Raw genomic sequence first — 283,600 nt, forward strand, 5'->3', positions numbered from 1 at the left:
CTGTAATAAAGAATACCTGCTTTTAAATACTCAAAACTGTGTCAGAAGGTTTCTATCCAGTGGATTTCAGTATCAGTGGTGTCCTTGGCTCCATTATGCCCCACAGTTTCACAGTGCCCCTTGGTTCCATGAGACCCTGCTGCAGAACAGTGGACCTTTGGTTCCATTGGGTTCCGTACTGTCAAAATGGCCTCCTTGGTTCTGCACTGCCACAATGCTCTCTTGGTTCCACGAGGCCTTGGTGTGTCACAACAGCCCCTTGGTTCCATGAACTGCCATAGTGTCACCCTGGTCTCTTGGATCTGCAGTGTCACAATGGACAATTGGTCACAAGCAGCCCTGCTGCGTCACCATGAATATTTGGTTCCACGGGGCCCCACAGTGTCACAATGGACCCTTGGTTCCAGAAGGTTCCACAGCATCCCCATGGTCTCCTTGGGTCCGCAGTATCTCCATGGAGCATTGGTTCCATGTGGCCCTGCTGTGTCACAGTGGGTCCTTGGTTCCATGAAGCCCCACTGTATAACAATGGAATCTTGGTCCTGTGAGGTTCTTTACTGTCACAATGGTCTCATTGGTTCTGGACTGTAGCAATGGACCCTTGGTTCCACGAGGTTCCATGATGTCACAATGGTCTCCTTGGTTCCACAAGGCCTTACTTTGTCACAATAGACCCATGGCTCCATGAGCTTCCCTGGTGTCACCATGGTCTCCTTGGATCCTCGTTGTCACAATGGACAATTGGCTCCATGGGCCCTATTGTGTCACAACAAACCCTCGGTGCCATGAGGTTCTGTGGTGTCACAGTGGTCTGCCTGGTTCAACAAAGCCCTGGAGTGTCACAATGGCTGCTTGGTTCTGTGAGCGTCCATAGCATCAACAATGGTCTCCTTGTTTCTGCAGTGTCATAATGGACCCTGGTTCCATGAGGTCCCTAAATGTCACTGGTCTCCTGGGTTCCATGTGGCCCTGATGTGTCACCATGGCCCCTTGGTTCCATGAGTTTCTGTACTGTTAGCAGGGAGTCCAGGGGGGAGTCCAGGTTTCTGTATCTCCAGAGGAAGGGGCTGATGGGGGCCATGGTGGCAGTACAAAGATGGGGGCCAGTGGGGGAATAGGGAGGGAGTGGCTGAGGGACACAGAACAAGGAGAAGGAGTCATGGGGTCGAACAGTTTTTGAGGGAAGCTTCTTGTGTCTCCCTAACCCAGGGAAGCCTCTCAGGGTCTCCACAGCTGCAGAGTGTCACAATGGCCCCTTGGTTCTTTTGGGCTCCTCAGGATCACAGTGGCCCTTGGCTGCATGAGGCCCAGCTGTGTCACGCTGGCCCCTTGCTTCCACTGGACCCCACAGCATCACAATTGTCCCCCCTTAGTTCCATGAGGCCCCTCAATGTCACAATGGACCTTTGGTTCCATCAGTCCCACACTGTTCCATGAATCCTTGGTTCCATGGGGCCCTGTAGTGTCCCAACGGTCCCTTGGTTCCGTGGCACCACACAGTGCCACAATTGCCTTTGGCCCAACATGGCATCATAGTGTCACAATGGACTCCTTGGTTCCATGGGGACACAAAGTGCCACAATGGCCCTTTGGTTTCACAAGGCCTCAGAGTGTGAAAATGGCCTCCATGGTTTCATGCAGCCATGCTGTGTCACAATGGACCCTTGACGCCATGATGCCCCATAGTGTCACAGTGGTCTCCTTGATTCTACATTTTAAGAATGCCCCCTTAGTCCCATGGAGCCCCACAGTGTCACTACTCTGCCCTTAGTTCCATGAGGCTTTGTTGTGCCACAATGCTCCTTTGGTTCCATGAGGCCCCATATATCATAATGGTCTCCATGGTTCCATGAGGCCTTGCTGTGTCACAATGGCCCCTTGGTTCCATGACGTCCTGTAGCAGAGCAATGGTCTCCTTGATTCCACTGTGTCAGAATGGTCCCTTTGTCCCATGGAGCCTCAGAGTGTCACTGTGGTCCCCTTGATTCCACGAGGCCCTGCAGTGTCACAATGGCTCCTTGGTTCCAATGGGTTCCAAAGGGCCATAATGTTCTCCGTGGTTCCATGAGGCCCTGCAATATCCATATAGACCCTTGGTTCCAAGGGCCCGCAGTGTCACAAGGCTGCCTTAGTTCCATGAGGCCCTACAGTGTCATGGTGGCCCCTTTGCTCCATGAGGCAAAGCAGAATCAGAATGGCCCCTTGGTTCCATGGAGCACCACGGTGTCACCATGATCCCACTGGTTCCACAGGGCCCCGCAGTGTAACAATGGACCTTTGGTTCCATGAGGTTTCTCAGTGTCTCAATGGCCCCTTGGCTCCATGTGGCCCCGCTTGTCACAGTGGCAGGTGGTTCCATGAGGCCTCACAGCGTCAAAATGGTCTCCTTGGTTCTGTGAAACCTTACAGAACCACAGTGAACCCTTGGTTCCAAGCAGCCCTGCTGTGCCACAATGGAGTTTGATTCCATGAGCTTTCACACTGTCAACAATGGTCTGAGTTCCACAATGTCACCATGGATCCTTTGTTCCATGAGGTTCCAAGTGTCACAGCTGGATCCTTGGTTCTGTCAGCCTCTGCTGTCACCAGATGGCCAAAATATCAGAATAAGACTCCTTAACACTAACTTGGTATTTGAAAGAGCATCATTTATTCAGGCCTGAGGTCCAGTGAGTGGACACATGATTCTACCAGTGTATAGCTTATATACAGTCACTATGTGTATATTGAAATTTACCCATTTCCATAAAACCCACCCCAAGTTCCCAGATTCCGCTCTTGCTTTTTCTATCATTGCATTCTTGAGTCAGATGTCTTCATCTTCTCTTCCAACCATTCCTGCTGGGAAACCAGCCCCTGAATGCCTTGTTTCTCTGTGAAAGTTCACAGGCACAGGAAAAATTGAATTAACCATTTTGGTATCAGCCCAAGGCTTTGTGTGGGCAGGCAGAGGCAGGCAGGAGGCAGAGCTGTCAGCAAAGGAAGGGGCCAGCCAGGTGGGGCAGCCGGGGGATTCCGACGGCCTGCAGGGACAGAGGCGCAGGTTTGCTCAGCACCAGAGACACCTTTGCCTTGCTTGTCCCCAGCTGCCATCACTGCCTCCAGGGTTCTGCTCTGCTTGCAACTGGGGACACTTTGTCACTCTTGTGCCTCACAGGAATCTATGTAAAGTACAAGAAACTTCAGTGTTTCAATTTAATTTTGAGTTCCTGACAAATTTTTGAGTCCTCTCTGGGGACTGACTCTGATGAAAAGAGCACCAAAGCCTGAGGGGGCACCTCTGTGGCTGTGTCATGGAGGCACAGAGCAGCTGTGATGTCAGCAAGGGGCTGTGTGACAGCACAGAGTGGGCTGTGTGAGGTCACAGATTGGGCTATGGCATCACAGAGTTTGTTGTGTGAGGTCACTGAGCAGCTACAGCATCATAGAGGGGCTTCTGTGACATCACAGAGCAGGCTGTGACATCATGGCATGGCTGTATGACACCATGGAGCGGGCGGTGAGGTCAAAGTGTGTGCTGTGACATTAAAGAGTGTCAGTCTGACATCACAGAGAGGGTTTTGTGACATCACTGAGGGGGTTGTGACATCACACAGCTGTCTGTGACATCACAGAGTAGGGTGTGAGGCCATAGAGTCGATCCTGCCATCATAGAGAGTGGCTCTGTGATATCAGCGAGTGCGTTGTGACATCAGTGGCTGGCTGTGTAACATCATAGAGCTGGCTGTGACATCACAGAACAAACTGTGAAAATATAGGGTGACATTTTGACATCACAGAGGCTTCTGTGACATTACACAGCAGCTGAATCACATCATAGGGTGACATCTCAGAGTTGGCTTTGTGACATCACAGGTGGCTGTGTGACATCCCAGGGGCTGTGTGAGGTCACTGGGGAGGTCACTCTGCCCCAGCCCCCCTCACAGTTCCCCCCAGAGCAGTCCAACCCTGCTCGTGCACAGCGGGGTCCCCTGTCCCCCGGGTCCCCCCGCCCCCGGCACCGCAGCCTCCCCCAGAGGATGTTCCACGAGATTGACCCCAGAGCCTGACACGGGGACGGGGGCCGGGGCCCTGGGGGTAGCACAGGGGGACAGGGACCCCCCCGGCAGCGTCCCCGTGTCCCCCAGGGCCAGAGCCTGGGCCAGGGCTCCTTCACCCTGGTACCAACGAGGCCTTGAGAGCGCTGAAAAAATCACCAGCAAGGGAGCAGCAAAAAACCAGATTTAATATGAAGGGACAGCAGCACAAAGTTCCTAGGCAAGAGTCACTCTGCTCCTGACTGGACACTTCAGGCACACCAAGGAAACAAAGCAACAACAAAACCAAATAAAATCCAGGCAATCAAACCTGAAATGAGCCGAGAACTGTCCCTGTTTGTGTGTGTGTGACATAAGGACAGGGAGGGCAAGGATAAAAGGAATACAGCCCAAAATGTTAACAGAGGTGAAATTTAAAAGGACTTAACTTAATCTTAACTGATACCATCAACTTCACAATTTAGCAAAAGAACAGCACTTAACAGTACTTACCCTAACTTAAAACCAATGACTCATTAATTTAACACAGGAATAGCACTTAACAAAACTTAGCTAATAACTTGAATTAAACTTAACAACTTAGCAAAAGAACAACTCTTAGCAGCATTTAACTTAGCTTAGATCTCCTGACTTCACCTTACTGATATCTGGATATCTGAGTGACTCAGCTGTCCAAGGCTCTCAAACCCCTCAGAGAGCAGCATTTCTGCCACATTTCCCCAGCACAGGCACTCCTGTGTGCACACAGACACAAAGAGTCAGTGCAAGGCACCTGGGAGAAATTCCCCTGAGGGCAGGAAATGCTCCCTGTGCATCCTTTGGCATCTCCCCCGCGGGTGAAGGTTTGAGCCTGGAGGAGTGGGGGGATCGGCCCAGGCTCCGTCGTTGTTGGGGATCCCCGAGTGCAGCAAACGGGAGAGTTCCTGGCTGGGAGAGGCCCCACTCAGAGGGAGTCGCTGGCCCAGGAGAGCTCCAAGGGCTCCTTTTGGAGCGCTGTTTGCAGGGCCCCAAGAGAGGGGCTTCAGTCCCAGCAATGGCTCATCCTGGCCACACGTGGCATCAACAGCTTTCTTTGGCAGGGTAAGAACAGGGATGTTGTGCCACTGAGGGAACAAAAGCAGTTCCCAGGGCTGCTCCTCCAGAAAGCAGGAGCTGGTTGGGCAACAGCAGTGCCTGGAGCAGACAGTGTTTGTGATGAGCTGCAGAGGAGCTGAGCCCAGGGGCTGTTGGCCAAGGCCAAGCCCCAAGGAGCATTTCTCATCTGGCAGGGCGGCCTGAGAAGGGGAGGGGGGAATGCAGCAGCACAGGGCCCATGGAACCAAGGGAGCATTGTGACACTGTGGGGCCCTGTGAGACCAAGGGACCATTGTGACACAGTGGCGCCTCATGGAATCATGGAGAGCACTGTGACATTGCTGGGCCTCATGGAACCAAAGGGGCTGTACTGACGCTGTGTGGCTCCAAGGAATGGAGGGATCATTGTGACACTGAGAGGCCCCATCAGACCAAGGGTCCATTGTTACACCGCAGGGCCTCATGGAACCGTGGAGACACCATTAAGACACTTCATCGCCTCATGGAACCAAGGGGCCATTGTGACACTCTGGGGCACCATGGAACCAAGGAGTCCATTGTGACACTGAGGGGGCTCATGGAATCCTGGAGACCATTGTGACACTATGAGGCCCCATGAAATAAGCAAAGCATTGTGACACTCTGAGGCCTCATGGAACCAGTGAGACCATAGTGACCCTGGGAGTCCCCACACACCCCAGAGGACCATTGTGATACTGTGGGGCCTCATGAAACCAATGGGCCTTTGTGACACTGCTGGGCTACATGGAACCAAAGTTCCACGGTGACACAGAGGGGCCCCTTGTCATCAATGTCCATTGTGACACTGTAGAGCCAAAGGAGACCATTGTGACACCAAAAACCCTCACAGTTCAAAAGTCCATTGTGACACTGCAGGGCCTTCTGGAAACTTGGACCCACTGCAACGCTGTGGAACCCAATTGAACCAAGGGTCCATTGTGACACTGCTGGATCCCATGGAATCAAGGCACCATTAAGACATTATGGGGCACCATAAAGCCAAGGCAACATGGAACAGGTCTGGCTGCTTTGGCCTTCCAGGGACTACCTGACTGGTCTAGCTGGCCTTGGCATGTTGAGGGGCTCTTCTCATCTGCTGCTGAAACACTGGAGCTCCATGCTTTCATTCCTATGGAAACGAACTGTCCTTCTCAGCCAGGTGCCCATGGCCAGAATTGGGATTTCACCTACAATATTCCCTATTGTGACAGACTGGAGGAGATTGTTGGCTGGAAACATTTCATGTGTGGGGGAGGAAGGGGCAGGTCCAGCCTTGCCCTGCCCTGGAAGCCCAGCCCTGCCCTGCCCTGGAACCCCAATCCCCCCAGAGCCTCTATCCCAGCCCAGCAGTGGCTGCCAGTCCCTGGCACAGCACAGGCAATGCTCCACAGCCACCTCTGCAGCCCCCAGCCCAGCTCCTGAGGGACCAAATGAGCCCAAGCCCCACCTGGGGGAAGGGCCCAGGGAGACCAAGGGCTATTGAAGGCTGACCACAAGGCAAGCACACATCTTGACCCTGCATCCTCTTGGAATTTACATCTGAAATGTCCTGGAATCCAGGGGTTGCAAGGTGTGTGTGTGCTTGTCTAAATCTTATTTGTCTTCTTCTTCTTCCCTCTTCTTGCAAAATTTGAGTAACCTAAAATTGAACAGGCATAGAGTTTGGGAAATTGAATGAGCAAACCTAATGTTATTAGAAGTGTTTCTTGTTAATTGAATGTTGTATTAAACCTTTTGCCAAAGTTTCTCTGATATTCTAAAGTTGCCACTAAAGTTCCTGTTTTGTTGTTTAGAGCTCCTGAGAATCTCTTGCTGATATTTCTCCAGTGCATCCCACTCAGAGGACACAAACAATTGTAATTCCTTTTAAATGTCTCATTGAGAGAATTGTTTGGGGGATGGGAGTCAGGGCTTGTGTGTCCTGCTTGGCCCAGCCCAGGCAGGGCTTTCCCAGCCACATCCCACACTCCATTGCCCAGCTGGAGCTGCTGGTGCCTCTGAGTTGTGCTGCCCCAGCCCCAGGGACGCTCTCCTTGTCTGCCCATTCCCCCACGGTCTCTGGGCAGGGATGGCCTCACTGGGGGCTGCTGACATCCTCAGCAACTTGGAGGCTGCTGCTGAATTTCACTGCTCCAGAGGCTTGTTCAGCCTTCAGCTCTTCAGTGCAGGAATTCAGTGTCCCAGGGCTCATGAACATTCAGAACACCTGAACAAGCCAAGCCTCTGGGAATTATTTGATTTTAATTTTCAAATCACATGTGGTTAAACAGATCTCAGTAGTGTATTCAAAGTGAATACATGATATTTAAAAGGACAGTGAGAAAATATTTTTTATGTCCTGTTTAGTTTTGTTTTCCTGTTAATTTATTGATATGTGCAATCTCCAATTGACACTGAATCCAAGTGCCTCCTCATGCAGTTTGAATAGATATGAAAATCAAGACCCTTCATGGCTGACAATCAATCAGACTCGGTCCCTACACCCACCCCACCATTTCCCCCATCCAAGCCCTGGCACTCACAGCAGCCTTGTGCAAATCTGAGCTCCCTCCAGCCCAGGCTGCACCTGCAGCTTTCAGCTCCTTGGCTGCAATTCCCACCTGCTTTCCTTGCAGAAGGAGCTGCCTGAGACACAGAGGGATGTTCATTTCTTGTCAGCCAACAAAGCCAAGGGAAGGCACAGCTCCATCAAATGCCAAAGTCATTCCTCTGCTGGATATTAAATCCACTTTGCACAGCAGACAGTCTCAGAGCAATGGAAAACACCTTCTGTGCCCAGCACAGATCCCAAGATCCCCCCAAACCCTCCCTGCCCCAATTCTGCCCAGATTTGCTCTTTGCACACACGAGTCACACGCTGAAGTCAGGAGCTCCCTCAATGCCCAGAGGTAGCAAAAGAGAGAAAGGGGATGAAGAGCTCTCCTGTGCAGAGCCAAGGTCCAAGTGCAGCCCCTGCAGTGGGAACCACAACTCATCAGGTTTGTGTCCTTTGGGCTCAGGGACTGGTGACACTCAGAGGCACAGAAAGGTTTCTTGCCAGCAAATACAAGCTGAACATTTGAACAGTTTAATAACCATCACAGCTCTTCTCTCAGCTCTCTGGGATGTCCCAGCAGCATCTGACATGTCCAGGTCCCCAAGGCATTTCCGAAAAGGAAAAGTTCTAGACAAGGACATAAGAAAACAAAATTCTGTGATAGATATAAACACAATTAAGATGTTGACTAATATGGTATTTATTTTAACATCAGAAAGACTGGGCAACTTCCTAGAGCTTAAAGCATGAAACCAGTCAGTTGAGAGGCACTTGAATGACAGATAGCATCTGGAGGACGAAATCTGGGAGCAATGGAAAGGACATAGATCCAGCCAGTCTAGTGAAGAGATGGCCACTTAGACATGGCCATTTCATCAGGAGAGCTAAAAGCACCTGATGAAAAAAGGAGATTAAATAATAGACTGAATATTGGTGACACAAGTAGATGGAATCATCAGCATTTCTTCTCCTGCCATTAGTAAAACAATCCAGTAGATCCAGAAAATTCCTGTTCCTGATGGGAAAACTTTGCATTTCTCAAAAGAACTCAGATTACCTACATAATAACGATTTTCTTGTATATTAGGAAACAAACAGGCATTGACACCTGTGCCCCTTTCCAGGCTGACACCAGTTGTGTGCCCATGAACAGTCAGTGCCACTTGTGCCCTGAGGGGCTGAGCTGGGATTGGATCTCTCTGAGAGCACCTGAGGGAGAGCAGAGCACCTTGCAAGCTGCAGGTCCCTGTTAGCCCCGCAGGGCTCCTGTCCCATCAACATCTGCTCTGCTCCAGTCTGAAACAGGGCCCAGCATGGTGCCGGGATCATCAGAGAGCTGAGGTGTGTGCTGGAATTCAATGGCCTCCCCATCCTGCAGCAGCCCTGCATTTCCCTGCTGCAGCCTTGGTCTCCAGCACAGCCATGGAGGCTCTTTGAGCTCTGGAGTGTTGCTGCAGCCCCCAAGGGCAGCTGAGCTCTGCCTTTGGCACAGTCAGGCCTGGCCAGCGCAGGCCATGCTCAGCAATTGCTTGTGTGTGCCTGGCCTTGCTGTCAGCCCCGGCAGCGGCTGCGTGGCCCCTTTGTGGCCCTGTGCTGGCCCAGCCATGGTGGCCCAGCCCCTGTGCAGGCCCAGCCCAGGCCAGGAGCATTGCGGCTGGGAACGGCCCCTGTGCCGTGGTGCCCACAGCAGCCTTGGGGCTCTGTGCCCCATGGCCTCCCTGCTGGGCAGCCTCTGCCAGCTCCTGCAGAGCCCCTGGCACCTGTGGGGCTGCACAGACAGCCCTGCCCCGGGCTCTGCCGGCCTCTGGGCCAGCAGAGAGGCAGCCAGGGCTGGCCATGGCCGGGAACAGGCCCTGAGCCCCGCAGGAGGATGGAGCTGGGCCACAGCCAAACTCAGCCCAGGCCAAAGCTGGGCTCAGCAGCCAGGGCTGCCAACGCATGGGCACAGAGGCTGGCGCTGACAAATGTCCTGGGCCCCCTCCCTGCTCTGTCCCTGCCACCAAGGGCACAGAGCAGCCTCCTCTCTGGGCCACTTGCCTGTTTGCAATGCCTTGCACAGGCGCTGGCCCTGCCCCACAAGGCCTGGCCTGAGTCCTGCCCCTGCACGCTCAGCCAGGCTGAGATGGACACTGATGGTTTCTGGGCCGGACTCTCGGAGCCCAGCCCAGCTCCCTGCAAGCTCTGCCAGCTGCCCTGAGCTCTGGGCAGCACCAAGGGCCTCTCTGAGCCCAGCCCAGCCCAGCCCAGCCGGCTCTGGCCCCACAGCTCTGCTCAGGCCAGGCTGCTCTGGGCACTGGCCCCACGGCCTCAGCCCCCGCCAAGGGCACAGCAGCAGCTGCAGCTGCCACAGGACTCAGCCCCAGCCATGGGGGAAGGTGCTTGGCCAAGGCCAAAGGAGGCTCCCTGGCTGCCCTGCTCCCCTCGGCCTGAGGTGCTGAGAGCTCTGCAGCCCCTGCTGCCATCCCATCTGCCCAGGGCAGCACAAGAGCCCCAGCCTTGGGGCCCTCAAGAGCTGCTCCTGCTCCAGGCCCAGGGCCCATGCCAAAGCTGGGGCAGCCACAAAGCTGTGCCCATTGCTGTTCATTGCTGTTTTGATGGGGATGGATCCTCAGCCACTTGGGGGTTGCTGATGAATTTTATTACTCCAGAGGCCTCTTCTTTCTTGAGCTCTTCACTCCAGGAATTCAGTGAGAAAAGCTCATAAATATTCATTCGAAACACCTGATCAAGACAACCCCCTAGGAATAATTGAAGTTTTCAATTCTTCTGTGGCTAATTACTCAGATTTCAGAAGTGTATTCAAAGTGAATATACTATATTGAAAACAATACAGAGTTTTTCAGTTTTCTTTTCCTAATTATAGATTGATATCAGCCATGTCCAATTGACATGGACCCCCTGCACCTCCTAATGCAGTTTACAGATATGAAAATCAAGACCCTTCATGGCAGACAATCACACTTTGTCCCTACCCACACCCCACCATTTCCCTCATCCAGCCCCTGGCACTCAGAGCAGCTGAGGAATGGAGTCACATCCCGGGGTGTCCCCAGGGCTCAGGACTGGGGCCAAGTCAGTTCAGTCTCTTTATTGCTCATCTGGACGAGGCCATTGAGGATACTCTCAGTCAGTTCCCAGGTGAGTCCAAGCTGGGTGGGAGTGTGGCTGTGCTGGAGGGCAGGAAGCTCTGCAGAGGGATCTGGACAGGCCCAGGACAATGGGATGAGGTTCACCAAGGCCAAGGGCCAGGTCCTGCCCTGGGCTCACAACCACCCCAAATCCCAGCCATGCCCTGCCCCCGATCCACCCAGCCTGTCCTGTTTCCTTCATCCCTGCATTGTCAGGGACTCTCTGGGACAAGGGAGCTCTGCTCTGGGGATGGAGGGAGGTGCAAGTACCACCACTGGAGCAGGAACCACAACTCATCAGGTTTGTGTCCTTTGGGGGTCAGGAACTGATGAGACTCAGAGGCACAGAAAGTTTCTCCACATGGCCTAGAGACCCCAGTTGAACAGGACACAATTTAATAACAATCACACTCTTCTCTGAGCTATGTGCAACATCCCAGAAGCATCTGATGAGTCCACCATCCACAAGTGATTTCCATACTAAAATTAATTTCAGACAAATGTGGTTCTGTGATAGATAGAAACACAATTAAGTTCTTGTATCAGGATGCTCATCTTGGAGTAGGGGCAAAACAGCTCCAACAATTCCTGATTTGCAAAGCTGTCAGTGGTGGATGGAGAAGGGAGGTCAGGCTGCTTTTGGTGCTGAGGAAATGCTGAAACCAGCCTGACTCATTTCATCTCCTCCTGTCCTGGCTGATCTCCCCTCTTTCCCCTCCCACCCATTGGCTTTTGTCTCCCACCAGGCCCCCGGTGAAGAGCCTGGCTCTGTGTTCTCCATCCCCTCCTCGCTGGCACTGCCAGGCTGGGATGAGGAGCCCCTCAGCCTTCCCTGCTCTGGGCTGGACAAGCCCAGCTCCCTCAGCCTCTGCTCACAGCCCAAGGGCTCCAGCCCCACCTTGGAGGCCCTTCCCAGACCCTGCTCCAGCTGCCAGACATCTTTCCTGCCCAGGGCAGGATAATCCCCTACAACAGGGGAGGCTCAGGCTGGACAATAGGAAGGAGTTCTTCACAGAAAGAGTGAGTGGGAACTGGAATGGGCTGGCCAGGGGAGAGGTGGCAGAGTCACTGTCCCTCTCCAGTGGCACTCAGTGCCATGGTCTGGGTGACAAGGCAGTATTGGGGCATTGGTTGGACTTGATGATCCCAAAGGTCTTTTCCAGCCTATTTGATTCTGTCATTCTCTGATGATTGGGACACTCGGGGGCCATTGTGACACTGCAGGGCCTCGTGGAACTAAGAGGACCAGGGTGACACCGTGCAGCCCCACAGAACCAGGGCTCCATGGTGGTGCTGTGGGGCCAAATGGAACCAGGGAGTGCCCCGTGACACTCTGGGCCCTCGTGGAACCACAGAGGCCATTGTGACACTGCTGGGCCTCGTGTAACCAAGGGGTTTCACCATTTTGACACTGCAAAACCAAGGAGAGCATTGGGAGACTGCAGGGCCCAGTGGAACGAAGGGGCCATTCTGACACTGCAGGGCCTCATGGCACCAAGGAGACATTGTGACACTGCAGGATCCTGTGTAACCAAGGGGCCACTGTGACACGATGGGGCCTCAAGGGATCTGGAATAATGCTCTGACACTGTGTGGCCTTGTGGAAACAAGGAGTCCATTGTGACACTGAGGGGACTTGTGGAACCACAGAGACCATGGTGACAGTGTGCGACCTCATGTTACCATGGGACCATTGTGACACCCTGGGACCACATGGAACCAAGGGGCCACTGTGAAACTGCAGCACCAACGAGAACATTGTGACACTGTGAAGCCCCACGGAACCAAGGAGACCATTGTACTCTGCATGGTCTCATGGAACCAAGAAGGCCAGTGTGACAGTGCAGGGCCTGGTGTGACCAAGAAGCCATTGTGACACTGAGGGGCCCCATGGAACCAAGGACATCATCACAAATGTCACCAAGCTGGATGTGAGTGTTGATCTGCTGGAGGGTCAGAGGGCTCTGCACAGTTACTTGGACAGGCTGGATCCAGGGGATGAATCCAACAAGGTGAGGTTTAAGAAATCCAAGTGCCAGGCCCTGCTATTTGGCCCCAGTGCTACAGGCTGGGGACAGAGTGGCTGGAGAGCAGCCAGGCAGAAAGGGACCTGCAGGGACTGATGGACAGCAGGCTGGACATGAGGCAGCAGTGTGTCCAGGTGGCCAAGAAGGCCAATGGCTCCTGGCCTGGATCAGGAATGGTGTGGCCAGCAGGAGCAGGGCTGCTGTGCCAGCACTGATCTGCCCCAGCTCTGCACACAGACATGGCTGCTGCAGCTCCAGAGAACGGAACACAAGGGGATCTCTGCAGAAAACTCTGCTGGGAGATCCTTTAGTTCCTTTAAAGCCACCGAGAGCACAGCTCCTCATTGACACAGTCTGTGGCCACAGGGAAGATGGAGAGAAACAAATTGAGAAATGGCACAAACAATGACATTTATTTGTAGATAATATGAAAAAAGTAAAAAAAAGAAAAAGAAATTCCAAAATGAAACCAACAAGAAGTATGAAAGATGAATTTTATTACAAGTGATATGCAGAAATTGGCTAGCAGTTTAATGTTTCCGAAACCATTCAGACATCAGTCTCCACACTGCAGCCTTGAGCTCCTGGTTCCTCAGGCTGTAGATGAGGGGGTTCAGGGCTGGAGGCACCACCGAGTACAGAACTGACAGGGCCAGATCCAGGGATGGAGAGGAGATGGAAGGGGGCTTCAGGTGAGCAAATATTGCAGTGCTGATGAACAGGGAGACCACAGCCAGGTGAGGGAGGCAGGTGGAAAAGGCTTTGTGCCGTCCCTGCTCAGAGGGGATCCTCAGCACAACCCTGAAGATCTGCACATAGGAGAAAACAATAAACACAAAACAGCCAAGTGCTAAATAGACACTAACAGAAAGAAGCCCCAGTTCCCTGAGGTAGGATTTGGAGCATGAGAGCTTGAGGATCTGTGGGATTTCACAGAAGAACTGGCCCAGGGCATTGCCATGGCACAGGGGCAGGGAAAATGTATTGGCCGTGTGCATGAGAGCATTGAGAAAGGCACTGGCCCAGGCAGCTGCTGCCATGTGGGCACAAGCTCTGCTGCCCAGGAGGGTCCCGTAGTGCAGGGGTTTGCAGATGGACACGTAGCGGTCGTAGCACATGATGGTCAGGAAGTAATACTCTGATCCAAGGAAGAACAGAAAGAAAAAGAGCTGAGCGGCACATGCAGTGTAGGAGATGTTTCTGGTGTCCCAGAGGGAATTGTGCATGGCTTTGGGGACAGTGGTGCAGATGGAGCCCAGGTCAGCGAGGGCCAGGTTGAGCAGGAAGAAGAACATGGGCCTGTGCAGGTGGTGGCCGCAGGCTACGGCGCTGATGATGAGGCCGTTGCCCAGGAGGGCAGCCAGGGAGATGCCCAGCAAGAGGCAGAAGTGCAGGAGCTGCAGCTGCCGCGTGTCTGCCAATGCCAGCAGGAGGAAGTGCCGGATGGAGCTGCTGTTGGACATTTGCTGGGACTCCACATGGGCACCTGTTTGTGGAGAAAAAGACAGTGAAGTGTTAGAGGAGATTCCTGTAACCAAAATCAAAGCCTTTTCCCATACACCCTCCCCTGGAACACACAGACAGCCTTTGGTGTTTAAGAGTTCTAGGGTTTTCTTTTTAAGCTCCCCCTATGTCTCTTCTTCTATTCTTAGATATCAGGAAGTCCCAGGCTGAGGGCAGAGGCTTGGCTGGGGCACAGGAGGGAGGGGGCTTGTTCAGAGGGAGGGGCTCCACTGCAGGGGCTCCTGTGGGCATCTCTAAACTCTCCCTGCCACAGCATTGCTGGGCTTTGTTTTCTCTCATTGCCTGATCTTCTCTCTGCTTCCTGCAGATTTCCCTCCTGCAGGTGTTTCCCTGTGCCTGATCTCTCCCTGCCAGCACTCACAGACCCCAAATCTCTGTGCACTCTCCTTGGCCTGACAGAACCCTGCCTGTTTGCAGGGCACTGGCTGGGGGCAGGTTCTGTTTGCAGCTTGGAGAAAGGACAGCTCAGACTGAGCCTGATGGCTCCAGCAAAGGTGATGCTGCTGCCTTCCATGGGCAGAGTGGCTGAAAGCACATAAGGGATCTCCTGTGAACCTCCTGGTCACTAAAAGTAACAGTTTGGATATCTCAGGCACATGTCAAACTTAATAATTAATAATTCATTATCATCCTTTTAATATTTTTACTGCCCCCCCCCCTTCCCTTCTTCCCCACAATTCCCATACAGTTGGAAACTGAATAGAAAGTCGTTGGAAATTTCCTCATTTTTATCAAAATCCTTGTCTTGGAAATATTCTGTGACTGATCAGAACCCCTGAGCATGTCAGAGCTTCATGAACATTTCATCTCCCCTGCACCAGAAATAGTCAGAGTTGTACTCACAGGCTCTGCAGGCATTGGGATGTTCCAGCTTGAGGAGATGGCTCCAGGAGCTGCAGCTGCATTGTCCTGCAGCCAGAGGTTCCTGTGCCAAGGGCTGGCAGTGATTGTGCCCCAGGCACTTCTCAGCCCCTTCCCAGCCCTGACTGATTGAAGCTCTCTGTGCTTCTGGGCTGTGCCTGGGCTGGCTGCAGGCAGTGCCCCAGCCCTGCTGGGCTGGCACAAGAGCTGCTCATCCAGAGAAATGTGCTTTTGAAGCTCTTCTTGGTGAGCAGGAGCTGCCTCTGGGCCAGGAGCCCAGCCCAGCTCAGCAGCACAGACACAGCACAAGGACTTTAATCAGCCTCTGGGGCTTTGTGCTCAGGCCCTGAGCATCAGTCCCTGAGAGGGAGCTGAAGAAACCTCTGCAGAACTCCAAGGCAGAATCCAACTCCAAAGTTTCTTGGGCTTTTAATGGGTCCCAGAGAGGGACACGACTGAGCAAGTGTCCCCAGGCCCCAGGCAGAGCAGAGAACTGCAGGCAGTGATGACAGGTGGGGACAAAGAGGAGCCAAGTCTTGGTGCCCTGGGGCACAGCAGGGTCTGTGCCAGCAAGGGCTGGGAGGAGACACCTTGTCCTGAGGCCCTGGGGCCTCCTGGCACAGCCCCAGCCAGGCTGGGCACTGTCAGCCCCTTGTGCTGCCCTCAGCATCCCCCCCTAGCCCACATCCCAGTGGCCTCAAGGATCTGCTGCAAGGAGTCCCTGGGGAGCCTTGCTCAGCAATGGCCCTGGGGGTTCCTTCATGCTCCCTGCAGGGACTGCAGCTTTTTCAAAGGACTTTGGCTTTGGCTTTGGCCTTGGAGTCTCTGAGAGGTTTGTGCAATCCTGGCCTCCAATTATCTGCTGTAATTAGTCCCTGGAGAGGCTTTGTCAGTAACAACATTCAGTGGGGCTCATTAATGCTTCAGGGTACTTCAGTTATTTTAAGGTACTTGGTGTTTGCCTTTTGATAGACTCTGTGAGAGGTTTGTGCAATCATGGCCCCAATTATCTGCTTTAATGAGTCCCTGGAGAGCTTTGTACTGACACTCAGTGGGGCTCATTAATACCTTGATATACTCAAGGTTTTTAAGGTATTTTATGGATTTAAGAATACTTTTAGGTACTTTTAAGGATTTTCCTTCCCACAATGAGTCTCTGGGAGGTTTTTGTGCCATCCTTGCCTCCAGTTCTCTCCTTCAAGGAGTCCATGAGTAGCCTGTGTTGGGTATCTTCCCCCTTTCTGTTTTACAAGAAAGATGGAACTGAAAGAATTTTGTAAGACTTTCTAAAAGCATCCAAACAAACATGAGACAATCAACAATGCAACAACAACCACTAAGAGAATTAATAGTCCTGTTTTAGCTCGGCATCATCCAACCCTTTAGTCCCTTGGAATGGAAGAGTTTATTGACCCAGTCTTTGTTTTCCACTTGAAGCTTCTTGAACCCTTCCTTCAGTACCTGAATGCTCTTGTGGATTGACTCGCTGTGGCTGGAGAGGTTCATGCAGCACATGCCCTCAGAGTCTACACAGCCATGCCCATGTGCCCAGAGTAAAAACTCTATCGCTGTTCTGCAAGGTGGCGTGTCTGATGGTCTCTGTGTCTGAGAGCAGCCACTCAATGTGAGGGAGGCAGCATTGGTTTGCTTACTTAACAGGCACCCAGGATGGTCTGATTGCCCTAAAGCTTTAGCTGCAGCCACCCAAGGTAGTCCAAATTGGGGGTGCTACCATCCTAAACCTGGATTAAAGCTTTCAAAGCCATCTCTTTGATATCATCCAATACTTCTCTGGGGATACCTGCTGCTTGATCATCTGGTAGGCTGTGTTTTCCTTCTCCAGCTAGATGGTTGATTGTCAATTCTGCCCTTGCCTCATTATTAGCATAGTCTGCTATTAATTGATTTAGTAAACACTTCCATGCCCCTTCCCACAGGGTGTATTCTGTAGGTGACAACAACATGGTCATAATATATTTTAAATTGTAGGGGATTAAGATGTGCTGTAAACATGGCCCTCATTAGGCCAATAAAACAAGGTAAGTCCTTCCTATGGTCTTTAGCTGCCCTACACAGATCCTTGATTTTCCCGTAAACCAATGGCTGACACCTGGGATTCTGCCCCCTTCTTTCATAATATACAGGGGCAATGAGGAATTTTGAGGTTATTTGCCAGTCTCCTTCCTTAACTGGAGGCATGGCCCAGGGTGGAGGTGGAATGATTGACAGTGGGGGCGTGACCCGCAGTTGTGGGGGTGGAGTCTGGAGGTTCGTTCAGGGCAGAAGAGAAGGCTGTGGTAGCAGGAAGTGGAGGAGCCAAGATGGAGGGAGGATGCTCCGGCTCCCGAGCCACATTCGGGGTCCTTCCATCTTGAGTCTCCAGGGCATGATGCTCCAAGATTTTGTGGCCATTGCCATCTTGGACCATTGTGGAAGGTCTGAGAAAGGCAGGTTTGAGGGGAGGTCCCGAGTTAGGAGTGACCAATGGATTGAGTTTTCAACACACTGCTTGCTGGTGAAGGGTCTCAAGGATGGTGTGGAAGGTGGGGAGCATGCAGGGTGCAACGGGGTCACTTTTAACTCCCACGGAGTCCCAAAATTCAGTGATATGGATTTCATCTGCAGAGGCATCTGGAAAATTTTTAATGATCCACCTCATGATTGATTTATTGATTTTAATTTGTACTTTGAAAATATTGTGTCATGATCAGTGAGAATTAAAGCACCCATATATGCTCCTTTCTACTTTGGACATCTGACTGCCCTTTTTTTTTTCTCTGCCTTATGGGGAAGAGCCACCAGAACACCCCAAATCAATTATGGGATGTGGGTGCATATTGTAAAAACACAGTGGCAAAATGGGCAATAAATGTCTTGCATTTCCCCAAACCCACCTGCAATCCTATGCAGGATCCTGCAATCCTATGCAGGTGAAACCATCATTGTCCCTGCTGATCCTGGGCAAGGTCCCTCAAAGGAACGATGAATCCGCTGGGCCCGGCACAATCCAAAATCCCAGGGAGCACTGGCCTATCCATCAGCTAACCCCAGCTGACGTGACTGACACAGGGAGCCCTGAGTGGATCCTGCCTTCTGCTGGGGTTCCTCTGTTGGTGATGCTGGAACCCCACAGTTGGTACCCATGTGTGTGCCTTTCTATGGATCTTCTGTCTTTCTGTTGTTCTCTATTTCTTCTCCTTCTAGTCCTACTTACCTGGAACATTTTTGGGTAACTTCACATGCTAAGTGTTAAAGGATTTTAGGTTAAATGTATGGGAATCCAGGGCACAGGGAATATTTCTCTGTCTGCTCTGGGGGGTCCTGACCTCCAGAGAAACACTGCCTTTAACCTTTGCCCATGGAGAGGACTTCCAGGACTTTGAGACAGATTAGAATTTACCGAACTGAGAAATAGATGAGAGGGTAGTACAGCATGTCACTTGGGTGAGAAATTTAGGTTTTGGGATTTTTAGGATGGTGCAGATAGGAAGCAAGATGGAGGAAGTGGGGTGTAGTCCCTGTCTTCTTCTTCATCTACTCAATTTTTTACAGTGTTGGTGGGACGGGGTCATTGGTCAAGGAAAGCACAGTGCAGAGGTTATGTGGACAGTCAAGGGATGAGTTATTGGTAGATAAGTAGAAATAATGTACGTTTTAAGAGTTAATTAAAATGAGACAACTTTAAAAGACCTTGAAACCGTACATTTTTGGGGCCATTTTGTGGTGCTTTTCCAGCGTGCTGAGCCTGGTGTGGACAGAAATGCAAAACTTTAGATAAGATAACGATAAGCAAGAAGCTGAAGACCAAAAAAGTCCCGTGTATCTCCTTTTACCTGGCACAGAACTGCTACTGGAGGGTTTCCCCCATCCAGGGGGCCCCCAAAAAGGCCCAACATAAAACAAGCATCAATAACTGGTGCCCCAAAAATGTTTGTAATAGGTTGACTTTTTTCCAGAATGTTGTTTATTGAAGGGTGTTGTCTTACTTGGCCAATCATGTGAAATGTGTTGATTAAATGACCAATGATGTCCACCTGTAGAAAACCAAGATATAAAAGAAGAGGAATAAAAAAAATTGGTGGCTTTTAGCCCTTAGCCTTCTGATCTCAGTCTGTGTCATCTCTGATTCAATGGTGAAATCTGGGGATCTGTGGGTGCTATTGGGGATCGTTTCTGCACCTCGTGACCCAACAGGGGCTTCTCTAATAAACTTTGCCTGAAGCTCCCACTGTGCCCATGACAGGAACCCCTGTGAGTGTCTGGGCCATCCCGGCTCTTTGGCAGCCTGGGGACTCCTGGGATGTCACCGTGGAGCCCCCGTTAGTGCCTGTGACAGATCGGTGCCTTTGCAACCCAAGGTGCCCTGGGATATCACCATGGAATGGCTGTGACTGCCTCTGACCACAGGGCTCTTTACCATCCCAGAAAGGCCTGGGAGGTCTCCATGGAGCCCCTGTCTCTGTGTGTGACATTCCAGCTCTGGAACAGCCTGGAGACTCTTGGAAAGATCCCATGGAACCGCTCTGAGGGCCTGTGACAAATCTGATCCTTAGCAGGCAACCATCCCCAGACCCTGTTGCTATGGTCAGTTTCCATGGCAACCATCCCCAGCCCCCTTTTGCTATGGTCAGTTTCCATGGCAACCATCCCCAGCTGCCTGTTGCCATCGTCAGTTTCCATGGCAACCATCACCAGGCCCCTGTTGCTATGCTCAGTCCCTTGGCAGCTCCATGGAGACCCCATGCCAGGGGTGGTTGCCATGGACACCAGCTCAGGCCTGCAGCCAGAGCCCGTTGCCATGGCAACCATTGGCAGCCCCATCCCCAGGCTGATGGGATCCCAGAAGCACAGAATTGGCTGAGCTGGGAGGGACCCATCAGGATCCTCCAGTCCAACTGCTGGCCCTGCACAGGACACCCCAACAATGCCAGCCTGGGCCTGGCAGCGCTGGCCAAACACTGCTGCAGCTCAGAGAGCCCTGGAGCTGGGACCCTTCCCTGGGGAGCCTGGCCAGGGCCCCAGCAGCCTCTGGGCAAAAACCTTTTCCTGACATCCAACCTGAGCCCGCCCCGACTCAGCTGCAGCCGCTCCCTCCACTCCTGTCCCTGGGCACCAGAGGGAAGAGGTTCCCACAGCCCCAGCCAGGCACCCGCTCCCAAGGCTGCTGCCATGGCCACCAGGGCTGGCACCAGCTGGGATGCTCGGTTTCCACGGGCCGCGCTTCAGGAATGGGATTCCCCAATTTCCTGCTCCCGCTAAAACCGCGCTGCCCTCGCTGCCCTCCCGCCTCTCATGGAAAGCACAAAAGGCAAAGATCCCGGGCTGTGAGAAGAACAATTTATTGGGAACAGCAACGAGATAAGGAAAAAAGGGAACAGAAACAATATTGATAACAGAAGGGATAAATAAAGCTGTTAACAGGGAAAACTACAACATCAACTAATGGCTCTCCCCAGTTTCGTATTTCCCCTCCCTGGAAAGGACACCCTTCTCCTCAGGGAGAGAGAGAGAGAGTCCCTTTCCTGCCCCTGGCAATGACCTGAGGTGACAGTAAATGGAATGACAGGGCCATTGCCAGACCCTCACGTTCTTCCACCCCAAATCATGTAATTGGCAGGGCCAGGAAAAGGGACAGGTGTCTTCCCAGCATGGATCACAGGGAAAATGGATCTCCAGGGCTTTTCCCAATATAGATCCTCCAATGGGGGATGAAGCTGGAGCAGTGCACAAAGCTCCTCCTGCATTTGGGGCATTTGTAGGACTTCCCTTACTGCTGTCTCTGTTGGTGTTTGGTCAGGTCAGAGCTCTGGGTGAAGCTCTTCCCACACTGGGGACACTCGCAGGGACTCTCCCCTGTGTGGATGCACCGGTGCCTGATGAGGGTGAAGTTGCGCTTGAAGCTCTTCCCACAGTCAAGGCAGCGGAAGGGCCTCTGCTCTGTGTGAATGCACTCATGCAGGCGGAGATTTGAGCTGGTCTGAAACCTCTTCCCAAAGGTGGGACACTCGTAGGGCCTCTCCCCAGTGTGGATGTGCTGGTGCCTGATGAGGTGGGACTTGCGCTTGAAGCCCTTACGACAGTCAGGGCAGAGGAAGGGCCTCTCCTCTGTGTGAATCTCCCGGTGCCTGGCGAGATCAGAGCTGGTGTGAAACCTCTTCTGACACTGGGGACACTCGTAGGGCCTCTCCCCAGTGTGGATGTGTTGGTGGATGATGAGGGCAGAGCTGCAGCTGAAGCCCTTCCCACACTCCCCACACTCGTAGGGCCATTCCCCAGTGTGGATCATCTGGTGGCTGATCAGGGTGCTGCTCTGCCTGAAGCTCTTCCCACACTCCAAGCACTTGTGGGGCTTTTTCCCATCATGAAGCTGCTCATGGGCCACTAGCTCTGAGCTCTGGCTGAAGCTCTGTCCACCTTCCTGGCTCAGGGTGGGTCTTTCCTCCTCAGAACACACTGGGCTGGGTTTGCAGCCCCTCCTCCTGTGTAATCTCTGGGGCTTTTCCTCCACGTTGGAATTCTACACCGTGGAGCCACTCAAAATGGCCTCTTCCATGAGGTTCTGCTGTGGGGATTTGTCCTTCCTGGTCCCCATCCTCAGCTCCTTCTCTGGGGGAGGAAGGACAAGGAGAGGATGGGATTTGCCTCCGTGCCACAGGGAAGGGGAAGGAGATCCCCCCAGTGCATCCCCAGCAGGACGGGGTTGGCAGCAGGGTTGTCCTGCAGCCGGGGGCTGTGCTGGGCTGGGAGATGGAGCAGGAGAGAGGGGGAAAGGGGCACTGACTTCCTCCTCACCTGCCTGGCTGTCCCAGGGCATTGTGTCAGTTTGAAAAGACAGGAGTCTGCTAAGGAAGGCAGGAGACTCCCTTGAAATGGAAAATGTTAATCCCTTCACTTGGAATTATAATTTTCAAAACAAGAGGCTGTCAAGCAAAGTCTTTGGGAATAGGAATAACAGTTCTTCAGAAGGAAAATTAAAAATACAAATGCAGTAGTACTAAAAACTACTTACGGAATAAGAATACGACCTGACACCCTGTGGGTCAGAGTGTTGGTAGCACTCCTGTTAAATGGTGGCTGCAGTGCTCCTGCAGGGACAGGTGTGGTTCTGTTGGAGCAGTGATCCTGTAGAAGGGTGGAGTTTTCCTCTGAAGGTCCAGTTGTGGCATCGATTGGCCTGGTCTTCCTCTGGGATCCAGTGGAGCTGAAAGCTGCTCTTCTGGGAATCCTGTGGGAGAAGGCTGACTCTGTTGTTCACATTCTCAGATTATATCCAGGTAGGAATGCTTGGCTCCTCCCTCTGGGCAGATCTTCTCACAATGGGATGATGGAATTTTTATCAGTGACACTCAATGGCCCATTAACAGAAGATATCTCCCTGGAGGGAGGATTCATGTGGAAGAGATAAAGTAAACTGCTCAATTAACAGATGATAATTGCCCCACCTTTAACAGAGGGTAATTGAATACACACCCAGCTAAACCTGAGAGACTGTTCCAGCCTTGGAAAGCAGGATTTGGTACCAGGATTCTTTGAGAATGCAACCCTGATTGAAGGCAGAGATAGAATCTCCAGAGCCTGCAGCCAGAAATGGACAGTTGTGTGATACTCATTTCAACATCTTCTCTTTCGGAATTATTTACTAATGATTATTTGCTTTGCCTACCTAATATTTTTGTAATTTTTTGCAAATTTGCATTATCTAAATTACACTGTTCCTTAAGTTAAGTTGGTGTCTGGGTCTTTGGTGCGGGCCCTGCCCACTGGCGAAACAGGGCCCAATCCTGCCTAAGTGTTACCTGGGGAGACAAAACCCTCACTGCAACTGTGCCCCCTTCCTCCTTGATCCCCACACTTCATGCACTGATCATGATGTCCTATGCTCTGGGGTATCCCTGGGGTCAGCTGGGATCTCCTGTCCTGGCTGTGTCCCCTCCCAAGCTCCCCCACACCCTCAGCCCCTCCCCAGCATGGCCGAATGAGGGGCAGGACAGGCCTTGGCTCAGTGCGAGCTCAGCAAGAACAAAACCATCTCTGCGTGCTCAGCCCTGTGCTCAGCCCCCGGGCCCGGCATTTCCTCCACTGCCACCCCGGAGCCCCCTTTCCCACCCCTCTGCCCCACGGCCGCAGCAGCACCGGCTGACAATAGAAGCAATTCTGTGGCAATTCCAAGTTTCCTTGGTTCCTGCACAGCTCCAGCTCAGCTGCTGGCAGGTTACAATTAAAGAAAAGTGCAAATTCGGCCCAATACAGATATTATTAAAAGGAAGGGAAAGCTCTGTGTAGCTGTCACAAAGGTGACAGGGATGAAGAGAATAATGATTCTCACATTTGGAAAAAACCCAAGCCTAGAAATTCAGTAGTTATTTGGGAATTTAGCTACTTGAGCTGGGCTTCTTGTGGGACTTTTAGCAGCCTTGTGTTCCTCACCATGTGGTGAATGAACCTTGTCAGTCTTGCTGGTATCATTTGCTCCATTTCCTCCAGTGATTTTAACAAACTTTTCAAGGAGGGACAACAAAATATTTTCTTTACACTCCAGTCCCAAAACAGCCATTTTCCTCATCAGTTCTCCCATAGGTCGCTCAGACGAAGCTGCATCCAAATTTCCAAGAGTTCCTCCAGAGAGACCCACAACCTCCTCAGAGGAAGGAACCATGCTGTAGTCAAAGGCAACTGGGGTCAAAGGACAGTGCCCTGAACTCACTGTGCCAAAATAATTTTGCAATCTGGTTAAGAAAATATTAGAGAGATGCCATTTGCCCTGGAGCAGGGCAAGTGTGACATTGTCCCCTGTGTGTGTGTGGCCTTCCCAAGGTAGGGGTTTTACACCTGAGCCAGTTTGGGTAAGGGGGGTGGTGTTCACCCCCTGAGCAGGGATTCCCCCACTGTTTCAGGCTGCAGTGTAAGATGGAACCAAATGCATGTTTTCAATGCCCATCATCATCAACTGCTAGAAACAGGTGGGGCAGTGTTCTTGATCTCCTCCATGACTCAGTCCTGATAACGCCCTCCAGGGGAGATATCTTCTGGGAATGGGCCATTGAGTGTCACTGCAGGACTGATAAAATTCCATCATCCCATTGTGGGATGCTCCGCCCAGGGGGAGGATCCAAGCATTCCTACCTGCATATAAGGTGAGCCTTGCAACACCAGGAGCAGCTTGCCTACTGGATTCCCAGAGGACAAGAGCTCCAGAACCACCACTGGACCTTCAGAGGAAGACCAGACCCTTCTACAGGATCACTGCTTGGACAGAATCACGTTCATCCCTCCAACAGGACTGCAGACACCATTTAATGGGACTGCTGCCACCACCCTGACCAGCAGGGTGTCAGGTTATATCCTGACTCTGTCAGTTTAAGGCAGTGTTTCTGTATCATTGCCTTGATCTTCATTTTCTTATTAAATTGTAATTCTGGCTTAGACTCTCCCCCAGGTTTGCCTTGTAACCAGAAAAAAAGACAATGTGTGCACCCTTTGTTTGGTTCCCAGAACAGGATTTCCCATTCCCAAACCTTGACTGGATGGAGGAGGAGGCTGCGAGAAACAGAAGGGAGCCATGGGATACCCAGGCAGGTGAGGAGGAAGTCAGTGCCCCTTTCCCCCTCTCTCCTGCTCCATCTCCCAGCCCAGCACGGCCCCTGGCTGCAGGACAACCCTGCTGCCAACCCCGTCCTGCTGGGGATGCACTGGGGGGATCTCCTTCCCCTTCCCTGTGGCACGGAGGCAAATCCCATCCTCTCCTTGTCCTTCCTCCCCCAGGGAAGGAGCTGAGGATGGAGACCATGGAGGAAAAATCTCCATGGCAGACCCTTGTGGAAGTGGCAGTTTTGAGTGACTCCACAGTGCAGAATTCCAATGGGGAGGAAAATCCCCACAAATCCCCCATGAGAATGGGCTCCGAACTCAGCCCAGGGTGCTCTGAGGAGGAAAGACCCACCCTGAGCCAGGAAGGTGGACAGAGCTTCAGCCAGAGCTCAGAGCTGATGGTCCTGGAGCAGCTTCATGATGGGGAGAAGCCCCACAAGTGCTTGGAGTGTGGCAAGAGCTTCAGCAAGAGTAACCACCTGATCCGCCACCAGATGATCCACACCGGGGAATGGCCCTACAAGTGTGGGGAGTGTGGGAAGGGCTTCAGCTGCAGCTCTGCCCTCATCATCCACCAACGCATCCACACTGGAGAGAAGCCCTACGAGTGTCCCCAGTGTCAGAAGAGGTTTAGGACCAGCTCCAATCTCTACAAGCACAAGCGAATTCACTCAGAGGAGAGGCCCTTCCTCTGCCCTGACTGTGGGAAGGGCTTCAAGCGCAACTCCCTCCTCATCAGGCACCAGCGCATCCACACTGGGGAGAGGCCCTACGCGTGCCCTACATGTGGGAAGAGATTCCAGACCAGCTCCAATCTCTACCTGCATGAGCGCATTCACATGGATGAGAGGCCCTTCCGCTGCTCTGATTGTGGGAAGGACTTCAAGAAAAAATTCACCCTCATCAGGCACCAGCGCATCCATATTGGGGAGAGGCCCGATGAGTTCTCCACATCATGGGAAGAGCTCGTGCATGAGCTTTCACTTGATCAGACACCAATGGAGTCGCCAGTAAGGGAAGTTCTGCGAGTGCCCCAGCTGCAGGAAAAGCTTCATGCACCACTCCAGCTTCTTTCCCCATTGGGGGTCCCATGTTGGGAAGAGCCCTGGGGATCCATTTTCCCTGTGATCCACGGTAGGAAGACACCAGTCCCTTTTCCTGCCCCTGCCAATGACCTGATGTGGGATGGAAGAACATGCGGGTCTGGCTATGGCTGTGACATTGCATTCACTCCCACCTCAGGTCATTGCCAGGGGCAGGAAAGGGACTCTCTCTCTCTCTCCCTCCTGACAAAACGGGTGCCCTTTCCAGGCAGGGGAAAATTGTAGCCGGGAAGAGACAGTCAGTTGTGTTGTAGTTTTCCCTTTTTCTTGTCACTTGTGTTATCAGTATTGTTTCTGCTCCTTTTTGTTCCGTATCCCGTTGCTGTTCCCAATAAATTGTTCTTATCCCAGCCCAGGATCTTTGCCTTTTGTGCTTTCCATGGGAGGCGGGAGGGCAGCGAGGGCAGTGCAGTTTTAGCGGGAGCAGGAAATTGGGGAATCCCATTGCTGAAGCGCGGCCCGTGGAAACCGAGCATCCCAGCTGGTGCCAGCCCTGATGGCCATGGCAGCAGCCTTGGGAGCGGGTCCCTGGCTGGGGCTGTGGGAACCTCTTCCCTCTGGTGCCCAGGGACAGGAGTGGAGGGAGCGGCTGCAGCTGAGTCGGGGCAGGCTCAGGTTGGATGTCAGGAAAAGGTTTTTGGCCAGAGGCTGCTGGGGCCCTGGCCAGGCTCCCCAGGGCAGGGTCCCAGCTCCAGGGCTCTCTGAGCTGCAGCAGCGTTTGGCCAGCGCTGCCAGGCCCAGGCTGGCATTGTTGGGGTGTCCTGTGCAGGGCCAGCAGTTGCACTGGAGGATCCTGATGGGTCCCTCTCAGCTCAGCCAATTCTGTGCTTCTGGCATCCCATCAGCCTGGGGATGGGGGGCTGCCAATGGTTGCCATGGCAACGGGCTCTGGCTGCAGGCCTGAGCTGGTGTCCATGGCAACCACCCCTGGCATGGGGTCTCCATGGAGCTGCCAAGGGACTGAGCATAGCAACAGGGGGCTGGGGATGGTTGCCATGGAAACTGACCATAGCAACAGGGGGCTGGTGATGGTTGCCATGGAAACTGACCATAGCAACAGGGGGCTGGGGATGGTTGCCTGCTAAGGATCAGATTTGGCACAGGCCCTCAGAGGGGTTCCATGGGGACTTTCCAGGAGCTGGAATGTCACATGCAGAGACGGGGGCTCCATGGAGACCTCCCAGGGCTTTCTGGGGATGGTAAAGAGCCCTGTGGTCAGAGGCAGTCACAGCCATTCCATGGTGACATCCCAGGGCACCTTGGGCTGCAAAGGCACCCATCTGTCACAGGCACTCATGGGGGCTCCACGGTGACATCCCAGGAGTGCCCAGGCTGCCAAAGAGCCGGGATGTCCCAGACACTCACAGGGGTTCCTGTCATGGGCACAGTGGGAGCTTCCGGCCAAGTTTATTAGAGAAGCTCCTTTTGGGTCACAAAATACAGAAACGATCCCCAATAGCCCCCATAGATCCGCAAATGTCACTGTGGAATCAGTGTTCCGTGCTTTCTTTCCAATGGAAAACAACCATCCTTCTCTTCCAGGTGTCAATGTCTGAAATTGGGATTCCACCTCTAAAATTCTGGATATGCAAGGGTTGCTCCCAGGCACAATCTGCAAGTACCATCAAGCCTGGCTGCCCTTGGCCTCTGGTGGCTGCCCCTGCAACACTGGGGCTCGGTTCTTCCCTTCCCATGGAGATCACTGGGACACTGTGGGGACCCCATGGAACCAAGGGGATCATTGTGGCACCACTGGAGCCCATGGAACCAAGGGGCCATGGTGACCCAGCGGGGCTTCATGGAACCCAGAGACCATTATGGCTCTGTGGGGCCTGATGGAACCATGGAGACCATTGGGACTCGTCAGGGCCTGGTGTCACCAAGGGGGCATTATGACTCCTCAGGGCCTCAGGGAAGCAAGGGACCATTGGGACACTGTGGGGCCCCATGGAACTGAGGGAACATGGAACAGGTCTGGCTGGTTTGGCCTCCCAGGGGCCACCTGAAAGGTCTGGCTGATGTCAAGGGCTGCCTCTCATCAGCTCCTGGAGCACTGGGGCTCCATGCTCTCCTTGCTATGGAAAGAACCATTTGGCTTTTCAGATGCTGTAAGAGATGGTCTGAAGTTTCCCTCATTTGCCTCATGACTGTCCCAAGGACAGAGACCAGGACCCTGAGGACCCTGACTGGAGCTCTGGCCTGGCTGCGGTGGATGCTCACCAAGGGATTGTTTGCAGGAGTGTTTGCAGTGCTGCCATGGTCGCTGCTTTGAGCAGGGGGCTGGCAAAGGAGCAGCTCGCCCTATATGCTGGCACCTGCTTCATGACAATAGCCCATGAATTTCCCCACCTCTTGGCCAAATGAACTTTCTGGGGTAACTTTGCTGGTCCCCCATGGAAAATTCTTCATCTGCTTCATGACCACCGTGATGGATGGAGATTGAAGCACCCTCCCAAGGACTGAGACTTAGACCCTTATAACCCTGACACGGGGAGGGGTTGGCCTGATTGAAGTGACATGTTTGCCCAGGTGTGGTCATTGGACCAAGAAAACAATTGCTCTCACTCACTGCTGAGATTGACTTATCCTGTTTTGGAACATGGACTGTCTGTACCCGTTTTCAATAAACTTATTCTTCATTTTCTTTTACCTGTTCCCCCCTCAGCAGAGGACTATAATAGACCCCTGAGTAAACCAAGACTTTGAGATTCTCCCTGACCTGACAAGACAGATCTATTGGCTGGACCACATGAGGATTTAGTCTCTCCGTTTGGTAGCTATATCCACCCCCTCTCTTTCTCTCTCTCTCTGTCCTTTATATCCTTTCTAAATCCCTCTACTGCATTTTCTGTGGGCACTCAATAAAAGGTGCATGTATTTGATTAATACTGAAATCCCCTTCGTGTTGTCTTTTGCACTCCGAGATCAGTTAACGAACCATCACGACCCCCACTTGTATGAGCAGATTGTGACAGATGCCCATTGCCAAACTTGGTACTCTCCCTAAACAATTTCCTTAATGCAATGGTATCTTCCAGAAAAAAACATGCCAGCTCTGGCTGGCCTTGGCCTCTGGTGGCCACCTCTCATCTGCCCCTGAAACACTGGGGCTCTGTTCCTTCATTCCTATGGAAAAGAACCAGATTTCATGTCCAAGGGCCATGGACAAAAATTAGCATTTGGCCTCCCAAATTCCATATATCCAAGGATTGCTCCCAGACAAAAGTAGCTAGGACAGACAGGTCAGGCTGGCCCTGTCGTCTGGTGATTGTCTTAGACTCTGAGCTGAATGTTTTCATTTGAAAACACCTTGGGGAGTGCCCAGAGATCTCCTAAGGAGGGGTTTTGAGGCGTCGGGCACATGAGCACTACATATGGACAAAGGAGCTCTGTGCTCTGTGCTGTTGTGGTGGTTTTGCATCACGAAAGTGATGTTCTAAGAGAAGCTGCTAGCAGTTTCATCCATGTCTGACAAAACACCAATGAGTAATCAGCTTTGAGAATTGACAATCTGTTAAACCAGTAAGGAAACTGTACACGCCTCTGTGAAGACACATGTTAAAGATGGGAAAGCCTGGGAGGGTCTCTTTCCCTTCTGGCTGGCACAGAGGTAACAAGGCCAGCCCAGCTCCCCATCTCAGCCAGGGTGGGCCATGTGGGTTCTCTGCTTGCTTTTTCTACTTCTCTTGGGCTCGGGATTGAAGGCACTTGAGATGACAGGACGTGTTCAGACTCAGGTGTTTATTGTTTCTTACCCATGTTACATTCTTAAGGCCGTGAGTTCTGCACTCTTTTATTAGCAGGGCACAAAATGGCTATCTATCTCTTGTTACAAGGTCTTTTAAGGCTAAACTATCCAATTAAGAAAAGATACCCAAATTATTTTCCCTTTTAACCCAATAATTGATCATTTGAAGCCTGCAATGCAGACTTTTATGTCCAATTACAAAATACCACCCAAACCCATGAAGAAGAAGGAAGAAGAAGGTGAAGAAGAAGGAAGAAGGTAAAGAAGAACAACCTGTCTCAACCCTAAAATCTCCATCTGGCTTCATATTTATTATTATCTTCCAAAACCCCGAAGTCTTAAGATTTTTCTGTGATATTATACACTTCTAACCAACTACACACCCATAATCCCAATGCTATTGATCAATTTTGGAAGCCTTCTCCACAGCCTCATGTCAAATGCAGTGTTCTCTTGCAGGTCTGTGCCTTTCAGCAGAGAAAGTTTAAATTTCTCAGCATCCAGGGTTCCAGCAGGGCTGGGCAGCTCCTGCCGTGGGGCCGGGCCCCTTCTCAGGGACCCCACTGGGCCCCATCGGCTGCCGGGCAGGGCAGGGGAGGCCGCGGGGCCGAGGCCGGGCCGGGCCATGGCTGCAGTTGGGAACATCTGGGCCCTGCTGAGCCCTGCCCCGCCGCCAGCCCGGGCCCAGCCAGGATCCGCCGGGCCCCAGGAGCAGCCCCGGGCCGGGCCGGCTCGGCCAAGATTCTGCCACCCATGGGCTTCAGCCGCAAGCCCCGGGCAGGGGCAGGAGAAGCCATCGGCCCCCGGCCGTGCTGCTGCTGTGCTCTGGCCTGGCTGCTGAGATCCTGGCCCTGCCCCAGCGCGGCCCATCCTGACACAGCCCCAGCGCAGCCGCTGCAGAAACCTCCATCGTAAAACAGCTCCGGCCGCAAGCACCGAGCCCGGCCGGGGGCACAGAACCATCTGCAGGCCCCGGGTGAGATATGAACTCTTTCAGTGCTTCCATCCTCCCTCCAGTGAGAGAAAAGGACAACGTGCAGGCACACAGAGGAGCAACATGAAGACACCGAGGTCACTGAAGGGGAAGTTGAGTCCCAGATGGGAGGGATGAGGAGATGCCTTGATCTTGGGGCTGAAATCCTCTTGTAAAGCTATGGGGAAGGATGTAATTAATATGTCAGACTCTCTTTTTCCCTATAACTAATTGAAAATATGGGGAGATGACTTGTTCAGCAAAGGCCTCCGTGCTAAAGTAAGCAAATGTTGAAGTAGCTGTGATCCCATGAGAAGTTTAAACAGAGAAAGAGAGAAGAGTGGTGAGATCCTGTGCCCTCAGGGAGAGAAGATCTCTGTTCTCAGAGATGAAGATGATTTCAGAAATAGGTGAAGAGAATCTTTGCTCTTGAACAGCTCATCTTTAAACTCATACCCCATAAGTTGACATGGCCCATAAACACAGCTGTGGGAAAAGCTGTGAAAAATGGGAGGGACTTCACAATTGCAGATTTTCTGGGCAGCTGCTCTTCGTGGGAATTGAGAACCACAAGAGAACTTTTTTCTTATGGAGAAGTCCCCATAGCATGAAAGAGAGACTCCTCTCCCTAAGTGAACTGAAGAAAGACAGTTCTAGATGGTGTAAACTGACTGAAATTTTCAGGTTTTGTCTCCTTGCATTGTCAGTAAGAAAGAAAAGGTTATAGGGAGAGGAGAAGTGTTCATATTCTTATTACTCTTTCTTCTATTTACTGGTAATAAACATTTCTATATACCCCTTTAAAATTTTGAGCCTACTTTCCCTTTCTGCTAATCCTTTCTCACAGCAGGAAATGAGTAAATATATTCCAGTGAGTGCAATGGTAATTAGCCAACACTGATCCCACTGCACTAATAGATGCATTGGCTGAGAAATCTCAATCTAGCAAACCAAAATCACTCCAGATACGTTCCTGATAAACTGCATTAGAGCAGTGGTAAATCAAGGCAGAGCCATGGTTTGTCAGGACTTGCTGCATCTTGATGATCCCTGTGGTGCATTTGGAGCTGAGCCCTGGAACCTCAGGGCCTGAGAGGAGATTGCACAAACCTTTCCAGGAGTCAAAGTCAGAGGAAAACCCAAAAGTGTCTCAGAGCTTGAATGAGTCAAACTGAGGTTCATCCCCAACCCAGGCTCCTCCTGGACTCCTTGGAGGAGAGAACTGGAGGCCAGGATTGACCAAAAACCTCTCAGAGTCTCAATGTGGAAAGGAAATTCCAAACTACCTTAAAAATTATGAGAAGCTCAAAGCATTACTGAGCACCACTGAGTGTCAGTACAAAGCTCTCCAGGGACTCATTAAAGCAGATAATTGGGGCCATGATTGCACAAACCTCTCACAGAGTTTGTATCAAAAGGGAAACACCAAGTACCTTCAAATAACTGAAGTAACCTGAAGCATTAATGAGCCCCACTGAGTGTTGTTACTGACAAAGCCTCTCCAGGGACTAATTACAGCAGATAATTGGAGGCCATGATTGCAGAAACCTCTCAGAGACTCCAAGGCAAAAGCCAAAGCCAAAGTCCTTTGAAAAAGCTGCAGTCCCTGCAGGGAGCATGAAGGAGCCCCCAGGGCCATTGCTGAGCAAGGCTCCCCAGGGACTCCTTGCAGCAGATCCTTGAGGCCACTGGGATGTGGGCTAGGGGGGGATGCTGAGGGCAGCACAAGGGGCTGACAGTGCCCAGCCTGGCTGGGGCTGTGCCAGGAGGCCCCAGGGCCTCAGCACAAGGTGTCTCCTCCCAGCCCTTGCTGGCACAGACCCTGCTGTGCCCCAGGGCACCAAGACTTGGCTTCTCTCTGTCCCCACCTGTCATCACTGCCTGCAGTTCTCTGCTCTGCCTGGGGCCTGGGGACACTTGCTCAGTCGTGTCCCTCAGTGGGACCCATTACAAGTCCAAGAAAGTTTGGAGTTGGATTCTGCCTTGGAGTTCTGCAGAGGTTTCTTCAGCTCCCTCTCAGGGACTGATGTTCAGGGCCTGAGCACAAAGGCCCAGAGGCTGATTAAAGTCCTTGTGCTGTGTCTGTGCTGCTGAGCTGGGCTGGGCACCTGGCACAGAGACAGCTCCTGCTCACCAAGAAGAGCTTCAAAAGCACATTTCTCTGGATGAGCAGCTCTTGTGCCAGCCCAGCAGGGCTGGGGCACTGCCCACAGCCAGCCCAGGCACAGCCCAGAAGCACAGAGAGCTTCAATCAGTCAGGGCTGGGAAGGGGCTGAGAAGTGCCTGGGGCATAATCACTGCCAGCCCTTGGCACAGGAACCTCTGGCTGCAGGACAGTGCAGCTGCAGCTCCTGGAGCCATCTCCTGCAGCTGGAACATCCCAATGCCTGCAGAGCCTGTGAGTGCATTCTCTGCTTGTCTCTTGTGCAGAGCAGCCAGGGGTGCCCAGGGCTGTCCTGCAGAGCAGGGTCCTGCAGCCCAGGGCGCTGTGCTGGGGCAGGGACTGCTGCCTGCCAGGGACAGCTCTCAGCCAGCCCTGGCAGCTGCTCCCAGCGCTGGGGGACAAGATCTGGGTGGGGGGAGACAGCTGGTGAGGCTTGGAAGTGTTCTCCTTGTGTGGGGAGGATGCTGCATTGTTCAGGGCTGCTCCCAGCATGGCATTGAACTGCAGAACATTTCCAAGTAGATTATACAGGGAGCACAGCAAGGCAGGGGCTGCATAAAAGGGAAAATCCTGCTTTTTTAATTGACTGCTCTAGCTTGGAAATTCCACATAGATATTCATCTTTCAGTTCAGGCTGAGAAAAATAAAAACTTCTCTCTGATTTGAGTAAACCAGGCAGCAACAGCAAATCACCACAGGACCCCTTACAGGCAGCATCAGTGTCACTTTTCCATCCTCCTCAGGGTTGCTCTGACGTTGCCATCAGAGCCTGCAGAGCCAGAGCTGCCCCTGGGCAGTGCCTGAGCTGGGAGGGCTCTGCAGGGCAGAGCTGAGCCCCCAGGGCTGGGCTGGGCTCTGGCAGCACTGGCAGGGCCCAGCCCTGGGCACAGGGAAGCAGCTGCTGGCAGGGACAGCTCCAGGCAGCAGAGCCCTGGGCAGGCAGTGGGGGGAAAGTGCCCCCAGGCTGTGCTGGGATATTTCAAGTCCTCTCCAAACCCAACTATTCCATGATTTCTTTTCTTCCAGATCCCCATGCCAAGGCAAAGCAAATGTCGAACAGCAGCTCCATCAGGCACTTCCTCCTGCTGGCATTGGCAGGCACGCGGCAGCTGCAGCTCCTGCACTTCTGCCTCTTGCTGGGCATCTCCCTGGCTGCCCTCCTGGGCAACGGCCTCATCATCAGCGCCGTAGCCTGCGGCCACCACCTGCACACGCCCATGTTCTTCTTCCTGCTCAACCTGGCCCTCGCTGACCTGGGCTCCATCTGCACCACTGTCCCCAAAGCCATGCACAATTCCCTCTGGGACACCAGCAACATCTCCAACACTGGATGTGCTGCACAGGTCTTTCTACTAATCTTCTTTATTGTAGCAGAGTTTTCCCTCCTGACCATCATGTGCTACGACCGCTACGTGTCCATCTGCAAACCCCTGCACTACGGGACCCTCCTGGGCAGCAGAGCTTGTGCCCACATGGCAGCAGCTGCCTGGGCCAGTGCCTTTCTCTATTCACTGCTGCACACGGCCAATACATTTTCCCTGCCCCTGTGCCATGGCAATGCCCTGGGCCAGTTCTTCTGTGAAATCCCACAGATCCTCAAGCTCACCTGCTCAAACTTGTACCTCAGGGAACTTGGTCTCATTGTGGGTAGTCTTTGTTTAGGACTCGGATGTTTTGTGTTTATTGTTTTCTCCTATGTGCAGATCTTCAGGGCTGTGCTGAGGATCCCCTCTGAGCAGGGACGGCACAAAGCCTTTTTCACCTGCCTCCCTCACCTGGCTGTGGTGTTCTTGTATATCAGCACTGGCACATTTGCTCACCTGAAGCCCCCCTCCATGTCCTCCCCATCCCTGGATCTGGCCGTGTCAGTTCTGTACTCGGTGGTGCCTCCAGCCCTGAACCCCCTCATCTACAGCCTGAGGAACCAGGAGCTCAAGGCTGCAGTGTGGACGCTGATGACTGGAAAATTTCAGAAGCATTAAATTGCTGGCCAGTGTTTGCAAATCACTCGTAATAAAAGTTGTATTTGATACTTCTTGTTGGTTTCATTTTAGAGTTTCTTTATCTTTGCTTTACTTTTTTCTTATCGTCCACAAAGAAATGTCATTGTTTGTCTCTTTGGTAATTTTGTTTCTCTCCACCTTCCCTGTGGCCACACACTGTGTCAGTGAGGGGCTCTGCTCGTGGTGGCTTCAAAGGAACTAAAGGATCTCCCAGTAGAGTTTTCTGCAGAGATGCCCTTTTGTTGCCTTCTCTGGAGCTGCAGCAGCAATGTCTGTGTGCAGAGCTGGGGGCAGATCAGTGCTGGCCCAGCAGCTGTGCCCAGCAGCAGCAGCAGCAGCACTGTGTGTTGCCAGTGCTGCTGGCGTGGCCCTGCCCCGCTGCCCTGGTGGCCCTGGTGTTGCTGCAGGGCCTGAGTGCTCTCGGGGCCGGGCACAGCCCTGGGGGTGGCAGTGCCGGGGCTGCAGCAGGGACAGGCCATGGGCACTGCTGGGGCAGCGCTGACGCCTCAGGCCAGGCCCTGGGGGCTGCAGGCTCCTTGCCCAGGCTCTCTCAAGAACACGGCCAGGCCAATGCTCAGCACAGAAACCCCCGTCAGCAGCCCCAGGCTGGCTGTGGGCAGGCTGGGGGCAAACAGCATGGCTGGGGCTCTGCAAGGGCCCTGGGGCAGACGGGAAGGAGCAGCAGAGCAGGGGCTGATCCATGCCCAGTGCGCTGCACAGCCCAGGGCAGCGTCCCAGAGCGTCCTCATGCAGCTGCCAACAACATCCCCCCTCTGCAGCCCTGGCCTCTCCCCCAGCTCACACAGGTGCCCCATCCTTGCAGGCACAGACACGGCAGCACTGCCTCAGCAGCCCCTGTTTGCATTGCACACAGCAGGGCCAGCACCCCCATGCTGTTGCTGTGGGGACATGAACCTGAGGGAGCACAAATGCCATCAGCCCCTGGGGCCAGCAAGGGCTGGGGGACACCAGGGAAACCACTCAGCTTTGTCCTGGCCTCTGCACTCAGCCAGAAAGTTTGTTCCCATCAGCTGGGTGTTTCCTGTGCCACTGCAGACGCTGTTGCTCAGAGCCAGGGCTGCCTGGCAGCCACCCCCAAACTGCCTCAAGCATTTCCTTTCCTTCACCTTTGCTTTCTTTACTCCTCATGCTACAAATTTCTTCCTCTTCCCCATGCCAGGGGACCCAGAGATGGACACAGCACTGAGGTGCAGCCCAACCAGTGCCTCCAAGCACAGCGTAAGAATCCCTGCCCTGCTCCTGCTGGCCACACCATTCCTGATCCAGGCCAGGAGCCATTGGCCTTCTTGCCCACCTGGGCACACTGCTGCCTCATGTCCAGCCTGCTGTCCTTCAGTCCCTGCAGGTCCCTTTCTGCCTGGCTGCTCTCCAGCCACTCTGTCCCCAGCCTGTAGTGCTTCAGGGGTTGTTGTGGCCAAAGTGCAGGACCCAGCACTGGGACTTGTTAAACCTCACCTTGTTGGATTTGGGCCCTGGATCCAGCCCTTCCAGGGCCCTGTGCAGAGCCCTCCTACCCTTCAGCAGATCCACACTCCCAGGCAACTTGGTGTTGCCATGGTTGCTTGATACCCTAAAGTGTCACAATGGTCTCTATGACTCCATGAGGCCTCCCAGTGTCACAATGTCCCTTTGGTTCCATGGGATCCCTTGGTGTCACAAAGTCCCTTGGATCCCTGGGCCCTGCAGTGTCAAAAAGGCACCGTGGTCCCCCAAGGCCCTCCTGTGTCACAATGGATCCTTGGTTCCATGAGGTCTGGCAGTGCAGCAATGCTCTCCTTGGTTCCACAGTGTCACAATGGCCTCTTGGTCCCAAGGGCCACCACAGTGTCAAACATGTTTCCTTCATTCCATGAGTCCCTGAGGAGCAGCCCTGGCCCCTTGGGTCCATGGGGCCCTGCAGTGTCATAATGGCCCCATCGTGACACCAGGTCCTGCTCTGTCACAATGCTCTGCATGGTTCCACAAGGCCCTGCAGGGTCACAGTGGCCTCTTGGTTCCAGGAGGCCTCAGAGTGCCACAATGAATTCCTTGGTGCTGCACTGTCACAATGGAGCCCTGGTGACACAAGATCCTGCAGTGTCCCCAGGGACCCTTGGTTTCATGGGGCACCACAGTGTCACAATTGTTCCCTGAGTTCCCAGAGTCCTTGCAATGGAGCAATGGCCCCTTGATTCCACTGTCCCCAGGCTCTCCCAAGGGTCTCCTTGGTTCTGCAGTGTCACAATGGCCCCTTGCTTCCCCAGGGCCCTGCAGTGTCACAATCATCAGAGAATCAACCAGGCTGCAAAAAATGTTGGAGAGCATCAAGTCCAGCCTGGGACCCAACACCACCTTGTCACCCAGGCCATGGCACTCAGTGCCACATACAGTCTTTGCTTAAACACCTCCAGGGATGGTGAGTCACCCACCTCCCTGGGCAGCCCATTCCAATGCCCAACCTCCCATTGTGTGAAGAATATTTCCTAATATCCAGCCTAAAAATCCCCTAGTGCAGCTGAAGGCTGTGTCCTCTTGTCCTGTCCCTGGTACCTGGGAGGAGAGCCTGACCCCCATCTGGCTGCACCCTCCTGTCAGGGAGTTGTAGAGAGTGATAAGATCTCCCCTGAGCCTCCTCTTCTCCAGGGTAAACAACCCCAGCTCCCTCAGCCTTATGTTAGCATTCAGGAACACATAACCACGGAATGATTATGTGCAGCTGTGTTTATTGATAGCTGTAGGTGTCAGGAGTAGACGGACCCAAATCTGACTCCGATATGGGTTTCGGATGAACATGCTTTTATGTTCTATCAATATGTAACTTACATATAAATTAATAAACTTACATTATTCTATTGTATACATTGATTTCACCCAAGCATGGGTTTCTCATGATCCCCCTCAAACTCCTAACATAGTTTCTCATGATTCTTTAAACCATAATTACATCTGATCACATCTAACAATTATATTGTTTATCATATACTGACTTAACAGTTGCAGTTTCACATGATCTAGCACATACAAAGTCTAACATTTCCCAGGGCCTACCTTTAACATTTTCCCAGGGCCTACTAATCCTAACTTTCTTTCTAGCACTTTGAATTTTGTGATTTTAAAATATTTTACTATCACTTATAGGACTTATGTTTCAGACCCCTCCCCAGCCTTGTTGCCCTTCTCTGGATATGCTCCAGTCCCTTTGTGTCCTTCTTAAATTGAGGGGCCCAGAACTGGACACAACACTTGAGGTGCTGCCTAACCAGGGCCCCGCACAGGGGAAGAATCACTGCCCTGCTCCTGCTGGCCACACCATTCCTGATCCATTGGACCCTGGGCCTGGAGCAGGAGCAGCTCTTGAGGCCCCCAAGGCCGGGGCTCTTGTGCTGCCCTGGGCAGATGGGATGGCAGCAGGGGCTACAGAGCTCTCAGCACCTCAGGCCAAGGGGAGCAGGGCAGCCAGGGAGCCTCCTTTGGCCTTGGCCAAGCACCTTCCCCCATGGCTGGGGCTGAGTCCTGTGGCAGCTGCAGCTGCTGCTGTGGCCTTGGCAGGGGCTGAGGCCGTGGGGCCAGTGCCCAGAGCAGCCTGGCCTGAGCAGAGCTGTGGGGCCAGAGCCGGCTGGGCTGGGCTGGGCTCAGAGAGGCCCTTGGTGCTGCCCAGAGCTCAGGGCAGCTGGCAGAGCTTGCAGGGAGCTGGGCTGGGCTCCGAGAGCCTGGCCCAGAAACCATCAGTGTCCATCTCAGCCTGGCTGAGCGTGCAGGGGCAGGACTCAGGCCAGGCCTTGTGGGGCAGGGCCAGCGCCTGTGCAAGGCATTGCAAACAGGCAAATGGCCCAGAGAGGAGGCTGCTCTGTGCCCTTGGTGGCATGGAGAGAGCAAGGAGGGGGCCCAGGACATTTGTCAGCGCCAGCCTCTGTGCCCATGCGTTGGCAGCCCTGGCTGCTGAGCCCAGCTTTGCCTGGGCTGAGTTTGGCTGTGGCCCAGCTCCATCCTCCTGCGGGGCTCAGGGCCTGTTCCCGGCCATGGCCAGCCCTGGCTGCCTCTCTGCTGGCCCAGAGGCCGGCAGAGCCTGGGGCAGGGCTGTCTGTGCAGCCCCACAGGTGCCAGGGGCTCTGCAGGAGCTGGCAGGGGCTGCCCAGCAGGGAGGCCATGGGGCACAGAGCCCCAAGGCTGCTGTGGGCACCACGGCACAGGGGCCGTTCCCAGCTGCAATGCTCCTGGCCTGGGCTGGGCCTGCACAGGGGCTGGGCCACCAGGGCTGGGCCAGCACAGGGCCACAAAGGGGCCACGCAGCCGCTGCCGGGGCTGACAGCAAGGCCAGGCACACACAAGCAATTGCTGAGCATGGCCTGCGCTGGCCAGGCCTGACTGTGCCAAAGGCAGAGCTCAGCTGCCCTTGGGGGCTGCAGCAACACTCCAGAGCCCAAAGAGCCTCCAAAGCTGGGCTGGAGACCAAGGCTGCAGCAGGGAAATGCAGGGCTGCTGCAGGATGGGGAGGGCATTGAATTCCAGCACACACCTCAGCTCTCTGATGATCCTGGCACCATGCTGGGCCTTGTTTCAGACTGGACCAGAGCAGATGTTGATGGGACAGGAGCCCTGCGGGGCTGTCAGGGACCTGCAGCTTGCAAGGTGCTCTGCTCTCCCTCAGGTGCTCTCGAAGAGATCCAATCCCAGCTGGGCACCTCAGGGCACAAGTGGCACTGCCTGTTCATGGGGACACAACTGATGTCTGCCTGGAAAGGGGCACAGGTGTTAATACCTGTTAGTTTTATAATATACAAGCAAATCTTTATTATCTGGGTCACTTGAGTACTTTTAAGAAACGGCAAACTTTTCCCACCAGGAACAGGAATTTCCTTCTTCTACTGATGGCAGGAGAAGAAATACTCATCTTCCCCTCTACCTTTGCCACTGACATTCATTCTAATATTCAATGAACCCACTTCCTTCAGGTGTTTCCAGCTCTCCTGTTCAAATGTCCATGTCTAAGAATTTCTCTTAATTTAGAGCAACTGGATCCATGTCCTTTCCATAACTCCCAGATTTTCTCATCCAGATGCTCTCTGGTCATTCAAGTGCCTAACAAATGACTGGTTTCATGCTTTGAACTTCAGCTAGTTTCCAATCTTTCTGAAGTTCAAATATATACCACATTAGTGGTATATATTTGAACTTCACATATTACATATACAAGTCCACATTACATATAAACATCCTAATTGTGTTTATATGTATCACAGAATTACCTTTGCTTATGTCTCTGTCTAAAACTGTTCCTGTAAGAAATCCCTTGGGGATGGTGGACATGTCAGATGCTGCTGGGACATCACAGAGAGCTGAGGGAAGAGCTGTGATGGTTATTAAACTGTTCAAATGTTCAACTTGTGTTTGTTGGCAAGAAACCTTTCAGTGCCTCTGAGTGTCACCAGGCCCTGAGCCCAAAGGACACAAACCTGATGAGTTGTGGTTCCCACTGCAGGGGCTGCACTTGGACCTTGGCTCTGCACAGGAGAGCTCTTCATGCCCTTTCTCTCTTTTCCTCCCTCTGCGCATGGAGGGAGCTCCTGACTTCAGCCTGTGACTCGTGTGTGCAAAGAGCAAATCGGGGCAGAATCGGGGCAGGGAGGGTTTGGGGGGACCTTGGGATCTGTGCTGGGCACAGAAGGTGTTTTCCATTGCTCTGAGACTGTCTGCAGTGCAAAGTGGATTTAATATCCAGCAGAGGAATGACTTTGGCATTTGATGGAGTTGTGCCTTCCCTTGCCTTTGTTGGCTGACAAGAAATGAACATCCCTCTGTGTCTCGGGCAGCTCCTTCTGCAAGGAAAGCAGGTGGGAGTGGGAGCCAAGGAGCTGAAAGCTGCAGGTGCAGCCTGGGCTGGAGGGAGCTCAGATTTGCACAAGGCTGCTCTGAGTGCCAGGGCTTGGATGGGGGAAAAGGTGGGCTGGGGGTAGGGACAGAGTCTGATTGATTGTCAGCCAGGAAGGGTCTTGATTTTCATATCTATTCACACTGCATGAGGAGGTACTTGGATTCAATGTCAATTGGAGATTGCACATATCAATGAATTAACAGGAAAACAAAACTAAACAGGATCTAAAAAATATTTTCTCGCTCTCTTTTTAAATATCATGTATTCAGTTTCAATACACTACTGAGATCTACTTAACCACAAAGGATTTGAAAATTAAAATCAAATGATTCCCAGAGGCTTGGCTTGTTCAGGTGTTCTGAATGTTAATGAGCCCTGGGACACTGAATTCCTGCACTCAAGAGCTGAAGGCTGAACAAGCCTCTGGAGCAGTGAAATTCAGCAGCAGCCTCCAAGTTGCTGAGGATGTCAGCAGCCCCCAGTGAGGCCATCCCTGCCCAGAGACCGTGGGGGAATGGGCAGACAAGGAGAGCGTCCCTGGGGCTGGGGCAGCACAACTCAGAGGCACCAGCGGCTCCAGCTGGGCAATGGAGTGTGGAATGTGGCTGGGAAAGCCCTGCCTGGCCTGGGCCAAGCAGCACAGACAATTCCTGACCCCTATCCCCCAAACAACTCTCTCAAGGAGACATTTAAAAGGAAATTATTTTTAATTTTAATCTATTTTTTTTGTGTACTCTGAGTTGGATGCACTGAGAAATATCAACAAGAGTTTCTCAAGAGCTCAAAACAACAAAACAGCCTCTACTGGTAACTTGAGAAAATCACAGACACTTTGGCAAAAGGTTTATTATGACATTGTAGTGGTTTTGGTTTGTTAATTTAAGATTTTTTGAATCATGATGTTTCTTAATTAATGTACTGATGAGTGTGGTGTGTTTTATTGTCAGTTAGTTATTTATGTATTTATTTTGCTGTGAGATAAGATTACGAGAAAGGTAAAGTAGGCTTAAAATTTTAAAGTATATAAAGAAATTTTTATTCCAAGTAAATTAAAAAAGACAAAATGAGTAAGAATTAAAATAAACTCTTTAGAACAATTTTTTTTTCTTTACTACTTTTTCTTTTTATTGACCATGTAAAGAAAGTAAAATTACAATTTCTAGTTAGTTTACTATTTCTAGAATAGTCTTTTTTAAATTTTACTTAGGGAGAGAAGTATTTCTAGTAAAGGTTATGAAGATTTTTTTTCAAGAGGAAAAAATAGTTTTTTTGTGTTTCTTAATTCTGTCATGGATAACAGTTGTCTGGGGAACTTTGTTATTGTGAAGTTGTTTTTATTCCTAAAAGATTGTTTACAGCTTGTTGATGGGCCATGTTGACTTATGGGGTATTGTTTTACGGATGAGTTTTTTAAAGGTAAAAGTTTTTATTATTTAATTTTTAAATTATTTTTATATCTGGGAGTAGTGTTCTTCTCTTGGGAACAGTTGATTACTTTTTTTTTTCCTCTTTAAACATTTTATGAAATTACAGTTAGTTTAACTTCTGTTTATATGGAGAATTTTGTTTGATATTATTTTGAATATTTTCCTTTTTTTATAGTTTTATGTGTTATAAAGAAAAAGAGTTTTTCTCTTTATAGTTTATGAGAGGATTTTAGTTTTAAGATAAAAGTATTTTTTCTTCTTTTTTATTTGGGATTTAATTTCTTCTTTACCGACTTTTATGGTTTTATGTTGTTTTTTATATGCTTATATTTTCTTTTTTTCTTTTCCTTAAGGGAGGATTGAAGTATTGAAAGGGTTAACACCTGACCCACCAGTAACTTGTGGTGAAAGTTGTGGTTGGGTTGTGTAAAATTGGTTTTATGGCTGGTTTTGGGGTTTTTGTGTTTAATTTTAGTTGTAGGGTTATTTTGTGTGCATTGTAGGTTGTAGGGGTTTTTGGTTTGAGTTGTGTTGCAGGGCGGGGACTTGATGGTAATATTTTAATAGCTGTGGCCAGCTTTGTTCTGGTTGGGGTTTTGTAGCCTCTTTTGTTTTCCTGTTTGGAGTTGTTGGGGTTTGGTTTGGTCAGAATGGGGCCAATGGGGGTGGGGGGGCAGCCTGGGGAGGGGGGAAGGGGCTGAGCCCATGGCAGGGTTGCTTGGTTTGGTTTGGTTTGGTTTGGTTTGGTTTGGTTTGGTTTGGTTTGGTTTGGTTGAGATGGGGGCTGGGGATGAGGCATGCTGCTTCTTTGTTGACTGGAAAAGAAAGAGGAGGTGCCTGGTTTTTTTAGTCTTTAACATTTGTGGTTAACAGAGGTGTGTTCAGTATCTCAGTGGTTTAACAGACAGTCAGTTACACAAAAAGTTTAGTATTACTTTTTAAAATTCTTCTCATATCAAACTACAGCAGATATTCTGTCAACAAAAAACACTTCTGAAAAACATGGCCCATTCAACTTCACAAACTGTAAGCCTGTTCAATTTAATGTTAATCAAGATTTGCAGGAGCACAGACACAGAAGAAGAAGAAGAAACAGAAAGAGAGAAAGACAAAAAAGACATAGAGAGGCACACACACAGCTACCAACCCCTGGATTCCAGCATTGTTCAGAAGGAAATTCCAAGAGGAGGTAGGGTCAAGATGTGTGCTTGCCTTGTGGTCAGCCTTCAATACCCCTTGGTCTCCCTGGGCCCTTCCCCCAGGTGGGGCTTGGGCTCATTTGGTCCCTCAGGAGCTGGGCTGGGGGCTGCAGAGGTGGCTGTGGAGCATTGCCTGTGCTGTGCCAGGGACTGGCAGCCACTGCTGGGCTGGGATAGAGGCTCTGGGGGGATTGGGGTTCCAGAGCAGGGCAAAGCAGGGCTGGGGTTCCCGGGCAGGGAAAAGCTGGACCTGCCCCGTCCTCCTCCACACACAGAATGTTTCCAGCCAATAATCTCCTCCAGTCTGTCACAATAGGGAAGGTTGGAGGTGAAGTCCCAATTCTGGCCATGGGCACCTGAAAGAGAAGGACAGTTTTTTCTATAAGAAAGAAAGCATGGAGCCCTAGTGTTTGGAAGGCAGGTGAGAGCCTCAGTAGGCCAAGGCCAGCCAGACTTGTCAGAAATGGAAGATTTTGTCTGGGAGCAAACTTTTGTTTTAGGGAATTTTAGAGGTGGAATCCCAATCTTGGCCATGGGCACCTGGAGAAGCAGGACAGTTCTTTCCCATAGGAAGGAAAGCACAGAGACTTCCCCAATGTTTTTTGAGACAGATGGGAAGTGACCCTTGTGAAACCACTGCAAGACAGACTTGTCCTGGCAATATTCCTATGGGAACAATCGCGTGATATAAGGAAATTTGGAGGTGAAATCCCAATTCTGGCAATGGGTGCCTGGAGGTGAAGGACAGTTCTTTTCCATTGGAAGGAAAGCACAGAGCCCCAGTGCTTCAGCAGCAGATGAGAAGAGACCCTCAACATGCCATGGTCAGTTGGACCAGTCAGGCAGCCAATGGGAGGCCAAACCAGCCAGACCTGTTCTGTGTTCCCTTGCTTTTATGAGGCCCTGCAGTATCACCATGGTCCCCTTGGTTCCATGGGGCCCCGCAGTGTCCTAGTGATACTTTGATTCCATGGGGTCCAGCAGTGTGACAATGGACCTCTGGTTCAATGGGGTCCCAGAGTGTCACAATGGCTCCTAGGTTCCAGAAGGCCCCAAGTGTCACAATGGTCCCAGTGATTCCATGAGGCCTTGCAGTGTCACAATGGTCTCTGTGGTTCCCCAGGCCCCTCAGTGTCATGTGTCTCCTCTGTTTCATGTTCCATGCAATGTCACGATGGACCTTTGGACCTTGGTGGTTTGTGGCGTCACAATGGTCTCCTTTGGCTCCACAGTGTCACAATGGACCAGAGATGACAGGAAGCCCCTCTATGTCCCCTTGGAGCTTTGGTTCCATGCAGCCCTGCAGTGTCACAATGGTCTCCTTGGTTCCATGGTGCCCCACACTATCACAATAGTCCTCTTGGTTCTGCAGGGACCCTCAGGGTCACAATGGTCTCCTTGGTTCCATAAGCCCATGAAGTCTCTTAATGGTCTCTCCATGGTTCCATGAGGCCTTGCAATGTCACAATGGACCTTTGGCTCCATGGGATCTCACAGTTTCATAATGGCCCCTTGGTTCCATGACACCCCAAAGTCTCATAATGGTCTCCACAGTTCCATGAGGGCCTGTGGTGTCACAATGGACCCTTGGTTTGATGGGGCCTCTTAGTGTCACAATGATCCCTACATTCCATGGAGCCACACAGCGTCAGTATGGTCCCCATGGTTCCATGAGGCCCAGCAATGTCACAGTGCTCTCCATGATTCCATGAGGCCCCACAGTGTCACAATGGTCCCTTGGTCTCACAGGGCCCCACAGTGTCACAATGCTCCCTTGGTTCCATGGGCCCTGTGCTGCTGCATTCCCCCCTCCCCTTCTCAGGCCGCCCTGCCAGCTGAGAAATGCTCCTTGGGGCTCGGCCTTGGCCAACAGCCCCTGGGCTCAGCTCCTCTGCAGCTCATCAAAAACACTGTCTGCTCCAGGCACTGCTGCTGCCCAACCAGCTCCTGCTTTCTGGAGGAGCAGCCCTGGGAGCTGCTTTTGTTCCCTCAGTGGCACAACATCCCTGTTCTCACACTGCCAAAGAAAGCTGTTGGTGCCAAGTGTGGCCAGGATGAACCATTGCTGGGACTGAAGCCCCTCTCTTGGGGCCCTGCAAACAGCGCTCCAAAAGGAGCCCTTGGAGCTCTCCTGGGCCAGCGACTCCCTCTGAGTGGGGCCTCTCCCAGCCGGGAACTCTCCCGTTTGCTGCACTCGGGGATCCTCAACAACGACGGAGCCTGGGCCGATCCCCCCCACTCCTCCAGGCTCAACCCTTCACCCGCTGGGGAGATGGCAAAGGATCCACAGGGAGCATTTCCTGCCCTCAGGGGAATTTCTCCCAGGTGCCTTGCACTGACTCTTTGTGTCTGTGTGCACACAGGAGTGCCTCTGCTGGGGAAATGTGGCAGAAATGCTGCTCTCTGAGGGGTTTGAGTGCCTTGGATAGCTGAGTCAGTCAGGCCTGTAAGTGAGATTACGTCATGAGGTCTAAGTGAAGTTAAATGCTTCTAAGAGTTGTTCTTTTTCTAAGTTATTTAATATAAGTTATAATCGGAGTTAAATACAGTTAAATGTTATTCCTTGTTAAATTGCAAAGTCAGATGTTAAAAGTTAGGTTAAATACTGTTAAGTGCTGTTTTTTGCTAAATTGTGAAGTTGAAGGTATCAGTTAAGGTTATGTTAAGTCCTATTAAGTTTGAGCTCTGTTAAGCTTTTGGGCCATATTTCTTTTACCCTCACTGTCCTTGCGTCTCCTACACACATACACAAACAGCTCTGGGTTCATTTCTGGTTTGATTGCCTGGATTTGGTTTGGTTTTGTTGTTGCTTTGTTTCCTTGGTGTGCCTGAAGTGTCCAGTTGGGAGCAGAGTGACTCTTGCCACTGAACTTTGTGCCGCTGTCCCTTAATATTCAATCTGGTTTTTGCTGCTCCCTTGCTGGGGATTTTTTCAGTGCTCTCAAGGCCTCGTTGGTACCAGGGTGAAGGAGCCCTGGCCCAGGCTCTGGCCCTGGGGGACACGGGGATGCTGCCGGGGGGTCCCTGTCCCCCTGTGCCACCCCCAGGGCCCCGGCCCCCCGTTCCCGTGTCAGGCTCTGGGGTCGATCTCGTGGAACATCCTCTGGGGGAGGCTGCAGCGCCGGGGGCGGGGGGACCCGGGGGGACAGGGGACCCCGCTGTGCACGAGCAGGGTTGGACTGCTCTGGGGGGAACTGTGAGGGGGGCCGGGGCAGAGTGACCTCACACAGCCCCTGTGATGGCAGACATCTATCTGTGATGTCAAACTGTGCCCCCTGTGATGTCAGACAGCTACTCTGTGATGTCACAGAGCCCCCTGTGATGTCACACAGTCCCCTGTGATGTTACACAACTGCTCTGTGATGTCACAGAAGACTCTGATGTCATAGACTCACACTGCAATGTGACAGTTTATTCTGTGATGTCACAGGCTGCTCTATGATGTTACACAGCCACCCGTTGATGTCACAACCCACTCCCTCATGTCACAGAGCCACCCTCTATGATGGCAAGATCTGCTCTATGGCCTCATACTATGATGTCACAGTTGTGTGATGTCATAGTGCCACTCTGTAATGTCACAAAACCCTCTCTGTGACGTCATACTGCAACTCTGTAATGTCACAGCACACACTTTCACCTCACAGCCTGCTCCATGATGTCATACAGCCATGCCATGATGTCACAGCCTGCCCTGTGATGTCACACAGTTCCCTCTATGATGCTGTAGCTGCTCAGTGACCTCACACAACAAACTCTGTGATGTCATAGCCCAATCTGTGACCTCACACAGCCCACTCTGTGCTGTCACACAGCCCCTTGCTGACATCACAGCTGCTCTGTGCCTCCATGACACAGCCCCAGAGGAGCTGCTGGGACACAGCCCCCTCTGGGACATGCCACAGCCCCTGGCAGTGCTGAGCCCCTGGGAGCTCTGTCTGTGCCCTGCTGGTGTCCCTGAGGGGCCCTGGCAGTGGCCCAGCCCTGCTGGGCTGTGCACAGGAGCTGCTCCTGGCCAGAGCTGTCTCTCTGCAGCTCTGCTGCCCTTGCCAGGAGCTGCCTCTGGGCCAGGAGCCCAGCCCAGCTCAGCAGCACAGACACAGCACAAGGGCTTTAATGACCCTCCGGGGCTTTGGTGCTCTTTGCATCAGACTCAGTCCCTCAGAGTGTGCTCAAAGAACTTCTCAGGGACTCAAAAAGAGATTGAAACACTGAAGTTTTTCAGACTTAAAACAGATCCTTCTGAGGGACAGGACTGAGAAAGTGTCCCCAGGTTCCAAGCAGAGCAGGACACTGGAGGCAGTGATGACAGCTGGGGACAAGCAAGGTAAAGGTGTCTCTGATGCTGAGCAAACCTGGATGTGGTTCAGGAATGCAAAGGGCCAAGACCTGAGCCCTTTGGAATTAATTCTTCCTTTCTCCTGCTGTTCTCTACTATGTCAAAAAGATCCTCCACCTCTGAAACCACCCTTCAATCCCTCCCAAAGCTCTCCTCTGATGTCCTCAGTCTCCACCCCACTGAGCACAGAGCTCCTGTGGCCCTATAGAGTGGTCAAGTGCTTGAGGCCAAGAGCACCTGGACAAGAGGCACAGTTCTTTTCTATAGGAAGGAAACCACAGAACCCCAGGGTTTGAAGGCAGATGAGAAGCAGTCACCAGAGGCCAGGGCCAGTGAGACCTGTCTGTCCTTGCAGCTTTTGACTGAAAGCAGCGTTTGGATATATGGGGAATTTTGGGTGTGGAATTCCATTTCAGCCACGGGTTCCTGGACTGGAATGACAGTTCTCCATAGGAAGGAAAGGGCAGAGCCCCAGTGTTTTAAGGGCTGATTAGAGGCAGCCCCAAGGAGGCCAAGGCAGCCAGATCTCTTGTCAGGGAAGAATCCTTGGACAGAAAGAATTTGGGAGGCCAAACCCCACTTTTGTCTATTGGGCTCTGGACAAGAAGGACAGTTCTTTTCCATAGGAAGGAAAGTGCAGAACCCCAGTGCTTCAAAGGGAGATGAGAGCTGGCCCTTAGGAAGCTGAGGGAACCTAGATAGTCCTGGCAGCTTTTGTCTGGAGCTGTCCTTGGATTTAAGGAATTCTGGAGGCGAATTCTCAGTTTTGGCTATGGATGCCTGGACTTGAAAGATGTTTTTTTTCCATAAGAAGAAAAGCACAGGCCCCCGGCGTTTTGAAGGCAGATGAGAGGTGGCCCCCAAGAGGCCAAGGCCAGCCAGAGCTGTCTGTCCCTCCAGGTGACATATGGGAATAATCCTTGGATATAATCAAATTTGGAGGAGGAATCCCAATTTCAGCCATGAACCCCTGGAGGAGAAGGACAGTTCTTTCTGACAGGAAGGAAAGCACACAACTCCAGGGTTTCAGGAGCTGATGAGAAGCAACCCTCAATATGCCAAGGTCAGCTGGACCAGTCAGGCAGCCCCCAGGAGGCCCAGCCAGCCAAACCTGTTCCATGTTCTTGGATCCTTGGGGCCCTGCAGCATCACAGTGGCCCCTTGGTTCCATGAGGCTTTGTAGGATCACAACAGATCTTTGTTTCCATGAGGCCCAGTGATATAACAATGGTCTCCTTGGCTCCACAGTGGCACAATGGCCCCTTGCTTCCATGAGGCCTTGCAGGGTCAAAATGGTTTCCTTGTTTCCATGGGACTGTGAGATGCCACAATGGCCCCTTGGTTCCTTGAGGATGCAGAGTCTCAAAACGGCCCCTTGGTTCTACTGGGTTCCTCAGGGTCACAATGGCCCCTTGCTTCCACCAGGCCTGGATGTGTCACAATGGTCCCTTGCTTCCATGAGACCTTGCAGTGTCACAGTGGCTGCTTCGGTTATACGAGACCCTGTGGTGTCACAATGGCCCCTTGGTTCCAGTGGGGCCTGAAGTGTCATAATGGTCTCCATGGTTCAATGAGGCCCCACAATGTCACAATGGACTTTTGGTTCCATGAGTTTTTGTACTGCCAACAACAGCCAACAACAGTCTCCTTGATACCACAGTGTCACAATGGACCCTTGGTTCCATGGGTACTCACAATGTCAGAAGGGTCTCCTTGGTTCCATGAGGCCCTGAAGAGCCCCTTGATTCAACGAAGCCTCAAAGTGTCACAGTGGCCTCCAGGATTCCATGATGCCCTGCAATATCACAATGGACCTTTGGTTCCATGTGTTCCAGCACTGTTCCATGAATCCTTAGTTCCATGGGGCCCTGTAGTGTCACAATGGACTCCTTGGTGCCACACAGTGCCACAACTGCCCCTTGGCCTGCCAACACTCCATAGTGTTACAATGGTTCCTTGCTTCCATGAGGCCTTGTAGTGTCACAATGACCTCCTGGTTCATGAGGCCTTTGGCGTCACCATGCTCTCCATGATTCCATAAGGCCTCGCAGTGTAACAGCAGACCATTGGTTTCACTGAGCCCCACAGTGTCTCTGTGGTCCCCTGGGCTCCACAAGGCTCAAAGTGTAAAAAAGGCCTGCAGAGTTCCATGAGGCCCTGCTGGGTCATAATGGACCTTTGGTTCCCTGATGTCCCAGAGTGTCACAATGGTATCCTTGGCTCCATTGGATCTTCATCCCTCCATTGGATCTTCATCCCATGAAGACTGACAGTGTTCACTGTAGTCCCCCTGGTTCCATGAGGGCCTGCCATGCTTTAATGGCCCTTTGGTTCCATTGGGTCCCAAATTTCAGAACAGTCTCCATTGTTCCATGAGGCCCTACAAAGTCACTGTGCTCCCCTTGGTTCCACAGGGCCCCATAGTGGAACAATGGACTCCTGGTTCCATGAGGTTCCTAAGTCACAATGGTCTCCTTGGATCCACAGTGTCACAGTGGCCCCTTGGCTCCATGTGGCCACACTGTGTCACAATGGATTCATGGTTCCATGAGGCCAAACAGTTTAACAACGGACCCTTGGTTCTACGACGCTTTGCTGTGTCACAATGGACTTCTGGTTCCATGAGCTTTCACACAGCCAAAAGCAATCTCCTTGGTTCTGCAGGGTCACAATGGACCCATGGTTCCACCAGGCCTTGCTGTGTCACAATAGCCACCTGGTTCCAAGAGGTTTCTCAGGGTCACAATGGTCTCCTTGGAGCTGCAGTATCACAATGGACCATTGGTTCAATGTGGCCCTGGTATAGCAAAACGGATTTTGGTTCCATGGGGTTCTGAAGACTCACAAAGGACCCTTTGTGCCCTGACTTTGCTCAGTGTCACAGCTTACTCCTTGTTCTAGGAGGCCCTGCCACCACCAAATATCCAAAATATCAAAATTAGATTCCTTAAAACTAATTTCCTATTTCAGAGGATATCATTTATTCGGGTCTGAGGTCTAGTGAGGGATAACTCATAACCTTTTGTGGACATGTAATTCTATCAGCATCACTAAATGCATATTACAATTTACCCATTATGATAAAACCCACCTCAAGTTCCCAGATTCAGTCCTTCGATTTTCTGTCACTGCATTCTTGAGTCAAATATCTTCTTCTTGTTTTCCAACCATCCTTGGTGAGAAAGTAGCCCCTGCATGCCTTATTCCTGTACTAAAAGTTCACAGGCACAGGAAAAATTGAATGAACCCGTTTGGTATCAGCCCAAGGCTTTGTGTGGGGAGGCAGAGGCAGGCAGGAGGCAGAGCTGTCAGCAAAGGAAGGGGCCAGCCAGGTGGGGCAGCCGGGAGATGCCGACAGCCTGCAGGGACAGAGGCGCAGGGCAGGGACACCGTAGGAGAGCCTGGGATGCACAGGACACAGGGATGGGCAGCAGCTTCAAGACAGCCCTGCCAGAGCCAACTTGGGCAGCACTTTGGCCATGGCTGCTGGCCCTGGGCCTGAGGCCACGAGGGGACAAGTGACCCTTGCAGGCCTGGGCCCTCATTGCCTCCTTGTCCCTGCTCAGCAGCCTGGCAGGGGCTGCCCCATGCTCCTGCCCTTGGCATTGCCCATCCCCACATGCCAGTGCCCATCCTGGGAACAGCCTTGAGCAAGGAGGGAGGGACAGGATCTGCCTGGTCAGGGGCTGGGGCTCAGGCCTTGGCCCTTTGCAATCCTGAATCACATCCAGGTTTGCTCAGCACCAGAGACACCTTTGCCTTGCTTGTGCCCAGTTGCCATCACTGCCACCAGTGTTCTGCTCCACCTGGAACCTGGGGACACTTTCACGTGAGTTGTGTCCCTAAGTGGGATCCATTAAAAGTCAAAGAGAGTTTGGATTTTAATCTTTGAGTTCTTGAGAAGTTCTGTGAGCACACTGTGAAGGACTGAATCTGATGCAAAGAGCACCAAAGCCCCAGAGGGTCATTACAGTCCTTGTGCTGTGTCTGTGCTGCTGAGCTGGGCCGGGCTCCTGGCCCAGAGGCAGCTCCTGGCAAGGGCAGCAGAGCTGCAGAGAGACAGCTCTGGCCAGGAGCAGCTCCTGTGCACAGCCCAGCAGGGCTGGGGCACTGCCAGGGCCCCTCAGGGACACCAGCAGGGCACAGACAGAGCTCCCAGGGGCTCAGCACTGGCAGGGGCTGTGGCATGTCCCAGAGGGGGCTGTGTCACAGCAGCTCCTCTGTGCCTGTGTCATGGAGGCACAGAGCAGCTGTGATGTCAGCAAGGGGCTGTGTGACAGCACAGAGTGGGCTGTGTGAGGTCACAGATTGGGCTATGACATCACAGAGTTGTGGTGTGAGGTCATCGAGCAGCTACAGCATCATAGATGGGATTCTGTGACATCACAGGGCAGGCTGTGACATCATGGCATGGCTGTATGAGATCATACAGCAGGCTGTGAGGTCAAAGTGTGTGCTTTGACATCACAGAGTGTCATTATGACATCACCGAGAGGGTTTTGTGAAATCACTGAGAGGATTGTGAAATCACAGAACGGGCTGTCATATCATATAATAGGTAGTGTGGACATAGACAGACTGCCATCATAGAGGGTTGCTCTGTGACATCAGAGAGAGGGCTATGACATCACTGGGTGGCTGTGTAACATCATAGAGCAGGTTGTGACATCACAGAACAGACTGTAATATCACAGAAAAGACAGTGACATCACATGGTGACTTTGTGGCATCATAGTGTCTTCTGTGACATCACAGAGCAGCTGTATGAAATCACAGAGTGACATCTCAGGAGGCTGTGTAACATCACAGGATGTTGTATGACATCACAGGAGGTAGTGTGACATCATAGGAAGGCTATGTAATATCAGAGGGGTTGTGTGAAATCACACAGGGGGCGGTATGTTGTCACAAGGGCTGTGTGACATCACAGGAAGGCTGTGTGACATCACACAGGGGGGCTGTGTGACATCACAGGGGCTGTGTGACATCATGGGGGCTGTGTGAGGTCACTGGGGAGGTCACTCTGCCCCGGCCCCCCTCACAGTTCCCCCCAGAGCAGTCCAACCCTGCTCGTGCACAGCCGGGTCCCCTGTCCCCCCAGGTCCCCCCACCCCCGGCGCCGCAGCCTCCCCCAGAGGATGTTCCACGAGATCGACCCCAGAGCCTGACACGGGAACGGGGGGCCGGGGCCCTGGGGGTGGCACAGGGGGACAGGGACCCCCCGGCAGCATCCCCGTGTCCCCCAGGGCCAGAGCCTGGGCCAGGGCTCCTTCACCCTGGTACCAACGAGGCCTTGAGAGCACTGAAAAATCCCCAGCAAGGGATCAGCAAAAAGCAGATTGAATATTAGGGACAGCAGCACAAAATTCTTTGACAAGAGTCACTCTGCTCCTGAGTGGATACTTCAGAGACACCAAGGAAACAAAGCAACAACAAAACCAAACAGAATCCAGGCAATCAAATCAGAAATGCGCTGAGAACTGTCCCTCTGTGTGTGTGACAGAAGGAGAGTGAGGGCAAGGATAAAAGGAATACGGCCCAATAGGTTAACAGAGCTCAAACTTAACAGGACTAAACTGATACCTTAACCTTAAATGGTACCTTCAACTTCACAATTTAGCAGAAGGCCAGCACTTAACAGTATTTAACCTAACTTATAACCTATGACTTGGCATTTTAACAGACGAATAACACGTAACAATATTTAATTTAGCTAATAACAAACTCAACAACTTAGTAAAAGAACAACTCTTAGGAGCATTTAACTTAGTTTAGACCTTGTGTTTTAACCTTACTTACTGATGTTTGGATATCTGACTGACTCAGCTATCCAAGGCACTCAAACCCCTCAGAGAGCAGCATTTCTGCCGCATTTCCCCAGCAGAGGCACTCCTGTGTGCACACAGACACAAAGAGTCAGTTCAAGGCACCTGGGAGAAATTCCCCTCAGGGCAGGAAATGCTCCCTGTGGATCCTTTGCCATCTCCCCAGCGGGTGAAGGGTTGAGCCTGGAGGAGTGGGGGGGATCGGCCCAGGCTCCGTCGTTGTTGGGGATCCCCGAGTGCAGCAAACGGGAGAGTTCCCGGCTGGGAGAGGCCCCACTCAGAGGGAGTCGCTGGCCCAGGAGAGCTCCAAGGGCTCCTTTTGGAGCGCTGTTTGCAGGGCCCCAAGAGAGGGGCTTCAGTCCCAGCAATGGTTCATCCTGGCCACACTTGGCACCAACAGCTTTCTTTGGCAGTGTGAGAACAGGGATGTTGTGCCACTGAGGGAACAAAAGCAGTTCCCAGGGCTGCTCCTCCAGAAAGCAGGAGCTGGTTGGGCAGCAGCAGTGCCTGGAGCAGACAGTGTTTTTGATGAGCTGCAGAGGAGCTGAGCCCAGGGGCTGTTGGCCAAGGCCGAGCCCCAAGGAGCATTTCTCATCTGGCAGGGCGGCCTGAGAAGGGGAGGGGGGAATGCAGCAGCACAGGGCCCATGGAACCAAGGGAGCATTGTGACACTGTGGGGCCCTGTGAGACCAAGGGACCATTGTGACACTGTCGGGCCTGATGGAACCAGTGAGACCATTGTGACCCTGGGGGACCCCAGACATTCAAGAGGACCATTGTGATTGTGTGCGTCTTCATGAAACCAAGAGGCCTTTGTGACACTGCAGGGCTGCATGGAACCAAAGCTCCAGGGTGACACAGAGGGGCCTCCTGGCATCAGTGGTCCATTGTGACACTGTGGAGCCAAAGGAGACCATTGTGACACTGCAAACTCCCAGGGTCCAAAGGTCCATTTTGACATTGAAGGGCTCATGAAGCAGAGGAGTCCCGTGACACTGTGGGGCCTGGGGAACCATGGACACCATTGTGACACTGCTGGACCGCATGGAATCAAGGCACCATTATGATACTGTAGGACCCCATAAGACCAAGGGAACATGGAAATGGTCTGTCTTGGCCTCCCAGAGGCCACCTGATTGGTCCAGCTGACCTTGGCATGTTGAGGGTCTCTTCTGCTAATGAAACACTGGGGCTCTGTACTTGCCTTCCTATGGAAAAGAACTCTCCTTCTCCTCCAGGCACCCAGGACCAGAATTAGGATTTCTCCTCCAAATTTCCTTATATCCAGGGATTGTTCCCACAGGAATATTTCCAGGACAAGTCTGGCTGGCAATGGTTTTACAAGGCTCACCTCTCGCTATCCCCAAAACACTGGGAAAGGCTCTGTGCTTTCCTTCCTATGGAAAAGAACTGTCCTGCTTCTCCAGGTGCCCATGGCTGAGATTGGGCTTCCACCTAAAAAATTCCCTAAATCCAAAGACTGCTTCCAGACAAAATCTGCCATTCCTGACAAGTCTGAATGGCCTTGGCCTCGTGAGGCTCTCCAAACACTGTGGGTCCATACTTTGCTTCCTCTGGAAAAGAACTGCCTTTCTCAGCCAGGTGCCCATGGCAGAAATGGGATTTCAACCTCCAACATTGCCTGTTGTGACAGCCTGGAGGAGATTGTTGGCTGGAAACATTTCATGTTTGGGGGGGAGGAAGGGGCAGGTCCAGCCTTGCCCTACCCTGGAACCCCAGCCCTGCTCTGCCCTGGAACCCCAATCCCCCCAGAGCCTCTATCCCAGCCCAGCAGTGGCTGCCAGTCCCTGGCACAGCACAGGCAATGCTCCACAGCCACCTCTGCAGCCCCAGCCCAGCTCCTGAGGGATCAAATGAGCCCAAGCCCCACCTGGGAGAAGGGCCCAGGGAGACCAAGGGGTATTGAAGGCTGACCACAAGGCAAGCACACATCTTGACCCTGCATCCTCTTGGAATTTCCATCGGAACAGTGCTGGAATCCAGGAGTTGCAAGCTCTGTCTGTGCTTCTCTCAATCTTATTTGTCTTTTTCTTATTCCCTCTTCTTGCAAAATTTGAGTAACTTAAAATGGAACAGGCTTAGAGTTTGTGAAGTTGAATGAGCAAAGTTAATGTTACGAGAAGTGTTTCTTGTTGATTAAATGTTGTAATAAACCTTTTGCCAAATTTTCTCTGATTTTATAAATTTGCCAGTAAAGTTCCTGTTTTGTTGTTTTGAGCTCCTGACAATGCCTTGTTGGTATTTCTCCAGCACATCCAACTCAGAGGACACAAACAATTGTAAATCCTTTCAAATGTCTCCTTGAGAGAGTTGTTTGGGGGATGGGGGTCAGGGCTTGTGTGTGCTGCTTGGCCCAGCCCAGGCAGGGCTTTCCCAGCCACATTCCACACTCCATTGCCCAGCTGGAGCCGCTGCTGCCTCTGAGTTGTGCTGCCCCAGCCCCAGGGACGCTCTCCTTGTCTGCCCATTCCCCCACGGTCTCTGGGCAGGGATGGCCTCACTGGGGGCTGCTGACATCCTCAGCAACTTGGAGGCTGCTGCTGAATTTCACTGCTCCAGAGGCTTGTTCAGCCTTCAGCTCTTCAGTGCAGGAATTCAGTGTCCCAGGGCTCATTAACATTCAGAACACCTGAACAAGCCAAGCCTCTGGGAATAATTTGATTTTAATTCTCAAATCCTTTGTGGTTAAGTAGATCTCAGTAGTGCATTCAAACTGAATACATGATATTTAAAAAGTCAGTGAGAAAACATTTTTAGGTCCTGTTTAGATTTGTTTTCCTGTTAATTCATTGATATGTGCAATCTCCAATGGACACTGAATCCAAGTACCTCCTCATGCAGTTTGAATGGATATGAAAATCAAGACCCTTCATGGCTGACAATCAATCAGACTCTGTCCCTACCCCCACCCCACCATTTCCCCCATCCAAGCCCTGGCACTCAGAGCAGCCTTGTGCAAATCTGAGCTCCCTCCAGCCCAGGCTGCACCTGCAGCTTTCAGCTCCTTGGCTCCAACTCCCACCTGCTTTCCTTGCAGAAGGAGCTGCCCGAGACACAGAGGGATGTTCATTTCTTGTCAGCCAACAAAGCCAAGGGAAGGCACAGCTCCATCCAATGCAAAAGTCATTCTTCTCTGTGGCCCTGCCCTGCCCCTGATCCCCAGAGCCTGTCCTGTTTCCTTCATCCCTGCATTGTCAGGCACTCTCTGGGACAAGGGAGCTCTGCTCTGGGGATGGAGGGAGGTGCAAGTGCAGCCACTGGAGTGGGAGCCACAACTCATCAGGTTTGTGTCCTTTGGGGGTCAGGAACTGGTGAGACTCAGAGGCACAGAAAGTTTCTCTTCATGGCCAACAGACCATACTTGAACAGGACACAATTTAATAACAATCTTGCTCTTCCCTGAGCTAAGTGAAATGTCCCAGCAGAATCTGATGAGTCCACCACCCACAAGTGATTTCCATCCTAAAATTACTTTCAGACAAACATCATTCTGTGACAGATATAAACACAATTCGGTTCTTGTGTCAGGATGCTCCTCCTGGAGTGTGAGCAAAACAGCTCCAACAATTCCTGATTTGCAAAGCTGTCAGTGGTGGATGGAGAAGGGAGGTCAGGCTGCTCTTGGTGCTGAGGAAATGCTGAAACCAGCCTGACTCATTTCATCTCCTCCTGTCCTGGCTGATCTCCCCTCTTTCCCCTTCCACCCATTGGCTTTTGTCTCCCACCAGGCCCCAGGGAAGAGCCTGGCTCTGTGTTCTCCATCCCCTCCTCGCTGGCACTGCCAGGCTGGGATGAGGAGCCCCTCAGCCTTCCCTGCTCTGGGCTGGACAAGCCCAGCTCCCTCAGCCTCTGCTCACAGCCCAGGGGCTCCAGCCCCACCTTGGAGGCCCTTCCCAGACCCTGCTCCAGCTGCCAGACATCTTTCCTGCCCTGGGCAAACCAACCCAGGCCACAGTGATCTGGATAATCCCCGTCCTTGATGTCCTGGTCACACAGCCCTGGCCCCTTGTCCCCATGTCAGGCTCTGGGGTGGATCCTGTGGAACATCCTTTGGTGGAGGCTGTGGCTCCAGGTGGGCCGGGGGGATCCCGGGGAACAGGGACCCCGCTGGGCATGGACAGCATTGGACTTGTTGGGAGAAACTGTGAGGGGGAGCTGGGGCCGAGTGACCAACCCAGTGACCTGACACAGCCCTGCTGGGATGGCACACAGCCCCTCTGGGATGTCACACAGCCCCTCTGGGATGTCACAGCCTGCTCTGTGATGTCACAGCCCATTCTCTAATGTTGCACAGCTGGTCTCTGATGTCACAGCCAACTCTGTGATGTCATAGTCTGCTCTGTGATGTCAGACATCTGCTCTGTGATGTCACAGAGGCAGCCTATGATGCCATAGCTGATCAATCACCTCACATACCCCACTCTGTGATGTCATAGCCCACTCTGTGACCTCATGTTACCAGATGATCAATTGCCTACACCAGGTGAGCTGACACCTGGAGCTTGTTCTCCACAACCCCAGGCCTATGGAAACCACACAAGGCCCATTGTGTCAGAAGGGGAACTGGAAGTTCAGCAGCCTCAGGGTCCTGCCAGCTCAGCCAGGCCCACTGGAACATTGGGGTCCATGACCACCAGGGACCACCAGAGAGACCCCCAGGACAGAAGAACACATGGGTAAAGGGGAGGGGAAATATGTCAATGATTTTGGGGAATTATTATCATATATATGTTTAGTCCAAGACAATCAATGAATATGTGAGCAAAATGCAGAAAATAAACAGAAACTTTCCTGTACTCAGCCTGCACAGCTTTGGGAGGAGCTCTCCCCCGTGCATCCAGCTGAATAAAGAATGCTGCTTCTTAATGCTACATTGGGGCTAAAAAGAGTTTTCTCTTTCACTGAATTTTTGGTAACACTCCCACTGCCAAGGAAAGCTCTGTCTGCTGCTGTTCACAGATAGAGAAGGGCTGGGGGCAGATGTGGGGCTCAGAGGCTGCCTGGGGCACAGTGACCATGAAATAATCAAGTTTTCAATGTTCTGTGAAAGAAGGAGGGGCAGCAACAAAACTACACTGGAATTAGGAAGGGCAGACTTTGGCCTGTTCAGGATGCAGATCTGGGGAGTACCAAATCAGGTACTGAATTTTTAAAGAGAAACAGCCCTTTAAATCAAAGGGGTCCAGGAAGGACGGACACATTTCAAGAAAGTAATTTTAAGGGGGAAGAGCAGCCTGTCCCAGTGTGGCAAAAGATGAGCTAGAGAGGAAAATGACTGTCCTGGCTCCAAATGGAGCTTTTGTGGGAAGTAAAGGGAAGGAAGAGTGAGCATCACCTTTGGACAAAAAGTCAGGAAACATAGGCAGTGTTTAAGGATGTTATTAGGTTATGCAGAAAGAAAAGGAAAGAGGTGAAACCTCAGTTAGAGTTTAACCTGTCCACTTGTGTGAAAAATAATAGAAAATGTGTCTATAAATAAATTAATTGCAAAATGTGGGATAAGAAGAACCTCTACTCTTTATTGGATAAAGTGGAGAAAATAGTAACTAAAGACAAGGAAATGTCTAAGCTACTTAACACCTTGTCCTTCTCAATTTTCAATATTAGGACAGGTTGTCTTCAGGACAAGTGTTCTCCTGAGCTGGTGGATGGGCACAGGGAGCAGAACAGCCCCCTGGAATCCAGGAGGAAGCAGTTGGTGACCTGCTGAGCCACTCAGATGCTCACAGGTGTATGGGATCAGATGGGATCCATCCCAGGGGGATGAGGGAGCTGTGGATGAGCTCCCCAGGCTGCTCTCCATCATTTACCATCAGTACTGGCTCAGCAGGGAGAGCCCAGAGCACTGGAGGTGCCAGTGTGAGCCCATCCCCAGGAAGGGCTGGAAGGAGGAGCTGGGGAACTCCAGGCCTGTCAGCCTGACCTGGGTGCCCGGCAAGGTTATGGAACAGATCACCTTGAGTGCCATCCCAGGGCACCCACAGGATGGCCCAGGGATCAGAGCCAGCCAGCGTGGATTTAGGGCAGGCAGGTCCTGCCTGACCAACCTGTCTCCTTTTATGCCCAGGTGACCCACCTGTGGATGGGGGAAAGGCTGTGGATGTTGTGTGCCTGGACTCCAGCAGAGCCTTTGACTCTGTCTCTGACAGCATTCCCTGGAAAAGCTGCAGCCCACGGCTTGGGCAGGTTCCCTCCTGGCTGGGAGATTTAAGAGCTGGCTGGAGGCTGGGCCCAGAGAGTGGTGGGGATGGTGCTGCACCCAGCTGGTGTCCAGGCACTGGGGCTGTCCCCAGGGATCTGTGCTGGGCCCAGTCCTGTTTAATATCTTCACTGATGGTCTGGGTGAGGGGATCGAGTCCAGCATTCACAAATTGCAGATGGCACCAAGCTGGGTGTGAGTGCGGATCTGCTGGAGGGCAGGACAAGAAGACCCAGCCTTAAGCTGCACCAGGGGAGGCTCAGGCTGGACAATAGGAAGGAGTTCTTCACAGAAAGGGTGAGGGGGAACTGGAATGGGCTGGCCAGGGGGGAGGTGGCAGAGTCACTGTCCCTCTCCAGTGGCACTCAGTGGCATGGTCTGGGTGACAAGGCAGTATTGGGGCATTGGTTGGACTTGATGATCCCAAAGGTCTTTTCCAGCCTATTTGATTCTGTCATTCTCTGTTGATTGGGACACTCTGGGGCCATTGTGACACTGCAGGGCCTTGTGGAACTAAGAGGACCATGGTGACACCGTGCAGCCCCACAGATCCAGGGCTCCATTGTGGTGCTGTGGGGCCAAATGGACCCAGGGAGTGCCCCGTGACACTCTGGGCCCTCATGGAACCACAGAGGCCATTGTGACACTGCAGGGCCTCGTGTAACCAAGGGGTTTCACCATTTTGACACTGCAAAACCAAGGAGACCATTGGGAGACTGCAGGGCCCAGTGGAACCAAGGGGCCGTTCTGACACTGCGGGGCCTCATGGCACCAAAGGGGACATTGTGACACTGCAGGATCCTGTGTAATCAAGGGGCCACTGTGACACGATGGGGCCTTGAGGAATCTGGAATAACGTGACACTGTGTGGTCTTGTGGAAACGAGGAGTCCATTGTGACACTCGGGGGACTTGTGGAACCACAGAGACCATGGTGACAGTGTGGGACCTCATGTGGCCATGGGGCCATTGTGACACCCTGGGACACCATGGAACCAAGGGGCCGCTGTGGAACTGCAGCACCAACGAGAACATTGTGACACTGTGAAGCCCCATGGAACCAAGGAGTCCATTGTCACATTTTGTGGCCCATGAAACCAAGGAGACCAGTGTGACAGTGCAGGGCCTGGTGTAACCAGGAGGCCATTGTGACACTGAGGGGCCCCATGGAACCAAGGACATCTTTGGAGATGACACCAAGCTGGGTATGAGTGTTGATCTGTGGGAGGGTAGGAGGGCTCTGCACAGGGCCCTGGACAGGCTGGATCCAGGGCCCAAATCCAACAAGGTGAGGTTTAACAAGTCCCAGAGCTGGGTCCTGCACTTTGGCCACAACAAGCCCTGCAGCACTACAGGCTGGGGACAGAGTGGCTGGAGAGCAGCCAGGCAGAAAGGGACCTGCAGGGACTGATGGACAGCAGGCTGGACATGAGGCAGCAGTGTGCCCAGGTGGCCAAGAAGGTCAATGGCTCCTGGCCTGGATCAGGAATGGTGTGGCCAGCAGGAGCAGAGCTGCTGGGCCAGCACTGATCTGCCCCAGCTCTGCACACAGACATTGCTGCTGCAGCTCCAGAGAAGGCAACAAAAGGGCATCTCTGCAGAAAATTCTGCTGGGAGATCCTTAAGTTCATTTAAAGGCATTGAGAGTGCAGCTCCTCATTGACACAGTCTGTGGCCACAGGGTAGGTGGAGAGAAAAAAAATGAGAAATGGCACAAACAATGACATTTATTTGTGGACAAGATTAAAAACCTAAAATGAAAAGAGAAAGAACCTCCAAAATGAAACCAACATGTACTATCAAAGATCACTTTTATTACAAGGGATTTGCAGAAATTGGCCAGCAGATTAAATCTAATTGGCCATTAGATTTCTGAAAGCATCCAGTCATCAGTGACCACACTGCAGCCTTGAGCTCCTGGTTCCTCAGGCTGTAGATGAGGGGATTCAGGGCTGGAGGCACCACCAAGTACAGAACTGACAGGGCCAGATCCAGGGATGGAGAGGAGATGGAGGGAGGCTTCAGGTAGGTAAATATGCCAGTACTGACAAAGAGAGAGACCACAGCCAGGTGAGGGAGGCAGGTGGAAAAGGCTTTGTGCCGTCCCTGCTCAGAGGGGATCCTCAGCACAGCCCTGAAGATCTGCACATAGGAGAAAACAATGAACACAAAACAGCCCAAACCTAAAGAGGCACTGACAGCAAGAAGCCCCACTTCCCTGAGGTTTGAGTGTGAGCAGGAGAGCTTGAGGATCTGTGGGATTTCACAGAAGAACTGGCCCAGGGCATTGCCATGGCACAGGGGCAGGGAAAATGTATTGGCTGTGTGCATGAGAGCATTGAGAAAGGCACTGGCCCAGGCAGCTGCTGCCATGTGGGCACAAGCTCTGCTGCCCAGGAGGGTCCCATAGTGCAGGGGTTTGCAGATGGACACGTAGCGGTCATAGCACATGATGGTCAGGAGATAAAACTCTGCTGAGATGAAGAAGAAAATCAGGAAGACCTGAGCAGCACATGCAGTGTAGGAGATGTTGCTGGTGTCCCAGAGGGAATTGTGCATGGCTTTGGGGACAGTGGTGCAGATGGAGCCCAGGTCGCTGAGGGCCAGGTTGAGCAGGAAGAAGAACATGGGCGTGTGCAGGTGGTGGCCGCAGGCTACGGCGCTGATGATGAGGCCGTTGCCCAGGAGGGCAGCCAGGGAGATGCCCAGCAAGAGGCAGAAGTGCAGGAGCTGCAGCGGCCGCGTGTCTGCCAATGCCAGCAGCAGGAAGTGCCTGATGGAGCTGCTGTTGGACATTTGTTCTGTCTTGGCAAGGGGACCTGTAGAAAAAGTAATCATGGAATAGTTGGGTTTGGAGAGGACTTGAAATATCCCAGCACAGCCTGGGGGCACTTTCCCCGCACTGCCTGCCCAGGGCTCTGCTGCCTGGAGCTGTCCCTGCCAGCAGCTGCTTCCCTGTGCCCAGGGCTGGGCCCTGCCAGTGCTGCCAGAGCCCAGCCCAGCCCTGGGGGCTCAGCTCTGCCCTGCAGAGCCCTCCCAGCTCAGGCACTGCCCAGGGGCAGCTCTGGCTCTGCAGGCTCTGATGGCAACTTCAGAGCAACCCTGAGGAGGCTGGAAAAGCAACACCGATGCTGCCTCTAAGGGGCCCTTTGCTGATTTCTCTCACTGCCCTGTTTAGTAAGATCTGAGAGAAATTTTTTCTTTTTTTTAACTGAACTGCCAGATCAATATCTATGTGGAGTTTCCCATCCAGGAAACACAGAGCAGTATATTAAAAAGGCAAGATTTTCCCTTTTATGCAGCCCCTTCTTCACTGTGCTCCCTGTATAATCTACTTGGAAATGTTCTGCAGTTCAATGCCATGCTGGGAGCAGTCCTGAACAATGCAGCATCCTCCCCACACAAGGAGAACACTTCCAAGCCTCACCAGCTGTCTCCTGCCACCCAGATCTTGTCCCCCAGTGCTGGGAGCAGCTGCCAGGGCTGGCTGAGAGCTGTCCCTGGCAGGCAGCAGAGTCCCTGCTCCAGCACAGCGCCCTGGGCTGCAGGACCCTGCTCTGCAGGACAGCCCTGGGCACCCCTGGCTGCTCTGCACAAGAGACAAGCAGAGAATGTACTCACAGGCTCTGCAGGCATTGGCATGTTCCAGCTTGAGGAGATGGCTCCAGGAACTGCAGCTGCACTGTCCTGCAGCCAGAGGTTCCTGTGCCAACGGCTGGCCGTGATTGTGCCCCAGGCACTTCTCAGCCCCTTCCCAGCCCTGACTGATTGAAGCTCTCTGTGCCTCTGGGCTGTGCCCGCGCTGGCTGCAGGCAGTGCCCCAGCCCTGCTGGGCTGGCACAAGAGCTGCTCATCCAGAGAAATGTGCTTTTGAAGCTCTTCTTGGTGAGCAGGAGCTGCCTCTGTGCCAGGAGCCCAGCCCAGCTCAGCAGCACAGACACAGCACAAGGACTTTAATCAGCCTCTGGGGCTTTGTGCTCAGGCCCTGAACATCAGTCCCTAAGAGGGAGCTGAAGAAACCTCTCAGGAACTCCAAGGCAGAATCCAACTCCAAACTTTCTTGGACTTTTAATGGGTCCCAGAGAGGGACAGGACTGAGAAAGTGTCCCCAGGCCCCAGGCAGAGCAGAGAACTGCAGGCAGTGCTGACAGGTGGGGACAAAGAGAAGCCATGTCTTGGTGCCCTGGGGCACAGCAGGGTCTGTGCCAGCAAGGGCTGGGAGGAGACACCTTGTCCTGAGGCCCTGGGGCCTCCTGGCACAGCCCCAGCCAGGCTGGGCACTGTCAGCCCCTTGTGCTGCCCTCAGCTTCCCCCCCTAGCCCACATCCCAGTGGCCTCAAGGATCTGCTGCAAGGAGTCCCTGGGGAGCCTTGCTCAGCAATGGCCCTGGGGGCTCCTTCATGCTCCCTGCAGGGACTGCAGCTTTTTCAAAGGACTTTGGCTTTGGCTTTTGCCTTGGAGTCTCTGAGAGGTCTCTGCAATCATGGCCTCCAATTATCTGCTGTAATTAGTCCCTGGAGAGGCTTTGTCAGTAACAACATTCAGTGGGGCTCATTAATGCTTCAAGGTACTCCAGTTTTTTGAAGGTACTTGGTGTTTCCCTTTTGATACAGACTCGGTGAGAGGTTTGTGCATTATGGCCCCAATTATCTGCTTTAACGAGTCCCTGGAGAGCTTTGTACTGACACTCAGTGGGGCTCATTAATGTCTTGAGATACTCAAGGTTTTTAAGGTACTTTATGGATTTAAGAATACTTTTAGGTACTTTTAAGGATTTTCCTTCCCACACTGAGTCTCTGAGAGGTTTTTGTGCCATCCTGGCCTCCAATTCTCTCCTCCAAGGAGTCCATGAGGAGCCTGTGTTGGGTATCTTCCCCCTTTCTGTTTTACAACAAAGATGGAACTGAAAGAATTTTGGAAGACTTTCTAAAAGCATCCAAACAAACATGGGACAATTAACAATGCAACAACAACCACTAAGAGAATTAATAGTCCTATTTTAGCTACACATCATCACCCTTTAGTTCCATGGATTGGAAGAGTTTATTGACCCAGTCTTTGTTTTCCACTTGAAGCTTCTTGCACCCTTCCTTCAGTACCTGAATGCTCTTGTGGATTGACTGGCTGTGGCTGGAGAGGTTCATGCAGCACATGCCCTCAGAGTCTACACAGCCATGCCCATGTACCTGTCGGGTCCGTGGAGGAAGAATAGCACTCAATATGAGTGATCAGCAAATCCCAAAGTTTATTGATAGTTCACACACATTTATATTGGTGTTAATGAAGCGTATACATATTGCAAAGCTGAGCTCATTATTCGTTAATTACTCTTCGGGCAACCACGCCACTTCTATTTTCTTATAGTTATTTTGTTATTACTTTTACCTTCTGTCGGGTCCGGCTGTCTGTCTCTGCCCCGACACGGGTAGAGTGGTTCTTTGGTGGCGCGATGCAAAGGACGAGTCTGGACTCTTCAGCTTTTCGGTCTTCAGGTTGTTTATTATTTCTTATCTACAAAATTTTTCTGTCTGCCCAACAGAGGTCTGATCTGCAAGCAGTCACAGGCACTCTCTGACCACCCACGGGGCGGTCATGTCTTTTTATACTAAAACCTACGTATACAATATTTACCTTTATTTCCCAATGCTTTTCGCCCATGTTAGCAAGTGCACCTTCACCATAAACCAGTCCCCAAGTGCCAACATCATCACAGGAGATGGAGGACAAGAAGAAGAAAGAAGAAGGACAAGACACGCCCCGATCTCTCCATCTTGTCTCCATAACCCCCCTGTACCAAAAACCTTAAAGTCTATATCTCACCCTCTAAATGTGTCTCTTTTACACCTTTTACTCTAAAGTGATTCTCTTGTCCTCAGACTCTTGTTACTTCTGTGGATGGATCAAAATCAAGCCACCAAACACTCTTGGCAACATTCCAGGGTTTTCGAGACCCCCAAGGGTTCTCCTGGCATCTCTGGACATCGGGAACGATGTGCTGAGATCCCACATCTCCCCCTTCTGTTTGCACCAAGAAGACTTCTTTGGCAACTTGACTCATGACACGTCTCACACACATAAAGATGCATGGGACGATGAGCATGAGGACTAAGAGTATTATTAAAATATAAAATCCCATTTTTAAAAACCCTCTCCATAAGGGAGAAAGATCAAAAAATCCCGCCACATCATCAATCCATGACCCAGTGATCTCGCCTAATTTCTTTATACTGTCTTTTATATTTTGAATGCTTTCATGAATTGATCTCGAATGATCTGAGAGATTCATGCAGCACATTCCCTCAAACTCTTCACATCCATGTCCATGAGCGAGCAACAGATAATCGATTGCTGCCCTATTTTGAAGAGTTTCCTCTCTCACACTGCTTACATCTTTCAACATGTCACTCAAAGCAAGAGAAACTGATTGAGCATGCTTGCTCAACCAACAACCCATGTGGTCCAGTTGAGTCAAGGCCACCCCTGACGCTGTCTGAGGTGAGAAAATTGCTGCTGCAATTCTCCTTGCCTTGTCCCAGATGTACACTTCATCATCACTGTCTGCACTGTAATGTTGCAAGGACCTTTTCTCTTTGTGTTTTTGCTCTCTCAACACTTTTAAATCTGGTGACAACATCGAAATCCTCCCAATGCTGCATGGACCTCCCTTGGCATTTGCAGGAATGCCGTGCCAAATTCTGTCCCCACAAATTAAAAACAACCCACGTGGCAATTGCACTGGGACCTGGATTGATCCTTTGGCTGTCGTCACAGTGTGATTGCACCAAGCTGATGCGTTTCTATAATATTCATGATTTGGTGTGACATCAATGCTATTGTTTGTCCTTGACACATTCGAATTTTCAAATTTCATGCATAGCTCCATTGTTGTGGACCCAAAAATTTCCAATTCCTGCGGTTCAGTAAAAGCTACAGGTAAAAGATGTGTCCACGCACACCATTCATTCACAGGATCTTTGATGACCTGCGAAATCTCCATTGGAGGATGCCCTGGAATTGGCCATTCGCCCACTGGCAACCCAACCATGCATGCCGTGAATGGTTTCCCTGGTTTCGAATGTGTCAGGCAGATACTTTCTAAATTTGCTGCCTGGGCTAACGTTTCCCAAACATTTTGTTTCGGCTGACTGACTGAGCTGGCATTGAGGGTTGAGTACTTGAGCGTTTCTTTTGAGTGGAAAGGGTTTGAACCATAGGGTTTGAGGCTAAAGGCATCGGTCTCGGAGAGGGGATGGAGCCCCGGGATGTTGAACCCCGAGCGTGGCCCCTCCTTTTTGCCCCAGACGTCACAGAGGATTGGACCCACCCCCGACCTTGCTCCACCGGCACTTCCCGCGCATGCGTGCCTTCGGGGACGCCCTCTGCCTCCCCTGTACTGACGTCACTGTCTCCGTCCCGCTCCACCTCCGAAGTCTCCTCCCTATCGTCTGTTCCTGCCCCTCTCTCCTCCTCCTCTGACGCTGTATCCACACCCCCCGCCGAAGCGCGCAGCCCCCCCCCCCCCCCCCCCCCCCCCCGCGGGTGCCCCCTTTCTCGCAGCGATTCGAGCTGATCTCCGGGTCTAGACTTCTGGGTCTGACGTCACCACCGCGCATCTCTTGCGTCTTTCTACAGCAGCTCTCTGGAGCTCTGCAGCTGCTCTGCCTTTGTTGTTCGTGTCTGACGCTCTCGCGCTGGTTTGAGAGCTCTCCCTGGCTATTCTTTGAGCCTTGCTCAACTCGCGTGTCTTTGGCACTGCTCCAGAGGCGACTGTTGCTCTCGGCGTTGCGCTCGAAAGAGCCGCACTGAAACTTGTGTCTCTCATTGCCTCTCTGCCCCCCCTGCTGGCCGCTGCCGCTTCTGCGCTGCCGCGCCTGCCGCGAGAGAGCGCATCCCCCCTCCCCGCTTGTTCTTTTTGAACTCTCTTCCCTGACTCTGCTACGTTTTCTACTTCTTCTCCCCCTGATTCTTGCGAATCGGGACAGTACACTCTGGAAGGGTGGCCTGTCTCTTCGATGTCGCTGGGAGAAAACTTTATTTCATCAGGAAGAGGAATGGTATCATCAGTGTCTGAGTCGGAGTCTGAGGCCTTTGCACTCTCTGTGGTTTCAGGGTGCTTTAGGGTTCTCTTGGGTTTTCGGGATGGTGGGACTGAGGGCAATGACATTTCCCCTTGTACCCTTTTCTCGGGCACCTTTTCCCCCGGGCTAATTGAGATCAGAGCTAATTTCTGCTTGGAACCTTGCTCTGCTCTCTCTGCTCTTTTGGGACTTGCAACAACTTGTTGCCTGGCCGACTCTCTAAATTGAGTCGAGGTCGCCTCTAACATAATTCTTGCTGAGGACAGCAATTTTAAGGCTGTCTTATCTTCATTGATGGCTAGAAAATATAGGTGTCTGTTAACTTCTTGCCAAAAGCCTACTTCAAATAACAACTTTGTTTCGGAGTACGGGTAATTACACTGCACCTACAGCAATAATTCTCTAAGCTTTTTCTTTGGGATCTTTTTAGTGTGTGTGTCTGCTATGCTTTGTAGGTCGGATAGAATTTCTATTTGTTCTTGGGAAAGTGTACTCTCCATGTTCTTAATTCTTGACCTTCTCACTGAATTCTTGTCGTCAGAGCAGTCTGGAAGCTCTTGGTCTCTGGCCTGCAGGTCACAGGAGATGGATTTGGAGGCGCTTTTCTGATTCCGATCTGGGCTGTTCTGCTACGAACTTTCTTCGGCTGAGGTGGAGTGCAATGTTTTCTGTGGCTGCTGCGTTTTCAGATTCTCCTGGCTGCTTTCTGGCTGTTTTCCCAAGGAGTTATCAGGCTCTCCTGGGAATGAGTCCAACTCGGGAGCTGCCCACTCGGTGCTTCAAGGCTGCCCCTGTGCAAGAGGTGCACAGCAGAGCTCACCGTGGCTCAGCGAAGGCTGCCGGATGCTGCTGGGTCGCCGGTCGCTGCCGAGCAGCCCCCCGGGTCGCCGCCGGGTGCCCACGGGGTGCCGGTGCCCACGGGGTGCCCACCCAGGGACGCCAAATGTCGGGTCCGGCTGTCTGTCTCTGCCCCGACATGGGTAGAGTGGTTCTTTGGTGGGCGCGATGCAAAGGACGAGTCTGGACTCTTCAGCTTTCGGTCTTCAGGTTGTTTATTATTTCTTATCTACAAAATTTTTCTGTCTGCCCAACAGAGGTCTGATCTGCAGGCAGTCACAGGCACTCTCTGACCACCCACGGGGCGGTCATGTCTTTTTATACTAAAACCTACGTATACAATATTTACCTTTATTTCCCAATGCTTTTCGCCCATGTTAGCAAGTGCACCTTCACCAGAAACCAATCCCCAAGTGCCAACATCATCACAGGAGATGGAGGACAAGAAGAAGAAAGAAGAAGGACAAGACACGCCCTGATCTCTCCATCTTGTCTCCATAACCCCCCTGTACCAAAAACCTTAAAGTCTATATTTCACCCTCTAAATGTGTCTCTTTTACACCTTGTACTCTAAAGCGATTCTCTTGTCCTCAGACTCTTGTTACTTCTGTGGATGGATCAAAATCAAGCCACCAAACACTCTTGGCAACATTCCAGGGTTTTCGAGACCCCCAAGGGTTCTCCTGGCATCTCTGGACATCGGGAACGATGTGCTGAGATCCCACAAGGACCTAAAGTGAACTGAGCACTCTGATTGGCCTTACGCTCCTCCGCGGGGGGCCGCCCCGTCCCCCTGCTTGCCCGCGCATGCGTTGTTAAGCAGGCTGACTGCATTTCCGCCCCCCGTGTTTTCCTTTCCGCCCTGAACACGCGGTTCGGCGCCATTTTCAAACGCATACGGAGGGGTTGCGCTTTTATCCACCCCTTTGGGGTCCGGCAATTTCGCCGCCTCCTGCGCTTCCTCCGTTAACCCCCACCAAAACGCCCGCGCGCGTTCCCCCCCTCTGATGGTGAAGCGGTCTGCTCGGGGGAATCCAGCGCTTGCGGTTCCGCGGTGCTGATCTGATCGAAGCCCTCCGTGGTTTGCATTGCCGCGCCCACCCCCAACTGCGGCGTGGCTAATAGCCAAGCCTGCGCGGCTTTCCAGGTCTCCTGCTCTTCTCTAGCTTTCTGCAGAGCCTGCACGACTCTGCCCCATGACTTTAGAGCTTCCCCTGAGCCTGCGGACATAGTTTCCTCAGCTAAAACCTTTGTACAAGTATCCCATATCTCCGAATGGAGAATGTCCACCGGGCTGTCTATCGCCCCCAGCTTAATAAGTCTCGGTATAGCAAGACATAAATCTTTTAGCTTACAATCAATCCCCCATTGAGCATGCATCTGAGTTACGACCTTCGCTATGGCTTCCATGGTCCACGCTGGTCCGGGGGCGTCCCCCCCGCTGCACTAGGCCTGCTGTGCAGCCGCCGGTCCCCTGTCCAGGCGAAATCCCGAACTCCGGGCGCTGCGATTTTCCCGGGGTTTCGGCATCAGATGTTGCCGTTATGGCGTAGCGACCTGGTTCGGGAGGTCCGGCACGGTGACCCAAGGCCCAGGGTCACTCGGTCCAATGCTACATACACCAATGTGGTGGACAGCAAATGGCGTTTATTGAAGGGTCTCAGGGGTATTTATGGTTTGGGCAGTCTGTGTCACTTCCCTCTGCTCACATCCGGCCGGGTGCGGCCGGGTACAGAGCAAAGGTCAGACTGCAGGGTGAGGGGGAGCTTCTTATCTACCCGTACAGCCCGAGATCTTCCGCAGGCAGATCCCTAGCTCTCCACAGACCCCTCACTTGTCTTACAACCACTGTGACAGACAGACTGAGATGTAAGAAGCCTCTCCATCAAAGACCAGGACATGAAATCCCTATGGGAAAAGGTCCCCCCCACTCTTTCCAAGGACTGGGACTGAGACCCCCAACCTGGGGGAGGTGTGTGGGGGAGGCAAGCTGACCAAAGCAAGATGGATGTTGCAGGTGTGAGCAGTGGACCAAGAAGACAATGGCTCTCGCCCACTGCTGAGAACATGGACTGTGTGTACCCTTCTCTAAATACCATTTTCCCCCCAAAATACAATAGACTACCTTTGATTTGGTTTCAAGTTTTACCCCTTCCCCCATAAAGAAAAAGAGTATAATTAGAGTTTGGATGAACTGCAACCCGGAGACCTCCCCAGACGTGACCTGGTGAACTCCATTGGCTGGACATTGAAGGACTTTGCAGTTCTACGTCTGGTAGCTCTACACCTTCCTTTCAGGGGGGCTTCAGGTACAGAGAAGCACCAGTGCTGAAGAACAGAAAGAGCATGGCCAGGTGAAGGAGGCAGGTGGAAAAGGCTTTGAAGAAGAACTAGCCCAGGGCATTGCCATGGCAAAGGGGCAGGGAAAATGTATTGGCCGTGTGCATGAGAGCATTGAGAAAGGCACAGGCCCAGGCAGCTGCTGCCATGTGGGCACAAGCTCTGCTGCCCAGGAGGGTCCCGTAGTGCAGGGGTTTGCAGATGGACACGTAGCGGTCGTAGCACATGATCGTCAGCAAATAAAACTCTGCTGAGATGAAGAACAGAAAGAAAAAGAGCTGAGCTGCACATCCTGTGTAGGAGATGTTCCTGGTGTCCCAGAGGGAATTGTGCGTGGCTTTGGGGACAGTGGTGCAGATGGAGCCCAGGTCAGTGAGGGCCAGGTTGAGCAGGAAGAAGAACATGGGCATGTGCAGGTGGTGGCCGCAGGCTACGGCGCTGATGATGAGGCCGTTGCCCAGGAGGGCAGCCAGGGAGATGCCCAGCAAGAGGCAGAAGTGCAGGAGCTGCAGCTGCCGCGTGTCTGCCAATGCCAGCAGGAGGAATGGCCTGATGGAGCTGCTGTTGGACATTTGCTGTGATGCCTTAGCATGGGGATCTGTAAGAAAAGTAATCATGGAATAGTTGGGTTTGGAGAGGACTTGAAATATCCCAGCAGAGCCTGGGGGCACTTTCCCCCCACTACCTGCCCAGGGCTCTGCTGCCTGGAGCTGTCCCTGCCAGCAGCTGCTTCCCTGTGCCCAGGGCTGGGCCCTGCCAGTGCTGCCAGAGCCCAGCCCAGCCCTGGGGGCTCAGCTCTGCCCTGCAGAGCCCTCCCAGCTCAGGCACTGCCCAGGGGCAGCTCTGGCTCTGCAGGCTCTGATGGCAACGTCAGAGCAACCCTGAGGAGGCTGGAAAAGTGACACTGATGCTGCCTGTGAGGGGCTCTGTGCTGATTTCTGTGACTGCCAGGTTTATTACATCTGATAGATTTTTTGTTTTCTCAATCTGAAGTAAGAGATGAATATCTATGTGCAATTTCCCATCCAGGCAACCTAGAGCAGTAGATTAAAAAAGCAGGATTTTCCCTTCTATGCAGTCCCTGCCTTGCTGTGCTTCCTGTATAATCTACTTGAAAAGGTTCTGCAGTTCAATGTCATGCTGGGAGCAGTCCTGAACAATGCAGCATCCTCCCCACACAAGGAGAACACTTCCAAGCCTCACCAGCTGTCTCCTGCCACCCAGATCTTGTCCCCCAATGCTGGGAGCAGCTGCCAGGGCTGGCTGAGAGCTGTCCCTGGCAGGCAGCAGAGTCCCTGCCCCAGCACAGCGCCCTGGGCTGCAGGACCCTGCTCTGCAGGACAGCCCTGGGCACCCCTGGCTGCTCTGCACAAGAGACAAGCAGAGAATGTACTCACAGGCTCTGCAGGCATTGGCATGTTCCAGCTTGAGGAGATGGCTCCAGGAGCTGCAGCTGCATTGTCCTGCAGCCAGAGGTTCCTGTGCCAAGGGCTGGCAGTGATTTTGCCCCAGGCAGACTGGGCACTGGCAGCCCCTTGTGCTGCCCTCAGCATCCCCCCCTAGCCCACATCCCAGTGGCCTCAAGGATCTGCTGCAAGGAGTCCCTGGGGAGCCTTGCTCAGCAATGGCCCTGGGGGCTCCTTCATGCTCCCTGCAGGGACTGCAGCTTTTTCAAAGGACTTTGGCTTTGGCTTTTGCCTTGGAGTCTCTGAGAGGTTTGTGCAATCATGGCTTCCAATTATCTGCTGTAATTAGTCCCTGGAGATTCTCTGCCTGTTGCAGCATTGATTGGGACTCATTAATACTTCAGGGTACTTAAGTTTTTTAAGCTACTTCCTCTTTCCCTTTTGATACAGACTCTATGAAAAAGATTGTGCATTTACAGGCTCCAATTATCTGCTTAATGAGTCTCTGGAGAGCCGTTATCAGTAACAACATTCAGTGCGCTCATTAATGCTTTAAGGTACTTTAGTTATTTTAAGGTACTTGGTGTTTCCCTTTTGATACAGACTGTGAGAGGTTTGTGCAATCATGGCCCCAATTATCTGCTTTAATGAGCCCCTGGAGAGCTTTGTACTGACACTCAGTGGGGCTCAGAAGCTTTGAGCTTCTCAAAATTTTTAAGGTAGTTTGGAATTTCCTTTCCACTCTGAGTCTCTGAGATGTTTTTGGCTAATCCTGGCCTCCAATTGTCTCCTCCAAGGGATCCATGAGGAGCCTGTGTTGGGCATGGACCTCACTGAGACCCATTCATGCTTTGAGACACTTTGGGGTTTTCTTCTGACTTTGACTCCTGGAAAGGTTTGTGCAATCACCTCTCAGGCCCTGAGGTTCAAGGGCTCAGCTCCAAATGCACCACAGGGCTCATTAGGATGCAGCAAGTCCTGACAAACCATGGCTCTGCCTTGATTTCCCTCTGCTCTAATGCAGTTTATCAGGAATGTATCTGGAGTGATTTTTCGTTTGCTAATTTGAGATTTCTCAGCCAATGCACCTATCAGTGCAGTGGGATCAGTGTTGGCTAATTACCATTGCATTCACTGGAATATATTTACTCATTTCCTGCTGTGAGATAGGATTAGGAGAAAGGCAAAGTAGGCTCAAAATTTTAAAAGGGTATATAGAAAAGTTTATTACCACTAGATAGAAAAAAGAATAATAAGAGAAAGGCAAAGTAGGCTCAAAATTTTTAAAGGGTATACAGAAAAGTTTATTACCAGTAAAAAGAAGAAAGAGTAATAAGAATCTGAACACTTCTCCTCTCCCTACAACCTTTTCTTTCTTACTGACAATGCAAGGAGACAAAACCTGAAAGTTTCAGTCAGTTTATACCATCTAGAACAGTCTTTCTTCAGTTCACTTAGGGAGAGGATTCTCGCTCTCATGCAATGGAGACTTCCCCATAAGAAAAACATTTGCTCGTGGCTCTCAATTCCCACGAAGAGCAGCTGCCCAGAAAATCTGCAATTGTCAAGTCCCTCCCATTTTTCATAGCTTTTCCCACAGCTGTTTTTATGGGCCATGTCAACTAATGGGATATGAGTTTAGAGATGAGCTGTTCAAGAGCAAAGATTCTCTTCATCTATTTATGAAATCATCTTCATCTCTGAGAACAGAGATCTTCTTCACTCCCTGAGGGCAGAGGATCTCACCACTCTTCTCTCTTTCTCTCTTTAAATTTCTCATAGGATCACAGCTACTTCAACATTTGCCTAGTTTACCATGGAGGCCTTTGCTGAACAAGTCATCTCCCCATATTTTCAAATAGTTATAGGGGAAAAGAGAGTCTGATATATTAATTACATCCTTCTCCATAGCTTTTCAAGAGGATTTCAGCCCCAAGATCAAGGCATCTCCTCATCCCTTCCATCTGGGACTCAACTTTCCCTTCACTGACCTCGGTGTCTTCATGTTGCTCCTCTCTGTGCCTGCACTTTGTCCTTTTCTCTCACTGGAGGGAGGATGGAAGCACTGAAAGAGTTCATATCTCACCCGGGGCCTGCAGATTGGTTCCGTGCCCCCGGCCGGGCTCGGTGCTTGCAGCCGGAGCTGTTTTACGATGGAGGTTTCTGCAGCGGCTGCGCTGGGGCTGTGTCAGGATGGGCCGTGCTGGGGCAGGGCCAGGATCTCAGCAGCCAGGCCAGAGCACAGCAGCAGCACGGCCGGGGGCCGATGGCTTCTCCTGCCCCTGCCCGGGGCTTGCGGCTGAAGCCCAAGGGTGGCAGAATCTTGGCCGAGCCGGCCCGGCCCGGGGCTGCTCCTGGGGCCCGGCGGATCCTGGCTGGGCCCGGGCTGGCGGCGGGGCAGGGCTCAGCAGGGCCCAGATGTTCCCAACTGCAGCCATGGCCCGGCCTGGCCTCGGCCCCGCGGCCTCCCCTGCCCTGCCCGGCAGCCGATGGGGCCTGGCGGGGTCCCTGGGAAGGGGCCCGGCCCCACGGCAGGAGCCGCCCGGCCCGGCCTGGCTGAGACGGGGCCGGGTCAGCCTTGTTACCTCTGTGCCAGCCAGAAGGGAAAGAGACCCTCCCAGGCTTTCCCATCTTTAACATGTGTCTTCACAGAGGCGTGTACAGTTTCCTTCATAGTTTAACAGATTGTCAATTCTCAAAGATAATTACTGATTGTTTTTTTTGTCAGACATGGAGGAAACTGCTAGCAGCTTCTCTTAGAACATCACTTTCGTGATGCAAAACCACCACAACTGCACAGAGCACAGAGCTCCTTTGTCCATATATAGTGCTCATGTGCCCGAGGTTTCAAAATACCTCCCTGGGAGATCTCCGGGCCCTCTCCAAGGTGTTTTCAAATGAAAACATTCAGTTCAGAGTCTAAGAAAATCACCAGAGGACAGGGCCAGCCTGGCCTGTCTGTCCTGGCTACTTGTGTCTGAGATCAGTCCTTGGATAAACAGAATTGAGAGGCCAAATTCTAATTTTGGCCATGGTCCCTGGACCTGAAAGCCGGTTCTTTTCCATAGGAAGGAAGGAACAGAGCCCCAGTGTTTCAGGGGCAGATGAGAAATGGCCACCAGAGGCCAAGGCCAGCCAGAGCAAGCAGGATTTTGTTCTGAGTGATATCCTTGCATATAGGAATTGCTTTAGGGAGAGTTTCAATTTTGGCAATGGGCATCTGAAAAGGGGGGTGGTTCTTTCCCATAGCAAGAAAAGCACGGAGCCCCAGTTTTCCAGGAGCTGATGAGAGGCGGCCCTTGACATTGCAACATCAGCCAGACCTGTCAGGGGACCCCTGGGAAGCCAAACCAGCCAGACCTCTTCAATGTTCCCTCAGTTCCATGGGGCCCCACAGTGTCCCAATGGTCCCTTGCTTCCCTGAGGCCCTGAGGTGCCATAATGCCCCCTTGGTGACACCAGGCCCTGAAGGGTCCCAATGGTCTCCATGGTTCCATCAGGCCCCACAGAGCCAGAATGGTCTCTGGGTTCCATGAAGCCCCACTGTGTCACCATGGCCCCTTGGTTCCATGGGCTCCAGTGGTGCCACAATGATCCCCTTGGTTCCATGAGGTCCCACAGTGTCCCAGTGATCTCCATGGGAAGGAAAGAACCCAGCCCCAGTGTTGCAGGGGCAGTCACCAGAGGTCAAGGCCACCCAGGCATGATGGTACTGGCAGATTGTGCCTGGGAGCAACCCTTGGATATACAGAATTTTGGAGGTGGAATCCCAATTTCAGACATGGACACCTGGAGGATAAGGATGCTTGTTTTCCATTGGAAAGAAAGAACGGAACACTGATTACACAGTGACATTTGGGGATCTATGGGGAGCATTGGGGATCGTTCCTGCACCTCGTGACCCAACAGGAGCTTCTCTAATAAATGTTGCCTGAAGCTCCCACTGTGGTCATGACAGGAACCCCTGTGAGTGTCTGGGACATCCCGGCTCTTTGGCAGCCTGGGGACTCCTGGGATGTCACCATGGGATGGCTGTGACTGCCTCTGACCCCAGGGCTCTTTACCATCCCCAGAAAGCCCTGGGAGGTCTCCATGGAGCCCCTGTCTCTGTGTGTGACATTCCAGCTCTGGAACAGCCTGGAGACTCTTGGAAAGTCCCCATGGAACCCCTGTGAGGGCCTGTGACAAATCTGATCCTTAGCAGGCAACCATCACCAGGACCCTGTTGCTGTAGTCAGTTTCCATGGAAACCATCACCAGCCCCCTGTTGCTATGCTCAGTCCCTTGGCAGCTCCATGGAGACCCCATGCCAGGGGTGGTTGCCATGGCCACCAGGGCTGGCACCAGCTGGGATGCTTGGTTTCCACGGGCCGGGCTTCAGCAATGGGATTCCCCAATTTCCTGCTCCTGCTAAAACCACGCTGCCCTCGCTGCCCCCCTGCCTCCCATGGAAAGCACAAAAGGCAAAGATCCCGGGCTGGGATAAGAACAATTTATTGGGAACAGCAACGAGATAAGGAAAAAATGGAACAGAAACAATATTGATAACAGAAGGGATAAATAAAACTTTGACAGGGAAAACTGCAACACAAGTGACTGTCTCTTTCCAGCCACAATTTCCCCTGTCTGGAAAGGACACCCTTCTCCTCTGGGAGAGAGAGAGAAGGTCCCTTTCCTGCCCCTGGCAATAGCCTGAGGTGGGAGTGAATGTAATGAAAGGGCCATGGCCAGACCATCATGTTCTTCAATCCCACATCATGTCACGGGCAGGAAAAGGGAGAGGTGTCTTCCCAGCATGGATCATGGGCAACACGGATCCCCAGGACTCTTCCCAATGCGGGTCCTCTAAAGGGGGATGAAGCTGGAGCGGTGCATGAAGCTGTTCCTTCAGCTGAGGCATTTGCAGGGCTTTCCTTACTGGCGGCTCCATGGGTGTCTGGTCAAGTGAGAGCTGCTGGTGAAGCTCTTCCCACACTGGGGACATTCGTAGGGGCTCTCCCCAGCGTGGCCGCACCAGTGGGTGACGACGGTGGAGTTGTGCTTGAAGCCCTTCCCACAGTCAGGGCAGCAGAAGGGCCTCTCCCCAGTGTGAATCTGCTGGTGGCAGAGGAGACTGGAGCTGGTCTGAAACCTCTTCTGACACCGGGGACACTCGTAGGGCCTCTCCCCAGTGTGGATGCATTGGTGGTTGATGAGGGCAGAGCTGCAGCTGAATCCCTTCCCACAGTCCCCACACTCGTATGGCCATTCCCCAGTGTGGATCATCTGGTGGCTGATCAGGGTGCTGCTCTGCCTGAAGCTCTTCCCACACTCCAAGCACTTGTGGGGCTTTTTCCCATCATGAAGCTGCTCATGGGCCACCAGCTCTGAGCTCTGTCCACCTTCCTGTCTCAGGGTGGGTCTTTCCTCCTCAGAGCACCCTGGGCTGGGTTTGGAGCCCCTTCTCCTGTGGAATCTCTGGGGCTTTTCCTCCACGTTGGAATTCTGCACTGTGGAGCCACTTAAAATGGCCTCTTCCACGATGTTCTGCCTTGGGGATTTGTCCTCCGTGGTCTCCATCCTCAGCTTCTTCTCTGGGGGAGGAAAGACAAGGAGAGGATGGGATTTGCCTCCGTGCCACAGGGAAGGGGAAGGAGATCCCCCCAGTGCATCCCCAGCAGGACGGGGTTGGCAGCAGGGTTGTCCTACAGCCGGGGGCTGTGCTGGGCTGGGAGATGGAGCAGGAGAGAGGGGGAAAGGGGCACTGACTTCCTCCTCACCTGCCTGGCTGTCCCAGGGTATTGTGTCAGTTTGAAAAGACAGGTGTCTGCTAAGGAAGGCAGGAGACTCCCCTGAAATGGAAAATGTTAATCCCTTCACTTGGAATTATAATTTTCAAAACAAGGGGCTGTCAAGCAAAGTCTATGGGAATAGGAATAACAATTCTTCAGAAGGAAAATTAAAAATACAAATGCAGTAGTACTAAAAACTACTTACAGAGTAAGAATACGACCTGACACCCTGTGGGTCAGAGTGTTGGTAGCACTCCTGTTAAATGGTGGTTGCAGTGCTCCTGCAGGGACAGGTGTGGTTCTGTTGGAGCAGGGATCCTTAGAAGATTGGAGTTTTCCTCGGAAGGTCCAGTTGTGGCGTCGATTGGCCTGGTCTTCCTCTGGGATCCAGTGGAGCTGAAAGCTGCTCTTCTGGGAATCTTGTGGGAGAAGGCTGACTCTGTTGTTCACATTCTCAGATTATCTCCAGGTAGGAATGCTTGGCTCCTCCCTCTGGGCAGATCTTCTCACAATGGGATGATGGAATTTTTATCAGTGACACTCAATGGCCCATTAACAGAAGATATCTCCCTGGAGGGAGGATTCATGTAGAAGAGATAAAGTAAACTGCTCAATTAACAGATGATAATTGCCCCAACTTTAACAGAGGGTAATTGAATACACACCCAGCTAAACCTGAGACACTGTTCCAGCCTTGGAAAGCAGGATTTGATACCAGGATTCTTTAGGGAATGCAACCCTGATTGAAGGCAGAGATAGAATCTCCAGAGCCTGCAGCCAGAAATGGACAGTTGTTTGATACTCATTTCAACATCTTCTCTTTCAGAATTATTTACTAATGATTATTTGCTTTGCCTAACTAATATTTTTGTAATTTTTTGCAAATTTGCATTATCTAAATTACACTGTTCCTTAAGTTAAGTTGGTGTCTGTGTCTTTGGTGCGGGCCCTGCCCACTGGCGAAACAGGGCCCAATCCTGCCTAAGTGTTACCTGGGGAGACAAAACCCTCACTGCAACTGTGCCCCCTTCCTCCTTGATCCCCACACTTCATGCACTGATCATGATGTCCTATGCTCTGGGGTATCCCTGGGGTCAGCTGGGATCTCCTGTCCTGGCTGTGTCCCCTCCCAAGCTCCCCCACACCCTCAGCCCCTCCCCAGCGTGGCCGAATGAGGGGCAGGACAGGCCTTGGCTCAGTGTGAGCTCAGCAAGAACAAAACCATCTCTGCGTGCTCAGCCCTGTGCTCAGCCCCCGGGCCCGGCATTTCCTCCACTGCCACCCCGGACCCCCCTTTCCCACCCCTCTGCCCCACGGCCGCCGCAGCACCGGCTGACAATAGAAGCAATTCTGGGGCAATTCCAAGTTTCCTTGGTTCCTGCACAGCTCCAGCTCAGCTGCTGGCAGGTTACAATTAAAGAAAAGTGCAAATTCGGCCCAATACAGATATTATTAAAAGGAAGGGAAAGCTCTGTGTAGCTGTCACAAAGGTGACAGGGATGAAGAGAATAATGATTCTCACATTTGGAAAAAACCCAAGCCTGGAAATTCAGTAGTTATTTGGGAATTTAGCTACTTGAGCTGGGCTTCTTGTGGGACTTTTAGCAGCCTTGTGTTCCTCGCCATGTGGTGAATGAACCTTGTCAGTCTTGCTGGTATCATTTGCTCCATTTCCTCCAGTGATTTTAACAAACTTTTCAAGTAGGGACAACAAAGTATTTTCTTTACACTCCAGTCCCACAACAGCCATTTTCCTCATCAGTTCTCCCATAGGTTGCTCAGAGGAAGCTGCATCCAAGTTTCCAAGAGTTCCTCCAGAGAGACCCACAACCTCCTCAGAGGAAGGAACCATGCTGTTGTCAAAGGCAACTGGGGTCAAAGAACAGTGCCCTGAACTCACTGTGCCAAAATAATTTTGCAATCTGGTTAAGAAAATATTAGAGAGATGCCATTTGCCCTGGAGCAGGGCAAGTGTGACATTGTCCCCTGTGTGTGTGTGGCCTTCCCAGGCTGGGGGTTTTACACCTGAGCCAGTTTGGGTAAGGGGGGTGGTGTTCACCCCCTGAGCAGGGATTCCCCCACTGTTTCAGGCTGCAATGTAAGTTGGAACCAAATGCATGTTTTCAATCCCCATCTTCATCAACTGCTAGAAACAGGTGGGGCAGTGTTCTTGATCTCTTCCATGACTCAGCCCTGATCACACCCTCCAGGGGAGATATCTTCTGGGAATGGGCCATTGGGTGTCACTGCAGGACTGATCAAATTCCATCCTCCCATTGTGGGATGCTCCGCCCAGGGGGAGGATCCAAGCATTCCTACCTGCATATAAGGTGAGCCTTGCAACACCAGGAGCAGCTTGCCTACTGGATTCCCAGAGGACAACAGCTCCAGAACCACCACTGGACCTTCAGAGGAAGACCAGACCCTTCTACAGGATCACTGCTTGGACAGAATCACGTTCATCACTCCCACAGGACTGCAGCCACCATTTAATGGGACTGCTGCCACCAGCCTGACCAGCAGGGTGTCGGGTTATATCCTGACTCTGTCAGTTTAAGGCAGTGATTCTGCATCATTGCCTTGATCTTCATTTTCTTATTAAATTGTAATCCTGGTTTAGACCCTCCCCAGGTTTGCCTTCAAACAAGTACAAAATTCAATGTACTTATCCCTTGTTTTCTTCTCAAAACAGGATTTTCCATCCCATAAACTTGGCCAGATGGAGGAGGAGGCTGTGAGGAAGAAGAAGGTGCCCCAGGAGCCCCAGGCAGGTGAGGAGGAAGTCAGTGCCCCTTTCCCCCTCTCTCCTGCTCCATCTCCCAGCCCAGCACAGCCCCCGGCTGTAGGACAACCCTGCTGCCAACCCCGTCCTGCTGGGGATGCACTGGGGGGATCTCCTTCCCCTTCCCTCTGGCACGGAGGCAAATCCCATCCTCTCCTTGTCCTTCCTCCCCCAGGGAAGAAGCTGAGGATGGAGACCACGGAGGACAAATCCCCAAGGCAGAACATCGTGGAAGAGGCCATTTTGAGTGGCTCCACAGTGCAGAATTCCAACGTGGAGGACAAGTCCCAGAGATTCCACAGGAGAAGGGGCTCCAAACCCAGCCCAGGGTGCTCTGAGGAGGAAAGACCCACCCTGAGCCAGGAAGGTGGACAGAGCTTCAGCCAGAGCTCGGAGCTGGTGGCCCATGAGCAGCTTCATGATGGGAAAAAGCCCCACAAGTGCTTGGAGTGTGGGAAGAGCTTCAGGCAGAGCAGCACCCTGATCAGCCACCAGATGATCCACACTGGGGAATGGCCCTATGAGTGTGGGGAGTGTGGGAAGGGCTTCAGCTGCAGCTCCACCCTTTTGACCCACCAGTGCATCCACACTGGGGAGAGGCCCTACGAGTGTCCTGAGTGCCAGAAGAGGTTTCACACCAGCCCTGATCTCGCCAGGCACCGGCAGATTCACACAGAGGAAAGGCCCTTCCACTGCCCTGATTGCGGGATGGGCTTCAAGCGCAAGTACCACCTCATCAGGCACCAGCTCATACACCTTGGGGAGAGACCCTACGAGTGCCGCACGTGTGGGAAGAGGTTTCGGACCAGCTCAAATCTCCGCCTGCATGAGCGGATTCACGCGGATGAGAGGCTCTTCTACTGCCCTGACTGCGGGAAGAGCTTCAAGCACAATTCCACCCTCATCAGGCACCAGCGCATCCACACTGGGGAGAGGCAGAGGCCCTACGAGTGTCCCCAGTGTGGGAAGAGCTTCACCAGAAGCTCTCATTTGACAAGACACCAACGGAGCCACCCGTAAATGAAGCCCTGCAAGTGCCTCGATTGCAGGAACAGCTTCATGCACCACTCCAGCTTCATCCCCCATGGGAGAAGCCAGATTGCAAAGAGCCCTGGTGATCCATGTTCCCTGTGATCCATGCTGGGAAGACACCTGTACCTTTTCCTGCCCTTTGCCAATGACCTGATGTGGGATTGGAGAACATGAGGGTCTGGCCATGGCCCTGTCATTACATTCAGTCCCACCTCAGATCATTGCCAGGGACAGGAAAGGGACTCTCTCTCTCTCCCTGAGGAGAAGGGTGTCCTTTCCAGGCAAGAAATATTGTAGCCAGGCAGACCCTGTGAGTTGTGTTGTAGTTTTCCCTGTAAACAGTTTTATTTATCCCTTCTGTTATCAATATTGTTTCTGTTCCTGTTTGTTCCTTATCCCCTTGCTGTTCCCAATAAATTGTTCTTATCCCAGCCCGGGATCTTTGCCTTTTGTGCTTTCCATGGGAGGCGGGAGGGCAGCGAGGGCAGCGCGGTTTTAGCAGGAGCAGGAAATTGGGGAATCCCATTCCTGAAGCCTGGCCCGTGGAAACCGAGCATCCCAGCTGGTGCCAGCCCTGGTGGCCATGGCAGCAGCCTTGGGAGCGGGTCCCTGGCTGGGGCTGTGGGAACCTCTTCCCTCTGGTGCCCAGGGACAGGAGTGGAGGGAGCGGCTGCAGCTGAGTTGGGGCAGGCTCAGGTTGGATGTCAGGAAAAGGTTTTTGGCCAGAGGCTGCTGGGGCCCTGGCCAGGCTCCCCAGGGCAGGGTCCCAGCTCCAGGGCTCTCTGAGCTGCAGCAGCGTTTGGCCAGCGCTGCCAGGCCCAGGCTGGCATTGTTGGGGTGTCCTGTGCAGGGCCAGCAGTTGGACTGGAGGATCCTGATGGGTCCCTCCCAGCTCAGCCAATTCTGTGCTTCTGGGATCCCATCAGCCTGGGGATGGGGGCTGCCAATGGTTGCCATGGCAACGGGCTCTGGCTGCAGGCCTGAGCTGGTGTCCATGGCAACCACCCCTGGCATGGGGTCTCCATGGAGCTGCCAAGGGACTGAGCATAGCAGCAGGGGGCTGGTGATGGTTGCCATGGAAACTGACCATAGCAACAGTGGACTGGTGATGGTTGCCTGCTAAGGATCAGATTTGTCACAGGTCCTCAGAAGGGTTCCATGGGGACTTTCCAAGAGTCTCCAGGCTGTTCCAGAGCTGGAATGTCACACACAGAGACAGGGGCTCCATGGAGACCTCCCAGGGCTTTCTGGGGATGGTAAAGAGCCCTGGGGTCAGAGGCAGTCACAGCCATCCCATGGTGACATCCCAGGAGTCCCCAGGCTGCCAAAGAGCCGGGATGTCCCAGACACTCACAGGGGTTCCTGTCATGACCACAGTGGGAGCTTCAGGCAACATTTATTAGAGAAGCTCCTGTTGGGTCACGAGGTGCAGGAACGATCCCCAATGCTCCCCATAGATCCCCAAATGTCACTGTGTAATCAGTGTTCCGTGCTTTCTTTCCAATGGAAAACAAGCATCCTTATCCTCCAGGTGTCCATGTTTGAAATTGGATTCCACCTCCAAAATTCTGGATATCCAAGGGTTGCTCCCAGGCACAATCTGCCAGTACCATCAAGCCTGGGTGGCCTGGACCTCTGGTGACTGCCCCTGCAACACTGGGGCTGGGTTCTTCCCTCCCCATGGAGATCACTGGGACACTGTGGAGACCTCATGGAACCAAGGGAATCATTGTGGCACCACTGGAGCCCATGGAACCAAGGGGCCATGGTGACACAGTGGGGCTTCATGGAACCCAGAGACCATTCTGGCTCTGTGGGGCCTGATGGAACCATGGAGACCATTGGGACCCTTCAGGGCCTGGTGTCACCAAGGGGGCATTATGACTCTTCAGGGCCTCAGGGAAGCAAGGGACCATTGGGACACTGTGGGGCCCCATGGAACTGAGGGAACATTGAAGAGGTCTGGCTGGTTTGGCTTCCCAGGGGTCCCCTGACAGGTCTGGCTGATGTTGCAATGTCAAGGGCCGCCTCTCATCAGCTCCTGGAAAACTGGGGCTCCGTGCTTTTCTTGCTATGGGAAAGAACCACCCCCCTTTTCAGATGCCCATTGCCAAAATTGAAACTCTCCCTAAAGCAATTCCTATATGCAAGGATATCACTCAGAACAAAATCCTGCTTGCTCTGGCTGGCCTTGGCCTCTGGTGGCCATTTCTCATCTGCCCCTGAAACACTGGGGCTCTGTTCCTTCCTTCCTATGGAAAAGAACCGGCTTTCAGGTCCAGGGACCATGGCCAAAATTAGAATTTGGCCTCTCAATTCTGTTTATCCAAGGACTGATCTCAGACAAAAGTAGCCAGGACAGACAGGCCAGGCTGGCCCTGTCCTCTGGTGATTTTCTTAGACTCTGAGCTGAATGTTTTCATTTGAAAACACCTTGGAGAGGGCCCGGAGATCTCCCAGGGAGGTATTTTGAAACCTCGGGCACATGAGCACTATATATGGACAAAGGAGCTCTGTGCTCTGCGCTGTTGTGGTGGTTTTGCATCACGGAAGTGATGTTCTAAGAGAAGCTGCTAGCAGTTTCCTCCGTGTCTGACAAAAAAAACAATCAGTAATTATCTTTGAGAATTGGCAATCTGTTAAACTATGAAGGAAACTGTACACGCCTCTGTGAAGGCACATGGTAAAGATGGGAAAGCCTGGGAGGGTCTCTTTCCCTTCTGGCTGGCACAGAGGTAACAAGGCTGACCCGGCCCCGTCTCAGCCAGGCCGGGCCGGGCGGCTCCTGCCGTGGGGCCGGGCCCCTTCCCAGGGACCCCGCCAGGCCCCATCGGCTGCCGGGCAGGGCAGGGGAGGCCGCGGGGCCGAGGCCGGGCCGGGCCATGGCTGCAGTTGGGAACATCTGGGCCCTGCTGAGCCCTGCCCCGCCGCCAGCCCGGGCCCAGCCAGGATCCGCCGGGCCCCAGGAGCAGCCCCGGGCCGGGCCGGCTCGACCAAGATTCTGCCACCCTTGGGGCTTCAGCTGCAAGCCCCGGGCAGGGGCAGGAGAAGCCATCGGCCCCCGGCCGTGCTGCTGCTGTGCTCTGGCCTGGCTGCTGAGATCCTGGCCCTGCCCCAGTGCGGCCCATCCTGACACAGCCCCAGCGCAGCCGCTGCAGAAACCTCCATCGTAAAACAGCTCCGGCCGCAAGCACCGAGCCCGGCCGGGGGCACGGAACCATCTGCAGGCCCCGGGTGAGATATGAACTCTTTCAGTGCTTCCATCCTCCCTCCAGTGAGAGAAAAGGACAAACATGAAGACACCCAGGTCACTGAAGGGGAAGCTGAGTCCCAGATGGGAGGAATGAGGAGATGCCTTGATCTTGGGGCTGAAATCCTCTTGTAAAGCTATGGAGAAGGATGGAATTAATATATCAGACTCTCTTTTCCCTATAACTATTTCAAAATATGGGGAGATGACCTGTTCAGCAAAAACCTCCATGCTAAAGTAAGCAAATGTTGAAGTAGCTGTGATCCCATGAGAAGTTTAAACAGAGAAAGAGAGAAGAGTGGTGAGATCCTGTGCCCTCAGGGAGAGAAGAAGAAGATCTCTGTTCTCAGAGATGAAGATGATTTCATAAATAGATGAAGAGAATCTTTGCTCTTGAACAGCTCATCTTTAAACTCATATCCCATTAGTTGACATGGCCCATAAAACCAGCTGTGGGTTAAGCTGTGAAAAATGGGAGGGACTTCACAATTGCATATTTTCTGGGCACCTGCTCTTCGTGGGAATTGAGAGCCACAAGAGAACATTTTTCTTATGGAGAAGTCTCCATAGCATGAAAGAGAGTCTCCTCTCCCTAAGTGAACTGAAGAAAGACTGTTCTAGATGGTGTAAACTGACTGAAAATTTCAGGTTTTGTCTCCTTGCATTGTCAGTAAGAAAGAAAAGGTTGTAGGGAGAGGAGAAGTGTTCAGATTCTTATTATTCTTTTTTCTATCTAGTGGTAATAAACTTTTCTATATACCCTTTTAAAATTTTGAGCCTACTTTGCCTTTCTCCTAATCCTATCTCACAGCAGGAAATGAGTAAATATATTCCAGTGAGTGCAATGGTAATTAGCTAACACTGATCCCACTGCACTGATAGGTGCATTGGCTGAGAAATCTCAAATTAGCAAACCAAAATCACTCCAGATACATTCCTGATAAACTGCATAAGAGCAGAGGGAAATCAAGGCAGAGCCATGGTTTGTCAGGACTTGCCGCATCCTGATGAGCCCTGTGGTGCATTTGGAGCTGAGCCCTGGAACCTCAGGGCCTGAGAGGAGATTGCACAAACCTTTCCAGGAGTCAAAGTCAGAAGACAACCCCAAAGTGTCTCAAAGCATGAATGGGTCCCACTGAGGTCCATCCCCAACACAGGCTTCTCATGGACATCTTGGAGGAGAGAATTGGAGGCCAGGATTAACCAAAAACCTCTCAGAGTCTCAATATGGAAAGGAAATTCCAAACTACCTTAAAAATTTTGAGTATCTCAAAGCATTAATGACCACCACTGAGTGTCAGTGCAAAGCTCTCAAGGGACTCGTTAAAGCCGTTAATTGGGGCCATGATTGCACAAACCTCTCACAGAGTCTCTATCAAAAGGGAAACACCAAGTACCTTCAAATAACTGAAGTACCTTGAAGCATTAATGAGCCCCACTAAGTGTTGTTAATGACAAAGCCTCTCCGGGGACTAATTACAGCAGATAATTGGAGGCCAGGATTGCACAAACCTCTCAGAGACTGCAAGGCAAAAGCCAAACCCAAAGTCCTTTGAAAAAGCTGCAGTCCCAGCAGGGAGCATGAAGGAGCCCCCAGGGCCATTGCTGAGCAAGGCTCCCCAGGGACTCCTTGCAGCAGATCCTTGAGGCCACTGGGATGTGGGCTAGGGGGGGATGCTGAGGGCAGCACAAGGGGCTGACAGTGCCCAGCCTGGCTGGGGCTGTGCCAGGAGGCCCCAGGGCCTCAGGACAAGGTGTCTCCTCCCAGCCCTTGCTGGCACAGACCCTGCTGTGGCCCAGGGCACCAAGACTTGGCTTCTCTTTGTCCCCACCTGTCATCACTGCCTGCAGTTCTCTGCTCTGCCTGGGGCCTGGGGACACTTGCTCAGTTGTGTCCCTCTCTGGGACCCATTAAAAGTCCAAGAAAGTTTGGAGTTGGATTCTGTCTTGGAGTTCTGGAGAGGTTTCTTCATCTCCCTCTCAGGGACTGATGTTCAGGGCCTGAGCACAAAGGCCCAGAGGCTGATTAAAGTCCTTGTGCTGTGTCTGTGCTGCTGAGCTGGGCTGGGCTCCTGGCCCAGAGGCAGCTCCTGGTCACCAAGAAGAGCTTCAAAAGCACATTTCTCTGGATGAGCAGCTCTTGTGCCAGCCCAGCAGGGCTGGGGCACTGCCTGCAGCCAGCCTGGGCACAGCACAGAGGCACAGAGAGCTTCAATCAGTCAGGGCTGGGAAGGGGCTGAGAAGTGCCTGGGGCACAATCACTGCCAGCCCTTGGCACAGGAACCTCTGGCTGCAGGACAGTGCAGCTGCAGCTCCTGGAGCCATCTCCTGCAGCTGGAACATGCCAATGCCTGCAGAGCCTGTGAGTACATTCTCTGCTTGTCTCTTGTGCAGAGCAGCCAGGGGTGCCCAGGGCTGTCCTGCAGAGCAGGGTCCTGCAGCCCAGGGCGCTGTGCTGGGGCAGGGACTCTGCTGCCTGCCAGGGACAGCTCTCAGCCAGCCCTGGCAGCTGCTCCCAGCGCTGGGGGACAAGATCTGGGGGGAAGGAGACAGCTGGTGAGGCTTGGGAGTGTTCTCCTTTGTGGGGAGGATGCTGCATTGTTCAGGACTGCTCTCAGCATGGCATTTAACTGCAGAATTTAGATGATACAGGGAGCACAGCAAGGCAGGGGCTGTATAAAAGTGGATATCCTACTTTTTTCATCAACTGCTCTGGGTTGGAAATTGCATATAGATCTTCATCTCTCAGTTCAGCCTGTGAAAAATAAAAAAAAAAAAGTTTCTCTTTGATCTGATTAAACAAGGCAGTGAAAGAAATCAGCACAGGGCCGCTCACATGCAGCATCAGTGTCGCTTCTCCAGCCTCCTAGGGTTGTTCTGACGTTGCCATCAGAGCCTGCAGAGCCAGAGCTGCCCCTGGGCAGTGCCTGAGCTGGGAGGGCTCTGCAGGGCAGAGCTGAGCCCCCAGGGCTGGGCTGGGCTCTGGCAGCACTGGCAGGGCCCAGCCCTGGGCACAGGGAAGCAGCTGCTGGCAGGGACAGCTCCAGGCAGCAGAGCCCTGGGCAGGCAGTGGGGGGAAAGTGCCCCCAGGCTGTGCTGGGATATTTCAAGTCCTCTCCAAACCCAACTATTCCATGATTACTTTTCTTACAGATCCCCATGCCAAGACATCACAAATGTCCAACAGCAGCTCCATCAGGCACTTCCTGCTGCTGGCATTGGCAGACATGCGGCAGCTGCAGCTCCTGCACTTCTGCCTCTTGCTGGGCATCTCCCTGGCTGCCCTCCTGGGCAACGGCCTCATCATCAGCGCCGTAGCCTGCGGCCACCACCTGCACACGCCCATGTTCTTCTTCCTGCTCAACCTGGCCCTCGCTGACCTGGGCTCCATCTGCACCACTGTCCCCAAAGCCATGCACAATTCCCTCTGGGACACCAGCAACATCTCCTACACTGGATGTGCTGCACAGGTCTTTTTCTTTGTTTTCTGTGCTCTAACAGAGTTTTATCAGCTGACCGTGATGTGCTACGACCGCTACGTGTCCATCTGCAAACCCCTGCACTACGGGACCCTCCTGGGCAGCAGAGCTTGTGCCCACATGGCAGCAGCTGCCTGGGCCAGTGGCTTCCTCAATGCTCTCATGCTCACAGCCAATACATTTTCCCTGCCCCTGTGCCATGGCAATGCCCTGGACCAGTTCTTCTGTGAAATCCCTCAGATCCTCAAGCTCTCCTGCTCACACTCAAACCTCAGGGAACTGGGGCTCACTGTGGTTACTAGCAGTTTTTCATTGTGTTGTTTTGTGTTCATTGTTTTCTCCTATGTGCAGATCTTCAGGGCTGTGCTGAGGATCCCCTCTGAGCAGGGACGGCACAAAGCCTTTTCCACCTGCCTCCCTCACCTGGCTGTGGTCACCCTGTTTATTAGCACTGGGACATTTGCCTACTTGAAGCCCCCCTCCATGTCCTCCCCATCCCTGGATCTGGCCCTGTCAGTTCTGTAATCGGTGGTGCCTCCAGCCCTGAACCCCCTCATCTACAGCCTGAGGAACCAGGAGCTCAAGGCTGCAGTGTGGAGACTGATGACTGGATGGTTTCAGAAACATTAAACTGCTTGCCAATTTCTGCAAATCACTTGTAATAAAACTCATCTTTTATAGTACACGTTGGCTGCAGTTTGGAGGTTCTGTATCTTTTATTTTAGGTTTTTAATCTTGTCCACAAAGAAATGTCAATCTTTGTGCCATTTCTCATTTTGTTTCCCTCCACCTACCTGTGGCCACAGACTGTGTCAATGAGGGGCTGTGCTCTCGGTGGCTTTAAAGGAGCTAAAGGATCTCCCAGCAGAGTTTTCTGCAGAGATGCCCTTTTGTTGCCTTCTCTGGAGCTGCAGCAGCAATGTCTGTGTGCAGAGCTGGGGCAGATCAGTGCTGGCCCAGCAGCTGTGCCCAGCAGCAGCAGCAGCACTTGGTGTTGCCAGTGCTGCTGCCGTGGCCCTGCCCCGCTGCCCTGGTGGCCCTGGTGTTGCTGCAGGGCCTGAGTGCTCTCGGGGCCGGGCACAGCCCTGGGGGTGGCAGTGCCGGGGCTGCAGCAGGGACAGGCCATGGGCACTGCTGGGGCAGCGCTGACGCCTCAGGCCAGGCCCTGGGAGCTCCAGGCTCCTTGCCCAGGCTCTCTCAAGAACACGGCCAGGCCAATGCTCAGCACAGAAACCCCCGTGAGCAGCCCCAGGCTGGCCGTGGGCAGGCTGGGGGCAAACAGCATGGCTGGGGCTCTGCAAGGGCCCTGGGGCAGACGGGAAGGAGCAGCAGAGCAGGGGCTGATCCATGCCCAGGGCGCTGCACAGCCCAGGGCAGCGTCCCAGAGCGTCCTCATGCAGCTGCCAACAACATCCCCCCTCTGCAGCCCTGGCCTCTCCCCCAGCTCACACAGGTGCCCCATCCTTGCAGGCACAGACACGGCAGCACTGCCTCAGCAGCCCCTGTTTGCATTGCACACAGCAGGGCCAGCACCCCCATGCTGTTGCTGTGGGGACATGAACCTGAGGGAGCACAAATGCCATCAGCCCCTGGGGCCAGCAAGGCCTGGGGGACACCAGGGAAACCACTCAGCTTTGTCCTGGCCTCTGCACTCAGCCAGAAAGTTTGTTCCCATCAGCTGGGAGTTTCCTGTGCCACTGCAGACGCTGTTGCTCAGAGCCAGGGCTGCCTGGCAGCCACCCCCACACTTCCCTGAGCATTTCCTCTGCTTCACCTTTACTTTCTTTACACTTCCTAATACAAAGTTCTTCCTCTGGCCCACCCCTCTTCCCTGCCCTGCAAACAGCCCATCCCTGTTTGCCCTTTCCTCTCTGGCCCCACTCCCCATTGCAGTTCCTGACTTGGCCCCATGGGAACGTCCCTTGGGCAGCAGGATCATCCTACAAGTGCTGCAGGAATTGTCTGCAGGCTCCTGCAGTGCCTGCTGCTGCTCCCTTGCCAGAGGCACCCCAGGCCAGGGGGGCACATCTGGGTTGCTGTGTCTGGCTCTGGGGCTCCCTGTTCTGGGCAGTGAGGAGGAGCTGCAGAGGCTCTGCAGGCCTGACAGGATGGGCTTTGGGGCTGCCAGGAGAAGCTGAGGGACCTGGGCTGCTGGAGCTTCTGCAGAGGAGGCCCAGGGCTCATCCTGCAACTGCTCCAGTGGTGGTTTCAGAGAATCCCAAAATCAGCAAGGTTGGAAAAGACCTTGGAGATCGTCAAGTCCAACCTGTGCCCTGGAGCTGCCTTGTCTCCCCTGAGCCTCCTCTTCTCCAGGATAAACAACCACAGCTCCATCAGCCACTGCTAACAGGACTTGTGCTCCAGACCCCGCCCTAGCCCAACGCTTCTCTGGACACACTCCAGCCCCTCCATGTCCTTCCTAAATCGGGGGGCCCAGAACTGGACACAGCACTCGAGGTGCTGCCCAACCAGTGCCAAGCACAGGGGAAGAATCCCTGCCCTGCTCCTGCTGGCCACACCATTCCTGATCCAGGCCAGCAGCCATTGGCCTTCTTGGCCACCTGGGCACACTGCTGCCTCATGTCCAGCCTGCTGTCCATCAGTCCCTGCAGGTCCCTTTCTGCCTGGCTGCTCTCCAGCCACTCTGTCCCCAGCCTGTAGTGCTGCAGGGGTTGTTGTGGCCAAAGTGCAGGGCCCGGCACTGGGACTTGTTAAACCTCACCTTGTTGGATTTGGGCCCTGGATCCATCCTGTCCAGGGCCCTGTGCAGAGCCCTCCTACCCTCCAGCAGATCCACACTCCCAGACAACTTGGTGTCACCAGGGTTCCATGAGGCCTCCCACTTTCACAATGGCACCGTGGTCCCCTCGGGCCCTGCAGTGTCACAGTGGATCCTTGGTTCCATGAGGTGTGGCAGTGCAGCAATGCTCTCCTTGGTTCCACCATGTCACAATGGCCTCTTGGTCCCAAGGGCCACCATGGTGTCAAACATGTTTCCTTCATTCCAGGAGTCCCTGAGGAGCAGCCCTGACCCCTTGGTTCCATGGGGCCCTGCAGGGTCACAATGGCCCCATCATGACACCAGGTCCTGCTCTGTCACAATGCTCTGCATGGTTCCACAAGGCCCTGCAGTGTCACAGTGGCCTCTGTGGTGCCACCAGGACCCAGACTGTCACCGTGGACTCCTGGCTTCCATTCAGCCTCACAGTGTCACCCTGGCCCCTTGGCTCTGTGCTGCCATGTCGTACACAGTGTCACCATGGTCCTCTTAGTGCCACCAGGCCCTGCAGTGTCACAATGGCCCCTTGCTTCCCCAGGGCCCTGCAGTGTCACAAACATCAGAGAATCAGCCAGGCTGGAAAAGACTTTGGAGAGCATCAAGTCCAACCTGGCACCCAACACCACCTTGTCACCCAGACCATGGCACTGAGTGCCACATCCAGTCTTTCCTCAAACACTGCCAGGGATGGGGACTCACCCACCTCCCTGGGCAGCCCATTCCGATGCTCAATCAATCCTTTCAAATATTTGAAAGAATATTTCCTCATGTTCCATCCTAAATATCCCCTGGTGCCACTGAAGGCTGTGTTCTCTTGTCCTGTCACTGTTCCCTGGGTGAAGAGCCCGACCCCCACCTGGCTGCACCCTCCTGTCAGGGAGTTGTAGAGAGTGATGAGGTCTCCCCTGAGCCTCCTCTTCTCCAGGATAAACAACCCCAGCTCCCTCAGCCACTCCTCACAGGAATTGTGCTCCAGACCCCTCCCCAGCCTTGTTGCCCTTCTCTGGACACGCTCCAGCCTCTCCATGTCCTTCCTAAATTGGGGGCCCAGAACTGGACACAGCACTCGAGGTGCTGCCCAACCAGTTCTGAGAACAGGGAAAGATTCACTGTCTGCTCCTGCTGGCCACACCATTCCTGATCTATAGGAGTTCCAGGGGTTGGATGAGAGAAATGGTGGAGAGGGGGTGGGGACAGTGTTATTGATTTTCAGCCATAAGGGGTCTTGATTTTTATATATCTTCACACAGCATTAGGAGGTGCTGAGAGTCAATAACAACTGGACATTGAATATACCAAACTAGAAAAAGGAAAAGGATACTGGATAAAACAGTTCTCTTCCTTTTTTTTTTCAATACATCAGATTCACATTGAAAACACTTGTGAAATTTGTCTAATTATTCACAGAAGAATTGAAAACTTCAATTATTCCTCGGGGCTGTTCTTCTTCAGGTGTTTCGAACAAATGTTTATGATCCTTTTTCAATGAATTCCTCAACTGAAGAGCTCAAGAAAGAGTCCTCTGGAGAAATAAAATTCATTAGCAAACTCCAAATGGCTGAGGATCCATCCCCATCAGGGCAGCAATGAACAGAAATGGGCACAGCTTTGTGGCTGTCCCAGCTCTGGGATGGTCCCTGGGCCTGGAGCAGGAGCAGCTCTTGAGGGCCCCAAGGCCAGGGCTCTTGTGCTGCCCTGGGCAGATGGGATGGCAGCAGGGGCTGCAGAGCTCTCAGCACCTCAGCCCCAGGGGAGCAGGGCAGCCAGGGAGCCTCCTTTGGCCTTGGCCAAGCACCTTCCCCCATGGCTGGGGCTGAGTCCTGTGGCAGCTGCCGCTGCTGCTGTGCCCTTGGCAGGGGCTGAGGCCGTGGGGCCAGTGGCCAGAGCAGCCTGGCCTGAGCAGAGCTGTGGGGCCAGAGCCGGCTGGGCTGGGCTGGGCTCAGAGAGGCCCTTGGTGCTGCCCAGAGCTCAGGGCAGCTGGCAGAGCTTGCAGGGAGCTGGGCTGGGCTCCGAGAGCCTGGCCCAGAAACCATCAGTGTCCATCTCAGCCTGGCTGAGCGTGCAGGGGCAGGACTCAGGCCAGGCCTTGTGGGGCAGGGCCAGCGCCTGCGCAAGGCATTGCAAACAGGCAAGTGGCCCAGAGAGGAGGCTGCTCTGTGCCCTTGGTGGCATGGACAGAGCTGGGAGGGGGCCCAGGAGATTTGTCAGCGCCAGCCTCTGTGCCCATGCGTTGGCAGCCCTGGCTGCTGAGCCCAGCTTTGGCCTGGGCTGAGTTTGGCTGTGGCCCAGCTCCATCCTCCTGCGGGGCTCAGGGCCTGTTCCCGGCCATGGCCAGCCCTGGCTGCCTCTCTGCTGGCCCAGAGGCCGGCAGAGCCTGGGGCAGGGCTGTCTGTGCAGCCCCACAGGTGCCACGGGCTCTGCAGGAGCTGGCAGGGGCTGCCCAGCAGGGAGGCCATGGGGCACAGAGCCCCAAGGCTGCTGTGGGCACCACGGCACAGGGGCCGTTCCCAGCCGCAATGCTCCTGGCCTGGGCTGGGCCTGCACAGGGGCTGGGCCACCATGGCTGGGCCAGCACAGGGCCACAAAGGGGCCACGCGGCCGCTGCCAGGGCTCACAGCAAGGCCAGGCACACACAAGCAATTGCTGAGCATGGCCTGCGCTGGCCAGGTCTGACTGTGCCAAAGGCAGAGCTCAGCTGCCCTTGGGGGCTGCAGCAACACTCCAGAGCCCAAAGAGCCTCCATGGCTGGGCTGGAGACCAAGGCTGCAGCAGGGAAATGCAGGGCTGCTACGGGATGGGGAGGGCATTGAATTCCAGCACACACCTCAGCTCTCTGATGATCCCAGCACCATGCTGGGCCCTGTTTCAGACTGGAGCAGAGCAGATGTTGATGGCACAGGAGCCCTGCGGGCCTGGCAGGGACCTGCAGCTTGCAAGGTGCTCTGCTCTCCCTCAGGTGCTCTGGGAGAGATCCAATCCCAGCTGGGCACCTCAGGGCACAAGTGGCACTGCCTGTTCATGGTCACACAGCTGATGTCTGCCTTGAAAGGGGCAGTTTTTAATAACTCTTAGTTTCATAATATGCAAGGAAATAGTTATTATCTGGGTCATTTGAGTCCTTTTAAGAAATTGGAATGTTTTCCCATCAGGAAAGGGGGTCTCCTGGAAGCATTCTGATGGCAGGGGAAGACACAGATCTTTCCATCAACTTGTGTCACCAATATTCAGTCTATTATTTAACATCTCTTTTCCATCAGGTGTTTCCGTCTGTCCTGGTTAAATTGCCATGTCTAAGTACATCTCTTCACTAGACCAGATGGATCTATGACTTTTTCATTGCCCCCAGATTTCCTCCCCCAGGTGTTCTCTGGTCATTCAAGTGCCTCTCAACTGACTGGTTTCATGCTTTGACCTCCAGGGAGTTGCCCAATTTTCTGATGTTCAAATAAATATGACATTAGTAAACATCCTAATTGTCTTTATATCTGTCACAGAATTACCTTTTCTTATGTCTCTGTCTAAAACTGTTCCAATACAGAAATCCCCTGGGGATCTGGACATGTCAGATGCATCTGGGACATCCCAGAGAGCTGAAGGAAGAGCTGTGATGGTTATTACACTGCTCAAATGTTCATCTTGTGTTTGTTGGCGAGAAACCTTTCTGTGCCTCTGAGTGTCACCAGACCCTGAGCCCAAAGGACACAAACCTGATGAGTTGTGGTTCCCACTGCAGGGGCTGCACTTGGACATTGGCTCTGCACAGGAGAGCTCTTCATCCCCTTTCTCTCTTTTCCTCCCTCTGGGCATGGAGGGAGCTCCTGACTTCAGCGTGTGACTCGTGTGTGCAAAGAGCAAATCTGGGCAGAATCGGGGCAGGGAGGGTTTGGGGGGACCTTGGAATCTGTGCTGGGAACAGAAGGTGTTTTCCATTGCTCTGAGACTGTCTGCTGTGCAAAGTGGATTTAATATCCAGCAGAGGAATGACTTTGGCATTGGATGGAGCTGTGCCTTCCCTTGGCTTTGCTGGCTGACAAGAAATGAACATCCCTCTGTGTCTCGGGCAGCTCCTTCTCCAAGGAAAGCAGGTGGGAGTTGGAGGCAAGGAGCTGAAAGCTGCAGGTGCAGCCTGGGCTGGAGGGAGCTGAGATTTGCACAAGGCTGCTCTGAGTGCCAGGGCTTGGATGGGGGAAATGGTGGGCTGGGGGTAGGGACAGAGTCTGATTGATTGTCAGCCATGAAGGGTCTTGATTTTCATATCCATTCAAACTGCATGAGGAGGTACCTGGATTCAATGTCAATTGGAGATTGTGCATATCATTGTATTAACAGGGAAAAACAAACCTAAAAAGGACCTACAGAATGTTTTCTCGCTGTCTTTTTAAATATCATGTATTCAGTTTCAATACACTACTGAGATCTACTTAACCACAAAGGATTTGAAAATTAAAATCAAATGATTCCCAGAGGCTTGGCTTGTTCAGGTGTTACAAATGTTAATGAGCCCTGGGACACTGAATTCCTGCACTGAAGAGCTGAATTGAACAAGTGATTTGGAAATTAAATCTAATTATTCCCAGAGGCTTGGCCTGTTAAGGTGTTCTGAATGTTAATGAGCCCTGGGACACTGAATTCCTGCACTGAAGAGCTGAAGGCTGAACAAGCCTCTGGAGCAGGGAAATTCAGCAGCAGCCTCCAAGTTGCTGAGGATGTCAGCAGCCCCCAGTGAGGCCATCCCTGCCCAGAGACCGTGGGGGAATGGGCAGACAAGGAGAGCATCCCTGGGGCTGGGGCAGCACAACTCAGAGGCACCAGCGGCTCCAGCTGGGCAATGGAGTGTGGGATGTGGCTGGGAAAGCCCTGCCTGGGCTGGGCCAAGCAGGACACACAAGCCCTGACTCCCATCCCTAAAATAACTCTCTTGAGGAGACATTTGAAAGGAATTACAATTGTTTGTGTCCTCTGAGTTGGACTCCCTGGAGAAATACCAACAAAGATTCTCAGGAGCTGAAAAGAACAAAACAGGCACTACTGGGAGCTTTAGAAAATCAGAGAAACTTTGGCAAATGGTTTATTATGACATTGTAGTGGTTTTAGTTTGTTAATTTAAGATTTTTCTAATCTTGAGATTTCTTAATTAATGTATTGATGAGTTTTTTCAGTTTTAGTGTCGGTTAATTATTTATGTATTTATTTTGTTGTGAGATAGGATTATGGGAAAGGTAAAGTAGTCCTAACATTTTAAAAAGGTATAGAGACATTTTTATTAAAAGTAAATTGAAAAAGAAAAACGTAGTAAGAATTAAATAAACCCTTTAGAACACTTTTTTTCTTTATAACTTTTTCCTTTTACTGACAATGTAAAGTAAACTTAAAATTTCTAGCTCGTTTACTATTTCAAGAATAGTCTTTTAGTTTACTTTAGGAGAGAAGTTTTTCTTGTTAAGGTTATGGAGATTTTTTAACAAGAAGAAAATTTTTTTTTTGTGGTTCTTAATTCTGTCATGGATAACAGTTGTCTGGGGAACTTTGTTCTTGTGAAGTTGTTTTTATTGCTACAAGCTTTTTTACAGCTTGTAGATGGGCCATGTCAACTTATGGGGTATTGCTTTAAAGATGAGTTCTTTAAGGGTAAAAGTTTCTATTTTTTACTTTTAAAATTATTTTTATCTCTGGGAATAGAGATCTTCTCTTGTGCATACTGGATTACTTGGATTTTCTCCCTGCTGTTTAAACTTTTGATGAAATTACAGTTATTTAATTTGTTTATTTTAGTATGGAGGGGTTTTTTTGATATTAATTGTAATTTTTTTAAAAAGTTTTTTGTGTTATAAAGAAAAAGAGTTTTTTCATTATAGTTTACAAGAGGATTTTAATTTTAAGCTTAAGGTATTTTTTCTTCTTTTTTATTTGGGATTTAATTTCTCCTTTACTGACTTTGATGGTTTTATATATTTTTTTTATATGGTGGTATTTTGTTTTTTTCTTTTACTCGATGGAGCAATGAAGTATTGAAAGGATTAACACCTGACCTGCCAGTAACTTGTGGTGGAAGTTGTGGTTGGGTTGTGTTAGGATTGGTTTTATGGTTGGTTTTGGGTTTTTCTTTGTGTTTAATTTTAGTTGTGGGGTTATTTTGTACGGGTGGTAGGTTGTAGGGGTTTTTGGTTTGAGTTGTGTTGGGGAGAGGGGACTTGATGGTGAGATTTTAATAGCTGTGGCTGGCTTTGTTCTGGTTGGGGTTTTGTAGCCTCTTTTGTTTTCCTGTTTGGGAGTTGTTGGGGTTTGGTTTGGTCAGAATGGGGCCGATGGGGGGGGGCAGCCTGGAGAGGGGGGAAGGGGCTCAGCCCATGGCAGGGTTGCTTGGTTTGGTTTGGTTTGGTTTGGTTTGGTTTGGTTTGGTTTGGTTTGGTTTGGTTGAGATGGGGGCCAGGGCCAGGGCCTGCTGCTTCTTTGTTGACTGGAAAAGAAAGAGGAGGTTCCTGGGTTTTTTCATAATTAACATTTGTGTTTCACAGAGGCGTGTTCAGAATCTCAGTGGTTTAACAGATTGTCAGTGACACAAAAAGTTTTACATTACTTTTAGAAATTCTTGTCATGTATTACAACAGATATTCAATCAACAAAAAACACTTCTGAAAGCATTGACTTGGCCCATTCAACTTCACAAACTCTAAGCCTGTTCAATTTAAAATCAATCAACATTTGCAGGAGCACAGAAACAGAAGAAGAAGATGCAGAAAGAGAAAAACTCAAAAAAGATACAGAGAAGCACACACACAGCTACCAACTCCTGGATTCCAGCAGAGTTCAGATGGAAATTCCAAGAGGAGGTAGGGTCAAGATGTGTGCTTGCCTTGTGGTCAGCCTTCAATACCCCTTGGTCTTCCTGGGCCCTTCCCCCAGGTGGGGCTTGGGCTCATTTGGTCCCTCAGGAGCTGGGCTGGGGCTGCAGAGGTGGCTGTGGAGCATTGCCTGTGCTGTGCCAGGGACCGGCAGCCACTGCTGGGCTGGGATAGAGGCTCTGGGGGGATTGGGGTTCCAGGGCAGGGCAGGGCTGGGCTTCCAGGGCAGGGCATGGCTGGACCTGCCCCTTCCTCCCCCACACATGAAATGTTTTGAGCTAACAATCTCCTCCAGTCTGTCAGAACAGGGAATGTTGGAGGTGAAATCCCAATTCTGGCCATGGGCACCTGGGCGAGAAAAATAATTCTTTTCCATAGCACAGAGCCCCAGTGTTTGGAAGGCAGGTGAGAGCCTCACTTGGCCAAGGCCAGCCAGACTTGTAAGGAATGGCAGCTTTTGTCTGGGAGCAGTCCTTGCATTTAAGGAATTTTGGAGTTGGAAACCCAGTTGTGGCCATGGGCACACACAGAAGCAGGACAGTTCTTTTCCATTGGAATGAAAGCACAGAGCCTTCCCCAGTGTTTCAGGGACCAATGAGAGGTGACCCTAATGAAACCATTGCCAGCCAGACTTGTCCTGGCAATATTCCTATTGGAAAAATCCCCTGTTCCTAAGGGAAAAATCTGTGGAAATAAGGAAATTTGGAGGTGAAATCCTAATTCTGGCCATGGGTGCCTGGAGGAGAAGGAGATTTCTTTTCCATTGCAAGAAAAGCATGGAGCCCCAGTGTTCCAGCAGCAGATGAGAAGAAACCCTAAACATGCCAAGGTCAGCTGGACCAATCAAGTAGTCCATGGGAGGCCAAACCAGCCAGACCTTTTCTGTGTTCCCTTTTATGAGGCCCTGCAGTATCACCATGGTCCCCTTGGTTCCATTGGGCCCTTCAGTGTCCTAATGGTGCTTTGATTCCATGGGGTCCAGCAGTGTCACAATGGACCCTTGGTTCAATGAGGTCCCAAAATGTCACAATGGTGCCAATGATTCCACAAGGCCCTGCAGTGTCACAATGGTGCCAATGATTCCATGAGGCCCTGCAGTATCACAATGGTCTCCGTGGTTCCCCAGCCCCCACAGTGTCACGGGACTCCTCTTTTCCATGAGCCCTGCAATGTCACAATGGACCTTTGGACCCTGGGAGTTTGCAGTGTCACAAGGGTCTCCTTTGGCTCCACAGAGTCACAATGGACCACTGATGACAGGAGGCTCCTCTGTGTCACCCTGGAGCTTTGGTTCCATGCAGCCCTGCAGTGTCACAAAGGCCTCTTGGTTTCACCAGGCCCCACAGTATCACAATGGTCCTCTTGGATCTGTGGGGACCCCCAGGGTCACAATGGTCTCACTGGTTCCATGAGGCCCCACAGTGTCACAATGCTTTGCCTGTTCCATGGGGCCTCTCAGTGTCACAATGGTCTCCATGATTCCAGGAGTCCCCTCAGTGTCACAATGGTCTCCTTGGTTCCATGGGTCTGTGCAGTGTCTTAATGGTGTCTCCATGGTTCCACGAGGCCTTGCAATATCACACTTATGACCTTAGCTCCATGGGGGTCTCGCAGTGTCACAATGGCCCATTGGTTCCATGATACCACAAATTGTCACAGTGGTCTCCATGGTTCAAGGAGTCCCCGCAGTGTAACAATGGATGCTTGGTTTGATGGGGCCTCTCAGTGACACAATGATCCATGCATTTCATGGAGCCACACAGCGTCAGTACAATCCCCTTGGTTCCAGGAGGCCCAGGAATGTCACAGTGCTCTCCATGATTCCATGAGGCCCCACAGTGTCACAATGGTCCCTTGGTGTCACAGGGCCCCACAGTGTCACAATGGTCCCTTGGTCTCACAGGGCCCCACAGTGTCACAATGGTCCCTTGGTCTCACAGGCCCCACAGTCTCACAATGCTCCCTTGGTTCCATGGGCCCTGTGCTGCTGCATTCCCCCCTCCCCTTCTCAGGCCGCCCTGCCAGCTGAGAAATGCTCCTTGGGGCTCGGCCTTGGCCAACAGCCCCTGGGCTCAGCTCCTCTGCAACTCATCACAAACACTGTCTGCTCCAGGCACTGCTGCTGCCCAACCAGCTCCTGCTTTCTGGAGGAGCAGCCCTGGGAACTGGTTTTGTTCCCTCAGGGGCACAACATCCCTGTTCTCACACTGCCAGAGAAAGCTGTTGGTGCCAAGTGCGCCCAGGATGAAACATTGCCTGTAGGTAAGGTTAATTCACAAGGTCTGTTGTTTTGCAGAGAGAGAGACAAAAAAACTCCACAACTTTGTGAAAGTTGTAAAGTCGGTATGTTTATTATTACAGTGCTGGACGCTGGACGCATACGGAGATTACTCTCTGTAAAAGGCATGGGTACCTCCGGGAACTTCAGGTCCTTTTTTCCCCCTTCTCAAATACATATGCATACAGTTTCACAACAGGTTCAACATATTCATTTTTACAAATTTCGCGTGACATTTGCTGCCAGTTCTTCTTTATCAGAAAGAATTCCTAGGTCAGGCTGACCTGCTTTTACAGCAGTCTTTCTGTCTCTCTTTATCACCCTCTGTCGTGTCGTCCCCCTGCCCCCTCTTATCTCTGTCCTTCATTGATGCAGTTTCCCTTGAGCCTAGACCTTGCAGTCAGGCCACATAGACTTAGAGATGTATATTTCACCTAAATCAAAATGGATTTCTACTCTGGGGAATTTTTACTCTGTCTCACTATGTGAAGTTAAATGCTGCTAAGAGTTGTTCTTTTGCAAAGTTGTTATGTTTAATTTAAGGTATAAGCTGAATTAAACACTGTTAAATGTTAATCCTCTGTTAAATGAAAACTCATAGGTTGTAGGTTAGGTTAAATACTGTTAGCTACTGAGCTTTTTTTGGCAAAATTGTCCCCTTAAATTTGAGCTACATTAAGCTTTCAGGCTGTATTCCTTTCATCCTTGCTCTCACTGTCCTTGTGTCACACACACACACACAGGGACAGTTATCACTTCATATCTGGTTTGATTGCCTGGATTCTATTTGGTTTTGTTGTTGCTTTGTTTCCTTGGTGTGCCTGAAGTGTCCAGTCAGGAGCAGAGTGACTCTTGCCAAGGAACTCTGTGCTGCTGTCCCTTAATATTAAATCTGGTTTTTGCTGCTCCCTTGCTGGGGATTTTTTCAGCACTCTCAAGGCCTTGTTGGTACCAGGGTGAACGAGCCCTGGCCCAGGCTCTGGCCCTGGGGGACACGGGGACGCTGCCGGGGGGTCCCTGTCCCCTTGTGCCACCCCCAGGGCCCCGGCCCCCGTCCCCATGTCAGGCTCTGGGGTCGATCTCGTGGAACATCCTCTGGGGAAGGCTGCGGCGCCGGGGGCGGGGGGACCCGGGGGGACAGGGGACCCCGCTGTGCACGAGCAGGGTTGGACTGCTCTGGGGGGAACTGTGAGGGGGGCCGGGGCAGAGTGACCTCCCCAGTGACCTCACACAGCCCCTGTGATGTCACACAGCCTCCTGTGATGTCACAAAGCCAACTCTGAGATGTCACCCTATGATGTGATTCAGCTGCTGTGTGATGTCACAGAAGCCTCTGTGATGTCAAAATGTCACCCTATATTTTCACAGTTTGTTCTGTGATGTCACAGCCAGCTCTATGATGTTACACAGCCAGCCACTGATGTCACAACGCACTCGCTGATATCACAGAGCCACCCTCTATGATGGCAGGATCGACTCTATGGCCTCACACCCTACTCTGTGATGTCACAGACAGCTGTGTGATGTCACAACCCCCTCAGTGATGTCACAAAACCCTCTCTGTGATGTCAGACTGACACTCTTTAATGTCACAGCACACACTTTGACCTCACCGCCCGCTCCATGGTGTCATACAGCCATGCCATGATGTCACAGAAGCCCCTCTAAGATGCTGTAGCTGCTCAGTGACCTCACACAACAAACTCTGTGATGTCATAGCCCAATCTGTGACCTCACACAGCCCACTCTGTGCTGTCACACAGCCCCTTGCTGACATCACAGCTGCTCTGTGCCTCCATGACACAGCCACAGAGGTGCCCCCTCAGGCTTTGGTGCTCTTTTCATCAGAGTCAGTCCCCAGAGAGGACTCAAAAATTTGTCAGGAACTCAAAATTAAATTGAAACACTGAAGTTTCTTGTACTTTAGATAGATTCCTGTGAGGCACAAGAGTGACAAAGTGTCCCCAGTTGCAAGCAGAGCAGAACCCTGGAGGCAGTGATGGCAGCTGGGGACAAGCAAGGCAAAGGTGTCTCTGGTGCTGAGCAAACCTGCGCCTCTGTCCCTGCAGGCTGTCGGCATCCCCCGGCTGCCCCACCTGGCTGGCCCCTTCCTTTGCTGACAGCTCTGCCTCCTGCCTGCCTCTGCCTGCCCACACAAAGCCTTGGGCTGATACCAAAATGGTTAATTCAATTTTTCCTGTGCCTGGGAACTTTCACAGAGAAACAAGGCATTCAGGGGCTGCTTTCCCAGCAGGAATGGTTGGAAGAGAAGATGAAGACATCTGACTCAAGAATGCAATTATAGAAAAAGCAAGAGTGGAATCTGGGAACTTGGGGTGGGTTTTATGGAAATGGGTAAATTTCAATATACACATAGTGACTGTATATAAGCTATACACTGGTAGAATCATGTGTCCACTCACTGGACCTCAGGCCTGAATAAATGATGCTCTTTCAAATACCAAGTTAGTGTTAAGGAGTCTTATTCTGATATTTTGGCCATCTGGTGACAGCAGAGGCTGACAGAACCAAGGATCCAGCTGTGACACTTGGAACCTCATGGAACAAAGGATCCATGGTGACATTGTGGAACTCAGACCATTGTTGACAGTGTGAAAGCTCATGGAATCAAACTCCATTGTGGCACAGCAGGGCTGCTTGGAACCAAGGGTTCACTGTGGTTCTGTAAGGTTTCACAGAACCAAGGAGACCATTTTGACACTGTGAAGCCTCATGGAACCACCTGCCACTGTGACAAGCGGGGCCACATGGAGCCAAGGGGCCATTGAGACACTGAGAAACCTCATGGAACCAAAGGTCCATTGTTACACTGCGGGGCCCTGTGGAACCAGTGGGATCATGGTGACACCGTGGTGCTCCATGGAACCAAGGGGCCATTCTGATTCTGCTTTGCCTCATGGAGCAAAGGGGCCACCATGACACTGTAGGGCCTCATGGAACTAAGGCAGCCTTGTGACACTGCGGGCCCTTGGAACCAAGGGTCTATATGGATATTGAGGGCCTCATGGAACCACGGAGAACATTATGGCCCTTTGGAACCCATTGGAACCAAGGAGCCATTGTGACACTGCAGGGCCTCGTGGAATCAAGGGGACCACAGTGACACTGTGAGGCTCCATGGGACAAAGGGACCATTCTGACACCGTGGAATCAAGGAGACCATTGCTCTGCTACAGGACGTCATGGAACCAAGGGACCATTGTGACACAGCAAGGCCTCATGGAACCATGGAGACCATTATGATATATGGGGCCTCATGGAACCAAAGGAGCATTGTGGCACAACAAAGCCTCATGGAACTAAGGGCAGAGTAGTGACACTGTGGGGCTCCATGGGACTAAGGGGGCATTCTTAAAATGTAGAATCAAGGAGACCACTGTGACACTATGGGGCATCATGGCGTCAAGGGTCCATTGTGACACAGCATGGCTGCATGAAACCATGGAGGCCATTTTCACACTCTGAGGCCTTGTGAAACCAAAGGGCCATTGTGGCACTTTGTGTCCCCATGGAACCAAGGAGTCCATTGTGACACTATGATGCCATGTTGGGCCAAAGGCAATTGTGGCACTGTGTGGTGCCACGGAACCAAGGGACCGTTGTGACACTACAGGGCCCCATGGAACCAAGGATTCATGGAACAGTGTGGGACTGATGGAACCAAAGGTCCATTGTGACATTGAGGGGCCTCATGGAACTAAGGGGGGACAATTGTGATGCTGTAGGGTCCAGTGGAAGCAAGGGGCCAGCGTGACACAGCTGGGCCTCATGCAGCCAAGGGCCACTGTGATCCTGAGGAGCCCAAAAGAACCAAGGGGCCATTGTGACACTCTGCAGCTGTGGAGACCCTGAGAGGCTTCCCTGGGTTAGGGAGACACAAGAAGCTTCCCTCAAAAACTGTTCGACCCCATGGCTCCTTCTCCTTGTTCTGTGTCCCTCAGCCACTCCCTCCCCATTCCCCCACTGGCCCCCATCTTTGTACTGCCACCATGGCCCCCATCAGCCCCTTCCTCTGGAGATACAGAAACCTGGACTCCCCCCTGGACTCCCTGCTAACAGTACAGAAACTCATGGAACCAAGGGGCCATGGTGACACATCAGGGCCACATGGAACCCAGGAGACCAGTGACATTTAGGGACCTCATGGAACCAGGGTCCATTATGACACTGCAGAAACAAGGAGACCATTGTTGATGCTATGGACGCTCACAGAACCAAGCAGCCATTGTGACACTCCAGGGCCTTGTTGAACCAGGCAGACCATTGTGACACCACAGAACCTCATGGCACCGAGGGTTTGTTGTGACACAATAGCGCCCATGGAGCCAATTGTCCATTGTGACAATGAGGATCCAAGGAGACCATGGTGACACCAGGGAAGCTCATGGAGCCATGGGTCTATTGTGACAAAGTAAGGCCTTGTGGAACCAAGGAGACCATTGTGACATCATGGAACCTCGTGGAACCAAGGGTCCATTGCTACAGTCCAGAACCAATGAGACCATTGTGACAGTAAAGAACCTCACAGGACCAAGATTCCATTGTTATACAGTGGGGCTTCATGGAACCAAGGACCCATTGTGACACAGCAGGGCGACATGGAACCAATGCTCCATGGAGATACTGCGGACCCAAGGAGACCATGGGGATGCTGTGGAACCTTGTGGAACCAAGGGTCCATTGTGACACTGTGGGGCCCCGTGGAACCAAATATTCATGGTGACACAGCAGGGCTGCTTGTGACCAATTGTCCATTGTGACACTGCAGATCCAAGAGACCAGGGTGACACTATGGCAGTTCATGGAACCAAGGGGCTGTTGTGACACACCAAGGCCTCGTGGAACCAAGAGAGCATTGTGGCAGTGCAGAACCAAGGAGGCCATTTTGACAGTACGGAACCCAATGGAACCAAAGGTCCATTGTTCTGCAGCAGGGTCTCATGGAACCAAGGGGCATTGTGAAACTGTGGGGCATAATGGAGCCAAGGACACCACTGATACTGAAATCCACTGGATAGAAACCTTCTGACACAGTTTTGAGTATTTAAAAGCAGATATTCTTTATTACAGTATGCTGGCCACTTGGGCCATCCTTCCTCCATTTGAGTGCACTGAGCATCAAATGAACAGTTTTTATCACACACACTGATTATGTATCCATTAGCTATCCTCACTTCCTTGGAGGTTATTCGACATGGTTGCACCCCTTATCACAAATCCTTTTATGGTTCTTTTGGGTTTTGTCTTCAACATCCAGTGTCCTTTTTAGGTGGCTGTTCTTCAACTCCCCTTTTGAGTATGGGCAGTATTATTGTTTTGCATAACTTCTGTTTTGTCAGCCTTGCAGAGCTGAGCTGGCATCCTGCTTGCATTTTGTGTGACTTCTGATTGCCAGAGGCACATCCTCAATCAGTTTCTCCAAGGTTTTGCTGTACTGTTCTACTGTCCTTGACAAGAGTAAATGTTGTTCTGTTCTCCTGTCCTTGTCTCAGTGCACGCCCCACATGAGGCGTCTGCAACCCCCCAACCTATGGGCCTGGGGTGGGCAAGTGTTCCTGGGGAACAGGGATGGGACAGCTGGGCTGGACTGACCCAAGGGATGTTCCATTCCATGTCACACCATGATCAGCAATCAACTGAGACAAGTGGGGGGCAAAGAGGGTAGGGGATTAATTTCTTTTTAAAGATATTTTTCTTTCAAAACAGCACCTACACATACAGAATCCTCTCCTGCCACAGGGTAGTGAAACATTTTCTGCTGATAGGAGATTTTCTGTGGATTTGCTTTTCTTCTGTGGCTTTTTCTTTTTGTGGTTGGTTTGTTTGTGGGGTTTTTGTGTTGTTGTGGGTGGGTCTTACTTTAGTTTTTTTTATTGGGTTTGGGATTTTTTTGTCAGGTTAGGGATTACCCTATTGAACTGACTTTCTTCTGATGCATGAGTTTTTTCTGACGTTTCTTGTGGCTTGCTTGGCAGCTGATGGCAAGACAAATTTACCCAACTCAGTCATCTTGCCCAATTACATTTTGCAGTCACCATTAACTAGATGAGTTCAGTCACAGACTCCCTGCAATTTGGCAGCATTCATAAAGGAATTGAAAGTTCATTTCATGCCATTGTAGAGACAATAGAAATATTCCACAGTGGTGGTCAAGGGCTGGTCCATGAGGGATGTCACCAGGGCATGGCTGCCAAGAGGACTCTGTACCATGGATTACATTTGATCCTCATTGTACATCCAAATTGCCACCCAGCCCATGTTCCACTCCTTCAGCCCAGCTCTCTCCAGTCTGGCTCTGAGGAGACCACAGCAGACCCTGTCCCAGGCCTGGCTGAAGTCTGGGCACACAAAATCCCCTTCTTTTCCCTCCCACATGGGTTCTGCAGTCCCTGCCCTGTCCTGCCAGTGCCTGGAATGGCTGCAGGAGGATTTGCCACATCCTCTTCCCTGCTGAGCCTGACCAGGCTGTGACTCTCCCAGTCCCCCTCCCTGCCCCGTTTGCAGACTGGTTCCATGTCTGCCCTTCCCAAGTGCCCAGGACCCTCTGGGATGGCTCTGGCCTTTCCAAGGGGTTTGAGAGAGGTCCCACAGTGACACTGCCCAGCCTTCTCAACAGCCCTGACACCAAAGGCCTTTTCCACATCCCTCAGTTCCAGGTCAGTGCCCAGAACACAGCACAGCCCTGTCCAGGTCCTTGGGGTGGTTCAGAAGGGAGGCAGCTGTGATTTCTCCCCACAGACCCTCACTCTGTCCAATGTCTCTCTGTGCAGTCCATGGCTGCCCTGAGCATTTTTTCCTGGAGCCTCCCTGCCTGGGATATTTCTCTCTATGCAGTCCTAACCACAACCCAGCAAAGAATTCAGGTGTTTTCCCAGAGGACATTACTCTCAGAGTGAAGTGGCCTCAAGGCACTGTTTGTGCCACTGGAATTGTGCCACCCCCGGGTGCTGCTGATGGTGTTTGTGCTCACTGGGGTTCATCTCCCCACACACACACACCATGCACTGCTGAGATCTCCTCAGCACAGAGCAAACATGGCCTGCTGGCCTGGTCCCTTGGTGTCCCTCCATGCAGGGACAATCAGCCTCCTGCAGGTGGGGAGAGGCCAGTGCTGGCAATGGTGGCTGCAGGGGCTGCTGTGGGACAATTGCCCTGAGGCACCTTCCCAGGCTGTCCCAGAACAAAGACACAGCCCAGGCCCTGCTCTGCTGCTGCCTCAGGTCCATGCCAGGAGCTCTGACTGTGCCAGGACACTGCTATGAGCCCCCCTGCACACTCCCCCCTGCCCCAGGCACTGGGCTTTGCTGTGCCAGGGCATTCCTGGAGCACATTGCTGACAGCAGCTCTGAAGGAGAGCAAAACCTCCCTGCCCTGCCCTCAGGAGATGCCCTTTGCTGATGGAGCTGCTGTGCTGGAGCCCAGCTGTGTCCCAGCAGTGCCCATGGCCTGTCCCTGCCTGAGGTCACAGCAGGGACACGCAGCAGGACAGGGACCAAGCTGCCAGAGCACTCTGGCCTTGCACCCCCACAGGGCTGGGAAGGACAGGGTGGAGTTGGGCAGGGCAGATGGGGCAAGAGCCAGGGCCATTGTCCCTGGCTGTGCTGCTGTGCTGGGAGTCTCTTCCCTCCACCTCTGCTCACAGGCACTGCCCCTGCAGAGCCAGAGAAGGGCTCAGGAAGAATCCTGGACACACAGGTCAGGGCAAGCACTTGTTTTTATTTAAATGCATGGGGAACAGACCTCTTGTAAGTCTTTGTGGTTCAAAAGAAAGGTAGATATTCATGTAGAAATGCTAAGAGTAATACTGCAGTATTTTGTAAAAAACACAACAGCAGAAAAAAGTTACCAAATAAAAAATTGACAAATAGGGGGAAAAAATGCAGAGATTGTAAAGAGTTACATTCTGAAGGCTCTGCAGCAGAAAATGGTTCTGAAATGCTTCTGAAAATACAGTCCAATCAATTTTCTCAAGGCCTCCTTGAGCTCTTGGTTCCTCAGGCTGTAGATGAGGGGGTTCAGGGCTGGAGGCACCACCGAATACAGAACTGACAGGGCCAGATCCAGGGATGGGGAGGACAGGAAGGGGGGCTTCAGGTAGCCAAAGGCTGCAGTGCTGAGGAACAGGGTGACCACAGCCAGGTGAGGGAGGCAGGTGGAAAAGGCTTTGTGCCGTCCCTGCTCAGAGGGGATCCTCAGCACAGCCCTGAAGATCTGCACATAGGAGAAAACAATGAACACAAAACATCCAGAAACTAAACAGGTACTAACAGCAAGAAGCCCAAGTTCCCTGAGGTAGGATTTGGAGCAGGAGAGCTTGAGGATCTGTGGGATTTCACAGAAGAACTGGCCCAGGGCATTGCCATGGCACAGGGGCAGGGAAAATGTATTGGCCGTGTGCATGAGAGCATTGAGAAAGGCACTGGCCCAGGCAGCTGCTGCCATGTGGGCACAAGCTCTGCTGCCCAGGAGGGTCCCATAGTGCAGGGGTTTGCAGATGGACACGTAGCGGTCGTAGCACATCACGGTCAGGAGGGAAAATTCTGCTGTGACGAAGAAGAAAACTAGAAATACCTGAGCAGCACATCCAGTGTAGGAGATGATCCTGGTGTCCCAGAGGGAATTGTGCATGGCTTTGGGGACAGTGGTGCAGATGGAGCCCAGGTCAGCGAGGGCCAGGTTGAGCAGGAAGAAGAACATGGGCGTGTGCAGGTGGTGGCCGCAGGCTACGGCGCTGATGATGAGGCCGTTGCCCAGGAGGGCAGCCAGGGAGATGCCCAGCAAGAGGCAGAAGTGCAGGAGCTGCAGCTGCCGTGTGTCTGCCAATGCCAGCAGGAGGAAGTGCCTGATGGAGCTGCTGTTGGACATTCCTTCACTCTGAGCCTCGTGGACTGTTCAAAGAAGACATTGATAAGCTGGGGCCAATCTCTTTGAGTCAACGCTATGGGGTTATTTTAGAAATTCCAGCAAAACTACTTCTCTTTCTGGGGGGCCACTTCACTAAACATTTTTATTTTTGAGCTTGGGTTTGTGCTGCTGAGTTACTGACTCATCTTCAGCATTGCTCTCAGGCTGAACACTGGGGAGCTCAGACGGAAAACAGGGCTCCCTATGCCCCAGTGCAGTCAGGCCTGCTTGTCCCACACAGGTGCCCTTTGCTCATTACACGTCCCTCTAGTTCAGGGTGATAAAAATTAAAATGTGCTTGAAAAATAAAGTGGAGCTTTTCAAGACTACAGTTTCAATTTCTCTAAGCCCTTCTCTTTTTCCCTGTGCAGCTGGACATGGAGGGATGCCAAGGGTTGGCCTGGCTCTCTGCTGCCTGGAGTTGTGCCTACTGGGAGCTGTTTCTCTCTATCCAAGCCTTGTCCCTGCCAGTGCTGCCAGAGCCCAGCCCCGCCCTGGGGGCTCAGCTCTGCCCTGCAGACCCCTCCCAGCCCTGGGCACTGCCTAGGGGCATCTCCCTGGCAGCACGGCCTTAAGGGCAGGCCAGACAAACAGAGATGCTGCAAGCCAAGGTGCTGCTGCTGCTGTCTGTATGGAGAGGAGGCTGAGGAAGCACTTTCTGAGGGAGATCTGAGGCCATCTGCTGATGCCCAGGGTGACAGTGCAGGAGTCTCAGGGACACAGCCAAAGCTGACAGCCCCTTTCCCTTCCCTTTAGGAGAAAGCTGAGAGCAGCCCTGGCCATGCAGCACCATCTCCAGAGCAGGAGGAATCGGCCCTGATGGAGGTGGCTCCTTCCACCTGGAACTTCTCCCCTGCAGCGTCCATGGGGAGGTGCCAGGCAGGCTGAGAGCTGCCCCTGGCAGGTGGCACATGCCCTGGGCTGGCCAAGAGCCCTGAGGGCTGCAGGAGCTGCTCTGCAGGACAGCCCTGGGCAGCCCTGGCTGCAGCCCCAGCTTCACCCCCTGCAGCCATCCCTGGCAGCAGGAGCCATCCCTGGCAGCAGGAGCCGTCCTGCCCTGTCCCTCTGACGGTGCCCAGGGCAGCCCCGCTCTGCAGCACATCCTCCTCCTCCTCCTTCTGTGCCAGAGAGAAACTTGGAGAGTCCTCCTGACACATCCCCCAGGCTGTGGGGTGTGCTGGCTTCAGGAGATCCCTCCAGGAGCACAAGGGACATTGCCCTGCACCCACACACTCACCATGCAGAGGGCTGTGAAGATCTTTCCCCAAGTGAAGTCTCAGCTCAATGTCTTCCCCATCCTGATTGCCTTCAGCCTGTCTCTGCCTGGCTCCTGTCCCCTCAGTGCCTGCAGGCAGAGCCCTCAGCCCTGCTGGGCTGGGAGAGGAGCTGGCCCTGGGAAGAGCTGTTCCTTTAAAGCTCAGCAGCACAGACACAGCACAAGGACTTTAATGAGCCTCTCAGGGATTTGGTGTTGTTTACATCAGACTCAGTCCCTGAGAGAGTCTTCAAAAAACTTCTCAGGAACTCAAAATTAAATTGAAACTCTGAAGTTTCTTGAAGTTTTAATGGGTCCCACTGAGGGAGACGACTGAGAAAGTGTCCCCAGGTTCCAGGTAGAGCAGTACACTGGTGGCAGTGATGGCAACTGGGGACAAACAAGGCAAAGGTGTCTCTGGTGCTGAGCAAACCTGGATGTGGTTCAGGAATGCAAAGGGCCAAGGCCTGAGCCCCAGCCCCTGGCAAGGCAGATCCTGTCCCTCCCTCCTTGCTCAGGGCTCTTCCCAGGATGGGCACTGGGATGTGGGGATGGGCAATGCCAAGGGCAGGAGCATGGGATGGCCCCTGCCAGGCTGCTGAGCAGGGACAAGGAGGCAATGAGGCCCCAGGCCTGCAAGGGTCACTTGTCCCCTCGTGGCCTCAGGCCCAGGGCCAGCAGCCATGGCCAAAGTGCTGCCCAATGTTGTGGCTTGTTTTGTGTTTGTTCTGTTTCCCCAACTGTTCATGTTAAAGGTCCCGCCCTATTCCCAGTTATCTGTCAATCCCTAAACCCCTCCCCAGTTACTATGGTTGTCGAGTGTATCATTTTTGTTCTCCACCCCTGGCTGCCTGCCTGTTACTCGGCACCCCTGCCTCCTTTTCCAGAAGCTTCTGGCCAGGGTGTCGGGTGATTGGCTGAGGGGCCGGGGCCCCTCCCTCAGTTGTACGAGATTGGTTCTGTTGTTGTGTCAATCCCCAATGTATCTTTTCCTTCCCTCTTCTGATTTGCCATCCTTCACCCCTCCCATCCCCTTTAAAACCCGGGGTTTTTCCCCACCTCGGGGCTCTCAGCTCTCTTCTCCCTCACTCCCAGTTCCCCCTTATCCAATAAACCCGTTTGCCCCGAAGAAACTGAGAGACGCCTCTTCAATCCTGCGGCTCGGAGTATCATAGCGGCCAACGTCCGCAAGGCAGGTTACTGCCTTAGGCGCAGTACTCGACTTTGTGTTGGGGAAGCGCCCCCCTTGGCTGGAGACGGGCTGGTCATTTCTAGCCTGGGCGTGTTTTTCCACCAGCCACACCGCTCCAGCCCAAGTTGGCTCTGTCAGGGCCATCTTGCAGCTGCTGTCCGTCCCTGTGCCCTGTGCAGCCCAGGCTGTCCTACGGTGTCCCCACCCTGCGCCTCTGTCCCTGCAGGCTGTCGGCATCCCCCGGCTGCCCCACCTGGCTGGGCCCTTCTTTTGCTGACAGCTCTGCCTCCTGCCTGCCCCTGCCTGCCCACACAAAGCCTTGGGCTGCTCCAGGCTCCTCCTGGGGGATGTGTTGCACCACAGCCCTGTCCTGGCAGGGAAATGCCTTTCTCCTTGTGTCCAGTCCGGATCTCCCCAGCAGCAATTTACGTTAATTTTTTCTTTTTTCTTCTCCCTGTTTACTATTATGTCAAAAGGATCCACCATCTCTGAAACCTCCCTTCAATCCCTCCCAGGTCTCCTCTGCTGTACTCAGTCTACACCCCACTGAGCACAGAGCTCCATTGTCCCTGTACAGTGCTCATGTGCTTGAGGCCATGGGTGCCTGGACAAGAGGGACAGTTCTTTTCTACAGGAAGGAAACCACAGAGTCCCAGGGTTTGAAGGCAGATGAGAGGCAGTCACCAGAAGCCAAGGCAGCCAGACCTGTCTGTCCTTGCAGCTTTTGTCTGAAAGCAGCCTTTGGATATTTGTGGAGTTTCAGAGGTGGAATTCCATTTCAGCCATAAGTTCCTGGACCAGAATGACAGTTCCAGTCCACAGGAAGGAAAGGGCAGAGCCCCAGTGTTTCATAGGGTGATTAGAGGCAGCCCCAAGGAGGCCAAGGACAGCCAGACCTGTTTGTCTTGGCAGCATTTGTTTGGAAGCAATCCTTGGGTAGAAGAAATTTGGGAGGCCAAATCCCAGTTTTGTCCATGGCCACCTGGATGAGAAGGACGATTCTTTTCCATAGGAAGGAGAGTACAGAGCCCCAGTGTTTTCACAGGCAGATGAGAGCTGGCCCTCAGGAAGCCAAGGGAACCTAGACAGTCCTGGCAGCTGGCCAGGCCTGACTGTGCCAAAGGCAGAGCTCAGCTGCCCTTGGGGGCTGCAGCAACACTCCAGAGCCCAAAGAGCCTCCATGGCTGGGCTGGAGACCAAGGCTGCAGCAGGGAAATGCAGGGCTGCTGCAGGATGGGGAGGCCATTGAATTCCAGCACACACCTCAGCTCTCTGATGATCCCGGCACCGTGCTGGGCACTGTTTCAGACTGGAGCAGAGCAGATGTTGATGGGACAGGAGCCCTGCGGAGCTGTCAGGGACCTGCAGTTTGCAAGGTGCTCTGCTCTCCCTCAGGTGCTCTCAGGTGGTGGAGAGATCCAATCCCAGCTGGGCACCTCAGGGCACAAGTGGCACTGCCTGTTCATGGGGACACAACTGCTGTCTGCCTGGAAAGGGGGACAGGTGTTAATGCCTGTTAGTTTCCTAATATACAAGAAAATCTTTATTATCTGGGTCATCTGACTTCCTTTTAGAAATGGCAAGTATTCCCATCAGGAAGAGGAATTTCCTGGATCTACTGGATTGTTCTACTAATTGCAGGAGAAGAAGTGCTGATCTTTCCATCTACTTGTGTCACCAATATTCAGTCTATTATTTAATCTCCTTTTTTCATCAGGCGTTTTTAGCTCTCCTGTTTAAATGGCCATGTCTAAGTGGCCATCTCTTCACTAGACTATCAGGATCTATGTCCTTTCCATTGCTCTCAGATTTCCTTCTCCAGATGCTCTCTGGTCATTCAAGTGCCTCTCAACTGACTGGTTTCATGCTTTAAGCTCCAGGAAGTTGCCCAATCTTTCTGATGTTAAAATAAATACCATATTAGTCAACATCTTAGTTGTGTTTATATAAATCACAAAATTGCATTTTCTTATGTCCTTGTCTAGAACTGTTCCTTTTCAGAAATCCCCTGGGGATGTGGGACATGTCAGAATCTGCTGGGACATCCCAGAGAGCTGAGGGAAGAGCTGTGATGGTTATTAAACTGTTCAAATGTTCAACTTGTGTTTGTTGGCAAGAAACCTTTCTGTGCCTCTGAGTGTCACCAGTCCCTGAGCCCAAAGGACACAAACCTGATGAGTTGTGGTCCCCACTGCAGGGGCTGCACTTGGACCTTGGCTCTGCAGAGCAGAGCTCTTCATCCCCTTTCTCTCTTTTCCTCCCTCTGGGCATGGAGGGAGCTCCTGACTTCAGCCTGTGACTCGTGTGTGCAAAGAGCAAATCTGGGCAGAATTGGGGCAGGGAGGGTTTGGGGAGACCTTGGGATCTGTGCTGGGCACAGAAGGTGTTTTCCATTGCTCTGAGACTGTCTGCTGTGCAAATTGGATTTAATATCCAGCAGAGGAATGACTTTGGCATTTGATGGAGCTGTGCCTTCCCTTGGCTTTGTTGGCTGACAAGAAATGAACATCCCTCTGTGTCTCGGGCAGCTCCTTCTGCAAGGAAAGCAGGTGGGAGATGGAGCCAAGGAGCTGAAAGCTGCAGGTGCAGCCTGGGCTGGAGGGAGCTGAGATTTGCACAAGGCTGCTCTGAGTGCCAGGGCTTGGATGGGGGAAATGGTGGGGTGCGGGTAGGGACAGAGTCTGATCGATTTTCATATCTATTTAACTGCTTGAGGAGTTACTTGGATTCAATGTCAATTGGAGATTGCACATTTCAATGTATTAACAGGAAAAAAAACCCTAAACAGCACCTAAAAAAATCTTTTCTTACTGTTGTTGTAAATAAAATACATTCACTTTGAATACACTACTGAAATCTGTCAAATTAACCACAGAAGATTTGGAAACTTAAATCAAACTATTCCCAGAGGCTTGGCCTGTTCAGGTGTTCTGAATGTTAATGAGCCCTGGGACACTGAATTCCTGCACTCAAGAGCTGAAGGCTGAACAAGCCTCTGGAGCAGGGAAATTCAGCAGCAGCCTCCAAGTTGCTGAGGATGTCAGCAGCCCCCAGTGAGGCCATCCCTGCCCAGAGACCGTGGGGGAATGGGCAGACCAGGAGAGTGTCCCTGGGGCTGGGGCAGCACAACCCAGAGGCACCAGCGGCTCCAGCTGGGCAATGGAGTGTGGAATGTGGCTGGGAAAGCCCTGCCTGCGCTGCCTCCAAGAGGAGGTAGGATCAAGATGTGTGCTTGCCTTGTGGTCAGCCTTCAATACCCCTTGGTCTCCCTGGGCCCTTCCCCCAGGTGGGGCTTGGGCTCATTTGGTCCCTCAGGAGCTGGGCTGGGGGCTGCAGAGGTGGCTGTGGAGCATTGCCTGTGCTGTGCCAGGGACTGGCAGCCACTGCTGGGCTGGGATAGAGGCTCTGGGGGCATTGGGGTTCCAGGGCAGGGCAGGGCTGGGCTTCCAGGACAGGGCAAGGCTGGACCTGCCCCTTCCTCCCCCACACATGAAATGTTTTGAGCCAACAATCTCCTCCAGGCTGTCACAACAGGGAATGTTGGAGGTGAAATCCCAAATCTGGCCATGGGCATCTGGCTGAGAAGGACAGTTTGTTTCCATAGGAATGAAAGCATGGAGCTCCAGGGTTTCAGCAGCAGATGAGAAGAGCCCCTACCCATGCCAAGGCCAGCTAGACCAGTCAGGTAGTCCCTGGGAGGCCAAACCAGCCAGACCTGTTCCATGTTGCCTTGGCTTTATGGTGCCCCATAATGTCTTAATGGTGCCTTGATTCCATGGGATCCAGCAGTGTCACAATGGACCCTTGGTTCAATTGGGTTCCACAGCGTTGCAGTGGGTCCAAGTTTCCAGAAGGCCCTGCAGTGTCACAATGGACTTTTGACCTGTGAGGGTTTTTGGTGTCACAATGGTCTCCTTTGGCTCTACAGTGTCACAATGGACATTGATGACAAGGGGCCCCTCTGTGTCACCGTGGAACTTTGGTTCCATGTAGCCCAGCAGTGTCACAAAGGCCTATCGGTTTCATGAGGCCCCACAGTATCACAATGGCCCTCTGGGGTGTGTGGGGACCTCCAGGGTCACAGTGGTTTCACTGGTTCCATGAGGCCTCAGAGTGTCACAATGGTCTCCAGGATTCCATGCGCCCCCTCAGTGTCACAATGGACTCCTTGGTTCCATGAGGCCATGAAGTGTCTTGATGATGTCTCCATGGTTCCATGAGGCCTTGCAATGTCACAATGGACCTTTGGCTCCATGGGGTTTCGCAGTGTCACAATGGACCCTTGGTCCCATGACACCTCAAGGTGTCACAATGGTCTCCACGGTTCCATGAGGCCCTGCGGTGTCACAGTGGACCCTTGGTCTGATGGGGCCTCTCAGTGTCACAATGATCCCTCCATTACTTGGAGCCACAGAGCATCAGTACAGTCCGTTTGGTTCCATGAGGCCCAGCAATGTCACAGAGCTCTCCATGATTCCATGAGGCCCCACAGTGTCACAGTGGTCCCTTGGTCTCACAGGGCCCCACAGTGTCATAATGGTCCCTTGGTTCCATGGGCCCTGTGCTGCTGCATTCCCCCCTCCCCTTCTCAGGCCGCCCTGCCAGCTGAGAAATGCTCCTTGGGGCTCGGCCTTGGCCAACAGCCCCTGGGCTCAGCTCCTCTGCAGCTCATCACAAACACTGTCTGCTCCAGGCACTGCTGCTGCCCAACCAGCTCCTGCTTTCTGGAGGAGCAGCCCTGGGAACTGCTTTTGTTCCCTCAGTGGCACAACATCCCTGTTCTCACCCTGCCAAAGAAAGCTGTTGGTGCCAAGTGTGGCCAGGATGAACCATTGCTGGAACTGAAGCCCCTCTCTTGGGGCCCTGCAAACAGCGCTCCAAAAGGAGCCCTTGGAGCTCTCCTGGGCCAGCGACTCCCTCTGAGTGGGGCCTCTCCCAGCCGGGAACTCTCCCGTTTGCTGCACTCGGGGATCCCCAACAACGACAGAGCCTGGGCCGATCCCCCCACTCCTCCAGGCTCAACCCTTCACCCACTGGGGAGATGCCAAAGGATCCACAGGGAGCATTTCCTGCCCTCAGGGGAATTTCTCCCAGGTGCCTTGCACTGACTCTTTGTGTCTGTGTGCACACAGGAGTGCCTATGCTGGGGAAATGTGGCAGAAATGCTGCTCTCTGAGGGGTTTGAGTGCCTTGGATAGCTGAGACAGTTATGTCTGGAAGTGAGGTCAAATCACAAGGTCTAGGTGAATCTAAATTCTGCTAGGGATTGTTCTTTTGCTAAGTTATTATGTTTAATATAAATTATAAGCTAATTTAAATATTGCTAAATGTTATTCATCTCTTAAATTGCAAAGTCATAGGTTATAAGTTAGATTAAATACTGTTAAGTGCAATTCATTTGCTAAATTGTGAAGTTGATGGTATCAGTTAAGGTTAAGGTATCAGTTAAGTCCTGTTAATATTGAGCTCTGTTAAACTTTTAGGCCATATTCCTTTTATCCTTGCCCTCACTGTCCTTTTGTCACAGACACACACAGGGACAGTTTTTAGTTCATTTCTGGTTTGATTGCCTGGATTTGGTTTGGTTTTGTTGTTGCTTTGTTTCCTTGGTGTGCCTGAAGTGTCCAGTCAGGAGCAGAGTGACTCTTGCCTAGGAACTTTGTGCTGCTGTGCCTTAAAATTAAATCTGGTTTTTGCTGATCCCTTGCTGGGGATTTTTTCAGCACTCTCAAGGCCTCGTTGGTACCAGGGTGAAGGAGCCCTGGCCCAGGCTCTGGCCCTGGGGGACACGGGGACGCTGCCGGGGGGGTCCCTGTCCCCCTGTGCCACCCCCAGGGCCCCGGCCCCCGTCCCCGTGTCAGGCTCTGGGGTCGATCTCGTGGAACATCCTCTGGGGGAGGCTGCGGGGCCGGGGGCAGGGGGACCCATGGGTACAGGGGACCCCACTGTGCACGAGCAGGGTTGGACTGCTCTGGGGGGAACTGTGAGGGGGGCCGGGGCAGAGTGACCTCCCCAGTGACCTCACACAGCCCCTGTGATGTCACATAGCCCCTGTGATGTCACATTGCCTCCTATGATATTACATAGTCCCTTGTGATGTTACACAGCTGCTCTGTGATGTCACAGAAGACTCTGATGTCAACGAGTCACACTGCGATGTCACAGTTTGTTCTGTGATGTCACAGCCAGCTCTATGATGTTACACAGCCACCCGGTGATGTCACAACCCAGTCTCTCATGTCACAGAGCCACCCTCTATGATGGCATGATCTGCTCTATGTCTTCACATTATGATGTCACAGACACCTGTGTGATGTCACAATCCACTCAGTGATCTTACAAAACCCTCTCTGTGATGTCATACTGCCTGTCTGTAATGTCACAGCCCACGCTTTGACCTCACAGCCCCCTCTATGATGTCATACAGCCATGCCATGATGTCACAGCCTTCTCTGTGATGTCACACAGTCCCCTCTATGATGCTGTAGCTGCTCAATGATGTCACACAACAAACTCTGTGATGTCATAGCCCAATCTGTGACCTCACACAGCCCACTCTGTGCTGTCACACAGCCCCTTGCTGACATCACAGCTGCTCTGTGCCTCCATGACACAGCCCCAGAGGAGCTGCTGTGACACAGCCCCCTCTGGGACATGCCACAGCCCCTGCCAGTGCTGAGCCCCTGGGAGCTCTGTCTGTGCCCTGCTGGTGTCCCTGAGGGGCCCTGGCAGTGCCCCAGCCCTGCTGGGCTGTGCACAGGAGCTGCTCCTGGCCAGAGCTGTCTCTCTGCAGCTCTGCTGCCCTTGCCAGGAGCTGCCTCTGGGCCAGGAGCCTGGCCCAGCTCAGCAGCACAGACACAAGGGCTTTAATGACCCTCTGGGGCTTTGGTGCTCTTTGTGCATCAGACTCAGTCCCTCAGAGCGTGCTCAAAGAACTTCTCAAGAACTCAAAGTGAGATTGAAACACTGAAGTTTCTTATACTTAAAATAGATCCTTTTGAAGGACAGGACTGAGAAAGTGTCCCTAGGTTCCAGGTAGAGCAGAACACTGGAGGCAGTGATGACAGCTGGGGACAAACAAGGCAAAGGTGTCTCTGATGCTGACTAAACCTGGATTTGGTTCAGGAATGCAAAGTGCCAAGGCCTGAGCCCCAGCCCCTGGCCAGGCAGATCCTGTCCCTCCCTCCTTGCTCAGGGCTCTTCCTGGGATGGGCAGTGGCATGTGGGGATGGGCAATGCCAAGGGCAGGAGCATGGGGCGGCCCCTGCCAGGCTGCTGAGCAGGGACAAGGAGGCAATGAGGGCCCAGGCCTGCAAGGGTCACTTGTCCCCTTGTGGCCTCAGGCCCAGGGCCAGCAGCCATGGCCAAAGTGCTGCCCAAGTTGGCTCTGGCAGGGCTGTCTTGCAGCTGCTGCCCATCCCTGTGCCCTGTGCAGCCCAGGCTGTCCCACGGTGTCCCTGCCCTGTGCCTCTGTCCCTGCAGGCTGTGGGCATCCCCTGGCTGCCCCACCTGGCTGGCCCCTTCCTTTGCTGACAGCTCTGCCTCCTGCCTGCCTCTGCCTGCCCACACAAAGCCTTGAGCTGATACCAAAAGGGTTAATTCAATTTTACCGTGCCTGTGAACTTTTAGCACAGGAACAAGGCATGCAGGGGCTGCTTTCCCAGCAAGGATGGTTGGAAAACATGAAGAAGACATCTGGTTAAAGAATGCAGTGATAGAAAAAAGAAGGACTGAAACTGGGAACTTGGGGTGGGTTTTATGGTAATGGGTAAATTGCAATACACATTTAATGACGCTGGTACAATTACATGTCCACATAGGGTTAGGAGTTATCCCTCACTGGACCTCAGGCCTGAATAAATGATACCCTCTTAAACAGCAATTTAGTGTTAATGAGTCCTATTCTGATATTTCGGCTATTTGATTGTGGCAAGGCCTCACAGAACCAAACTCATGGAACAAAGGGTCCATTGTGACACCATGGAACCAAAATCCATTTTGGCACATTGGGGCCACATTGAACCAATGGTCCATTGTGATACTGCCGATCCAAGGAGACCACTGTTACACTGAGAAACCTCTGGGAACCATGGGGACATTCTGACACAGCAAGGTCTGGTGGAACCATGGGTCCATTGTGACACTGCAGAACCTCACAGAACCAAGGTGACCATGTTCTACTACGGAACCTCATGGAACAAATGGTCCATGGTGACCCTGCAGAACCAAGGAGACTGCTGTGGGCGGTATGAAAGCTCATGGAACCAGAAATCCATTGTGGCACAGCAAGGCCTCATGGAACCAAGGGTCCATTGTTAAACTCTGTGGCCTCATGGAACCATGAGCCATTGTGACACAGCATGGCTACATGGAGCCAAGGGTCCACTGTGACACTGCAGATCCAAGGAGACCATTGTGACTTAGGAACCTCATGGAACCAAGAGTCCATTGTTCCACTGTGGGGCCTAGGGGAACCACAGGGATGACAGTGACTTTGTGGGGCCTTATGGAACACTGGAGACTGTTCTGACACTTTGGGACCCACTGAAGCCAAAGGGCCATAGCAGCATGGCAGGGCCTCATGGAACCAAGGGGAATGCAGTGAACACTGTGGGTCTCCATGGTATGAAGGGTCCAGTGGAACCAAGGATACCATTGTGACACAGCAGGGCCTCATGGAATCATGGAGGCCATTTTTACACTTTGAGGCCTTGTGGAACCAAAGGTCCATTGTGACACAGCAGGGCCTTGTGGAGCCAAGGGGACCACAGTGACACTGTGGGGCTCAGTGAAACCAATGGTCTGTTGTGACACTGCAAGGCCTTAGGGAATCATGGAGACCACTGTGACACTACACAGCGTCACTGAACCAAGGGGCCATTGTGACACTACAAGACCTCATGGAAGCAAGGAACCATTGTGACACTATGGAGTCTTGGCAGGCCAAGGGACAGTTGTCACACTGTGTGGCACCATGGAACCAAGGAGGCCATTGTGACCCTACAGGGCCCTATGGAACTAAGGATTCATGTGATAGCGTGGGACCCCATGGAACCAAAGGTCCATTGTGACATTGAGGGGCCTCATGGAATCCTGGAGGCCATGATGACACTTTGAGGCCCTGTTGAATCAAGGGGCTCTGCAGGGCCTCATGGAACCAAGGAGACCCTTCTGACACTGTGAGTCCCCATGGAACCAGGGGTCCATTGTGACACCAAGGTACCAAGAAGACCCCTGTGACACAGCAAGGCCTCGTGGAAGCAAGGGACCATTGTGACATCATGGGGTCCCATGATGTCAAGTGGACAGTGTGACACATCTGGGCCTCATGGAACCAAGGATCCAATATGACACCACCATTGTGACACTGCAGGGGCCCATGGAAAAAGGGGAACAGTTAACAGGTCTGGTTGGCTTAGCCTGACTGGTCCAACTGCCCTTGGCTTGTCAAGGGTCTCTTCCTATATACCCCTGAAACACTGGGGCTCTGGACTTTCCTTCCTATGGAAAAGAACTTTCCTTCTCATTCAAGCATCCATGACCAAAATGGGATTCCCTCTCCCAAATTCCCAAATTCCCAATATCCAGGGATTGCTCCCAGACAAAAGCTGCCATTAACAACAAGTCTGGCTGACCTTGACTTTCTGAGAGCTGGCTCTCACCTGCCTTCAACACTGGAGCTCTGTGCTTTCCTTCCTATGGAAAAGAAACCTCCCTCCTCCACAGGCACCCATGGCCAAAACGCGTACTTTTCCTCCAAAATTCCCTACAAGCTAGGGTTTCTCAAGACAAAAGCTGCCAGGACAGACTGCTCTGTTTGGCCTTAGCTTCTGGTGGTCGCCTCTATTCTGCCCTGAAACACTGGGGCTCTGTCCTTTCCTTCCCATGGAAAAGAACTATCCTTCTTCTCCAGGTGCCCATGACCAAAATTGGGATTCCACCTCCAAAAGTCCTATATTCAAAGTTTCTTCCTAAAGAAAAGCTGCCATTACAGACAGGACTGGCTGGCCTTGGCCTCCTTAGGGCCAGCTCTCCCCTTCCTTTCAAACACAGGGGCTCCATGCTTTCCTTCCAATGGAAAAGATCTGGCCTCCTCATCCAGGCTAAATGGGCTGAAATTGGGATTCAGCATTCAAAACTTCAAATATCCAAGAGTTGCTCCCAGACAAACCTGTCAGGACAGACAGGCCCGTCTGGTCTTGGCCACTGCTGACTGCAGTTCATCAGTGGTCAGTGGCTGATCGGTTCCATTGACTGGACATGGCTCTGGACGCTTCCCTTGGAGCATCTCCAGGGAAGGAATGCTGGGGCTGTCACCACTGGGGGGTCACAGACAGGGGAACATGGGGGCTCTGAGGTTTCCTTTCTGTGGAGACCAATGTGACACTTCAGGGCCTCATGAAAACAAGGGGCCACTGTGACACTGTGGGGCCTCGTGGAACCAAGGATATCTTTGTGGCTCTGTTGGGCCGCATGGTCCAAAGGGGCCAGTGTGAAGCAGCAGGGCTTTGTGGAACCAAGAGGCCATTGCTGCATTTCTGGGCCTTGTGGAGCCAAAGGGCCGCTGTGATCCTGCAGGGCACCGTGGATCCATGGAGAGCATTGTGGCATTGCAAGGCCCCATGGAATCATGGAGACCATTGTGACACTGTGGGGCCCACGGAACCAAAGGGCCACGGTGACCCTGCAGGGCCTCTTGGAAGCACAGGGCCATTGTGACACTTCAGAAGCAAGGAGAACATTGTGACACTGCAGAGTGCCATGAAACCAAAGGAATATGGAACAAGTCTGGCTTGCTTGGCCTCCCAGGGGCCACTTGACAGGCCCAGCTGATCTTGGAATGCTGAGGGCTGCCTCTCATCACCCCTGGAGAACTGAGGCTCTGTGCTTTCCTTCCCATTGAAAAGAGCTGTCCGTCTTTCCAGGAGCCCATGGCTAAAACTGATACTCACTCAGAAAAATTCCCTACATGCAAAGGTTCTCCCAGACAAAAGCTGCCAGGAGAGAGAGCACTGGCTGGCCTTGGCCTCTGGTGGTCACCTCTCATCTCAAGGAAGCTCTAAGGAAAATATTTGAACAGGTTTGACTGCTGGAACATCAATGAGTCTCACGCACTTAAAAACCCAGATGCTATTCTGATCATGTGTCCTTTTTTTCTTATTGTGTATTATGCATGAAAGATTACTTTCAGCTAAAAAATATCATTCTTCCCACTTTACCAGTGTTATCTGACACAAAACACCCCCTCTCTATATGGATGCAGGTCACCTGTATAAGCAAACACAATAAACAATCCAGCAGAAATTATTTGTCTCTGCTCCCATCCATCACATCTCCTCTGGAGCTGGAGGTGCAGCCCCAGCACCGAGGAGGGCTCAGGGGCCACAAGCTCAGCTCCCACACAGAGAACTTGCGGACCCTGGGCTGCTATTCTTGGCCCCTGCACGCTCAGCCAGGCTGAGATGGACACTGATGGTTTCTGGGCCAGGCTCTCGGAGCCCAGCCCAGCTCCCTGCAAGCTCTGCCAGCTGCCCTGAGCTCTGGGCAGCACCAAGGGCCTCTCTGAGCCCAGCCCAGCCCAGCCGGCTCTGGCCCCACAGCTCTGCTCAGGCCAGGCTGCTCTGGCCACTGGCCCCACGGCCTCAGCCCCTGCCAAGGCCACAGCAGCAGCTGCAGCTGCCACAGGACTCAGCCCCAGCCATGGGGGAAGGTGCTTGGCCAAGGCCAAAGGAGGCTCCCTGGCTGCCCTGCTCCCCTGGGGCTGAGGTGCTGAGAGCTCTGCAGCCCCTGCTGCCATCCCATCTGCCCAGGGCAGCACAAGAGCCCCGGCCTTGGGGCCCTCAAGAGCTGCTCCTGCTCCAGGCCCAGGGCCCATGCCAAAGCTGGGGCAGCCACAAAGCTGTGCCCATTTCTGTTCATTGCTGCTCTGATGGGGATGGATCCTCAGTCACTTGGAGGTTGCTGATGAATTTTACTGCTCCAGAGGCCTCTTCTTTCTTGAGCTCTTCAGGAATTCACTGGAAAAGGCTCATAAATATTTGTTCAAAACAGCAGAACAAGAAAAGCAACAAGGAATAATCTAAGTCTGCAATTCTTCTGTGCTTAATTAGACAAATTTCACAAGTGTATTCAAAGTGAATCTGCTATATAGATAAAAAAGCAGAGAGAACAGTTTTGTCCTGTTTTCTTTTCCTATTTATAGATTAATATCAGCAATGTCCAATTGATATTGACAACCAGCACCTTCTAATGCAGTCAGAACAGATATGAAGATCAAGACCCTTCATGGCTGACAATCAATCAGACTTTGTCCCCACCTCCTACCCACCATTTCCCTCATCCAACCCCTGGCACTCCTATGGATAAGGAATGGTGTGGCCAGCAGGAGCAGGGCAGGGATTCTTCCCCTGTGCTCAGCACTGGTTGGGCAGCACCTCAAGTGCTGTTTGCAGTTCTGAGCCCCCCGATTTAGGAAGGACATGGAGGGGCTGGAGCGTGTCCAGAGAAAAGCAACAAGGCTGGGGAGGGGTCTGGAGCACAAGTCCTGTGAGGAGGGGCTGAGGAAGCTGGGGTTGTTTATCCTGGAGAAGAGGAGGCTCAGGGGACACAAGGCAGTGTCAGGGCACAGGTAGGACTTGATGATCCCCAAGGACTTTTCCAACCTTGCTGATTCTGGGATTCTCTGAAACCACCCTTGGAGCAGCTGCAGGATGAGCCCTGGGCCGCCTCTTCAGAAGCTCCAGCAGCCCAGGTCCCTCAGCTTCTCCTGGCAGCCCCAAAGCCCATCCTGTCAGTCCTGCAGAGCCTCTGCAGCTCCTCCTCATTGCCCAGAACAGGGAGCCCCAGAGTCAGACCCAGCAGCCCAGATGTGCCCCCCTGGCCTGGGGTGCCTCTGGCAAGGGAGCAGCAGAAGGCACTGCAGGAGCCTGCAGACAATTCCTGCAGCACTTGTAGGATGATCCTGCTGCCCAAGGGACGTTCCCATGGGGCCAAGTCAGGAACTGCAATGGGGAGTGGGGCCAGAGAGGAAAGGGCAAACAGGGATGGGCTGTTTGCAGGGCAGGGAACAGGGCTGAGCAATGGGAAGTAATTTGTACAAGGGAAGAGTAAAGAAGGCAAAGGTGCAGCCAAGGAAATGCTGAGGGCAGTTTGGGGGTGGCTGCCAGGCAGCCCTGGCTCTGAGCAACAGCGTCTGCAGTGGCACAGGAAACTCCCAGCTGATGGGAACAAACTTTCTGGCTGAGTGCAGAGGCCAGGACAAAGCTGAGTGGTTTCCCTGGTGTCCCCCAGCCCTGGCTGGCCCCAGGGGCTGATGGCATTTGTGCTCCCTCAGCTTCATGTCCCCACAGCAACAGCATGGGGGTGCTGGCCCTGCTGTGTGCAATGCAAACAGGGGCTGCTGAGGCAGTGCTGCCGTGTCTGTGCCTGCAAGGATGGGGCACCTGCGTGAGCTGGGGGAGAGGCCAGGGCTGCAGAGGGGGGATGTTGTTGGCAGCTGCATGAGGACGCTCTGGGACGCTGCCCTGGGCTGTGCAGTGCACTGGGCATGGATCAGCCCCTGCTCTGCTGCTCTTCCCGTCTGCCCCAGGGCCCTTGCAGAGCCCCAGCCATGCTGTTTGCCCCCAGCCTGCCCACGGCCAGCCTGGGGCTGCTGACGGGGGTTTCTGTGCTGAGCCTTGGCCTGGCCGTGTTCTTGAGAGAGCCTGGGCAAGGAGCCTGGAGCCCCCAGGGCCTGGCCTGAGGCGTCAGCGCTGCCCCAGCAGTGCCCATGGCCTGTCCCTGCTGCAGCCCCGGCACTGCCACCCCCAGGGCTGTGCCCGGCCCCGAGAGCACTCAGGCCCTGCAGCAACACCAGGGCCACCAGGGCAGCGGGGCAGGGCCACGGCAGCAGCACTGGCAACACCAAGTGCTGCTGCTGCTGCTGCTGGGCACAGCTGCTGGGCCAGCACTCATCTGCCCCAGCTCTGCACACAGACATTGCTGCTGCAGCTCCAGAGAAGGCAACAAAAGGGCATCTCTGCAGAAAACTCTGCTGCGACATCCTTTAGTTCCTCTAAAGCAATTGAGAGCACAGCCCCTCATTGACACAGTCTGTGGCTACAGGGAAGGTGGAGAGAAACAAAACGAGAAATGGCAGAAATATTGACATTTCTTTGTTGGCAATATGAAAATACTAAAACAAAGGAAAAGAACTACCATAATTAAATCAACAAGAAGGATCAAAGATAACTTTTTTTACAAGTGATTTGCAGAAATTGGCCAGCTGTTTAATGGTTCTGAAAGCATCCAGTCATCAGTCTCCACATTTCAGCCTTGAGCTCCTGGTTCCTCAGGCTGTAGATGAGGGGGTTAAGTGTTGGAGGCACCACTGAGTACAGAACTGACAGGGCAAGATCCATGGATGGGGAGGACATGGACGAGGGCTTCAGGTAGGAAAATGCTGCAGTGCTGATGAACAGGGAGACCACAGCCAGGTGAGGGAGGCAGGTGGAAAAGGCTTTGTGCCGCCCCTGCTCAGAGGGGATCCTCAGCACAGCCCTGAAGATCTGCACATAGGAGAAAACTATGAACACAAAACAACACAATGATAAACTGCTAGTAACCACAAGAAGTCCAAGTTCCATTAGATAGGATTTGGAGCAGGAGAGCTTGAGGATCTGTGGGATTTCACAGAAGAACTGGCCCAGAACATTGCCATGGCACAGGGGCAGGGAAAATGTATTGGCCGTGTGCACGAGAGCATTGAGAAAGCCACTGGCCCAGGCAGCTGCTGCCATGTGGGCACAAGCTCTGCTGCCCAGGAGGGTCCCGTAGTGCAGGGGTTTGCAGATGGACACGTAGCGGTCGTAGCACATGATGGTCAGGATGCAAAGCTCTGTTGCAAGAAAGAAGAGTAGTAGAAATAGCTGTGCAGCACATGCAGTGTAGGAGATGTTCCTGGTGTTCCAGAGGGAATTGTGCATGGCTTTGGGGACAGTGGTGCAGATGGAGCCCAGGTCAGCGAGGGCCAGGTTGAGCAGGAAGAAGAACATGGGCGTGTGCAGGTGGTGGCCGCAGGCTACAGCGCTGATGATGAGGCCGTTGCCCAGGAGGGCAGCCAGGGAGATGCCCAGCAAGAGGCAGAAGTGCAGGAGCTGCAGCTGCCGCGTGTCTGCCAATGCCAGCAGGAGGAAGTGCCTGATGGAGCTGCTGTTGGACATTTGCTGTGCCTTGGCATGGGGATCTGTAAAAAACATAAACATGGAATAGTTGGGTGTGGAGAGGACTTGAAATATCCCAGCACATCCTGGGGCACTTTCCCCCCACTGCCTGCCCAGGGCTCTGCTGCCTGGAGCTGTCCCTGCCAGCAGCTGCTTCCCTGTGCCCAGGGCTGGGCCCTGCCAGTGCTGCCAGAGCCCAGCCCAGCCCTGGGGGCTCAGCTCTGCCCTGCAGAGCCCTCCCAGCTCAGGCACTGCCCAGGGGCAGCTCTGGCTCTGCAGGCTCTGATGGAAACATGGTAAAAACCTTGACGAGCTGTTGGAAAAGTGACACTGATGCTGCCCCTAAGGGCTGATTTCTTTCACTGCCTGGTTTTCTAAGATCTCAGAAAAAAAAAAATTTCTACCTGAACTGAGGGATGAATATCTGTGTGCAATTTCCCATCCATACAACCTAGAGAAGTAGATTAATAAAGCAGGATTTTCCCATTTATTCAGGTCCTGCCTTGCTGTGCTCCCTGAATAATCTACTTGGAAATGTTCTGCAGTTAAATGCCATGCTGGGAGCAGTCCTGAACAATGCAGCATCCTCCCCACACAAGGAGAACACTCCCAAGCCTCACCAGCTGTCTCCTCCCAGCCAGATCTTGTCCCCCAGCGCTGGGAGCAGCTGCCAGGGCTGGCTGAGAGCTGTCCCTGGCAGGCAGCAGAGTCCCTGCCCCAGCACAGCGCCCTGGGCTGCAGGACCCTGCTCTGCAGGACAGCCCTGGGCACCCCTGGCTGCTCTGCACAAGAGACAAGCAGAGAATGTACTCACAGGCTCTGCAGGCATTGGCATGTTCCAGCTTGAGGAGATGGCTCCAGGAGCTGCAGCTGCATTGTCCTGCAGCCAGAGGTTCCTATGCCAAGGGCTGGCAGTGATTGTGCCCCAGGCACTTCTCAGCCCCTTCCCAGCCCTGACTGATTGAAGCTCTCTGTGCCTCTGTGCTGTGCCCGGGCTGGCTGCAGGCAGTGCCCCAGCCCTGCTGGGCTGGCACAAGAGCTGCTCATCCAGAGAAATGTGCTTTTGAAGCTCTTCTTGGTGACCAGGAGCTGCCTCTGTGCCAGGAGCCCAGCCCAGCTCAGCAGCACAGACACAGCACAAGGACTTTAATCAGCCTCCTGGGCTTTGTGCTCAGGCCCTGAACATCAGTCCCTGAGAGGGAGCTGAAGAAACCTCTCCAGAGCTCCAAGGCAGAATACAACTCCAAACTTTCTTGGACTTTTAATGGGTCCCAGAGAGGGACACGACTGAGAAAGTGTCCCCAGGCCCCAGGCAGAGCAGAGAACTGCAGGCAGTGATGACAGGTGGGGACAAAGAGAAGCCAAGTCTTGGTGCCCTGGGGCACAGCAGGGTCTGTGCCAGCAAGGGCTGGGAGGAGACACCTTGTCCTGAGGCCCTGGGGCCTCCTGGCACAGCCCCAGCCAGGCTGGGCACTGGCAGCCCCTTGTGCTGCCCTCAGCATCCCCCCCTAGCCCACATCCCAGTGGCCTCAAGGATCTGCTGCAAGGAGTCCCTGGGGAGCCTTGCTCAGCAATGGCCCTGGGGGCTCCTTCATGCTCCCTGCAGGGACTGCAGATTTTTCAAAGGACTTTGGGTTTGGCTTTTGCCTGGGAGTCTCTGAGAGCTTTGTGCAATCATGGCCTCCAATTATCTGCTGTAATTAGTCCCTGGAGATTCTCTGCCGGTTGCAGCATTGATTGGGACTCATTAATACTTCAGGGTACTTAAGTTTTTTAAGCTACTTCCTCTTTCCCTTTTGATACAGATCTATGAGAAATATTGTGCATTTACAGGTTCCAATTATCTGCTTAATGAGTCCCTGGAGAGCCGTTATCAGTAACAACATTCAGTGGGGCTCATTAATGCTTCAAGGTACTTGAGTTATTTGAAGGTACTTGGTGTTTCCCTTTTGATACAGACTCTGTGAGAGGTTTGTGCAATCATGGCCCCAATTATCTGCTTTAATGAGTCCCTGGAGAGCTTTGCATTGGCACTCAGTGGTGCTCAGTAATGCTTTGAGCTTCTCAAAAATTTTAAGGTAGTTTGGAATTTCCTTTCCACTTTGAGACTCTGAGAGGTTTTTGGTCAATCCTGGCCTCCAATTCTCTCCTCCAAGGAGTCCATGAGGAGCCTGTGTTGGGGATGGACCTCACTGGGACCCATTCCTGCTTTGAGACACTTTGGGGTTTTCTTCTGACTTTGACTCCTGGAAAGGTTTTTGCAATCTCCTCTCAGGCCCTGAGGTTCCAGGGCTCAGCTCCAAATGCACCACGGGGCTCATCAGGATGCAGCAAGTCCTGACAAACCATGGCTCTGCCTTGATTTCCCTCTGCTCTTATGCAGTTTATCAGGAATGTATCTGGAGTGATTTTGGTTTGCTAATTTGAGATTTCTCAGCCAATGCATCTATTCGTGCAGTGGGATCAGTGTTGGCTAATTACCATTGCACTCACTGGAATATATTTACTCATTTCCTGCTGTGAGAAAGGATTAGGAGAAAGGCAAAGTAGGCTCAAAATTTTAAAAGGGTATATAGAAAAGTTTATTACCAGTAAAAAGAAGAAAAAGTAATAAGAATCTGAACACTTCTCCTCTCCCTACAACCTTTTCTTTCTTACTGACAATGCAAGGAGACAAAACCTGAAAGTTTCAGTCAGTTTACACCATATAGAACAGTCTTTCTTCAGTTCACTTAGGGAGAGGAGTCTCTCTTTCATGCTATGGAGACTCCTCCATAAGAAAAACATTTGCTCGTGGCTCTCAATTCCCACGAATAGCAGCTGCCCAGAAAATCTGCAATCATGAAGTCCCTCCCATTTTTCATAGCTTTTCCCACAGCTGTTTTTATGGGCCATGTCAGCTTATGGGGTATGAGTTTAAAGATGAGCTGTTCAAGAGCAAAGATTCTCTTCATCTATTTCTGAAATCATCTTCATCTCTGAGAACAGAGATCTTCTTCTTCTCTCCATGAGGGCGCAGGATCTCATTACTCTTCTCTCTTTCTCTGTTTAAACTTCTCATGGGATCACAGCTACTTCAACATTTGCTTACTTTAGCATGGAGGTTTTTGCAGAACAAGTCATCTCCTCATATTTTCAATTAGTTATAGGGAAAAAGAGAGTCTGATGTATCAATTACATCCTTCCCCATAGCTTTACAAGAGGATTTCAGCCCCAAGATCAAGGCATCTCCTCATTCCTCCCATCTGGGACTCACCTTCCCCTTCACTGACCTGGGTGTCTTCATGTTGCCCCTCTGTGTGCCTGCACTTTGTCCTTTTCTCTCACTGGAGGGAGGATGGAAGCACTGAAAGAGTTCATATCTCACCCGGGGCCTGCAGATGGTTCCGTGCCCCCGGCCGGGCTCGGTGCTTGCAGCCGGAGCTGTTTTACGATGGAGGTTTCTGCAGCGGCTGCGCTGGGGCTGTGTCAGGATGGGCCGCGCTGGGGCAGGGCCAGGATCTCAGCAGCCAGGCCAGAGCACAGCAGCAGCACGGCCGGGGACCGATGGCTTCTCCTGCCCCTGCCCAGGGCTTGCGGCTGAAGCCCAAGGGCGGCAGAATCTTGGCCGAGCCGGCCCGGCCCGGGGCTGCTCCTGGGGCCCGGTGGATCCTGGCTGGGCCCGGGCTGGCGGCGGGGCAGGGCTCAGCAGGGCCCAGATGTTCCCAACTGCAGCCATGGCCCGGCCCGGCCTCGGCCCCGCGGCCTCCGCTGCCCTGCCCGGCAGCCGATGGGGCCTGGCGGGGTCCCTGGGAAGGGGCCCGGCCCCACGGCAGGAGCCGCCCGGCCCTGCTGGAGCCCTGGATGCTGAGAAATTTAAACTTTCTCTGCTGAAAGGCACAGACCTGCAAGAGAACACTGCATTTGACCTGAGGCTGTGGAGAAGCCTTCCAAAATTGATCAATAGCATTGGGATTATGGGTGTGTAGTTGGTTAGAAGTGTATAATATCACAGAAAAATCTTAAGACTTCGGGGTTTTAGAAGATAATAATAAATATGAAGCCAGATGGAGGTTTTAGGGTGAAGACAGCTTGTTCTTCTTTACCTTCTTCCTTCTTCTTCACCTTCTTCTTCCTTCTTCTTCATGGGTTTGGGTGGTATGTTGTAATTGGACATAAAAGTCTGCATTGCAGGCTTCAAATGATCAATTATTGGGTTAAAAGGGAAAATAATTTAGGTATCTTTTCTTAATTGGATAGTTTAGCCTTAAAAGACCTTGTAACAAGAGATAGTTAGCCATTTTGTACCCTGATAATGAAAGAGTGCAGAACTCACGGCCTTAAGAATGTAACATGGGTAAGAAACAATAAACACCTGAGTCTGAACACGTCCTGTCATCTCAAGTGCCTTCAATCCCGAGCCCAAGAGAAGTAGAAAAAGCAAGCAGGGAACCCACATGGCCAACCCTGGCTGAGATGGGGAGCTGGGCTGGCCTTGTTACCTCTGTGCCAGCCAGAAGGGAAAGAGACCCTCCCAGGCTTTCCCATCTTTAACATGTGTCTTCACAGAGGCGTGTACAGTTTCCTTACTGGTTTAACAGATTGTCAATTCTCAAAGATAATTACTCAGTGGTTTTTTGTCAGACGTGGAGGAAACTGCTAGCAGCTTCTCTTAGAACATCACTTCCATGATGCAAAACCCTCACAACAGCAATAAGCCAAGAGCTCCTTTGTCCATATATAGTGCATATGTGCCCAAGTCCTCAAAAACGCTTCTTGGGAGATCTCTGGGCCCTTTCCAAGTTATTTTCAACTGAAAGCATTCAGCTCAGAGTCTAAGAAAATCACCAGAGGCCATGGCCAGCCTGACATGTCTGTCCTTGCTACTGTTGTCTCGGACCAATCTTTGGATATATGGAATTTGGGAGGCCAAATTCTAATTTTGGCCATGGACCATGGACATGAAGGTTGGTTCTTTTCCATAGGAAGGAAGGAACAGAGCCCCAGTGTTTGCCAGGCAGAAGAGAGGTGACCACCAGAGGACAAGGCCAGCCAGAAGTGGCAGGTTTTTTTCTGAGAGAAACTCTTGCATATAGGAAAATTTTTAGAGAGAATACCAATTTTGGCAATGGACATTTAAAAAGAGGGAGGGTTCTTTCCCATAGCAAGGAAAGCACGGAGCCCCAGTGCTCCCGGAGCTGATGAGAGGCATCCCTTGACATCAAAACATCAGCCAGACCTGTCAGGGGCCCCTGGGAGGCCAAACCACCCAGACCTGTTCCATGTACCCTCAGTTCCATCAGGCCCCACATTGTCCCAATGGTCCCTTGCTTCCCTGAGGCCCTGAGGTGCCATAATGCCCCCTTGGTGACACCAGGCCCTGAAGGGTCCCAATGGTCTCCATGGTTCCATCAGGCCCCACAGAGGCATAATGGTCTCTGGGTTCCATGAAGCCCCGCTGTGTCACCATGGCCCCTTGGTTCCATGGGCTCCAGTGGTGCCACAATGATCCCCTTGGTTCCATGAGGTCTCCACAGTGTCCCAGTGATATCCATGGGAAGGGAAGGACCCAGCCCCAGTGTTGCAGGGGAAGCCACCAGAGGCCAAGGCCAGCCAGGCTTGATGGTACTGGCAGATTGTGCCTGGGAGTAACCCTTGGATATACAGAATTTTGGAGGTGGAATCCCAATTTCAGATATGGACACCTGGAGGATAAGGATGCTTGTTTTCCATTGGAAAGAAACCATGGAACACTGATTCAACAGTGACATTTGGGGATTTATGGGGAGCATTGGGGATCGTTTCTGGACCTTGTGACCCAACAGGAGCTCCTCTAATAAATGTTGCCTGAAGCTCCCACTGTGCCCATCACAGGAACCCATGTGAGTGTCTGGGACATCCCAGCTCTCTGGCAGCCTGGGGACTCCTGGGATGTCACCATGGAATGGCTGTGACTGCCTCTCACCACAGGGCTCTTTACCATAACCAGAAAGCCCTGGGAGGTCTCCATGGAGCCCCTGTCTCTGCCTGTGACATTCCAGCTCTGGAACAGCCTGGAGACTCTTGGAAAGTCCCCATGGAACCCCTCTGAGGGCCTGTGACAAATCTGATCCTTAGCGGGCAACCATCACCAGTCCACTGTTGCTATGGGCAGTTTCCATAGCAACCATCACCAGTCCACTGTTGCTATGGGCAGTTTCCATAGCAACCATCACCAGACCCCTGTTGCTATGCTCAGTGCCTTGGCAGCTCCATGGAGACCCCATGCCAGGGGTGGTTGCCATGGCCACCAGGGCTGGCACCAGCTGGGATGCTCGCTTTCCACGTGCCGGGCTTCAGGAATGGGATTCCCCAATTTCCTGCTCCCGCTAAAACCGCGCTGCCCTCGCTGCCCTCCCGCCTCCCATGGAAAGCACAAAAGGCAAAGATCCCGGGCTGGGATAAGAACAATTTATTGGGAACTGCAATGAGATAAAGAACAAAAAGGAACAAAAACAATATTGATAACAGAAGGGATAAGTAAAACTATTTACAGAGAAAACTACAACATCAACAACTAGTTCTTCCTGGCAATGTATTTCCTCCTGTCTGGAAAGGACACCCTTCTCCTCAGGGAGAGAGAGAGAGAGAGAGAGAGTCCCTTTCCTGCCCCTGGCAATGACCTGAGGTGGGAGTGAATGTAATGACAGGGCCATGGCCAGACCCTCATGTTCCCCAATCCCACATCATATCATTGGCAGGGGCAGGAAAAGGGACAGGTGTCTTCCCAGCATGGATCACAGGGAACATGGATCATCAGGGCTCTGACCAACGTGGGGTCTCCAATGGGGGATAAAGCTGGAGCAGCGCATGAAGCTCTTCCTGCAGTTGGGGCATGTGCAGTGCTTCTTTTACTGGTGGCTCCATTGGTGTCTGGTCAAGTGAGAGCTGCTGGTGAAGCTCTTCCCACACTGGGGACACTCGCAGGGCCTCTCCCCAGTGTGGATGCGCCGGTGGGTGACGAGGGTGGAGCTGTGCTTGAAGCCCTTCCCGCAGTCGAGGCAGAGGAAGGGCCTCTCATCCGTGTGAATGCGCTGGTGCTGGAGGAGCTGAGAGCTGGTGTGAAACTTCTTCCCACACTCGGGGCACTTGTAGGGCTGCTCCCCTCTGTGGATCATTTGGTGGATGATCATTTGGGTCTTCCTACTAAAGTTCATCCCACATTCCCCACAGTTGTATGGCCTTTCCCCAGTGTGGATCCTCTGGTGGCAGATCAAGAGAGACTTCTGCCTAAAGCTCTTCCCACATTCCCCACACTCACAGGGTCGATCCCTGGTGTGGGTCTTCTGGTGGGAGATCAGGTTAGAGTTCTGGCTGAAGCTCATCCCACATTCCCCACACTCATAGGGCTTCTCCCCGGTGTGGATCCGCTGGTGCCTGATGAGGTGGGAGTTGCGCTTGAAGCCCATCCCACAGTCAGGGCAGCGGAAGGGCCTCTCATCCGTGTGAATCCGCTCATGCAGGAGGAGATCAGAGCTGGTGTAAAACCTCTTCTGACACTGGGGACACTCGTAGGGCCTCTCCCCAGTGTGGATGCGTTGGTGGATGATGAGGGCAGAGCTGCAGCTGAAGCCTTTCCCACACTCCCCACACTCATAGGGCCATTCCCCAGTGTGGATCATCTGGTGGCTGATCAGGGTGCTGCTCTGCCTGAAGCTCTTCCCACACTCCAAGCACTTGTGGGGCTTCTCCCCATCGTGAAGCTGCTCATGGGCCACCAGCTCTGAGCTCTGGCTGAAGCTCTGTCCACCTTCCTGGCTCAGGGTGGGTCTTTCCTCCTCAGAGCACCCTGGGCTGGGTTTGGAGCCCCTCCTCCTGTGGGATCTCTGGGGATTTTCCTTCCCATTGGATTCCTGTGTCCTGGAGTCACTCAAAATGGCCTCAGCCATGAGTTTCTGCTGTGGGGATTTCTCCTCTCTGGTCTCCATGCTCAGCTCCTTCCCGGGGAGAGGAAGGACAAGGAGAGGATGGGATTTGCCTCCGTGCCAGAGGGAAGGGGAAGGAGATCCCCCCAGTGCATCCCCAGCAGGACGGGGTTGGCAGCAGGGTTGTCCTGCAGCCGGGGGCTGTGCTGGGCTGGGAGATGGAGCAGGAGAGAGGGGGAAAGGGGCACTGACTTCCTCCTCACCTTCCTGCATGTCTCGGGGCTCCTTCCTCTTCCTTGCAGCCTCCTCCTCCATCTGGCAAAGGTTTGGGGATGTGAAGTCGTGTTCTGGGAGGAAAGCAAGGGATGAGAGCATTGAATTTTTTACTGGTTTCAAGGCAAACCTGGGGGAGAGTCTAAACCAGAATTACAATTTCATAAGAAAAGAAGATCAAGGCAATGCTGCAGAAACACTGCCTTAAACTGACAGAGTCAGGATATAACCTGACACCCTGTTGCTCAGGGTGGTGGCAGCAGTCCCATTAAATGGTGGCTGCAGTCCTGTTGGAGTGATGAACGTGATTCTGTCCAAGCAGTGATCCTGTAGAAGGCTCTGGTCTTCCTCTGAAGGTCCAGGGGTGGTTCTGGAGCTCTTGTCCTCTGGGAATCCAGTAGGCAAGCTGCTCCTGGTGTTGCAAGGCTCAGCTTATATCCAGGTAGGAATGCTTGGATCCTCCCCCTGGGCGGAGCATCCCACAATGGGAGGATGGAATTTGATCAGTCCTGCAGTGACACTCAATGGCCCATTCACAGAAGATATCTCCCCTGGAGGGTGTTATCAGGGCTGAGCCATGGAAGAGATCAAGAACACTGCCCCACCTGTTTATAGCAGTTGATGAAGATGGGGATTGAAAACATGCATTTGGTTCCATCTTACACCGCAGCCTGAAACAGTGGGGGAATCCCTGCTCAGGGGGTGAACACCACCCCCCTTACCCAAACTGGCTCAGGTGTAAAACCCCCACCCCGGGAAGGCCACACACACAGGGGACAATGTCACACTTGCCCTGCCCCAGGGGAGGTCTCTGTCCCTCTCAGACTGTGGCTGTCCCCCCTTTTCTCTTTCACAGGCCGGGGGCTTTGCCAAATCTAAGAATAATTTTTTTCTTCGTCCCTGTCACCTTTGTGACATCTACACAGAGCTTTCCCTTCCTTTTCCTAATCTTTTCATAAAAGAGGTATCACAATATATTGGGCCAAATTTCCACTTTTCTTTTATCAGAATGTGCCAGCAGCTGAGCTGGAGCTGGGCAGGACCAATGGATTTTGGAATTGCCACAGAATCACTTCTACTGTCAGTTTATTGAATTTTGGGATTTGTTTGCGTTTTCACCACAAGTGACTTGTGGGAAGAGCAAATTCAAGGCATTTTCTGTAGGCTTAAGTTTGATTTTTGTCAAGAAACAACTTTACTTTGTCCAGTGCCCTGGGGATGGTCAAGGGGTCACTGAGCCTCTCACACTGGGGGATGCTTGGGAGGGGCTTAGGAGGGCTGTCCCTGTCCCTGTCACCCCAGGCCATTCCCCAGGGGTGTCCCTGTCCCTGTCACCCCAGGCCATTCCCCAGCGGTCTCCATCATTCTCACCCCAGGGAATGCCTGGGGGGTCTCCCTCCCTCTCTCCCCTGTGCCAGGGGGTGCTCGGGGCAGTCTCTGTCCCTCTCAGCCCAGGGGATGCTCGGGGCTCTCTGTCCCCTGGCCCTGGGGGATGCTCGGGGGGTCTCCATCCCTCTGGCCTCAGGCAATGCCTGTGCAGGGCTGGGCACCAGGGGCTCTGTGTCCCTCTCACCGCTGAGGCTGCTCGGGGCTGGGGGGGCTCTGCCACCTTCTCACCCCTGGGGAGGCCGGGGGGGGTCTCTGTCCCTCTCAGCCCTGCTGTCCCTGGCATTGTCCCACCCCTCCTCAGGCACCTCCAAACATGGGAGGCAGCTGGGTGCCCCAAGATCCAGGTGCTCCCACGCTGCCCCTCAATATCAGGTGAGCATTCCCTGAGGGCAGCCCTGACTGTGACCCTTGGGGCTCTGGGATCAGCCCTCAAATCCCTGTGGGAGCAGCTGCAGACAGGATGAGAGATTTCCTCCCCCTGTTTTTCCTGAGGAAGGATGAGCAGGGCTGAGAGGCACAGAGACCCCCCCCGGCCTCCCCAGGGGTGACAGGGACAGGGACACACCCTGGGGAATGGCCTGGGGTGACAGGGACAGGGACAACCCTGGGGAATGGCCTGGGGTGACAGGAAAAGGGACAAACCCTCCCAAGTCCCTCCCAAGCATCCCCCCATGTGAGAGGCCCAGAGACCCCTTGAGCATCCTCTGGGCACTGGACAAAGTAAAGTTGTTTCTTGACAGAAATCAAACTTAACCCTACAGAAGATGCCTTGAATTTCCTCTTCCCACAAGTCACTTGTGGTGAACACACAAAGAAAACCCAAAATTTAATAAACTGACACTAGAAGCAATTTTGTGGCAATTCCAAAATCCATTGGTCCTGCACAGCTCCAGCTCAGCTGTGGCCACATTCTGATAAAAGAAAAGTGGAAATTCAGCCGAATACATTGTGATACCTCTTTTCTGAAAAGAGTATGAAAAGGAAGGGAAAGCTCTGTGCAGATGTCACAAAGGTGACAGGGACAAAGAAAAAAATTATTCTTAGATTTGGAAAAGCCCCCAGCCTGTGAAAGAGAAAAGGGGGGACAGCCACGGAGTGAGAGGGACAGAGACCTCCCCTGGAGCAGGGCAAGTGTGACATTGTCCCCTGTGTGTGTGGCCTTCCCGGGGTGGGGGTTTTACACCTGAGCCAGTTTGGGTAAGGGGGGTGGTGTTCACCCCCCAAGCAGGGATTCCCCCACTGTTTCAGGCTGCAGTGTAAGATGGAACCAAATGCATGTTTTCAATCCCCATCTTCATCAACTGCTATAAACAGGTGGGGCAGTGTTCTTGATCTCTTCCATGACTCAGCCCTGATAACGCCCTCCAGGGGAGATATCTTCTGGGAATGGGCCATTGAGTGTCACTGCAGGACTGATAAAATTCCATCCTCCCATTGTGGGATGCTCCGCCCAGGGGCAGGATCCAAGCATTCCTACCTGGATATAAGCTGAGCCTTTCAACACCAGGAGCAGCTTGCCTACTGGATTCCCAGAGGCCAAGAGCTCCAGAACCACCACTGGACCTCCAGAGGAAGACCAAACCCTTCTACAGGATCACTGCTTGGACAGAATCACGTTCATCACTCCCACAGGACTGCAGCCACCATTTAATGGGACTGCAGCCACCAGCCTGACCAGCAGGGTGTCAGGGTATATCCTGACTCTGTCAGTTTAAGGCAGTGTTTCTGCATCATTGCCTTCATGTTCATTTTCTTATTAAATTGTAATCCTGGTTTAGACCCTCCCCAGGTTTGCCTTCAAACAAGTACAAAATTCAATGTACTTATCCCTTGTTTTCTTCTCAAAACAGGATTTTCCATCCCATAAACTTGGCCAGATGGAGGAGGAGGCTGTGAGGAAGAAGAAGGTGCCCAGGAGCCCCAGGCAGGTGAGGAGGAAGTCAGTGCCCCTTTCCCCCTCTCTCCTGCTCCATCTCCCAGCCCAGCACAGCCCCCGGCTCCAGGACAACCCTGCTGCCAACCCCATCCTGCCGGGGATGCACTGGGGGGATCTCCTTCCCCTTCCCTCTGGCACGGAGGCAAATCCTATCCCCTCCTTGGCCTTCCTCCCCCAGGGAAGAAGCTGAGGATGGAGACCAGGGAGGGCAAATCCCTGTGGCAGAACCTTATGGATGAGGCCATTTTGAGTGGCTCTACAGTGCAGAATTCCAACAGGGAGGACAAGTCCCAGAGATCCCACAGGAGAAGGGGCTCCAAACCCAGCCCAGGGTGCTCTGAGGAGGAAAGACCCACCCTGAGCCAGGAAGGTGGACAGAGCTTCAGCCAGAGCTCGGAGCTGGTGGCCCATGAGCAGCTTCATGATGGGAAAAAGCCCCACAAGTGCTTGGAGTGTGGGAAGAGCTTCAGGCAGAGCAGCACCCTGATCAGCCACCAGATGATCCACACCGGGGAATGGCCCTATGAGTGTGGGGAGTGTGGGAAGGGCTTCAGCTGCAGCTCTGCCCTCATCATCCACCAACGCATCCACACTGGGGAGAGGCCCAACGAGTGTCCTGAGTGCCAGAAGAGGTTTCACACCAGCCCTGATCTCGCCAGGCACCGGCAGATTCACACAGAGGAAAGGCCCTTCCACTGCCCTGATTGAGGGAAGGGCTTCAAGCGCAAGTCCCACCTCATCAGGCACCAGCTCATCCACACTGGGGAGAGACCCTACGAGTGCCCCACGTGTGGGAAGAGGTTTCGGACCAGCTCAAATCTCCGCCTGCATGAGCGGATTCACACGGATGAGAGGCCCTTCTACTGCCCTGACTGCGGGAAGAGCTTCAAGCACAATTCCACCCTTATCAGGCACCAGCGCATCCACACTGGGGAGAGGCCCTACGAGTGTCCCCAGTGTGGGAAGAGCTTCACCAGCAGCTCTCATTTGACAAGACACCAACGGAGCCACCAGTAAATGAAGCCCTGCAAGTGCCTCGATTGCAGGAACAGCTTGATGCACCACTCCAGCTTCATCCCCCATGGGAGAAGCCAGATTGGAAAGAGCCCTGGTGATCCATGTTCCCCGTGATCCATGCTGGGAAGACACCTGTCCCTTTTCCTGACCCTGCCAATGATATGTTGTGGAATGGAAGAACATGAGGGTCTGGCCATGGCCCTGTCATCACATGCAGTCCCACCTCAGGTCATTGCCAGGGGCAGGGAAGGGACTCTCTCTCTCTCCGTGAGGAGAAGAGTGTCCTTTCCAGGCAGGAGAAATCGTGGCCAGGCAGACCCAGTGAGCTGTATTTTTATTTTCCCTGTAAACAGTTATATTTATACCTTCTGTTATTAATATTGTTCCTGTTCCTGTTTGTTCCTTATCCCCTTGCTGTTCCAAATAAATTGTTCTTCTCCCAGTCCGGGATCTTTGCCTTTTGTGCTTTCCATGGGAGGCGGGAGGGCAGCGAGGGCAGCGCAGTTTTAGCGGGAGCAGGAAATTGGGGAATCCCATTCCTGAAGCCCGGCCCGTGGAAACCGAGCATCCCAGCTGGTGGCAGCCCTGGTGGCCATGGCAGCAGCCTTGGGAGCGGGTCCCTGGCTGGGGCTGTGGGAACCTCTTCCCTCTGGTGCCCAGGGACAGGAGTGGAGAGAGCGGCTGCAGCTGAGTTGGAGCAGGCTCAGGTCGGATGTCAGGAAAAGGTTTTTGGCCAGAGGCTGCTGGGGCCCTGGCCAGGCTCCCCAGGGCAGGGTCCCAGCTCCAGGGCTCTCTGAGCTGCAGCAGCGTTTGGCCAGCGCTGCCAGGCCCAGGTTGGCATTGTTGGGGTGTCCTGTGCAGGGCCAGCAGTTGGACTGGAGGATCCTGATGGGTCCCTCCCAGCTCAGCCAATTCTGTGCTTCTGGGATCCCATCAGCCTGGGGATGGGGCTGCCAATGGTTGCCATGGCAACGGGCTCTGGCTGCAGGCCTGAGCTGGTGTCCATGGCAACCACCCCTGGCATGGGGTCTCCATGGAGCTGCCAAGGGACTGAGCATAGCAACAGGGGGCTGGTGATGGTTGCCATGGAAACTGACCACAGCAACAGTGGGCTGGTGATGGTTGCCATGGAAACTGACTACAGCAAGAGGGGGCTGGTGATGGTTGCCATGGAAACTGACCCTAGCAACAGGGGGCTGGGGATGGTTGCCTGCTAAGGATCAGATTTGTCACAGGCCCTCACAGGGGTTCCATGGGGATTTTCCAAGAGTCTCCAGGCTGTTCCAGAGCTGGAATGTCACAGGCAGAGACAGGGGCTCCATGGAGACCTCCCAGGGCTTTCTGGGCATGGTAAAGAGCCCTGTGGTCAGAGGCAGTCACAGCCATTCCATGGTGACATCCCAGGGCACCTTGGGCTGCAAAGGCACCCATCTGTCACAGGCACCCACGGGGGCTCCACGGTGACATCCCAGGAGTCCCCAGGCTGCCAAAGAGCCGGGATGGCCCAGACACTCACGGGGGTTCCTGTCATGAGCACAGTGGGAGCTTTAGGCAGCGTTTATTAGAGAAGCCCCTGTTGGGTCTCAAGGTTCAGAAAGGAGCCCCAACAGATCCCTAAATGTCACTGTTGAATCAGAGATGACACAGACTCAGATCAGAAGGCTAAGGGCTAAAAGCCACCTGTTTTCTCAATCCTTTTCTTTTATATCTTGCTTGGCTACAGGTGGACCTCATTGGTCATTTAATCAACACATTTCACATGATTGGCCAATTAAGACAACACCCATCAATAAACAACTTTCTGGAAAAAAACCAACTGATTACAAACATTGTCCGGGCACCAGTTATTGATGTTTGTTTTATGTTGGGCCTTTCTGGGGGCTCCCTGGATGGGGGAAACTCTCCTGCTGCAGTTCTGTGCCAGTTAAAAGGAGATGCATGGGATTTTTTCAGTCTTCAGCTTCTTGTTTATTGTTATCTAATCTAAAGTTTTGCATTGCTGTCTACACCAGGCCAATTGCACTGGAAAAGCACCTCAAAATGGCCCCAAAATGTACGGTTTAAAGGTCTTTTAAAGTTATCTCATCCAATCAACCCTTAAAATGTACATTATTTCCACTTATCTACCACTAACTCATCCCTTGACTGTCCACATGACCTCTGTACTGTGCTTTCCTTGACCAATCACCCTGTGCCACAAACACTGCAGAAAATGCAGTAGATGAAGAAGAAGACAGGGGCTACACCCAAATTCCTCCATCTTGCTTCCTATCTACACCACATTAAAAATCTCAAAACCTAAATTTCTCACCCAAGGAACAAAGTGTACTCCCCTCTAATCTATTTCACACTTGGGTAAATTCTAATCTGTCTTCAAGTCCTAGAAGTCCTCTCCATGGGCGAAGGTGAAAGGCAGTGTTTCCCTGGGGTAAAGGATCCCTCAGAGCAGACAGAGAAATATTCCCTGTGCCCTGGATTGCCACACATTTAACCTAAAATCCTTTAACCCTTAACTGTGGGATCTCAGCACATCGTTCCCGATGTCCAGAGATGCCAGGAGAACCCTTGGGGGTCTCGAAAACCCTGGAATGTTGCCAAGAGTGCTTGGTGGCTTGATTTTGATCCATCCACAGAAGTAACAAGAGTCTGAGGACAAGAGAATCGCTTTAGAGTACAAGGTGTAAAAGAGACACATTTAGAGGGTGAGATATAGACTTTAAGGTTTTTGGTACAGGGGGGTTATGGAGACAAGATGGAGGGATCAGGGCGTGTCTTGTCCTTCTTCTTTCTTCTTCTTGTCCTCCATCTCCTGTGATGATGTTGGCACTTGGGGATTGGTTTCTGGTGAAGGTGCACTTGCCAACATGGGTGAAAAGCATTGGGAAATAAAGGTAAATATTGTATACGTAGGTTTTAGTATAAAAAGACATGACCGCCCCGTGGGTGGTCAGAGAGTGCCTGTGACTGCCTGCAGATCAGACCTCTGTTGGGCAGACAGAAAAATTTTGTAGATAAGAAATAATAAACAACCTGAAGACCGAAAGCTGAAGAGTCCAGACTCGTCCTTTGCATCGCGCCCACCAAAGAACCACTCTACCCGTGTCGGGGCAGAGACAGACAGCCGAACCCGACATTAACATTTGAAATTACCCAAAAAAGTTCCAGGTAAGTAGGATTAGAAGGAGAAGAAATAGAAGACAACAGAAAGGCAGAAGATCCATAGAAGGACACGCACATAGGTACCAACTGCTGGGGTTCCAGCATCACCAACAGAGGAACCCCAGCAGACGGAAGGATCCAAACCCTGGGCTGGCCTCCTGCTCTGGCTTTTAACCCCCTGGGCCTTCATGGCCACGCCCCTGGGGTGGGACTGCCAGTTGCTTATCCAATCAGAACCAGGGTACCACCAGCTGCTGGTGTGTGATTGATTGATTGACAACTCAGCCAATCAGAGCTGGGTTAGCACCACCCCTGCTGTGTGATTGACAGCTCTGCCAGGCCAGGGCTGGGGGCGGGGCTCTGTCCCACCACAAACCAAGGCCTGACCCGGCCCTGGCCCCACACGGGCATTCCGAGCATCCCAAGGTGTCTCGGGACATGGATCTCATCCAGCCTCTGACAGCGACCACAGTGACACTACGGAACCTCATGGAGCCATGGGTCAGTTGTGACAATGGAGATCCAAGGAAACGATGGTGAGACCGTGCAATCCAGGAATCATGGAATCAAGGAGACCATTGTGCAAATCATGGCCCCTATGGAAGCAAGGATCAATGATCAAACTGTGGTTTGATTGTGATTGATTTAAAATGGAAACAAGGAGCCATTGTTTCACAGCGGGGCTGCATGGGGCCAATGGACCCTTGTGACTCTGTTGGGGCTCATGAAACCAAGAAGCCATTGTGACATTGCCAGGCCTCATGGAATCAAGGAGACCATTGTGACAGTGTTAGGACCCATGAAATCAACGGAACATAGAACAGGTCTGCCTGGTTTGGCCTCCTGGGGGCTGTCTGGCAGGTCCCACTGAATTTGGCATGTCAAGGGCCACTTCCCATCTGACCATGAAGCACTGGGGCTCTGTGCTTTTATTCCTATGGGAAAGAACTGTCTTTCTTGTCTAGTCTCCCATGGCCAAAATGGGAATCCTGCATCTAAAATTCTCTATATCCAAGGGTTACTCCCAGACAAAATCTGCCCATACAGTCAAGTCTGGCCAGCCTTGGCCTCTGGTGACTGCCTCTCATCTGCCCCTGCACCACTGGGGCTCACTTGTTTCCTTCCTATGGAGACCATTGTGACACTGCGGGGCATTGTGGAGCCAAAGGGCCATGGTGACACTGCAGGCCCTTGTGGAACCTGTGACACTGTAGGAACTTGTGGAACCAAGGGGAACATTGTGACCCTGCAGGGTACCATGGATCCAAGGGGCCACTGTGACACTGTGGGGCCTCGTGGAACCAAGGACATCATTGTGGCTCTGCTGGGCCGCATGGTCCCAAGGGGCCAGTGTGAAGCAGCAGGGCTTTATGGAACCAAGAGGCCATTGCTGCATTTCAGGGTCTCATGGAGCCAAAGGGCCGCTGTGATCCTGCAGGGTACTGTGGATCCATGGAGAGCATTGTGGCATTGCAAGGCCCCATGGAATCATGGAAACCATTGTGACACTGTGGGGCCTCATGGAAGGAAGGGGCCATTGTGACACTATGGGAACTTGTGGAACCAAGGGAATCATTGTTGCACTACTGGGCCCCAATGGAACCAAGGGGTCATTGGACACAGCCAGGCTTCATGGAACCCAAAGACCATTGTGACACTGTGGGGCCTTGTGGAACCATGGAGACCATTAAGATCCTTAAGGACTTGTGTAATCAAGGGGCCATTATGACACCTGAGGGCATCATGGAAGCCAGAGAACCATTGTGGCACTGCAGGGCCCTGTGGAACCAAGGGAACATGAAACAGGTGTCGCTGCCTTGGTCTCCCAGGGATCACCTGACAGGCCTGGCTGACCTTGGAATGTGGAAGGCCACTCCCAATTGCCCCTGAAACACTGGGGCTCTGGGCTTTTCTTTTTATGGAAGAGAACTGTCCATCTTTTCGAGGCATCCATGGCCAAAATTAGGATTCCACCTCCAAATTTCTGTGTATCCAAGGATTGTTCCCAGACAAAAGTTGCCAGGACAGACAGGTCTGGCTGGTCTTTGCCTCCTGAGGGGCAGCACTCACCTGTTTTCCAAACACTGGAAAGGGCTCTTGTGCTTTTCTTTGTATGGAAATAATCATCCTTCTCCAGCCCCAAATGTCTGAAATTAGGACTCCATATTCATAATTTCAAATATCCAAGGGTTGCTTCAGGCAAACCTGCCAGGGCAGACAGGTCAGGCTTGCCTTGGCCTCTGGTGGTTGCTGTTCATCAGCTCCTGAAACATGGGGGCTCCGTGGTTTCCTTCCTATGGAGACCAATGTGACATTTGGGAGCCTTGTGAAATGAAGGGGCCATTGTGACACTGCAGAGCACCATGGATCCAAGGCACCATTGTGACACTGTGGGGCTTCGTGGAACCAAGGACATCATTGTGGCTCTGTTGGGCCGCATGGTCCCAAGGGGCCAGTGCAAAGCAGCGGTGTGGGAGTTAGCCCAGCTGTAACTCAGAGTCAGACAGATTTTACTCCGAAAGAATTGGGCATGAGTTTCAAGCCCTGGGAATCATTTGTTTAAATTAAAGTGAGCTTGAAAGTTCTCCAAAAAGCCTTTAGTGTTGTTATGCTAAGTTGTCCAAGTTCTCCTCCCCTATTGGTTACTTGTTTCCCCTATAGGGTTATTGTTCTAGAGTGTACTACCCCCAAGTGTACATGTTGTTGCCCCCTTTGTCTCGGGTCTTTGGAACCTGCCCCTCATACTGTGCTCGACTTCTCCATGTTTATTGCTTTTCACCCTGTTATTAAAGTTCCTTTTAAACAACTCCATTGATCCTGCTCCTTTTCATTTTTGCCAACCTTGCCCTGAAGTCAGGGAACCAGAGAGGTTTGGTCACAGCCACCCTCATTGTGACCTTGGGCGCCCAAACAGGGACCATGATACTCAGGGCTCCCTGTGTCAGTCACGTCAGCTGGGGTTAGCTGATGGATAGGCCAGCGCTCCCTGGGATTTTGGATTGTGCTGGGCCCAGTGGATTCATCGTTGCTTTGAGGGACCTTGCCCAGGATCAGCAGGAACAACAACGGTTTCACCTGCATAGGATTGCAGGTGGGTTTGGGGAAATGCAAGACATTTATTGCCCTTTTTGCCACTGTGTTTTTACAATATGCACACATGTCCAATAATCGATTTTGGGTATTCCAGTGGCTCTTCCCCATAAGGCAGAGAAAGAGAAAAATGGGCAGCCAGATGTCCAAAGTAGAAAGGAGCATACATGGATGCTTCAATTCTAACTGATCATGACACAATATTTTCAAAGTATGAATTAAAATCAATTATGAGGTGGATCATTAAAAATTTTCCAGACACCTCTGCTGATGAAATCCATACCACTGAATTTTGGGACTCTGTTGGAGTTAAAAGGGACCCCATTGCACCCTGCATGCTCCCCATCTTCCACACCATCCTTGAGACCCTTCACTAGCAAGCAGTGTGCTGAAAACTCAATCTGTTGGTCACTCCTAACTCCGGACCTCCCCTCAAACCTGCCTTTCTCAGACCTTCCACGATGGTCCAAGATGGCAATGGCCACGCAGTCTTGGAGCATCATGCCCTGGAGACTCAAGATGGAAGGAGCCTGAATGTGGCTCGGGAGCCCGACCATCCTCCCTCCATCTTGGCTCCTCCATTTCCTGCTACCACAACCTTCTCTTCTGCCCTGAACGAACCTCCAGACTCCACCCCCACAACTGCGGGTCACGCCCCCACTGTCAATCATTCCACCTTCACCCTGGGCCATGCCTCCAAAACTCCACCCCAGGAGTCCGCCATCCTCAATCAAGGCCCTTCATCCCCAACACCTGACAAAGTGGCAGCGCCCTCTGCCTCACCCTCTGGCAAAAATATAACCCCATGATCAAAGATACTAAGTCCAACTGTCACACTATTTCTAATCCAAATGTTTTTGCTCCAAGTTATTCTTCCTCCCCAGAAGACAGTTTGGATTCCCCAGAGCCACCTCGCCACTCAACCCCAGAAGATCCCTAGGAAAGAAGCAATTAAGGAAGGAGATTGGCAAATAGTCTCGAAACTCCTCGTTGCCCCAGTATGTTATGAAAGAAGGGGCCAGAATCCCAGCTGTTAGCCAGTGGTTTACAGGGAAACCAAGGAGCTGTGTAGGGCAGCTAAAGACCATAGGAAGGACTTACCTTGTTTTAATGGCCTAATGAGGGCCATGTTTACAGCACATGCTTTAACCCCCTATAATTTAAAATATATTATGACCATGTTGTTGTCACCTACAGAATACACCCTGTGGGAAGGGGGATGGAAGTGTTTACTAAATCAATTAATAGCAGACTATGCTAATAACGAGGCAAGGGTGGAATTGACAATCAGCCATCTAGCTGGAGAAGGACAACACAGCCTACCAGATGATCAAGCAGCAGGTATCCCCAGAGAAGTATTGGATGATATCAAAGAGATGGCTTTGCAAGCTTTAATCCAGGTATCGGATGGTAGCACCCCCAATTTGGACTACCTTGGGTGGCTGCAGCTAAAGCTTTAGGGCAATCAGACCATCCTGGGTGCCTGTTGAGTAAGCAAACCAATGCTGCCTCCCTCACATTGAGTGGCTGCTCTCAGACACAGAGACCATCAGACACGCCACCTTGCAGAACAGCGATAGAGTTTTGACTCTGGGCACATGGGCATGGCTGTGTAGACTCTGAGGGCATGTGCTGCATGAACCTCTCCAGCCACAGCGAGTCAATCCACAAGAGCATTCAAGTACTGAAGAAAGGGTTCAAGAAGCTTCAAGTGGAAAACAAAGACTGGGTCCATAAACTCTTCCAATCCATGGGACTAAAGGGTTGGATGATGCCGAGCTAAAACAGGACTATTAATTCTCTTAGTGGTTGTTGTTGCATTGTTAATTGTCCCATGTTTGTTTGGATGCTTTTAGAAAGTCTTACAAAATTCTTTCAGTTCCATCTTTCTTGTAAAACAGAAAGGGGGAAGATACCCAACACAGGCTCCTCATGGACTCCTTGAAGGAGAGAACTGGAGGCCAGGATGGCACAAAAACCTCCCAGAGACTCAGGGTGGGAAGGAAAATCCTTAAAAGTACCTAAAAGTATTCTTAAATCCATAAAATACCTTAAAAACCTTGAGTATATCAAGGTATTAATGAGCCCCACTGAGTGTCAGTACAAAGCTCTCCAGGGACTCGTTAAAGCAGATAATTGGGGCATGATTGCACAAACCTCTCACAGAGTCTGTATCAAAAGGGAAACACCAAGTACCTTAAAATAACTGAAGTACCTTGAAGCATTAATGAGCCCACTGTGTGTTGTTACTGACAAAGCCTCTCCAGGGACTAATTACAGCAGATAATTGGAGGCCATGATTGCACAAAGCTCTCAGAGACTCCAAGGCAAAAGCCAAAGCCAAAGTCCTTTGAAAAAGCTGCAGTCCCTGCAGGGAGCATGAAGGAGCCCCCAGGGCCATTGCTGAGCAAGGCTCCCCAGGGACTCCTTGCAGCAGATCCTTGAGGCCACTGGGATGTGGGCTAGGGGGGGATGCTGAGGGCAGCACAAGGGGCTGCCAGTGCCCAGCCTGGCTGGGGCTGTGCCAGGAGGCCCCAGGGCCTCAGGACAAGGTGTCTCCTCCCAGCCCTTGCTGGCACAGACCCTGCTGTGCCCCAGGGCACCAAGACTTGGCTTCTCTTTGTCCCCACCTGTCATCACTGCCTGCAGTTCTCTGCTCTGCCTGGGGCCTGGGGACACTTGCTCAGTCATGTCCCTCTCTGGGACCCATTAAAAGTCCAAGCAACTTTGGAGTTGGATTCTGCCTTGGAGTTCTGCAGAGGTTTCTTCAGCTCCCTCTCAGGGACTGATGTTCAGGGCCTGAGCACAAAGCCCCAGAGGCTGATTAAAGTCCTTGTGCTGTGTCTGTGCTGCTGAGCTGGGCTGGGCTCCTGGCACAGAGGCAGCTCCTGGTCACCAAGAAGAGCTTCAAAAGCACATTTCTCTGGATGAGCAGCTCTTGTGCCAGCCCAGCAGGGCTGGGGCACTGCCTGCAGCCAGCCCGGGCACAGCCCAGAGGCACAGAGAGCTTCAATCAGTCAGGGCTGGGAAGGGGCTGAGAAGTGCCTGGGGCACAATCACTGCCAGCCCTTGGCACAGGAACCTCTGGCTGCAGGACAATGCAGCTGCAGCTCCTGGAGCCATCTCCTGCAGCTGGAACATGCCAATGCCTGCAGAGCCTGTGAGTACATTCTCTGCTTGTCTCTTGTGCAGAGCAGCCAGGGGTGCCCAGGGCTGTCCTGCAGAGCAGGGTCCTGCAGCCCAGGGCGCTGTGCTGGGGCAGGGACTCTGCTGCCTGCCAGGGACAGCTCTCAGCCAGCCCTGGCAGCTGCTCCCAGCACTGGGGAGAAGCTCTGGGGGGAAGGAGCCGCCCTGAGCAGGGCAGGGGCTGCTGCTGAGAGGGGCTGGGTGGGGCAGGGCTGCTCCCAGCTCCAGACCAGCCTGGGCACAGCTCCGCAGGGCACTTCCCAAAGAAGGTAAGCCTGGGATTGCTGGAAAGATCAGGAGCTTTCCTGAGAGTGTTTTCCATTTCCTGCTTGAAGAAGAATGGGAACATTGGGGTGATGACAAAAAGATTTTTTTATTTTATACCATTTTCATATATTTGTAACTCTGTAAATTACTATTACATAGTTATAAATCTATATTCCTTTTTTAAGTCTATTAAAGTCTTAATGAACTCCGTTACTATTATATACATCTATAACTATAATCCTTTATTAACTTTATTATTTTCCCTAACCTTTTCTTTGATTTTAGAAAAATAAACTGATTGTCTAAATGCATTCCTGAAATACATATAGTATACAATACATACAGTATCCTGTATAGTCTTATTATCAGGAAGAGGACCTACAAGAAGAACATTTTGTTTTTTGACCAGAATGTGAGCAGTCATAACAAAAAGTGAAGGTAAAGAAGCCCTTGGACCTACTCCAATGGATTGAGCCAGGGATGTGTAACTGGGCTAAGTGAATCTCCTATTGGATGTTCCTGTTAAATATCCTAATTAATCAACCTTAATAAATTGTTGAAATCAGGCGCTGGGTGTGCCTCATCCCCACTGGGACACCTGACAGCTTCCAATTTATGTCTGGTTTTTACTCTACTGTTCTATCACTGTTGCAAGGGACTTTTTTTCTCTTTTGATTATAAAAAACAAGGGGATGAGAGAAGCAGAACAGGAATTGTAATCCAAGAATCCCAGGACATTCTGAGTTGAAAGGGACACAGCAGAATCATCAAACTAATGTTTGATCTTTTACAGGGACTGCAGAACTGTAAATTAAGTTGATCAGTGTCTCTGCTGGGAGCCTCCCAAAGGGCCCTCAGCCACTCCTCAGCCCTGCACAGCAGCAGCATCACCTTTGCAGGGCCCAGCAGGGCTCTCCTGAGCTGCCCTTGCCCAGCTGCACACAGAGCCTGCCCCAGCCAGGGCCCTGCACACAGGCAGGTTTCTGTAGGACCCCAGCCAGGGCACACAGGCTGGGATGGGCTCTGTGAGCGCTGGCAGGGACAAGGCTCCTCTCAGGAGGGAATGTCCAGGCCCAGGGAGATGCTCAGGGAAGGAGAGGGGGCTGAAGAGAGCAGGGCTGGGGCAGGAGGGCACTGTTGGTGTGTGGGAGGTGCCGGGCACAGCTGGGCACGGGAACACTGTCCTGAGTGCCCGGCTGTCTCTGCCCTGCCCTCTCAGGCACAGCACCACAACATCTGCTCTTGCTTCTGCCCTGCCCTGACATTGGCACTGTTATCTGCTGCTCTCAGGGAGGCTCTGGCATCTGCAGCAGCTGAGTCAGGCACTGCCCTTGGCATTCCTGCCAGGCAGGGCTGTCCATGGGAATGGGGTGTCCAAGCTTCCCTGGCACCTGTGGGGCTGTGGGCAAAGCAGTCCATGGCAAAGGGGAATGAGCTGAGCCCCCTCCCTGAGATGCCATCATGGGCACAGCCAGGGATCTCCTTGCTGTGCCCTGCCAGGGTCTGAGCTGCCCTCCTGGGTGTCCTCATGCACAGGCCTGGCTGCTCCTGGCACACTCAGCCAGCACAACTGGAGCTCAGGCAGGGACTTGGGTGAAGGTTTTCCCAGAGCAGGAACAAGGCTTGCTGAGTCCCAGTGGGACAGTCAGCAGGGAATGGCCCAGGTTTGGCCCAAAACAGCCTCTGCTGACTTGTCACTGTCCTTTCTCCATGAACAGATCCCCATGTGCAGCCCCAGCAAATGTCCAACAGCAGCTCCATCAGGCACTTCCTGCTGCTGGCATTGGCAGACACGCGGCCGCTGCAGCTCCTGCACTTCTGCCTCTTGCTGGGCATCTCCCTGGCTGCCCTCCTGGGCAACGGCCTCATCATCAGCGCCGTAGCCTGCGGCCACCACCTGCACACGCCCATGTTCTTCTTCCTGCTCAACCTGGCCCTCACTGACCTGGGCTCCATCTGCACCACTGTCCCCAAAGCCATGCACAATTCCCTCTGGGACACCAGCAACATCTCCTACACTGGATGTGCTGCTCAGCTCTTTTTCTTTCTCTTCTTTATTGTAGCAGAGTTTTCCCTGCTGACCATCATGTGCTACGACCGCTACGTGTCCATCTGCAAACCCCTGCACTACGGGACCCTCCTGGGCAGCAGAGCTTGTGCCCACCTGGCAGCAGCTGCCTGGGCCAGTGCCTTTCTCAATGCTCTCATGCACACGGCCAATACATTTTCCCTGCCCCTGTGCCATGGCAATGCCCTGGGCCAGTTCTTCTGTGAAATTCCACAGATCCTCAAGCTCTCCTTCTCACACTCCTACCTCAGGGAATTTGGGCTCATTGCTCTAAGTACATGTTTGGGATCTGGTTGTTTTGTGTTCATTGTTTCCTCCTATGTGCAGATCTTCGGGGCTGTGCTGAGGATCCCCTCTGAGCAGGGACGGCACAAAGCCTTTTCCACCTGCCTCCCTCACCTGGCCGTGCTCTCTCTGTTCATCAGCACCTCATTTTTTACCTATCTGAAGCCTCCCTCCATCTCCTCCCCATCCATGGATCTGGCAGTGTCAGTTCTGTACTCAGTGGTGCCTCCAGCCCTGAACCCCCTCATCTACAGCCTGAGGAACCAGGAGCTCAAGGCTGCAGTGTGGGGACTGATGACTAGATGGTTGCGGAAACATTAAACTGCTGGAAAATTTCTGCAAATCACTTGTAATAAAAGTGAACTTTGATACTTCTTGTTGGTTTCGTTGTGGATTTTTTTCCCCTTTGTTTTAATTTTTTCATACTGTCCACAAAGAAATGTCATTCTTTGCGCCATTTCTCATTGTGTGTCTGTTGAACTTGCCTGTGTCAATGAGGGGCTGCGCTCTCGGTAGCTTTAAATGAACTAAAGGATGTCCCAGCAGAGTTTTCTGCAGAGATGCCCTTGTGTTTCCTTCTCTGGAGCTGCAGCAGCAATGTCTGTGTGCAGAGCTGGGGCAGATCAGTGCTGGCCCAGCAGCTGTGCCCAGCAGCAGCAGCAGCAGCACTTGGTGTTGCCAGTGCTGCTGCCGTGGCCCTGCCCCGCTGCCCTGGTGGCCCTGGTGTTGCTGCAGGGCCTGAGTGCTCTCGGGGCCGGGCACAGCCCTGGGGGTGGCAGTGCCGGGGCTGCAGCAGGGACAGGCCATGGGCACTGCTGGGGCAGCGCTGACGCCTCAGGCCAGGCCCTGGGGGCTCCAGGCTCCTTGCCCAGGCTCTCTCAAGAACACAGCCAGGCCAATGCTCAGCACAGAAACCCCCGTCAGCAGCCCCAGGCTGGCCGTGGGCAGGCTGGGGGCAAACAGCATGGCTGGGGCTCTGCAAGGGCCCTGGGCCTGACGGGAAGGAGCAGCAGAGCAGGGGCTGATCCATGCCCAGTGCGCTGCACAGCCCAGGGCAGCGTCCCAGAGCGTCCTCATGCAGCTGCCAACAACATCCCCCCTCTGCAGCCCTGGCCTCTCCCCCAGCTCACACAGGTGCCCCATCCTTGCAGGCACACACACGGCAGCACTGCCTCAGCAGCCCCTGTTTGCATTGCACACAGCAGGGCCAGCACCCCCATGCTGTTGCTGTGGGGACATGAACCTGAGGGAGCACAAATGCCATCAGCCCCTGGGGCCAGCAAGGCCTGGGGGACACCAGGGAAACCACTCAGCTTTGTCCTGGCCTCTGCACTCAGCCAGAAAGTTTGTTCCCATCAGCTGGGAGTTTCCTGTGCCACTGCAGACGCTGTTGCTCAGAGCCAGGGCTGCCTGGCAGCCACCCCCAAACTGCCCTGAGCATTTCCTTTGCTTCTCTTTTGCTTCCTTTCCTCTTTGCTAATCCAGATTTCTTCCTCTTGCCCAGCCCTGTTCCCTCCCCTGGAAACAGCCCATCCCTGGTTGCCCTTTCCTCTCTGGCCCCACTCCCCATTGCAGTTCCTGACTTGGCCCCATGGGAACGTCCCTTGGGCAGCAGGATCATCCTACAAGTGCTGCAGGAATTGTCTGCAGGCTCCTGCAGTGCCTGCTGCTGCTCCCTTGCCACAGGCACCCCAGGCCAGGGGGGCACATCTGGGCTGCTGTGTCTGCCTCTGGGGCTCCCTGTTCTGGGCAATGAGGAGGAGCTGCAGAGGCTCTGCAGGACTGACAGGATGGGCTTTGGGGCTGCCAGGAGAAGCTGAGGGACCTGGGCTGCTGGAGCTTCTGCAGAGGAGGCCCAGGGCTCATCCTGCAACTGCTCCAAGGGTGGTTTCAGAGAATCCCAGAATCAGCAAGGTTGGAAAAGACGTTGGAGATCATCAAGTCCAACCTGTGCCCTGACACTGCCTTGTCTCCCCCAAGCCTCCTCTACCCCAGGATAAACAACCCCAGCTCCCTCTGCTGCTCCTCACAGGAGTTGTGCTCCAGACCCCTCCCCAGCCTTGTTGCCCTTCTCTGGACATGCTTCAGCCCCTCCAGGTCCTTCCTAAATTGGGGGGCCCAGAACTGGACACAGCACTCGAAGTGCTGCCCAACCAGTGCTGAGCACAGGGGAAGAATCCCTGCCCTGCTCCTGCTGGCCACACCATTCCCGATCCAGGCCAGGAGCCATTGGCCTTCTTGGCCACCTGGGCACACTGCTGCCTCATGTCCAGCCTGCTGTCCATCAGTCCCTGCAGCTCCCTTTCTGCCTGGCTGCTCTCCAGCCACTCTGTCCCCAGCCTGTAGTGCTGCAGGGGTTGTTGTGGCCAAAGTGCAGGACCTGGCATTTGGATTGTTGAAACTCACCTTGTTGGATTTGGGCCCTGGATCCAGCCTGTCCAGGGCCCTGTGCAGAGCCCTCCTACGCTCCAGCAGATCCACATTCCCAGACAACTTGGTGTCACCAGGGTTCCATGAGGCCCCTGAATTTCCCAAAGGTCCCCGTGATTCCATGAGGCCTCCCAGTGTCACAATGTCCCTTTTGTTGCATGGGACCCCTTGGTGTCACAAAGTCCCTTAGATCCTTGGGCCCTGCAGTGTCACAATGGTCCCACGGTCCCCCAAGGTCCTGCAGTGTTATCAGGGACCCTTGGTTCCATGGGGCACCACAGTGTCACAATTGTTCCCTCAGTTCCCAGAGTCCTTGCAATGGAGCAATGGCCCCTTGATTCCTTTGCCCCCAGGCTCTCCCAAGGGACTCCTTGGTTCCACAGTGGCACAATGGCCCCTTGATTCCACAAGGCCCCGCAGTGTCACAGTGGCCTCTGTGGTTCCAGCAGGACCCAGACTGTCACCATGGACTCCTGGCTTCCATCCAGCCCCACAGTGTCACCATGGCCCCTTGGCTCTGTTCTGCCAAGTCGTACACAGTGTCACCATGGTCCTCTTAGTGCCACCAGGCCCTGCAGTGTCACAATGGCCCCTTGCTTTCCCAGGGCCCTGCAGTGTCACAGTCATCAGAGAATCAGCCAGGCTGGAAAAGACCTTGGAGAGCATCAGGTCCAACCTGGGACCCAACACCACCTTGTCACCCAGACCATGGCACTGAGTGCCACATCCAGTCTTTCCTTAAACACCTCCAGGGACAGTGACTCACCCACCTCCCTGGGCAGCCCATTCCAATGCCCAATCACCCTTTGTATGAAGAATATTTCCAATGTCCAGCCTAAATGTCCCCTGGTGCAGCTGAAGGCTGTGTCCTCTTTCCCTGTCGCTGCTCCCTGGGAAAAGAGTCCAAACCCCACCTGGCTGCCCCCTCCTGTCAGGGAGTTGTAGAGAATGATGAGGTCTCCCCTGAGCCTCTTCTTCTCCAGGATAAACAACCCCAGCTCCCTCAGCTGCTCCTCACAGGACTTGTGCTCCAGACCCCTCCCCAGCCTTATTTTCCTTCTCTGGACACGCTCCAGCCCCTCCATGTCCTTCCTAAATTGGGGGGCCCAGAACTGGACACAGCACTTGAGGTGCTGTAGAACCAATGCCAAGCACAGGGGAAGAATCCCTGCCCTGCCCCTGCTGGCCACACCATTACTGTTCCATTGGAATTCCAGGGGTTGGATGAGGGAAATTGTGCGGAGGGAGTGGGGACAAAGTGTTATTGATTGTCAGCCATGAAGGGTTTTGATTTTTTTTTATATCTGTTTAGACTGGATTATGAGGTGCTAGAGGTCAATATCAATTGGACATTGCTCATACCAATGTACCAATAGGAAAAGAAAACTTAACATGACAAAACACTTCTCTCTGCATTGTTTTCAAGGCAGTGTATTCACTTAGAATACATGTCTGAAATCTGTCTAATTATTCACAGAATAAATAAAAGCATAGAATATTCCCTGTGGCTTTTGTTGTTCTGGAGTTTTTGCACAAATGTTTATGAGCTTTCCTCACTGAATTCCTGAATTGAAGAGCTCAAGAAAGAAGAGGCCTCTGGAGTAGTAAAACTCATCAGCAAACTCCAAGTGGCTGAGGATCCATGCCCATGAGAGCAGCAATGAACAGAAATGGGCACAGCTTTGTGGCTGCCCCAGCTTTGGCAGGGGCCCTGGGCCTGGAGCAGGAGCAGCTCTTGAGGGCCCCAAGGCCGGGGCTCTGGTGCTGCCCTGGGCAGATGGGATGGCAGCAGGGGCTGCAGAGCTCTCAGCACCTCAGGCCGAGGGGAGCAGGGCATCCAGGGAGCCTCCTTTGGCCTTGGCCAAGCACCTTCCCCCATGGCTGGGGCTGAGTCCTGTGGCAGCTGCAGCTGCTGCTGTGCCCTTGGCAGGGGCTGAGGCCGTGGGGCCAGTGGCCAGAGCAGCCTGGCCTGAGCAGAGCTGTGGGGCCAGAGCTGACTGGGCTGGGCTGGGCTCAGAGAGGCCCTGTGTGCTGCCCAGAGCTCAGGGCAGTTTATCCAGCAGGGCAGCGCTGGTCTTGGTTTCGAAGATGGGAGGGTACACTCTGAGCACAGTGCCCGTGACACTGCTCTCTTCCTCCCGCATCCTCTTCATGTATTTGCCAACCATCTGTAGCAGAAGGGCAAGATACCAGGGATGTTGCATGGAGTGCTGCACACACCGTGCTGGGCTGAGCAGGGACAGCAGGCCCAGCGCAGCTGGGGATGGCTGCAGGTACCTGCGCTGTCGCGCAGAAGAGGCCACGGGTGCGTTCCTGCCCTTGTGCGCGCTGCACGGCTGCACCTGGCAAAGAGCAAGCGCAGCCAGAGCTGAGGGGCTGCGGGAGAGGCCAGAGAACACAAGACCAGCCCTGTGCTCCCCAGGCAGGGACAGCCCTGCCATGCCCCAGGGCATTGAGGCTGCACGGCTGTGGGGTGTCTGCCCCGGCCCCTGCTCTGTCCTGACCATGGGCATGTCCCCAGGGGATGGGACAGAATGGGATGGGATGGGATTGAATGGAATGGGAGGGGATGGGGCCAAGCTGGCTTCAGGCACCACCCCTGTGGCCCACCTCTGCCACTCACCCTTCTGCAGTAGCTGGAACTGCTCTTCAGGCTGCTGTGCTGCAGCAGTTCCAGGGCCTTCTTTGTCCTCCTTCTCCCAGGCCAGCTGGGGCATGCTCGCAGGTCTGTGCTCTACGTCACTGCCTGGATTCATGGCTGCTTGTCGGAGAAGATGGCTGGGAAAAGGTCGGAGTCAGCAAGTGCTGCAGTTGTGCCTTGAAGGCACCTGCAAGAGTGAAGTCTTGGCAAGGCTACAGGACAGCAAGTCTTGCACTCTGGTCTTGAGGGCTGCAGCCACAAGGACAGGAGACTCCTCATCAAGGACCGTGCTCAGCCAACGCCATGGTCTGCCCTCAAGGGCACCTGCAGAAGAGAAGCCTTAGCAAGGCCAGAGGTCACCAAGTCCTGTGGTCTGGCCACGAGGTCACCTGCAGGAGTAACGCCTCAGGAAAGCTCCGGGTCAGCAAGGAACGAGGGCACTGTGCTCTGTCCTGTCCTGTCCCGTCACGTGCACCCAGCACTGTGGTGTGGCCACGTTGCTGCCAACACCTATGTCACCGCATGTCACAGAGGTCCCATTCCATGGCACGGTGACTTTGCAGCACTGTGTCACAAAGGGCCCTTGCACACCCTGCCACCTGCCATGGGGCCGCCCCCAGCCCCCCCAAAGTGGCCCAGGTTGGAAGGAATGCCTTGCCCCAAGTGTCTCAGACAGCCCGACAGGATCTTTAGGAACGGCTCAAACCATAAGCAAAGGCTGCCCTGCTCGGCAGGCTCAGGGCAGCAGGAGCCCCCGTGGCTGCTGACCCAGCCGTGGCGGGAAGGGCACGGGGCCTTCCACAGAAGCTGGCACGGCCTCCTCGGGACACGTCCTGCATGGTGGCCACGCTAAGCGCGGCCGTGTGACAGAGACAAGGAGCGTGTGAGCCAGGGCACAAATGCTGCTCTGAGCCCTGGGGCCCAGGGAGCCCTGATATCACCAGGTGTGGCAGAGTTCCTGTGCTTGGCCGCTCGGCTCCTGTCTCCTGCCAGCTGCAGAGAGCGGCAGGAGGGTACACTTGGTGCAGGCTCAGCCCCTTGGCCGGGCGCTCCATGCGGCCAGCACTGGCCGCTCCTGCCTGCAGAGCCCTGCCAGGTGGCCAGCAGCCACTGGCGCCTGGCTCAGACAGGGGCAGCGGGGTGGCTGCTGCCCCGGGGAGCTGCGGTGCCGCCCCGCAGCTCCAGGCTCCTTGGGGCCTTGGGGCCACAGGAGCCTGGAGCAGAGCCCACGTGGCCCAGGGAAGGCAGCGCCATGTGGAGCGCAGGCTGGCGGCCCTGGATGCAGCGCTGGGCAGGAGCGCAGCTGCCAGCCGCACTCACTGAGCAGCACAGCCAGGGGGCTTCTGCAGCCCGAGGCTGGGGCTGGCAGGCCGTCCTTACCAGGCCCTCGCTGAACCTCCAGGTCTGATCCAGCCGCAGCATGTGTTGGAAATCCTTCCCGTGCAGCTGGCAGAGCTTGCAGGGAGCTGAGCTGGGCTCAGAGAGCCTGGTCCAGAAACCATCAGTGTCCATCTCAGCCTGGCTGAGCATGCAGGGGCAGGACTCAGGCCAGGCCTTGTGGGGCAGGGCCAGCACCTGTGCAAGGCATTGCAAACAGGCAAGTGGCCCAGAGAGGAGGCTGATCTGTGCCCTTGGTGGCATGGACAGAGCAGGGAGGGGGCCCAGGACATTTGTCAGTGCCAGCCTCTGTGCCCAGCCCTTGGCAACCCTGGCTGCTGAGCCCAGCTTTGGCCTGGGCTGAGTTTGGCTGTGGGCCAGCTCCATCCTCCTGCGGGGCTCAGGGCCTGTTCCCGGCCATGGCCAGCCCTGGCTGCCTCTCTGCTGGCCCAGAGGCCGGCAGAGCCCGGGGCAGGGCTGTCTGTGCAGCCCCACAGGTGCCACGGGTTCTGCAGGAGCTGGCAGAGGCTGCCCAGCAGGGAGGCCATGGGGCACAGAGCCCCAAGGCTGCTGTGGGCACCACGGCACAGGGGCGTTCCCAGCCGCAATGCTCCTGGCCTGGGCTGGGCCTGCACAGGGGCTGGGCCACCATGGCTGGGCCAGCACAGGGCCACAAAGGGGCCACGCAGCCGCTGCCGGGGCTCACAGCAAGGCCAGGCACACACAAGCAATTGCTGAGCATGGCCTGCGCTGGCCAGGCCTGACTGTGCCAAAGGCAGAGCTCAGCTGCCCTTGGGGGCTGCAGCAACACTCCAGAGCCCAAAGAGCCTCCATGGCTGGGCTGGAGACCAAGGCTGCAGCAGGGAAATGCAGGGCTGCTGCGGGATGGGGAGGCCATTGAATTCCAGCACACACCTCAGCTCTCTGATGATCCCGGCACCATGCTGGGCCGTGTTTCAGACTGGAGCAGAGCAGATGTTGATGGCACAGGAGCCCTGTGGGGCTGTCAGGGACCTGCAGCTTGCAAGGTGCTCTGCTCTCCCCCAGGTGCTCTGGGAGAGATCCAATCCCAGCTGGGCACCTCAGGGCACAAGTGGCACTGCCTGTTCATGGGCACACAGCTGATGTCAGCCTGGAAAGGGGCACAGGTGTTAATAATTGTTGGTTTGATAATATACAAGCAAATCTTTATTATCTGGGTCATTTCATTACTTTTTAAGAAATGGCAATGTTTTCCCACAAGCAACAGGAATTTCCTGGAGGTTACTGATGGCAGGAGGAGAAATACTGATCTTGCCTTCTACTGGTGTCACCAATATTCTGTTCATTGTTTCCTCTCCCTCTTCCTTCAGGTATTTACAGCTCTCTTGTTTAAACGATCATTTCAAAGGACATCTCTTCATTTAGAGTAGGTGGATCTATGTGCTTCCTACTGCTCTCTGATTTCCTTCTCCAGGTGCTCTGAGGTAATTCATATGCTTCTCAACCAACTGGTTTCATGCTTTGAGCAACAGGAAATTGCCCAGTCTTTCTGATGTTCAAAAAAAATTATATTAGTCAACATCCTATTTATGTTTCCATCTTATACAGAATTACTTTTTCCTATCTCTTTGTCTGAAGTTGGTCCTGTATGGACATCCCTTGGGGATGGGAGACATGTCAGATGCTGCTGGGACATCACAGAGAGCTGAGGGAAGAGCTGTGATGGTTATTAAACTGTTCAAATGTTCAACTTGTAATTGTTGGCAAGAAACCTTTCTGTGCCTCTGAGTGTCACCAGGCCCTGAGCCCAAAGGACACAAACCTGATGAGTTGTGGTTCCCACTGCAGGGGCTGCACTTGGACCTTGGCTCTGCACAGGAGAGCTCTTCATCCCCTTTCTCTCTTTTCCTCCCTCTGGGCATGGAGGGAGCTCCTGACTTCAGCCTGTGACTCGTGTGTGCAAAAAGCAAATCTGGGCAGAATCAGGGCAGGGAGGGTTTGGGGGGACCTTGGGATCTGTGCTGGGCACAGAAGGTGTTTTCCATTGCTCTGAGACTGTCTGCTGTGCAAAGTGGATTTAATATCCAGCAGAGGAATGACTTTTGCATTTGATGGAGCTGTGCCTTCCCTTGGCTTTGTTGGCTGACGAGAAATGAACATCCCTCTGTGTCTCGGGCAGCTCCTTCTGCAAGGAAAGCAGGTGGGAGTGGGAGCCAAGGAGCTGAAAGCTGCAGGTGCAGCCTGGGCTGGAGGGAGCTCAGCTTTGCACAAGGCTGCTCTGAGTGCCAGGGCTTGGATGGGGGAAATGGTGGGGTGGGGGTAGGGACAGAGTCTGATTGATTGTCAGCCATGAAGGGTCTTGATTTTCATATCCATTCAAACTGCATGAGGAAGTACCTGGATTCAGTGTCAATGAGAGATTTCACATATCAATGAATTCAAAGGAAAACAAACCTAAACAGGACCTAAAAAATCTTTTCTCTCTGTCTTTTTAAATATCATGTATTCAGTTTGAATACACTACTGAGATCTACTTAACCACAAATTATTTGAAAATTAAAATCAAATTATTCCCAGAGGCTTGGCTTGTTCAGGTGTTCTGAATGTTAATGAGCCCTGGGACACTGAATTCCTGCACTGAAGAGCTGAAGGCTGAACAAGCCTCTGGAGCAGTGAAATTCAGCAGCAGCCTCCAAGTTGCTGAGGATGTCAGCAGCCCCCAGTGAGGCCATCCCTGCCCAGAGACCGTGGGGGAATGGGCAGACAAGGAGAGCGTCCCTGGGGCTGGGGCAGCACAACTCAGAGGCACCAGCGGCTCCAGCTGGGCAATGGAGTGTGGAATGTGGCTGGGAAAGCCCTGCCTGGGCTGGGCCGAGCAGGACACACAAGCCCTGACTCCCATCCACTAAAAAACTCTCTCAATGAGACATTTAAAATGAATTTACAGTTGTTTGTGTCCTCTGAGTTGGACAAAGATTCTCAGGAGCTGAAAAGAACAAAACAGTCACTACTGGGAGCTTTAGAAAATCAGAGAAACTTTGGCAAACGGTTTATTATGACATTGTAGTGGTTTTAGTTTGTTAATTTAAGATTTTTCCAATATTGAGATTTCTTAAATAATGTATTGATGAGTGTAGTGAGATTTAGTGTTGGTTAATCATTTATGTATTTAATTTATTGTGAGATAGGATTACAGGAAAGGTAAACTAGGCCTAACATTTTAAAAGGGTATAAAGAAATTTTTATTAAAAGTAAATTGAAAAAGAAAAAATCTAGTAAGAATTAAAATAAACCAAATAAACCCTTTAGAACACTTTTTTTTCTTTATAACTTTTTCCTTTTACTGACAATGTAAAGTAAACTTAAAATTTCTAGTTGGTTTGTTATTTCAAGAGTAGTCTTTTTTTAGTTTACTTGGGGAGAGAAGTTTTTCTTGTTAAGGTTATGGAGATTTTTTTACAAGAAGATTTTTTTTTTTTTTTTGGTTCCTAATTTTGTCATGGATAACAGTTGTCTGGGGAACTTTGTTCTTGTGAAGTTGTTTTTTTTGCTACAAGCTTTTTCACAGCTTGTAGATGGGCCATGTCAACTTATGGGGTATTGTTTTAAAGATAAGTTCTTTAAGGGTCAAAGTTTTTATTTTTTACTTTTAAAATTATTTTTATCTCTGGGAATAGAGATCTTCTCTTGGGGATACTGGATTACTTGGATTTTTTTTCCCAGCTGTTTAAACTTTTGATAAAATTACAGTTATTTTAACATTTGTTTATTTTAGTATGGAGGGGTTTTTTTTAATATTAATTGTAATTTTTTAAAAAAGATTTTGTGTTATAAAGAAAAAGAGCTTTTTCATTATAGTTTACAAGAGGATTTTAGTTTTAAGATTAAGGTATTTTTTCTTCTTTTTTATTTGGGATTTAATTTCTCCTTTACTGACTTTAATAGTTTTATATATTTTTTTATATGCTGGTATTTTGTTTTCTTCTTTTACTCGATGGAGCAATGAAGTCTTGAAAGGATTAACACCTCACCTGCCAGTAACTTGTGGTGGAAGTTGTGGTTGGGTTGTGTTAGGATTGGTTTTATGGTTGGTTTTGGGGTTTTTTTTTGTGTTAAATTTTAGCTGTAGTGTTATTTTGTATGGGTTTAGGTTGTAGGGGTTTTTGGTTTTAGTTGTGTTAGGGGGAGGGGACTTCATGGTGAGATTTTAATGGCTGTGATTGGCTTTGTTCTGGTTGGGGTTTTGTAGCCTCTTTTGTTTTCCTGTTTGGGAGTTGTTGGGGTTTGGTTCGGTCAGAATGGGGCCAATGGGGAGGGGAGGGCAGCCTGGGGAGGGGGGAAGGGGAAAATCAGCCCATGGCAGGGTTGCTTGGTTTGGTTTGGTTTGGTTTGGTTTGGTTTGGTTTGGTTTGGTTTGGTTTGGTTTGGTTTGGTTTGGTTTGGTTGAGATGGGGGCCAGGGCCGGGGCCCGCTGCTTCTTTGTTGACTGGAAAAGAAAGAGGAGGCTCCTGGGTTTTTTGTCTTTTACCTATGTGTTTCACAGAGGCATGTTCAGTATCTCAGTGGTTTAACAGATTGTCAGTTACACAAAAAGTTTTGTATTACTTTTTAAAAATCTTCTTATGTCAAACTACAACAGACATTCAATCAACAAATAACACTTCTCAAAGCATTGACTTGACCCATTCAACTTCACAAACTCTAAGCCTGTTCAATGTAATGTTAATCAAAATTTGCAAGAGAAACAGAAGACACAGAAAGAAAGACAAAAAAGATACAGAGAAGCACACACACAGCTACCAACTCCTGGATTCCAGCAGAGTTCAGAAGGAAATTCCAAGAGGAAGCAGGGTCAAGATGTGTGCTTGCCTTGTGGTCAGCCTTCAATACCCCTTGGTCTCCCTGGGCCCTTCCCCCAGGTGGGGCTTGGGCTCATTTGGTCCCTCAGGAGCTGGGCTGGGGCTGCAGAGGTGGCTGTGGAGCATTGCCTGTGCTGTGCCAGGGACTGGCAGCCACTGCTGGGCTGGGATAGAGGCTCTGGGGGGATTGGGGTTCCAGGGCAGGGCAGGGCTGGGCTTCCAGGGCAGGGCAAGGCTGGACCTGCTCCTTCCTCCTCCACACATGAAATGTTTTGAGCCAAGAATTTCCTCCAGTGTCTCACAACAGGGAATGTTGGAGATGAAATGCCAATTCTGGCCATGGGCACCAGGACAAGAAGGGCAGCTTTTTTCCATAGGAAGGAATGCAGAGAGCCCCAGTGTTTGGAAGGCAGGTGAGAGCCTCTCTAGTCCAAGGCCAGCCAGACTTGTCAGGAATGGCAGATTTTGTCTGGGAGCAGTCTTTGGATTTGAGGAATTTTGGAGGTGGAACCATAATCTCACCCATGGGCACCTGCAGAAGCAGGAAAGTTCTTTTCCATAGGAAGGTGAGCATGGAGCCTTCCCCAGGGTTTTAGGGACGGGTGAGACCTGACCCTTGTGAAACCATTTCCAGCCAGACTTGTCCTGGCAATATTCCTATTGGAACTATCCTTGGATATAAGGAAAATTTGGAGGTGAAATCCCAATTCTGGCCATGGGTGCCTGGTGGAGAAGGAGAGTTCTTTTCCATTGGGAAGGAAAGCACGGAGCTCCAGTGTTTCAGCAGCAGATGAGAAGAGACCCTCAACATGCAATGGTCAGCTGGACCAGTCAGGCAGTCCATGGGAGACCAAACCTGTCAGATATGCTCTCTGTCCCCTTGGTTTTGTGGGGCCCCACAATGTCACAATGGCCTGTTGATTACAAGAATACCTGCAGTGTGACACTGGTCCCTAGGTTTGAAAGGGTCCCACAACGTCACAGTGGCCCCTAGGTTTCAGAAGGCCCCAAAGTATCACAATGGTCCCCACAATTCCACAAGGCCCTGAAGTGTCACTATGGTCCCAATGACTCCATGAGGCCTTGCAGTGTCACAATGGTCTCTGTGGTTCCACCGGCCCCACAATGTCACGGGACTCCTCTGTTCCATAAGCCCTGCAATATCACAATGGACCTTTGGACCCTGGGGGTTTGCAGTGTCACAATGGTCTCCTTTGGCTCTACAGTGTCACAGTGAACCATTGATGACAGGAGGCCCCTCTGTGTCACCCTGGAGCTTTGGTTCCATGCAGCCCTGCAGTGCCACAAAGGCCTCTTGGTTTCATGAGGCCCCACAGCATCACAATGGTCCTCTTGGTTCTTTGGGGACCCCCAGGGTCATCATGGTCTCACTGGTTCCATGAAGCCTCACAGTCTCACAATGCTTTGCTTATTCCATGGGCCCTCATAGCATCACAATGGTCTCCATGATCCCATGGGTCCCCCCAGTGTCACAATGGTCTCCATGATTCCATGGTGCCCCAGAGTACAAAAAGGCCTCTTGGTTCCATGAGGCTGTGAAGTGTCTTAATGGTCTCCACAGTTCCATTAGGCCCTGCGGTGTTACAATGGAACCTTGGTTTGATGGGGCCTCACAGTGTCACAATGATCCCTACATTCCATGGAGTCACACAGCATCAGTACAGTCCCCTGGGTTCCATGAGGCCCAGCAATGTCACAGTGCTCTCCATGATTCCATGGGGCCCCACAGTGTCCCAATGGTCCCTTGGTCTCACAGGGCCCCACAGTGTCACAATGGTCCCTTGGTTCCATGGGCCCTGTGCTGCTGCATTCCCCCCTCCCCTTCTCAGGCCGCCCTGCCAGATGAGAAATGCTCCTTGGGGCTCGGCCTTGGCCAACAGCCCCTGGGCTCAGCTCCTCTGCAGCTCCTCACAAACACTGTCTGCTCCAGGCACTGCTGCTGCCCAACCAGCTCCTGCTTTCTGGAGGAGCAGCCCTGGGAACTGGTTTTGTTCCCTCAGTGGCACAACATCCCTGTTCTCACCCTGCCAAAGAAAGCTGTTGGTGCCAAGTGCGGCCAGGATGAACCATTGCTGGGACTGAAGCCCCTCTCTTGGGGCCCTGCAAACAGCGCTCCAAAAGGAGCCCTTGGAGCTCTCCTGGGCCAGCGACTCCCTCTGAGTGGGGCCTCTCCCAGCCGGGAACTCTCCCGTTTGCTGCACTCGGGGATCCCCAACAACGACGGAGCCTGGGCTGATCCCCCCACTCCTCCAGGCTCAACCCTTCACCCTCTGGGGAGATGCCAAAGGATCCACAGGGAGCATTTCCTGCCCTCAGGGGAATTTCTCCCAGGTGCCTTGCACTGACTCTTTGTATCTGTGTGCACACAGGAGTGCCTGTGCTGGGGAAATGTGGCAGAAATGCTGCTCTCTGAGGGGTTTGAGAGCCTTGGATAGCTGAGTCAGTCAGGCCTTAAATTAAATCAAAAGGTCTAAGCTAACTGCAGCTAAGAGTTGTTCTTTTGCTAAGTTGTTATGTTTAATCTAAGTTATAAGCTAAGTTGAATATTGTTAAATATTATTCCTCTGTTAAATTGCTACATCATAGGTTTTAAGTTAGGTTAAATACTGTTTAGTGTTGTTCTTTTGCTAAATTTTGAAGATGAAGGTGTCACTTGAGGTTAAGTTATAAGATACGTCCTGTAAGGTTGAGCTCAGTAAGATTTTGGGCCATATTCCTTTTATCCTTGCCCTCACTCTCCTTGTGTCACACACACAGGGAAAGTACTCGATTCATTTCTGGTGTGATTGCCTGGATTCTGTTTGGTTTTGTTGTTGCTTTGTTTCCTTGCTTTGCCTGAAGTGTCCAGTCAGGAGCAGAGTGACTCTTGCCAAGGAACTTTGTGCTGCTGTCCCTTAATATTAAATCTGGTTTTTCCTGCTCCCTTGCTGGGGATTTTTTCAGCGCTCTCAAGGCCTCGTTGGTACCAGGGTGAAGGAGCCCTGGCCCAGGCTCTGGCCCTGGGGGACACGGGGATGCTGCCGGGGGGTCCCTGTCCCCCTGTGCCACTCCCAGGGCCCCGGCCCCCGTCCCCGTGTCAGGCTCTGGGGTCGATCTCGTGGAACATCCTCTGGGCGAGGCTGCGGGGCGAGGGGCAGGGGGACCCGGGGGGACAGGGGACCCCGCTGTGCACGAGCAGGGTTGGACTGCTCTGGGGAGAACTGTGAGGGGCCCGGGGCAGAGTGACCTCCCCAGTGACCTCACACAGCCCCTGTGATGTCACACAGCCAACTCTGAGATGTAACCCTATGATGTCATTCAGCTGCACTGTGATGTCACAGAAGCCTCTGTGATGTCCAAATGTCATCCTATATTATCACAATTTTTTCTGTGATGTCACAGCCAGCTCTATGATGTTACACAGCCAGCCATTGATGTCACAACCCACTCTCTGATGTCACAGAGCCACCCTCTCTGATGGCAGGATCGACTCTATGGCCTCACACCTACTCTGTGCTGTCATAGATAGCTGTGTGATATCACAACCCCCTCAGTGATGTCACAAAACCATCTCTGTGATGTCATACTGCCTCTCTGTAATGTCACAGCACACACTTTGACCTCACAGTCAGCTCTACGATGTCACACAGCCATGCCATGATGTCACAGCCAGCTCTGTGATGTCACAGAATCCCCGCTATGATGCTGTAGCTTCTCAATGACCTCACACAACAAACTCTGTGATGTCATAGCCCAATCTGTGACATCACCCAGCCCACTCTGTGTTGTCACACAGCCCCTTGCTGACATCACAGCTGCTCTGTGCCTCCATGACACAGCCACAGAGGAGCTGCTGTGACACAGCCCCCTCTGGGACATGCCACAGCCCCTGGCAGTGCTGAGCCCCTGGGAGCTCTGTCTGTGCCCTGCTGGTGTCCCTGAGGGGCCCTGGCAGTGCCCCAGCGCTGCTGGGCTGTGCACAGGAGCTGCTCCTGGCCAGAGCTGTCTCTCTGCAGCTCTGCTGCCCTTGCCAGGAGCTGCCTCTGGGCCAGGAGCCCGGCCCAGCTCAGCAGCACAGACACAGCACAAGTGCTTTAATGAGCCTCCGGGGCTTTGGTGCTCTTTGTGTCTGCCATGGCCAAAGTGCTGCCCAAGTTGGCTCTGGCAGGGCTGTCTTGCAGCTGCTGCCCATCCCTGTGCCCTGTGCAGTCCAGGCTGTCCTACGGTGTCCCTGCCCTGCGCCTCTGTCCCTGCAGGCTGTTGGCATCCCCCGGCTGCCCCACCTGGCTGGCCCCTTCCTTTGCTGACAGCTCTGCCTCCTGCCTGTCTCTGCCTGCCCACACAAAGCCTTGGCCTTGATACCAAAAGGGTTCATTCAATTTTTACTGTGCCTGTGAACTTTTAGCACAGGAACAAGCCATGCAGGGGCTGCTTTCCCAGCAAGGATGGCTGGAAGACAGGAAGACATCTGGCTCATGAATGTAGCGTCAGAAAAAAGAAGGACTGAAACTGGGAACTTGCAGTAGAATTTATGGTAATGGGTAAATTGTAATACACACTTAGTGACGCTGGTAGAATTACACATCCACATAGGGTTAGGAGTTATCCCAAACTAGATCTCAGGCTGGAATAAATGATACCCTCTTAAGCAGCAATTTAGTGTTAATGAGTCTTACTCTGTTATTTCGGCCATTTGATAGTGGCGAGGCCTCACAGAACCAAGGAGTCAACTGTGACACTGAGCAAACTCATGGAACAAAAGGTCCATTGTGACACCATGGAATCCCATGGAACCAAAATCCATTTTGGCACATTGGGGCCATATTGAACCAATGGGCAATTGTGAAACTGCAGATTCAAGGAGACCATTGTGACACTGAAAAACCTCTGGAAAACACAGGGCCATTCTGCCACAGCAAGGCCTGGTGGAACCATGGGCCCATTGTGACACTGCAGAACCCCACGGAACCAAGGTGACCGTGTTCTGCTATGGAACCTCATGGAACAAATGCTCCATGGTGACCCTGCAGAACCAAGGAGACGCTGTTGGCTGTGTAAAAGCTCATGGAACCAGAAGTCCATTGTGACACAGCAAGGCCTTATGGAACCAAGGGTCCCTTGTTAAACTCTGTGGCCTCATGGAATCATGAGCCATTGTGACACAGCGTGGCCACATGGAGCCAAGGGGCCACCGTGACACTGTAGATCCAAGGAGACCATTGGGATTGAGAAACCTCATGGAACTGAGAGTTCATTGTTACACTGTGGGGCCGGTGGAACCAAGGGGACCACAGTGACTTTGTGGGGCCTCATGGAACAATGGAGACTGTTCTGACACTTTGGGACCCACTGGAATCAAAGGACCATTATAGAATGGCACGGCCTCAAGGAATCAAGGGGACTACAGTGAACCCTGGGGGTCTCCATGGGATGAAGGGTCCAAGGAACCAAGGATACCATTGTGACAGTCTGGGGCATCATGGAACCAAAGGTCCATTGTGACACAGCAGGGCCTTGTGGAGCCAAGGGGACCATAGTGACACTGTGGGGCTCAGTGAAACCAATGGTCTGTTGTGACACCGCGAGGCCTTATGGAATCATGGAGACCATGGTGACACCAAAGGCCTCATTGAAACAAGGGGCCATTGTGACACTACAAGGTGTTTTGGAAGCAAGGAATCATTGTGGTACCGTGGAGCATTGGCAGGCCAAGGGGCAGTTGTCACACTGTGTGGCACCAAGGAGTCCATTGTGACACTACAGGGCTCCATGGAACTAAGGATTCGGGGAACAGTGCTGGAACACATGGAACCAAAGGTCCATTGTGACACTGTGGGGCCTCATGGAATCCTGGAGGCCATTATGATACTTTGAGGCCTTGTTGAATCAAGGGGCTCTGCAGGGCCTCATGGAACCAAGGAGCCCCTTCTGACACTGTGAGTCCCCATGGAACCAAGGTCCAGTGTGATACCATGGAACCAAGGAGACTGTTGTTCTCTGGTTTTGGCAGTACAAAAGCTCATGGAACAAAAAGTCGATTGTGACATTGTGGGGCCTTATAGAACCAATGAGACTGATATGACACTTAGGGACCCACTGGAACCAAGGGGCCACTGGAGCACCACAGGGCCTCATAGAACCAAGGGGCCATTGTAGCATAGCAGGGCCTCATGGAATCAAGGGGATCACAGTGACCCGGTGGGGCTCCACAAGGGGCTGTGGGGCTCTGTAAGGGGCTGTGGGGTTCCATGGGACCATGGAGCCATTCTAACTGTGGAACCAAGGATACCATTGTTACACTATGGGGCATCATGGAACCAAGGAGGCCATTGTGAATAAGCAGGGGAACCTGCTGAGACTATTGTGACCCTTCAAGGGCCATTGTGGAGCTGCAGGACCTCATGGAAGAAATGAGACCATTGTGACATGGTACGGCCTCATGGGAGCAAGGGGCTGTTGTGACACTATGGGGCCTTGTAGAACTGAGGGGCCCTTGTGACACTGCAGGGCTCCATGGAACTGAGAACTCGTGTGACAGTGAGGAGCCCAATGGAACCAAGGGGCCATTCCATACTTCAGGACTTCATGGAACCAAGGTGCCATTGTGATACTGTGGAACGAAAAGAGACCATTGTGACACTGAGGGGCTTCATGGAACCAATGAGACCATTCTGGCACTCTGAGTCCCCATGGAACCAAGGGGCCATTGTGACACTACAGGGCCTCACAGAAACAAGGCAGCCACTGTGACACTGCAGGGTCTCATGAAAGCAAGGGGCCATTGTGTCACTGTGGGTCCCCATGGAAGCAAGGGGACATTGTGACACATCCAGGCCTGCTGGAACCAACAGGGCCATTGTGACCCTGAGGAACCCAATAGAATCAAGGGGCCAGTTAGAGACTCTGAGGCATCATGGAACCAATGGGCCACTGTGGCATTCTCAGTCCCATGGAAACAAGGAAACCATTTTGACACTGCAAGGCCTCATGGAAGCAAGGGGCCATTGTGCCACTGTGGACCCAAGGAGACCATTGTTATATCACTGGGCCTCATGGAAACAAACATCTGTTGTGATCCTACAGAGCCTCATGGAACCAAAGGGCCACTGTGATGCTGCAGGGCCCCAAGGATCCAAGAACATGGAACAGGTCTGGCTGGCTGGGCCTCCTGGGGGCTGCCTGACTGGTCCATCTGACCTTGGCATGTTGAGGATCACTTCTCATCAGACCCTGAAGCCCTGGAGTTGTGTGCTTTCCTTCCTGTAGGGAAGAACTCCTACTCCAGGGGTTCATGGTTGAAATTGGGATCCCTCCTCCAAATCTGATTATATCCAAGGATTATTCCCATATGAAACCTGCCAGGACAGACAGCTCTGGCTGGCCTTGGCCTCTTGGGGACCACCTCTCATCTTCCTTCAAAACACTGGGTGCCTGTGCTTTTCTTGCCACAGAAAAAACCCATCTTTCAAGTCCAGGTGTCCATGGCCAAAATTGGGAATCTGCCTCTAAAATTCTTTATATCCAAGGATAGCTCCCAGACAAACCTGCCAGGACTGTCCAGGTTCCCTTGGCTTCCTAAGGGCCAGCTCTCATCATCCTTTGAAACACTGGGGCTCTGTACTTTCCTTCCTATGGAAAAGAACTGTCTTTCTTGTCCAGATGCCCATAGACAAAAGTGGGGTTTGGCCTCCCAAATTCTGTCTATCCAAGGATTCTTCCCTGACAACAGGTCTGGCTTCCCTTGGCCTCCTTGGGGCTGCCTCTAATCAGCCTTTGAAACACTGGGATCCAACCTTCCTTCCAGGAACCCATGGCTGAAATGGAATTCCACCCCTAATACTCCCCAAATATCCAAGGGTTGCTTTCAGACTAAAGCTGCAAGGACAGGCAATTTGAGGTGTCATGGGACCAAGGGTCCATTGTGAAACTGCGAGACCCCATGGAGCCAAAGGTCCACTGTGACTTTGCAAGGCCTCATGGAATCATGGAGACACAATTAAGACATGTCACAGCCTCATGGAACCAAGGAGACCAATGTGACACTAACGGGACTCATGGAATCACAGAGACCATTGTGACACTGTGAGGCTTCATGGAACCGGTGAGACCATTGTGACCCTGGGGGTCCCCACAGAACCAAGAGGATCCTTGTGATACTGTGGGGCCTCCTGAAACCAAGAGGCCTTTGTGACACTGCAGGGCTGCATGGAACCAAAGGGCCAGGGTGACACAGAAGGGCCTCCTGCCATCAGTGGTCCATTTTGACACTGTGGAGCCAAAGGAGACCATTGTGACACTGCAAACCCCCAGGGTCCAAAGGTCCATTGTGACACTGCAAGGCCTCATGGAATCATTGGGACCATTGTGACACTGCTGGATCCCATGGAAACAAGGGTCTATCGTGACACTGCTGGACCCCATGGGATGAAGCCACCATTATGGCATGGTGGGGCCCCATGGATCCAAGGCACCATTATGGCACTGTAGGGCACCACAAAACCAAGGGAACACAGAACAGGTCTGGCTGGTTTGGCCTCCCAGAGGCTGCCTGACTGGTCCAGCTGACCCTGGCATGTTGAGGGTCTCTTCTCATCTGCTGCTGAAGCACTGGGGCTCCATGCTTTTCTTCCTACAGAAAAGAACTCTCCTTCTCCTCCAGGCACCCATGGCCAGAACTGGGATTCCACCTCCAAATTTCCTTATTATAGTAGAGGAAGTGTATTGTATTTGAATATCTGTACATAGGCTTTGCCCCGGGAGGTCCCAGTTGTCCTTGATGGGCTGCAGCTGTGATGTTCTTAATTGGGCTGCAGCTGTGACCAATGAAGATAACTGGGATAAAAGGGTGTGGGTTAGCCAGTCAGGGAGAGCCTTGGAGGAGCCCTGAACTGTGAAAGAGCATGCTGCAGCAGAAGGAGTCTGTGCTGTGAAGATCTGCAGCTGTAAGAACACACCAAGGAGGTATGGACTTTAGAAATCCAATAGCAACATTATGTGACTCCAGAAATAAAACAACACCACCTTATATCCAGCAATTGTTCCAATAGGAATATTCCCAGGACAAGTCTGTCTTGCAGTGGTTTTACAAGGGTCACTTTGCATCTGTCTCAAAAAACACTGGGGAAGGCTCTGTGGTATCCTTCCTATGGGGAAGAACTGTCCTGCTTCTCCAGGTGCCCATGGCTGAGATTGGGGTTCCACCTCTAATATTCCCTTTATCTGAAGTCTGGTCCCAGACAAAATCTTCCATTCCTGACAAGTCTGGCTAGCCTTGGCCTAGTGAGGCTCTCCAAACACTGGGGCTCTGTGCTTTCCTTCCTATGGAAAAGAACTGTCCTTCTCAGCCAGGTGCCCATGGCCAGAAGTTGGGTTCCACCTCCAATATTGCCTGTTGTGAGAGACTGGAGGGGATTGTTGGATCAAAACATTTCATGTGTGGGGGAGGAAGGGGCAGGTCCCGCCTTGCCCTGCCCTGGAAGCCCAGCCCTGCCCTGCCCTGGAACCCCAATCCCCCCAGAGCCTCTATCCCAGCCCAGCAGTGGCTGCCAGTCCCTGGCACAGCACAGGCAATGCTCCACAGCCACCTCTGCAGCCCCAGCCCAGCTCCTGAGGGACCAAATGAGCCCAAGCCCCACCTGGGGGAAGGGCCCAGGGAGACCAAGGGGGTAATGAAGGCTGACCACAAGGCAAGCACACATCTTGACCCTGGATCCTCTTGGAATTTCCATCAGAACACTGCTGGAATCCAGGAGTTGGTAGTTGTTTGTGTGCTCCTATGTATCTTTTTTGTCTTTCTCTCTTTCTGTGTCTTCTTCTATTTCTGTGCTCCTGCAAATTTTGATTAACAATAAAGTGAACAGGCTTAGAGTTTGTGAAGTTGAATGGGCCAAGTCAATGCTTTAAAAAGTGGTTTTTTTGGCTGAATGTTTGTCATAGTTTTATGTGAGAAGAATATTAAAATGTAATACGAAACTTTTTGTATAACTGACAATCTGTTAAACCACTGAAATACTGAACATGCCTCTGTGAAACACAAATGTTAAAGACGAGAAAACCCAGGAACCTCCTCTTTCTTTCCCAGTCAACAAAGAAGCAGCATCCCTGGCCCCGGCCCCCATCTCAACCAAACCAAACCAAACCAAACCAAACCAAACCAAACCAAACCAAACCAAGCAACCCTGCCGTGGGCTGAGCCCCTTCCCCCCTCCCCAGGCTTCCCCCTCCCCATCGGCCCCATTCTGACCAAACCAAACCCCAACAACTCCCAAACAGGAAAACAAAAGAGGCTACAAAACCCCAACCAGAACAAAGCCAGCCACAGCTATTAAAATCTCACCATCAAGTCCCCTTCCCCCAACACAACTAAAACCAAAAACCCCTAAAACTTACAACCCATACAAAATAACCCTACAGCTAAAATTAAACAAAAAGCCCCACAAAAATGAACCATAAAACCAATCCTAACACAACCCAACCATAACTTCAACCACAAGTTACTGGCAGGTCAGGTGCTAACCCTTTCAATACTTCAATCCTCCCTCAAGTAAAAGGGAAAAACAAAATACAAACATAAAAAAATTATAAAACCATCAAAGTCAGTAAAGCAGACATGAAATCTCAAATTAAAAAAAAAGAAAAAGTACCTAAATCTTAAAAATAAAATCCTCTTATAAACTATAAAGAAAAAACTCTTTTTATAGCACATAAAATTATAAAAAAATTAAAATATTCAAAATATTATCAAACAAAAAAACCTGCATACTAAAACAAACCAAATGTTAAAATAACTGTCATTTCATAAAAAGTTAAAACAGGAAAAGATAAAAACATAATCCAGTATCCTCAAGAGAAGATCTCTATTCCCAGAGATAAAAATAATTTTAGAAGTAAATAATAAAAGATTTTACCTTTAAATGACTCATCTTTAAAACAATACCCCATAAGTTGACATGGCCCATCAACAAGCTGTAGAAAAGCTTCTGGCAATAAAAACAACTTAACAATACCAAAGTTCCACAGAACTGATATCCATGACAAAATTAGGAACCACACAAAACCAATTTTTTCCTTTTGAAAAAAAATCTCCATAACCTTAACAAGAAAAACTTCTCTCCCTAAGTAAAATAAAAAAAGACTATTCTAGAAATAGTAACCTAACTAGAAATTGAATTTTTACTTTCCTTATATTGTCAGTAAAAAGAAAAAGTTATAAAGAAAAATAAAGTGTTCCAGGAATTTAATTCTTATTCCTTTTTTCTTTCTTAATTTACTGTTAATAAAAATTTCTTTATACACTTTTAAAATTTTGAACCCACTTTACCTTTCTTGTAATCCAATCTCACAACAAAATAAATACATAAATAATTAACCAACACTAAAACCCACCATACTCATCAAATGATTGGTTAAGAAATCTCAAGATAAGAAAAATCTTAAATTAACAAACCAAAACCACTACAATGTCCTAATAAACCATTTGCCAAAGTTTCCCTTATTTTCTAAAGTTACCAGTAAAGGCTGTTTTATAGTTTGGAGCTCCCAAGAATCTCTTGTTGGCATTTCTCCAGGGTACACAAACAATTGTAATTCCTTTAAATGTCTCCTTGAGAGAGTTGTTTGGGGATGGGGGTCAGGGCTTGTGTGTCCTGCTTGGCCCAGCCCAGGCAGGGCTTTCCCAGCCACATTCCACACTCCATTGCCCAGCTGGAGCCGCTGGTGCCTCTGAGTTGTGCTGCCCCAGCCCCAGGGACGCTCTCCTTGTCTGCCCATTCCCCCACGGTCTCTGGGCAGGGATGGCCTCACTGGGGGCTGCTGACATCCTCAGCAACTTGGAGGCTGCTGCTGAATTTCACTGCTCCAGAGGCTTGTTCAGCCTTCAGCTCTTCAGTGCAGGAATTCAGTGTCCCAGGGCTCATTAACATTCAGAACACCTTAACAAATCAAGCCTCCGGGAAAAAATTTATTTAGGTGTTCAAATCTTTTGTGGTTAATTTGACAAATTTCAGTAGTGTCTTCAAAGTGAATGCAATATATTGAAAAAGACAGTGAGAAAACATTTTTTAGGTCCTGTTTAGGATTTTTTCCTGTTTATAAATAGATATGTGCAATCTCCAACTGACACGTAATCCAAGTACCTCCTCATGCAGTTTGAATAGATATGAAAATCAAGACCCTTCATGGCTCACAATCAATCAGACTCTGTCCCTACCCCCAGCCCACCATTTCCCCCATCCAAGCCCTGGCACTCAGAGCAGCCTTGTGCAAATCTGAGCTCCCTCCAGCCCAGGCTGCACCTGCAGCTTTCAGCTCCTTGGCTCCCACTCCCACCTGCTTTCCTTGCAGAAGGAGCTGCCCGAGACACAGAGGGATGTTCATTTCCTGTCAGCCAACAAAGCCAAGGGAAGGCACAGCTGCATCAAATGCAAAAGTCATTCCTCTGCTGGATATTAAATCCACTTTGCACAGCAGACAGTCTCAGAGCAATGGAAAACACCTTCTGTGCCCAGCACAGATCCCAAGGTCCCCCCAAACCCTCCCTGCCCTGATTCTGCCCAGATTTGCTTTTTGCACACACGAGTCACAGGCTGAAGTCAGGAGCTCCCTCCATGCCCAGAGGGAGGAAAAGAGAGAAAGGGGATGAAGAGCTCTCCTGTGCAGAGCCAAGGTCCAAGCGCAGCCCCTGCAGTGGGGACCACAACTCATCAGGTTTGTGTCCTTTGGGCTCAGGGCCTGGTGACACTCAGAGGCACAGAAAGGTTTCTTGCCAACAAACACAAGTTGAACATTTGAACAGTTTAATAACCATCACAGCTCTTCCCTCAGCTCTCTGTGATGTCCCAGAAGCATCTGACATATCCATCATCCCCAACAGCTTTCTGAACAGGAATAATTTTTAAGCAAAAACATAAGAAATGGAAATTCTGTGATAGGTATAACCACAGTGAGATACTCAATTCATATTTTTTTTAACTTGAAAGGTTTGGCCACTCCCTGAAGTTCAAAGCATGAAACCAGTCAGCTCAGAGGCGCTCAAATGACCAGAGAGCACCCGGAGGAGGAAATCTGAGAGCAGCAGGAAGGACATAGATCCAGATGATCCAGTGAAAATGTGTCCTTAAACACGGCCATTTAAACAGGAGAGCTGGAAACACCTCAAGGAAGTGGGGTCATTAAATATTAGACTGAATGTCAGTGGCAAAGGTAGAGGGGTAGATCTGTATTTCTGCCCTTGCCATCAGTAGAAGGATCCGGTAGATCCAGGAAATTCCTGTTCCTGGTGGGAAAACTTTGCCATTTCTTAAAATACTCAAGTGACCCAGATAATAAAGATTTGCTTGTATATTATGAAACTAACAGACATTAAACCCTGTGCCCCTTTCCAGGTAGACATCAGCTGTGTGCCCATGAACAGGCAGTGCCACTTGTGCCCTGAGGTGCCCAGCTGGGATTGGATCTCTCCAAGAGCACCTGAGGGAGAGCAGAGCACCTTGCAGGCTGCAGGTCCCTGAGAGCCCCGCAGGGCTCCTGTCCCATAAACATCTGCTCTGCTCCAGTCTGAAACAGGGCCCAGCAGGGTGCTGGGACCATCAGAGAGCTGAGGTGTGTGCTGGAATTCAATGGCCTCCCCATCCCGCAGCAGCCCTGCATTTCCCTGCTGCAGCCTTGGTCTCCAGCCCAGCCATGGAGGCTCTTTGGGCTCTGGAGTGTTGCTGCAGCCCCCAAGGGCAGCTGAGCTCTGCCTTTGGCACAGTCAGGCCTGGCCAGCGCAGGCCATGCTCAGCAATTGCTTGTGTGTGCCTGGCCTTGCTGTCAGCCCCGGCAGCGGCTGCGTGGCCCCTTTGTGGCCCTGTGCTGGCCCAGCCATGGTGGCCCAGCCCCTGTGCAGGCCCAGCCCAGGCCAGGAGCATTGCGGCTGGGAACGGCCCCTGTGCCGTGGTGCCCACAGCAGCCTTGGGGCTCTGTGCCCCATGGCCTCCCTGCTGGGCAGCCTCTGCCAGCTCCTGCAGAGCCCCTGGCACCTGTGGGGCTGCACAGACAGCCCTGCCCCGGGCTCTGCCGGCCTCTGGGCCAGCAGAGAGGCAGCCAGGGCTGGCCATGGCCGGGAACAGGCCCTGAGCCCCGCAGGAGGATGGATCTGGGCCACAGCCAAACTCAGCCCAGGCCAAAGCTGGACTCAGCAGCCAGGGCTGCCAACGCATGGGCACAGAGGCTGGCGCTGACAAATGTCCTGGGCCCCCTCCCTGCTCTGTCCATGCCACCAAGGGCACAGAGCAGCCTCCTCTCTGGGCCACTTGCCTGTTTGCAATGCCTTGCACAGGCGCTGGCCCTGCCCCACAAGGCCTGGCCTGAGTCCTGCCCCTGCACGCTCAGCCAGGCTGAGATGGACACTGATGGTTTCTGGGCCAGGCTCTCGGAGCCCAGCCCAGCTCCCTGCAAGCTCTGCCAGCTGCCCTGAGCTCTGGGCAGCACCAAGGGCCTCTCTGAGCCCAGCCCAGCCCAGCCGGCTCTGGCCCCACAGCTCTGCTCAGCCCAGGCTGCTCTGGGCACTGGCCCCACGGCCTCAGCCCCTGCCAAGGCCACAGCAGCAGCTGCAGCTGCCACAGGACTCAGCCCCAGCCATGGGGGAAGGTGCTGGGCCAAGGCCAAAGGAGGCTCCCTGGCTGCCCTGCTCCCCTCGGCCTGAGGTGCTGAGAGCTCTGCAGCCCCTGCTGCCATCCCATCTGCCCAGGGCAGCACAAGAGCCCCAGCCTTGGGGCCCTCAAGAGCTGCTTCTGCTCCAGACCCAGGGCCCATCCCAGAGCTGGGACAGCCACAAAGCTGTGCCCATTTCTGTTCATAGCTGCTCTGGTGGGGATGGATCCTCAGCCACTTGGAGGTTGCTGATCAATTTTACTGCTCCGGAGACTTCTTTCTTCAGCTGTTCAGTTCAGGAATTCAGTGAGAAGAGGTCATAAATATTTGTTCAGAATACCTGATCAAGAAAAGGCCCTGGGGAATATTTCAAGTTTTCAGTTCTTAATGTGGTTAATTAGACAGATGACAGAAGTCTACTCAAAGTGAATATACAATAGTACAAAACAATGCTGAGAGTACAGTTTTGTTCTGTTAGGTTTTATTTTCCTGTTTATAGATTGATCTCAGCAATTTCCAATTGATATTGATCCCCAGCAGCTTTTAATGCAGTTTGAACAGATATGAAAATCAAGACCCTTCATGGCTGACAATTAATCAGAATTTTTCCCCACCCCGTCCCCACCATTTCCCTCATCCAACCCCTGGAACTCCTATGGATCAGGAATGGTGTGGCCAGCAGGAGCAGGGCAGGGATTCTTCCCCTGTGCTCAGCACTGGTTGGGCAGAAGTGCTGTGTCCAGTTCTGGGACCCCAATTTAGGAAGGACATGGAGGGGCTGGAGTGTGGGGCTGGGGAGAGGTCTGGAACACAAGTCCTGTGAGGAGGGGCTGAGGGAGCTGGGGTTGTTTATCCTGGAGAAGAGGAGGCTCAGGGGAGATAAGGCAGTGTCAGGGCACACGTTGGACTTGATGATCTCCAAGGTCTTTTCCAACCTTGCTGATCCTGGGATTCTCTGAAACCACCACTGGAGCAGTTGCAGGATGAGCCCTGGGTCTCCTCTTCAGAAGCTCCAGCAGCCCAGGTCCCTAAGCTTCTACTGGCAGCCCCAAAGCCCATCCTGTCAGTCCTGCAGAGCCTCTGCAGCTCCTCCTCATTGCCCAGAACAGGGAGCCCCAGAGCCAGACACAGCAGCCCAGATGTCTCCCGCTGGCCTGGGGTGCCTCTGGCAAGGGAGCAGCAGCAGGCACTGCAGGAGCCTGCAGACAATTCCTGCAGCACTTGTAGGATGATCCTGCTGCCCAAGGGATGTTCCCATGGGGCCAAGCCAGGAACTGCAATGGGGAGTGGGGCCAGAGAGGAAAGGGCAACCAGGGATGGGCTGTTTGCAGGGGAGGGAACAGGGCTGGGCAAGAGGAAGAGATTTGTACAAGGGAAGAGTAAAGAAAACAAAGGTGCAGCCAAGGAAATGCTCAGGGCAGTTTGAGGGTGGCTTCCAGGCAGCCCTGGCTCTGAGCAACAGCATCTGCAGGGGCACAGGAAACTCCCAGCTGATGGGAACAAACTTTCTGGCTGAGTGCAGAGGCCAGGGCAAAGCTGAGTGGTTTCCCTGGTGTCCCCCAGGCCTTGCTGGCCCCAGGGGCTGATGGCATTTGTGCTCCCTCAGGTTCATGTCCCCACAGCAACAGCATGGGGGTGCTGGCCCTGCTGTGTGCAATGCAAACAGGGGCTGCTGAGGCAGTGCTGCCGTGTCTGTGCCTGCAAGGATGGGGCACCTGTGTGAGCTGGGGGAGAGGCCAGGGCTGCAGAGGGGGGATGTTGTTGGCAGCTGCATGAGGACGCTCTGGGACGCTGCCCTGGGCTGTGCAGCGCCCTGGGCATGGATCAGCCCCTGCTCTGCTGCTCCTTCCCGTCTGGCCCAGGGCCCTTGCAGAGCCCCAGCCATGCTGTTTGCCCCCAGCCTGCCCACGGCCAGCCTGGGGCTGCTGACGGGGGTTTCTGTGCTGAGCATTGGCCTGGCCGTGTCCTTGAGAGAGCCTGGGCAAGGAGCCTGGAGCCCCCAGGGCCTGGCCTGAGGCGTCAGCGCTGCCCCAGCAGTGCCCATGGCCTGTCCCTGCTGCAGCCCCGGCACTGCCACCCCCAGGGCTGTGCCCGGCCCCGAGAGCACTCAGGCCCTGCAGCAACACCAGGGCCACCAGGGCAGCGGGGCAGGGCCACGGCAGCAGCACTGGCAACACCAAGTGCTGCTGCTGCTGCTGCTGGGCACAGCTGCTGGGCCAGCACTGATCTGCCCCAGCTCTGCACACAGACATTGCTGCTGCAGCTCCAGAGAAGGCAACAAAAGGGCATCTCTGCAGAAAACTCTGCTGCGACATCCTTTAGTTCCTTTCAAGCCACCAAGAGCGTAGCCCCTCAGTGACACAGTCTGTAGCCACAGAGAAGCTGGAGAGGAAAAAAATGAGAAATGACACAAAGAATGGCTTTTTTTGTGGACTATATTATAAAAGTAATACAAAGGAAAAAATCTCCACAACCAGTGGAAGAAGAAGTATCAAAGATGCCTTTTATTACAAGTGATTGCAGAAATTGGCTAGAATTTTAATGTTGGAATTTTAATGCTAGAATTTTAATGGAAAGCATCCACTCATCAGTCTCCTCACTGCAGCCTTGAGCTCCTGGTTCCTCAGGCTGTAGATGAGGGGGTTCAGGGCTGGAGGCACCACTGAATACAGAACTGACAGGGCCACATCCAGGGATGGGGAGGACATGGAGGAGGGCTTCAGGTGGGTAAACACTGCAGTGCTGAGGAACAGAGAAACCACAGCCAGGTGAGGGAGGCAGGTGGAAAAGGCTTTGTGCCGTCCCTGCACAGAGGGGATCCTCAGCACAGCCCTGAAGATCTGCACGTAGGAGAAAACAATGAACACAAAACAACCGAATACCAAACACACACTAAGAGCAAGAAGTCCAACTTCCCTGAGGTGGGATTTGGAGCAGGAGAGCTTGAGGATCTGTGGGATTTCACAGAAGAACTGTCCCAGGGCATTGCCATGGCAAAGGGGCAGGGAAAATGTATTGGCTGTGTGCAGCAGTGAATAGAGAAAGGTACTGGCCCAAGCAGCTGCTGCCATGTGGGCACAAGCTCTGCTGCCCAGGAGGGTCCTGTAGTGCAGGGGTTTGCAGATGGACATGTAGCGGTCATAGCACATCACGGTCAGGAGGCAAAAGTCTGCTGACAGGAAGAACACAAAGAAAAAGAGCTGTGCAGCACATGCAGTGTAGGAGATGTTCCTGGTTTCCCAGAGGGAATTGTGCATGGCTCTGGGGACAGTGGTGCAGATGGAGCCCAGGTCAGCGAGGGCCAGGTTGAGCAGGAAGAAGAACATGGGCGTGTGCAGGTGGTGGCCGCAGGCTACGGCGCTGATGATGAGGCCGTTGCCCAGGAGGGCAGCCAGGGAGATGCCCAGCAAGAGGCAGAAGTGCAGGAGCTGCAGCTGCCGCGTGTCTGCCAATGCCAGCAGGAGGAAGTGCCTGATGCAGCTGCTGTTGGACATTTGTTCTGTCTTGGCATGGGGATCTGTAAGAAAAGTAATCATGGAACAGTTGGGTTTGGAGAGGACTTGAAATATCCCAGCACAGCCTGGGGGCACTTTCCCCCCACTGCCTGCCCAGGGCTCTGCTGCCTGGAGCTGTCCCTGCCAGCAGCTGCTTCCCTGTGCCCAGGGCTGGGCCCTGCCAGTGCTGCCAGAGGCCAGCCCAGCCCTGGGGGCTCAGCTCTGCCCTGCAGAGCCCTCCCAGCTCAGGCACTGCCCAGGGGCAGCTCTGGCTCTGCAGGCTCTGATGGAAACGTCAGAGCAACCCTGAGGAGGCTGGAAAAGCAACTCTGATACTGCCTGTGAGGGGTCCTGTGCTGATTTCTTTTACTGCCTGGTTTATAAACATCTGAGAAGATTGTGTTTTAAAACCTAAACTGAGAGATAAATATCTATGTACATTTTCGTATCAAGACAACCCAGAAAAATACATTTAAAAAGCATGATTTGCCCTTTGATCCAGTCCCTGCCTTGCTGTGCTCCCTGTATAATCCAGTTGGAAATGTTCTGCAGTTCAATGCCATGCTGGGAGCAGTCCTGAACAATGCAGCATCCTCCCCACACAAGGAGAACACTTCCAAGCCTCACCAGCTGTCTCCTGCCACCCAGATCTTGTGCCCCAGTGCTGGGAGCAGCTGCCAGGGCTGGCTGAGAGCTGTCCCTGGCAGGCAGCAGAGTCCCTGCCCCAGCACAGCGCCCTGGGCTGCAGGACCCTGCTCTGCAGGACAGCCCTGGGCACCCCTGGCTGCTCTGCACAAGAGACAAGCAGAGAATGCACTCACAGGCTCTGCAGGCATTGGCATGTTCCAGCTTGAGGAGATGGCTCCAGGAGCTGCAGCTGCACTGTCCTGCAGCCAGAGGTTCCTGTGCCAAGGGCTGGCAGTGATTGTGCCCCAGGCACTTCTCAGCCCCTTCCCAGCCCTGACTGATTGAAGCTCTCTGTGCCTCTGGGCTGTGCCCGGGCTGGCTGCAGGCAGTGCCCCAGCCCTGCTGGGCTGGCACAAGAGCTGCTCATCCAGAGAAATGTGCTTTTGAAGCTCTTCTTGGTGAGCAGGAGCTGCCTCTGGGCCAGGAGCCCAGCCCAGCTCAGCAGCACAGACACAGCACAAGGACTTTAATCAGCCTCTGGGGCTTTGTGCTCAGGCCCTGAACATCAGTCTCTGAGAGGGAGCTGAAGAAACCTCTCCAGAACTCCAAGGCAGAATCCAACTCCAAAGTTTCTTGGACTTTTAATGGGTCCCAGAGAGGGACACGAGTGAGAAAGTGTCCCCAGGCCCCAGGCAGAGCAGAGAACTGCAGGCAGTGATGACAGGTGGGGACAAAGAGAAGCCAAGTCTTGGTGTCCTGGGGCACAGCAGGGTCTGTGCCAGCAAGGGCTGGGAGGAGACACCTTGTCCTGAGGCCCTGGGGCCTCCTGGCACAGCCCCAGCCAGGCTGGGCACTGTCAGCCCCTTGTGCTGCCCTCAGCATCCCCCCCTAGCCCACATCCCAGTGGCCTCAAGGATCTGCTGCAAGGAGTCCCTGGGGAGCCTTGCTCAGCAATGGCCCTGGGGGCTCCTTCATGCTCCCTGCTGGGACTGCAGGTTTTTCAAAGGACTTGGGGTTTGGCTTTTGCCTTGGAGTCTCTGAGAGGTTTGTGCAATCATGGCCTCCAATTATCTGCTGTAATTAGTCCCTGGAGAGGCTTTGTCAGTAACAACACTCAGTGGGGCTCATTAATACTACAGGTTACTTCAGTTATTTAAAGGTACTTGGTGTTTCCCTTTTGATACAGACTCTATGAGAAGGATTGTGCAGTTGCAGCCCCCAATTATCTACTTTAATTAGTCCCTTGAGAGCCTTTATCAGTTATGACACTCATGGGCTCATTAATGCTTCAGGGTACTTCAGTTATTTTAAGGTATTTGGTGTTGGCCTTTTGATACAGACTCTGTGAGAGGTTTGTGCAATCATGGTCTCAATTATCTGCTTTAATGAGTCCCTTGAGAGCTTTGTACTGACACTCAGTGGGGTCATTAATACTTTGAGATACTCAAGGTTTTTAAGGTACTCTGGATGTTCCTTTCCACTCTGAATCTCTGAGAGGTGTTTTTTCCAATTCTGGCCTCCAGTTCTCCCCCCCCCAAGGAGTCCATGAGGAGCCTGTGTTGGGGATGGACCTCAGTGGGGCCCATTCATACTCTGAGATGCTCTGAGTTTTTCCTCTGACTTTGACTCCTGGAAAGGTTTGTGCAATCTCTTCTTAGGCCCTGAGGTTCCCAGGGCTCAGCTCCAAATGCACCACGGGGCTCATTAGGGTCAAGCAAGTCCTGACACACCATGGCTCTGCCTTGATTTCCCTCGGCTCTGGAGCGTTTATTAGGCAGATTTCCTTTTACAGTTGTGAAGAAATATTTCAATGACCTTCTAAGCAATAAGTAATCCTATTTTCAAGAGTGTATTTTATTACTGTTCTCTTCAGAGAAGAGCTGATTGCAGCTTTCTGTGATTTATATTGATGTAGGGCCACTCCTAAGGAGGTCTCACCAGGTCAGAGAAGTTTTACCTTGAGAGTTGACCCAGTGTGGACAACCTTGCCCCACATTCCCCAACCTCATGTGAGAAACCATTTTCACTTTCAAAAATTTAAAATATCAAGATCTTATCAAAACACAACAGAAGACTGAATAAAGAAAATAACACAGTGCGAGAAGCAAAGGATTCAGTCAGGATGTGCTCATTTACAAAATGGCTGTTCTGTCTTTTATACCTCCAGCCCCTCCCAAAGTCTTGTCAATCGACTCCTTCTTCACTGTCCAGTGGTGGAGATCACTGTCTCACACCTTGATTGGAGGTCAGGTGTCGCAGACATCTTTTCATGAAAAATCCTTTCTTTAGGCTGTTTCCTCCTGAGAAGCTGAGAGGCCTCAGGAACAAAATGTAACCAAGTGTTATCTGCTGCTGTGGAATGCAACAGGTGGATCTGTGATTGGTCTCAGAGAGTTGTTTCTAATTAATGGCCAGTCACGGTCAGCTGGCTTGGACTCTCTGTCTGAGACAGAAGCTTTTGTTATCATTCCATTCTATTCTTAGCTTAGCTAGCCTTCTGATGAAACCTTTTCTTCTATTCTTTTAGTATAGTTTTAATGTAATATATATAATAAAATAATAAATAAACCTTCTGAAACATGGAGTCAACATTCTCATCTCTTCCCTTATCCAAGAACCCCTGTGAACATCACCACAGTCAGGTGCTGCCATAGGAACAAGCCAACCCTCCCAAATGCCCCAACTACTGAGGCCATCCTGTGATAGCAATGCAAGGGGGAGGGGAAGGATAACTGTACATCTACAAAACTTCTCATAACATATATTTAATATTCACCCCTTAATTGTGAGACTCAACCATAGGATTACTCATCTATAACAAACGCCCTTTTTCTTTTTCTATAAGTCATTTTGCTCAAACAGTTAAGTACAAAATTTTTTCTCTCTCTTGAATGAGTCATACCAGCATCTGTTGATGTGGGCAAGGACAGTGGGAACAGGAGAAAAAAAAAAGTCAGGTTTTCCTTAGACACACTCATTAGGAATGGACAAAAGGGCATCCCAGAGGTCCAGTGTGGCTTTGACTCCCATCTACCGTGCCTGTGTGGCTGCTACCCATAGTTGGTGCATCTTAGGGGTGAGTACAGAGGCCAACTTGGTCCTGCCCTCCAGTCCCTGTTGAATTAAAAGACAACTGAGGAATTACAGAGGTCTGGAATGGCCTTTTGTCCCTACCTTACCGTGCCTACAGGGTTGCTACCCACAGCAGGGCTATGGAGCCTTCTTAGTAGCGAACAAAGGGGCCAACCTGGTCTTGCCCTCCTTCCTTTGTCTTATTTTCTTGAAGAAGCTGTCCCATTACCTTTTACAGTCCCTTGTGTACTCCCCCTCAACAAATGCTGGTAATTCTCACCCATGAAAACAGCAAGACAGTTCCCGAGCTGGTTGGTGGAAGCTTGACTCTACTTTTTGGGCGTCTTGGTATTTTTCTGGTTGTCTCTCAGTCTCTACTTGAGAGTCAATCTTGTTTCACCCAGCCTGGATGTTACAGTCCACTCTTTGGGTTCTTCTCCTGGGCCTTTGACTCTGTTGCCATGAGTCCATCCCCGCTCTGCAGCTCACACGGCCGATTCGGTGCTGAGCAGTGCCTGAAAGGGACCTTCCCACTGAGGAGTTAGAGGCTGATCTCTCCATGACTTAATCATCACCCAATCCCCAGGATTAATATTATGGATTCTGAAATCCAGGGTGGTAGTTTGAGGAATTGCCCCTTTATGTCTTAGCCCTTCTAAGGTTAGTGCTATAGACATCACTTATTTCTTGGCATTGGCTTCCCCTTCCTCATAGGTGGCAGCCTTCTGGGGTGAGGTCAGGAAGGGAAACCCAAACATCATTTCATAGGGTGACACCCCCAGATCTGACTGGGGTTGGGCTCTAATTCTTAATAAGGCCAAAGGGAGACATTTTATCCATGACATTTGGGTTTCAATCATTAGCTTAACTAGAGCTCTTTTAAGAGTTTGATTCATTCTCTCAACCTGACCAGAACTCTATGGGTGTGTAATTCCAATTTTACTGCCAGGGCCTGAACAACTTTCTGCAATATCTTTGATATGAAATGAGTTCCCTGGTCTGAATCTATCCTGTTTGCCATTCCATATTGGGGTGTCCTGGTTTAGGGCAAATTTGGGAGAGAATCTCCAAAGGGGGGCCCCTCCAGAAAGCAAACCCACATGGCCCCTCCCCACAGCCAGTTTGGGAAGGATTCCTTCGAGAGAAGTGGAAAGAACCTGTTTATTTAACAGGCACAGCACCCCCAGCACACAGAATGAACAATACCGGATGACACCGCTCTTTCACCACTCTGAAAAAAGATGGCAAATTCAGAAAGTCTCTCTTGGGAGTGGTCACTCAGTCCCTCTGGCGCTGGGGCAGCTGCTGCAGGCCACAGGGTGCAAATGCTCGGTGTTCCCAGGTCCCAGTCCGGAGCAGGTTCGAGATGGTTCAAAAAGGAAAGGAGAAACAGTCCAGGAAGAAATTTGGACAGTTTAGCTAAACTAGCTAATGAGCAGAAGCAAGAGCAAGCAGAAGTGAAGCAGAAGCAAGAGTGAGAGAGCAACGCAAAAAGCGAAGGCAAAAAGCAAAAGCAGCACTATGTACTGCCCGTCTCTGTGTCCCGCCAGGCTGATAAGAAAACCAAAACAAAACTTTCACTCTTCAGAGCCAGTCTTAGAGGCATAGAACATAATATCCAGCAAAAACAGAACATATGAATGGATATACAAGCATCGTAACGTCACCCTAGGACATTCCACCCCTTATCCCCATATCATCAACATACTACAACACATCATGCATTTATTCACACAAAATTTCCATCTGTTCCCCCAAAAATTACAAGCAATACCCATCATGCCCTCATCACATCCTCACACTGGACCACTGAATCCAGGCCCTATACTACAGAGCTGCAGGATTTCACCCCTTTCACCTTACTCACTCAAAGCACCATCTTTCACTTGCTCAGACCTTCAACACTTGCACGTTTCCTTCTCCATCTCCCACTTGCCCAGACCTTCAACACTTACACATTTCCTTCTGTCTCATGTCTGTATGGTGTAATGTACAGACAATGGCAGTAACATCCAATGAACAGTGATATTGCATATCATTCTCACCCCGCAATCAGATCTCCCTGTGGTACACATTGTGTTGTTCCATCTCTTTGCATTATCCACCATGTGCAACCTGCTCCCTGGGCAAAGACAACCCCACGAATGGGTTTGTCTGTACTCGAGGCAGAATTGACCCACACAGTCTTCCCTAACAAACTTCTGACATGCACCACTGGGACTTTATCTCCATCTGTTATATTCAGGGCCTCAGACTGGGCAAGACCTGCTCGGTTGGTGGAACCTCAGGTGTTAACTAACCAGGTGGCCTTTGCTAAATGCTGCTCCCAATTTTTGAAAGATCCCCCACCCAAAGCTTTCAGCTGGGTTTTAGTAGTCCATTGTACCTCTCCACTCTGCCTGCAACTGGTGCATGGTAGGGGATATGGTACACCCACTCAATGCCATGTTCCCTAACCCAGGTGTTGATGAGGCTGTCCTTGAAATGAGTCCCATTGTCTGACTCAATCCTCTCGGGGTACCATGTCTCCACAGGACCTGCTTTTCAAGGCCCAGGATGGTGTTCTGAGCAGTAGCATGAGGCACAGGGTAGGTTTCCAACCATCCAGTGGTGGCTTCCACCATGGTCAGCACGTAGCGCTTGCCCTGGCGTGTCTGGGGCAGTGTGATGGAGTCAATCTGCCAGGCCTCCCCATACTTGTACTTGGACCCCTGCCCACCATACCATAGGGGCTTCACTCCCTTGGCCTGCTTGATGGCAGCACACGTCTCACAGTCATGGATAACCTGAGAAATACTGTCCATGGTTAAATCCACCCCTCGGTCTCATGCTCAGGTATAGGTGGCATCTCTGCCCTGATGGCCTGAGGCATCATGGGCCCATCGAGCTAGGAATAACTCTCCCTTCTGTTGTCAATCTAAGTCTATCTTCGACACCTCTATTTTTGCTACCTGATCTACCTGTTTGTTGTTTTGGTGTTCCTCATTAGCCCAACTCTTGGAGACATGAGCATCTACATGGCGGACATTCACAGGTAGCCTCCCTACCCTGGTAGCAATGTCTTTCCACTCTTCAGCAGCCCAAATTGGTTTTCCTCTATGCTGCCAGTTGGACTCATTCCACCTCTCCAGCCATCCCCACAGAGCATTGGCTACCATCCATGAATCAGTGTAGAGGTAGAGCTTTGGCCACTTCTCTCTTTCTGCAATGTCCAGGGCCAGCTGAACGGCTTTGAGTTCAGCAAGTTGGCTTGATCCACCTTCACCTTCAGTGGCCTCTGCAACCTGTCATGTGGGGCTCCATACGGCTGCTTTCCACTTCCGGTTCATCCCTACGATGCGACAGGAACCGTCAGTGAAAAGAGCGTAGCGCGTTTCCTCTGGGGGCAGTTGGTTATATGGAGGAGCCTCTTCAGCCCGTGTCACTGCTTCTTGTTCTTCTTCTGTGACACCAAAATTTCAGAACTCTGTGGATGCCATGGAGTCTGTAATTCCCATTTCATTTCCAAGGCTTGAACAACTTTCTGCAATATCTTCGATGTGAATGAGTTCCCCAGTCTGAATCAATCCTGTTTTCCATCCCATATCGGGGAATGATTGATTCTAGAAGTGTTTTACTCACAACACTGGCATTGTTTTTCACTGTGGGTACCACCTCTACCCAATGAGTCACGCGATCTGCTATCACTGGCAAAAACTTCCACCATTGTACCTGGGCAAGCTCAGTAAAGTCTACTGGGATGTTATGAAAGGGCCATAAGGCCAGTTCTTGCCCTCCTCTGGGTGTTTTCCTCATGATTTTCTTATTCAGTTGTTGATATATCACACACCATTCAGTCACCTGCTTAGCTATCCCAAAAATTCCTTTGCATCCCCAATTCCTTAGAAATTGATCACTTAGCACTTGTGTACCCCAATGTGTTGTTCCATGTACACCTTCTAGCATTTTCTTGGCAAGGGGTTTATTCAACATTTGCCTCCCATCTGCTAGTCTCCACATTTTTTCGTTATCTTTCTCGGCTCCTATTTTAAGGAGTTCTTCCTTTTTTGTCCCACTGAATATGGGGACATTATGCATTTCTCTCATGGGGGCTAATACTAATATTATTAGTTTTCCTGTCTCTGATTCAGTTGCATTTTTAGATTCTAAATTGGCTAAATTGCTCCCATGTGCCTCCTGAGTTATCCTTTTTTGATGTCCTTTAACATATACTGCTGCTACTTCCTCTGGTAATTGCAAGGTTTCTAACTCTTCTAAAATAAGTTTTTCATTACTCAGTCCCTTTCCCTTTGAATTTTATAGCCCCCTCTCTTCCCAAATTTTTTCCAAAGAAATGAACTTTTGCAAAAGCATATTTTCAGTCTTTATATATTTTTCCCCTTTTCTGTGCCAATATTTCCAGAGTTCGCTTTAGGGCGTACAACTCACACCTTGGGCTGACCAGTTGGAAGGTAACTTTCCCTTTTCTGTGGCCACCAACCCTTCATGCACTATAGCGTACCCCGATACCCTGTGCCCCTTTATTACCCGTGAAGATCCATCAATGTACAATTGTTTTCCACCTTGGAGTGCTTGATCTGTTAGATCCTTTCTTTAGTTTGATAGTTTATAACCTCTAGGCAATTATGTATTAGATCCTCATCTGGTTTTCCATACAAAAACTGGGCAGGGTTGAGTTGGTTACTCAGAATTAGCTCTAAACCATTATCTATTAAGATGGGTTCATACTTTAGCTCTTGGGAATCAGTGAGCCATTTCTCAGCCTTTTGGCTTAGGATACTTCTAAAATGAGTGTGGGGTATATATTTTCAATTTCCCTCTAAGGGTTAATGTCTTGGTTTGAAAAGACAGGTGTCCACTAAGAAAGGCAGGAGCCTCCCTTGAAATGGAAAATGCAAACTCGCTGCCTCTGAATTATTATAATTTTGAAATTAAGAGGCTCTTAGTCAAAGATACTGGAATATGAATAAGAGTTCTTTACTAGGAAAACTAAAAATACAAATGTAGGAGTACAAACAAAAAACCCCCTACTGACAGAGTCAGAATTCCTGTTGGTCAGGTGTTGGTAGCAGTCCCATTGAATGGCAGCTGCAGTGCTCCTGCAGTGACAGGTATGGCTCTGTTGGAGCAGGGATCCTGTAGAAGGGTGTAGTTTTCCTCTGAAGGTCCAGTGGTAGTGTAGATGGGCCTGATCTTCCTCTGGGAATCCAGTGGGGAAGAAAGCTGCTCCTCTGGGCATCCAGTGGGGCTGAAAGCTGCTCCTCTGGGAATCCAGTGGGGAAAAGGCTGTACTGGTGTCCCAAAATCTCAGATTATATCCAGGTAGGAATGCTTGGCTCCTCCCTCTGGGTGGAGCATCTCACAATGTGATGATGTAATTGTTATCAGTCATGCAGTGACACTCAATGGCCCATTAACAGAAGATGTCTCCCCAGAGGGAGGATTGGTTGAGGGAAAGATAAAGAAAAACTGCCCAATTAACAGAAGATAACTGCCTCACCTCTTACAGATAGGAATTGAATACAACCCCAGCTACGTCTTTCAACTTAAGACATTTACAAAAGTTGCCATTTTAAGTTCTAACTGAGTTTGGCCTCCCTATTTTTTTTTTCCTACATGCTCTAGCCACCCCCTTAAATACTTCCTGAGAGACCTGACCCTCCTTCCAAAGATGATACATCCTCTTTTTATTCTTAAGTTCCTCCAAAACCTCCTTGCCCATCCAGGCTGGGCATTTGCCTCATTGACTTGTCTTTCAGCACACAAGGAGAGTCTGTTCCTGTGCCCTCAAGATCACTGTTTTGAGGCATGCCCACCCTTCCTGAACTCCTTTGTTTTTAAGGAACTCTCTGAATAAGTCTCCTAAACAGGCCAAAGTCTGCCCTCCAGAAGTCCAATGTAAAAGCCTTATTGATGTTCCTCCTGACTTCACCGAATATTGAGAACTCTTATGATTTCATGATCACTATCCCCCAAGCAGTCTCCCACCACCACATCTCCCACCAGCCCATCTCTACATCCCATCTGTTGCAAACAACAGATCTAACACAGTCCCTTCTGTGGTGGGCTTACCCATCAGCTGCAACAAAAAGTTGTCCTCAACAAACTCTAAAAATCTTTTGGACTGCCTCTTTTCAGCTGTATTGATTTCCCAACAAATGTCTGGCAGGTTGAAATCACCAACAAGAACAAGAGCTGATGATCCAGAAACATTCTCTAGCTGTTTATAGAATAAGTTGTCCATCTCTTCTTCCTGGTTGGGTGGACAATAACAGACTCCCAGTAGCATGTCAGCCGTGTTGGCCTTCCCCCTAATTCTCACCCACAGGCATTCAACTTCATCATCATTAGTTTCAATACCTATGGTGTCCAAAGCCTCCCTAATCTAAAGGGCCACCCCTCCACCTCTTCTCCCTTTCCTGTCTCTCCTGAAGAGCTTGTAGCCATCCAGTGCAGCGCTCCAGCCATGTGAGTCATCCCACCACGTTTCCCTGATGCCAATTACATCACAGCTTTGCTGCTGCACCATGGCCTCCAGCTCTTCTTGTTTGTTACCCATGCTGTGTGCACTGGTATACATGCACCTCAGCTGGGCTGCTGATTTCACCCTAACTCAGGCTTGCCACCCTTGGGCCTGCTTCCAGACTGCCAGATGCATCCCCTTCCCCCTTCAAACCTAATTTAAAGCCCTCTCAAGAAGTTCTGCCAGTTCATGAGCAAAAAATCTTCTGCCCTTAACAGAGAGATGGATCCCATCTGGTTCCAGTAGAGCAGGTGCTGGAAAAGTTGCCCCATGATCAATGAATCCAAAATTCTGCTGATGACACCAACCATTGAGCCACTTGTTAATAATGTGAGCTCTCCTATTCCTTTCACCATTTTTCTCAGCCACCAAAGGGCCTGAGGAAAAGACTACCTGTGTCCCTGTCCTATCAACCACTTGTCCCAGCGCCCTAAAGTCCCTTTTAATTGTCCTGACATTCCTCTTTTCAATCTCATCACCGCCAGCCTGGAATATCAGCAGTGGGTAATAATCAGAGGGCTGAATCAGCCCAGGCAGTCTCTCAGTAATATCCCATATCCAGGCCCCAGGGAGGCAGCAGACCTCTCTGTGGGGTGGGTTTGGTCGACATATGGGGCCCTCTGTTCCCCTCAGAAGGGAGTCACCCACCATGATTGCCCTTCTTTCCTTTTGGATGTTAGAGGTGGCAATCCCTCTCACAGATCAATCATAATTGGGATGCTCACTGGGCAGATACTTTTCTTCTAAATAATTTGGCTGATGCTCCAGATCCAGGGGCTCATACCTATTCTGAAGTGGACCTGGCTAGGGAATGGGGGTTGGGAGGAGTTTTTATTAATACTTATTGATAAAAGGAGTTTTTTGTTAATACTATAATTATTAAGGGCCTCTTTCCTCAAGCAGGGACCCAGTTCCAGTCCCCTTCATCTACCAAGCGTTCTTCTATTGCCTGACAGTGGAAGGCAGAGGAGTCCTCTGACCCTTGGTGGGCCTCCCTCAAGGATGGAAGGGCAATCCACTGATTTATTTCCCTTTCACTTTCCCTGATACTCCTTATTCTTTCAACTTCCTCTCTACGGTCAGCCACCAATGTGAGAAGATCATCCACCTATTCACACCTCAGGCAAGTTCTGTCCTCAACCTCCCTGAAACCACAGAGAAGCTCAAACACTCCGCACAGGAATGAGTCTGTGCAGACACATCCTTTTTGGAGGGTTCCATTTGGTTACACAGATTTGCACTAACTAGGGGTTTTGATCATGTGAGGACCATTACTAACAGAAACCCTGGAACAACAAAAACACCAACAGCAACACACAGCAAACCTTTTGAACAGGGGACTCCTGGAAACCTGCAACCCTGCCGGTGTGAACTGCTGCGCAAACAACCATGCCACGCCCTCAGAGCCGTGCCAGGCCCCTGTTTGCCCACAAACTGCTGTGCCACGCCATCAGAGCCGTGCCAGGCCCCTGTTTGCCCACAAACTGCTGTGCCACACCCTCAGAGCCGTGCCAGGCCCCTGTTTGCCCACAAACTGCTGTGCCACGCCATTCAGAGCCGTGCCAGGACCCTGTTTGCCCACAAACTACCATGACACGCCCTCAGAGCCGTGCCAGGCCCCTGTTTGCCCACAAACTGCCCTGCCACACCCTCAGAGCCGTGCCAGGCCCCTGTTTGCCCACAAACTGCCCTGCCACGCCCTCAGAGCCGTGCCAGGCCCCTGTTTGCCCAAAAAACTGCCGTGATACACCCCTGTTTGCCCACTTCAGGTCACCCTGCTCCCCAGAGGCCTTTTTTAAAACCCCCACCTCATGCTGCAGCCAAGAAAAACCCCTCTGAGCACCTGTGTGGACTAACAAGCACAGCACAACCCACCTGCTAAGTGACACTATGGGGGTGCAGCCCCATCCTGCCCCCAGGGAGGGGGGTTTAGGAGCTTAGAAATGCTCCTTGGGCCTCAGCATTGCAGGTAAATGAAACCCATTCTCTCTTCACATGGCAAAGAGGAAAACAGTTCCCTGGATACTCACAGCATGGACCAGAGAAAGATGTTAACCCCAGGTGAATGACCTTGTTTCCCCACCTCCACAAGAACCACCGGGACCCCATTGCAGAGAAGCACAGGGTCACCAAGGACAGATGGGACACTGCTGGAGCCAAGAGTCTTGTACTCTGTTTGGTCTCTTTCCCACCCCAGTCCTGATCTTCCCCACACCCGTGCACCCCTACTCTTTCCTTCCCCACTCCATCCTCCATCTTCCCCGTTTTTCCTTCTCACTCTCCTGTTTCCTATCCCTTTCTATCTGTCTACTGCCCATTTATTGTTCAATAAATTCCCTGTTGCTGACTTTTTACATGATGTCCTGAATTGCTCATTGTTCTCAAAGGAGAACCCAAAATACACATCGACACAGCTTGACCCACATGCTAAAGAGCCTCACTTTATTTATGCCAACTGATAAGCATAAATCATAATAAATAGAACTTTAGTTAAATTCTACACCATGCACCACATGTTTTCCTCAGATGTGGTTGCAATCTGCTGTAATAGCAATTAAAAGGAAAGGCAATGAGGGCACCTTGACCACTGATAAACAAAAGGTAATTTGGGATTATCACACTCTCTTTGAAAGTGTTTCCAATCTTGGTGGCATCTTGTTAATGACACTTATTATCCCATTGATGGTAAAGTCACAGCTTTTCTTTTAACAATACTCTATGCCTTATACCCAATTATAGTGCTGATTAAATCCCAATGGAACTGTCCTCTATCTGTTAGAACATACAAGTGTGAGCCCCAAATGGGAGCAAATGGCCAGCTGTGGATGTTGATGCCTGACGGACAGGAACAGCAAGGATTTATTTGTGAAAATAATACTATTAACAACTAAGAGATTTGCCTTGACTCTTAAGAAAACGTCAATATTCTGTTGAAACCCCAGTGACTGTACTTGCATATGCTGGAAATGGATGTATCTGTATGAGAACTTGGTGTGATTCTATGTTTACAGAAAACACCACCTGAGAGACATCTGATCGCTCTAATAGCAAGATCTGTAGTTTTAGCAAAATGATGGGATGCAGCTCCCTCACAACTCAGCAATTGCTACAATCCAACTGCACACTGTGTCAAGTTTCATTGCCTGGAGTGAATCTGGCATTGGCAAGAAACTGTTGCAATATGATGATCTGAGTCCAAGAACCCGCATTACCACCCATTGTCAGGCAGAGAAGATGCACCATGTCCTGGAAAGAGGGAAGAAAGATAGAGAGCATTGTTGGTGGGAGACTATTTTTGGATGGCCACCCAGAGCAACTGGAATTTTGAATTTAATGTTGCATCCAACTGTAGTTTTGTTAGTTTTGGCTTTATTGTGTTCACTGCTTATAATCATCCTGTATACCCTGTCAGAAGATAAACCAAATTATATCCATCAAACATGTAAACCACCTACAATGAACTCAGCACATGTAATGTTACATAATTTCACTATTTTTGACCCATAAATGAGAAAACCTATCAATTAATTGTAACCTTACCTCTAATCTGCAATAGGCCATATAGTTATGACAAAGACACAAGAGATTCTTACCACTCAAGGAGATGGTAATGTTTATTAAATGTAGGCACAGGGTAAAGAGACTCAAAGCTGGGCACAGGATATGAGGTGTGAGCTCACCACTGCCCAGCACAGAGGGACAATCAGAGCCCTGGTCCTGCTGGCCACACTATGGCTGACACAGAACACCAGGATGCCCCTGGCATATGCCTGACCATAATTCCATCCTTCCCCACCCACCCTATGAAATAATGAATGGACATTTTCCTTGGCCCTCCTTTGTTATTAATATTTTTTTTTTAAACACACTTTCTATAGCCTTTCACAGTAGCCATCAGATTGAGTTCAAATGGAGCTTTTGATGATCTATGAGAGGTCAGGCCTGAGGGCTGGGACCCAGGGTGGGCTGGATGGGAAAAGCCCTTTGGCACTTTGGCTCAGGGCTTCCTTGGGGATGTTTAAGGGAGGAACACAAGGTGGAACAAGAGAGAGCTGCAGAACATTGAGAGAGGAACAAGAGCAGGCAAAGTTGTGGGGCAAAGGCATTAAAAAGGCCTTTGTGCCCAGGGGCATCAGCATGGAAACCACCAGGTCTCTGGGAGAAAGGGTGGCCATGCCCACAGGCCTTTGTGACCTGCGGTGACATCGGGCCCAGAGGCCATTGTGACCCGGGTGCATGTCATGGGCCTTGGGGCTGCCAATCCCTGCAGCGGCCACTCCCAGGAGAGCAGCTCTCTGAGGAGGCAGCAGCTTCTCTGGAGGCAGCAGCTCCCCTGGGCAGTTGTGGCAAGTGTTCACCACAATGTGGAAGAAGGAGGAGGTGAATGCCCATGGCCAGCCCCGTGAGGGGCAGCCACTGCTGTACCGGCGGCGACAGGTGAGGGACAGGGATGGAAGGACAGCCTGCAGTGAGACCTGGGGGAAGCCCTGGGGCAGAGACAGCCAGGCCTGGCACCAGGCCATGCTCTGCGGAGGGCACAGCACTGGGATGGCCCAGGCACAGCAATGCCCAGAGGCAGCGAGCCCAGCTGGGAACCCGGCCCGGCCTGGCTGCTGTGGCCAGCACCTGCCTTGGGGCCAGGCCTGGGCTTGATGAGGGACACTGTGCCCACACAGCCAACTCCATCCTGTGCCTCCTCCTGCTTCCCACAGGTGACCCACAGGCAGCCACAGGCGGCACCTCAGGTCACCTGGACGACCATCACGCCCATCCCTGGGGACAGGCCCACTCTGTTCCCCAAACCCATCCGGTCACAGAGCCCCACCTGGTCCTGCACATGCAGGGGCAGCCAGGAGGGCAGGCGCTCAGTGCCCCACAGCCGTGTCACAGGGCCACAGAGATTGTCCGTGTCGGACTTGCCACCTCTCCACGGCCCTAAGGTGACACTGGCACCTCCAGGCCAGCTCAGTGGTCAAATGTCCAGCGTGTCCACTGGCAGTGCCAAGCTGCCCCCTCTGCCAGCAGCACCTGCAGCAGCAGCCTCTGGATCCTCTCCCAGAGGCACAGCCCGTGCTGTGGGCCCCATGGCCTGGGGCCAGCCAGAGCGTGTGCCACCTTCTCCATGGGGCACTCTGGCTGCAGGCAGAGCCCAGGGAACGCCTTCCCTGGGGAGCAGAACGGAAGGGCTCTGGCAGGGGTCAGTGGCAAGGCAGGGCCACCGCCTGCCCCCCGTGACACCTGCACGTGGCGCGCCGCTCCGCACTGGGGCCTGGCCGGCCTGGAAGCACCTGGGGCGCTCTGGGAAAGAGGAGGGCATTGAGGTGCAGGAAGGGCATGGTGGCCACATCTACAAAGACCTTTTTGGAGGCCTCAGCCCACACCTGTCAGAAGACAGGTCCATTGTGTCCACCTGCAGTCACAAACAGTCAAGCGCCCACCAAGAGGTGGATGCAGAGCCCCAGGAGCTGCCCAGTGCTTCCAGCTCAACCAAAGGCTCCGCAGAAGAGGCAGCAAAGTGCTCTGAGCTCCCTTCCCCTGCCCAGTTGGCAGAGCAGAGCTCTGTCTCTGGAAACTCACAGCCGTGGGACACTCCTGTCAAGGGGCTGGAGGAAAAGCGAGAGGAGGAAGAGCTCCCAGAAGCACAGGCAGCAGGACAGTGGGACAGCGACCTGCAGAGTTTGTGGCTTGCCCTACTCTTGAAGGATAATGAGGTAGAGGCAGAAGCTTCTGCCCTGGCTGGAGATCCCTGGGACGAGGGCCACAGCAAGCTCCTCCTCACATCAGCACCTGAGGAAAGCTCAGGCTTCTCAGCTTCTCCTTTCTCTGGAGTCCCCTGTGAGCAAAGGGCAACTGGTCGGCCAGCGAAGCATGCTGCACTTCACAAGCAGCTGTGCATGGGGCCTGAGGATTTGCTACAACTTCCGAGCAAAAAGAGAGAGGGGCTGGAGAAGCTGGAGGAAGAGAAAATGCATGCAGAGCTCTTTGGAGATATCTCCTCCTCCATGAGCAATGAAGAAAGCCCCATGACATCCAGCTACAGCCTCAGGGATCCATCAGCTGTCACCTTGGAACCAGCTGCAGACCCCTTGGTGCCACTCAGCTCTTGCTGTGTGACCAGAGATGTCACAGCAGAGACACAAAACTGCTCAGAGCTTGTGTCTCCTGAGCTGTTTGCAGACTTGGGCTCTGACTCTGAGGACTCGCCGTGCCTGGAAACTCTGCTGAAAGAGCTCCTGGAGAAAGGGGAGCAAGAAGTGGCAAGAGAGAGGGACAGAGAGGTAGAGAGCCCATTGTCACTCCCACCGCGAGACCGAGAGTTAGAGCCAGTGCCTACGTCTCCAGACAGTGACCTCAGCGACCAGGGGCACGGCGAGCCTCTCCGCAGGGCTTTGCTCAAAGACCCGAATGTGTCTGTGGGTTGTGCCCTGCCTGCTGACCCTGCGGAGGAGGCAGAAGCAGCAGGCATGGAGGCCGGCCGTGCCCAGGCCGCCCCTGCCCAGGCAAAGCCCTGCGGGCAGGAGCCGCCGGCAGGAGCTTGCCCGGAGCCTGCCCAGCCCCTGGCACGCAGCGTTCCTGCCCGCCCCGCTGGCAGCGCAGCCGCCCCGCAGCCCCCGGCCCCGCGGCCACGGCGCTCCATGGCCAGGACGGCCCGGCGGGCCCTGCGCCGCCTTTTCTCCTTCAGCTGCCTCAGGGGGCAGCCAGAGCAGTGAGCCCGGGGCCCGCACCAGGACGATGCCCAGAGACGCCGGCTCCCCTGAGCGCGCCCAGCTCCCGGGGGCAGCGGCCGGTCCCAGAGCCGCCGGCAGCAGGGACAGACCAACCCCGGGCACACAGCCATGGATGGGTGGGTGGTGGCCAAGGCAAACACTTGCCAAAGGTAGGTCCTGCTGCCGGCCCCAGCCCCTCAGCCCCAAGCCAACAGCAAGGCAGCCTGGTCAGGCAGAGCCGGCTGAGGAAGGGTCACAGCGCTGCCTCATGCACTCCACAGAAGCTGACTTTAGGCCTGGGCTGCATTGTGGGGGTGCATCCCCACCCTGCCCCCAGGGAGGGGGGTTTGGGAGCTGAGAAATGCTCCTTGGGCCTCAGCATTGCAGGTAAATGAAGGCAAACACATTCTCCTTTCACAGGGCAACTAGGAAAGTGCCTCCCTGGGTACCCTTAAAATAGAGTGGAGAAAGGTGTAAACCCTGGATGGATGGCCTGGGGTCCTCACCTCCACAAGAACCACCGGGACCCCAGTGCAGAGAAGCACAGGGCGAGGAGGGACTGATGGGACACTGCTGGAGACAAAGAGTCTTGTACTGTCCACTGTTTGATCTCTTCCCCAATCCACCCCACCCTCACTTTTCCCTCTCTTTCCTTCTCACTCTCCTGTTTCCAATCTGCTTCAATTTCTCTACCCCACATTTATTGTTAAATAAAATCCCTCGTTTTGACTTTGGTAGATGATCTCCTTGGCACCTTAATTCAATCAGAGCCATCTCTCCATAATCGAATCTTCAATGCTGGTGAAGAGTGGAAGGGTCTGGACTTTAGGCTGAACTTGGAGCCCAGCCTGACCCAGTGTGTGGATTTATATTTTGTGCTGCATGTCATGACAGATTTTAGTTCCTCAGGGAAATGCCCCTACCTAAAAAATTCCCTCTTGGAGCCATGCTCAAAGCCATTTGGAAGACAGCTGGAGATAGAATTGTCTTTAGAGATCATGTGGCAACCCCCAAATGTGAGAGGATCTGCTCTTCCTGTGCTCCACTCTCCTCATTAGGCAGTTTCTCCTGGAGGTGCACAGCTGCATTTTTGGTGTCTGTGGCTCCTGCCAATTATCCTCCAGAAGATGGCAGGAGGCTGGATTTGCTCTGCAATGTCTTTTGGCACTGATAGCAAGCTGGGCATGTTATTTACAGAGGTTTATTGTGGCAGTGCAGGGAGGGCTGAGGGACATTTGCCTGTGAATAGCAGCAAAATTTAAGACTCTGCTGTTTTTTATTTATGGCATGTTTCCAGATGCTGGGCACAGAAATAATTTGCTTAATAAATAATACAAATAAACAGACATCCAACGCCTCGTGCTCGCAGCCCAGACAGCCATACACAGAGGCACAGCCTGCCAGGGAGCTGGAGGCTTTGCAGCAGTTCTGCTTTCATGGAACCCTTCAGGTTGGAAAAGACCTTCAAGATCATTGGGTCCAATTTTTGAATGAGTTCCACCACATCCACCAAACCAAGTGCAATTCCTCTTCATTTTTGAGCACTTGAGGGATGATATCTCCACCATTTTCCTGGGCAGTCCATTCCAATGCTTAACCATCATTTCAGTGTAGAAATTTTTCATAAGATCCAACCTGGACCTGCTGTGTCACAGCTTGAGGCCCTTTCTCCATGTGCTATTCTTTCCTGGGAGAAGAAACCAACCCTGACCTCACTCAGCCTCCTTTCAGTGGCTGTAGAGAGCAATAAGGTCTCCCCTGAGCCTCATTTTCTCCTTTTTAGGGTCTTCCTCAAGCCATTACTGTAATGAGTGACCAAGGGCTGGACAATTCCTTTTCCAGCTGTTTTCCTCTCTTTCCAGAGCCCCATCAAGTATCCCAGGGCACAGTGAACAGCTCGTGACCCCCAGTGCTGGATGATGTGATTTCAGTATCTTTAGGCACCAGAGTTAACCTTGGGAAAATTATTCCAGGCACTAAAATCTGGGAATTTAAATTTACATTATCAAGCATTGGAACAGGCTTCCCAGAGTAGTGGTGGAGTCACCATCCCTGGAAGTGTTCAGAGGGGGTGTGGATGAGGACAGGGTTTAATGGTGTTGACAGCTGGACTGGATGAACTTGGAGCCCTTTTCCAACCTTTGCAATTCTGCAATTCCATGATTTGGGTGATCTCCCAGGTCCCTCCGCCCTAGCTGCAGAAGTGATGTGTGGAGTCACCTCGTTGGCCTGGTCTTTGGTTCCTGGAGCTATTTTAGGTGTCCCAAAGTGTCCAATGGGCTGTAGGAGGGAATGGGGCTCCTCTTGGCTCCCTGTCCTGTTGACCAGCAATATGTAAATGCACAGATTGGTTGACTAAAGTTTCAATAAATTCAGTGCCAAGGCAGCTGGATCACACTCAGGCTGTAGAGAACTGGATGATCTTGAAGGGTTTTTCCAACCCAACCCATTCTGTGATTTATTTCACCCTAAACCAGACATGCACTTTGTCAGGTGATTCACACTCTAAACTCTATTCAGTTTGTTGATTAGATTGTCTTTAATTGATGATAATTAAATCAAGATGAATAAATAACAGACACCCCAAATTATGCAGATGAATCCCAGTCTTCTCCTGTGCCTCATTTTCTCCACAGGAATAATTTAATTAATTTTTACCTTGTAAGGATAAATAAAAATATCAACATATTCAACAGTAAAGAAAATGAGGTCAATATTCCTCTGTTATGTCTTCATGGACTGAAATGACTGGTTGGGAGAAGACACCAGGCCTGGCTAAGATTAGAAAGATAAAAAACATATTGAAGGCATTTTTTCCTCCTCATAGGTACATTCTGGCTGGAGTTCCAGAGCAGTTTTTATTCCCTCCTATCCCTTGGAGAGAGCACATTTTCTCCATCCATAAGGATGAAGAAAGAGTCGTGCCAAGAGCAGAGTGACAGTGGTAAATGGATAATAAATGTTTTTACATTAACTGTTCCAGCTATGGCTGGGGTGAAATCATTCCAGGAGACAGCAGGAACAGCACAAAGTAATTTGGAATCTTCAGGAGTGCATGTCCTGGGACATCCAAACCCAAAACACATGTTACACCAGGACTGTGTGGTAAATAGGTATGATTCATGCTGATAAAATTGAAACAGTAATCAATATTGATACAGTAATTAATATTTGGGAATAATAAAACAGTTAAAAGTTATAATGTCAAGAAAGAAAGGGAGAGGAGGGGCTCCACCCCCCTTCCCTGCCGATGTTCAAGGACAGGAGGAAAAGCAAGAGATAACAGTTACTAAAAATTAACAGAAAGAAGGGAAAATCTGGTTGGCATTTTCCCAGGAAAATGCCCACTATAAGAGATTTATTGCTTTGATGTAAAATGTAGTAATATGTTAGTTTTGGCTTACATTGTACTGGCTTGGTGCGCATGTGTAACCCAAAGGTGAATTAAAGGACAAAGAGGAAGAGTAGAGCCTTCATCAGTGACGACCCCCAAAGACTTGTGCGACCACCAAAACGAGTGGTGGAGCATGCGCAGTAAAGGTGGTGGTGAGGGCAGAGGTAGAAGTGTGATGAATCAGAAATGGGAGGAGATGGCATTGACACATGGCATATAAGGGGGGGATCTTCACTTGGCAAGCTCGTAGGTGAGGTGGCAAGGGTCCAAGAGCCCTGCGCTCCGCACCCCGCGGTTATCTTTTGCTTATGCGCTATTATTGGAACCAAATTATCCCTTATTTTTAATCAAATTAATTGTCAGTATATATCTTCTAAACTATTCAATTAAAATTGCTGCTATCTGAAATATTGTTTGGGGTTTTTTTATGAAGGGATAATTGAGCAAACATAACAACCGGGAGACTTCAAATGCTGCTGTTTAAAGTTTAAAGGCGTGTTGGATAGAAAAAGGAGACAGAGGTGCTGAGAAATTCCTAGGAAAATGAAGGATAGTAGAGAGAAAGTATGGAGACTGGAGAAACAGAAAAAACGAGAATTATTAATGTTTTTTAAACATTTGGTGTCTATTCTAGAGCCTTTCTTCTTCTATTTGAGGTAAATATTTAAAAAGATCTAAAAAATGGGGGAATATTCAGCATTGCCATGGGCTGGCACAGGAGGGGAGATTTCCCCTGGAGAGAGGCTCCTATTGCAGGCAGCTGCAGATCCCTCAGCTTTGGCTGCACAGCAGCTGGAAATGCAAGTCCAGGAACTCTGTCCATGGCCAGCCCCAGCAGGTGACAGCAAGGACAGGGCCCTGGCAGCTCCAGGACATTTGCAGGGAGCGCCTTCAGCAAGTGCTGGGGGCTGGGACTGGGTGCAGAAAAGGCCCTGGGGGTCTCTGCAGCCAGGCTAAAGGAACAAAGTTTTGTTATGAATAAGAAGCTTGACTAGGCCAATATTCAAGCAGCAATCAATTTATTATTTAATATGGTAAAGTATGAGCAATACAGTGCTGGCTACCATGGGGGAAGTTTTCCCTCCAACTGCACACCGATAATTGAGGGTTACAGGTATTTATAGGGGTACTCATTGTTACAAGTTGTGGTGAGGAACCAACCACCGACAAGTGAGTCCAAATAAAATGTAATTTATTAATTGATAAAGCAAGCGATAATAGGCAAATTACAGCACTGAGTGAAGCCAACAAAAGGCTTGCACCCACCCGGGAGCGCTGGGTGTAGCCGGGGAGTCACCGCTCCACCATCGGCCCACGCCACTCGGCAGTTCAGTCCTCCTTTTTATCTGTTGTTGTTGGGTGTCCTTCCGGCGTTCTCTGCGTCTGCACCGAGAGTTGCTAGGGGGTCTTATTCTGCCTTCTGGTGGTCGTCTGGACGAAGGCTCCGGTCCTCTTCCTCGAGGTCTTACAATAGCCTTTACCATATATAGGCACATAGCTACATATAGTTACACATTTGCCTAGTTAGCCTTTCAACATATTAGCTTCTGAAAGTTTGTGGTTTAAGCCTTATGACAGTTATTTTGCAATATATTAGCCCGTTATATTCATCTTTCAACATATTAGTTGGTTACATCTATCCTTGCGGTTTTCTCTATTACTGGCTTTTCCCCCTCTTATAGTCTTTTTAGCAACTTGATGAACAAACTAAGACATTAACTCATTACACTCATCAGCTTTTTCAGCAGTTTCTATTTCCAATTTTTTTACTCATCAGCAATTTTTATTCCAAATTATTACATCACAATTCTATACAGTATTGTGATTTGAATTTCTCAGGATGTATTTTCAAAGCAGTATCCCCAGATGGTGATGGTCCAGTTTCCGAAAGAAGAAAGACGAATTCCATCTGGTGGAGTCCAGCTCTCCAGATGTGCCCACCTTTTAATTGCAGAGACTATAAATCTCATAACAGTGATGTCCAGCTTCCTTTTGGTCGAAAGCATAAATCCTTGAGGTGATGGTCATCTTCCTTTCTCAAAATGTTTTTCTCTGCTTCAATAAGGCCTGAGATAAGCATATTTCCTATGTATATATTCCAAAGCTATAGTTTCAAGGATACAAGTAATATTCTAAAATTCTACTTCAAAAGGTTATTATTGCAGAGCTTTTTTATGGATTAAATGCAAGCAAAAAGCAACATCCTTAACACCTTAATTCCAATGCTCCTAAATCAACCAGAATTAATTGCAAACAAAAGATAGGTTCAAAGGCCTTTTTCCATGCTTTATTTTCCTCAGTTATTATTAGAATTCACAGCTCTCCCATTGTTGGGGTCCACACATTTTGCATTCGCAAGTACACACATCACCTGTTTGTACCTGACACGAAACACAGCTTTGCATCTCACAATGGTAGCAGCCAAAGAGGATCCACTCTGCTGGGCTGTACTCCAGTGTTCCTATGGGACATGGGTGCAGCTCATCAGGCCCATGCTGCTCCCTCCCTCCCAGCCAGCTCCCGTTGCACAAGAGCCAGCCCCTGCCCTGCCAAAAAGCAACTTGGCTGCAGCTGGCTGAGAAGGATTCCCCCTCCTTCCTTCCCTCCCTTTTGCCCCTCTGCCAGCCAAAAGGGGAACCTCTGCTGCCTGTCTGGGCGCCAGCTTCGGGCTCACCTGACATCCGGGTGTAGAACGTGTCCTGGAGGATCGTGCCGCAGCCGAAGTCGATGAGCTTCGCCTTGCCCATGGCCAGGTCGACGAGGACATTCTCGGCCTTGATGTGGCTGTGCAGGACACTGAGGCTGCTGCAGGGCCACACGGCCTCCAGCACCTGGTGGAACAGCCCCCGTGCCACAGGCTCCGTCAGGAACCGCCGCTCGTGCAGGAAGTACCAGAGGTCCTGACAGCGCTGCGGACGCTCCGTGACGTCCTCGGGCACGAAGCGCGAAGCCCTTGGGCACCTCGAACCAGTCCAGGAGCCACACGCCGCCGTGGAAGCCAGGCTGTGACACCATCCACAGCAGCACCAGCTCCAGGGGCACAAGGGCGCCCTTGCGCTGCAGGGGGACCGCGATGCCGTCAGTGGGGCCGATGTTGCGCCATGCCTCGAGCAGCCCCTGCCCGGCCCTGCCGCGGCTCGCCATGGCCCGGCCCGGGGCGCTGCGCGGCCCCCACTCACTCCACGCTCGCTCCCCTCACTGCGTTCCAGCTGCTGCCCTGCCGGGCCTTGCCTCAGCCCTGCCCGGAACGCCCCGCCGGCTCCTCCCGCTGGCCCCGCTCACTCACCAGCCGCGCCCACTCCGAGATGCACTCCTGGGACACTCGCTTGCTGGCTGCCACCCTCTGACCTGGCCCCGTCTCTTACCGGGGCGCCATCGGCGAGCTGGGTTCCGGAGTAAACGCTGCTGCAGCCACCACTGCCCAGCAGCGGGCCCTGCCGGTAGAGCTGCTCTAGGGGAGGCCTCTCCGCCCGTGCGGGCGGCACCGCGATCCCGCTCTTCTGCCCGGGGCACCCGCCCGCCCGGCGCGCTGCTGCTTGCCGAGCCGCCCCAGGCTGCAGCGGCTCGGGGCCGGCGGCCGAGCTGGTGAGTGGCGGAGCTCGGAGCGGGGCAGCTGCCGGCCACGCTGTTGGCCACAGGGCGGGAGCCGGGCGGCAGCAGGGCGGCTGCGGGCGGCACCGTGGCAGGGGCTTCGTTTGGAGCCGGGGCCTTGGCTGGGGCTGGGCCAGAGCCCGTGCCAGGCGCAGCCAAAAGACCGCGCTGCTCCGCCAGCACCAGAGCAAGTGGCTCTTCCAGCGGCGCCACAGCCAGGACGGAGAGACCCCGGCCGAGGCGGAACAACAGCGGGCTGGGCGGGGGCGGGCACGGGGTGGCCCCACCGAGGGGCGCCTTGCGGGACGCGGCATCAGCCGGGCTGGGAGAGGCGGAACACGGACGGCACAGGATGGGACGGGACAGCACGAGATGGGAGTAGAGTGAGTGTGAGAGGGAGAAGGGGATGAGGAGCGAGTGAAAAGTCGAGGGGGAAATCGATCGAGAGAAGCGCTGCTAATGCTGCTGCTGCCACTGCTGCTGCTGCTGCCGCTGCCGCTGCTGAGCCGCCGGAGCTCGCAGCCGTTCCTCCGTTGCCCCCACGAACCCGATGGAGGAGCCACCGCGCGCCCCAAGGAAGGAGAGAGAGAAACAAACAAATCACACCCCAAAGTAATTCCTATTAGAAAGGTAACCAAATAAAACAATGTAGCAGTAAAGAAGAGTGTTGGCTTGTGGCTTCTTTCTTCTTTGTGTGAGACGAAGCATTTCATGGGGAAGAATTTCCTCTTCTGACAATTTTGCCAGAGTGGACAGGAGCAGAGCATTTAATTTTCAAGTAGAAAAGGGAAATTGTGTCAGTAATGTCATCTCTTTTCATCCTCTGTTGACACAGTTGCAGGCTGCCAAAAGACATGGTCTGCAGTGTGGAACTTGGGGCCAAGTTTCTTTTTCTGCCCGAGGATGAGGAGGGGAAGAATCCCAGAATCATGGACTTGTGGCATGGTTTGGCTTGGAAGCGATCTGAAAAATCCCATGGCTGCAACCCCCCTGCTGTGGCTGGGGACCCCTTGCACTAGACCGACTTCTCTAGAGCTCCATGCAGCCTGGCCTTGAACACTGTCAGGGATGGGACACGCACACCATCTCTGGGCAACCTGTTCCAGGAGAGTCTTTTTTCTGAATCCCTTACCTGAACCTAATCTCTCTCCATTTGAGTCCATTCTCCCTTGTCCTGTCTTTGCCTGCCCTCATACAAAGTCCCTGTCCAGCTTTCTTGTGTGTTGCCCTCAGGTACTGGAAGGCCACAGCTGGATCAAGGCTGGGTCTCTTTCCCAGGCTGAAGAAGCCGAGCTGTGTCAGCCTTTCCTTGCAGGAGAGGAGCTGCAGCCCTGGCACCATCTGGGTGTCCCTGCTGGGCCCCTGCTGCAGCGTGTCCACGTCCTTGCCGTCCGTGCCGGGGAGCCCGGCAGAGGCGGAGGCAGCGCTGCAGGTGCAGGGTCAGCGGCGGGGAGGAGACCCGGCCCTGGCAGCGGCTCCGGGAGCAGCGATTGGCGCTGGGCCGCCCGCACTGCAGAGAGCTGGGGCCCTTGTGCCTGCCCTTGTGCCCAGGGCGCCTTTCCCCGCCACCCGCCCGCCCGCCCGCTCGGGGGAAATGCCCCCTGTGCCGCCCCTCAGGGCCGCCCCTTGCTGCTGCCCCAGGGGCTCCCGGCGCCGGCTGGAGGGGCCCAGGCCTCGGCCTCACCCTGCTCAGCCCAAGGCCTGGAAAAGCAGATTCAAACACCCACCCAGAAAGTGCCCCAGGATTCCAAGGTCAATCTTTTCTCTACAGCATGGGTTTGCTATCAGAGTCTGCATGGGATTATAAAATCACCAGGAGAAAAGAGCATGAACAAGTTCTGTTTTGGCAGTACCTCAGGGCTTTGAGGGAGAGGGTTTGTGGTGCTTACTCACTCACAGGGACGCACAGAAAGTATGAAATGGTAAAAATAGTCCAAACCCCTTAGAACTTGGAAGGAAAACCTGAGGCACTGGCAGCTAGCACCTCAGAAACACCTGGTTTTGCTCCTCTCTTGCACCTGAGATCTTCCTGGGCAGGGGCAATTCTTCCAATTGCATCAGCGTGGCCATGGCTAGAAAGGGCAGCGAGCAGATGGATTTAGCTTCTCCTGCCAGCCCTGAAATGCCAGTTGTCATTTGTGTGCACTGAGGATTCCGTTTCAGACTCTGAACTGGCGCAGCTGCTCCTTGGGCGCTGCTCGCACGCAGGCGCAGCGGTGCTGCAGCAGCTGTCCCGCACAAAGGGAGGGCTCTGGAGCCTCCCCGGGGCCACCAAGGAGCACAGGAGGGAACGTGCCCGGGATCTGGTGCAGAACCATGGGGTTGGGGGGATCCTTCGGTCTCTTTGATGGGGGTGGGAGCGGGGCAGATGGAATCAAGATGAGACAGGGATCAGACAGCCCCACACCAGGCAGCGTTTTCTCCTCTGACAGCTCCTCTGAGCTGAGCGAGCTGGTGAAGCCTGTGGAGCAAATGAGACCCAGGAGTGAGGGAAGGGCTGTCTGGGAAGGAATCAGATAAAGCCTGTGTGGGCATTTCTCTTTCCTAGGGGCCCCTGGGGAGACAAAGGAGACAAGAAGGATGTCCCATCCCACGACATTTCCTGGGATATGCTTTGGTGGTGACCTTGGCAGTGTTAGTGTTCTCAGGTTACTGGGAGGACTCTATGATCTTGAAGGTCTTTTCCAGTGGAAATAGTTCTGCAATTCTAAACTTCCATTCCTGCTTTTGAAGGATGCACTCCCAAATAGACCCACATTTGTGTTTTTAAGGAATTTAGCATCTACCTTTCCTTGAAAGTAATAGGAATCAGGCTTTAAATGCTCTTGAAATGCTTTAATTCCTTATCTTAAGCTCTGTGTTTGAATTGAGGTGCTTTTGTACAGAAAGGTCTGATCATGGGATAAATGCAGGCAATTCAGCCACAATGGCACTTGTTTTATCTGCTTTTCTTCTTCCTTTCCCCATGGGTGGCCGATTTGGGAGTATTTGTCTTGTACTTTGAGTTCCTGCTCAGACTTGCTCCTGCATATGCTGTAAAGTCTTACCTACCCCTTTCTGCTGAAACATGCTTGCAGACTGGTGGAATTGCTAGAGACAAAGTATTGGAATATTATCCCAATATTACCAGGTGGAATGTGCCTGGGCTCGTCTGACCCTGGCTGCTGGGCCAAAGGCAGCAGCTGTGGTATTTCACCTCAGAGACACCTTTGGCTGGCTGCAAGTTGCAGTCAGGCACTCGGAACAAGTCCAGGCATGGTAAAACTCAGTTTACCTCTGATGGAAAGGCTCCAGGCTAGTTGAAGAGGAAAAGGAGATGGATTCTGCAGAGGTTTTAATCCAGAGTTTTATTCCAGGGTCACAGATGTCTGAATCTTGGTAACAGCTCCACAGAATCCCGGCCGCATGGTCCCGTCTCTTTTTAAGCCTGGGGAAAGGGGGAGGGGAAGGGGTAGGTGAGCCACCAACCAGGAGGGAGGGGGGGAAGGCTCAGGGGACAATGACACTTGGACGAGCCAATGACCCAGGGCTGAGGGGCATCTTTTGAACTGCACCAACCAGACGACGGCCTTGCTGGAATGTTAAGATTGACTGACAGCACTTAGCAAGGAGGCAAGGGGGAGGGGAAGGGAGAAGGTATTGCCACACCTGGGAGCTGAAACAGGAAATGGCATCACACTGCAACAACAAAGCTTACAAACCAGGCCCCAGTATGATTAGCCCAGTGTCCCTGCCTAAATCCAGGTATGCTTGTATTAAAAAGGAGCAAACTATTCTAACTCACTTGCCTCCTCACTTGTGCTGCCATGGGGGAGCAAAGGGGGTGAGGGGCTCTTTGCAGATGAGGATCTCCTTCATGTGCTCCTCTTTTTTTTTTTTTTTTTTTTTTTTTTTTTGTAGCTCATGGGGAATCCTGTGTGCCATTCCAACTCTTTGTTATCAAATGTGTGAAGGCATGGTGCTGCTGTAGCAGCAGCCTGAGTTCAGTGGGAACATGTCCAAAGCACTGGGTCCCACAGCAGTGGGAACAGTGAGAGACTTGCCTCTGCTGCCATGGCCATCCAGCCTGGGGAGAGCAGCTGCTGGGGCTTCCCCTATTCTGCCAACAGTAGTCTGCCTCCAGCATGTGGCCTGTATGGCCATGATTTTGCCATAATGTGGAAAATGCGTTGTTTGAATGTGTTTTGATGGTGTCTGACATCACCTGACTGGAGCAGTTTGGTGGGCAGGACGCCCTGAGGGCAGGGCCATGGCAGGGATGGGCGGCTGGCACTGGCACTGGCAGTGTTATTTTCCCAGGCAGGCTCCTGGTACAGCTGTGGGGGAGGGCAGCAGCAGCTGTATCAGCCCAGCGAGCAGCAGCACATGGAGGAGACTCTCATCTGCAAAGAGCCCCTCACCCCCTTTGCTCCCCCATGGCAGCGCAAGATGATTCCCCGCAGGGGAAGGGCTGCTGCAGGCTGGAGACTCCTGCAGCCAGGCCTTGTTGCAATCTCCTTGCTGCAGCTGTGCCTGGAGGATGTTGGCCTGCAGCAGCTCTGCTGATGCCCGGGAATGCTGCTGGGCTCAGAGAGGCAGAGTGTGTACAAAAGCTGCATTCAAAGCACTGATGGTGAGACCCCGGAGCCGCTGGCAAGGGCAGCAGCTCTTCTTCATTCCATGCAGGTGAGAGCCCAGCCTTGGAGCCTGTCCCTGGGGACAGGGAAACGCTCTGAGGGTAGGTTTGAATTTTCAGGGACAGTCCAAATGAGAATTGCTTTGAGGCAGGTGTTGTAATGTTGGTTTTGGGTCTGTCTGCAGGAAAGAAAGCAGGAAAAAAACCCTTGAGCAACAAAGGAGAACTTTTCATGGCAAATTTACATCCTACAGATACACTGATCATATCAGCCCACTGAATACTGGGGGCATCTAATGCAGAGAGCAAAGCTTCTTTGAATAGATAGGAGAGATAAGACTTGAAGAAATGATTTTGCAGATGCAGAAAAGGGGATCAGACCCACAGGTCCCATGGCTCAGGCTTAGTTCTGCCAAATCAAGCATTATCTTAGTTTTATTTTAATCTATTTTAGATTAGTTTTATCTTTTCTGTTGGAGTATATTTCAGAATGACCTGCCTATTGTGATATTACTGCTAAGAAATTTGAAATTGTCAGGAACCGCCAAGATCAGAAATATTTTGAAGCAGATCATGTCTATGTTGGGCTTGGGTTTCTCTGCAATAAAGAAAGCAGGGAATAAAGCCATGGAAAAATGAAGCAGAGCAAAAGTGGAACGTTTGGATGGTCAATTTGTTCCCTACAGCTATTGGCCAGCTGAATTACGGGGTCATCTACTGGGAAGTGCAAAGCTTCTTTAACTTCCACCTCCTGGTGCCATTGTTTGTGTCCCAGCACTTGGTTTGATGTGAAGACAAATAAACAAAATCCCACACCAACAAGCTGCAACCCAGAAGTGAGTGGGAATTACAGAAATAAAGGCCTTGAAAAGTAGCTTTGGAAAGGGTCTATATCCTAGACAGTGTGAAAGCCTCAGGCCTGGCCAGGCTGGGCTTAGGGCTGGCTGCCCTTGGCAAGGGAATGGAAGGGGATGGAGTCGGGGTGGGGTTTTGCAGCCATGGAAACGAGAGAACCATGGTGAGCGTGTCACAAAGGGGCAGCCCCAGGCTGGGCTGGTGCAGGTTGTGCTTGGCACGGCCCCAGCGGCAGCAGACGCATCCGGCTCTGCCTCTCTGTGCCGAGCGCTGGTGATTGGAGCCACCTGGCCTTGTTCAAAGGCTGGCACCGAGCTCCCGGCGCTGACTGCTCTGAGAGCGTTCCCAAATTCCAACCCAGGCACTTCTACCAGGCAGAAACACGGGTTCAAACATGGATTTCACTGGAAAAGGAAAGACCCCTGAAGGAAAAGGTGAGGATAGAAAGGAGCTGAAAGGCTGAAGCCAAATGGAAAACAAATCCCACCAGATTTCAGAGAAAACTGGTCTGTGGTGGTCAGTGCTGGCTCTGTGTCAGAGTAGGTGGCTGACAGCTACAGATGATCCTGCAAGGATGCCCTGAGGCATCACAACATTCTGTCATTAGTTTACTCTGCTTTCTCCTTTTTGACAGTGGCCAAATCACTCATACTGTCAGCCAGGACAGGGACTGTGGCCACAGCTGACCACAGATTGGACATGGTCATGAGATGCAAGTCCTGTTGCTTTCTTTGCCATCAACGTTAGGTCTCACTACAGATAAATTTCCTGTTCTTCCTCTGCTTGCTGGTTGGGTCCAACCCTCAGGATGGTATTACGGTGCACTAGAAACAGCAATAATGCCTGACTGTTGTGGGAAGGTTTTTGTGGTTTGCAGAACTAGCAGTCACAGCTAGTGTGGGTTTTTCCAGTGGATTCACAGGCCAGCCTTAAGAAAGAATCTTTTTTCCCCTCTTATCATTGGAGCCTTCCACCATTACCTTCAGACTTGCTAACTCAATACACTTCAGAAAAATTAAATGCAGGCCAGTTCCATGAGAAATAAAACCAAATAAATTTTCTCAATAATTAGAAATTATTCCCCTTGAGTGTCACACCCATTAGATTTCTTGATGATAAAGGTGGGAGTTCACCTAACTCACTTCTTCCCTTGTGAGCATGGCTCAGCCTCACACAGAGGTGAGGGGGGAGCTGGGCCAATCTCTGTTGGGAGGAAGGGTCTTGTGTCAGCCCAGAGAGGCTGTGCACATTGCCAGGGAACAGCTGTGCCCTGCATGGGCCCCTGCAAGGAGCTGTGCTGCTGCCAGTGCCCCTGGAGCTGCAGGGCTGCTGAGCTGTGGGGCAGGCAGAGGAGCAGGAGGGTGCAGGTGCAGCTGAGCCATTCCTGGAGAGCACAGGGCTCTGGGCTCCCTGCTGTCCCAGGGCAGCCCAGAGGCCAGGCTGTGCCTGTGCTAGCTCTGGGCAGGTGGCTCAGGGTTTTGCCCTGGCCTGCCTCAAGTGTCTGCCAGCAGGAGAATGTTTCCCTGTGCAGCTGTTTAGAAGTTTGCAGGAAATGTGTCCCATGAAATATGGAGCTTCTGATGCTTTAGGTTTGCATGGTGGCCTCTGTTCTATTTTGTGTCTCCACTTTGCAGGCCTGACTGGTTACCCTCTTGCCAAGAGGTTTTCCCTGGCAAGTCCCTCCATGCTCCTTCCTTCCAAGCCATTGCCTCCCATCCAGAAGAGCTCTCCTTCTACCAAGCCAGGCCCAACATGCAGCAGAGAGCAGGAGAATGGGAAAAATGGCACCGGCTGGGATGAGTCCAGGGTAAAAAAACAGGAGCTGATTTCAGAGGGAAAAGGATGTAAGGTAAGGAGACCAAAGTAAGTGCAGTGTGGTAAATGTTCAGGTGATGTGCTGTGGGCAGAGCTCTGAGACTTTTTCCCTGACAGGAACTGACCCCCTCACTGAAGTTTGAACAGGTCCTGGTTTGGCTCTTTAGCTGGGCCAGAAATGATGGGATATGAAGGAAGGGTGTGCACCTGCCCCTGCTGCCCCCAGCCCATTCCTGGCCATGGCATGGGGGCCCTGGAGCAATGTGGGCAGGCAGAGAGCTTGCAGAGAGCAGCAGGGCAGGGAGCTCTGCTGAACTTCCTCAGTGCCAGGGAGCCTGAGATGATGGATGTGTGGGAGCTGGAGAGCAGCCAGCATCCCGAGAGCTCAGCAGCATCTGGGCTCCAAGGCTGCTGGGGAAGTGCAGGAGGGAAGGGCAGCAGCAGGAGAAATGAGGGGCTTGAGAAAAGCAGGTTTTGGCATCCTGCAGAATGGCTTTGTGGGGACTTGGCTGGAGATGAGCACTGTCTGTGAGACACCTCAGGGGCAGGGAGAGAACCGTGATCTAAAGCCACTGCCATGCCATCCAAAAGGCCAGTGGAGGCAGGGGCACCTCAGAACATCTTGATGTCAAACATGTGAATGCCAGCTGGGAATGCAGCCACACTTGGAGAAACCTGAGCAGAAGGGGAGAGGTGGCAAATGTGTGACATGGGCTGACCCTCACCACCTTCCTTTCCTAGGTCACCCTTCCTCATCCTGGTCCAAGCTGCTTCACAAGTTTGGCTTTTCCTGCCAGGTCCCATCTAAATGTCTTGAGGCATAAATGGGAGCAAGGCTGGATGCTTGATCTGAGCAATGTATTCTACTCTTTCCAGACTTCCTTGCTCTATTCCAGTGGTGGGGATATGAAGAAGGGGTCACTGGCACCACCTTTGATCCCCCCCATAGGCAAGGCAGTGAGTCCCCCTGTGGGCAGCGCTGCAGGGTCTCTGCCAAGCTCTCCCCAGCTGGAATTCCAGGAGTCCCAGGAGATGAGGTGAGCCAAGGTGTCTGCTGCTGCAGTGTGCTGTTCAGCTCTCTATTCCCATCTCGTGTGGGTTTTTTGCCCAGTCAGGTGTCCCATGTATTTAGGCAAGCCTCTGTGTATTCACTATTTTGCCCATCCATGATGATCCAGCACAATGTCAAAGGCAACAGCAATGTCCCAAGAGCAGAGGTGGTGGTGGGGAAGAGGAGGCAGGGCTTCAAAGCACCTCCTGATGGGTCCTCTGCTGGACTTGGCTATTGATTCCCTCTGCAATGTTTGTGGTGTCATTTGGGAACTGAATTGCATGGGTCTGGATCCTGCAGATCTTTGAATGCTGTCATCCTTGACTGTCAACTTCTGCAACCAGGAGATTATCTGTGGGCAAATATTGGCTACTGGAGAGGTGTCTGCAAATTCAGGTGCTGCTTCTGTAAACATCAGGTGTAACTTCACTGTGCCTGGGCCTCTGCTGTGAAATGAGATTCCAGATATGTTTTGGGGTATAAATGCATAATCCAATTGATGTTTATTATTTTGATCGGGGCTTAAGATCAAAGAGGGCAAGGTGGTAGAGAAAAGGCATAGGACTGTACCTGATGGAAAGATATTGGCTTGGATATGCGTAAGAAAATGTAGCTGTCAAGCTTATCTGAGTGATAACAATAAGGAAGGAGATACAGAAGTATCATTCTAATTGAAAATCTTCGGTGGGGCTTTTAAGGTGTGCAATCTGAATCTCCTCCCCTAGCAGCTGAGTCAGAAACAGCCTTTTTGTTCTTGAAAGAGCCAGCAGGTGTAATATCATTCTCAGGAGACAGCAGTGCTCTGATCCCATGTAGCACGAGGCTGTCACCAGGGTAAGGCACGGGCAGGCCAAGTCAAGCTTTGGCAGCTGTACAAAAGTAGCTGCCCTCGATATGGACTCGTGTCTCAGCTCAGCAGCTCTTGCTGCTTCAGAGAGGCTGTAGGAGCCACTTGGCTGCAAAAGGAGAGACAGCAGAAATGGGGAGTTCTGGTGCAAGTTGAAGAATGACTGCTGGTGGTGGGGAAGAGGAGGCAGGGCTTCAAAGCACCTCCAGATGGGTCCTCTGATGGACTTGGCCATTATTTCATCCAGAGCTTGGCCAGCTCTCTGTGACTCCAGAAACTGAAAGCTTAAGGACAGTGAATTAGCTTTGCATCCTGTTGGTTTATGGGTTGCATTTCCTCCTTCATCAGAGTGACCATGTTTAAAAGTTTTGCCTCCTTTCATGGTACACCTATTCCCTCCCTTCTCTTTCTACCTCCTCACATGTTCTTTTGTCCTCCATTTTCTCCAGGCCAAGACCCAGCAGCATAAACAAAGAGAAGAACTCTGAACTTGCAGGTAGGTACAGGGCATGTCTGTCCTAAAATGACCATTGTAGTCTTGACTCAGAGGTGACATTTGGAAAGCTTGGATAAATCCTATTCTTTTAAAAAATTCTTTAAATTCATTTTAATTCTTTGATGGGCTCAGTGGGCTCTCCCAGAGCCCAGTCCCTGGGAGTGTTCTCTGGTGGTGCAGTGAGAATTCCTCCCCTTTGCAGGTGTGACTAGGTTCATTTTCTCCAAGTCTTTCCGGCCTTGGCTCCTTCCCTCAAAGCCATTGCCCCCCATCCGGATCAGCTCTCCTTCTTCTAACAATAATAAAATGGACAGCATGGAAGGAGAGAACAAGGAAGCAGGCACTGGCTATGATAATGACAGTAGAGAATACCAGGAGCAGAGTTCAGAAGGAAAAAGTTCTAAGGTAAGGAGACCAAACTAAGTCCTGTGTGGTAGATTTTCAGTTTATGTGCTGGAGGCAGAGCTTGGAGAGCTTTTCCTGTGCTGTGCTGTGCCCAGGGAAGCAGCTGAGCCAAAGAAGAGCTCAGCTGGACACTGTGCTTCAGGCTGTCTCTGCAATGGGTGTGTAGTGCAGCCTTCATGTCCTCAGTGTGGATCAATAACAGGAGAGGTCTTAGAATGGTTTCTGGGCTCTGCCGTGGTTCTTCCTCTGTCTTATGGCTGAGAAAACACCAACAAGCAGTCAGAGCAGCTAAAGTTGTCCACTCTGGACAGGCTGTTCTCCTAGATTTAGTAAACAATGGGTTTCTTTGAACCGTCTCTGTGTCTTGGTGGTGGTTTCTGTCAGCTGTGTCTGTTTAGGATGGAAAAAGGTGTTTGCTGGAACAGGCAGTCCTGCAAAGGCAGTTCCAGGTTGTCTCAGCTTTTGACTTGTACAGCCATGCCCTCTGCACAGTTGTCCCTGCTGCTATTTCAGGACTTCATCAGCTTCTGGGCAGCTGTGTGCTCTGGCATGGCTTTGTGCAGAGGGAAGGGATGGGAGGTGGCCATGGGGAGAGCAGCCCACAGCCCAGCCCCACAATTGCCTTTGCAGCAGGGCCAGGACCTGCAGTTGTTTTGGGTTTGCCATGGGGTGCAGCAGGAGGCAGATGAACAACAGCTTTGGTAGACAGAATGTGCAATCAAGGACTCTGGAAGTTGATTTCAGCCTTGCAGAGAAAGGGCCTAGTGTATCCCTGACAGGAACTGACCCCCTCACTGAAGTTTGAACAGGTCCTGCTTTGGCTCTTTAGCTGGGCCAGAAATGATGGGATATGAAGGAAGGGTGTGCACCTGCCCCTGCTGCCCCCAGCCCCATTCCTGGCCATGGCATGGGGGCCCTGGAGCAATGTGGGCAGGCAGAGAGCTTGCAGAGAGCAGCAGGGCAGGGAGCTCTGCTGAACTTCCTCAGTGTCAGGGAGCCAGAGATGATGGATGTGTGGGAGCTGGAGAGCAGCCAGCATCCCGAGAGCTCAGCAGCATCTGGGCTCAAAGGCTGCTGGGGAAGTGCAGGAGGGAAGGGCAGCAGCAGGAGAAATGAGGGGCTTGAGAAAAGCAGGTTTTGGCATCCTGCAGAATGGCTTTGTGGGGACTTGGCTGGAGATGAGCACTGTCTGTGAGACACCTCAGGGGCAGGGAGAGAACCGTGATCTAAAGCCACTGCCATGCCATCCAAAAGGGCAGTGGAGGCAGGGGCACCTCAGAACATCTTGATGTCAAACATGTGAATGCCAGCTGGGAATGCAGCCACACTTGGAGAAACCTGAGCAGAAGGGGAGAGGTGGCAAATGTGTGACATGGGCTGACCCTCACCACCTTCCTTTCCTAGGTCACCCTTCCTCATCCTGGTCCAAGCTGCTTCATCAGTTTGGCTTTTCCTGCCAGGTCCCAGTTAAATGCATGGCTAAATGTCTTGAAGCATGAATGGGGGCAAGGCTGGATGCTTGATCTGAGCACTGTGTTCTACTCTTTCCAGGCTTCCTTGCTCTATTCCAGTGGTGGGGATATGAAGAAGGGGTCACTGGCACCACCTTTGATCCCCCCCATCCGCAGGGCAGTGAGTCCCCCTGTGGGCAGCACTGCAGGGTCTCTGCCAAGCTCTCCCCAGCTGGAATTCCAGGAGTCCCAGGAGATGAGGTGAGCCAAGGTGTCTGCTGCTGCAGTGTGCTGTTCAGCTCTCTCTTCCCATCTCGTGTGGTTATTTTGCCCAGTCAGGTGTCCCATGTATTTAGGCAAGCCTCTGTGTATTCACCCTTATGCCCATCTATGATGATCCAGCACAATGTCAAAGGCAACAGCAATGTCCCAAGAGCAGCGGTGGTGGTGGGGAAGAGGAGGCAGGGCTTCAATGCACCTCCTGATGGGTCCTCTGCTGGACTTGGCTATTGTTTCACACAGAACGTGGTCAGCTCTGTGTGACTCCAGCATCTGAAAGCTTAAGGACAATGAATCAGCTTTGCATCCTGTTGGTTTATGGGTTGCATTTCCTCCTTCATCAGAGTGACCATGCTAAGAAGGTTTGCCTCCTTTCATGGTACACCCATTCCCTCCCTTCTCTTTCTACCTCCTCACATGTTCTTTTGTCCTCCATTTTCTCCAGGCCAAGACCCAGCAGCATAAACAAAGAGAACTTTGAACATGCAGGTGGGTACAGGGCATGTCTGTCCTAAAATGACCATTGTAGTCTTGACTCAGAGGTGACATTTGGAAAGCCTGGTTAAAACCCATTGTTTTAAAATTTTCTTTAAATTCATTTCAATTCCTTGATGGGCTCACTGGACTCTCCCAGAGCCCAGTGCCTGGGACTGTGCTCCAGTGGTGCAGTGAAAATTCCTCCAGTTTGAAGTGTTGAGTGGCAGGAGCTGGAGTGGTGCCTTGGGGCCCTGGAGATGCAGTGCAGGGCAAGGAAACATTCCTTTCCATCCTGCACATGCCTTTTATCTCCTGCAGCCTTTCTAGTGTCACAATTAGGGTAAAGAAGGCATTTATCATGAAATGAGAGATGTTCCCACTCCTTCCTCCTGCTTTTGAAGCAGAAAACCTTTCCTTGGGGCAGTTTCTGAGCCGAACCCTTTGAGATCTGAAGAGGATTCATGGACATTGCCTGGTTTTGCACTGGCAGAAATCTGGAAATTTCCTATGATAGAAAGTCCTGTTGAATTTTCCAATGAAGGAGAAGGTGGCTTCCAAATGGATGCAGCCTATGCAGGGTGTGAGTTTGTCGTGCTGTGACAGCACAAGCCCTCAGCCACCCATGGCAGGTTCACAGTGACAAATCTCTTCCCTGGCTGTCTCTGCCTGTGTCAGTGTTGCAGGGTGAGGCTGGGGCAGGAGATGCCTTCTGCCTTGTCCCTGTCCCTGCCTTGCCTGATCCCTGACAAGTGGAATTGTGCCAGACAAAATGCAGTCCCTGGTGCATCTGGGTCAGGCAATGCTTTCAAGTTGAAAGCCCCAATGACACTGTTGTTGTTCCTGTGTCATCTCTGGGTGTGTAATGATAGGAGAGATGAAACTTGGAGAAATAATTCTGCTGATGCAGAAAAAGGGATGAGATCCCCTGGTCCCTTTGGGGATCAGGGTTAGTTCTGCCAAATCCTGGCTGTGGCCCCTTTGGAATGACTCTTTACTCACTCATATGCAGCTGGAATGCTTAATGCTCAGTAAGTAAGGTGACATTTTTGCTGGATCAATTTTGAACTAGAAATGACCTCTCATTAAACCTTACCTGTCTCACTTTTATTACTGACCACAGCATTCTACAGGTTGAAAGAGTCCTGGTTTAAGACACTCATCCTCCTTGGCTGCCATATGATTTTATTCTCTGTGCAGCCATGTAAAGAACTAGTTCTCTTAATTCTAACTGCTCTGTTGGAGAGTATTTCAAAATGACCTACCCTCTGCTATTTCCATTAGGAATATTTTGAATTGAAAGTATTAGCCAAGATCAGAAATGTTTTGAGGCAGGTCATGTTTATGTTGTGTTTGGGTGTCTCTGCTGAAAAGACAGCAGGGGATAATAAATGCCTGGAACAAGTAAGTAGAGCAAAAATGGAACTTTGGGATGAACACTTTGTTCCCTACAAAGCCAGGCTCACAGAATACTGGGCACATCTAATGGAGAAAGCAAAGCTTCTTTTGCATTTAAAACGTGGTGCCATTGTGTGTGTCCCAGCACTTCTTTTGTTGTAAAGAGTAATATAAAATCCCAAAAATGCAAAACCCAACCTGGAATTGAGTGGGACCTTTTGAAAACAATTACTTCCTTGCCAGTGTCAGACTCTAGAGAACACTGTGAATTTCCAACTGTTTGGAAGGAAAGGGATCCTGTAGTAGTGGGGAGGCAAGGGGCACCACATGAACTAGTAGAGCCCTTCTCTCTTGGCTTGCCAACTCCATATTGTTCAGAGAAATTAAACTAATGCTCATTTCACGAAAAATAAAAAAAACAAGCAATCTTTTCAGTAACCAAAATATGCTTTGAATTCCTCACCCATTAGATGGGTTGATTGTAAAGGCATGAGTTCAATTAACTCACTTCTTTTCCTGTACCTGAATGTCAGCTTCTTCTGAGCCTACAGCAAACACCCAGAGGAAGAAGGGAAAGAGCTCTTGGTGCAAGATAGGAGCTGGGATGGCTCTGTTCCCAAGGGAACTGGCTGACCTGTTGGGCTTGGAGCCTCCTGTGCCGCAGCCCGGCCTTGGGAATGGAGGTTGGGGCTCCGGGGCGGCTCAGGGGCCTGGGCCCAGGAGCCCCGGCAGAGGCCGCGGAGCAGCGCTGGCCCCAGGGCATTGCCAGGGAGGACAAGGACAGAGGGAAGGGGGGCGCTGGGCTGCTTGCTGGCAGCAGGAAGGGTCCTGTGGCAGCACAGAGAGGCTGTGCACATTGCCAGGGAACAGCTGTGCCCTGCGTGTGCCCCTGCAAGGAGCTGTGCTGCTGCCCCTGGAGCTGCAGGGCTGCTGAGCTGTGGGGCAGGCAGAGGAGCAGGAGGGTGCAGGTGCAGCTGAGCCATTCCTGGAGAGCACAGGGCTCTGGGCTCCCTGCTGTCCCAGGGCAGCCCAGAGGCCAGGCTGTGCCTGTGCTAGCTCTGGGCAGGTGGCTCAGGGTTTTGCCCTGGCCTGCCTCAAGTGTCTGCCAGCAGGAGAATGTTTCCCTGTGCAGCTGTTTAGAAGTTTGCAGGAAATGTGTCCCATGAAATATGGAGCTTCAGATGCTTTAGATTGCATCGTCGCCTCTGTTATATTTTGTGTGTCCATTTTGCTGGCCTGACTGACAGCAGTGGTCCCAAGGAGGTTACCTTGGGATCTGTAGTTTCCCTGCCAATATCCCAAATGCTTTTACCTTCCAAGGCCCTCCTTTGAAAGAGCTGCTATCTAAGTCTCTTTTTTTTTTGTTATGCTGACCATTCTGCAGGGGCAAAAAGTCCTGATTTAAGACAATGCTTTTTTTCTACTGCGTTGCCACTTAATTTATCCTCTGTGAAGCTGTTGTATAGAATTGCAACTAGAAAATTATGACAGTGTTCACAGGGGACTCAGGTTGAGGGAAGAGACGAGGATTTGACTTCATATTTCAGAAGGCTTGATTTATTATTTCATGATATATATTACATTAAAACTATACTAAAAGAATAGAAGAAAAACTATACTAAAAGAATAGAAGAAAGGATTTCCTCAGAAGGATTTCCTCTGTGTCCGAGCCAGCTGACTGTGATTGGCCATTAATTAGAAACAACCAACATGGACCAATCACAGATCCACCTGTTGCATTCCACAGCAGCAGATAACCATTGTTTACATTTTGTTCCTGAGGCCTCTCAGCTTCTCAGGAGGAAAAATCCTAAGGAAAGGCTTTTTCATAAAAGATGTCTGTGACAGAAAATCAGCCTTTAGTCAGGCTGGTCTAAAAGTGGCCCAAGCTCATACAGTTTAGAATGAAAATCCTTGGGGAAAATGAAATATCTAGTGTCAAGAACACAGTTCACATTTGGGTAATATTCCTGCAATGCTCAGATTTTCTTTGAATGTCTTCTAAAATATTCCAACAAAAAGAAGACAATGTTGATCTAAGTGCATCCAGGTATTAGAACCTGGGGCTTCTTTCAGGAACCGGAAAGATGATGTTTACTAAAATCAGCGTGAAAAATGGCAGAAAAGAATCTCTGTCAAGAGCAATCTCTGTCTCTGCCCTTCTCTGTCAGACACAGAGGCTCTCCAGCCTGCAGGGGCTGAGGCCTTCATCATGCAGCAGGTTTCAGTCTGCTGGCCAACAGAGCCAGTCATGTCTGCTGCCAGTAGCCCTTCCCTTGGGAGAGGGTCCAGGCATTGTACCTTGCTGCTCTCAGTCACAATCTCTGTGTCTTGAGAGCTCTGCACTCTGGAACCTGTCTTGCCTGTTGCCCAGCATTGCATTTTTGGGGGCTTGAAGTCTGCCAGAGATTGACACAAAGCTTTGCTTCCATTCCCAGGCCGCCCACTGAGCCAGGCCAAGGAGACAGATCATCCCACCAGTCCTGGTCTAACGAGGGACAGAGAGCTGAGGGACGGCTTTGGAAAGGTAAGGGATAAGGACAGGGGTGAGCAGACTTCCTTTCCAGTGGCTGTTTAGTGCTTGGCCCAAAATGTCACTGAAAATCATCATCTGCCACACTTGGGGGATGGGGATTTCCTTGGGAATATATTGGACAGCTACAGAACCATTGCTTGGCTATTTCCAGTGGTGCCAAGGTCCCTGGTTTGAAGATGGTGCTAAGGTCATGCCAGAAGCATTCTTTATGTGCAAAGGCTGTTTTAGAGAAGTTCTGAATGGCAGAGCAAGCTACACATCAGTGCACGTGGGCAAAGTGCACCCTCGAAAGCAGAGAAGCAAAGATTCTAATGTTGGGTGTAAGCAAGGCTGCAAAAGAAAATGGGAGAGGTTGATTTTTCCTGGTTACCTTTGTGGCTGTATCTCACAGCCCTCTCATTCTCAAGTTTTCTGCTCATTATCATCAGTGTTTCTGCAACTTGTTTTCACATGAATTCTCCTTTTGGTCTCCTGGTCTGAGAGACCAAGTCCTTCAGAGCCCTTCAGAACTGAGTCCTTCAGAAGCCAGGAAGTGAGAAACAGCTGCAATTCCTGGCCATGAGTGTTAAGCAACAGCTCATTAGCCCTCCTTGCTGGGTATTGCACATGGTTTTTATTCTCCTGCCATGGCCTGTAGGAACTGAACTGCCTGCTCACTGGCCATGTCAGCTCTTCCTCTGTCTTGGAGCACTCCTATGACTTTGATGCTTCAAGCAGGGCTTCCTGACATAGGTTGCATTTGCAGTAGTGGAAGGTTGTGGCACTGAAGTGTTCCCCCTCACTGTGTGTAATGGCCAAGGTGAGGACTGGAGGCATTCCTCTGAAACTATTGGAATGTGGCTGGAGCTGCATTGAAGCCTATGGCACTCTGTGGACTCTGTGCTCCTGATGAGATGTTGTGTGTGGTTTGTGTGTCTCTGCTTACAGTCTATGATGTATTTCCACTGCACCCAGATCCGTGCTGCTTTGTGCATGTTGGCTCAAAAGAACTTGGAGCAGAAGGACGCAGAGCTTTTCAAGAGAGAGATGAAGAATAGGAGACAAAGGAAAACATCCTTGCAGCCTATTCCTGAGACAGTCGAGCCTGGGGATGCAGCTGAAGCAAGTAAGTGGTGGCTACACTTGTGGTGGTCCTTTTTGACCACTTGCTTGCCCTTTGCACAGCGTTGCAATCAGACTGGGGAGTTGTTCTGCTTGCATCTGAGTGGAAGCTTGCTTGGGATTTAATTCTGTTTCTCAAAGGAAAATACAGAGGCATGAAGTGTCTTGCCCATGACCTCACTGAGTCAGTAACAGAATATCAGCTTCCTCCCTTGACCTCTAAAGTCTTTTAGAGTAGAAAACTCTGTCTTGCAAAGTACACTGGGGCTTCAGACTCTCTCCTGGAGAGCAGCCTCCAGGGAAGGGGAGTCCAAAAGAATGCTTTTCAACCGGGGTGCAGCCTGGAAGAAACAAAATTCAGCTCCTTGTAATGAAAACACCAGAGATCCTTCTCCTGCCACTGCCTGCTGAGGAGCTGGTGCTGTAGAGCTGTGCTAAGCCCCAGCCAGGGCTTCTGCTGTAGCCCCAGGAGGCAGCAGCGTTCCCGACTGAATCCCGGCTGAGGGGCTCTGCCTGCAGGGCTGTGAGCGCTGCCCGAGGGCGGCAGTGGGGCCCTGAGGAGGCAGCACTCAGCCCGAGGCCAGCACCCAAGGTTATCTGCACTTTGCTTTGGCAGCTGCCCCTGCCAGCCTCTGCAACAGGAGAACAAAGGCAAAGCAATGCTGGGTTTCCTTGTTTCTTAGGGAAAGCATCACTGCAGTTTGGCTTTAAGCTAGAATAGGGTAGATTTAGATTAGACATAAGGGAGAATTTTTTTTATAATGAAGGGAATGAAAAGCTGGAAGGGTTTTCCCAGAGAAGCTGTTGTTGGTCCATCCTTGAAGGTGTTCAAGGCCATCTTACATGGGGCTCTGAGGAACCTGATCAGGATGAAGATGTCCCTGCTCACAGGAGTTGGACTAGATAGTGCTTAAAGGTGCCTTCCAACCCAAAATCTTCTAGGACTCTGTGCTCATTGTCCCATGTTAGTGTTATACTTGGTATAAAGTGGTATTTCATTGTTATACTTGAAGTTCTTTGGGATAACAAAGAGATGTTACGCAGCTCCAGCAAGTTTTCTGGCCCTTTCCATCATCGCCCTGTCCAGCACTCTCCCCTTACAAGCTCCTCTTTGGTCCCTGCAGCCTTTAGCCTACCACCTGTTGATGGCACAGCTTCTAGAGTGCAGAGAACACACCCTGGTGGTGCCTTGAAGAAGGAGGTCGTGAGGAAGCAGGACAACGTTCCCTTACTGCCCAATACACCCATCATCCATGGGGATGGCAGCTTCCCACACAGCTCCTCAGGTAAGCCTGCTCCGTGGCAGCTTTTTCCACACGAGTTTGTCCTTGCACAAGGAGCACAAACTGCCTCCTGCCTCAGCCAGCACTGCTGGGATCTTGGCTCCATAGTCTGTCCTGAGAGTGAACAGCAAATCTACTTTTGAGTGACTCCAGCTTGGAAGTACTGGAGCAGTTGGTTCTTAGAGATCCATTGGAAAGTTGAGCTGAATAAAGTAGTGGTAAAGGCCTAAGCTCTGGCTTTTGCCCATCCTGATCGTCCAAACTACAGCACTGGTGCCAGGAGGCAGCTAGGACTGCAGGGATGAGCTGCAGGGCAGTCTGCCAGGCTGTGCTCACTGTGCTCCTATGAGAACCACCACGATCAGTTGTTCACTCACTATGTGGGCACCTGTGGCACTTGGGAGCTGGTGCTGCGGGGCAATTGTCAGCTTCAGCCTGGAGCTGGGCCCAGCTGGGGGAGGCTGGGAGCAAGCAAGAAGCCCCAGGAGCCAGACAGCAGGGAAGCCTCTGAGCCAGCGCCAGTTTGTAGCACACGGAGCCCTGGCTGGGAGATGGGGCTGAGGCCGCTCCATGGCGGGGCCTTGCCCGGGGCTGCAGCGCCCATGGCCGACCCTCTCCTCACAGTGACCTCGCAGACGGCCCCTGGTGCCAAGCGCCGAGAGGAGCCACTCCGTGGGCGTGGGCAGAAGGACAGAGCCTCTTCAGACCCACAGCAGTCCTTGCAGGAGGCGCTCTCCATGCTGGGCAGCGATGACTGGTAAGAAAGGCCCCGTTCCCTCTGTGTCCCTCTCGGCGTTAAGGTCGGTCAGAAGCGTGTCTTGCTCGTGCCTCAGAGCCCCGAGAGCCCAGAGGGCCAAAGGGCACTGGTGAAACCCCTGCAGAGCAGGGAGAGGATGAAGATTGGGGAGCAGCCTTTTCTTGGCCTTGCTCTGCAGCAGTGCTGCAGCTGCAGCAGGTCCGTGCTGTTTCCTCGCTTTGCCTGCTGCTCCATGGAGCTGCAAAGGAAACCTTGAGGGAAGAGAGAAAGCTCTGGAAGGAGATGATTTGCTGGCTGAAGGCAGAAGCAGGATGGCAGCAGTTTTGAGTGTAGAGATTTGGGTGCCTTGGGCCACTGGCCCAGTGGGACTGAGTAAGATTCCTCTCTGCTCCCACTGCTGACAGCAATGGCAGGTGACAGGGTCTCCCTGTGACCTCCTGCATGGGAGTCCCAGAAGGAGCTCCAGGGAGTTCCTTTTTCTGAGAAATGGACTGAGTTGTGCTTTCAAGTCCCTCAGCCTGCCATTACTCCTGAAGGGCTCATGGCAGAAGAGAAGGAAAAAGAAAGAAAACCCTCTAGGAATCTTGCACTTTTGGAATTCAACTTTTTACCTCTCACTGCTTCATATAGACCTGAGATGTTTTGTCAATACTCCCAATGTGTCCCAAAATTATACACAGGCAGAAGGAGGCCCAGAGGTGATAACCCTACAAATTTTAGCTGATACTGGTTTTCTTTTTGATGTCTTTTTTTATCACTCCCTGGTGGATGCTTCATTCACACAGGGGTAAGGACTCCATTCACACCGGGATAAGCATGAAAAATCTGCCATGATGCATCTCCTTGTGGAATCACCTTTGTTTTGCCCTTTCACTTCTGCTTTCTCTTCCCCATTTCTCTTTGGTGCCCTGTGAGGTGCAGAGAGCTTCTGCAGGTGTGGGGGGTCTGGATGGCACTCAGGGGTGCCTGTGGGATCGGTCACCAGCCCTGGGCTGCAGCCCTGATGCCTCACAGACCTTCCTGTAGCTGAGGGCTTGCACAAAGCAAGTGCTCAGAGACAGAGTTGTTTGCACCTTTTAAATAACTTGTTGCTGTTGTGGGGGTTGTTTTAGGTAGGGGGTTTGGGAAAAGCCAGAGTTTGCCCAGGGGTGGAATCTCCTGGGTCATCCTGCTGCTTTTTTGGGGAATGTGTGAGGTGGAGTGGAGGGGGTGACAGGCTGAGATTGTAGAGTGGAAACTCAGCTCCAGAGTGGCAGTGCAGACTCTCCCTGCTGAATGCCTGCTGGGGCTGACAAAGAAGGAAAATGCCCCAATAACAGCCCGGTGGCACTGTGCCTCAGGGACAGGTACAGGGAGGTGACAAGAAACAGCAGCATGGCCCGGTCTCACAGCTTCCAGGAAGCAGTGACAGAGGGGCCTCATGTGCCAGAGATTTCAGAAAGGCTGTCTTCTTAAACGGCCACTCTGAAACCCCTCTCTTTGCCTCTTGGGTTTGTGAATGCTTTTGACAGCCACAGCATCCTGGGGCAACGCGTTCCAGGATTTCAATAAGCACTCCTTGAAAAGCACCTCCCATTGTTCAACTGAGCTGCCAGCCTGGTCATTTCAGAGGGTGCTGCCTTGGTGGAGAGAAAAATCAATCTTCTGCCTTTCAGGGAGCTGAAGGAGAAGGGACTCTTCACCATCAAACACCTGGCTGGGTCCCATTCAGAGGTCCTGCTTTGTAGACTTCGTGACATTTGCTTGGCAGTTACCAGCGAGGTGAGAACATTGTTCTGAATTGTCCCCCATACTTCATACACAGTGTGTAGAGTAGGTATGTGCTTGCTCATCTCCATATGTGCTCAAGGTCTGCCTTCATTTCTGGTTTTAGACCTGATATTTCTAATGTCTGTCAGCTATCTGTAGGATCTGTGGGCACATGCAGCTGTATCTACTGGCAGGTCAGGTATCTGACACTCATCTTTGATTGTGGTGCCTTTATAATGAAATGTGCAAAGGCAGAAACTGAGACACTAATGACGTTATTTTCCAGAGTCCCAATCTCTGCCTAAGCCGTAATTCAACACTGCAAATTATTCTGTAGACCAGAGCCTGTGTTTTCTGTTTCCTGGCTGAGTGCTTCAGCTGCTGGTGTTGCTTTTTTGAACAGGAGCACCTGACTCTTTTATCTTTATGACTTGTGCCTTTATGATTTGAAAGCAGCTCTTGCTTTAATTTTCTAGTAAAAGGGCCTAAAATCAAAGCTGTGGACATTTTAGAAGGGTTAAGTAGAACACTTTGGTGAAATTTTTTTTTTATGCCTGCAGTAAGCAGGTCTGAGGCCAGAAATTGGTGCCAGAGTAAGTGCCTTTCTGTGCTTGTGCTCTCCTGCTCTTCTTGTACTTGTATGTTCCTCTGGACACAGTGGGATGTGTTGTCATTTCCTGGGACTTCTGTTGAAGGCAACTGGTTTTCTTTTCAAGGTGATTCTTATACTTCCCCTCATGACTTCCCCAGGTGACCAATCTCCGTTCCAAGGTGTCCTACTCTGCCATTGTCACTCTGGGAGAGCTCTTTGTGACCTTGAAGAAGGACATGGACTCTGAGGTGGATGAGGTTGCTCGGGTCCTTCTCCAGATGGTGTCCAACTCACCAGAATTTGTGCAGAAAGCAGCCAGTCAGACCCTGGGGATCATGGTGGAGAATGTGACTCCTGCACGAGCAATGGCTGCTCTCATGGACATGGGAGTCAAGTAGGTTCTTCTTCTTTTAGTGATGTTCTTCACCTTCGTGTGTGTAGGAGGGAGAAGGGATGAGACAGAGAATGGGAATGGTGGGAGGGAAGGGTCCTGTATCCTGCATCTTCTGTGGACTCAGTGACTTGATTCTCCGACCACCCTCACTTCTTTCCTCTTGTCACCTATTTCTGCCCTCCTGCAGCCTATTATTAGTTCTCAGAATCACAGAACTGTAGAATATGGGGAGTTGGAAGGGGCCCATCAGGACCATCGAGTCCAGTTCCTGGCCTTGCACAGAACAGCCCAAGGGTCACACCAAGTGCCTGAGATTGTTGTCCAAATGCTTCTTCAACCCTGTCAGGCTTGGTGCTGTGACCACTGCCCTGGGGAGCCTGTTCCAGTGCCCAACCACCCTCTGGTGAAAAACCCTTTTTCCTGCTATCCAAACTAAAGCTCCTCTGACTCAGCTTCCTGCTGCTTCCTGGAGTTCTCCCAGTCTGTCAGATTTTCCTAGATATGGTGACTGGTGGAGAAGGGAAAGTGCCTGCAAAGGCCAAGGATAGAGCCTTGTGCTTTTGTGGGAAGAGGGACAATTGCAATTGCAGCTGTGAGCAGTGTTTGGTATTTCACAGCACTAACCACAGAGGCCCTGGGGAAAACCATGGCTCCTCATGATGCCATTAACTTGAGAAATGAGGAGGGTCCTTGCTGGGGCGTGGAGCACATGGGGGACAATCTGCTGGGTGTGGCACAGCCTGCACAGCAGGTGCAGCTCCTGCCAAAGGAGCCTTGTATGACTGTCCTGGCCTTAGAGCTCTACTTTCTATTCAAACTGATGTTTCATGTTAGCCTTGAGATGATGAATCACTCTAAAGGCACCTTCACAGGCCGAGTGCCATGGGACAGTTGAAGCAAATGCTGCCTTAAATGTTGGTGATAGTTCCCAAGAGACACTCTCTAGAACAGGACAACCTGGCTAAACTGCCTGCCACCCTTTCCCCAGCTTTGGAATAGGGAAAAACATTCAGATGGATCCATTGCCAAGCCTCACAGAGAAACAGGCTGCATTGCTGGATATTCTGCAACTTCACGGCCCACAATGTGTTTTCCCTGCATTTGTTATTTTCCAAAGGTCTGCAGATTTGGGGATAAATGGGTGGAAAGAGCCTCAATCCTGCTGCAGCTCTGTGTACTGGGTGCCCTCTGATGGGTCAGCATCAATTGCCCTTCATTTCTAAATTATTCATATGTCATCTATTTCTTTAATCTTTCTCAGAATAAAAACTGAGAAAGAATTGAGTATCAGACAGTGCAGGGAGACTGAATTCCTCCCTCTTCCGTGCAGGCAGGCCTTGTGTGCAATGCTAACTTTGTGTTTACCTGAGGACAGAACCTTCTGCAGGTGTCTGAAGGTGCAGGGAGAGCCCAGGCTCCTTCCCCCAGCACGGGCAGGGAGCAGGCTCTGGCCAAGGCCTGTGCTGCTGCTGCTCCTGGTCCCTGTGACCCAGGGTTTGCTCTCTCCTCCCCAGCAGCCGCCACGCCCCGGTGCGGAAGCGTGCGGCCCAACTCCTCCTGTCCCTGATGCAGAGAATTGGAGCCACCAAGCTCGCAGGCACAGCCAGGGCTGAGAGGCTGGCACACGTGGCAGGGAAGCTTGCTCAGGACTGTCACAAGGACACAAGGTAATGATCTTCATTTCACCTCCTAAAACAGCAAAACTGTTTTGTGTCTGGCTATAAAGGTGAAACCACAAAAGAGTGGAAACTAAAGGGAATATGAAGTTACCTCATGGTGTGAATAATGGAATATGCTGAGTTGGAAGGGACCCTGATGGGGTCAAGTCCAGCTCCTGGCCATGTGCACTGACCCCAAGAGTCACTCCATGTGCTTGAGAGCATTGTCCAAACACTTCTTGAGCTCTGTCAGCCTTGGCACTGTGACCACTGCTCTGGGTTGCCTGGGCAAATGGCTGTACTGGGAAACCTGAGGTTGGCCAGCAAAAAGGAGCATTGCCAACTTTTTCCTGTGGCTTGAAGGATTCTTTACTGAGATCAAAAGAGCTCAGATCAGCCAGTCCAACAGTTTTGTTTGGCCTTAGGTGCACAACACAAAGCCAAAGTGTTGGCTAATGTTCATCACTGAAGGATCCCAAACATCCATTTCTCATTAACTTCAGACTTTCCTAGAAATATTTCAGAGGTCTTCAGTCAATATATTCAGTCTTTCTAAACCTGTTCTGCAGATTTCTAGAATGCTGTTATCTGTGGCTTAGTGAACTCCACATTTCTTCTTGAAGAAAACTGTGGCAAAATCAACCCAAACCACCAAAATCCCCTTCCTTTGATGATGAAATTCCCATGAATAGCTGCCAAGAACACCAGAGCAACTAGCTGCCCCTGTGCAAACACATAGTATAGAATAATCAATAGGATGCATGAGGTGTTTTGTTCTGGCTTCCCTGCCAGTTAAAGAAAGGCAAAATATTGTGCAATGGCAGCAAGACACTGCTAATAGGCTCTGACAACAAAGCAGATGTGTTTTGCTTGTTCCCTGAGATCCTTTGATGCCACAGAAGCACACCCACAGTTTCAGAGTGAAATGGTATTTTTCTGTTGCCCCACATTCTCCTCTTGCCTCTTGTGTTCAGCTGACAGCACTGTGCAGTGTCAAGTGAGGTAAATCTCCCTCTTTGCTGAGTAGGTAATGCCTTCTTGTGCAAGGATTGCACCTGATGAGTTTAAGGTATCAGCCTTTTCTGTTAACACTCTTCCTGTGTTTGTTCACTTTTCTTTTGTTTCCTTCCTTCCTTCATGCCTTCCTGCCTTCCTTTTTGCCTCCTTCCTTCCTTTCTTCTGTCCTTCCTTCCTTCCTTAGGCATTATGGACAGGAGATGGTGAAGATGTTGCTCAGTCATCAACAATTTAAAAAGCTTTTGGAACAATCTCTTTCCACCCGTGACCTGGAAGATATTCTGACAAGAATTAAGAAGAAAGTAAGTGCTTGGCAGGAGAAATGTCTCCTTTGTGCAAGTATTGCTACTGCTAATATGAGATCAAACATACCCAATCTGTCTTTAGCTCATTCCTTTTCTGCTGAATCATTTTGCTCCTGGGAATGAGCTGTTAATCCTCAGCCTGTTCATCTGCAGATCACAAAGGAATTGATATTATTAGGGAAAAAGTGGGGTTTTGAATATTTTCAATATTGGTCACAAAGAGGAAAGGGAAAGAGGAGAAAATGGGTTTACATTTAAGCGTAAGCCTCCACCATGCTCTCCCTACTCTGCCCCTGTAAAGGAATTAAGTGAGAATTGTGCTTCTGAACATAACAGAGTCTTTGCAAAGGACACTGGAAGTAGTAGCACCAAGAAAATTTGCAAATATACAAAAGATGTCCAAGTCAATCCTAGTTACTACAATTACTGTCTGTCTTTTGGGAATACTGCCCTGCTGTCAAGCCCTGTGCAGCTGGAAGAAGCTTGGTGAATTCAGCAGCATCCAGTAGAAAATCCTTTGTTTGTTTGAGGGGGGGGGAATTTTATTTTTCTATCGACATTACAGAAGGGAGCCTGCCTTTGTGCAGGCACAGGGAGAGTGAGTGTTGAACCAAATTGACTTCCAACACAATGGGCCAACCCCCAAAGAGTCCAGTTTGTTCTGCTGCTTCCTTCACAAACACTCGTTGCCTGCCAGTTTGCATTATTCCCATTTATGCTCAAGACTTAAGGAATTTAGGATTTTATATTGCTGCTCAGTGTGGTAGCACCCATAACCAGCCTTGGGCTACTGAAAACAAAGAGTTGGCATCACTGAATCTCTGGTCTGTTTCCATCTGTAAGTTAGGAAATGTTTCCCTAAGCCTTGGTAGCAGTGATCCTGGTTCTAATTTGTGTTTTCAACAGGGAATTTCCAATTTTATACTCCAAAGATTGATGGGGTTTCTCTATGTCTTTGTAGGGGATGGCAAACCAGAAGGGTGAAGGCCCATCTGTCAAGGAGCCGGTGAAGGAGAGGAACGGTGGCTCAAAGAAGCCCCAGGCCACGTTGTCTTCTAGCAAACGGTACTGAGCACTTTTGTTAGATGAGACAAAGCACATGACAAGCTTTACATGTCTCTTCCTCAGGAAAAACTTTCTGGCAGAGATGACCAGTGCCACAGATTGTTTCCTTTCCCTACAAATGCTCTAGGATAAAAAATATCTACTTCTGCATTGTGCTGAACACAACTTCTCTGGAGGGGTTTCCACAAAAATGGAGAGACAAAAAGACACCCATTGGTTGCAGCTCAGACGATGCAGTGCAGTGGCAAGGGCAGTGTTGTGGAGGCTGGGAGAGGGCCAAGTTTCTGCTGCCTGACTTGGGACAAGTAAATTCAAACAGGGCTTTTTTTTCATCTGAGTGGAGTCTTTTTCAGATGGGTGTTTTGATGAGAAATCTCAGTCTGGAAGCAAGATGCCATTCCACAAAGATGCAGTTCTCATCCATGTGGTTTGGTCTGGCTGAATCATGGTTTTCTTACACTCAAACAGTATCAAGTTTGAGTAGTAAGGAGCAAGGCAATTCCTGAACAACTTCAGCCAACAGGTGTCTCAATGTAGACTTTTTGTCTTGATATTCCTGTCCTTCATGTAATTTGCTTGATGGACAGCATGTTTGGTTTATTTCCCCCTGTGCTGCAATCAGCATTTAAGACAGGAATTGCTCCTTGCTGTCTCTTTCATGGCAGTTGCAGAGCTGCTTGTACCTCTTCTCCTCTGATAACAGAATTTAGCTCTGTCCTGCTCAGCAGTGGCAGGAAAGTGACCACATGCCTCAGTAGCACAGCTAGCATCTTCCCGTGCTCATGGAAGAGACAGGTTGATCAGGAGAATTGTTCCCAGTGGGTTTGTTAACCTGTGCATCTAGGCTCTAGGGAAGCAAATGAAATGTGAGTATAGTTCTGGGATGTCTGGCTTCCGTTTTTATCTCTCTTACTGATTTTCTGAATCCTTCAAATATAGCCCTGTTTATTGGTTCAGATGCATCTGAGCTACTTTTCCAGATTGTCATGCCTGGTGTAGAGACACTTCTCCAGAGTGATGATTTTCCTTATTCTAAGACACACACGTCCCTTATGAGGAGGCATTTAGACTTGGAAGCAGTGTCTCTCTTTCTCCACAAAGCAATGTGACCTGTGTGCCCTGGCAGCCATCTGAAGATAGATCAGATGCATCTCATCCTTGGTTTTCCTCAGTGAGCTCTGGCAAGAATGTTACTTGCAGATTGTCTCCGGTAATCATTGTCATGAGGTCCACATTGTTCTTCAGACCCTCATGACTTTCCAGCTTGAAATCACATAATAGGAAAGCTGCTCAAGATGTTTTGCTCACAATTAACTGAAGGTATTGTCTGTGGCTGCAGCTCTCTCCATAGAGAGCAGCAGGCACAACTTTCCCAGGCATTGTCCTGGGGAAGGCTGTGAGAAGATCAGAGAAAAGAATCAGAAACAATTCTTATCTGCCCTTGCTGCGCCTGTTGTTGTGAACATGTGGAATGTGTTATAGAGATTTGTTTACTAAAGGGTAATTTCTTAATTGGCTACTGGTGATGGTGTTTTGGATTCAATTGACTAATCTGGTCTGTCTGTGTCTGACTGTCTGTAAGGGTGATGAGTTTCTGTATAGTATAGTATAGTATAGTATAGTATAGTATAGTATAGTATAGTATAGTATAGTATAGTATAGTATAGTGTAATAAAGTGATTGATCAGCCTCAGCTTTCTGGAATCATGGAGTCAATGCTAATTATTTCCTCGACAGGGATGCCATGCTACAATAATTATCACCACCAGGTCCTCATTTGGTTTTATTTTCCAGGGTGAAATCTCCCTCTGATGGACACCTCCTACACTGTGCAAAAGCCCAGGTCATGTCACCTCCAGCTGTGGAAGAAACGGAGCTGCTCCAGAAGCTTTACCATCTCCTGGAAGCCAAGGGGTTTCAGACAAGGATGGAAGGAGTGGAGCTCCTCCAAGTCCTGTGCAAAACTAGCCCCCAGCTCATCTCCACCAACATTGTCCAAGTACGTAGGGTATCTTCACTGCTCCTTTCCTTTAGCTCCTTTCCTAAGCCTGTAGCAGCAAAGTTAATTCAGTGTGTCTTGGCACTCTGTCCTGGCTGTTTGGGACACGCTGGTCCCTCTTACCCAGACAAATGTAATTCAGGTCCAGTCTTCAGGACAAGTTATTTCAGTCCAGCTGTATTTGCCTGGCAGGTGCCTATTGATGCTGTTTATCAGATGATGGCAGAATTTTCTGCTGGTGTAACTGCTGCTGTCTCCTACTCCCAGTTGGGTTAAGTGAAGGGAATCCAGCCCCTGAAAGCATGGCAATTGTTCTCTAGACCAAAAATGGGTTTGCATAGGGAAGAGAAGTATCAGGCTGGGTTGGTTTAAACCCAGTTGGTTTTTCAAAAACAACACTTCTATATACTCCATCTTGTCTTACACAGGCACAACTCTGGCCACTCATTTCCATCCTTGTTCCTATTCCTCTTGGTAAAGACAGTGCTCACCCTTCTTGGGGGGGGTCTTTTTTTCTCTTTGGAAAAGGATGGAAACAGCTAAGGACTCATCTCTGCCTTCTCCTCCCAGTAGCTGCTTTTTCCCTTTTTCCAGGAAAAGGTGCCTGATAATGTGGCTGTCAAGGGACTGAACCTGCTCTAATGAGAGCTGTACAGCACATTCCATTTCAGAAGTCCACATGTTACTTAGAGAAATGGTCTGGATCCTGGAAGAGTTGATCAGAGCCCTGCACTTCTCCAGACACTGGCTCTGAGACAAACAAAATAAAACTTAGATCTCCTCCAGCCATAGTTTTGGCAAAATAATAACTGCCCTCAGTACTTGAGGCAACTGTATAGAAAACCAGGCATTGTAAACATCTGCTTCCATTCAAAGCAAAGGTACTCTTTAGCATTAATAAATGGAATTGATTTAATGATTTATAGATGGAGAGAAATACCATAGGGGCTACTCTGTCCCCAGCCCAATCTCTTAAAAACAGAAGAAAATCTTTCAACCAGCATGAGGTTGCGCCACTATTCCAGTGAGTGGCCCACAGGAAAACAGTGCAATTGTGCAAGCGAGTGCTGACCTGACAGAAAGGATCACTTTCATCTTTGACATTGCTGACTGCTACAGCCACTCTTCAAACAAGGACATTTGAATCCAGCTTTCACGTTGCTTGTTCTCTTCACAGATTTTTGATTATTTTGTCCTGAGAATATCTGACAGCCACAAGAAAGTGAAGCAGAGGGCACTGGATGTGCTGGCTGAAATCACAGGAGTCCTGAAAGATGCCTTGAACCCAGTGATCATTGGTTTGGTGGAAGGAATAACAAAGAACCTGAACTCAAAGGATCCCAGGGTTTGTGGGGCAGCTGTGAAAGCACTGGAAGAATCCATTGCTCATTTGGGTAAGGCTGAGCCCTGGCAGGGACTCTCCTCAACTGTGTCTCTGTCTCTCCTGCACAAGAGAGCGCTGAGTGCCTTGACAGCTGCTCTTGTCTGTGGAACACTCCAGCTGACACCCACCAGAAGCTGTGCAGCTGCAGTCCTTATGCACCATCCCCAACAGGCTGGAATGTGCAGCAGCATTTCCCAACAGTCCCAGGAGCCCTTGGCTCTGTGCTGCTTGTCTGAAGAGCAAGTCCTGGGCTACAGCTTTGCTACAGTTCAGAGGCAAAGGGGGTTTGGAGTGTGCTTGGGCCCTGTCTGACTTCCCAAATGAACAGCTTTGCTGTTGGCATGAAGGGACACTGGCCCATCAGAGCTTCTGCAGAGCAGCCACCTGGGAGGCTCTACATTAGAGGCATCAGCTGCCTATTTTCCACTTTTCTTCTTTGTCTTCCATGTTCAAAGGGGAACTTATGATTCACCAAGTTCATTTCATTAGAACAAACAGGTATAAACCCAGCTGTCAATGATGCCTTGTTCCACATGTTGTTTTGCATGGGGCAAGATGGCCACAGCAATTAACTACATAGGCAAGGGCTGCTCTAAATTCCTCTGCCACACAGATTTATGTCAGCTCTGAGAATGCTCACTGGGGAAATATGCCTGAAAAAAGGAGTGTTGAAGAGGCAGGTCTTCAAGAGGAGTTTCCACTTTCTCCTCCCCAGCTGCTCTGTAAACTCAGGAACTGCCTGACTCAGTGCCTTTCTGTGACCCAAGTATGGGCTTCTTCCTTTTTGCTCTGGGATGCAAAACCTTTTCACTGCTTCCATGTGACTGAACTCTTGAGGTCCCTGATGTGAAATGTTTTAACATAGCTCCTGCTACAGCAGACAAGTTTGGATTTACAAATGTGAAAGGAGAGCTTTTCTTTTGGAATTTTAAACCCTGCCAAGCAGGCTGGAAGGAAAGAAGAAAAGGATTCAAAAATCCACAGAAATGTACTTTATTTTATAAATGGGGTTGGCCCTGCCCTTTCCCTCCTCACTGTCCTTTCTCCTATGACCTGAGAAAAGTGAGCAGAACCATGTGTTTCCCTTGTAGATCAAGTGTCACTGCTGAAAGAGTTCAGCTACCAATGGAATCACCTGAGTGGCCAAGCTCTGCTGGATGTCACCGAGTGTATCACAGGTATGGCCTCCCCTTCTGAGCCAAGAGCTCTGCCCAGGGAGTATTGACAGGGAATGCCTGTGAACAGACAGCAGAGCAGCTCCTCCACATCAGGAGGTGCTGAGCTTGTCCCTGCTGCCCAATAGCCCAGGCAGGTGGATTTGGCAGGATTTCCCTGGCTGCTGCAGAGCTGGGCAGCATCTGAGATGGGGGCAGCGCTCGGCCTCGGGGCTGAGCTCTCACTGGGGCATCTCAGAACCACCTCCAGCAAAGGGAGGGGCTGAAAATACCCCAGCTGGTTCCTCTCTGGGAAGCTCAGGGACATCTGTGATCTTTGAGGGGAAATGGTGACAAATGCTGTTTCAGGGCATCAGTTTGTTCTGTCCTCACAAAATTCTTGTTTTTCTGTTGGAAAGTTTTGAGGCTGAACCATGCAGAGCCTGGGGGTCACAGCTCAGGTCAAAACTCAACAGAGGCATCAGAGGCACGGGTTCAGTGCAAGGCAGCCTCTGGGGCACAGGGACAGAAGCAGAGTGCTGAGGCTCCCTGCCTGTGCTGTCAAAGTGGCTTGGACTGAGCCTTTCAGGGTGTGCAAACAGTGTCTGCCTGTGCCAGCGCTGTCCAAAATGCTACAAATGCAGCTGATAATTGATTCCTCAGAGGAGCTTGCTATGTCAGCAAGAGACAAGGAATGGAAAAAGGATAATCTCAATATATAGTAGAGAGGAGAATTGATCACCTTGCTTTACCTGGGGCTAAATCCACTGCTAATTATGCCAACATCTTTGAATGCAAGGTTTAATACACTTTGTGTCTCCATTAGGAATCTCAAAAGGGCATGTTCAGTGACTGGGAATGTCAAAGGCCCTTTAAAGAGCATTTGAATAAAGTAGATCTCCAGCAATAGGGAATTTAGTTTAGCAGTTCTTTTGATCTCTTTTTCAAATAAAGGAATTAACCATAAATTAGGATTATTTTAGAAAGAGCAGATGTTGTCTCTGAGATTTAGTAGGAACAGACAGCTGTTCCTCACGTTCAGTAGTCACCGATGTCTTTAACTGCATTTAAACTCAAATTAATTCCCATTTTAAAATGGGTACCATAACCCTTTCCTGCTTAGCAAAATTGGTTTTGGGTACTTGCAGGAACTCTTTCAATGTTGATGACTGGTGGTGGATTAACAGCATTGAGAAAATGAAGTCTCTTCCACCACAGAATATTAAATGGCTGCTAGATAACATTTTGTCTGATCAGAAAATAAGAATGGTCTCCAGAGCCATTCAGGTTTTGGTCTCTCAGCCAAATCTGCCATGCAAGAAGCCTGTTGGTAGTAAATTTTTGTCTGTGTTTGATATAGTTCAGTTCAAAAAATGGGCAGAGAGCACATTTCAGAGACAATATGAGAAAACATTCGTGTTTTGGTTGCATTTCAGTCCCCTGTGTAGCATTTTTCTTTCTCTATGCCCCTATTTCAGTGGACATTAAAAGAAAAAATGCCATTAACATTGGGAGGGGAAAGTGGCAATAAAATGTGGAGATGCTCAAATGCCACAGCAATGGGGTCTGGGTAATTCTCTAAGACACCCTGAGGTTTGAAACAGCTCTTTGTAGGAAGCCCCAAAAGCATTCTGCCAAAGACACCAGCTGGTCACTGATGTTTCTAATCCAGCTGTCAGGCAGCAGCCATCTCTGGTGGGCTGGAGTTTTGAGGTGTGTTCTAATCCTGCCCTTTGCTGTGTGCCACTGAGCACAGGGAAGAGCCAGATTAGACATTTGGAACTTGACATCAAAGTTACAAAAATGGAATCATCCCTTTATTAGAAATCTCTCCATTTCCTCTCTATGGTGCATTTCCAAATCTTCAGTGTGGATTTAGACAAGTTCTTAATGGAAATAAAAGGCAGTTGGACGTTTCATTCATTGTTTATGCAGAAAGAGATTGTGAAATAATTTAATAAATGTGCAAAGTCTGCCACAGGGACAAGGCTCTGGTTGGAGCAATTAGTCCTGAGGGGTTGGTGGTTCTGTTTCCAGGATGATCAGCTGCTTTGCCCGTTTCTGGATCAAGGGGCTCTGTGTGCTGTTTTGCTGATCTTGGCCAGAGAGGCTTGCCAGAAGCAAAAGCAGAGGTAGATGCTTGTTTGCATTGAGGTTGTGGCTAAGGAGCTGTGTCTCTGTCCCGGCAGTGCTTGTGCAGTGGGTCCATGCCAGGAGCCCTGCAGTCGTCCAGCGCGACGCCCTGCCCGTGCTCTGGTCCTTCCTGGAGAACAAGGCGCTGCCCGTGCGGAGCGCCAGTGTCCGCACCGTGGCCACCAAGCTCGCCTCTGCCCTCTACAAGGTGATGGGCACCCAGCTGAAGAAATGTGCTGCCAGCAAGCCTGCACACGTGCGGGAAAACCTCTCCAAAATGCTGGGCTGGTGAGGGCGAGATGTTCTCCAGAAGGCTGAGGAAGCGCTGAGTTGGACACCTCCGGATTTGCCTTTTTAGCTGTGCCAAAAAAGATGAAATCCAAAGGAAGGGTTTGCATCTGCCCCCGCTCTCTCCATTGCCCTTCCTGGTCATGGCATGGGGGGCCTGAAGCAGCTCCAGGTGGAGGACAAGGTGAAGGGAATCATGGCTCAGCCTCACACAGAGGTGAGGGGGGAGCTGGGCCAGTCTCTGTTGGGAGGAAGGGTCTTGTGGCAGCGCAGAGAGGCTGTGCACATTGCCAGGGAACAGCTGTGCCCTGCATGTGCCCCTGCAAGGAGCTGTGCTGCTGCCAGTGCCCCTGGAGCTGCAGGGCTGCTGAGCTGTGGGGCAGGCAGAGGAGCAGGAGGGTGCAGGTGCAGCTGAGCCATTCCTGGAGAGCACAGGGCTCCGGGCTCCCTGCTGTCCCAGGGCAGCCCAGAGGCCAGGCTGTGCCTGTGCTAGCTCTGGGCAAGTGGCTCAGGGTTTTGCCCTGGCCTGCCTCAAGTGTCTGCCAGCAGGAGCATGTTTCCCTGTCCAGCTGTTTAGAAGTTGGCAGGAAATGTGTCCCATGAAATATGGAGCTTCTGATGCTTTAGGTTTGCATGGTGGCCGCTGCTAAGTTTGTGTCTCCATTTTGCAGATCTGGCTGGTTACAGTCTTACCGAGAAGTTTTCTCCAGACACTTCCGATGTTCCCTCACCCACAAAGTCCTCGCCTCCCGTCCAGAAGAGCTCTCTTTCCTCCAAGCTCAGGAAGAAGCTGCTGCCTGCATGAAGAGTGTTTGAAGAATAGGATTGATGCCTTAGGCTTCATAGTTACAGCTGTACATATGTTCTGATCTTTAGATGTAGTTTTCAATTAATGTGTTTTGATTGTATCTTTAAAATTTTTGACATATTTTTAACTATATATATTTTTGATGATGAAAAAAGTAAATAAACAAATAAAACTTAAATAAACCAAGAGGAGAATGTGATACCAGGACCTGCTAGCCTAGAGATTATGGGAGTGCAGCTCACTCAATGTGCCAGTGTCTCACCACATCCTTTCCTCATTGGGCCTCTCCTCTTCCTCTTTGGCCATGTTTTCTTTGTGTCATTTGTGCTGCTCTTTGTTACTTGGCATTACAATGGGGCCACCATTGACCTGTTTGGGGACAATGGATCCAAAAGATCCTGTATAGTCAAAGGTTTTCTACCTAGGTGTGTTCTGTGCTCACCAAAGGCCTGAGCAAAGAAACAAAGAGAAGTGTGCCCAAATCCCAAAGCTTTGCTCCTTTGCAACCTCCCACAGATCTGGCTCACAGGTGTCTTCAATCACAATTTCATAGGTAAGAAGAGGTCATGTATTTCACTGGGAAATGATGCACTGCTTTAGAAAAGTCACCTGTATGTATATTTACCTGGGACAGCAGTCCAGCTGTGTTGTTTGCACCTTGTTTGCAGAAGGATGAGTGCACTGGAAGGCCAATAACAAGTGACAAGGGTTCCTCCAATCTGTACTGCAGCCTGGGTGCCATTCAGCCCAGAGCTAGGGCATCATTTGTTCCCATGGACCAGTGCTTGCCAGTGTAATGAATTCCTGCACAGCTGGAAGAAGCAATTCTGGATTCAGCTCCAGCTCTTGGTGGGCTGCATGATCATTGACAATGCTGCCCTTCCAGAAATTATTCTGCAGCTTCCTTTCATAATCATTTGAAGTATTAAATTTCACATTTCAATTTGCTTTGTCTTAGGGAAAAACCCTTCTGGCCCCAGTGCAAACTGTACTCTTGGTTGCCAGCTTCTGATGTCACACAATGTCACCTGGCTGCATGTGTTTGCTTTGCTCTGGGTCTAGTCCTGGCCTAATAAAGCCCAGGCAGGGTGGCACATTGCAGGGAAAACGGGTCCATGAGCTTATGGGGTTGCCATCAGCAGCAGAGTGAATGTGCCCTTTGGGGATTTCTCTGGAGACAAAATTAGGGACCTACTCCATGCCACAATATTCTCTTAGATCTTTCTGAAATATCCTAGAAAAGGCTGTGAAACTTCACATTTCCTTGCACACCCACTGCTTGAATAGGGGCATTTTTGTCCCTCCTCAAAGCCATTGTTCTTGCACATCAGAAACATGACCATCCACCAACAGGAATGATGCATGGTCCTCCTGCTGCTGCTTCAGAGGACTGGGAAGGACAGACCTGGGTATTACCAATATGAGCACTTAATTAGCATTTCACGCTCCTTCGAGCTGTCCAGATCTCAGGGCTTTTTGTTTCAAAGCAGCCACTGCACCATCTCTAGGGAAGAACAGGAAATGGGAAACAGTGACTGCCAGCCCTGCGGGGTGTGGGGGAAAACCTGAAGTGTCTGCATCAAAAGATGAATGGGAAGAGTGTAATTGCCAAAGCCATCCTTCATTAGGATAGCAGGACCAGTTCTTTACTGCATGCTTGCATGAAAATCCTTTGGGATCTCCTTTGTGTATCTCATGCAGAAAAGGAGCTCTTAATAATACCATGCTGCTTAAACCAGATTGGGATGTGGCTCTGTAGTGGTTCACAATGAAGCAGACTGCCTGCTTTGTCACTGCCAGCCCTGGTGAGCCTGCGAGGGACTGTAGTGTATCCCATGCCTGTTTTGCCTCCAAGCAAAGCTTGGTTTTCCTTATTAGTGTGGAGTAAATAGAAGAATAATAAAATGGACAATTAAACTGGCCACTTTGGAGGATATGCTCATGCTTTCACATGTCAGTCCTGTACCTCATGCTCCCAAGGCTTGTTACTCATCATGAAATATTTTAACAAAAAACCTCAGCTCTCATGTTACATCTGAATAAAATTGCATAAGATCATCAAGAATTCTGCTGTCAGGAGCAAGACAAGAGCCTTCCAACACTCACTTGCAGCTGTCCTGGATTTCTGCAGCCCTTTGTGAAAAGCTGCTGCAGACAGAGTGTTTGGAGTTGGTTTGGGCCTTTATGAGGGATCTGTGGAGCAGTGTGCAGGGCTCTCCTGGCAGAAAACTGTTTGTCCAAGCCCAGGGACATGGTGCCGGCAGAAGCGGAGCGGCCCCGCTCCCAGCCCGAGAGTCTGTGAGCAGAGCCACGCCGGGGAGAAAAGACAGCGAGGGGCTCCAGCCCAGCTGCTTCCCCTGCCCTGACCGTTCCAGGGAGCTCTGCCGTGGGAGAAAGCCGACGCCGGACGAGCCACCGAGCTTCCATCAGCTGCTGGAACTGCTCCGTGACAGCTCCTGTTCTTCCCGAGAGAGAACCCGGCGCCTTCTTGGAACATGTGTCATGGGGGGATTCTGTTTGTTAATAAACTGTTGGGGTTTTTCCACTTTCATCTATTAGTAATAACTTCATATTGCTGGAAAGGGATTGTTGGAACACTATAGAGGAGATGACTTATTGCACAATGTCCTGTTTTAAATTGTTTCAAACTGTGTGAGACATATGGCTTCACATAGGAGCATGCCCAAGGCTGCTGAGGGGAAGGCACAGAGGAAGACAAACCCAGTATTTCTGAGGGAAACTCCTTGACACCAAACCAACCTGAGCTGTCAAACAGCAGACCTGATGTTTCAAGGCACGGGCCAAAGGGGAAAACTTTCAGTGTGTTTGGTGCAGGCTGGGTTATGCTCGAGGCAAAGGTGTGTCAGTGTGTTGGATAATACTCTTTTCAGGACCTAGAAATGGGACAACTGAGAGGTGTTTTAAAAACTTTTATTCCATTTTCAGTCTCATGAGAAGGGTGAGACAATACAGATCTTATAATTCACACCATCACAATCAGAAGCTGACTATTTCCTAATTATAATACCTTTTAAGTGTTTCTTGGTCTATCTGTTTTTTTCCACGCCATGTTGTAGATGCCTTAAAGCCAATTATTTCAAACTACCCCTTGTGGGTCCCACTACAATGCATCTTTCATAGCTTTATTTTTCCAAAGTCTTATTTGCAAGGCCATCTTTCGAAATTTTTTTCTAGCTCCATTTCTCTCTCAACAATATCTGTCCTATTCCATGGCATTTTTAAGTCAGCATTTCTTGTCTCAAGATTTATATACAGATTCATACTGTGTGGGCCTTCTATTAGGCTCTAAAAACTTTTTACATATCCTTTTTCCACATCAGTGCACTCGGCTCCTTCTCTCCTCATTGTGCCTGTCAAGCACAGGGGCCCAGAGCTCCTGCAGAAACCATCACAGCACTCAGTGGGAGCAAACTTGTGTCCAGTCCTCACCTGGAGCTGTGCTGCCCAGCATTCCACCTCACTGGAATGAGGAACTGTTCCTGCTCTTTCAGAAGGAGCTAAGGAGGTTTGGCCATCAGATCAGCTCCTTCCCAGCTCTTGATTTGCTGCCCTGGGGGAGCTGCTGCTTGTGGCAGCACTTGTTTCACAGCTGACAGCCCTGCTCTGCTGGCCTGCAGCCATTGCAGGAGCCTTTGCTGGTGACATTGAACGTTTCAGATCTTCTTAAGGAAAGCTCAGGGCAGAACTTGTCAAAAGAGCATTGCCTGGGTGATGCTTTTAACATTGGATCTTTCCTCCACCAGTGTTCATGTCCAGGGGCCTGTGACCCCGAGTGGGTGCTGCCTCCTGAAATCCTGAACAGCGCAGGGTGTCTCCCAGAGGCAACCTGCCACCACCTTCAACTCAGGCTGCCCTGGCAGTGCCAAGCGCCTCCTGCAAACTGACATCAGGACACTGGATTGGTGAGTTTTGATTCCCATGAAAAGGGTTGGCATTCGTGTCCAGGGACCCGTGGCCCCAACTGCGCTGCCGCCTCCTGAAATTCCGAATGGCGCACAGCATCTCCCAGACCGAAGCTGCCAGCACCTCCAACTTGGGCTTCCCTGGCAGTGCCAAGCTCCTTCTGCAAAATGACATCAGGAAACTGGGGTGGTGAGTTTTGTTTCCCATGGAGAAAGGCCTGCGTTCAGCCCAGGGGCCTGTGGCCCCAGTTGGGCTGCTGCCTCCTGAAATCCCGAACAGCTCAGGATGTCTCCCAGATCCAACCTGCCACCATCTCCAACTCGGGCTGCCCTGGCAGTGCCAAGCGCCTCCTGCAAACTGACATCAGGACACTGGAGTGGTGAGTTTGGTTTCCCATGGCAAAGGGCTGGCATTCGGGTCCAGGGGCCTGTGGTGTAACAACTCCCCCAGGCCCCAGAGTCTCAGACCTCAGGCAGCCACCGGTGACCAACAGGGACAGGAAGGCAACAGGACGGGTCTGGGTTTAGCAAAACCCAGGATCCTTTATTGTGCCAGACAAGAAACGAGGGGCGGAGGGTCATGGATTTTACATGACAGGGTAGGAGTGGTGTTTAGGGTTGGGGTCCAATAGCAGGAGGAGCAGGGGACTGCAAAGGGGTGGATCAAGGAAAAAACTAAGGAAAAAAAAAATCAATGGAAAAACCTAAGGTGGGGACATTGCAGTAGAATTTGAACTAATGGGAGTACAGGAAAAGAAGAACATTCTGGGGCCATTCCTTATTTGACAAAATGGAGTGGAGTGTTTCTTCCTGGGCTTCCGGGGTCACAGCCCACAGGATGGAGGGGTGGAATCTTCTTTAAATCACACCCCTCGCCTGATGCTCTCTGTCTGGGTAGAATCCCCACCTCCTGGGGCGGGGGAACCCCACAACTCCCCCTTTTTCTTTCGTTTAGAAACAGGGGATTAATTTAAGTTATAGCCCTTAAATTAGTTAATACTTATGGGGTAACTTACAGAGGGATTATGACAACTCATAAAGGGATTCCCAGGGACATAATAATGAACAGTAAAACACTATTAACATGACAATAACAATTATAAAACTGATAATTTTAGCTAAACTTGAGACAATAAACAATCTTAATGAAAAGACTAAACATGAAGGGGGTACACACGAGAAGATTAAAAGGTATAGGTAAGAAAGTAAGTTTAATGTAATAATTAAAGTAACACTTAACTAAAGCCTTTTCTTTCATTTCTTTGCTCTCAACTTAATACCCTTATTCTTAGTAAATTAGTCCTTCTCTTTTTTGCTCACTCTCTTACTTTCTCTTTTTCCTTTTTTCCTCTTTCCCCTTTTTCTTTTCCCTTTAAACATCTTTCAAGTATCCTATACTATCACTTCTTGACTTACAATCAAACAGCTTACGCACACCTTCTTTTCACTTGCTTTTCACTCTAATTAAAACTTCTGTTACTTTTCTGCTAACAAAAATTGTAATTTGCAACATCAAGTACGAAAGTAAAACACATAATTTATAAAAACACAAAATGAAACTCATCATTTGTAAAAAACTTTTTAAACCAGTGAAAAATCAAGCATCAAATTAGACTTACACATTTATCATGAGATATTGTTTTTCTGGGCGTTCCTTGCATAAAGGATAATAGGGTATAAAGAGTGTATTCTGGAAACTTGATTTTTCCAATTGACTAAAATAAAGGGATTTAAAAACTTAACATGAGTAATGGGAGTTAGGATTGTTTGTGTCATATTAACTTCTTGTAATATTAGTTGAAAACTATTTACATTTATGTATATATTAAAATGAAAAGAGATAATAATAGTCTGTAAAAACTAAATTAACATTAACAAATGAAATAATAATTCTGGTATTTAATAGCTTACATCACTTAAATTAGTACTATTAAATCAAGCTACTCCTTTTTAATGAAGACTGGGGGGTTGGGAAAGGTTAATCAAACAAAAATATCTTTTGTGATATAAACATGATCTAGAACTCGCTTAAAATTAAAATGATCTAAGTACAACTGAAATATATTTACCAGGAAGGGGGAATAAAAAGGGAAGTGTTAGGGTTTCTACAGAAAACTTGCGCAGTTACATTAATTTGCTGTCTGGAGCAGGCTTGGTGATGATTTCTCCTTCTCCACCAGCTGTGCTTGGGAGCTCTGGGTGTCAAACTTTGTTGAGTGCAGTTTGCCATGGCGTGCTGGAGGTGCCTGCTGCTGCAATCCATGGCGGTGGGCACTGGCACAGGCACAATTTGGTTGAACACAAAGTTTCTTTGGGGAGTCCGGATTGCAATGGCCGCATTCAAAGGAGGCTCTCGATGCTGAAACACAGGTCCCAAACTGTTTGATGGACTGGCCTGGCTTTGGAGGGGCCCTATGGTGCCGGCAGAGGCAATGAAGTGGGAGATCCTCTCAAGAGAAGGAGTGGAAGCCCTGATGTTTGTGCTGCGTAACTGCAGCAAGTTGTCTGGGGCTCTGCTAGGAGGGTTATGGGCATCACCATTTTGGGGGAGTAAACAAAAGGAGGTTTCTGCAGTGGGGTTTCTGGTTCCATCTTCCCTGGAACAGACGTGTCCTGTGATGGAGGGGTCACAACCTCCAGAGGTGGAGCCAGAGGCAAGATCAGGGCCAGGAAGAGAAGGTGAAGAGCAGGAGAACAGGTTCCAAGTGGTGTGGCCATCACCATCTTGGAAAGGAGGAACCAGGGTGGCATGGCCAACGCTACTCCAGAGCAGGGCCTGGGGAGGGTGTGGGAAAATCAGAGGGGAAGAGAATAAGGTGTGGAGGAATGGCTACGTGACAAGGGCCACATTCTGGACCAAGAATTGGGAGGATGCTGCTAATCTGGGTCCCTGCACCTGCAAAACACTGTGTCCTTGAGCATGGCTGTAGTACAGTAACAAGCAGTGAGAGAGACATGAGAAAAGAAAGATGTAACCCCTAAGGTATGAGGAAGAGCTGATATCGTATTATAGCCAATAGATTGCTTAGCTTGCAGAATATGTATGAGCTTATTGCTTGTTGTGCATAAAAGTCTGATGCTCTCTTCAATAAACGAAGCTTGCTAAACACTCATATTGAGTGTCCAAGTTTCCCTCACCACGACAAAACCCAAAGTATCTCAAGGCATGAATGGGTCCCACTGAGGTCCATCCCCAACACAGGCTACTCATGGACTCCTTGGAGGAGAGAATTGGAGGCCAGGATGACCCAAAACCTCTCAGAGACTCGGTGTGGAAAGAAAAATCCAAAGTACCTTAAAAACCTTGAGTATCTCAAGGCATTAATGAGCCCCACTGAGTGTCAGTACAAAGCTCTCCAGGGACTCGTTAAAGCAGATAACTGGGGCCATGATTGCACAAACCTCTCAGAGACTCCAAGGCAAAAGCCAAAGCCAAAGTCCTTTGAAAAACCTGCAGAGAGGCTGCTGGCACAGAGGCGGCTCCTGGCAAGGGCAGCACTGCAGAGAGACAGCTCTGGGCAGGAGCAGCTCCTGTGCACAGCCCAGCAGGGCTGGGGCACTGCCTGCAGCCACCCCGGGCACTGCACAGAGGCACAGAGGGGTAAACTCAGCCTGGGCTGGGAGCACAGGGCAGAGCTCACTCAGGGCTCACTAGAGCAGAAATCATCCCAGGTTTGATGCAGTCATTCCCTGGCTGTGGGAAGAGAAGCCGCAGTTCCTGCAGGGATCTCCTGGAGCTGGCACAGCCCAGAGCTTTTAGGACCTTTCAGGAGGACTCTCAGGGCTGCTCCAGGGCAGGGCTGTGGCCCTAGGGCAGGGCTGGCTTTCCCTGCTGCCCCAGCCCAGGCACAGCCCAAGGCAGCTCCTGTTGCCAGGCTCTGCTGCAGGGCTGAGCAGCCGGGGCTGCAGCCAGGGGTGCCCAGGGCTGTCCTGCAGAGCAGGGTCCTGCAGCCCAGGGCGCTGTGCTGGGGCAGGGACTCTGCTGCCTGCCAGGGACAGCTCTCAGCCAGCCCTGGCAGCTGCTCCCAGCGCTGGGGAGAAGCTCTGGGGGGAAGGAGCCGCCCTGAGCAGGGCAGGGGCTGCTGCTGAGAGGGGCTGGGTGGGGCAGGGCTGCTCCCAGCTCCAGACCAGCCTGGGCACAGCTCCGGAGGGCACTTCCCAAAGAAGGTAAGCCTGGGATTGCTGGAAAGATCAGGAGCTTTCCTGAGAGTGTTTTCAATTTCGTTCTTGGAGAAGGATGGGAACGTTGGGGTGATGACGAAAAGATTTTTGCATTTTACACATTTTTCATATATTCATAGCTCTGTAACTTACTATTATATAGTTATAAATCTACAATCCTTACTTAACACTACTAAATTCCTAATTAACTATAATAAACTAATATTACATACTTATATAATTATAATAATTAACTCTAGTACGTTTCCTAACCTTTCTCTAAGATTTTAGAACAATAAGCTCACTGTCTAAATACCTTCCTGAAATACTGTCTTATTATCAGGAAGAGAACCTACAAAACCATTTTTTTAATTGACCAGAATGTGAGCAGTCATAACAAAAATTTTTGGCAAAGAAGCCTTTGGACCTATTCCAACAGGTTGAGCAGGGAGTGTGTAACACAATGGCCCTGTAACCAGGGCAACTGAATCTCCTATTGGATGTTCCTGTTAAATATCCTAATTAATCAACCTTAATAAATTGTTGAAATCAGGGACCGAGTGTGCCCCATCCCCATTGGGACACCTGGAAGCTTCCAATTAATGTCTGGTTTTTACTTTACTGTTCTAACACTGTTGCAAGGGTTTTTTTTTTTCCTTTGGATTATAGACAGCAGGGGGATAAGAGAAGCAGAACAGGAATTGTAATCCCAGAATGACAGAATATTCTGAGTTGAAAGGGACACACAGGATCATCAAAGGAATGTTTGAACTTTTACAGGGACTGCAGAACTGTAAATTAAGTTGATCAGTGTCTCTGCTGGGAGCCTCCCAAAGGGCCCTCAGCCACTCCTCAGCCCTGCACAGCAGCAGCATCACCTTTGCAGGGCCCAGCAGGGCTCTCCTGAGCTGCCCTTGCCCAGCTGCACACAGAGCCTGCCCCAGCCAGGGCCCTGCACACAGGCAGGTTTCTGTAGGGCCCCAGCCAGGGCACACAGGCTGGGATGGGCTCTGTGAGCGCTGGCAGGGACAAGGCTCCTCTCAGGAGGGAATGTCCAGGCCCAGGGAGATGCTCAGGGAAGGAGAGGGGGCTGGAGAGAGCAGGGCTGGGGCAGGAGGGCACTGTTGGTGTGTGGGAGGTGCCGGGCACAGCTGGGCACGAGAACACTGTCCTGAGTGCCCGGCTGTCTCTGCCCTGCCCTCTCAGGCACAGCACCACAACATCTGCTCTTGCTTCTGCACTGCCCTGACATTGGCACTGTTATCTGCTGCTCTCAGGGAGGCTCTGGCATCTGCAGCAGCTGAGTCAGGCACTGCCCTTGGCATTCCTGCCAGGCAGGGCTGTCCATGGGAATGGGGTGTCCAAGCTTGCCTGGCACCTGTGGGGCTGTGGGCAAAGCAGTCCATGGCAAAGGGGAATGAGCTGAGCCCCCTCCCTGAGATCCCATCATGGGCACAGCCAGGGATCTCCTTGCTGTGCCCTGCCAGGCTCTGAGCTGCCCTCCTGGGTGCAAATCTGTGCCAGAGCCTCTGGGAGTTCCCTGGATGTCCCACAGGGAAGGGTAGAGCTGCCACAGCTGAGGAAATGCTGCTGGGTTTGCCCAGGAGCCGTGAGTGTCCTTGGCACAAGGGGGTGCTGAGACCTTGCCCAGAGACCTTGAGAGAGGGTGAGACACTCAGGGATCCTCCTGCTCTGGGCAGGGTCTGGTTTATCCCAGGGTGACCTGGGAGTGTGATTGTGCTCTGATTGCAGCCAAAGGTGCAAAGCCAGGGCAATTGGGAACAAGCCCATCCAGCCCCTCACCTTCCCTGAGCCACGGGGAATCCTTTGCCTCTCCCATCTCTCAGTGGCAAACTCTGAGTGCAGCAGAAATGCTGGGGATTTGTGACCCCAGAGAGCCAGGAATGATGTGTGGGTAGGAAAACAATTCCTAAAACCAACTCATGCCATCTATTTCCTTTAGAACTTTCCTTTAGGAGTGCAGATGCTACCAAGACTTTCTGCATTAGAAGTGATTCGCCTGACAAATCTTGAATATCCAGCCTTGTCCCTCTGCCACATGGCCACAAACCCAGGGCAGCAGGGCAGGGATGGCTCCTCAAGAGCCCCCACACACAGGCCTGGCTGCTCCTGGCACACTCAGCCAGCACAACTGGAGCTCAGGCAGGGACCTGGGTGAAGGTTTTCCCAAAGCAGGAACAAGGGTGGGTGAGTCCCAGCGGGGCAGTCTGCAGGGAATGGCCCAGGTTTGGCCCAAAGCAGCCTCTCCTGACTTGTCACTGTCCTTTCTCCATGAACAGGTGCCCATGTGCAGCCCCAGCAAATGTCCAACAGCAGCTCCATCAGGCACTTCCTCCTGCTGGCATTGGCAGACACGCGGCAGCTGCAGCTCCTGCACTTCTGCCTCTTGCTGGGCATCTCCCTGGCTGCCCTCCTGGGCAACGGCCTCATCATCAGCGCCGTAGCCTGCGGCCACCACCTGCACACGCCCATGTTCTTCTTCCTGCTCAACCTGGCCCTCGCTGACCTGGGCTCCATCTGCACCACTGTCCCCAAAGCCATGCACAATTCCCTCTGGGACACCAGCAACATCTCCTACACTGGATGTGCTGCACAGCTCTTTTTCTTTCTCTTCTTCCTTGGATCAGAGTATTTCCTCCTGACCATCATGTCCTATGACCGCTACGTGTCCATCTGCAAACCCCTGCACTACGGGACCCTCCTGGGCAGCAGAGCTTGTGCCCACATGGCAGCAGCTGCCTGGGCCAGTGCCTTTCTCTATTCACTGCTGCACACAGCCAATACATTTTCCCTGCCCCTGTGCCATGGCAATGGCCTGGGCCAGTTCTTCTGTGAAATCCCACAGATCCTCAAGCTCTCCTGCTCCAAATCCCAACTCAGGGAACTGGGGCTTCTTGGTGTTAGTGCCTGTTTAGCATTTGGTTGTTTCATGTTCATTGTTTTCTCCTATGTGCAGATCTTCAGGGCTGTGCTGAGGATCCCCTCTGAGCAGGGACGGCACAAAGCCTTTTCCACCTGTCTCCCTCACCTGGCCGTGGTCTCTCTGTTCATCAGCACTATTATCTTTGCTCACCTGAAGCCCCCCTCCATGTCCTCCCCATCCCTGGATCTGGCCCTGTCAGTTCTGTACTCGGTGGTGCCTCCAGCCCTGAACCCCCTCATCTACAGCCTGAGGAACCAGGAGCTCAAGGCAGAAGTGTGGAGACTGATGACTGGATGGTTTCGGAAACATTAAACTGCTGGCCAATTTCTGCATATCACTTGTAATAAAATTTATCTTTCATACTTGTTGGTTTCATTTTGGAAGTTCTTTTTCTTTTTTTTACTTTTTTCATATTATCTACAAATAAATGTTATTGTTTGTGCCATTTCTCATTTTGTTTCTCTCCACCGATCCTGTGGCCACAGACAGTGTCAATGAGGGGTTGTGCTCTTGGTGGCTTTAAATGAACTAAAGGATCTCCCAGCAGAGTTTTCTGCAGAGATGCCCTTTTGTTGCCTTCTCTGGAGCTGCAGCAGCAATGTCTGTGTGCAGAGCTGGGGCAGATCAGTGCTGGCCCAGCAGTTCTGCTCCTGCTGGCCACACCATTCCTGATCCAGGCCAGGAGCCATTGGCCTTCTTGGCCACCTGGGCACACTGCTGCCTCATGTCCAGCCTGCTGTCCATCAGTCCCTGCAGGTCCCTTTCTGCCTGGCTGCTCTGCAGCCACTCTGTCCCCAGCCTGCAGCACTGGGGCCAAATATCAGGGCCTGGCACTTGGATTTGTTAAACGTCACCTTGTTGGGTTCATCCTCTGGATCCAGCCTGTCAAGGTTCCTGTGCAGACCACTCCTATGCTCCAGCAGATCAACGCTCGCACCCAGCTTGGTGTCATCTGCAAAGATGTCCTTGGTTCCATGGGGCCCCTAAGTGTCACAATGGGCTCTTGGTTACAGCAGGCCCTGCACTGTCACACTGGTCTCCTTGGTTCCATAAGACCATGCAGAGCAATAATGCTCTCCTTGGTTCCATGGGGCCCCAAAATGTGACAATGGTCTCCTTGGTTTAATGGGGCTTCACAGTGTCACAATGTTCTCGTTGGTGCTGCAGTTTCACAGTGGCCCCTTGGTTCCATGTGGTCCCAGGGTGTCACAATGGTCCCATGGTAACATGAGGTCGCACACTGTCACCATGGTCTCTGTGGTTCCACAAGTCCCCTCAGTGTCACAATAGACTCCTTGTTTCCACAAGGCCACACAGTGTCACAGCATTATTCCAGATTCCTTGAGGCCCCATCGTGTCACTGTGGCCCCTTGGTTACACAGGATCCTGCAGTGTCACAATGTCTCCTTGGTGCCATGAGGCCCAGCAGTGTCAGAATGGCCCCTTCGTTCCACTGGGCCCTGCAGTGTCCCAATGCTCTCCTTGGTTTTGCAGTGTCAAAATGGTGAAACCCCTTGGTTACACGAGGCCCAGCAGTGTCACAATGGCCTCTGTGGTTCCACGAGGACCCAGAGTGTCACGGGGCACTCCCTGGTTCCATTTGGCCCCACAGCACCACCATGGACCCCTGGTTCTGTGGGGCTGCACGGTGTCAACATGGTCCTCTTAGTTCCAGGAGGCCCTGCAGTGTCACAATGGCCCCAGAGTGTCCCAATCATCAGAGAATGACAGAATCAAATAGGCTGGAAAAGACCTTTGGGATCATCAAGTCCAACCAATGCCCCAATACTGCCTTGTCACCCAGACCATGCCACTGAGTGCCACTGCAGAGGGACAGTGACTCTGCCACCTCTCCCCTGGCCAGCCCATTCCAGTTCCCACTCACTCTTTCTGTGAAGAACTCCTTCCTATTGTCCAGCCTGAGCCTCCCCTGGTGCAGCTTAAGGCTGGGTCTTCTTGTCCTGCCCTCCAGAAGATCCACACTCACACCCAGCCTGGTGCCATCTGCAATTTGTGAATGCTGGACTCGATCCCCTCAGCCAGACCATCAGTGAAGATATTAAACAGGACTGGGCCCAGCACAGATCCCTGGGGACAGCACCAGTGCCTGGACACCAGCTGGGTGCAGCACCATCCCCACCACTCTCTGGGCCCAGCCTCCAGCCAGCTCTTAAATCTCCCAGCCAGGAGGGAACCTGCCCAAGCCGTGGGCTGCAGCTTTTCCAGGGAATGCTGTCAGAGACAGAGTCAAAGGCTCTGCTGGAGTCCAGGCACACAACATCCACAGCCTTTCCCACATCCACAGGTGGGTCCCCTGGGCATAAAAGGAGACCAGGTTGGTCAGGCAGGACCTGCCAGCCCTAAATCCACTGAGCTGGCTGGCTCTGATCCCTGGGCCATCCTGTGGGTGCCCTGTGATGGCACTCAAGGTGATCTGTTCCATAACCTTGCCAGGCACCCAGATCAGGCTGACAGGCCTGGAGTTCCCCAGCTCCTCCTTCCAGCCCTTCCTGGGGATGGGCTCACACTGGCACCTCCAGTGCTCTGGGACCTCCCTGCTGAGCCAGGACTGATGGTAAATGATGGAGAGCAGCTTGGGCAGCTCATCCACAGTTCCCTCACACCCCTGGGATGGATCCCATCTGCTCCCAGAGACACCTGTGAGCATCTGAGTGGCTCAGCAGGTCAGCAGCTGCTTCCTCCTGGATTCCAGGGGGTTGTTCTGCTCCCCGTGCCTATCTACCAGCTCAGGAGAACACTTGTCCTTAGGACAACCTGTCCTAATATTGAAAATGGCGACAAAAAAGGTGTTAAACTGTTCAGGCGTTTCTTTAGTTACTCTATTCTCCACTGCATCCAATAAAGAGTAGAGGTTCTCTTTATCTGGTGTTTTGCTACTAATTTATTTATAGAAACATTTTCTATTATTTCTCACACAAGTGGCCAGATTAAGCTCTAACTGGGCTTTCACCTCTTTCCTCTTCTTTGTGCATAACCTAACAACATCCTTAAACACTTGCTGAGTTGCCTGTTTCTCTTTTCAAAATGATGCATCCTCTTTTTTCCCTTAACTTCCCACAAAAGCTCCATGTGGAGCCAGGCCAGTCCTTTTCCTCACCAGCTCATCTTTTGCCACACTGGGACAGGCTGCTCCTTCCCCCTTAAAATTACTTTCTTGAAATGTGTCCATCCTTCCTGGACCCCTTTGATTTTAAGGGCTCCTTCTCTTTAAAAAATCAGTACCTGATTCAGTACTCCACAAATCAGCATACTAAATAGGCCAAAGTCTGCCCTGCCTAATTCCAGTGTAGTTTTGTTGCTGCCCCTCCTTCTTTCACAGAACATTGAAAACTTGATTATTTCATGGTCACTGTGCCCCAGGCAGCCTCTGAGCCCCACATCTGCCCCCAGCCCTTCTCTATCTGTGAACAGCAGCAGACAGAGCTTTCCTTGGCAGTGGGAGTGTCACCAAAAATTCAGTAAAACAGAAAACTCCTTAACCCCAGTGTAGCATTAAGAAGCAGCATTCTTTATTCAGCTGGATGCACGGGGGAGAGCTCCACCCAAAGCTGTGCATGCTGAGTACAGGAAAGTTTCTGTTTATTTTCTGTATTTTGCTCACATATTCATTGATTGTCTTGGACTAAACACACATATGATAATCATTTCCCCAAAATCATTAGCATATTCCCCCTCCCCTTTACCCATGTGTTCTTCTGTCCTGGGGGGTCTCTCTGGTGGTCCCTGGTGGTCATGGACCCCAATGTTCCAGTGGGCCTGGCTGAGCTGGCAGGACCCTGAGGCTGCTGAACTTCCAGTTCCCCTTCTCACACAATGGGCCTTGTGTGGTTTCCATAGGCCTGGGGATGTGGAGAACAAGCTCCAGGTGTCAGCTCACCTGGTATAGGCAATTGATAATCTGGTAACATGAGGTCACAGAGTGGGCTATGACATAACAGAGTGGGTTATGTGAGGTCATTGATCAGCTATGACATCATAGGCCATATCTGTGACGCCACACGGCAGAATTCTGACATCATAGAGCAGATGATGACATCAGAGATTTGGCTGTGACATCAGAGACCAGCAGTGTGACATTAGAGAATGGGCTGTGCCATCCCAGAGGGGCTGTGTGACATCCCAGAGGGGCTGTGTGACATCCCAGAGGGGCTGTGTCAGGTCACTGGGTTGGTCACTCGGCCCCAGCTCCCCCTCACAGTTTCTCCCAACAAGTCCAATGCTGTCCATGCCCAGCGGGGTCCCTGTCCCCCGGGATCCCCCCGGCCCACCTGGAGCCACAGCCTCCACCAAAGGATGTTCCACAGGATCCACCCCAGAGCCTGACATGGGGACAAGGGGCCAGGGCTGTGTGACCAGGACATCAAGGACGGGGATTATCCAGGTCACTGTGGCCTGGGTTGGGTTGCCCAGGGCAGGAAAGATGTCTGGCAGCTGGAGCAGGGTCTGGGAAGGGCCTCCAAGGTGGGGCTGGAGCCCCTGGGCTGTGAGCAGAGGCTGAGGGAGCTGGGCTTGTCCAGCCCAGAGCAGGGAAGGCTGAGGGGCTCCTCATCCCAGCCTGGCAGTGCCAGCGAGGAGGGGATGGAGAACACAGAGCCAGGCTCTTCACCGGGGGCCTGGTGGGAGACAAAAGCCAATGGGTGGGAGGGGAAAGAGGGGAGATCAGCCAGGACAGGAGGAGATGAAATGAGTCAGGCTGGTTTCAGCATTTCCTCAACACCAAGAGCAGCCTGACCTCCCTTCTCCATCCACCACTGACAGCTTTGCAAATCAGGAATTGTTGGAGCTGTTTTGCCCCAACTCCAGGATGAGCATCCTGATACAAGAAGTTGATTGTGTTTATATCTATCACAGAACCATGCTTGTCTAAAAATACTTTTAGGATGGAAATCCCTTGTGGATGGTGGACTCACTGCTGGGATGTTGTACATAGCTCAGGGAAGAGCAAGATTGTTATTAAATTCCTGTTCAACCATGGTCTGTTGGCCATGAAGAGAAACTTTCTGTGCCCCTGAGTCTCACCAGTTCCCGACCCCCAAAGGACACAAACCTGATGAGCTGTGGTTCCCACTCCAGTGGTGGCACTTGCACCTCCCTCCATCCCCAGAGCAGAGCTCCCTTGTCCCAGAGAGTGCCTGGCAATGCAGGGATGAAGGAAACAGGACAGGTTGTGGGGATCAGGAGCAGGGCACAGCCAAGGAGAAGAATGACTTTGGCATTTGATGGAGCTGTGCCTCCCCTTGGCTTTGTTGGCTGACAAGAAATGAACATCCCTCTGTGTCTCGGGCAGCTCCTTCTGCAAGGAAAGCAGGTGGGAGTTGGAGCCAAGGAGCTGAAAGCTGCAGGTGCAGCCTGGGCTGGAGGGAGCTCAGATTTGCACAAGGCTGCTCTGAGTGCCAGGGCTTGGATGGGGGAAATGGTGGGGTGCGGGTAGGGACAGAGTCTGATCGATTTTCATATCTATTTAACTGCTTGAGGAGTTACTTGGATTCAGTGTCAATTGGAGATTGCACATTTCAATGTATTAACAGGAAAAAAAACCCCTAAACAGCACCTAAAAAATCTTTTTTTTTTTTTCTTACTGTTGTTGTAAATAAAATACATTCACTTTGAATACACTACTGAAATCTGTCAAATTAACCACAGAAGATTTGGAAACTTAAATCAAAGGATTCCCAGAGGCTTGGCTTGTTCAGGTGTTCTGAATGTTAATGAGCCCAGGGACACTGAATTCCTGCACTGAAGAGCTGAAGGCTGAACAAGCCTCTGGAGCAGGAAAATTCAGCAGCAGCCTCCAAGTTGCTGAGGTTGTCAGCAGCCCCCAGTGAGGCCATCCCTGCCCAGAGACCGTGGGGGAATGGGCAGACAAGGAGAGCATCCCTGGGGCTGGGGCAGCACAACTCAGAGGCACCAGCGGCTCCAGCTGGGCAATGGAGTGTGGAATGTGGCTGGGAAAGCCCTGCCTGGGCTGGGCCAAGCAGCACAGACAAGCCCTGACCCACATCCCCCAAACAACTCTCTCAAGGAGACATTTGAAAGGAATTACAATTGTTTGTGTCCTTTCAGTTGGGCTCCCTGGAGAAATACCAACAAGAGATTGTCAGGAGCTCAAAAGAACTAAACAGCCTTTACTGGTAACTTTAGAAAATCAGAGAAATTTTGGGAAACGGTTTTTTACGATATTGTACTTGTTTTGGTTTGTGAATTTAAATTTTTTCTAGTATTGAGATTTCTTAATTAATGTATTGATGAATGTGGTGGGTTTTAGTGTCGGTTAAGTATTTATGTATTTATTTTGTTGTGAGATAGGATTAGCAGAAAGGTAAAGTAGGCTTAAAATTCCAAAAGGGAAAAGGAAAATTTTTTTAAAAGTAATTAAAGAAAAAAAGTAGTAAGAATTAAAATAAACTCTTTAGAACACTTCATTTTTCTTTACAACTTTTTCTTTTTATGACAATGTAAAGAAACTAAATCTAAAATTTCTAGTTAGTTTACTAGTCTTTTTTTAGTTGACTTAGGGAGAGAAGTTTTTCTTGTTAACGTTACGGAAATTTTTTTACACGAGGAAAAAATAGGAATTTGTGGTTCTAAATTTTGTCATGGATCACAGTTATCTGGGGAACTTTGTTTTTCTGAAGTTGGTTTTTGTGCTACAAGCTGTTTAACAGCTTGTTGATGGGCCATGTCGACTCATGGGGTATTGTTTTAAAGATGAATTCTTTAAAGGTATAAGTTTTTATTATTTACTTTACAAACTGTTTTTATCTCTGGGAATAGAGATCTACTCTAGGGGGTAGTGGATTAAGTTGGTTTTTTTTCTGTTTAAACTTTTTATGAAATTACAGGTTTTTTTAAGTTGTTTATTTTAGTATGCAGGTTTTTGTTTGATATTATTTTGAATACTTTTATTTTTTTATAGTTTTACGTGTTATAAAGTAAAAGAGTTTTTTCATTATAGTTTATAAGGGGAATTTTAATTTTAAAATTAAGAGTTTTTCCTTCTTTTTTAATAAGAATTTAGATTCTTATTTACTTACTTTGATGGTTTTATGGGTATTTATATGCTTATATTTTCTTTTTTTCTTTTACTCGATGGAGCAATGAAGTATTGAAAGGATTAACACCTAAACTGCCAGTAACTTGTGGTGGAAGTTGCGGTTGGGTTGTGTTAGGATTGGTTTTATGGTTGGTTTTGGGTTTTTCTTTGTGTTTAATTTTAGTTGTAGGGTTATTTTGTATGGGTTGTAGGGGTTTTTGGTTTTAGTTGTGTTGGGAGAGGGGACATGATGGTGAGATTTTAATAGCTGTGGCTGGCTTTGTTCTGGTTGGGGTCTTGTAGCCTCTTTTGTTTTCCTGTTTGGGAGGTGTTGGGGTTTGGTTTGGTCAGAATGGGGCCAATGGCGGGGGGGGCAGCCTGGGGAGGGGGGAAAATCAGCCCACGGCAGGGTTGCTTGGTTTGGTTTGGTTGAGATGGGGGCTAGGGCCTGCTACTTCTTTGTTGACTGGAAAAGAAAGAGGAGGTTCCTGGGTTTTTTTGTCTTTAACATTTGTATTTCACAGAGGCATGTTCAGTATCTCAGTGGTTTAACAGATTGTCAGTTACACAAAAAGTTATGTATCACTTTTTAAAATTCTTCTAATGTCAAACTACAACAGACATTCAATCAACTAAACAACACTTCTCAAAGCATTGACTTGGCCCATTCAACTTCACAAACTCCAAGCCTGTTCAATTTAATGTTAATAAGAATTTACAGGAGCACAGAAACAGAAGAAGACACAGAAAGAGATAAAAGACAAAAAAGATGCAGAGAGGCACACACACAGCTACCAACTCCTGGATTCCAGCATTGTTCAGATGGAAATTCCAAGAGGAGGCTGGGTCAAGAACTCTGCTTGCCTTGTGGTCAGCCTTCAATACCCCTTGGTCTCCCTGGGCCCTTCCCCCAGGTGGGGCTTGGGCTCATTTGGTCCCTCAGGAGCTGGGCTGGGGCTGCAGAGGTGGCTGTGGAGCATTGCCTGTGCTGTGCCAGGGACTGGCAGCCACTGCTGGGCTGGGATAGAGGCTCTGGGGGGATTGGGGTTCCAGGGCAGGGCACGGCTGGGCTTCCAGGGCAGGGCAAGGCTGGACCTGCCCCTTCCTCCCCCACACATGAAATGTTTCCAGCCAACAATCTCCTCCAATGTGTCACAACAGGCAATATTGGAGGTGGAACTCAAATTCTGGCCATGGGCACCTGGCCGAGAAGGGCAGGACAGTTCTTTTCCATAGGAAGGAAAGCACAGAGCCCCAGTGTTTGGAGAGCCTCACTAGTCCAAGGCCAGCCAGACTTGTCAGGAATGGCAGATTTTGTCTGGGAGCAGTCTTTGGATATAGGGAATATTAGAGGTGGAAGCCCAATCTCAGCCATGGGCACCTGGAGAAGCAGGACACGTCTTTTCCATAGGAAGGAAATCACAGAGCCTTCCCCAGTGTTTTTTGAGACAGATGCAAAGTGACCCTTGTGAAACCACTGCAAGACAGACTTGTCCTGGGAATATTCCTATTGGAACAATCACTGGATATAAGGTGTTGTTGTTTCATTTCTGGAGTCCCATACTGTTGTTATCAAATTTCTAAAGTCCCATACCTCCTTGGTGTGTTCTTATGGCTGCAGATCTTCACAGCACAGACTCCTTCTCCTGCATCTTGCTGCTGCTCCTCCTCACTTCAGGGCTCCTCCAAGACTCTCTCTGACTGGCTAACCCACACCCTTTTATCCCAGTCATCTTCATTAGCCACAGCTGCAGCCCAATTAAGGACATCACAGCTGCAGCCCATCAAGGACAGCCGGGACCTCCCGGGGCAAAGCCTATATACAGTTATTCAAATACAATACATTTCCTCTACTATAATAAGGAAATTTGGAGGTGAAATCCCAGTTCTGGCCATGGGTGCCTGGAGGAGGAGGAGAGTTCTTTTCCATAGGAAGAAAAGCACAGAGCTCCAGTGCTTCAGCAGCAGATGAGAAGAGACCCTCAACGTGCCAGGGTCAGCTGGACCAGTCAGGCAGCCCCTGGGAGGCCAAACCAGCCAGATCTGTTCTGTGTTCCCTTGGTTTTGTGGGGCCCTACAGTGCCACAATGGTGCCTTGGATCCATGGGGCCCTGCCATGCCATAATGGTGGCTTGATCCCATGGGGTCCAGCAATGTCATGATGGACCCTTGTTTCCATGGGGTCCAGCAGTGTCACAATGGCCCCTAGGTTCCAGAAGACCCCGCAGTGTCACAATGGTCCCAATGACTCCATGAGCCCTTGCAGTATCACAATGGACCTTTGGACCCTGGGGGTTTGCAGTGTCACAATGGTCTCCTTTGGCTCTACAGTGTCACAATGCACCATTGATGGCAGGAGGCCCCTCTGTGTCACCCTGGACCTTTGGTTCCATGCAGCCCTGCAGTGTCACAAAGGCCTCTTGGTTTCAGGAGGCCCCACAGTATCACAAGGATCCTCTTGGTTCTGTGGGGACGCCCAGGATCACAATTCTCTCACCGGATCCATGAGGCCTCACAGTGTCACAATGGTCTACGTGATTCCATGAGTCCCGTTAGTGTCACATTGCTCTCCTTGGTTCCATGAGGCTGTGACGTGTCTTAATTGTGTCTCCATGATTCCATGAGGCCTTGCAAAGTCACAATGGACCTTTGGCTCCATGGGGTCTCACAGTTTCACAATGGACCCTTAGTCCCATGACACCTCAAATTGCCTGTCCTTGCAGCTTTAGTCTGAAAGCAACCCTTGGATATTTGGGGACTATTAGGGGTGGAATTCCATTTCAGCCATTGGTTCCTGGAAGGAAGGTTGGATCCCAGTGTTCCAAAGGCTGATTAGAGGCGGCCCCAAGGAGGCCAAGGCAAGCCAGACCTGTTGTCAGGGAAGAATCCTTGGATAGACAGAATTTGGGAGGCCAAACCACACTTTTGTCTATGGGCATCTGGACAAGAAAGACAGTTATTTTCCATAGGAAGGAAAGTACAGAGCCCGAGTGTTTCAAAGGATGATGAGAGCTGGCCCTCAGGAAGCCAAGGGAACCTGGACAGGCCTGGAAGCTTTTGTCTGGGAGCCATCCTTGGATATAAGGAATTTTGGAGGTAGATCCTCAATTTTGGCCATGGATGCCTGGACAAAAAAGATGTTTTTTTGCATGGGAAGAAAATGACAGGCCCCCTCTTTTTTGAAGGCAGATGAGAGTTGGCCCCCAAAAAACCAAGACCAGCCGGAGCTGTCTGTCCTGACAGGTGACATATGGGAATAATCCTTGGATATAATCAAATTTGGAGGAGGAATCCCAATTTCAGCCATGAACCCCTGGAGGAGAAGGACAGTTCTTTCCCACAGGAAGGAAAGCACACAACTCCAGGGCTTCAGTGTCTGATGAGAAGTGGTCCTCAACATGCCAAAGTCAGCTGGACCAGTCAGGCAGCCCCCTGGAGGCCCAGCCACCCGGACCTGTTCCATGTTCTTGGATCCTTGGGGCCCTGCAGCATCACAATGGCCCCTTGGTTCCATGAGGCTCTGTAGGATCACAACAGATGTTTGTTTCCATGAGGCCCAGCGATATAACAATGGTCTCCTTGGCTCCACAGTGGCACAATGGCCCCTTGCTTCCATGAGGCCTTGCAGTGTCCATGAGGCCTTGCTTGTTTCCATGGGACTGTGCAATGCCACAATGGCCCCTTGGTTCCATGAGGTCGCAGAGTCTCAAAATGGCCCCTTGGTTCTTTTGGGTTCCTGAGGATCACAATGGCCCCTTGGTTCCATCAGGCCTGGATGTGTTACACTGGCCCCTTGCTTCCATGAAACCTTGCAGTGTCACAGTGGCTGCCTTGGTTCTATGAGGCCCTGTGGTGTCACAATGGCCCCTTGGTTCCATGGGGACTCAGAGTGCCAGAATGGTCTCATTGGTTCCATGAAGCCCCACAGTGTCACAATGGTCTCTTTTGGTTCCACAGTATCACAATGGCACCTTGGTTCCGTGAAGCCCTGAAGTACGGAATGGCCCCTTGGTTCCATTGGGCTCCTCCCTGCCACACGAGTTCTCAGTTCCATGGAGCCCTGCAGTGTCACAGTGCTCTCCTTGGTTCCATGGTGCCACACAGGGTCCCAAGGGCCCCTCAGCTCTACAAGGCCCCATAGTGTCACAATGGCCCCTTGCTCCCATGAGGCCGTGCCATGTCACAATGGTCTCATTGGTTCCATGAGGCCCTGCAGCTCCACAATGGCCCTTGAAGTGCCACAATAGTCTCAGCAGGTTCGCCTGCTTATTCACAATGGCCTCCTTGGTTCCATGAAGCCCCGCTGTGTCACCATGGCCCCTTGGTTCCATGGGCTCCAGTGGTGCCACAAGGATCCCCTTGGTTTCATGAGGTCTCCACAGTGTCCCAGTGATCTCCATGGGAAGGAAAGAACCCAGCCCCAGTGTTGCAGGGGCAGTCACCAGAGGCCAAGGCCAGCCAGACTTGATGGTCTTGGCAGATTTTGTCTGAAAGCAACCCTTGGATATAGGGAATTTTGGAGGTGCAGCCCCAATTTTGGCCATTTCTGTGTAGATAATAAGGACAGTTCTTCTCCAAAGGAAGGAAAGCACAGAGCCCAAGTGTTTCAAAGGCAGATGAGGAGAGAGGTGGCTCCTGGGAGGCCAAGTCAGCCTGACCTGTTTTTCTTGGTAGCTTTTGTCATAGAAGGATCCTTGGATATATGGAATTTTGGAGGAGAAATCTCAATTTGTACAACACACCCTGTGTGTGACCGTGTTCACAGGGGTTCTTGGATGAGGGAAAAGACGAGAATGTTGACTCCATGTTGAGAAGGTTTGATTTATTATTTTATGATATATATATATATTACATTATAACTATACTAAAAAGAAAAAGAAGGACAGGTTTTCTCAGAAGCTAGCTATGCTAAGAATAGAAAAGAATGAATAACAAAGATCTGTGTCTCGGACAGAGAGTCCAAGCTATCTGGTCTGTGGTTGGCCATTAATTGTAAACATTCAAGATGGCCCAATCACAGATGGACCTGTTGCATTCCACAGCAGCAGATAACCATTGTTTACATTTGTTGCTGAAACTTCTCAGCTTCAGCAGGAAAAATCCTAAGAAAGATTTTCACAAAAAGATGTCTGCGACACCCATGAGAAGAAAGGTTTTTTCCATAGGAAGGAAAGCACTGAGCCCCAGTGTTTGGAAAGCAGGTGAGAGGCAGCCCCCAAGAGGTCAAGGGCAGCCAGACCTGTCTGTCCTGGCTGCTTTCACTTGGGAGCAATCCTTGGATGTCTGGAGTTTTGGAGGTGGAATCCCAGGTTTGGCCATGGGCACACGGTCATGGTGGACGGCTTTTTCCTATAGGACAGAAAAGCACAAAGTCCAAGTGTTTTGGTAGAAGATGATGAGAGGTTACCACCCTTAGGCCAAGCCAGCCAGCCCTGTCTCTCCTGGCACCTTTCATCTAGGGGCTATCCTTGGACATAGGGCATTTTGGAGGTGGAATATCAGTTTTTGCCATTGGGACCTGGACAAGAAGAAGAGTTCTTTTTATGAGTGTAATATATGTTATGAAATAATTCATGCTATAGAGAGAATGTATTTTATAAAAATTGTGAAATCCGAACGAGTCTCTGACCACAAGCAGCCCAAAGGCAGACAAATACTCAAATTCTGAGATTCCTGGAGGTGGCAGGAGAACAATCCACAGTTAGCTTGCCCAGCGCGATGATCACCACTATCCTGAGCCATCAGAAGATGCCTAAGAGTGATCATCACCCTGTTGATAACATCAATCAAGATAGCCAGAGTCACCAGAAAGATACATCTGAATACGCAACTTCCCCGGACTCGATTAACACTGGCTATTGACCAGGAAACAGTGATTGTCCAGCTCTGCACAGTGAAAGAACCAGCTTTGAATATGCAGAGTTACAAAAGAAACTGGGACTCCTCTGCCTCAGGAGTAATAAACTGTATAAAACAACACCGCAGGAAGTGGCTCTCGTGAACGGGGAAGGGTCCAATGCGATAGAGGTCGGATCCAGGTTCACCCAGCGCCAAACCCAGGCTCGATGCTGTCTCTTTGGCTGTGGTGATTTTGAGGACCATATTTTGGTCGCAGAAAAAGATAAATAAAATATTTTCTCATTTTTGATAATCTGCCTTCTTGATTGATTATTTATAACATCTATGAAACCATGCTTGCCCTTCTGGACAAGCATGACTCCCCCATCCTAAAGGAGGACCTTAAGTCACCTTTAGTCCCATCCTGGAGAATACTTTTTAAGATGTTGAAAAAGCGAGAGCAGCCAGATGCTGCCGGTCCCCTACCCTACTCTGGCTGTCCTCAGTCTGACTCTCCCTGCCCGCTTGAAACTGGCACCTCTCATACTGAAGAGCGGCCACAGCCATTAACCTTGCCCCTGCCCTGACAAAGGAGGGGAAGGCATCCTTTCTCACAGTCATTAGCAGTTTATATCACTGACCGAGGCTCTAGCAGGGAGGAGGGGGAGCCCTTTGACCCAAGGCCAATAGACTCAGAGTATGAGACTGATCCATTCCCTCCTGACCCTTCCCTTAGGATGCAACTAAAGAAAAATGGAGCGGGACCCCCAAATTTGCGGGAAATCTCAGCATTTGAAAAAGGACTGTTTTGAAAAGAGGGAAGCCAGATCCAAAACTCCTGGTATTTGCCCTTGGTGCTGTTATCAATGTCTGTCAAGTATGATTTTGAAGGGTGTCCGATATCGGGAAACCGGAGCAGAAGCGCTGAGCAGTGCCGTGTGAGACACAGATGCCCCAGCCGATGCCTCGGAGGGACCACGCAAGCCTCAGCCCGGTCTCCCCAAGCAGCCTTCGCCAGACCACAGGCAGCCCTGGCCAGACCATCCCCGAGCAGCCACCCCAGCGCAGGGATGGACCTGGCAACCTCCAACACAGTAACGTTGCTTGATTCATCTGTTCATGTGCTTCCCACAGGAGTCTTCAGACCACCTAGACAGTGTATGCATACTTTGTTTGCTCTCCCTTGGGCTATGGACTCTGATTCCCTTGGAGAAATAAAGATCATGGCTTGGACTCCCCAGCTGCCCTGTACAATCCTGGCCGTGAGACATATAACACAACTCATACTCTTTCCAGCAGTACCCCTATCTGCATCCCCGATAACTGAAGAGAAGGAGGGGGATTTTTAGTTCCACAGAAGTCCCACAGATTTTATAGACACAGTATATTACATCTGAGCATCCAACATGCCCATGCAAGGTGACTCTGAAAGGCAGAGACACTCCTAACATACTCATTGATACAGGAGCCAATGTGACTGTTATCTCAAGGAGCCAATGTCCCAATGAGTGGCCATTAACGACTCAGGAACTCTCTGGCTTAAGTGGAAGGAGAGAAAGCCTGAAAAGCCAACACTTGGTGCAAATAACAGGAGCCTGATAAGCAGATCGCCACAGTTAAACTTTTTGTGCTGTCTGTCCCCCTAGTTTTGTGGGGGAGAGATTTGTCAACACAGTGGGGAATTTTTATGCATTCAGATTTTGTACAGGAGTCATTGGGGATGCTGACACCCCCACAATGGTCCCTGGCTGAAGTGCCCCAGACACTTTCAAGCATTGGAAGGAGCAGACCAGCTATCAAAAGCCACAGTTCACACAGATCTAAAGCCCTGAGAGACACCTAGCCTTGGTCAAATTTCCAGTTACTTGCCTTTTTTTTAAACAATGTATTTGTTGTGAATTTTTTGGTACAGCTATTTAGTACTATATAACTACATCTCTTTTTGGTTTAGCCTTCAATGCTTATATCCCATTGCTCTTATTAAGCCAAACTTAAATCTATCCTACAAGCAATCTTTGAAGCTGCTGCAGGGGGTGCACCTGCTCCTCCACCCCATCTGGCACCAGCCAGTGTTGAGATTCACCTTCTAACTTTGTGATTTGTGATTTTTAACAAGATTGCTACTAGAAAAATTCACAAGTGTTTGTATAGAAGTAGTGTCTTTTACCTATTAATAACATAGGAAAAAATACATTGTTCACTATGAGGAATTAGATAAGTTTTAAATTCAAAATTCTTTAGCTCCCATTCAAGACAAACCTTGAACTTTATCTGTACTGATTATTTGAGACTTAATTCCACTGTCAGCTTTGTTAAGTGCTTGCTTTTTACTCCATAGTTCTAACAAGGTAATTTTATTGTAAAGATTTCAGTACAGTTGTTTACTTGCATGTTGTTTACTCTGATGTTTAACTGTTATATGACAAATTTCCAGTAACCTTTTTGTAATAATAGAGTTTAAATAAGTTAATTCTTGTTAAGATTGATTTTGTTTAGTCTCAGTGATGTTAACTTTAGGTTCTTTTAGAGATGCTTTATTAAAGTTAAGTTTTAGTGAAGTTGATTTTAAGTTTTGTTGAAGTATACCTGTTTGAGTTATAAGATATAATTCCTTTGCTATACAAGTGTATGACATAAAGTCTGAATGAATTTTTGTCAAAATTTGCTCATTTAAATAACAAGATAATGCTATTTTGCTATAGAAATAAGAACAATTTTTGCTATTTTATTTTTATAAGTAGTATTGAAGAATGAGTCTCCGTATTATGACCTTAATTAGTTATGATTTGTTGTATGCCTTCTTTTACTTTTTTGCTTTAATGTCATATATGTCTAGGGAAATAAACCTCAATTTCTTAAGAGAATTTCTACTGATATATTAAGTAACCCTGATTATGTTGTTTATCTTATGATGTGAATTCACTAACTTTTTATAACAAGCATTACTTTCTTCATTTGCTATTTGTCTGTGGTACCATTGACTAACTAACAATAAACGAGAAAGCCAACTACTTTACAAACCTTCACTTATTGTTGTGAAACTATTTATAAGACATACATTATTTTTCTAACTAGTATTACTAAGAGGTTTCTAAAATATATTCAAAAGATTCTTCCAGTTAAAAGCCTGTACCCTGGCCAAGTCCTGGCCTTAACTAGTAGAGAAAATATTCTGCGCCAAAATTATATTGAAGTAATTTTGACTTACCAAAATTGGACCTATAACAGCTAAACCTCCTTTTAAGGTAAACTTAGAAATCTTACCCGGGAATGATTTTCCAAACCCTCACTTACAAAAATAAAGCTTGCCGATTACTACAGACTCTAAGTAATAGTGCAATATTAAAGAAATTGATAAGGCATTGTTTTAAATCACCATTCCATTTTTCACATGCTACTAATTGTATCTATTATCTGATTTATTTTTACTTAATATAAGTTTATTCTTATGTTACATGTTGTTTTGCTTTGATGTTACCTTCATGTTCGTAATGAGAAACACACATGTTATCAAAAACCAAAAAATTAGGGGGGAATATTGCTCCTCCAGAATGTTACACTAAAAAAATTAATTTTTTTGAAAGCAGATCAAATCACATCAAATTGGATCCCTTACCCTCCTGAAACACCACTAGTGGAACCCCAAGAATTAGAATTCCTGGGTTCTGTGAAATTGGATTTTTGTGTTCATTTTAAATGCATGGGAAGGAATCAGTCTAAAAATGTTTCTCCCTATCACCCTGTGTATAAGAATCAAAACTTTTGGTAAAATTACACTTCTGGCAGCCTTTCTAAATCCAGTAATGCGGCTGCCATCAGGAATGATTTTAGTCTATAAAAATCAAGCCTGAACCTTTTAGTGGCTATAGTTTTTAACTAAAAGATTCTTTTTAAGATAGGTATGTATGTGATAATTTTGATAATAATTGTATTAATCATGATACCTTTCAATGTGTGCAGAGATTAATTATTAAGGTCATTAAAGAGTATTTTTAGTCAAAAGGAAAGGGGGAAATGTTGGAATGTTGAGGGACACAAGAGAGATGATGGACTTTGAACCTGGTTAACCTAAGATATTTGATAACAGGATGCCTTAGCAGAAGCAAACGGAACTTTGAAAATTAGACCTGGATTGCAAGAAAATTAAATCAGACAGGTTTGCCGGAAAAAGAAAATCCCATTAAACTCAGCAAGCAAGAGATGTTGTTATATGCATAAGTTTGTGTATGTGATTTTAACCTAATCATTGTAGTACACATTACCAGTCTTCCTGAAATAGTATATAAGCATTTGTATCCCACAATAAAATCGGATTCTGATCACCGAGTCAGGCTCCCTGTCTCTCTCCATTGCCGACAAGAGTGGGCTGTGTGAGGTCATAGGTTGGGCTATGACATCACAGAGTTTGTTGTGAGAGGTCACTGAGCACCTACAGCATCATAGAGGGGATTCTGTGACATCACAGAGCAGGCTGTGACATCATGGCATGGCTGTCTGGCATCATAGAGCTGGCTGTGAGGTCAAAGTGTGTGCTGTGACATTACAGAGTGGGAGTATGACATCACAGAGAGGGTTTTGTGACATCACTGAGGGGGTTGTGACATCACAGAGCTGTCTGTGTCATCATAGAAGAGGGTGTGAGGCCATAGAGCAGATTCTGCCATCATAGAGAGTGGCTCTGTGATATCAGAGAGTGGGTTGTGACATCACTGGTGGATGTGTAACATCATATAGCAGGCTATGACATCACAGAAAAGATTCTGACATCAAATGGTGGCTTTCTGACATCAGAAAGTCTTCTGGGATATCACAGTGCAGCTGTATGACACCACAGGATGACATCACAGAATTGGCTCTGTGACAGCAGAAGGGTGTTGTATAATGTCCCAGAGTGGGCAGTGACATAACACTAGGTTGTGTGACATCACAGGGGCTGTGTAACATCACAGGGGACTGTGTGACATCACTGGGGCTGTGTGACATCACAGGGGACTGTGTGACATCAGAGGAGGCTGTGTGACATCACAGGGGCTGTGTGAGGTCACTGGGGAGGTCACTCTGCCCCGGCCCCCTCACAGTTCCCCCCAGAGCAGTCCAACCCTGCTCGTGCACAGCGGGGTCCCCTGTCCCCCCGGATCCCCCCGCCCCTGGCGCCGCAGCCTCCCCCAGAGGATGTTCCACGAGATCGACCCCAGAGCCTGACACGGGGACGGGGGCCGGGGCCCTGGGGGTGGCACAGGGGGACAGGGACCCCCTGGCAGCGTCCCTGTGTCCCCCAGGGCCAGAGCCTGGGCCAGGGCTCCTTCACCCTGCTACCAACGAGGCCTTGAGAGCGCTGAAAAAATCCCCAGCAAGGGATCAGCAAAAACCAGATTGAATATTAAGGGACAGCAGCACAGAGTTCCTTGGCAAGAGTCATTCTGCTCCCAACTGGACACTTCAGGCACACCAAGGAAACAAAGCAACAACAAAACCAAACAGAATCCAAGCAAGGGAAACAGAAATGAGCTGAGAACTGTCCCTGTGTGTGTGTGTGGCACAAAGACAGTTAGGGGAAGGATAAAAGGAATACAGCCCAATAGGTTAACAGAGCTCAAACTTAACAGGACTAAACTTATACCTCAACCTTAACTGATACCTTCAACTTCACAATTTAGCAAAAAGAGAGCACTTAACAGTATTTAACCTAACTTATAACCTATGACTTTGCAGTTTAACAGAGGAATAACACTTAACAATATTTAACTTAGCTAATAACATAAACTTAACAACTTAGTAAAAGAACAACTCTTAGGAGCATTTAACTTAGTTTAGACCTTGTGACTTAACCTTACTGATATCTGGATATTTGAGTGACTCAGCTATCCAAGGCTCTCAAACCCCTCAGAGAGCAGCATTTCTGCCACATTTCCCCAGCACGGGCACTCCTGTGTGCACACAGACACAAAGAGTCAGTGCAAGGCACCTGGGAGAAATTCCCCTGAGGGCAGGAAATGCTCTCTGTGGATCCTTTGGCATCTCCCCAGTGGGTGAAGGGTTGTGCCTGGAGGAGTGGGGGGATCGGCCCAGGCTCCATCGTTGTTGGGGATCCCCGAGTGCAGCAAACGGGAGAGTTCCCGACTGGGGGAGGCCCCACTCAGAGGGAGTCGCTGGCCCAGGAGAGCTCCAAGGGCTCCTTTTGGAGCGCTGTTTGCAGGGCCCCAAGAGAGGGGCTTCAGTCCCAGCAATGGCTCATCCTGGCCACACTTGGCATCAACAGCTTTCTTTGGCAGGGTGAGAACAGGGATGTTGTGCCACTGAGGGAACAAAACCAGTTCCCAGGGCTGCTCCTCCAGAAAGCAGGAGCTGGTTGGGCAGCAGCAGTGCCTGGAGCAGACAGTGTTTGTGATGAGCTGCAGAGGAGCTGAGCCCAGGGGCTGTTGGCCAAGGCTGAGCCCCAAGGAGCATTTCTCAGCTGGCAGGGCGGCCTGAGAAGGGGAGGGGGGAATGCAGCAGCACAGGGCCCATGGAACCAAGGGAGCATTGTGACACTGTGGGGCCCTGTGACACCAAGGGTCCATTGTGACACCGCGGGGCCTCATGGAACCGTGGAGACCATTGTGACACTTTGAGGTGTCATGGGACCAAGGGGCAATTGTAACACTGCGAGACCCCATGGAGCCAAAGGTTCATTGTGACATTGCAAGGCCTCATGGAACCATGGAGACACCATTAAGACACTTCATGGCCTCATGGAGCCAAGTGGCCATTGTGACACTGTGGGGCACCATGGAACCAAGGAGACCATTGTGACACTGAGGGGGCTCATGGAATCCTGGAGACCATTGTGACACTATGAGCCCCCATGAAATAAGCAAAGCATTGTGACACTCTGAGGCCTCATGGAATCAGTGAGACCATTGTTACCCTGGGGGTCCCCACACACCCCAGAGGACCATTGTGATACTGTGGGGCCGCATGAAACCAAGAGGCCTTTGTGACACTGCAGGGCTACATGGAACCAAATGTCCATTGTGACATTGCAGGGCCTGATGTCATCAGTGGTCCATTGTGACACTGTAGAACCAAAGGAGACTATTGTGACACCAAAAACCCTCACAGTTCAAAAGTCCATTGTGACATTGCAGGGCCTTCTGGAAACTTGGACCCACTGCAACGCTGTGGAACCCAATTGAACCAAGGGTCCATTGTGACACTGCTGGACCCCATGGAATCAAGACACCATTAAGACATTATGGGGTACCATAAAGCCAGGGGAACATGGAACAGGTCTGGCTGGTTTGGCCTCCCAGGGACTACCTGACTGGTCTAGCTGGCCTTGGCATGTTGAGGGTCTCTTCTCATCTGCTGCTGAAACCCTGGAGCTCCATGCTTTCATTCCTATGGAAAAGAACTGTCCTCATCCAGGTGCCCATGGCCAGAATTGGGATTTCACCTACAACATTCCCTATTGTGACAGACTGGAGGAGATTGTTGGGTCAAAAATTTTTTTGTGTGGGGGAGGAAGGGGCAGGTCCAGCCTTGCCCTGCCCTGGAACCCCAGCCCTGCCCTGCCCTGGAACCCCAATCCCCCCAGAGCCTCTATCCCAGCCCAGCAGTGGCTGCCAGTCCCTGGCACAGCACAGGCAATGCTCCACAGCCACCTCTGCAGCCCCCAGCCCAGCTCCTGAGGGACCAAATGAGCCCAAGCCCCACCTGGGGGAAGGGCCAGGGAGACCAAGGTTTGTGTCTTTTGGGCTCAGGGCCTGGTGACACTCAGAGGCACAGAAAGGTTTCTTGCCAACAAACACAAGTTGAACATTTGATCAGTTTAAGAACCATCACAGCTCTTCCCTCAGCTCTCTGGGATGTCCCAGCAGCATCTGACATATCCTCCATCCCCAAGGGATTTCCGAAAAGGAACAGTTCTAGACAAGGATATAAGAAAACGCAATTTTGTGATAGATATAAACACAATTAAGATGTTGACTAATATGGTATTTATTTCAACATCAGAAAGATTGGGCAACTTCCTGGAGCTTAAAGCATGAAACCAGTCAGTTGAGCGGCACTTGAATGACAGAGAGCATCTGGAGGACGAAATCTGGTAGCAATGGAAAGGCCATAGATCCAGCAAGTCTAGTGAAGAGATGGCCACTCAGACATGGCCATTTCAACTGGAGAGCTAAAAACACCTGATGAAAAAAACAATTAAATAATAGACTGAATATTGGTGACACAAGTAGAGGAATGATCAGCATTTCTTCTCCTGCCATTAGTAGAACAATCCAGTAGATCCAGAAAATTCCTGTTCCTGATGGGAAAACTTTGCCATTTCTCAAAAGAACTCAGATGACCCAGATAATAACGATTTTCTTGTATATTAGGAAACTAAAAGGTATTAACACCTGTGCCCCTTTCCCGGCAGACATCAGCTGTGTGCCCATGAACAGGCAGTGCCACTTGTGCCCTGAGGTGCCCAGCTGGGATTGGATCTCTCCCAGAGCACCTGAGGGAGAGCAGAGCACCTTACAAGCTGCAGGTCCCTGACAGCCCCACAGGGCTCCTGTGCCATCAACATCTGCTCTGCTCCAGTCTGAAACAGGGCCCAGCATGGTGCTGGGATCATCAGAGAGCTGAGGTGTGTGCTGGAATTCAATGGCCTCCCCATCCCACAGCAGCCCTGCATTTCCCTGCTGCAGCCTTGGTCTCCAGCCCAGCCATGGAGGCTCTTTGGGCTCTGGAGTGTTGCTGCAGCCCCCAAGGGCAGCTGAGCTCTGCCTTTGGCACAGTCAGGCCTGGCCAGCGCAGGCCATGCTCAGCAATTGCTTGTGTGTGCCTGGCCTTGCTGTCAGCCCCGTGAGCGGCTGCGTGGCCCCTTTGTGGCCCTGTGCTGGCCCAGCCATGGTGGCCCAGCCCCTGTGCAGGCCCAGCCCAGGCCAGGAGCATTGCGGCTGGGAACGGCCCCTGTGCCGTGGTGCCCACAGCAGCCTTGGGGCTCTGTGCCCCATGGCCTCCCTGCTGGGCAGCCTCTGCCAGCTCCTGCAGAGCCCCTGGCACCTGTGGGGCTGCACAGACAGCCCTGCCCCGGGCTCTGCCGGCCTCTGGGCCAGCAGAGAGGCAGCCAGGGCTGGCCATGGCCGGGAACAGGCCCTGAGCCCCGCAGGAGGATGGAGCTGGGCCACAGCCAAACTCAGCCCAGGCCAAAGCTGGGCTCAGCAGCCAGGGCTGCCAACGCATGGGCACAGAGGCTGGTGCTGACAAATGTCCTGGGCCCCCTCCCTGCTCTGTCCCTGCCACCAAGGGCACAAAGCAGCCTCCTCTCTGGGCCACTTGCCTGTTTGCAATGCCTTGCACAGGCGCTGGCCCTGCCCCACAAGGCCTGGCCTGAGTCCTGCCCCTGCACGCTCAGCCAGGCTGAGATGGACACTGATGGTTTCTGGGCCAGGCTCTCGGAGCCCAGCCCAGCTCCCTGAAAGCTCTGCCAGCTGCCCTGAGCTCTGGGCAGCACCAAGGGCCTCTCTGAGCCCAGCCCAGCCCAGCCGGCTCTGGCCCCACAGCTCTGCTCAGGCCAGGCTGCTCTGGCCACTGGCCCCACGGCCTCAGCCCCTGCCAAGGGCACAGCAGCAGCTGCAGCTGCCACAGGACTCAGCCCCAGCCATGGGGGAAGGTGCTTGGCCAAGGCCAAAGGAGGCTCCCTGGCTGCCCTGCTCCCCTGGGGCTGAGGTGCTGAGAGCTCTGCAGCCCCTGCTGCCATCCCATCTGCCCAGGGCAGCACAAGAGCCCCGGCCTTGGGGCCCTCAAGAGCTGCTCCTGCTCCAGGCCCAGGGCCCATGCCAAAGCTGGGGCAGCAACAAAGCTGTGCCCATTTCTGTTCATTGCTGCTCTCACGGGCATGGATCCTCAGCCATTTGGAGGTTGCTAATGAATTTTATTACTCCAGAGGCCTCTTTCTTGAGCTCATCAGTTAAGGAATTCAGTGAAAAAGGCTCATAAACATTTTTTAAAAACACCTGAACAAGAACAGCCCTGAGGAATAATTGAAGTTTTCAGTTCTTCTCTGGTTCATTAGACAAATTTCAGAAGTATTTTCAATGTGAATCTGCTGTATTGAAAAAAAAGGAACAGATCTGTTTTATCCAGTATTCCTTTCCTATTTAGAGTTTGGTATAATCAATGTCCAATTGATATTGACCCCCAGCACCTCCTAATGCTGTGTGAAGAGATATAAAAATCAAGACCCTTCACGGCTGACAATCAATAACACTTTGTCCCCACCCCCTCCCCACCATTTCAGTCATCCAACCCCTGGCACTCCTATGGATCAGGAATGGTGTGGCCAGCAGGAGCAGGGCAGGGATTCTTCCCCTGTGCTCAGCACTGGTTGGGCAGTACCTCAAGTGCTGTGTCAAGTTCTGGGCCCCCAATTTAGGCAGGACAAGGCTGGTCAGGGGTCTGGAGCACAAGTCCTGTGAGGAGCAGCTGAGGGAGCTGGGGTTGTTTATCCTGGAGAAGAGGAGGCTCAGGGGAGACCTCATCACTCTCTACAACTCCCTGACAGGAGGGTGCAGCCAGGCTGGGGTCAGGCTCTTCTCCCAGGGAACAGTGACAGGACAAGAGGACACAGCATTCAGCTGCACCAGGGGACATTTAGACTGGACATTGGGAAATATTCTTCACACAAAGGGTGATTGGGCATTGGAATGGGCTGCCCAGGGAGGTGGGTGAGTCACCAGCTGTGGTGGTGTTGAAGGAAAGACTGGATGTGGCACTCAGTGCCATGATCTGGGTGACAAGGTGGTGTTGGGTCCCAGGTTGGACTTGATGCTCTTCAAGGTCTTTTCCAGCCTGGCTGATTCTCTGATGATTGTGACACTGCAGGGCCCTGGGGAAGCAAGGGGCCATTGTGACACTGCAGGGCCTGGTGTCACCAAGAGGACCATGGTGACACTGTGTATGACATGGCAGCACAGAGCCAAGGGACCATTGTGACACTGTGGCGCTGAATGGAAGCAAGGAGTCCATGGTGACAGTCTGGGTCCTCCTGGAACCAAGAGGCCACTGTGACCCTGCAGGGCCTTGTGTAACCATGCAGAGCATTGTGACAGAGCAGGACCTGGTGTCACGATGGGGCCATTGTGACACTGCAGGGCCCCATGGAACCAAGGGGCCAGGGCTGCTCCTCAGGGACTCCTGGAATGAAGGAAACATGTTTGACACCGTGGTGGCCCTTGGGACCAAGAGGCCATTGTGACACTGTGTAACCAAGGAGAGCATTGCTACACTGCCAGACCTCATGGAACCAAGGATCCATTGTGACACTGCAGGGCCTTGGGGAACGAAGAGACTTTGTGACACTGTGGGACCCAAGGATCCAAGGGATTTTGTGACACCAAGGGGTCCCATGGAATCAAAGGGACATTGTGACACTGGGAGGCCTCATGGAATCACAGGGATCTTTGGGACACTCTGGGGTCTCATGGAACCCTGGTGAAACCAAGTTGTCTTGGAGTGTGGATCTGCTGGAGGGTAGGGGGTCTCTGCACAGGGCCCTGGACAGGCTGGATCCAGGGGCCAAATCCAACAAGGTGAGGTTTAACAAGTCCCAGTGCCAGGTCCTGCACTTTGGCCACAACAACCCCTGCAGCACTACAGGCTGGGGACAGAGTGGCTGGAGAGCAGCCAGGCAGAAAGGGACCTGCAGGGACTGATGGACAGCAGGCTGGACATGAGGCAGCAGTGTGCCCAGGTGGCCGAGAAGGCCAATGGCTCCTGGCCTGGCTCAGGAATGGTGTGGCCAGCAGGAGCAGGGCAGGGATTCTTACCCTGTGCTGGGCACTGGTTGGGCAGCACCTCGAGTGCTGTGTCCAGTGCTGGGCCTCCTGGGGTGGGCAAGAGGAAGAAATTTGTAGCAGAAGGAGTAAAGAAAGCAAAGGTGAAGCCAAAGAAATGCTCAGGGCAGTTTGGGGGTGGCTGCCAGGCAGCCCTGGCTCTGAGCAACAGTGTCTGCAGTGACACAGGAAACTCCCAGCTGATGGGAACAAACTTTCTGGCTGAGTGCAGAGGCCAGGACAAAGCTGAGTGGTTTCCCTGGTGTCCCCCAGGCCTTGCTGGCCCCAGGGGCTGATGGCATTTGTGCTCCCTCAGGTTCATGTCCCCACAGCAACAGCATGGGGGTGCTGGCCCTGCTGTGTGCAATGCAAACAGGGGCTGCTGAGGCAGTGCTGCCGTGTCTGTGCCTGCAAGGATGGGGCACCTGTGTGAGCTGGGGGAGAGGCCAGGGCTGCAGAGGGGGGATGTTGTTGGCAGCTGCATGAGGACGCTCTGGGACGCTGCCCTGGGCTGTGCAGCGCACTGGGCATGGATCAGCCCCTGCTCTGCTGCTCCTTCCCGTCTGCCCCAGGGCCCTTGCAGAGCCCCAGCCATGCTGTTTGCCCCCAGCCTGCCCACGGCCAGCCTGGGGCTGCTGACGGGGGTTTCCGTGCTGAGCATTGGCCTGGCCGTGTTCTTGAGAGAGCCTGGGCAAGGAGCCTGGAGCCCCCAGGGCCTGGCCTGAGGCGTCAGCGCTGCCCCAGCAGTGCCCATGGCCTGGCCCTGCTGCAGCCCCGGCACTGCCACCCCCAGGGCTGTGCCCGGCCCCGAGAGCACTCAGGCCCTGCAGCAACACCAGGGCCACCAGGGCAGCGGGGCAGGGCCACAGCAGCAGCACTGGCAACACCAAGTGCTGCTGCTGCTGCTGCTGCTGGGCACAGCTGCTGGGCCAGCACTGATCTGCCCCAGCTCTGCACACAGACATTGCTGCTGCAGCTCCAGAGAAGGCAACAAAAGGGCTGAAAAGTTCTGCAGTTTTCTGCAGAAAACTTTGTTGGGAGAGAGCATCAATTCATTTAAAGGCACCGAGAGTGCAGCCCCTCATTGACACAGTCTGTGTCCACAGGGAAGGTGGAGAGAAACAAAATGAGAAATGGTACAAACAATGACATTTATTTGTGGACAAGATTAAAAAATTATACAAAGGTAAAGAAACTCCAAAATGAACCCAAGAAGAAGTATCAAATATGACTTTTGTTACAAATGATTTGCAAACACTGGCCAGCAGTTTAATGTTTCTGAAATTTTCCAATGATAAGTCTCCTCACTGCAGTCTTGAGCTCCTGGTTCCTCAGGCTGTAGATGAGGGGGTTCAGGGCTGGAGGCACCACCGAGTACAGAACTGACAGGGCCAGATCCAGGGATGGGGAGGACATGGAGGGGGGCTTCAGGTAGTAAAATATACCAGTGCTGAGGAACAGAGAGACCACAGCCAGGTGAGGGAGGCAGGTGGAAAAGGCTTTGTGCCGTCCCTGCTCAGAGGGGATCCTCAGCACAGCCCTGAAGATCTGCACATAGGAGAAAACAATGAACACAAAACAACACAATGAAAAACTGGCAGTAACCACAAGAAGCCAAAGTTCTGCAAGGTGAGATTTGGAGCAGGAGAGCTTGAGGATCTGTGGGATTTCACAGAAGAACTGGCCCAGGGCATTGCCCTTGCAAAGGGGCAGGGAAAATGTATTGGCCGTGTGCACGAGAGCATTGAGAAAGGCACTGGCCCAGGCAGCTGCTGCCATGTGGGCACAAGCTCTGCTGCCCAGGAGGGTCCCGTAGTGCAGGGGTTTGCAGATGGACACGTAGCGGTCATAGCACATCACGGTCAGAAGATAGAACTCTGCTGAGATGAAGAAGAGAAAGAAAAATAGCTGTGCAGCACATCCAGTGTAGGAGATGTTGCTGGTGTCCCAGAGGGAATTGTGCATGGCTTTGGGGACAGTGGTGCAGATGGAGCCCAGGTCAGCGAGGGCCAGGTTGAGCAGGAAGAAGAACATGGGCGTGTGCAGGTGGTGGCCGCAGGCTACGGCGCTGATGATGAGGCCGTTGCCCAGGAGGGCAGCCAGGGAGATGCCCAGCAAGAGGCAGAAGTGCAGGAGCTGCAGCTGCCGCGTGTCTGCCAATGCCAGCAGGAGGAAGTGCCTGATGGAGCTGCTGTTCGACATTTGCTGGGACTGGCCCTGGGGAGCTGTTCATGGAGAAAAGTCAGTGACAGGTTAGGAGGAACTTTTTCCAGCAAAAAGAAAGACTTTTCCCAGCAAAAACAAAGCCTTTTCCCATAGACCCTTCTTGTATAACCCTCTGACATCCTTTTGAATTTCCAGAAGATTTTCATTCAGCTCCAAGGGGGGATCCCTGGCTGGTGCTGGCTGAGTGGGACATCAGGTTCAGGGCAGCTACACACAGGGTTTTTATTATTCAGCCCTGCTGTGCCGATGTGGGAGGAGGACAGGAACCTGTCCTCGTTTCCCACTTTGAAACCTTGTTAATATAGATGGCCCTGTGAGCACGTGCACCCCCACTGCCTGAGAGCAGGAATGGTAAAATCTGTTTAAATCTTCTAGAGATTTTACAGCTCCTCTTCCCCCTCTCTTGCTATATTAAGATGTCAGTAACTCTCAGCATTTCCGCTGCCCTCAGGGAGAACAGAGTGAGTTCTCTGAGGCAAGGTGGTGAGTGGAGAGTGAGGGGAGGAGGTCTGTCTCCCAGTCCTGTTCCAGGATTCTCTGGGCTTTCATCTTTCTCAGACAGAGGATGATCACCCTCCCATGTTTCCCATTAAAACCATCCTGACCCTGCTGAGAGCAGATGGATCCCCCACAGTCCACCAATTGTCCATTTTTTTCTCAAGGTTGCAGCCCCACATTTGTACCCAGGGACACACAGGGCTCATTTCACCAACCCAGCAGCATTTTCCCATCCTAAACCTTCTGTGCCTCACCCTTGGGCTTTCAGATAACACAGAGATATTGCAGGACAGGTTTGCACCCTGGATTGAAGCTCCCAGCTTGGACTGAAATCTCAGGGAGACTTCCAAGTGTCCTTCTGATGGCATTGGCTGAAGGGAGATGCAGCTCCTTCCCTGGCTGCACTGACAGCATTGCCCAGAGCCGGGCACTGGGGACAGCGTCACCCTGAGCCAGCTGTGCCCCCTGCCAGAGCCCCCAGGGGTGGGCAGCTGCTCCCAGCCCTGTGCTCTGCAGAGGGAACTGGGCCCGGGGCTGCAGAGCTGCCCCACGGCTCTGCTGCAGCTCTGCCTGCACAGGAGGGGCTGCACGCCTTGGAGCCCCGGCCCTGAGGGCAGAGGCTTGGCTGGGGCACAGGAGGGAGGGGGCTTGTTCAGAGGGAGGGGCTGCACTGCAGGGGCTCCTGTGGGCATCTCGAAACTCTCCCTGCCACAGCATTGCTGGGGTTTGTTTTCTACCATTGCCTCATCTTCTCTCTGCTTCCTGCAGATTTTCCTCCTGCAGGTGTTTCCCTGTGCCTGATCTCTCCCTGCCAGCACTCACAGACCCCAAATCTCTGTGCACTCTCCTTGGCCCTACAGAACCCTGCCTGTTTGCAGGGCACTGGCTGGGGGCAGGTTCTGTTTGCAGCTTGGAGAAAGGACAGCTCAGACTGAGCCTGCTGGCTCCAGCAAAGGTGATGCTGCTGCTGTCCATGGGCAGAGTGGCTGAAAGCACATTAGGGATCTCCTGTAAACCTACTGATCACTAAAAGCAAGAGTTTGGATGTCTCAAGCTCTTGTCAAAATTCATAATTAATAATTCAGAATTAACCTTTAATATGTATCCTCTCCTCCCTGCCATTCTCCGGTAGTAGGAAGCTGAATACATAACCTTAAGAAATTTCCTCATTTTTTACAAAATCCTTGCCCTGGAAATATTCGATGACTGATCAGAACCCCTCAGCATGTGAGAGATTCATGAGCATTTCACCTCCCCGGCACCAGAAATACTCAGAGTTGTACTCACAGGGTCTGTAGGCAGTGGGATGTTCCAGCTTGAGGAGATCACTCCAGGAGCTGCAGCTGCACTGTCCTGCAGCCAGAGGTTCCTGTGCCAAGGGCTGGCAGTGATTGTGCCCCAGGCACTTCTCAGCCCCTTCCCAGCCCTGACTGATTGAAGCTCTCTGTGCCTCGGGGCTGTGCCCGCGCTGGCTGCAGGCAGTGCCCCAGCCCTGCTGGGCTGGCACAAGAGCTGCTCATCCAGAGAAATGTGCTTTTGAAGCTCTTCTTGGTGAGCAGGAGCTGCCTCTGTGCCAGGAGCCCAGCCCAGCTCAGCAGCACAGACACAGCACAAGGACTTTAATGAGCCTCTGGGGCTTTGTGCTCAGGCCCTGAACATCAGTCCCTGAGAGGCAGCTGAAGAAACCTCTCCAGAACTCCAAGGCAGAATCCAACTCCAAACTTTCTTGGACTTTTAATGGGTCCCAGAGAGGGACACGACTGAGCAAGTGTCCCCAGGCCCCAGGCAGAGCAGAGAACTGCAGGCAGTGATGACAGGTGGGGACAAAGAGAAGCCAAGTCTTGGTGCCCTGGGGCACAGCAGGGTCTGTGCCAGCAAGGGCTGGGAGGAGACACCTTGTCCTGAGGCCCTGGGGCCTCCTGGCACAGCCCCAGCCAGGCTGGGCACTGTCAGCCCCTTGTGCTGCCCTCAGCATCCCCCCCTAGCCCACATCCCAGTGGCCTCAAGGATCTGCTGCAAGGAGTCCCTGGGGAGCCTTGCTCAGCAATGGCCCTGGGGGCTCCTTCATCCTCCCTGCAGGGACTGCAGCTTTTTCAAAGGACTTTGGCTTTGGCTTTTGCCTTGGAGTCTCTGAGAGGTTTCTGCAATCATGGCCTCCAATTATCTGCTTTAACGAGTCCCTTGAGAGCTTTGCACTGACACTCGCTGGGGCTCATTAATGCTTCAAGATACTCAAGGTTTTTTAAGGTGTTTTGGATTCTCCTTTCCACACTGAGTCTCTGAGAAGTTTTTGTGCCATCCTGGCCTCCAGTTCTCTCCTCCAAGGAGTCCATGAGCAGCCTGTGTTGGGATGGACCTCAGTTGGACCCATTCATGCCTTGAGACACTTTGGGGTTTTCTTCTGACTTTGATTCCTGGAAAGGTTTGTGCAATCTCCTCTCAGGCCCTGAGGTTAAAGGGCTTAGCTCCAAATGCCCCACAGGGCTCATGAGGATCAAGAAAGTCCTGACAAACCATGGCTCTGCCTTGATTTCCCTCTAATCTTGTTGAGTTCAGCAGGAAGTTTTCCTTTTACAGTTATGGATGGTATAAATAAGAAGCTTGACTAGGCCAATATTCAAGCAGCAATCAATTTATTAATTAATATGGTAAGGTATGAGCAATACAGCACTGGCTACAGTGGGGGAAGTTTTCCCTCCAATTGCACACTGATAGTTGAGGCTTACAGGTATTTATAGGGGTAGTCATCAGCTTTCTTCAGCAGTTTCTATTCCAATTTTTTTACTCAGTAGCAATTTTTATTCCAAATTATTACATCACAATTCTATACACTATTGTGATCTTAGTTTCTCAGGATGTATCTCAAAAGGAGGATCCCAGATGGTGGCGGTCCAGTTTCTGAAAGAAGAAAGACGAATCCCATCTGGTGGAGTCCAGCTCTCCAGATATGGATCCAGCTTTTAACTGCAAAGACTATAAATCTAACAACAGTGATGTCCAGCTTCCCTATGGTCGAAACCATAAATCCTTGAGGTGATGGTCATCTTCCTTTCTCAAGCTGTTTTTCTCTGCTTCCATAAGGCATGAGATAAGCATGTTTCCTTAATATATATTCCTAAGCTATAGTTTCGAGGATACAAGCAATATTCTAAAATTATACTTCAAAAGGTTTTTATTGCACAGCTCTTTATGGATTAAATGCAAGCAAAAAGTAACATCCTTAACACCTTAATTCCAATGCTCCTAAATCAACCAGGGTTACTTGCAAACAAAAGATAGGTTCTAAGGCCTTTTTCCATGCTTTATTTTCCTCAGTTATTATTAGAATTCACAGCTCTCCCATTGTCGGGGTCCACACATTTTGCATTCACAAATACACACATCGCCTGTTTGTACCTGACACGACACACAGCTTTGTATTTCACAATATGGACAAAGGAGCTCTGTGCTCTGTGCTGTTGTGAGGGTTTTGCATCATGGAAGTGATGTTCTAAGAGAAGCTGCTAGCAGTTTCCTCCATGTCTGACAAAAAAACAATCAGTAATTAGCTTTGAGATCTGACAATCTCTTAAACCACTAAGGAAACGGTACACACCTCTGTGAAGACACATGTTAAAGATGGGAAAGCCTGGGAGGGTCTCTTTCCCTTCTGGCTGGCACAGAGGTAACAAGGCTGACCCGGCCCCGTCTCAGCCAGGCCGGGCCGGGCGGCTCCTGCCGTGGGGCCGGGCCCCTTCCCAGGGACCCCGCCAGGCCCCATCGGCTGCCGGGCAGGGCAGGGGAGGCCGCGGGGCCGAGGCCGGGCCGGGCCATGGCTGCAGTTGGGAACATCTGGGCCCTGCTGAGCCCTGCCCCGCCGCCAGCCCGGGCCCAGCCAGGATCCGCCGGGCCCCAGGAGCAGCCCCGGGCCGGGCCGGCTCGGCCAAGATTCTGCCACCCTTGGGCTTCAGCCGCAAGCCCCGGGCAGGGGCAGGAGAAGCCATTGGCCCCCGGCCGTGCTGCTGCTGTGCTCTGGCCTGGCTGCTGAGATCCTGGCCCTGCCCCAGCGCAGCCGCTGCAGAAACCTCCATCGTAAAACAGCTCCGGCCGCAAGCACCGAGCCCGGCCGGGGGCACGGAACCATTTGCAGGCCCCAGGTGAGATATGAACTCTTTCAGTGCTTCCATCCTCCCTCCAGTGAGAGAAAAGGACAAAGTGCAGGCACACAGAGGGGCAACATGAAGACACCGAGGTCACTGAAGGGGAAGTTGAGTCCCAGATGGGAGGGATGAGGAGATGCCTTGATCTTGGGGCTGAAATCCTCTTGTAAAGCTATGGAGAAGGATGGAATTAATATATCAGACTCTCTTTTTCCCTATAACTAATTGAAAATATGGGGAGATGACTTGTTCAGCAAAGGCCTCCATGCTAAAGTAGGCAAATGTTGAAGTAGCTGTGATCCCATCAGAAGTTTAAACAGAGGAAGAGAGAAGAGTAGTGAGATCCTGTGCCCTCAGGGAGAGAAGAAGAAGATCTCTGTTCTCAGAGATGAAGAAGATTTCAGAAATAGATGAAGAGAATCTTTGCTCTTGAACAGCTCATCTTTAAACTCATACCCCATAAGTTGACATGGCCCATAAAAACAGCTGTGGGAAAAGCTGTGAAAAATGGGAGGGACTTCACAGTTGCAGATTTTCTGGGCACCTGCTATTCATGGGAATTGAGAGCCATGAGAAAACTTTTTTCTTATGGAGAAGTCTCCATAGCATGAAAGAGAGACTCCTCTCCCTAAGTGAACTGAAGAAAGACTGTTCTAGATGGTGTAAACTGACTGAAAATTTCAGGTTTTGTCTCCTTGCATTGTCAGTAAGAAAGAAAAGGTTGTAGGGAGAGGAGAAGTGTTCAGATTCTTATTACTCTTTCTTCTATTTACTGGTAATAAACTTTTCTATATACCCTTTTAAAATTTTGAGCCTACTTTGCCTTTCTCCTAATCCTATCTCACAGCAGGAAATGAGTAAATATATTCCAGTGAGTGCAATGGTAATTAGCTAACACTGATCCCACTGCACTAATAGATGCATTGGCTGAGAAATCTCAAATTAGCAAACCAAAATCACTCCAGATACATCCCTGATAAACTGCATTAGAGCAGAGGGAAATCAAGGCGGAGCCATGGTTTGTCAGGATTTGCTGCATCCTGATGAGCCCTGTGGTGCATTTGGAGCTGAACCCTTGAACCTCAGGGCCTGAGAGGAGATTGCACAAACCTATCCAGGAGTCAAAGCCAGAAGAAAACCCCAAAGTGTCTCAAAGCATGAATGGATCCAACTGAGGTCCATGCACCAACACAGGCTCCTCATGGACTCCTTGGAGGAGAGAACTGGAGGCCAGGATGGCACAAAAACCTCTCAGAGTCTCAGTGTGGAAAGGAAATTCCAAACTACCTTAAAAAATTTGAAAAGCTCAAAGCATTACTGAGCACCACTGAGTGTCAGTACAAAGCTCTCCAGGGACTCATTAAAGCAGATAATTGGGGCCATGATTGCACAAACCTCTCATAGAGTTGGTATCAAAAGGGAAACACCAAGTACCTTTAAATAACTGAAGTACCCTGAAGCATTAATGAGCCCCACTGAGTGTTGTTACTGACAAAGCCTCTCCAGAGAATAATTAAAGCAGATAATTGGAGGCCATGATTGCACAAACCTCTCAGAGACTCCAAGGCCAAAGCCAAAGCCAAAGCCAAAGTCCTTTGAAAAACCTGCAGTCCCTGCAGGGAGCATGAAGGAGCCCCCAGGGCCATTGCTGAGCAAGGCTCCCCAGGGACTCCTTGCAGCAGATCCTGGAGGCCACTGGGATGTGGGCTAGGGGGGGATGCTGAGGGCAGCACAAGGGGCTGACAGTGCCCAGCCTGGCTGGGGCTGTGCCAGGAGGCCCCAGGGCCTCAGGACAAGGTGTCTCCTCCCAGCCCTTGCTGGCACAGACCCTGCTGTGCCCCAGGGCACCAAGACTTGGCTTCTCTTTGTCCCCACCTGTCATCACTGCCTGCAGTTCTCTGCTCTGCCTGGGGCCTGGGGACACTTGCTCAGTCGTGTCCCTCTCTGGGACCCATTAAAAGTCCAAGAAACTTTGGAGTTGGATTCTGCCTTGGAGTTCTGGAGAGGTTTCTTCATCTCCCTCTCAGGGACTGATGTTCAGGGCCTGAGCACAAAGCCCCAGAGGCTGATTAAAGTCCTTGTGCTGTGTCTGTGCTGCTGAGC

General features: G+C 51.5%; 7 protein-coding genes across 7 annotated transcripts; 3 read left to right on the top strand and 4 right to left on the bottom strand.

Annotated features, from left to right (window-relative positions):
* Positions 1 to 13,353: 13,353 nt before the first annotated feature.
* Positions 13,354 to 13,941, bottom strand: LOC143692622 (olfactory receptor 14J1-like). Its single transcript, XM_077172872.1, has one exon. It carries the CDS (start codon positions 13,939 to 13,941, stop codon positions 13,354 to 13,356), a length of 588 nt encoding a protein of 195 aa, XP_077028987.1.
* A 1,190-nt stretch (positions 13,942 to 15,131) lies between these two features.
* LOC143692623 (uncharacterized) lies at positions 15,132 to 135,312 on the bottom strand. The gene is made up of 5 exons (XM_077172873.1): positions 135,261 to 135,312; positions 134,001 to 134,921; positions 77,303 to 77,680; positions 21,160 to 21,622; positions 15,132 to 15,159 (listed from the first exon to the last, which is right to left on the bottom strand). The coding sequence occupies exons 1-5, from the start codon at positions 135,310 to 135,312 to the stop codon at positions 15,132 to 15,134; spliced, it is 1,842 nt and encodes a 613-aa protein (XP_077028988.1).
* On the bottom strand, positions 61,484 to 62,464 carry LOC143692764 (olfactory receptor 14C36-like). Its single transcript, XM_077173005.1, has one exon. The coding sequence runs from the start codon at positions 62,462 to 62,464 to the stop codon at positions 61,484 to 61,486; it is 981 nt and encodes a 326-aa protein (XP_077029120.1).
* Positions 108,460 to 109,083, bottom strand: LOC143692559 (olfactory receptor 14J1-like). The gene has a single exon (XM_077172806.1). It carries the CDS (start codon positions 109,081 to 109,083, stop codon positions 108,460 to 108,462), a length of 624 nt encoding a protein of 207 aa, XP_077028921.1.
* Positions 135,313 to 151,055: 15,743 nt separating the features above from the next.
* LOC129132363 (olfactory receptor 14C36-like) lies at positions 151,056 to 151,988 on the top strand. The gene has a single exon (XM_077172874.1). It carries the CDS (start codon positions 151,056 to 151,058, stop codon positions 151,986 to 151,988), a length of 933 nt encoding a protein of 310 aa, XP_077028989.1.
* Positions 151,989 to 214,989: 63,001 nt separating this feature from the next.
* LOC143692624 (TOG array regulator of axonemal microtubules protein 2-like) lies at positions 214,990 to 238,100 on the top strand. Its single transcript, XM_077172876.1, has 13 exons — positions 214,990 to 215,079; positions 222,145 to 222,322; positions 223,443 to 223,604; positions 224,226 to 224,358; positions 226,014 to 226,119; positions 226,858 to 227,093; positions 228,608 to 228,760; positions 229,953 to 230,070; positions 231,035 to 231,138; positions 232,933 to 233,137; positions 234,315 to 234,531; positions 235,613 to 235,699; positions 237,901 to 238,100. Exons 1-13 carry the CDS (start codon positions 214,990 to 214,992, stop codon positions 238,098 to 238,100), a joined length of 1,989 nt encoding a protein of 662 aa, XP_077028991.1.
* An 11,158-nt stretch (positions 238,101 to 249,258) lies between these two features.
* LOC143692556 (olfactory receptor 14J1-like) lies at positions 249,259 to 250,244 on the top strand. Its single transcript, XM_077172803.1, has one exon. It carries the CDS (start codon positions 249,312 to 249,314, stop codon positions 250,242 to 250,244), a length of 933 nt encoding a protein of 310 aa, XP_077028918.1. The 5' UTR covers positions 249,259 to 249,311.
* The last annotated feature ends 33,356 nt before the right edge of the window (positions 250,245 to 283,600 follow it).

Source organism: Agelaius phoeniceus, assembly GCF_051311805.1.
Source record: "Agelaius phoeniceus isolate bAgePho1 chromosome W unlocalized genomic scaffold, bAgePho1.hap1 SUPER_W_unloc_2, whole genome shotgun sequence".
NCBI lineage: Eukaryota > Metazoa > Chordata > Aves > Passeriformes > Icteridae > Agelaius > Agelaius phoeniceus.

Coding starts and splice junctions, on each gene's coding strand:
- LOC143692764 (XM_077173005.1), bottom strand. CDS start 62,464: ATGTCCAACAGCAGCTCCATCAGGCACTTCCTGCTGCTGGCATTGGCA.
- LOC143692556 (XM_077172803.1), top strand. CDS start 249,312: ATGTCCAACAGCAGCTCCATCAGGCACTTCCTCCTGCTGGCATTGGCA.
- LOC129132363 (XM_077172874.1), top strand. CDS start 151,056: ATGTCCAACAGCAGCTCCATCAGGCACTTCCTGCTGCTGGCATTGGCA.
- LOC143692624 (XM_077172876.1), top strand. CDS start 214,990: ATGGAAGGAGAGAACAAGGAAGCAGGCACTGGCTATGATAATGACAGT. Junction 228,761..229,952: donor GACTGTCACAAGGACACAAG/GTAATGATCTTC, acceptor TTCCTTCCTTAG/GCATTATGGACAGGAGATGG. Junction 234,532..235,612: donor AGAATCCATTGCTCATTTGG/GTAAGGCTGAGC, acceptor TTTCCCTTGTAG/ATCAAGTGTCACTGCTGAAA.
- LOC143692559 (XM_077172806.1), bottom strand. CDS start 109,083: ATGTGCTACGACCGCTACGTGTCCATCTGCAAACCCCTGCACTATGGG.
- LOC143692623 (XM_077172873.1), bottom strand. CDS start 135,312: ATGGAGGAGGAGGCTGCAAGGAAGAGGAAGGAGCCCCGAGACATGCAG. Junction 77,681..134,000: donor CTCTCACTTGACCAGACACC/AATGGAGCCACC, acceptor TGGTGGCCCATG/AGCAGCTTCATGATGGGAAA. Junction 21,623..77,302: donor CCCCTACGAATGTCCCCAGT/GTGGGAAGAGCT, acceptor TGAGCCAGGAAG/GTGGACAGAGCTTCAGCCAG.
- LOC143692622 (XM_077172872.1), bottom strand. CDS start 13,941: ATGTGCTACGACCGCTACGTGTCCATCTGCAAACCCCTGCACTACGGG.